The following is a 288358-nucleotide window of genomic DNA, read 5'->3' as shown; positions in this document are numbered from 1 at the left end:
TACAGTGCATAAGTAAGTCACCCCCGTCCCCTACCGTCTCTCCCGTTCGCCTGTCAAGAGTCCGTTCGCCCGTCTCAGTCCCCCCCCCCCCCCCCGGCCCGTCGGAGCCGCTCCGCAGCAGTGCCGTCGAGCTGCCGCGCCCGTCGGCGGCGCCCGGAGGTCGGGGCGAGCTGCGACAGCCGTCAGTTTCCAGCTGACCGATCGATGAGCGAGAGAGCTGCCCCCTCGCCCCCCGAGATCAGCTACTGTAGGACACGGGAGGTCGGCGGCCACCCGTCGCCGCTGGCCGTGTACCGAACTGGGACCAAATTAGACCAGTTGTCGCAACTACATAGCCGCCCCGGGAGCGATGACGGTGTGCCCCAGGACTTCTCCGTGCCGAGCCGCATGTGGTAAGCGTACTCGGATATGAGGAAAGTTTGGAGTGCTTTCATGGTACGAGTATAATGCTGGCGGAGAAGCGAATGTAATTTGCAAATAATGCTGCGAAGTGATTAAGTTTTATCCCACACGATTTAAGCTAACTGAAGTCATCTACAATACTATATTTCCCGCGAATATTGTTGGGAATTACCACCACGACGAAACGGTTACATCATGCGACTACAATCAGTTCCATCTTTCCCCGAACAACCAATCGTAGGATTTGTTCCACAAACTGCGGCTTCCATCCCTTATATTGAGGTCTGGCAATCGATCCAGCATTAGCCGGCGTTTCTTCATTTCTTCTATTGGAGGTCAGATCAGTTTCATAGATCATTCACGTCAAAACCGTTCGGTTTGGTCTAATTCAGGCGACGAAGATGCCAATCAGATGCCATGCATGCTTCATCAAGGAATGGTTATTGGACTTGCGAAGCTGAAGCTGAATTCAAACCCGACTCCCGAGTAACTTTATATCTCCTGCATGGAGGCTGGAATTGCAGCCTCCCTTGGACTGCAGCCTTGTGCTGTTGGCAGTGGCATAGACTATTACACCTGTCACCCATTGTGGTTGATATAACCAGTAAAACGCCTTTTGGGCGAAGAACGAGCGAGCGAGATAGTAAGCCCTGCACGTGCGGAAGGGCGAGAAGGTGCTTTCAACGGGCTTGCGCAAAGCACCCTTCTAACCGGTCGCTAGCGGTGTGCCAAATTTGAACACAATCGGCCCAGCCGTTCCTGAGATCTGGAAGCGGCATTTTGCACGTGCGCACGTGCAAACGGGGTCCAAACTGACTTTTGCACGGCACCCTACTAACTGGTCCCCAACCGTGTACCAAATTTGAGCGCAATCGGCCCAGCCGTTCTCGAGATCTGGAAACGCCCCCTGCACGTGCGCACGTGCAGTAGCACCCTAACCGCAACACATGGGAATGCATTGCCTGGTGGGTGCCTACCTGTATGCCAAGTTTCAGCGAAATCGCCCCAGTAATTACCGAGTTACTGAAATGGGAACAAATTTGGCACCTCTTATTGTTGTATTTTGCACGTGCAGTGGGGGTCACTCACATAGATGAAGAGTATCCGACCTTTGGTAGAAGGGATGCAGCTACCCTATAAAAATGACTGCAAGACAATCGCTCAAGCCGCTGCTGAGATATGGGCCTCTCAAAATCATTACTTTTGCAAAACTGCTTGAACACCCTTGACTTTTCACGTGGCACGTGCCACGGCGGTCACTGAGATGTATCAAAAGTAGTCAATTACGGGGTAAAAGGGATGGGGCTACCCAGCAAAAAAGACCGCAGGCCATTCGGTCCAGCGGTTGCTGAGATATAAGCCTCTCAAAAGCGTTACAGGCCGGGCCGGGCCGGGCCGGGCCGGGCCGGGCCGCTCATACTGAGATTTTTCCGTTATATTGAAAAGACTCGCTTCGCTCGCTGCGCTCGCTCGCTCGTAATTATTTTTACCTGGGAAGGTGGAGACATGGCGTGGCATGTTGGACTGATTCCGCACGGCACGAAGGGAAATTCGCAACCAGCAATATTTCGTGACTGGTGGTATCAACCTAACACAGCTCTGACTAAATATATTCGCGCTACTCATCCTAAAACGTCATGTATGCGGTAACAATTGTGTAACAATATCAAAGAAGACAGAAGTCGCCGTTGCACTGGTGGGAATGTGACACATTTGTTGGTATACCAATTCAATACGACCAGTCAGGATGACTGGATGACAGGAGGAGCCAAAAACGTCAACTGGATGAAGTTCTCTCATTTATTACAATTTATTTATCTTGTAAACAGTTGAATATATGTGTAGAAGGGATGCAGCCATGATATATTGTTTTCGCTGCAGGTGCTATTTTGTGAATGAATATAATATGAAAAAAGCGGAGATTGCATCAACAGCTTTTTACTTCCCCATAAACACAGACAAAAGAAGCCCGATAAGCACATCAAGCTATTGCCTATTTACCCACCTCTATTTCAAAATAAAAGCACTGGAGTCCAGAAACGGATGTAAGGTTAATCTCTCTAAGGAGCTATTCTTTTAGAACTCAGTTCTCCTCATACGGACAGCTTTGTGTGGAGTGAGACGGCGTCCGTCTACCGGGAACTGCCACCGACACTGTCTTCAGGAATGCAGTGGCTAGATCCGAGTTTATTTTTGCGGGACCTGAGGGAGCAGAACTTCGTCCGTGACGTTCCCCGGCTCCAACTTAAGAGGGAAGTAGTTGGCCAAGTTCTGGACATTTAGAACTGAAGAGCAGTTGGGCGATATTCAGTCCATAATGCTGTCAAATTTGATCAGGAAGACGATCATTCATGAGTGTTTGCTCATCCCATGGATTGGTGTGCAGATAGTGGTGATGAGATTGAGAAGCATTTCCTTTAATAATTATTAGAAAAAAGATTAGTTGATCTAAATTGCTAGCTAAATTCTATTCGGTAAAGCTGACGTTTTATAAGAACAGTTACAAAACATTGACAAGATGATTGCAGCTAGGATTATGACAAGGCAATTCCGATTGTGGAACGACGGGGAGGAATTATGTCGTATATGGTGCTGCGCAGGGCTGCGGAGTCGACGGATACTCCGACGATGGTGACTCCGACTCCGACTCCGACTCCGGCCTCAAAAATCGACTCCGACTCCGACTCCAACTCCGACTCCAACTCCGAACGGTTCTATTAAAATCCACATCATGATATTTGAAGTTCATAATGGAGATGTTTTTATCTTGCCTGAAACGATCCCATGTGCATTCCAAGGCTTTGCGGTGCAAATATGCATTAAAAATGACATGCAGAATTAAAAAGCAGGTTGCGGGGCATTCTCCGTCTTCTGCTTCTTTCGCTGAAAACGCTCGTCCAAAACAGCAAAATGTTGTTTTTTCGACAAAATCTAATTTCGAGCGCAGTATTCGGCAATCAAACAGGTGCAGTGCATGACATTGAGCCATGCAGCGTTAACTCCGACTCCGGAGTCGGAGTCGGTAAGATTTTGGCGACTCCGACTCCGACTCCGACTCCGGGCAGAACTGTCGACTCCGACAGACTCCAATTCCGACTCCGACTCCGACTCCGCAGCCCTGGTGCTGCGCAGTACGCACATATGAATATAGGCAAGCAAGTGCTCCTTTGTCGTTCTTTACCACGGCGAAAATGCTAAGACCTTAGCTAAACGTTCATAAATGCGCTGCCACTGTTCCATTGTGTACACATGAGCAGCTGGGTAAACAATACATCTTCAGCAGGCGTCTGGGTCGGATTCAGCCCCATCAATGAGACTGAGCTCTGAGCTCTGAGCCAACTCATCTGACACGTGGCGGTTTTTTATTTTATGTGATGCAGTCTTTGGTGTGGATTACATTATTGGCACGAATTTGCATTTTTCCAACAAAGTTTAATACGCAGTGAATTTTAATGTGCAGGGCCTCGGTTACATCTGTCGGATATCCTGTACTTCTTAAGTTTTCACGAGCACGCAAAAATGATTTTTTTCATTTTTGTGTGCTCGTGAAAACTAAATTGTGCTAATGGCATTAGCATGACACGCTGATACTTATCCCCTCGGTTGCCACCTCATCCCACCCCATCCGACTGACCTTTGGCGCCCTTGGTCGCTGTCTGGCCGTGACCTGAGTCGCCATGTTTGGCCGGCCGTGTCACGACCTCGGGTCGCCGCGGGGCGTGGTACTCGGGGTCGCTCGGGTAGTAGGCGAACCGCCGCGGCGGGTGGGCGGTGGACGGCTCCTGCGCCTTGCTCGGGTGTCGGACTGATGAGGGCCGCGGAGCTGGTGGTGGTGGCTGCTTCTGCTGAGCTCGCTGTGGACGGGATAAATAAAATAGTCAGCTAGTAGATCGCAGTCACTTTCTCTCACACAACGGGCCCAAAGCTCTCCCAGCGGGCACTGGATACAGAGGACCGCTCTATTGAGCTGTCGATATGATTATCTCCTCTGTCGTGTATGTCGTGTCCAGTTGGCTGGGTCAGCTATGTATATCGCTGAATGGAGCCGACGCCTGCCTCAGATCCACCCCATCGAGCCTGTCTATAGTCCCAGACTATCGCAGGTGGTCTCCCGGGGGTGACAGACTGGCAGTGACAGTCCGACAGGATGACAGTCCCCCAGAGCGACAGGCTGTCGGTGACGGTCTATAGGAGCTGACATACTGTCGACGACAGTCCTTCAGGGCGACAGGCTGTCAATGACAGTCCGACAGCCACTCCAGACAGCCTGTCGGGCGGATCGTCACTGTCAGACGCTATCGAGTCTCGATGGCGCCATCAGACCTCTCCGCCGGTCACTGATCGGACATTGAGCCGCGTATGGCGCAGCGCGACGCCCTGGAACCTAGCCGCTCTGCAGAGACCCTCCAGGGACCTCTCAGTATCTGAACAGAGCGTCTTCAGTGAACATTACGGAGCATTGGACCGAATGGATAGACACTTGATATGACGAGCCGCCGGGGACCTTTCGAGACAAATGATGAGACGTTGGAGCGAGGAATATGGTTGCAGGGATGATGACAAACTTGGGGAAATGATGGCACTTCGATGGCGGAATGCGAGGGATATTACACTACAATGATAGGACGGTTGGGATATGGTATTGCGACAGCACACTGAGAGACATGGAAATTACGCTGTCACACTGTGGGACATGGGAGTTCTGATGGCGCAATGCGGTTTTCTTGGTCACTGGTTTTCTTGACTTCGATCAGCCTTGAAGGAAGGCTTGCAAAGGCATAAATCCAGAATATTTGCTTTCACGATTTGTATGCCTCCGCTTATGCCTCACACAGATTTAGAGATTGAATTGGAACTGCACTGCTAGCCACTGCATTGCCTGGTCAGCGGTCATCCAATCACATCACATGCATACGTCGCTTAGCAGCATACATACGTGATTCGTCATTGCATCGTTACTTCGGCGCATGGTATCAACATTCGGCCTAATCTACTTGTTATTCAACGTTGTTATTCAATAGGGCCATGAAGGTTAGACTGAAATTCAAAAGAAAGAGAACTATATTTTTGCATATGAATACCCCATCAAAGCCTAGTGTTGCGTAGCAAGCCGCCCACTCACCATTTACTGACTTGCAATTTCGCTTAAAACGTAAAAGCTGCGCGTTTATGCGCCATTATTACTGCGCCTGGGGATGATTGAGCGGTCACTTAGTCAATCTGTTCTCCGATAAGTTACAGTTCAAGCTGAGTATTATGCAATTAAGACAAAGTATGTTGTTGCTTCTAACATATAATCCACGCATATCCTTCCTCTAGCTAGTATGAGAGGAAAGGAAAAATAGAGAAACACTAAAAGCTGGTTTGGTAAACTCACACCGAATCGAAGGTTGGTTTGCAGCTCTCCATATAGACTACATACAAAGTTGTACCCACGGCTGTCCAAAACATAGTGTATACGCTCACGATTGATTCGAAAAGTTCAATAACCGCTATGAACTTTGCGAGGTGTCAGTTGATATCTAAGAAATTGTTGGAGAATTCATTCACATTTATTAAATCAATATTCAATCACAGTGGCAACATCTTTTTTTAATTTAACGACAAGTTTTCATATTTGACTCTTAGCTCTCAGCACGAGTACCTCATCGAAGTAGCACCAATGCTTCCTTATCCCGCGACCTGGTGGGGGGCTATTTTTTGCCCCCCTCCAGACTTTTCGATATATCTCCAGAACCGCTGCGCCGATCGTCACCAAACTTTCAGTACTGGACATCAATTTTACACATTGTGACCAAAATTTTTTCCAAAGGCTATGATAGGTTGGCCGGAAATGACGTCAGAGTGACGTCATGTTCTGCCGTTTTCGACCCAAAAAAGGGTTTTGCGGGAAGAGCTGTCAGGCCTATAGCTTTGCAAATACAGAAAAATGATGAGACATAAAAGCTGTAGATTGGACAGGGCTACAAAACTACTATCTCGGATTTTTGAAATTTTTGGATTTTGACCACCAAAAAACAAAAAATAGATTTTTTAGATATAATAATCGAAAAATCCAAAAAGTTTTTTGAATTTCGCAAAACCCGGAATATATGTGATAGTCCTTACCACCTTCCATCCACATACCAAATTTGAGATTGATACCTCTTTTTTTGGCGAAGTTATAGCGAAAAAAAAACTGTTCAAAATTGATAACGTCAAATTTTCAAACTCAATTTATAGCAATGCTAGACCCCGTAGCGCAAAACAAAGACCACCATTAGACTCCCCGTGACAAGCTGCATCGAATCAATACCCATTTTATGCAAAACTATCAACTTTTAAATTTGACTTTTTTTGGCCTGACCTTGACCTGACCTTGACCTGAACTTCACCAGAAAGTGACCTAAGCCGTACCTGATAGTCTTATAACCAACACCATTGAGTTGGAAATGAAAAATCGGCCATAAAACATGTATCACACAACCTTAGTAAAGTTGGGCTCATGTGACCTGACCTGTGACCCTTGGTGACCTGACCTATGACCTGACCTGGTATTGCCAGTGACCTCTAATAGCAACATATCTACTAGGCAACTGACGCCCTACCGCTGATTCTCGACAAAATGCGTTTTCCTCGGTGTTATAGCGCATTCCCTAGAAGACCCGTGAACGGTGAAACATTTTATCTTTGACCTGACCTGTGACGTCATCGGTGACCCCGAGGTCAATGAAATTTGGTTTCCTTCGACAAATTTGACAGGCCTTTCGAAAGCCGTTTGAATTTTGCGGATCCGTCCAGTAGTTTCGGAGATACGAGGGGGGGGGGCAAAAAATAGCCCCCCCCCCCCACCAGGTCGCGTTATAAACAGACCCCACCAGGGCGCGGGTTATCAAAACGTCAAATCCAGGGGTATTCCTTTATATATTTTCTTATATCAATGTCAACATGTGGCTGAGCTGTGGGGACTCGGTAACGGTCTCTATTCCAGGAGCGCCGACCTTTCAGCGGCTGTCTGGCAGGCTTCTTAGGCCGACTCTACAGAAGTTCTCGTCCTTAGTATGCGCGGCATGAGAGGCCGGCGGCCGGCGGCGGTGGCTGTGACCACTGCGCTCACTGCCCACGGCTCCGAGTGCCCGCAGGCGATCTCCCCCCCCCCCCTCCACGCTCCTGCAGGCGGGGGGGGGGGGGCTCGTGCCGGGGGGGGAGCGACGCTCTTCAGCCTGCCGGATGTTACCATCGACCGCCCGTCGCTGCCGACTCGACGTGTCCGCTCAGACACAAAGAAATTCCCGCTCTGTCTATCGGAGATGCGCTTGTTGCCACATAACAGCGAAACTTACTGACCTGTCTTTTCAGAATTGATTATCTTTTGCACGTGAAAAGAGCCTCCAAGATATCGAAGTTACCTCATCAGCCAGGTGAAGGCATGCTCAACTGTGTAATGATTTTGTTTTATGATAGCAATAACCTCTTGCCAGTATATTTAGCGTCATTTCGCAGACTCAATTCTCGTCCCAGGCCACTTCCCTATTTTCTTTTACCAGGTCCCTTCTCTTTTTCAACTAACCACTATCCAGCCCAACCAAATTCCTAACCACTTCTTCTAGATAAGCCGTGTTCCTTTCAGCCCTCCATCTCGACACTTATCTTTTCCATTCTTTCTCATAATTAATTTCCTTAGACGTTCTGTTCTCCACTACTATCGCCGCACCAGCCCTATTCACTGCCATTCTACCCGGTTCTTGAGATCTCAGAAGCTCTGTTCTCTCCGCCACTCTGTCTTTGAGCTCCGGGGAGAGTGGCAGCCGTCGGTCAGTGCACCCTCCAGGCGGCTGGCTGCTCAGCGCTCGGCTCATTGTTCTCGGCTCAGTGCAGGGAAATGTAGTGCAGCCCACTCAGCTACCCGGTCCCTGCAGTCTATTACTTCAGCTATACCAGGCTAGCAGGCAGGCGGATCAGACCAGCGTCTGATGTGGTCCAGAATAGCTCCAGTCGAGGGCTTGCTTGGGCTGGTTGTAGTCGGTGCTTGTAGATAATGATGTTTATGGGAATATTGCCGTCATGCAAATGCCACCCGGCGTTGCTGTAAAGTGAACCGACACGCGCTCGGCGAAGTTGATGAGGGATATTGGCTGGGGTCCCAGGCGGAGACCTACGGTCCACGATGGCTCACCCGCACGCTCAACGAGGCTCAATTTGTCACCGTAGTTGGGGTCGACCCGCTGAATAAACACATTGCGAGCCAGAGGCCAAATGACACTCGCTCCGCGTTTTCAGGTTTGAATTATATTTTGACTTTGACGCCTATGTTGGATCAATGTTTACTCATTGAGCACAGAATTGGCACTTGACATTAGGTATCTTGAACTAATTTTACCATAAAATAGACGAAAAACAAACCGAACGCTATCGATCAGGACCAAATAATTCAACTGTAGCAACTCCCTAACAAAGTAAACAAGGACGATTATTGATTTCCAGAGGTCGATTGAAACGAGCATCATTGACCCACTGCTGACGGTCCAGATACAATCAAGCATCTAGAACACAAGATAGTTGAAGTGGAGTTCTCAACTTACCTTTTGTTCCTGGAGCTGTTCTATCCTGTATATCAAGTCGTCGATGTTTCCCTCTTCCGTTTGTAGTGATTTCAGAGGAGATGCATCTGAAAGAAACAAAGTAAGCGTCAGTGAGGTTGTCAGAGTGTTTAGTTCAAGTGTCATATAACCGATGATGCTTATACCTATCATCAGCATAACTATAGCATTGGGGGTCTCCTGTATTTCTTACAACGCTATGCAGTATGCTTGCAAACTGGCCTAACGAGTTGTTAGACGTTATTCAACAGCGTCGCCATAAAATAACGTATGACTTACGAATAACTAGAATGAGTAGATACTGGAGAGTGGAGATGTCAAGGTGCAGGATGGTCAAGAGGACCAGCATCCCTCATACGCAGGGTCAAGCGAGTATACCTAGATTATGCGGTGATGTCAGTTTACCAAAGTCAGATAAACTTACTTCTTAAATTAACCCTCGCCCTGGCAGGGCATTTTTCATAACACGGCCTGGCAGGGGGGGGGGGTCGATGCGACCCCCCCCCTCGCGATTGGCTCCTATCGCACCTAGAAACACCAAATTTGGTAGGTAGGTGGGCCCCCTGGAGTTCTCGCCCCTGTGCAAATTTGGTTGCTCTAGGTCAATATTTAGGGGGGTTTTGGGGGGTATAAATATAAAAATTTCGCTAAAAACAGGTCAAAAGTTTTTCGCTTATAACTTTTGATCTAATTAAGATAGAGCCAAAAGAAAAGCACCAGTGAACTCAGCACGTCAAGGCGCATCGAATGATATACTTTTTAGCTTGCTTAAAAGTACTTAAAGTTTTTCTTAAATTTTAAGTAAACTTAAATTAATAAATTAAGTTAAAGTTGACCAAATTGCATCATATTGCATATCATTCGATTCGGCTGATCACCAGGAACACAATGATACCATTTTTGAAGCTCTAGCGTCATTATGTGCCAAGTTATTGGCAAAAACGTCATTTGACCTCAGTTGACCTCATTTGACCTGACCCATGGATAAGTACACCAAACAAAGAAGCACCAAGTGACCTGCTGTTAAGTACTGTGGTTTCAAAGCACAAAAGTGATAAAACGAAGCGGATATCTCCAGTATTTTCCGAATTTAATATTTTCCCATAGGCTTAACATTACGACGTAATGACCTCTAGCTGACCTCAGGTCAGTGACCTCAAAAAACCCGAACTATATGTTATACAACTCGATGAACTTAGCACATCCTGAAAGTTTGAAGGAAATCAGTGCAAAACTGTGAGTTGGACAGGAGCAAAAAGAAAATTGAAATTTGACCATGACCTTGTACCGGTTTTTCTGACCTGGTGACCTGACCCAAGGTCACCCGGACCTGAAATTTTCAGGTTATATGTAAAAAGGTTGCCCCATAGGCTGTGCCAAATTTGGCGGCGCTGCGCGCCGCCGTTTTTACGCTATCTTCGAAAAACCTTAGGGGGGGTCGCATCGACCCCCCCCCTGCCAGGGCGAGGGTTAAAAAATTTGTATTTGTATTTGTATTTGACAGTTAAAACACTCTCCACAGTAAAGTGGCTATTCCGAGTGTCGCGTCACGGTTAAAAGGAAAAACAAGTTAAGATACACTCATCAATCACATCAAACAGAACACAATTCAAATCACACATTCATCATTAAACACGCAGATACAACTCGGAAACAGAGCGTTTAAAAGCTCCCAGAGGGAGATGTCTAATGTCATGGGGCAGACGGTTGTACAACTGGGCTATGCTGTAGAGCAGGCGCCGCCTCCCTGCTTCGGTTCTCACGCGTGGGAGAGACAGATCAGTGTCCCGCCGGGTTGAGCGTGAGCGAAGGGAAGAGTTGGCCAGGATTTGGGAGAACATAGTATCCGGCTCTTCGGTGCAGCGTATTTTGTGGAGGAAGTTAAGAGAGTGGATTTCGTACAACTGACGGGCGGTAGGCCAGCCCAGTTCCTCTCGCACGTCCGATATGTGGTCAAATTTTCTTCGGCCGGACACAACGCGCAGCGCAAAATTGAGAACTTTTTGGAGGCGTTGTGTGTTTTTGTCCGACCCGTTTCCATAGACCGAGAGACAATATCGGACGTGCGAGAGGACCAAGGCGCTGACCACAGTAGGCAGAAGTTCACAAGGGATGTGGTGACGCACGTGGGACAGCCCAATGAGGATACCGTTGCATTTTTGGACGAGGGCCGATACGTGAGCGTCCCAGGTGAGGTGCTTGTCGAAAACCACGCCAAGGTTCCTCACCGTGGGGCCCTCACGGATCGTGTCCTCACGGAACCGAATTGAGATGGGATCCAGGCTGCGGCAATTTTGGCGCGAGCCAAAAACTATGAGCTCAGTTTTAGCTGTGTTAACTTTTAAGCCGTTGGTATGAAACCAGGCATCAAAAGAGTCCAAAATTTGTTCTAAAGTGGCGATGAGATGAGGGAGGGAATCTTTTTTGCCAGAAAGTAGAATTTGGGTATCATCAGCGTACTGCACCACGTGCGCCCCGGGAGCGAAAAGAGGGAGGTCATTGGCAAATATTTGGAACAGGAGCGGGCCCAGCGAGGATCCTTGGAACACGCCGATAGGATTGGGTAGAGGATCGGAGAGGACTCGGTTTCCTCGCCCGTCAGTTGTGCAAACTGATTGGGAATGGCCACGGAGGTAAGAGGAAAACCAGGTCGGATCGATAGAATAGGTTTGAAGTTTGGATAGTAGCTTTGAGTGGTCGATGACGTCAAAGCATTTGGAGAGATCGAGGAGACATAGGAGAGTGAGTTCCTGACGGTCGGTGGCAGAGAGGATGTGATCGGATACGGTGGCGAGCGCGGTTTCTGTGGAGAGACAAGAGCGGAAACCGTGCTGGGATGAGGAAAATAGATGGTTGCCAGACATGTAGGTGTACAGCTGCTGCTGAGCAACTTTTTCTACAAGTTTGGCAAAGGCAGGAACAATTGAGATAGGTCGATAGTTGGATGGATCAGTAGGATTGCCCGCTTTGTGGATGGGGTGGACGATAGAGTGCTTCCAGGACGCGGGAAATTCACAGGTTGTGAGACAGGTGTTGACAAAGTAGAGAAAGACGTGACCGATGGAGTCGAAACAGAGGCGTAGGATCCGGATGCTGACACCGTCGGAGCCGGAAGAAGAGGAATTTTTCATGGAAAAAAGGACACATCGGAGAGAGTGAAGGGAAATAGGTTGTAAGGTGAGTGCACAGGCGCCTACTCTAGGTAGTCTGCAAGGAAGAGGAAGGGGCTCCCCCCTGTCTCGGACCTCAGCCGCGACCCGAGGGCCGACCCCCACAAAGTAATCGTTCAGCTCGTTGGGGGTGGCCTCAGGCACGACTCGCTGAGTGGACCTCTTGCCCTCGATCACCTGCCGAAGGTTGCGGAAGGTGGAGGCCGGACCCTGCCTCCTCACCCGGCTAGCAATGTCGTTTTTAACGTCACGACGTATAGCAGATTTTACTTGTTTGTCCAGGGTGAGGAAGGCAGGAGTCCGGCCCTCTCGGGCAAGAAGTCCACGGCGCCGTGCCATGAGTCGCAGGGTGGTGTCCGAGGCAGGGGGTAAAATGATATAGCACCGGGCAAACCATTCTCAGAGACTGCTGAAGAAGATGGCAGCGTTTCTCAAAAGTTGTATAACCGCAACTTTCATTTCCAGGGCCATCTTATCTCTCGAATTGAGTGTTTGCCAAGACCACCCCGTGCCTGATCTCCAATCCCATTCCATTTAGCACTGATCCGACTTTGGAAAGAGCTTTGAAGTGATCAGGGTGGGTTCGAGCTTATTGGAGCAAACACAGCCTGAACCCTTGGCCTGAACGGTTCCAGTCTGGCTATCCGTTCTTCAAGGCGCCGCGGTTGCGGTTGGTTTGGCGCATGCTGCACCGCATGACAGAGGTGTACTGCGGAACAGCATACCTTCCCGTCAGCGCTCGAGGTTCCAGGATGAGAAGGGACCGACCGCGCATGGAGGAAGCTGTTTTAATTAGTTTTTTTTTTGTTGCTGCATTGCTGCAGTATTTAGTATAAACATTTGAAAAAATGACTCGTATTGTAGGGTGGTGGAACTCATTTTTTTTCTGGATTTTACTGAATTATGAAATGTAGTTATAGAAGCGAAGCGCCACCAGGAAAACTTACCAACGCTCTTTTATGTAAAATGGGTCTCTGGTCAGTTCACTGGGTCACCATTTTAGGTAAAAAGTAAAGTCAGCACGGCTCCTCATCCTGCAAGAGACTTTCATGTTCCACCTCCAAAGCGAAAAAAAAAACAAACAAGTTATCGGGCTGCATTTTCGTAGTAAAACTTATTACTTCGTATCCCTCCTGGGCCAATATGCCCAAACTCAGCATCGAGGCAAACAAACTTCTGAACGGATGCAACAAGAAAGACCGCCGTCGCGGTCCCCCAGGACACACCATTCAGTCTAAGCCCTATTGACCTCCGTCTCCGGGGCAGTTTATTGTCGTTCAACGCACCGCTGCGGGGCACATGTCGACCTCTGATCTTCCGGTCGGTGCGCACTGCGCATCCCCCCGGCCGTCTCAGGTGACCCCACACTAATGATAATGAGCATCCCGAGACAGCCGGACGGACAGGCAGCGAAGCCGCCGGCTTAGGATGTCAGCTTCCGGCACCGCCTCGTCAGGTTTTTTGCCGCAGTGTGGTGGATGTTCTTGTTTATTCAGCCACAGCCATGGATACGCCGCGATAACACGGATATGTAGTGTGTTGCTAACAATCTAGTGTACTGTCTAGTGATAGATCTCATGGAGATAAAATGTTGGCATATCTATGTGCAATGTATGTGCTAATAAGCAGCAGATTTTCGTTGCCGTGGTTCCCAGTTGGACGGCATGTGTGCATACTGCCTACTGTATTAGCTTCAGCGTCAGCAGAGGCGAGGCTTGCGCAAGACTAGATTGAAAACCAATGAAAGTAAATGATCAGAAAAGCCATCCAAAATGAGGTCTACCGCCTGGCAAATCAAATCACATTCGGACCAAGTGAAATGAACGTGACTTGGATGGCCACTGGCAGTTCTCCAAAGGCCAACCAGCGCGGCATGCCGACATGAATGCTAAAGGCTGAGCAGTGAAACCGGTTTGAAGCTGACTTGTCTGAAAGTCAGGAAATGATGTAGGTAGAGCTGTGTGCAAATGGCCTATCCTGAATACATCATCAATAACTTGAGCCAGGCGGGGATTTCATTTCTCCAATCATTGGTCAATAGGACAAATGATATGCTTTGCTGATCACAGATCTTGTATGTTGCAACCTAATGACCGGTATATGATCGGACTGTTTTAATGATTAGAAGGTATACCCCATCATCTCGCCCGCATGAAACGACAGCTGTATGTATGTTGAAAATGAAATGCACACTTATCTGACGCAAATGATATTGGAAGAAAAGGGAAGGTTGAGGGCATTTAAAATATGAGAAATATTGGAATGTTTTAAAGGACGGAAGTCGAATACAACTTTTGTGAATACGTGAGCATTGACAGTCAGTTAACCCTCGCCCGCACATGGGGGGGGGGTTGCCACCCCCCCCCCAGGTAGTCTTTCTGCTCTGCACTCAACATTTTTTATAGCTAGAAGGCTGATTTGTCGTATAGCTGCTCGTCTATCCTTTCTTGATGCCCACTGAAAATTTCAAGTTTCTGTGATTTTTGGTTTCGGAGATATGACCTTGTTTTTCAGGTCATGTCATGACCCAAATGGCCAATTCTCAACATCTTGCGTTTGCCATGGGCCTTGTGAGCTTTTGACACCCTGATTTCGGCCTTTTTTGCCAGTCTTACCTCCCACCTATCATGGAACATGTTGTTCGACGATGTACAGGGGTCAAGGTCAGGGTCAAGGTCAACCTAGGTCATCTAAGATAATTGCGTTTTAGGCAAGCTGAATTTACTTTTTGTGAAGTTTTTTGACTGCATTTTTGGTAAAAGCTTCTCAAATCATGATTTCATGTAATATGGACCCAAAAACAATCGGTGCACACATCAGTATACACACAGACACACACAGACATACAAACACATATAATTGACCTTGACCTAACTTGACCTGAAATGACCTCAGCAGCAAAATTATGGTCGGGTAGTGTGAAAAAGAGGTTCTAGCTGGCTTGGCACCAGAAAACAGCATCGTCATCGGTATTTGATAAGCAGCGCACGTGATATCCAACGGTGACCCAAAACAGCAACATTTTTTAGTTTGACCTGACCTGGAAGGTCAATGACTGACCTGAGAAGGTAAAACTGGGTATCATTGGATTCGTCTCTTCCCAAAGAATCTTTTTGGTCTTTACCGCTAAGCTCTATCTCCAACAGGAACGAAATGGCGCGGGGGGGTGGCAACCACCCCCCCCCCCATGTGCGTTCTAGGATGGGAAAATGGCATGTGCGGGCGAGGGTTAACCCTCGCATGTGTGCGGCGTTTGCCAGCTTCTAATGTGTAGGGGGGTCGGTTGGACCCCCCCCTTGCCGTTTGGCCCCTGATCGAGCTAGAGCTTCGCGGAAAAAAACGAGCGTGTTGCCCGTGACGAGAGGAAGCCGATGATACCCAATTTTAAGGTCCTAGGTCATTGGTTGACCTTCCAGGTCAGGTCAATGACCCAAAGTCGGGAAAATCGGTACCTGTTAGAAAGTCGTAAAGTGTGGCTGCTATGGGGTTTTTCGGGGTGCTGATCACGAATATCGTGTTAGTTTTGATCAGAGATGATGTCTTGAAGCATTTAGACCAGGTCGGGTCAGGTCAGGTCAGGTCAACCAGTAGGCGTCGTGACGGGTATTCGTAGTACGTGTCAACCGCCTCTGACAGCTTCGTAACATGTTACGAAGTCACCAAAACTACTTCGTAAATGTTCAAATGGTTGCTAAATTCGAATTCAGCTCCAAAAACTAGCCTAGCAACATGTAAAACTCGAAAAAGTGACCCGAGGTCACCCGAGGTCACCAAAGGTCAATGACCTGACCTGACCTTCAGGTGACCTTGACACACACGGGAGTAACATCAAATCACATGTTTGAACGTTTGAAACCACGAAAAGCTTGCAAACACGCGGCTAGTGCGAGCCGACATACGCGAAATCGCGATTCCGGCCAAACATGGTCTCGGAAAAGAGGTCACAGGTCAAAGGTCATTTGGGTCAGGGTCATGAAATTTTCAGGGTAGGTGTAAAATTAATCAATGCGAGGGTACTGAAAGTTTCGTCGCGATCGGCCGCTTTTTACGCGAGTTATTCGCGAAAACCCATGGGGGGGGTCCATCCGACCCCCCCCCCCCTACACATGCGAGGGTTAAAGGGCATCTTACAGGAAATGTTGAGCATCCAATGACAGGTTAGATGATAATGTAAGTTGTAACTATAGCTCTGTGGCTCAGTCCAGCAGTCTGATCTTGCCACCTCACTTATCAACCAATTACCACAGAGACATTCCAAATATATTCAAAAAGACATACAAATCTTTTGGTTCAAGGAGCCTTGTTTACTCAGTCAGATAATATAAGCAATCGCTGTTCCAATCTAAATATATTTTGAATTTATCAATCGCGTGTTTCCTACTGTTCAATTTTGCTACCAATTTTGCTAAAGACATACAAATCTCTTAGTTCAAGGAATCTTGCTAACTGAGTCAGATAATATAAGCATTCGCTGTACCAATCTAAATATTTTTTGAATTTATCAATCGCTCGTTTCCTTCTGATCCATTTTGCTACCGATCATGTTATGAATCCACTCCTACTTTTTTAATGCTTCATTTGTAATTACATGAGTGCTTCTAAGTTTCAGCAACTCAATGCCTTTTACTGCCGGTTTGTAACCATTGGAATGTAACCGTGAAATACTCGCATGCTCCCTGGCTTAAAAACCGTTTACAATAAAGGCTTAACCCTCGCCTGCACATGGGGGGGGGGGGGGTGGTGGTTGCCACCCCCCCCCCAGGTAGTCTTTCTGCTCTGCACTCAACATTTTTAGCGCTAGAAGGCTGATTTTTCGTATAGCTGCTCCTCTATCCTTTCTTGATGTCCACTGAAAATTTCAAGTTTCTCTGATTTTTGGTTTCGGAGATATGACCTTGTTTTTCAGGTCATGTCATGACCCAAATGGCCAATTCTCAACATCTTGCGATTGCCATGGGCCTTGCGAGCTTTTGACACCCTGATTTCGGCCTTTTTTGCCAGTCTTACCTCCCACCTATCATGGAACATGTTGTTCGGCGATGTGCAGGGGTCAAGGTCAGGGTCAAGGTCAACCTAGGTCATCTAAGATAATTGCGTTTTAGGCAAGCTGAATTTACTTTTTTTGATTTTTTTTGACTGCATTTTTGGTAAAAGCTTCTCAGAGCATGATTTCATGTAATATGGACCCAAAAACAATCGGTGCACACATCAGTATACACACAGACACACACAGACATACAAACACATATAATTGACCTTGACCTAACTTGACCTGAAATGACCTCAGCCGCAAAATTCTGGTCGGGTAGTGTGACAAAGAGGTTCTAGCTGGCCTGGCACCAGAAAACAGCATCGTCATCGGTATTTGATAAGCAGCGCACTTGATATCCAACGGTGACCCAAAACAGCAACATTTTTTAGTTTGACCTGACCTGGAAGGTCAATGACTGACCTGAGAAGGTAAAACTGGGTATCATTGGATTCGTCTCTTCCCAAAGAATCTTTTTGGTCTTTACCGCTAAGCTCTATCTCCAACAGGAACGAAATGGCGCGGGGGGGGGGTGGCAACCACACCCCCCATGTGCGTTCTAGGATGGGAAAATGGCATGTGCGGGCGAGGGTTAATATACAGAGAAAAAAAGGACTTCTTATACCTGTCCGTTATTTGTGAACAATTTTCACTTTGGAGAATCTCAATTCTCAATGCAAGAAAATCGCATATCTATGTAGAATCAGTCGAGATATCAGAACCTCACAATTCACTCAAATAAAAATCGATTTGGTTTAATTCTATCTTGTCCAGTTTTCAAATTTTGCAATAGAGTACCTAAACTTTCCGTATGTCGCAATGTCCAAGGTCAAGGCCAGGGTAAACACACGCAATATGCGGGGCGGCACCATGCCTTCCTGTCGAACAACAGCGTGCCTCACTGACACTACTGACCCGCATACCAATTGCTCTCAAATGACGGGACCTCACTCCACCGTGCGTAAACAAAGGCCCAGTTGACTTGGTCGGATCTACCGTCACGATCATGGCTCCACTGCTGAGCGGCGACCTGGGTCAGGTCACGGAGCGAGCAGATTAAACACATGTGGCACAGGTCAGAAGGACACTGCCTGGTGACCGTGAAACGCGGTGAGCTGTCAGCGGGCTGAGTGGGCGAGAGAGGAGGCCGGACGGTCCGCCGGGGCCGGTAGTGCCGTATGGAGTTCACCCAGCCGCAGTACGGTCACTGCAGTGTGTCAAAAGCAGTGCACATGTACTCTATACACACACACTAAAACACACACAACCCGGGCTCCATCGGCGATGACCCTGAGAACTGTGGGCTGAGGACAGCGCGTTCCCACTCGTCTCTCAGTCTAGCGATCCCTCTGATCAGTCTCAGTCTCTCACCTCTGGATCCTGTGCTGATGGTGACCAAGCAGAGCACACAGCCGGCGATGAGGACCGCGGTCCGGCCAGCCGGTGCCATGGCTGGCTCGGCGACTGGGTGCGGCGGAGCGGGCGGCAGCGCGCCTCTCACAGGTGTGCGCCGGCTGCGGCCATGTTGCCACTGATAGCCGGCCGATCGATAGCGCTACAGTGGCCGCCGCGCGCCGCGCGCCGCGCGCCGTGCGCCGCCGTAGTGACGTCACAGCGCCTCGGCGACCTCGACCCGGCCGCCGCCGCCGCGGGGAAAAACGCCGGTCAATACGGGGGTACCTGACACACGGCCGACGCCGCAGAGCAGTGCCCCGCGGCGCGACAGATTGGGCCGTCAGGAATGGAGGTGATCAGCGCGCAATGACCTGTAGTGTAGCGGGGTCAGCGGGGGAGCACAGACGGTTGTGCAGTGACGGCTGAGACGGGACAGGCTGACCCCGTGACCCACCTCCCCGTGAAAGAGCTATATGGGGCTATGACAGCATGTACGCAGCAGTGAATGCCGCTCAATCGGAGCAATTACCGGCTCGGCAGTTATTGGCTTCTTTGGCTATATATGTGTATGTACTTACGGGCGGGCGCTGGTGTTTTATAGTTCAAAAGAGACGTTTTAGCATTAAGTGATAATCTTTAGGAATGGCGTAAAACAGTAGCGGCGAAACACCTTCAATTAAAGGGGGGGAGCACTGCCGACTTTTGGTCCCATTCTTTCCATGTAACGCCCATAGGGCTAATGTTAAAATGGCAAAATCAACGGGGGCACGTTGCCCCGGTGCCCCCCCCCCCCGTTCCGCCGCCTATGTAAGCTATGGCGTAAAAACGAGGGAAGCATCAGGTAAAAATGGCATTCCTTTGGTCACACAGACTACTGAATAAAATATTCCTTAGTACTTCTAGTCATGGCATGATCAATGATCATCTCAATAAAAAGCGTAGGCACCGAGTACCCATTTTGTATGCAGTCACCTGTTGACCTCAAGGGTCAGATCAATGACCCTGAAATCAGGATTTGGCATTGCTTTGACCCTCCCCAGACCCCACCGAGAGGGGCTGGTGTCACCCCAGACGGTTTTCTCGTTATTTGTCGGATAAGTTAGGAAAAGGAGCTGAAATCCAGCATACATACTCGAACTTTGATGCAAGACAGATCTTTCGAAATTGTGAAACCAACTCAATTTTCAGGCCAGGTCAAGTCACTGACCTACGACGTCATAAGCAAACCTCTGCACGGTTAAAAACTGTCAATTATGTAATGCTTAGCATGTATAACGACGGGGGGCGAGATAGGGACCCCTCGTCATTTCGACCACGATTAAATTAGAGGTTCACAGCAAAAAGCGTGTGCACCGTTGCCATGATGAGATGCAGCGACTGATGTTTAATCTTGATGTCTCAGCCCCCCCCCCCCCACACACACACACCCCTTCTTCTCAGCAGGGACAGGGAAAGGTCAAACAATACCTATGTTCGATTTTACGAGAAAAAAAGCAATACATACTCGCAACATTATTTTGCTCTGGTTATTCAACACACGACTTTGATCGCTGGGCGCAAATGTCACCGGTAATTTGTCAAAGATCACAAGCAATTTGGCTGCATTCAGTGAACCTTATGACGGCCAGCAAATTTTGTTTTTGTTGAAAATCTTGCTGAACTTACAACGGAAAGCTTGATTCATGACTATCTTCTTACGTAGGTAGGTAGGTAGTAAGAGCTGCTGAGAGAGTAGCAATGATAAATAATCTGGTCATTAGATCCAGAATGACTCCGAACATTATATCAATAATCGAGCGCCGTTCCCCTTCAAATTCTGTAGACAGAAGTCCAAAATTCAGGCAAAATACAGAAATTCACATGGGCAGCGTATAGCATCGTCGTCCGGGCCTCCGGCCCTCACCAAGCTCCCCGTGTTTTCAGTAGAGGCCGCAGGCAGGCTGCGTACCAGGATTGTAGGTGGCGTTAGCATCGGCGCTATGTAAGACGGCTTTCCTAATTCCTACCCAGGCCGATGCCGGACTAACAGTCCGATTTCATCCTGTCGTCTCAGGCAAACACTGAACTGTAGGCATACCACATTGTCAGAACACCTAGGTGATGATTTAAAGGGCGTTTGCATACGGAGGCTTTGCCAGTCACCAACAGGTAGCATAATTTACATAGTTGTCTGATGCCGATAGCTCGCAGACACCTTTCTTCAGATATTTTATCATTATCCATCATCAACACTGTGGTAGGTACTTTAAGCCCACACCGGCCGAGGGGGTAACGCTCCCGGAAGGGTTTTTCGCGATCGCTCGGAACAGCTAGCGATGGAAAGTTGGAAGTTGGCACACCTGTCTTTTTATTCAAGTCGAATCTTTTGAGACACCAACCGCATTTTTAGGTCAGGTCGGGTCACTGGCCTGTGAGTAAACCTCTATAAGTAAACTTAAAGTTATCAGTAAACCTCTGCACGGCCCTAAAATGTCGCAAGTTTGTAACCCTCTCAGTGCCAGAGGAGCTTTTAAAGGAAAATGAAGCTTGGGGACTTAAGTAACCTCCCAAGGTCTCGCAACTTGTGTATCTCGGATTTCGCTTACTGGTCATCTGAGGTCAGGTCGTCCACGTGACTTCTGCATTGTACGTCAACGGGAAAATATGTGAGCTGCTATTTTGGTGCCGGAAATGATCTAAAACTATCACAAGTACAAACATGATATCATTATTTAATGCGCTTCTTGCGAAATTCAATGTTTTCATTTATCTTGCGTGACGTCATTTATGTTGATAGACGCTTTTATTTAATAATTACCTCTCAAACTCAGCTAGTGGGTCGCGAAAGCCACCAATGGGCCAATCAGGACGACCTGCCGAGTCGAACGGCATGCATTATGACCTTTTTCGACCAGCGTCATGTCATGACCTGTGTGGCTCTGACCTAACCTTGACCTGAGGTCGACGCCCTAAATGGACCTCACTAAAACAAAAAGAGTATGTCATTTGACGCGTCTGAGCATGACGAACGCGCCGTAAGATCGTGGATCCTCGACCATTGTTGGGCGTTAGCGAAGGTATTTATCAAAAACCGAATTCGTATCTTGGCGCACCTGAGGTGACCTCAGATGTCATCAGCTAACCTGAGGCTTTAAAATCAGGAACCAGTCGTTACGTCTCATAATGGCAAACACTCTTTGTTTTCCGCGAGACTCTAGCTTAATTAACGGCGAAACGTCGAGGGGTCATACCTGCCCCATTTCTTCGGCCCCCTCGTACCTGTAGGAAATGGATAGGCCCGGTTAGGGTAAAAAATAATACCAGCTTAATGAGGCACTTGATCATAGACCACTACATCAGAAAAGGGTCTGTTTTGCCTTTGACTTGCTTTATGATGTAGGGATGGCAAAAATGACAAACATTACTACTTATGTCTATATAGTAGCACTAGGTATATCCTCTTGAGTCCCGCCAATTCGCCCATGAATGGAGAGCAACGAAACTTTTTTGGCTGAGAGCTTTGGTGCCAATAATGACCAGATTGGTGACATTTCAGCCGTAAAGGTCATCGCGCATGCGCAGTGACATGTATACTGGGATATACAAAAATACTCAAAGCCTATAAAATCTGACTGAAATGCAACCCATGAAAACTTCCATACAAACATCAAAGTGTATTTTTTCGTTTGTTTAGGGCGTAAAATGGCTAATAGTATTGACACGTTTCATTATCAACACCACTCGCCCTTAACTTCAGCTTCTTCTGACCCTTGCCCACTGCTCTTAGGTCTTTAGTTGCCATTTCCTTTGAAGATATAGAACTTGTAGCACCTGTTGCGAATCGATAAACAGTAGAGGAAGACCTTGCAGCATTATCTGAAGCGACATCTCTAAAAAATCGCCGTATGGTGTGTTTTAGAGAGGTGCTTGCCTATGTCATTGTGCTTAGGGGTCGGATTCTAATTCATCGGGCGATTTATCAAACTTTGAGTGAGGATCTACGGTCATTGAGGTCGCCAACGATTCGAAGAATGTCAACGCTCAACCACAGAGCCATTTGAAGGCATAAGGTTGTTTGTGAGCCACAAAAAAATGGCTTTCACTAACCCAGCAACCATGTATACTACAGTATATATGACTAGTCCTAGGCACAGTCCGTTGTATACTGACGTTTACATTTCTCCGTCGTGCAGAATCCCGTTGGTCACTCGGGTGTACATTTATTTTTTTCAGAGGTCAATTCCTCCGAATAATTGTAGTGCTACTTCTTAAGCACGTCTCAAAATTTTTCGGGCCAAGGACATTTGTATACCTTAGTATACATGAACTTTAATTCTTTCTGGAAAAGTTCCAAACACACAAGTTTGTTTACAAAACCTGCAAGCAATGATCAACAACGAATGGTTATGTTAGCAAAACAACAGTTTTCGATGAGTCATACTCTTAAAAAGAAATAACAGGAGGATAATTAGGAGACGTACCTCTATGCTGCGACCGCCGAGATACCGGGAAGATTCAAGCGCTGAGGCGTCAAGAAATTCAACTTGAGGATATAAATTCAGCCACCAGGTGGCGGACCATGGCATGAAGAATGCAACGCATGGCCATGAAATAGCCTAGCCATTAGTGAATTCCGTAGAGATCGACTTAAGACGATGTATACCCCAGTATACAAAAAGAACCAAGAGGATATACCTACAACGACTAATTGCAATGCCCTCACTCTAAGTTTCGCATTGTTCATGTATTTGGCATTGACAATATTTGCATGCACCTCATTACTTATTTCATTGCATATATTGCCAGCACAACTGGAACATTTCTGGCAATAATACCGTATGTCAGTGACCTGGTGGCACAGGCTCTAAGCAAAATATGCTCACTTCATGCCATGCAGTAAATAAAAAAATAAATAAAAAACGCTAGTCCTTCCACTTCTTGATTTCAGCCGTGTTATAGATCAAGTACAGGCTGCTGACGCTTTGGACGACAAAAGATAGTCACACGTAGCCATCCTCCAGCGCCGACATTCAGGACCTGTTGCTATTGATGGGGCCAGCTCGCCCAGGCCGGAACCACGCTGATTGGAACGCCGTCTCCACCCTCCCTCCCACCCTGTCGCCCCCCCCCCCAGACAGGCCGAGGCGGCACGGCGCTGACGTCACAGCAATGTCCCGGAGCATGGCGTACTCTTCGGGAATGTTCCCGAAGGAGCCAGTGCAGCCCGTTCGCCACCGCAGAACGGCCGGCGAAACACTGAGAGACTGGGTAGCAATGGTAATTTTATGTGGGGACTCTGATTAGATGGGATTAGATGGTAAGATCCGGTGGAACGAAGCGAGTGGAACATGGCGGAAGAGGATTGCATATTTGCGACTCGACCAGCCGACCAGTTTCATGTTACCGGTAGGTCGACCACTGTGCAAGCTTTCAGCAAGATATCTAAAAATCCTCCAATGAAATATTTTACCCTGAAAATAAAATATCGTTTCAAGTTTTTCAGAAGCTTCATTGACAGTTCCGTTCCAGGCTCAGTTAAAACTAAGAATTCGGTAATCGATTTCGATTCCAGTATAATCTAGAACAAGCATGGACGTCATCCTCCTTCATCTCAACGCTGTCATCCCCAATTTGGACAACCCTTGGACATTAGGGTGTATCGTCGAATTTTGATTTTTTTTAATCGTCTTCACTACTAAATTTTATTGGTCCCTGGCATGTTTGAAGCCGTAGGATACCAATCAAAAAAATCTGGGACGAAAACCTAGCCTGCTGCGAGCGGTTGAACGGAGGCCTGTCGGGACGGCGCCAGGCGTTTAAGTCTCCCCGTTAGTTACGCGCACACTAGCACCACGCGGCGGCTGGCGCCGTGCCGCCGCGTTCCCGGTCAGCCGTGTTTTAGCGTTCACTGACGGGTCGAAGTGATTATTCTAAGCTTTCCTAAGAAGCTTTCTGCCCCGCAGCTCATTATTGAGCAAGAATATCGCACAAACTGCATAGAACATTGACATGCAGGTTGTCGGCACATATGGAGAAGGGGATGTTTTGGTTAATGCCTCCTTTAATAGGAAGAGATTGTGGAAGAACAACACATTTCTCTTGGAAATTACTCATCCTCCTTCTTCCTACGTGCCTGCTTTAGTAATCGAAGTACCCCTATTGACTCTACGTTCTTGATTCGGCTGTCGATTTTATGCATGGAATTCCGCTATATTATATTTTCTCGCTCAATGTCCCCTGAGCTATATTGAGGCGTCACGGGACAGCAATGCTCAGCACACAACCGCAGAGAAAAAGTCAATGTGGCCATGCGTTTTGTATGCCAAAATGTGTGAGCCTTGGTGTGTACCAGCAGCCGTTGTCACCATTGTAATTTTCACGACTTTATCTTTATAAGGATGCAATTGCCCACTTCCTAGTTCCCAGACTGGGTTTGGAGATATTATAGTTTTACAGAAACATTTGGGAATGTCTGTAATGTAAGTTTAAGCGAATACCGAAAGGAATCCACATATTTTCGATTTCCTGTTTGCTGTATTGCTTATTAAATGCCAGACGTCATGATGGCATGGCTGCGATTGATGGTATGCCGGATGGCCAGGGTACGAACTCACGGTAAGTCAGCTTGGCCGGCAGGCATCAACAGGCACAATAGTCTTACACTGATATCGTCACCCTCAGTTATTCGTCACCATTCAGCAACAAGCCCAGAGCTTCGGGCTTTGAACCGTAAGGTACAGGTGTAGGAGCAAGACATTGCGCCGATTCGAAGGGCTGGAAGGGCAGCATCGCGGGGGCTGGAATGCGCCTGAGCGGCTGAGACCATCCCATTGGGACGGGGGTGTTCTGGGTGCACTCAGCCGCTCATGCTGGGAAATGCATCCAATGGAGCTCTCCATTCGAATGATTAGGGTGACCTTTAGTCTAGAACAAGGAAGGATGACTGTTGGCTGGTCCCGAGGATAGATACAAAGGGCAGGTAATGACATCATATAATGAATCGAAGACGGCCCCGGTCCGATCATCTGATAGAGGTTCATCAACACGTATCTCGTTGTGGACCATTTCGTTTTCCTCCACCGTAGTTTTTGCACCGACCTGAACCGGTTGAAAGGTAACGATGTTCAGAAACCATTAAGATCGTAATTGTATATTCGTTGTATATTCGTTCACTGAGCAGGTAGGACAGGTTCAACACAGTGAAAACCTCATCCTATCATCCAATAATTATAAAGTAGTCTTCATGGAATGGAAAGGCTAACCTAACTCAACGAATATACAATTACGACCTTAATGGTTTCTGAACATCGTAATCTTCCAACCCGTTGAGGTCGGTGCAAAAACCACGGTGGAGGAAAACGAAATGGTCCACAACGAGATACGTGTTGATGAGCCTCTATCAGAGGATCGGGCCGGGGCCGTCTTCGATTCATTATATGATGTCATTACCTGTCCTTTCTATCCTCGGGACCAGCCAACCATCATCCTTCTTTGTTCTAGACTAAAGGTCAGCCTAATCATTCGAAACGGGTGGGGATGGGGTAGAGCTCCATTGGATGCATTTCCCAGCATGAGCGGCTGAGTGCACCCAGAACACCCCCGTCCCAATGGGATGGTCTCAGCCGCTCAGGCGCATTCCAGCCCCCGCGATGCTGCCCTTCCAGCCCTTCGAATCGGCGCAATGTCTTGCTGCTACACCTGTGCCTTACGGTTCAAAGCCCGAAGCTCTGGGCTTGTTGCTGAATGGTGACGAATAACTGAGGGTGACGATATCAGTGTAAGACTATTGTGCCTGTTGATGCCTGCCGGCTAAGCTGACTTACCGTGAGTTCGTACCCTGGCCATCCGGCATACCATCAATCGCAACCATGCCATCATGACGTCTGGCATTTACTAAGCAATACAGCAAACAGGAAATTCGAAAATATGTGGATTCCTTTCGGTATTAGCTTTTAACTTACATTACAGACATTCCTAAATGTTTCTGTAAAACTATATCTCCAAACCCAGTCTGGGAACTGGGAAGTGGGCAATTGCATCCTTATAAAGATAAAGTCGTGAAAATTACAATGGTGACAACGGCTGCTGGTACACGCCAAGGCTCACACATTTTGGCATACAAAACGCATGACCACATTGACTTTTTCTCTGCAGTTGTGTGCTGAGCATTGCTGTCCCGTGACGCCTCAATATAGCTCAGGGGACATTGAGCGAGAAAATATAATATAGCGGAATTCCATGCATAAAATCGACAGCCGAATCAAGAACGTAGAGTCAATAGGGGTACTTCGATTACTAAAGCAGGCACGTAGGAAGAAGGAGGATGAGTAATTTCCAAGAGAAATGTGTTGTTCTTCCACAATCTCTTCCTATTAGAGGAGGCATTAACCAAAACATCCCCTTCTCCATATGTGCCGGCAACCTGCATGTCAATGTTCTATGCAGTTTGTGCGATATTCTTGCTCAATAATGAGCTGCGGGGCAGAAAGCTTCTTAGGAAAGCTTAGAATAATCACCTCGACCCGTCAGTGAACGCTAAAACACGGCTGACCGGGAACGCGGCGGCACGGCGCCAGCCGCCGCGTGGTGCTAGTGTGCGCGTAACTAACGGGGAGACTTCAACGCCTGGCGCCGTCCCGACAGGCCTCCGTTCAACCGCTCGCAGCAGGCTAGGTTTTCGTCCCAGATTTTTTTGATTGGTATCCTACGGCTTCAAACATGCCAGGGACCAATAAAATTTAGTAGTGAAGACGATTAAAAAAAATCAAAATTCGACGATACACCCTATTGGACATGTTCCCGCCCCCCTGTCATCACCTTCACGGTCCTGCCACTCTGACTCACGTGGGACAGACCCCTCCCTCCACCTCCCCCACCACCTCCCCCCTCCCGCTGAGAACCTACGACCCGTCGCGTCACCGCTGGACGGCCGCCAACCGATTCGACAGGCCCGCAATATGGGCATCTGTTGCGCGGCGGTCGGCGGCGCGGTGGGCCATGCCGAGCGGAAGGAACATTCGGCGGAGCGTGCGACTGACGCATGGCGATAGGCCGTCGTGGGCGAGGGACTTCGGTCACTGCTCCCGGCCCTGTGCGAACGGCTGGTGCCTGGTGACCCGCGTCTGGTGATGCAGTGGTGCCGTTACTGGTGCTGGCACAGGATGATTTACTGCCGAAGGTGGGGGAATGGTGTTCGCTAGGCGGGCCACTCTATTTTGGGCCGATCGCGGTCCGGACTGCAGGCTAGATCAAAGCCGAACACCCATGGGTGTCGATTTGTATACCTTTGGGGGTGCTGCAGCACCCCCAATGCTCAAATGAGCACCCCCAATGGTTTTCCGGGCACCCCCAAATGTTCCAGTTTAGCATCCCCAATGATTTGGTCCCTCAAAAACTCCCACTAACTCTGCTTGAGGAAAATAATTGGTTCCGCAGTCTTTCACTACTAAAAATAAAACAATTACGCAATTTACTAGGGTTGACTATTAAGTAATGGAAGTGCCTTTAGCAATTAAAAGTTTTTGCACGTGCACATATTATTTTGGTGCCATCACGTGCGCCGATGTTTTTTCTATCCAATGGTGAAGACCAGGTGTCTTTAGCTACATTTTGCTCTGAGCTATCGACGTTTTCCCAAGAGACCACCCAAACCTGCGGCGCACGACAAAAAAGGAGCCTGGCAATGGCCAAAATCGCGCGCCAGCGCGATGTCATTAAATCTCAGTTTGTGGTAGGGAAAATGCCTGCTGAGATCAGGAAATTTCTTTTAAAAGTGTATGGAGCGACGGCATCAGGTGCGCCGGGCAACAGGTGCGACGGGCGGTGTGCCGCGTGCATGCGCAGATCAGCGAAGATGGCCTCCTGGCGGAGTTCCAGGACTGGGTCAAGAGGCTGGACCGGTGTGTGATGCTAGGAGGCGATTATGTGGAGTAGTGGTGCTGTTATTTATTGTGTTATATGTATTGTTTTTATGAAAATATAGCAACTTACATTATTTTATTCGTGTAGCCATAACACTTGGCCACTGAGCCCTGGTGATCTCGCCCTGGCGCACGATTTTGGCCATTGCCAGGTTCCTTTTTTGTCGTGCGCCGCAGGTTTGGGTGGTCTCTTGGAAAAACGTCGATAGTTCAGAGTAAAATGTAGCTAAAGACATCTGGTCTTCACTATTGGATAGAAAAAAGATTGGCGCACGTGATGACACCAAAAAAATGTGTGCACGTGCAAAAGCTTTTAATTGCTAGAGGCACTTCCATTACTTAATAGTCAACCCTAGTACAATGCATGAAGTAAAGATGTAAAGAAAGTAAAAGTTAGTCTGGTGTGGGTCCGTCGTAGACGGGTCTCGGACCCTTAGAGCTGATGGCGTGTACCCTTTACAAGCCGGCAGGGGGCTCCAGAGACCGGCGACGGGCCCTCAGAGGCCGGCAAAGTGCCATCAGAGGCCGGTGGTACCTTCAGAAACCCTGTGGGGTCGTCTCTAGAGACCGGCACGGGCTCAGATGCCGATGGGGCCCTCAGAGTCGCCGGTGTGGGGCCTTCAAATGTCACCGGTGGGTGGCCATCACATGTGCACTTGTGGGGCCTTCAGAAGCGACGATGTTGGGCCCTCAAAGCCGCCGATATAGGGCCTTAAGAGGCACTAGTGTGGGGCCCTCAGATATGGCAATGTATGGCCCTCACAGGCGCCGTTGTGGGGGCTCTCAGAGACACTGGTTTAGGGCCATCACAGGCGCGCGTGTGGCCCTCAGAACTGCTGTTACGGAACGGACCCTTCATAGGCCGACAAGAAGATATGAAGAGGTCACCGGTGCCATCAGGAGCCTTGTGAGGTTCTCAGAGACCGGCATGGCGCTCTCAGACGCCGCTGGGACCCTCCGAGTCACCTGTGTGGGACCGTCAGGGTCGCTGATAACTGACAAGGGCCCTCAGAACCGCCCATGTGGGTTTTTTCCCACAGTTTTATTTACATAATTCGCATAAAAACACCGGCATGAAACATTGTTGTGGTCACCATCGGCGACCCGCCTGGCCAGGCCGGGACGGTGCCGTCCACGGCCCTGGGGAGAGCTGGGGGATGCTTCCCCAGCCGGGGAGATCTGATGGCTACCTCCCCGGCGCTCCAGGCGGGCCGCCAGCCCCCGCCCGCACCGCCCGGCAAGCAGCCCCGGGCGGTGCCCCCTAACCACCGACCGGGCGAGCGAAACGTCGACCCGTCTAGGTCGGCGCTCTGCACGCCCGGCCGGCCGACCGGCCCCTCACAGTAGGGGCCAGTCCCATGTGGGTTTTTTAAACCAATGCATTTAAAAAACCCATGTGGGGTTTTTAAATGCATTGGTGTGGGGCCTCAGAGTTAGGGGTGTGGGGCCCTCAGAGACGCCGGTGTGGCGCTCAGAGGCGCCGCACACTGGTCGGAAACGCCCTCACGAGAGGCCACGGGCGATTCCGGAGTTTCGGATTATTTTTTATATAGATCGATTTGAAATTGATCAAATTATTATACTCAGGCCAAAAAAACTAATCCGGGTGACCAAAAATAGCTGCAATCAGCCCCCGAAGATGGAGTATCCCAGAACTCGAAAACTGACGCGGTGCAAGAGGTTTCTTGAGCCGGATATTCAGAGTCTTATTGCTGATAGACACCAAATTGAAATCCCACATATTATGCATCAAAATGTTCGTTATGAAGTTGCCGACTGGTCAGTGCAAAATTTTGGGCATACTTTTTCCCTAACTAAGATGTACTATAGCTTTTTTATGAAGGCTCTCCTACAGTGATTCTGGAATATAACTGCAAAGTTTAGGTAAGGAAACAACAGGTAGTCCCATCTAGTTCCACTCTGATTTTTTGTGAGATGAAGTAGGATTTAAATTTACACCAGGGCAACATAAAAGCTAATTGCGCATATTTGCGCAAAATTTGCAGGAGCCGCTCTTCCTACCCAGCTACCGCCCGCCCTGCCCCAGTTTCGGCTCGGCCGCCGCGCCCGGCTTACGCTGACCTGTGTGGCCTGCACGCATCCATGAGTAGTTGACTGGTCATTAAAAACAGATGCGCTTGAGTTTATGAATTTTGTGAAAAGCGCGTTTTATGTATGCATTTATGTATGTATTGACATCAAAAGCCTTCCACATATTGCGTGGCGATTACGGCTTGCATTTAGAGAGCCTTGCTATTGACAACCATCACTCGGCTGAAGAAAGTGGAAATTGAAACCTTCGTGAATATAAGACGCTGCAAATATAGGACACCTGTCACTGACGTCGGGTTACCTTGGGCCGTCTTTTTACATTAGATCACTATTCCGGTATTTAACCCTGGCCGGACCGATTGGTTTTCTACATTGACCGGGAAGGGTTGGTACAACTCCCTCGCCGTTTCGCCTCTAATTGAGCTAGAGCCTCGCGGAAAAAAAACAAGCTTGTGTGCCGTTATAAGACGCAAAAATTAGGTACTACCCGATTTTAAGGTCTTAGGTCAGCCAGTGACCTCTTAGGTCAGGTAAGTGCCACAAGGCACGGGCTCGGTTTTAGGTTAATTACTTTGCCAAAAATGGTCGCACTGCCGCGATTTTGGCATAATCGTGTTTGTCTGGCTCAGGCGCGTTGAATGCTATACTTGGTGTTCGGGTGAAGTCAACTTAACCCTCGCCGGCACAGGCCATTTTGCGTCCTTCGACGGCACAAGAGGGGGGGGGGAGTTGGTACGACCCCCCTCGCGTTTGGCCCCTGATCGAGCTAGAGCCTCGCGGAAAAACGAGCGTGTTGCCCGTCACGAGAGAAAGCCGATGATACCCAATTTTAAGGTCCTAGGTCATCGGGTGACCTTCCAGGTCAGGACAATGACCCGAAAACCGGGAAAATCGGGACCTGTTAGAAAGTCGTAAATTGTGGCTGCTATGTGGTTTTCCGGGGTGCTGATCACGAATATCGTATTAGTTTTGATCAGAGATGATGTCTTTAAGCATTTAAGCCAGGTCAGGTCAGGTCAGGTCAGGTCAACCGGTAGGGGTTGTGACGGGTATTCGTAATACGTGTCAACCACCTCTGACAGCTTCGTAACATGTTACGAAGGCGCCAAAACTACTTCGTAAATGTTCAAATGGTTGCTAAATTAGAATTCAGCTCCAAAAACTAGCCTAGAAACATGTAACACTCGAAAAAGTGAACCGAGGTCACCCGAGGTCATCAAATATTAATGACCTGACCTGACCTTCAGGTGACCTTGACACCCATCCTAATGTATGGGAGCAACATCAAATCACATGTTTGAACGTTTGAAACCACGAAAAGCTTGCAAACGCGCGGCTAATGCGAGCCGACATACACCGAATCGCGATTTCGGCCAAACATGGTCACGGAAAAGAGGTCACAGGTCAAAGGTCATTGGGGTCAGGGTCATGAAATTTTCAGGGTAGGTGTAAAGTTGAGCAAAGCGAGGGTACTGAAAGTTTCGTCGCGATCGGCCGCTTTTTACGCGAGTTATTCGTGAAAAACCTTAGGGGGGGTTGCATCAACCCCCCCTGTGCCGGCGAGGGTTAAGGTGTTAACCTCGGGTCAAGGTCAGGTCGGAGCTTCTCAGGTCACTAAAATGGTTGAAGGAGATCATATCGCATATCATTCGATTCGGCAGGTCTTCCTGAGTCCAATGGTGGCTTTCCCGACTCTCTAGCGCCATCTGATCAGGAGTTATTGACGAAAAACTTACATTGCATTAGTGACGTCATAAATGACGTCACGCAAAGTCAACAATGCTAAAGTCAAGCACTGGACCTTGCAAGGAGTGCATGAAACCATTCCCGGTGCCCGAATAGCAGCTCCCAATTTCCCTTGTTGACTTAAAGTGGTGCTAGATCCTGTATTATACTCAATTATGACGTCATAACTTAACAGATTCACGTCATATATTTAGTGCTTGACATCCAAATGATAGCTTACATATGACAGAGAAGGTATGCAAAGTTTTATGAAGTTTGCTTCACTAGTTGTGGAATAACAAGCAAAAAACTTTTGCGGAAAGGCCGCTGGCCTCTCGCTGGAGCGTTTCCGACCAGTGTGCGCCGGTGAGGGCCCTCACAGTCGCCTTTGTAGGGGCCCTCAGAGAAATAGGTGTGGGGCTATTACAGGCGGGTGTGGAGCTCCCAGAGAGCTCCCAGAGCCCCCTAACCCAGCCAGCAATTTGGTTCGGCGCAGGTCCGTTTTGCCCCGGCAACTCCGACATGCCAGACTCGGGCCGGTATAAAAGGAACGCCGTCAGAGCCGGGGTTTGGGTCGATACGGCTCTATTCCGGTTAGCCAGTCTTGGCCGTAGCGCTCCCGGGTTGGTATGGTTCCGGACCGCCAAGTCTGGCTCAAGTCCGGCTCCCTGCCACGGCTCAAGTCCGGCTCCCTTACGACCAGTCCGGCTGCCTCATAGCTGCTCTGGCTTACTGTGGCTGAAGTACGGTGGAGGTACGGCACGGCTGATGCGGCATAAGTCCGGCTGTGGTGCGGGCGAGCTCCGGGATCGTGTCAGCTCCAGTAGAGCCCCAGACCTTGCCCGCACTTTAGCCGGAGCAAATGCCTGAGCTATCCAGAGTAAAACCAGCTACGGCCAAGGCCAAATTTGCTGGCTGGGAATAGGCCGGTTAGGACCCCCAGAGTCCGGCAAGTGGCCCTCCGAGGCCGGTAAGGGGCCCTCAGAGGCTGTCTTGGGCCCTTATGGAGATCTTATTGTTGATACTTGTGGGCCCATGAGGTGTTTTTAACGAGCCCTGTGGGGCCCTTCTGAGTCCAAATATGGTCAACATGGACCCTTATCGGCCAATTGGCGCCGCAGGGCCCCTCAGGCCCGAATAACCCGAGGGGACCCTGAACCTGATGGGGGGGGGGGGCACGTGCCTCACGGGCCCACCTGGCTACGCCACTGAGGAAAATCGTAAACCTGTAAACATCCAAATGCGATCACCTTTCATTTTTTCAGCGATTATTGTGATCGTCTTATTACTGCCAGAGCATCGTAGCTACCGTTGTCTCCGCGCAATGTCCGCCCCTGCGGACCGCAGCGACTGCTGCACCGGTGCTAATCGCCGTCATCGGTTTCTGTCACCTTTTAACAGAGGTGCCGGGGCTGCTGCCATACTGCCGGCAAATATACGACTTATTTCGGAAAGATGTTTATGTAATAAGGTAGCCAAGTACTAGGGCGAGCGGAAAGATTTTCAAGAAGAACGTTCTGCCCTTGGGAAATATTAGTGGAAATCTCGGCATTATCAGTATTCAGTACCTTATGGGGATAACCAACCCTATACGGTTGTGCCCCATGGCAAAGCTGCAATCTTTCACCCGGTGCAGGGGTTGAGCACCCCCAACCATTTTGAAAAATCGACACCCCTGCGAACACCCTTACCAAAGTGGTTCAACGACAGAGTGACTGCGGTGAAGTTTGTAGACGTATTACAGACATGAAACGAAAATTGAGACTATATAATGCGTGTGCACCGCTGCTTGCACAAGGAAAAGGTCAAGGAGGCTGAAGAGAGAAGAAGTGTGCTTCACAAAATATTGTTGTTACTACCTTGAACTGAGAACGGGATTTGTAACTATTATGCAAAATGAATAAAATTAAGAATTGCATGTGGGAGGCATCTAACTATGCCATATTGTGGAGCAGGCCCATAAAAAATTTCCATCGGTCTTTCCAACTCTTTCTGTCTCTCTGTCCCCCCCTCTCTCTCTCTCTCTCTCTCTCTCTCTCTCTCTCTCTCTCTCTCTCTCTCTCTCTCTCTCTCTCTCTCTCTCTCTCTCTCTCTCTCACCCTAATTTGCTCTCACCACGGGCAACGGTGAGGGACCAATTCATTCCACCAGCCGCTCTAGTGGGAGCTGGCTGTCAACAGTGGTGGGGGAGGCGGGTTATTGCAGCCGTCCTAAATCACCAGCACGTGCAGGGCCGTAATATCCACCGGTAGCCGCCTCGGACACACGCTCCCACCCTCTTCCTCACTCCCATACTCTTTCCTGATTCTGTCGCCTGTCTTCTCTTCCCATAGCTGGCAGACTTCTATTATATTTATTCCTCGTTTCCGCCTATTTGTCGGTCATTTCACTTAGGTGTGCCTTGACTATGCATTGTTTCGCTGCATTGAAAGCATTCGTTTCCAATTTTCAGCTATTTTCTGATGTTTTTTTTCATAAAGTTTAACTGGGTGTGAATTAGTTAAAGTCGTCCATCCATCCATTTAGAGCGACTTGAGATATTGATTTTCTGTCCAGGCTGGCGCAAGCAGCTTACAATTCCGCAGAATATCGCGAGAACACTTAAGCGCTAATAATTGAGTTGGCTGTTGTTGAAAGCCTAACGAACTTGAATGAAAAGTCTTTTAGCTCGCGTCTGACGAAAACAACTTAAATGATTTTGATTGTGTTGCCCTTTATTCGAGGACTAAGTGAACGCAATAACATAAACAACCCTGCGCGCACCTGGCTTTGAGACGAAACAAAAACAAAACTTGAAAACACGCATCAATAAATTTGCGAGCCACTCACCACAACTATGACTAGTAATAATCAAAACTCTGCGCATCGGAACTCGGAGGTATTTCTATTTGCTTTTCAGTGTATATCGAAAGAAAACATGAGTAAATTTTATGAGTCACTCCCTATTGCTGACATTACACCGGAGTCCGCTGACTTCAGGAGACGCATTGTGGGCCAGGTGGCGTTTCGTCACCGCCCTCCTATGTCTCCATCCATCACGTGTCCTGTTCCCTCCTGTCCGGTGTCGACACTAACGTCTGTGTCTCTATCTGACACGATGTCCTGTCCGGTCCCCGACACACGCACACGCCTGTCCCCACGCCCCGCCGCCCCTCAGCTCGTCACCGGAGGCGCAGGCAGCATCGCCTCCAGGCTCGCGGCGGTACAGATTCCTCCCGGCGCCGCTCCCACACCTCTTCAGTCACGACCCGCCGCTCGCGTCGGGCCGTCGGCGGCGGTCGGTCGTCGTCGGTGCCGACGTTACGCAGTCGTGGTCGACGCGAGCCGGCGATCGAAGCACTCCGTCGGGGCGGCAGGTGCGGCAGGCCGGGAGAGGAGCCAGTGAGACGCGCACGCCGAGCGCCGTGCAGAGAGTGAACTGGGCGTGGCGTGGCTGAGAGTGGGAGCGCCGCACCGGCCGACCAGCTAGCCCAGGAGCCCGCCGCCGCCGTCAGGTGAGTTTGTCACTGCGATTGCCATCAGGTGGGTGTGCCAGCCGCGCCGGCGGGCCAGTTGGATCGAGATGGCACGGCGCCAGACCCAAAGGTAGGCCGCATGGCACCCCGACACCGCCTGCCGGCTCGAAACATCGCGACTGCCCCCGGGGCGGCGCGGCGGCGGTATGGCCAAGTCGTGTCGCCAGCCTGGAATGGCACCCATGACGCCCATTAGGTGTCGAGAGTTCCCGAGAATTGTGTGAGAGAGGAGGGAGTTTCATGGAATTCACAGACACAAAGACACAAAGAGACGGCGGAGAACCGAGACAAGGTGGTTTGCAATTATTGCAAGGTGGTACAAGGGCTGTGTGAGAGGTCGAGTCAACACCGCGTGTGCCTGTGGGAATTGCCTATAGGTAAGACTGAGAGTGAAAGAAAGAGAGAGAGAGAGAGAGAGAGAGAGAGAGAGAGAGAGAGAGAGAGAGAGAGAGAGAGAGAGAGAGAGAGAGAGAGAGAGAGAGAGAGAGAGAGAGAGAGAGAGAGAGAGAGAGAGAGATTCCAGACAGCACTTCCTCCTTTCTGGATAGGTCATCGCATGTCATCGTATGTGGCGCTCAGTGTTCGCGAGTGTTCAAACAATTAACATTTTTCTTGTTCTTTTCGTTAGGCTATGATTGCACTCGAGGATGACGTGTCATATAAATTATGAGCTCCTTGACAAAGGAAGTCTCCTTTGTCTCACTATCAGCGTCAGGGCTATCCTTTTCCGGCTGGTGTCTGGAGCTGGCTGTGGCCGCTTTGTTCTCAGCACTTAACGGCACTGGACGCTCAATAGGACGCCTGTTGAGCAGCGTCTTTTATTTTGGTTAACAAACAATAGTCAGCGAATATTCTACATTATACAACGGTTGAAGGCAGAAGCTGAGGGATATCTGAGTCTCCATACCTGTGTAGGCATTTATTATGTCTGCGTCATAAGCCTCAGTTTATATCATTCATAAAATATCCAATGAACGTACGTTTCATACAGTTACCGACAATTCAGTGGTTAGTAGCTTATATCATTTGATAGATGCTTGATGCCACCTATAGCTGCTGAAGAATAGTTTCAAACTGCTCTTATTATCGTACACATAAACATTCCCTCAATTTACATGTTCCGTTATCACAAAGAAGATATACAAATATGAAATAAACATATGAAAATATTCAAATGACCAACCTATTTTCACCTCTTCTCCCGTCTCCTACATAAGCTCCTAATTATCTTCCTCCATTATGAGCAGATTAACGCGCTTTCTGGGTAGTTTCTGTGAATAGTGTTCTATGAATGGGAAATGGATCCTATTTACCACGTTATCTCAGCCCCTAAGAAGGTAACCTGGGGTCAAGGGGTCAATAACTGCCTTCCTGATATACATACATACGGCATGCGGTGCTCTAAACTGTATTCATGAATCGTGCCAATGTTCACAGACACTCTAAAAGTTTTGTACAATTGAGTTACTTTAGTGACTTAACCCTCGCATGTGTGCGGCGTTTGCCAGCTTCTAATGTGTAGGGGGGGGGGTCGGTTGGACCCCCCCCCCCTTGCCGTTTGGCCCCTGATCGAGCTAGAGCTTCGCGGAAAAAACGAGCGTGTTGCCCGTGACGAGAGGAAGCCGATGATACCCAATTTTAAGGTCCTAGGTCATTGGTTGACCTTCCAGGTCAGGTCAATGACCCAAAGTCGGGAAAATCGGGACCTGTTAGAAAGTCGTAAAGCGTGGCTGCTAAGGGGTTTTTCGGGGTGCTGATCACGAATATCGTGTTAGTTTTGATCACAGATGATGTCTTGAAGCATTTAGACCAGGTCGGGTCAGGTCAGGTCAGGTCAACCAGTAGGCGTCGTGACGGGTATTCGTAGTACGTGTCAACCGCCTCTGACAGCTTCGTAACATGTTACGAAGTCACCAAAACTACTTCGTAAATGTTCAAATGGTTGCTAAATTCGAAATCAGCTCCAAAAACTAGCCTAGAAACATGTAAAACTCGAAAAAGTGACCCGAGGTCACCCGAGGTCACCAAAGGTCAATGACCTGACCTGACCTTCAGGTGACCTTGACACACACGGGAGTAACATCAAATCACATGTTTGAACGTTTGAAACCACGAAAAGCTTGCAAACACGCGGCTAGTGCGAGCCGACATACGCGAAATCGCGATTCCGGCCAAACATGGTCTCGGAAAAGAGGTCACAGGTCAAAGGTCATTGGGGTCAGGGTCATGAAATTTTCAGGGTAGGTGTAAAATTGATCAATGCGAGGGTACTGAAAGTTTCGTCGCGATCGGCCGCTTTTTACGCGAGTTATTCGCGAAAAACCATGGGGGGGGTCCATCCGACCCCCCCTACACATGCGAGGGTTAACCCTCGCCCCGTTGGGGGGCCATTTTGGCCCCTCTGTGTTTTTTCCTGAATAGCAAGAAAACGGCGGCGCGCAGCGCCGTCAAATTTTTAGTACCTTCCCGGGCATCAATTTGACACCTTCACACCAAATTTCAAGTCTTAGGTCACCTTAGCTCAGGAGTTATTGAGGTCAAACTGAGGTCATGTCCGAGCAAAAATGAGCAAAAAACATGCAATCTTGAAACGCTAGCCAAATCTACAGTTATCAAGCAATTTCAAAGTTCTTCATATGGTCTAGTAGACAAAAAGCGGCGCTACAAAACTGCTATCTCGGATTTTCAAAATTTTGGGTTTTTGACCCAAAAAAAATTCAAAAAATAGATGTTTTTAGAAAAACTTTGAAAAAAAAAATCCAAAAATTTTCCGAATTTCGAAAAAACGGAATATATGCGATAGTCCCTGCGCTCTTCTATTTACATACCAAATTTCAGATCGATATCTCGTTTTTTGGCCAAGTTATAGCGAAAAAAACTGTTCAAAAATGATGACGTCAAATTTTTGAACTCAATTTTTAGCGATTCTAGACCACGTACGGCAAAACAAAGACCACCATTGAACTCCCAGTGACGAGCTGCATCGATTCGATACCCATTTTATGCAAAAATATTAAGTTTGAAATTTGACCTAATTTGACCTGACCTTGACCTGACCTTGACCTGACCTTGACCAAAACGTGACCTAAGCTGGCCCCAAAGGCTGTTTGACCCACATAATCGCATTTGTCATGTAAAATGGACCATAAAACATGTATCACACGACACTTTCATATTGTGACCCCCCCGTGACCTGACCTCTGTGACCTGACCTAGTATCAGTGACCTTAAATAGCAAAATATGTGTTTGAAGAACATTTCCCCATCAATGATTTTCAATGAAATGCATTTTACTCGATTTTACAACGCATTTCTTGAAATGCCTGTAAACGGTGAAAATTGGACCTTTGACCTGACCTGTGACGTCATCGGTTTGACCTAGGTCAATAAAATTGGGTCGCAAGGTAGTTCCTTGATAGGGCTATCCAACATCGTTTGCCGCTTGTCGCTAGGTTGCGTGGCTCTCGAGATCTTAGGGGGGGGGGCAAAATGCCCCCCCCCCCCCAACCGGGCGCGTTGCTCAGCAGAGCCCAACGGGGCGCGGGTTAAGATCACTATAAATAGCATTTGGTTCACCGAGCGTCATGTGCATGGACTTACCGATCTGGCCATGAACGCATGGAGCATGCCAAGGAAAGCTCTTAGTTAAATGCTCGGATTGAGTATCGGTGGTACGGAAATGTCTCCAAGTAGATTGAGTCTGTCACTGTGGTGATGCAATCACTCAGAAGAGACAGTCGATTGGAGTGACATCTAAATTTGGCGTCTTTTCCCGGGACCTACATGAGTTGGCACTTAATTCTACATCCCAACATAGCATGTTGAACTCCGGATACACCAGCCGAAATGAAAATGGGATAGTTTTGTCGAACCTGCTAAAGCTATCCATGCTATTGCTTTCAACAGGTAATGTTTTCTTTGAAACTGGCAACCGTCCTTGTCTAGGTAACGCATGGTAATTGATATTGACCTTCCTTTGTGTGCGTTTTTTCTGTAGTACTTTTTTCTATTCTGAGACATATTTTTGCATATATTTTTGCAAAGCACTCCTTTTGTTTTCTGTTGCGGTATAAATAAAATATTGGAAACCATAACTATTTTTCCATGAGATGTGATGAGTATTATACGTCATGTAAGTACCGTCTCTCGGCGGCTCGTCTGCCACAGAGTGTATTGGGAGGTTGGCCCCGATTGACCCGATTGATACCATCAGGAGACGATTGCTACTGACCGTCTCATATCGCCGACCTCTGAGACTTTGAAGAACGTAGTCGGCTCAACATTGGTTAAAATGCGACTCCTCAGAACATCTCTATGTAGAGAGACGTTCAAGTATTCTACAGCAGTGATATTGACAGCATGGTTCTTTCAGATCGCACGAAGAAAGAAAGAAAGAAAAAGAGAGAGAGAGGAGAGAGAAAGAGAGAGACAGAGACAGAGACAGAGACATAGAGACAGAGAGAGATAGAGAGAGAAAGAAAGATAGGGAGAGGTAGAGAGATAGAGAGAGGGAGAGGGAGAGGGAGAGGGAGAGGGAGAGGGAGAGGGAGAGAGAGAAAAGAGAGAGAGAGAGAGAGAGAGAGAGAGAGAGAGAGAGAGAGAGAGGGAGAGAGCACAAAAAGTAACGATCATTGATCATAGTGTGATGAAAATCGATTGGGTCTAATGAAAAGTCAGCACTTCCTGGAAGTTTCCGGAAGATTAATAATCCCGGTACACATATCTCATCTCTGACTCTGCCCGACGACGTCTCCACGACCTAGGATCGACCAAACCTTTCCAGGCCCGGCCGGAGGGCTACACGTGCATACTCCTGAGGGATACACGCCTCCTGGGCAGTCTCACTGCACTTTGTTAATGCTACATAGAGGGAGTTTAACGGATGCGTCTCATTGCAGGCGAAGCACTTTTGGTGCTTGCTACTCAAGTACCACAGCACGCGTTTTATAGCACTATGGCTGTCCGTGAGAATCTTCTATAGCACGGACGTTTGCTGCCTGGAGGCCGCTCCGGGCGTGTCTAACTACCACTGGCCGTGTCGCACTGCCCGCTGGGGACCTTTCTTTCTCTCTCTGAGCAACTCGTCTGATGGTGACACGGACAGATGTATCGGCACGCCGCGGAACGGTCCGTGCTGCTGCGGGTGGCACGTGCGGTTGCCCACAGTGAGGCCGGGGGTCGGACGCGGTAATTGTATGTGCGCGGTATGCGACGGTCGGCGACGGTGCAGCGTCGGCGGCGACGCGTGATTGGACCATCGGCGGGCGACCGGCCGTCGATGAGCGCTATCGATCGACGTCCTATCGGCGCGCCTCATCTGGCGGCCGTTTACCGCCTGACGGCTCCCCAGGTCACCGAAGCCGCCTGAGGGCTCACTAGGTCACCAGAGCCCGCCGGAGGGATCCCCAGTTCACCGGAGCCGCCTTAGGGCTCACAAGGTCACTGGAGCCGCCTGACGGCTCCCCAGGTCACTGGGCGTCGAAGGGCTCCCAGGTCACTGGAGCCGCCTGAGGGCTCACCAGGTCACTGGAGCTGCTACCCAAGTGTTCCCCAGGTCGCCGTTTACCGCCTGACGGCTCCCCAGGTCACTGGGCGTCGAAGGGCTCCCAGGTCACTGGAGCCGCCTGAGGGCTCACCAGGTCACTAGATGCTACCCGAGGGCTCTTCAGGTCCCCGTTTACCACCTGAGGGCTCACCAGGTCACCGGAGCTGCCTGAAGCTCCCCAGATCATTGGGTGCCGAAGAAGGGCTTCTCAGGTCACTGGAAACTGCCTGACGGCTCCCCAGGTTACTAGAGCCGCCATATGACTCCCCAAGTCACTGGAGCTGCCTGAAGGCTCACCAGGTCACTGAAGACTGTCCGAGGGCTCCCAGATCACTGAAGTTCGAATAAGGGCTCCCAGGTCACTGTAGAGGCTTCCTAAGGGCCCCATAATGCAACAGAGGTTCCCTGGGGTGTCTGGGTCAACGGAAGTCTTCTGAAGGCTCCCGAGTCAGCAGAGGTTCCCCGACGGACCTCTGGGTCAATAGAAGTCAACTGAGCGGCGTCGGGTTACCTGAAGCTGCCTGAGGGATAACCAGGTCAACAGAGTCTGCATGAGGACTCTGAGACAAAGGGCATTCCGGTCATTGCAGTCCTCCTAAGGCCTACAGGTCACCAGAGACGTCCGAAGGCCATCAAATAATGAGAGCGGTGTTTCAGATCATCATGCCACTGTAAAACAATTGAATGAAGCCCACGCCTTTGATGCTCATTGAAGACGTTAGAAATTATAATTACTAAACGAATATCGGTTTCACTACTCTAATCGAAGTGATTTGATACTTGGAAGCACCCCTGGGTGTAATGGAAAAATCACGTTTAATCTTTCTATCAGGTTATAGCTGATGGCCCCATCGCTTTTGTCATTGACTTAGGTGATTAGCCTGGATTTCCCCTATTCACCTGATTGATGAGCCTGGATCTCTCCCTGAACTCAAAACCAAGAGAAGAAGGATGCTCGTTTGGATTTTGTTGCGTTCAGGACCTTCCTGACCTTCTCCATTCACCTGACCCCCCCCCCCCCCCCTCCTTTCATGGTCACTGTTTGAGTGTCTGTTTCAAGGCTATAGAACTCTGACCTCTTTCACGCACGGCAAAGGTCCTCAGTGCCGATCTCCCTCTACTCTCCACGTGGAGGATACTCCGGACCATTTGGGACCTGGGGACCACTCAAAAGAACTAACAAGACGGGTCAAATTCGCAAAGCCTTTTTATTGCCCGATCGTTACCTGGGCAATTCTACCAACCGCTGAGTGTTCGGGCCCGCCCTGTAAAAGACCTGCCCAGTATCAGATGGTAGGTATATTGGACTACTTCTTTGTTCGACGCTAGCCTGCCAAGCAGCAATGTTCGTACCACGAACAATGGAAAAAAAGCCGGCACGATCCAACATTATTCCGAGGGCGTCCGTGTGCCACAGCTCCCCAACGTTTGCTATTCCTCAGGGGAAGAGGAAGTCTTCCTTGTCTTTATCCTCCTTTCATAGAAGAGACCAGCAGACGAAACTAAAAATATTACTAGATCTGTAAAATATTTTAATTACGCATCATCGAAGGGGTACATTACCCCGAAAAGATTGAAGTACAATACAAATAACTCTTTTAAATATGTTTATCATTGCATGATAATGTTGTCTGCATGAATACTCGACTTTAATCATTGTTTCATTACCAAGGTATCCAATCCAACTACCTTTTGTGCTATTGGAACTGGAAGCAAATAAAACATATTTAAATATACCAGAAGATATAAGCCGTTTTCACGACGGCCATCTGGTACACATTTGGTGCACATCTGGCGCAGATTAGGTGCGGATTTGGTCCAATTAGGTTCAGGGTGTCTCTTAGTAGCTATCAGCTAGGGTTGCACTAATTGGTTATATGCCTGCTTTGTAGTATTATCAGAGAGCATCATTGATTAAAAGACTGTAATACTGTAATAAATTCATAAAATGAAGATATTTGCTGTAAAAGAGATTAGGTGCAGATTTAACCCTCGCCCGGCGAGGGGGGGTTGATGCAACCCCCTCCTAAGGGTTTTCGCAAATAACGTAAAAACGGCGGCGCGAAGTGCCGCCAAATTTGGCATACCCTCTTAGGCAACCTTTTGGCACCTTCCCTGAAAATTTCAGGTCTCTGCCGTTTCAGGTCATTCATTTTGAGTTATTATAGTTGCAGATTTGGTCAAATTAGGTGCATTCGCCGGATAGCCCGTCGTGAAAATGGCTATTATGTTGACGCATATATTCTGCAGGGACAGCTCACATGTGTCGAGAATCAAAATATAATCTGACAAGCTTGAAACATATACCAATACCAGTAAGCTCTCCTAATCATTCTCTCATTTTCGCCCGTTATTTCGATTGCATTACGTGACCCAAACTGTTAAAAAGCATTTTGATTTGCTGTCTCGCTCGCTTTCGGTAAAACATGCTGTAACTGAGACTGAGCGGTAACTGAGCTTGGAATTCTGCTCTCCGGTATGTAAACTGCCTGATGACGCTAAATCAAACAAACCCGATCGGTGCTGTCGACAGAATAGCTTTGTTCTTTTAGTGGATGCCATTTCATGCTGGCTGTGCAACATGGTGTTCAATTTCCAGCCTTTGTAAACAGCAGCAGAGAACGTTACTTCGATTCTAGCTTTACGTGTGACCAAAGATTCAACGACCCTGCTTAACCCTCGCCCGCACATGCCATTTTCCCATCCTAGAACGCACATGGGGGGGGGGGGGGGTTGCCACCCCCCGCGCCATTTCGTTCCTGTTGGAGATAGAGCTTAGCAGTAAAGACCAAAAAGATTCTTTGGGAAGAGACGAATCCAATGATACCCAGTTTTACCTTCTCAGGTCAGTCATTGACCTTCCAGGTCAGGTCAAACTAAAAAATGTTGCTGTTTTGGGTCACCGTTGGATATCAAGTGTGCTGCTTATCAAATACCGATGACGATGCTGTTTTCTGGTGCCAAGCCAGCTAGAACCTCTTTGTCACACTACCCGACCAGAATTTTGCTGCTGAGGTCATTTCAGGTCAAGTTAGGTCAAGGTCAATTATATGTGTTTGTATGTCTGTGTGTGTCTGTGTGTATACTGATGTGTGCACCGATTGTTTTTGGGTCCATATTACATGAAATCATGATCTGAGAAGCTTTTACCAAAAATGCAGTCAAAAAACTTCAAAAAAAGTAAACTCAGCTTGCCTAAAACGCAATTATCTTAGGTGACCTAGGTTGACCTTGACCCTGACCTTGACCCCTGTACATCGTCGAACAACATGTTCCATGATAGGTAGGAGGTAAGACTGGCAAAAAAGGCCGAAATCAGGGTGTCAAAAGCTCATAAGGCCCATGGCAAACGCAAGATGTTGAGAATTGGCCATTTGGGTCATGACATGACCTGAAAAACAAGGTCATATCTCCAAAACCAAAAATCACAGAAACTTGAAATTTTCAGTGGACATCAAGAAAGGATAGAGGAGCAGCTATACGAAAAATCAGCCTTCTAGCTCTAAAAATGTGGAGTGCAGAGCAGAAAGACTACCTGGGGGGGTGGCAACCACCCCCCCCCCCCATGTGCGGGCGAGGGTTAACAGCTGTCTGCTTCCCTGTCTGTTTTCTGTGAGTTTCTCGGTGTTTCCTCGACCTGTGTCGCGGCCGGAAGGATATTACGTCAGCGGATATTTATATCTGGCTGCTGCGCACTACCTCCTGCTTCGGACGGCATCGTTACGCCGTTCGAGGGTCTCACTAGAGCGTCAGCGGCGCCGCCGTCTGGCGCAGTCGCCTCCACCCCGGCTGCCGCGCCCGTGTAATCGATTTAGCCGCGCCGAAGCCGGAGTCGCCCCAGTCGATTTAGCTGGTGCCGCTGAAGCCGGAGCCGCTCGTTGCCTGACGACCTGTGGCTGTGGGCCTGTCCGGTGTTCCCGTTCCCCCGACTGGTCGAGCCTTGCAGCACGGTGACATATCGTCGTCCGGTAATAGAGGGCTTATCCTCGGCGGTGCAACGGCAGCCGTCAGACAAAGGCGACGAGAAAAATGGTGTATTCCAACACCACTGAAATGGGACAATATGCAACTCCTGAGAAAAATGACATAAGCTGAGAGTGCTGGGACCAAATGACGAACTCGACTGATCTTACTATCTAAAGGCCAACAATGGTTGGAAGTGCACGCAGGCCAGAAAAAAATAAAAACCGAAACTTCAATTCCATGTAGTTATGTAATTGTGCAATGTGCACTTACATAGTGAACTGTTTACCCGAATAACTTGCCCAGGCGTAGGGCATGCCAGGGTGGCATGCGGTATTCAAAACATGGGGAATGTTGATGGTATCTCGTAAATGTGATTGATTAGAGCTGTTTTGGTTTCATTAATTTACATATGTTGGTGAAATGCTATTTCGAACCGTAAACACTAGTTGCGCTAACCATTCTGGAATAATCAGCCTTATTTGCTACTAACTGCGGCGCTTAGCTGTAGGCGTAAGAGATTGACGTTAAACTTCGTCGGACTTAGAAACCCCATTACGAAACAGTCAACATTTTTCGCGGCACATAGCGCGCCGGGCAGCCACAATCGCTCAAGCTGGTCGTTTCCATAATCTCCGGGAGAAGAGTTCTGGGCGAACCTCTGGATTATTGACGGCGTAGTTCTACTCCGAACTGGGCTGAATATCAAATGGAGACCAAGTTCAAATAATGGCCACCTCTTTAGGATGCGTTTATGGTTTTCTGAAAAGTATTAATTAAATGAGAAGAGGATATAAACTGAAATTTCATAGCGTCATGTCGGTATGTTTTGCAAGTGTGCCTTCCACTTACTCCCTATCTTAGCTACAGCTTTGACACGCTTCCGCTGCCAGAAGCCAGACTGCAGTGCCGCTGTCGTTGTCTGTCACCGGTCAGCAACTGTTGCCAAACGCGCCGCGGTTAACTAATGGCTCGACAGCCGGATCACATCAGTTAATACTAACACGAGTTACAGAGTCGTGTGTCACCGTCGGTTGATGACAAAGACAATGTTGTCTGTTTATCAAACCATGGGCTGACATGGACTGAACACTTGCACTGACCGAAAGACCCTATACACAAACCACACAATACGGCAAGGAAACAACATAAGGCAATAATGACTGTGGTAGTAGGGACTACATCCCTGAAGGAATGTAGTCCCTAGGAATGTCTGGCCGAGACTATCGCTTCTCACATCAGGGCGGTGTCCAATATCTATTTTATTGAACATCGTCCAGTGGTCATCTGGACATGACTGGTATTCCTATTTGAAGCTTTCCGAAGAGGAAATGAAGTCCTCTCGCCTCCTATGCCGGCTATTACAGCCACTGGCGGTATCTATAATAGCACTATTAGTCCTGCTATGGCCATCTATAGGTATGTCCGATCGGAACCTTTTCAGGCGTGATGGCCTCCAAACGAATAGTTATACCATCTAATAACTAGTCTGTATGGAGTCATTTCACTTTGCTATAGTAATTGACATATTTCTAGGGGATGAAATTCAGCTCTGATGTAATGCTTTGTTTTATTCGAATGTTCGGACCTCACCAGTTTCTATACAATATTTGATCTGATTTCCTTTACTCTTTTCCTAAAACGAAGGAACCATTCCAAGTTGCGTTAACAATAAAAATTTTTAATCACTGCAGCGCTCACTTTTTCTATAGATGAATAGTAGGCGGGTTTTTGACCATGGAATTAAGAATCCTTGCTTGTAAATGTGGATTGTGAGCCGGGTTTCTCGCAAGATATCCATTAAATATCTTTAATAATGCACATGGCAGATACGTCAACAAAGACAGCTGTTCTACTACTTTTTAATTATTCGTGCCAACCCCAGAACAGCCTGAAAACGAGACCTAAAATCAGCCCCCTGTGGTACTGTGTGGGTTAAGTGCATTTATCATATGTAAATTGTTATATAGGACGCATCTACATATTAAGAGTATGATACGTGAATTGTTATTACTTTACAAGACATCTGCTGTCGGTGTGATGAAGTCCTATAACTAATAACTATACTAATGAACAGTGGCGGCGGAATAGGGGGTGCAGGGGGTGCAGCTGCACCCCCATCGACAAACATGGGGGTGCAAACATATCTTTTTGCACCCCCAAAATCCGTGCAAGGGGCCCGTCGCACCATCCAATACATTTTCTCCTGAAAACCAGTGATCGAGAAATGAACACTGATGTGGAATCATCCGGGATGTCCAATTATGGTTAGGAGCGCCCCATGCTAGTCTTTGGGGCCCCCACACCGACTAGAAGTGTTCCGAGCCGCGTTTGGTGCTCCATGCGCCATGCGGCATCTGAGGGCCCCCACGACGGCCTCAGAGGGCCCTTTTATGACGATCTCTGAGGGCTCCCACGACGACCTCTGTCCCCTGGGGCCCTACAACGGCCACTTAGGGCCCTCATGACGACCGCTGAGGGTCCCACAGAGACTCTAGGGCCCCAAGGAGACTCCAGAGGCCACGCTGGCCTCTGAGGGCCCTATGACGGCCTCTGAGGGCCCTATGACGGCACGGCCTCTGAGGGCCCTTACGATCTCTGAGGGCTCTCACGACGACCTCTGTCACCTGGGGCCCTATAACGACCACTAAGGGCCCTCATGACGACCGCTGAGGGTTCCACAGGACTCCAGGGGCCCCCACTGGCCTCTGAGGGCCCTCGTGACGGCCCTAGACCCAACTCAAGTCTGAGGGCCCATTTGGCTTCAGACGGACCAGCGACTGCCTCCGAGGGCCCCAACACAACCAGGCTGCAGGGGCTATGCTGGCATCTGAGGGCCCTGCAACGGTCTATTGAGGGCCCTAACGATGGCCTCTAGTGGTCTTACCAAGGCCTATGAGAGCCCTGCAAAGGTATCTGGGGGCCCATGAAGACCCTCACTATGGCCAAGGACCCTCATGACGACCTCTAATGATCCTCTCGAAGGCTTCTAAGGGCCCTCACAACAACTTCTGAGGACCCAAGGATGGTCCCTGAGGGGCTGAGGGCCCTGACGACGACCTCTCTGGGCACTCATAATGGTCTCTAAGACCCAACGCAAGCTCCAAAGGCCCACGCTGGCGTCTGAGGGTTCAACGACGGCCTTTGAGGGCCTCGACGCAGGCAGGCTCCAGGGGCCATGCTGACCTCTGAGGGCCCTCTTGACGGCTTCTAGGGGCTAACGAAGGCTTCAAGGGCCAACGCTGGCCTCTGAAGAACCTTACGACGGCCTCGGAGGGTGTCACCTCAACGCAGGCAGGTGCCAGGAGACATGCTGGCCTCTGAGGGCCCCGCAGAGTTCAGATTCAGAGGACCCAACGACCTTTGTGGACCTTACGAAATACGAAGGTCTCCGAGAGCTCACGCAGGCTCCTGGAATTCCACACTGATTCTCAGGCCCCATGCCGGCTTGTTGCGGCACTTTATCTGCTCTTGGTGCCCCGTCGCTGGCCTCTGAGAGTCTCAATGTCGGAACTTATGGGGCCATGGGCCCTACACCGGCTTTTATGGCCCCTACATCGACTCTTGGGACTCATGACCCATGAAATGTGGGACTAAGCGGCTTCTAAGTCCTAAGAATCCCCATGCTGGTTCTAGTAGCCGCCAGCCGAATATTTGGGCTCACACGCGAGCTCCTGGGACCCCGTGCATATCCCAGGGGTCTACCTGCCTCTAAGATCCCACACATACTTTTGGGGCTCAAACGCTTGCCCCTGAAGGCCCCACTGAGACCCCTTTCCTCTATTCAGTCCTCCATACCGGCTCTTTAGGCTAAACATCGGCTCCTGTGGCCTCCATCCCGGCTTTGGAGGGCCTCCATACAGGCTTTTTTGGGGTCCGATGCCGGATTCTGAGAGCCCTCAAAAGACTTTCGAACCTATACACCTACAGAACGAGGCAAGCCGATCTATTCAGCCACCCCAACATACGCACTGAATCCGGTAGGCGGAGAATGTGTTACCGTGCACTGAAAACAATTTAACCCAAGGCCCGCGAGTAAACCGGTGTTTTGCAGGTACCCCTATCCGCAACCATTTTTAACCACCCTCCCAGGAGTACACTAAGGTCCCATTGCAGTGTAGTCGTCCCTGCTCTCAGCGGACTTGTTCGCTGACAGCGGTTATATCCGCTCAGAGCAAGTACGACTACACCGCAATGGGACCTAGCACTACTCCTGGGAGGGTGGTTAAAAATGGTTGCGGATAGGGGTACCCGTAAAACACCGGTTTACTCGCCAGCCTTGGGTTAAATTGTTTTCAGTGTGGCGTGACACTGCTCAACGGTATAGGGGCAGATCCCTGTGAGCCCGGGTTTCGTAGAGCTGTCAGAGCGGTCGTCGGATCTGTCGATCCTCAGTGATGATCGGAGTGAGTTGATGTATGAGTGGTATGCGTGTGGAACGTGAATGTGGCCTAAATTCGTCCTTTTTGTACTTGTAACTGACGTGAAAGAGTGAAAAGCCATGGTGAGTGGACTTCTTTTGAATAAATCTGAATTCTGAATTTTGAATTCTGAAACCTTTCAGCAACTTTCAAGGGACCGACCCTGATCGGAGGGCTCATTCAGCCTGGGGAGTCATGTAGGCCTCTGGAGGAGTCTCTATGTGGTCGGTTTCCAAGGGGCTTCTAAGCACGGTCTTCTTGGAACGGTCTCGTAGGGCCCTCAATGGTCCACTGCGGATCCAGAAAAGTGGTTTGAGACGCTGCAGTGCGGGTGGTGGCTAGACTAAAAGATTAGCCGATAAAAAAATAGCTGCATTTGCTTCTTAATGCTTTCATTATTTGAGATAGGTATGTACACTGCAATTTTAAACCTTTTACAGAACTTGTGTGTATGGGGATAATTTTCCAAAATCTTCGTTTTCCATAAATCAATAATAATCACTCAAAGAAAAAAATGAAGGGGGGGCCAAAACTTCCAGAGGGGCCCCTTGAGAAAACTTTGCACCCCCATCCAAAATTACCTTCCGCCGCCACTGCTAATGAAGTGACAAGTAGCACTTTATTTAGGTCACGGTAGCTGAACTGCCAGAACGCATCATGAAATCCATCCAATCGTGCAAATGGGCCTGTCTGCCAGCTCAGTGCAGCGAGATGGTTACCACCGTATTTTAGTTATAGTTGGTGATAAGTAAAACCATCGTTGGGGGAGGACAGACATAAGAAATCCCAGTAAATCTATCACATACTTGTTCTTGAAAGGATATTCTGCTATCATTTTAAAAAACTTCCTTCAATAGCATGTTTTCAGCAGTCTGTGTATGTACAATGACCTGAGCCTAATTCCTCAGTTCCTTGACGGTTACCACCTCACACTGCAGTCGCCAACTCGTCACCCAAGTGGCGTGAGGGGCAGGAAAGTCCGTGTTTGAGTAACTGACCCTTCAACTGACCCGGTCATTTAGAAACTGAGCGCTGACACAGCTCTAGCCCATCAGTCGTGGACACTGACGCGGATCCTACGCAAACAGTTACTAAGCCGTGAACACTGGCGCAGATCCTATCCTATCCCTCAGTCATGGACACCATGATGTGCAGCTCCTAACTCCTCCCTCAGTAGCTAACACGTCAGCAGCACCCCATATCTGTGCAGGCAGCGCTCCATCTTCCTGGCGTGGTCTGTCGATCCCAGCACTCGCGGTGCCCTCGATTCTGCGTAATATGATACCCGGGCAGTGGGCACAGCGAGTCCCCAGTGTGAATGGAGACATCGGATCCGGGAGCATGGAGACGGAGGGAGCGGGGAGGAGGGAGGGAGAGAGAGAGTGTGTGAGAGAGAGAGAGAGAGAGAGAGAGAGAGAGAGAGAGAGAGAGAGAGAGAGAGAGAGAGAGAGAGACAGACAGACAGACAGACAGACAGACAGACAGACAGACAGACAGACAGACAGACAGACAGACAGACAGACAGACAGACAGACAGACAGACAGACAGATAGACGGACAGACAGACAGACAGACAGACAGACAGACAGACAGACAGACAGGCAGGCAGACAGACAGAGACAGAAAAAGAGAGAGGGAAAGAGAGAGAGAGAGAGAGAGAGAGGGAGGGATAGGAGGGAGACAGACAGGCAGACGACAGACAGACAGACAGACAGACAGACAGACAGACAGACAGACAGACAGACAGAAACATTCAGACTGAGAAGGAAGGAACCCACAAGGCGGAGGGCGAAGACAAACTTATGTAGGTAATACATACATAGTCAAACTCCTCATTTTGCTCCATAACTGAAAGCACCAGGACAGTCTGAAAATTATTGTCATCAGAATCAAATGAAACCTTCAAACTGAAAATGGTGCTCGTTGCCAAGCTATGACAGCTGTTATGTCAAGTGCAATAACAGTGACGGCCAAAGCTGAACTAGATAATCAGTGGTTTCAGCTAGAACACCAAAGTGCTGTCAAAGCCACCTCAAATCAAAGCAAATGGTTGACCGATGTCGCAGAAAAAGCAGACATGAATATGCTAGAAATGGCTGCCTACTATTTTCGGCAGTTTAACACATACCAATGATGCATGGGCATGCCTTTAAACATTAGCTGTTGCTGCTGTTATTATTGCACACGAGTATCACCATGCAATATTATTTTTTCATTCCTTTCCTGGTAAAGAAGAAGCTGTTAACGTTATTGCTGTCTGCCATTGAAAATGGCGAATACGGGGACGATGCCCGCAATTCATAGTAACAATTGAAACTTTGACACATCCACTTCATTCAGCGTGCTGAATAATTGCAACGACAAAGTGTTTCATTTGGCCGATGCAAGTTAAATTATGCATTCATTAGAGTGAACTGTGGGTAACCGGTGGGCATACGCTAGGCATATGCATGACGAGACCTCAAACGTTATTAACCCTCGCCGTTCGAGGGGGGGTGGGTGCCGCAACCCCCCCATAAGTTTTTTCGCGATAGCTCCTAAAACGCAGGCGATAGAGAGCTGCAACCTGGCATACCTGACCTTTGATTCAAGCCAGATCTTTTGACACCAACCGCATTTTCTGGTCAGGTCAGGTCACTGACCTATGGCGTCATAGGTGAACCTCTGCACGGTTTTCAGACGTCGCAACTTCGCAACGCCCTCACTGCCAGAGGAGCTTTCCTAGGGAAATGAAACTTGCAGGACCTTGTATCCATTAGAAGTCTCACAACTTTTATATCTTGGATTTTTCCTAAAGGTCATATGCGGTCAGGTCATTTTCGTGACCTCATCATCATAAGTAAATTGGGAAAAAATGAAAACTTCTATTCTGGCGCCGGGAACGATCTTCAATTATCTCAAGCACATAGATAGTTGAATAGTTGAATCAAATGACGTCATAATGACGTCATTTATGACGTCATTAGGGTCATATTGGTTTTTCGTCAATAACTCCCGATCAAATTGAGCTAGCGAGTGAGTAAGGCCACCAATGCACTCAGGAAGACCTGCCGAATCGAATGATATGCGACATGACCTTCTTCGACCAATTTCGTGACCTAGGGGCGTTGACATGGCCGTGACCCGAGGTCAACAGCCTAGGTTGACCTCACCCAAACAAAATGTATATGATTCGACCCGTCTGAGCGAGGCGAACACGATGCTGCCAAAATCGCGGCTCTGCGGTCGTTTTTTGCGAAGTTATTCACCAAAAAACGGAACCGTACCTTGGGGCATCTGACCTGACCTCAAAGCTCACCGGTTGACCTAGGACCTTAAAACCGGGCATCAATCTTTACGTCTCGTAACGGCGCACACGCTCGTTTTTCTGGGACGCCCTAGCTCCACCAGGGGCGAAATGGCGAGAGGGTTCGTAACCCCCCTCGGCCGGCGCGTATGTAGAAAACCAATAGGTGTGGCGAGGGTTAATGAATGCCAGGATCTGATAAGAGTAGAACTGGCATTTCAGACTATTGTCAGTCCAGACAGGGCATTGATATGGGATTATCAAAATTATTTTTTTCTTGCATATTCTTTTCGCCAGACTTATAAGAAAAAGGGAAGGTAAATAGTATCACGATGACTGTGCTCCGAAAAATATGCATTGTCCATCCAAGCATCTTCTAAAAAATGTCAAATGTGTCCATCTGTTTGCTAATATTCAAGGGTAGGTTGTCATTGCGGTATGGTTTAAAGTTGATTAAGTTAGTATCTATTGTCGCAATGGCCACCACCTGCAATTGCATGCCATTACACATTAGCAATCGATAGGCAAATACATCCACACAAATTGAATGCGTGAACGAATCCCGGCTTCCTGTAGTTGTGTGATACACCCCGACGACTAAAATCAAATACAATACAAATGAGAAAAGGCACATAACATATACCGACTACATTCTGACGCACCATGCTACGACTGTCAAAATATGCAAGTGTAGCCCTTGATACATTGTAGTCCGAAATCAACTTTCTCCATCCAATCCGTGTTTCCCAAACGAGTGGAGACCTCGCGTGCGTACTTGCACTCCTGTTCCTAGATGGCGCTAGTGTCTGGCGCCTGAAGTTATGCTGTACCGCAGCACTCCATATGTGCTTGCGCTCCTGTTCATAGATGGCGCTAGTGGCTGGCGCCTGAAGTGATGCTGCACCGCAGCACTCCATACAACAGGCTCTGCCAGTTCCGCGGTGTCTATTTGTTCTGTTTGACGCTTAAAATGTGCCTCTTTTAGTTACGACAGACTATCATACGCTTATTTGACGCCCCGATTTCCCCTTTTTCAGGCGGCTAGGGCTTCTGTTCGCCATGAAGATGTCCCAGATAACCCAGCTGAGCGCGACCATCTCGCCGCTGCTCTCCACAACGGCGGACCCGGAGCTGGACGAGCCCAAGTGCGTCACCTGGCCGGCCGTGCACCAGAACCTGTTCCAGGTGGCCAACCTGTTCTACCTGGCGGCGTTCGTGGTGCCGCACACGTTCCGCGGCAGCGCGGCGGCCATGCGCGCGCTGCTCTGTCTCAGTCAGGTTCTGCTGGCCTGCTGGGCGGGCGGATACATCTGTGCACCGGATGCGCTCGGCTGGAGTTTGGCTCTTCTAGCCGCGAATCTGGTACACATTGGCCACGCGGGGTGGCTGGAGCGGCCCTCACCGGTGCCCGCACACCTGAAGGAGCTGCACCGTAAGCTGTTCGTGCCGCTGCGCGTGGATAACCGCGAGTTTGGGCAGCTGACGCGCGGTGCTGAGCACCACTCGCTGCCGGCGGCCCAAGCCTACGCCGTGGAGGCTGTCACGGCCACCACTGACCGGCTCTCCGTCCTGCTCACCGGAAAGTAAGTACGGGCTCTCACCTCACCACTAGCTAGCTTTCCCATAGTGCTTTCTACGAGTTTTATGTTGTTGGATTTAGATTGCACATGCTTTCTTATGTAAAAAGAATGCTTACCGAAAAACCTGTGTTCGAAGCAGCCAGCGCTGCAGATTTAGCATTTTTGAGTGCTATTGGAGGACAGGATTGAAGCAAAGCATATGACATAGAAAAGTAATGCAATGGCGTATGGAGTTTGTCAGTTTTCTAAATTTGCGTACAACACACTAGGTTCATGTTGATTTATTCAGCCCGTTCTGATGACTTTGCATTTAATTTCCCGCCCGTGAATGTTTAACCATTAACCAATAGCACGCCTGCACAAACAGCAGGAAGTTTGCTGTGGCTTTCGGAAATGAGCTTGATGAATGGAGCTCAGAAGTAGCACATATTTACACTCTCCAGTAGTTGATACAGCTATGGATCCCGCGTCCAGCATTCAGCTTATTACGGCGTCCAATGATTTCCGTGCCCACACTAATAACGTTGCGTCAGGGCGGTGGGTGTGTAAAAAGAAAAACATCCCTGAATGCCGTCAGCGAAGTGTGCCGGGGCAAATTGAACCCCATTGATGGTTGGTGGGCTGTTTGGAAGAAAGCGATCAATGGAGACGCTCAAAGGTCAGTGAAAGGTTAGGGCCTACAAGCACGGACACCCAAACACGACCAGCACATCTTCACTATCGATTTCTGACCCGAGTTCTCGAACATTCACGTACATCCGGCGGTCGGTGCGGACATTATACCGGGTCTGGAGCACGCTCGATGGATCGACCACGCTGCGCTCATAACCCGGCGACAAATGCCGCCCTCCCGGTCAGCTGTTTATTGGAATCAGATAAGGAAACGGCGGCCGGGGGAGTGGACCCACCTGTCCCCCGGTGATGGAGCGCTAATGAAATATGGATGGTAGCGGGAGGGTATGGCAGACCTGTCTGAAGGGCGGTGGGCGCAGTGGGAAACAGGCGGTGAGCTTACTGCGCACTTCCGCAACGGTGATGTAATGAAAATGAATGGCTAGCACGCCTGTTGCCTGCTGAGCAAATGGATTATGGTCAGCAAGGTTAATGTAAATGCGTCTGCAAATGGGTTCATGGGCATTTTCGTGGTGATAAAGATGAAAAGGCGAAAAACGAGGAACAATAGCGACAGTAGTCTCACTTCCTCCATCCCTCTCTCTCTCTCTCTCTGTCTATTCCTCCCTTTCTTCCTTCTCTCTTTCTCTCTCTCTCCCTCTCTCTCTCTCTCTCTCTCTCTCTCTCTCTCTTTCTCTCTCCATCTCTCATGCGCCCCACGAGTGTATAGTATATGCGATACCTACCTATTTGTAGTGTGTAGGCGATGTCTATTCCCATGCTCTTTTTCAGGCTGGAGGTGCTCTGTGACGGCATTCACCTGCATTACGTCATTCCAAACCAGTTTATCGACTCTCCGGAGTGGGAGTCGGAGCGGGCGTTCCGGGACCGTCCGAACGAGTCGGGTCCGGGCCCAGGCGTGATCTCCAGCGTCAGTCCCCGGCTGGATCCGGACGACGTCTATCAGGTCAGTCAGTGTCCCTTGACGAGCGCGCAGCGTCAGATGGCTGGATGATCTCTAATTAAAAACATTTGTCGTGTTTAGCGTTGTTTTGTGCATTGTGTTATCTATTGAAACAATGGAAAATAACTAATGATACGACGGCTGTCGACTCCATCACTTGCCAGCATGCATTCCATGCACAGCATTCCATCACTTAAAATTCATTAGAGGAAGTGATGACTAGCAATTTGCCCTTTGCCTTGCGCGATGGCTGGAGGCAATCTTAGCCTCAGCCATGCGACAACCCTAGGATCATTTTTTACGTCATATACGGCTGCATCTGGGCCGTATATGCTGCTTTTTATTTGTCTCTGGCGCCACAATCTAAAAACACAACACTTTTCTTCTTATTGCTCGCATCAATTCGGGTGAATGATTGCAGATATTATCGTTTATTACAATGCAGAGGGCTTCCATTGTTGATATACGTATGAATTTACTTGGCAATTGCATCGTTGCAGGTGTCCATTGTTGCTGTGGAGGACTCCACATATCTGACGTGGAGTTCCAGTGTTCTCACGCCCATATTGCGAAACAGTAGTTTCCTCAATGCTGTGATACATAATCTTGTAGGTGAGTAAGCTTCTTGCTAACTTTCATCACATGTGTACGTAATTACATATGGAGTTATGCGTAATATGGCGTGCTGATGGGCTGTTATTCTGTCTATTGCGTCGTGCAAGTGTATGTGTGTGTCACTTCTATTTGTCATCGTATGCAAGTAGTTCTCATATCATCTTGCGCGTCGCGGTGTACCCCGCCCCTGTCGCCATCTGCCCTGTACTATACTCTCATGTCACTGCTTCTGGCCCCATGCCCAGCCGGATTTTTTTTTTATATCTGACTCGATGCCCTGACTGGCCAGGTAAGGACATCTCTCAGAAGTTGTACCGGGTGGCCGAGGGTCTGGGCGGCAGTCGCCATTGGGACAGTCTGAACGCTGGCCGGCGGTGCAGCGGGCCGTTCTCACCCATCCAGCTGCGTTCCAACAGTGTGGATAGGGTACACACGGGCACCAAGGGACTGATGAGGAGCCAGGTGTGGCTCGGCAACCACAGCCGTCGGGGGTCGCACGCAGCCGCCGACGCCGACGCGCTAGGTGAGAGACTTGTGGTCGTATCTGGCTGTGTGCCTTGTAGCCGGCCTGCCGGGCAGCTGGTCAGCTATGCATTGCATATGCCAGCTGACTGACAGCTATTTGATAGCCAGCTGACAGGCTGTTTACCGTAAAGCTGGCTGGTTGTCTGGCTACCTGGTCGGTCTGTTGGCTGGTTAGCTAGACCCTGGCTGGCTGGCTGGCTGGTTGCCTATAACTGGCTGGCTGGCAGGCTGGCTGGCTTTAGGGGTTAGTTCCCAGAGCATGAAGACATATGGAACCTCTGTGGTAGTAGCTCAGCATGTCATGGTCGTATATGTTCAGCCAACCTAAACATGTCCGTGAGGGCTTTGCAATGTGAGAGAAACTCCTGACCTTGACCTTTGTCAAAATCAGTATTTATGGCAGGGTGATGCTGCAATTTTCCGCTTCGCTATTCCCAAGTTGTTTGAATTTTTCACCTTGTCCTGCACTTTTCATGGTACCATGCACGTAGCTAGAGCGCCTTTCAGATTTCTAAGAAATGTTTCTTTTCTATTATACATCTGAGGCTAAACCTTTGTCAGCCGCTCAATATATCGCGAGCCGAGACAGCCAAGACATCCTATCAGGACTCACTGATCTAATCTACAGGGTGTTTCACTAAAAGTGTCAAAAAGTAAATGCCTATTAAAGTTATATAAAATATGCAAATCACGTGGTTGTGCACGTGGCTTGGTTGCAAATTTTTGGACATTTATGCTTTGTCCATTTAATATATATTTTACACCCATACGGAGCGAGGGCAGGAGGCCAAAGTTACTAGTCGTTTTTTTCCTTATGCAGAACAAGAACAGGTTATTTACACCTCAACAGGAGGGGTGAATTACACTTACCTTTGGTGCCATCAGAAACATTGAAACCGTATGCCGACTTTTCAGGAAACGTTTTATTCTCTCACCTCGCTACGTTCCAGATTATAAAAGGTTCAAAGGGCTTCTTGAGAGGTTTAAAAGGGTTCCTTCGATGCCGGTCGCAGTCCAAAAAAGACGGGGTCCCCCACCTCTCGGCGGAAACCGTTGAAAAGGTCAGGGTCTTTTTGAGGGTCTTTGAAGATAACAAGAAGCTAATTTCAACATCAGAAATAGCCAAGGCCTTACAAGTTATCAAAAACAGCCACTATAATGGCTGTAACCACCAGGAACTGGCTGGATTAGAAGTTCCTGCACCGAAAAATCAGCTGCCTCGCCGCCCGCCTCTGGCCAGCGCAAAGCCCCGATCTGTCACCGTTTTACTTCTGGTTTTGGTCAGTAGCTCTCGCAGAGCTGAGGAAGACTCAAGTCGCATCACTTCGGGAGCTGAAGAGCACCATTCAAGGCTTTGCCGACAGTCTGGACGCTGAAGATGAAAACGGGCTGTGAGGCACCTCCGGACACGTGCCGAAACGGTGCATCAAAAGAAGGGGCATATGTGGAATAGGTTTGAGTGACGGAGCTATCGTTTTTATATATTCAAATGTCCAACAATTGCGGATGAAATGGTATGCAAATTTCCGTAGAAAACATTGTTATTATGTGCATCATGACCTTTTACTTTTTGACACTTTTAGTGAAACACCCTGTATGTGTATGAACACGCCAGTCCGGACGGATATATGTGAATGGAATGGCCACAGCCGGCCGCCCCCATCCCCAGTCTATGGCGGTGTCGTAAACAAAGCCGGGCCCTGGTGACGTCACAAACAAATACTGGTGACGTCACAAACAGTGATCTGGCGACGTCATACCCAGAGACAGCTCCAACGACTCCAATCGCTCGTCTCTGTAAATATTTGCCCGCTGAATCTGCCGCGCCCCGCCCGCAGGCGTCCAATTGGACCTCCCAGCTCGGTATCAACGCTGAGCGACCCGGTTAGCGTCGGCTAGCTGACATTGCAGCGGACCAATTAAAGGCTTTGGGGACTATCGGTTGCCAACGGGATTTCACTGGGACGGGACAGCCCAGACCAGACCAAATTCAGAACATACCAAAGTTATGTAATGGCGCTCGAAGATCAGCCCTCCCTGTTTTGCAAAAAAAAAGAGATGAGTTGCATTGCTAGGATATTCATTTTCATTTTAATAATAAGCAAAGTTCCTGTCAGCGAACCACCTATTATTTTTTTTACGTAACTCATGTTAGTGCGGTACATAAATACCTTGCAAGTTGCATGAATAGGTATTAACCCGCGCGGGGCTGGGGTCTCCAGCCGAACGCGCGGGGCTGGGGGGGGTAAATTTTACCCCCCCCTGTTATCTCCCGAACCAACGGTCCGATTTTAAAAATTCAAACGCCAATCGAAAGCTCTCATCACGAACTACTAAAAACATGTACTTAATTTAAAGTTTGAGGTCAAGGTCAAGGTCAGGTCAAGGGTACAAATTGCAAGTTTCTACAGTATCGGCCTTGCACCGTAGTTGCCGAAGAATGGAGTCATGGACTGAGACTGATCGCCCAAAACGTGTTCTTAGGCTACCAAGACAATATTCGTTGCATACAATATCATTCAGAGGTCAAGGTCAAGGTCAGGTCAGGTCAGGTCAGGTCACCAAAAAACAAAATATAGAAAAGGGCATGTGCGACACATGTTTTATGGGTCATTTTACTCATAGAATTCAATAGGCACACTCAATAAGTGATATGGACCACCTCTGGATGAACTTCAGGTCGAGGTCAGGTCAAGGTCAGGTCAAGTGAGGTCAAATTTTGAAGTTGGTTGTTAAGGCCTAAAAAGGTGTCTATCTGATGCAGTTTTTCACGGCGAATCGAATGGTACTATTTTTGTTTCCGTACGAGGTCTAGAACTTCCAAAAAAGTCATTTTTCAAAAAATTTGTGTGTCGTGACGTCATAAAATTTTGAATAACTCCCACATTTTTGAACCGATTCTTCTAAAATTTGGTATGTAGGTGCACATAGACCACTTCTCTGACATATATTCCGGTTTTTTCGATAGACTCAAAATTTTGGATTTTATAATGATTTTCCCAAAAAAGTCAGTTTTTTGAAAAAAATTTAGGCCAAAATCCAAAATTTTCAAAAAACCGAGATAGCCATTTGATAGACAAAGTAAAATTACTTATAACCTTTTTTGTTACGTCTTGATTCCTTTAAAAATGAAGATGTTAGCGGCGTTTGAACTTTTGCCGTTTTTGAGGCGAAAATGACGAACATGACGTCACTAAAACGTCAATTTCTCAAAAATTTTCCGACGGATTTCGCTCAAATTTTCAGGGAACGTGTCAAATTGATGTAAGAAAAGGTACTGAAAGTTTGGCGGCGCTGCGCGCCGCCGTTTTTGAGATATCGCAAAAATTCGCGAGGGGGGGTAAAATTTACCCCCCCCCCAGCCCCGCGCGGGTTAAAGCTTCTTATCATGAGGCTTTGACTCAGGTCAGATTATTTTGATAGTTTATGAAATATTTGCACTTACCTAGATGCACACGACAGAGCCGTTGTTTCCTGTCCGTCTCCACCTCTACCCGTCTGCTGTTCCCGATTCGGTGTCTGACCGCTCGAGTCTCTGCTCTGTCTCCCTCTCCCTCTCACTCTCTCACTCTCTCCACTCTGTTTGCACACTTGCAGTGAACCCAGCACACCGTCGTCTCTACCATTTCCACTGAGCTCGGGACAGTCGACAGGACCTGACGCCAGGTAACCGCCGGTCCGGCCACCGCCTCTGACACGGCCCGTGCCGTCCCGTGTCGTTCCGTCCGTGCCGTGCCGTGTAGTTCTGTCCCGAGCCCCGATGTTCTTTGATGTCGCGTGGTGTGTCGCTCAAAATGTCGACGTTGTTCGTCGCTTTCCAGAAAGGTCGTTACGGCGTGTTGTCATTCGATGTTCTGCATGAGCCAAACTAACGTCAACATGGCTTCAAAGTGGGAACATGTTTGTGGATGGGCGATTACTATAGGTCCCGCGACCCACGCCTTGCATGTAGACTTCACTCACCAGCCTGTCCCCACCAACCCTCGACCTACTCTGAATCAGTGTGTGTCTTTTCTGTCCGCAATTTTTACCGTTTGGGCTCAGCTTTTTACGTTTGTACTCACAAATGTTTGCGGTGTTAAATGTCGCCGATCTATCACGCCAAGGAGAGCGTGTTTTGTGCCCAGCTGTTGTATTGATTCCTTTTTTCCCAGCACCCTGCGCTGAAGTAGACGGCACATTGAGTAGTGACCACATCCCGTTGTTATTTGTGACTGCACTGCCCGGATCGACGGTTCCTGGAAAGGGTCCTGGCGGCTCCTGAGACGCTTGTAACTAGCCAAGCTTAGCTAGATTACGTGGTTCAATAACACTTTCAATGCCTCGGGGACGTGGTTCCGTATCAACAACTATATAAAAGCGATATTGCAGCACCATGGTTTAATATATCCGTGGTCCTCTGGTTCCTAACTCCCCCTGGTTCCGTGGTTCCATGGTTGCCTGGTTTCGTGGTCCGCGGCTCTGCGCTGTGACAGCTGGTGTCAGCTCGGCGGCTTTAATATCCGGGAGAGTCGGGAGCGAGCCTTCAGCAGAGACAGCCGTCACCACCGGTCGCGGCATGAACTCGTTACGGAAGACGGATGGCCGACAAGTTTCACCCACTGCATGATTTTTGCAAAATTCCTGTACAGGAAGATGAATCACGTTTTCACCTCGAGATTTGCAATGATGCTAAGAGCACACGTCTTTTGAGCTGCAGCTCTGCTGCATGCTGCTTGTATATGCGCGGCGTTCAGTATTAGATGGAGATGGGACCCAATACAGAATGGCATTCTATTTTATCTATCTGCGCTGCGCTGAAATTCAATTTCACCATGGCTGAAACATAAAATGAAACAGAGTTATCAGCGCCGAAACTATTCCAACCGCATTCAGAAACCGCTGATTCTATTCCTTTACCGCTGACTAAATTTCAGACGACTGTCAACACTTTTATATCATTTTATGACAATCAGCTATTTGAACAGTGAATAGCTCAATTTATCGTTGATGGTGGCAATCGGCCTTCAACGCTGCCGAATAGTCGGCACAACTGGCTGCCGCATTGAAGTTTCCCAATTGATGAGGAGCGCCATTTTGCATGTAACGCGGCAGGCGATCGACAGGGCCAGGGTCGGCTCAATGCCCACTCAGGCCGGCGCGCTGTGCCGCAGCCGCTCAATATTGACGCGGAGGGAGGCGGAGAGCGTTAGTGCCGTCCCTGGCCGCCCGTTCGTTAGCTGCACTGGCAGACATACGGGGTCTGCCGCCGGTGCCAACTGCCTCGGTGCCATTAAGATGCCGGCGCTCCACGCAGCGATGCCACCAACGCCAGTCGGACCGGCCGGCCGTGCTCCTACACAGGATTCCATGCATACGCCGCGGCAGTGCGTGACGGTTGTATTTATGGGACAGGGTACACGAACGACAGGGACACGGCAACAGTCTACAGGTGACGAGGTGCATTACTCGGGCACATAATGGGTGTATTGCACGACAGGGGCTATGATAAATAATGATCGGTGGTGTTGTTCGTGACGCCGAGTAATTATCACTTGTTGTAATAGGTGAGCAATGAGTTTCTACATGAAGGCTGCTATTTTGCTACATTTAAATGACATTTCAGGCAAAAGGTAAGGTGTAAAAATCGTAAGGTGTTTGATCCACAAAATACAATAGTATTGCCCTTCATTCCGATGTCCCTGCGCCTAATGAGCAGCTTGCCCTCTCAAAAAATAATTCTATTTTTAATCTGGCCTCAAGTTTTGGTTGTTCAGGACTTTTCATTTTCGTCCTCCACCTGAAAATGATTTTTCACCAATGATCTTGTGGTGTCGACCACTTATCAGACCAGTGTCACCGGCCCGTGGGGCGACTCCCGGTCCTCCTGTGGACCGTTGTTCTCAGTTCCTATAGCTGACTCTTAATTCCAGGTCGTTGGCTCCATGGCACGGCCCGGCGCGGCGTGCAATGTCTAGCAGTGGGCCCATCGCGTGCTCCTGAGGTCCTCGTTGGCTGGGGGCCGGTGCCATCAGGCGCCATTAAGTATTCAACTGGGCGTGTTGCGGCCACTGCTTCGTGCCTATCCCCTTACAGGAGCCAGGCACGGCCGATGTGGGACACTGTAAGTCACCAATCCGCCCCTATCCTCCCAATATATAGAGCCAGGCACGACCCATATAAAGACAATTTTAGCCACCACTTCGTACCAACTACCCATCCCTCACAGGAGCCAGGCACGATCCGTGTATGACCAAATGTCATTTTTCATACGAATTACCCATCCCTCATCTTTTCAGTGGAGCCAGACACGACCTATGTTGAGCCAGCGTCATCCACCGCACCCCAGGCGCCGTGCCCTACATTACCATCCATGCCACGCTCGGACCAAGTATGACTGACTGGCTAGAATCAGCCATCATCCGAGGAGTCCATCATTGTCCATGTATCTTGGGAAAATATTAGCCATCGCTTCGTCCCCAACCCCTCAGGAGAGCCAGAGATGATCCGTATAAGGTTAATGCTAGCCACCGCTCCGTCACTATCCCCGAAGTAGAGTTAGGCACAGCCCATGTAAGACCAATGTCAGCTGCGAGCGCCGCCCAAAGAGCCATGCCTATTACCCAATCATCAGCCACGCATCAGGAGTGTAGGACTGACTGACTAGAATCAGCCGTCATCCGAGTAGCCGCCCACTGACAAAAGCTCCAGACAAGGTGACACTGACTCGGCACGCTGCAACGGATTCATGGAATGTTCTGGCGTATGTTTAGCTGATTGATCTGAGATGAACAATTTAATCTACTCTTTATTGTTTGAGGCTGTGTAACATTGGAATTACCAGGAGGAAATTAGTGAAATTTAATATTTGGTTCATGCTGCATTGTAAAAACAACCTGAACAAAAATAGCATGAGCTCTAAACTGACAGCAATATCACTCAGCATTCAGCACATCAGTGCCTAAAAGGTAAAAAAAAAGCGTTTGGCATTCTGAAGAAACTTTTTAAGCGACTCCAAATGTAGCGGAAGGTGAAGTTATTGAAGACTCATGCTCATTTTGTCACCAAAGTGCGCGTATAGCTCCTACCTATCAACGACATCCTTCGATTGTGCAACGTCAGGCGATCACCCATGAATTGCATGGTCAGTGAAATGAGAGTAGACCGTTTTGGCATAAAATACCTACCGATTATCTAATTGCAGGCACTGTGCACATGCATATTGCAGGCCTATAGTTGTGTTACTTCATTCGGGAGGGGTATGGGACATGGAGGAGGACAACTAATAAGAGTCTATTTGTAACTGGGCACAGGCGGAGGGGAGACTGAACAAAACATTGCAGTCGTTAGGCGCGGCCGAACAATGGGTACAGGGTACACTATTGTCGGTGACGGGTGCATTTTGTGAATAGGGACTGAGTGTCCTTTAACTACGATAGCATGGTGCATTGGGTAGACTAGTAACTACATAGCTGTCCTATGTGCTACTATAGTAGTCAGATGCGGGATGCCGGCGGAAATAAACGCTTGATGTGATACTGCGCCGCAAGGCACAGTCAGACTGACAGTATTGTCAATAGATGTCGCTAGTGGTATACGCCTGTAGCTATGCTGTACCGCATGACAAGGAACAGTTTTTGACGACATGTAGGACGCGCTAGAAGGCAGAAGGATCTGAAACGAATTAAGAAACATCAACCTGACATGCAATGCATGTCAACAATATTGAGTCATGAACTATGAAAATTAGTAGGCATGCTTTTCATCGAAGTGGAGCGCTGATAGAAAAGTGTGATGAAAGTGTTTCTAAGCCAGTGATGAACTGCTCAGGTGGCCAAGGGCAGTCGTCATTAACCCGTGAGCTCTCAAAGACTAGCGCTGTGGTGTATTGAAAAACTTATAATATGCACGTCTTGCACAAAATGCATGAGATGATGAGAGGAATAAAATTGTTACCTTGCAATGTGACATATCGACACCTTCTTTTTAAACCCCACATTTGTTCTCCCGTGAAGTTCAGACAAGTTGTTTAGAAACCTTCAAAAAAGGTACAGTCACTTGATTTTTCTCAAGTTTGTCTGTCTTGGCAGATCAAGCAATGCCAGAGCAAGCTTACGAACACACAAATTTGATCAGGATCGGACGATTGGACACTTCTATAAAGAGATCTTTCGTGCTTCCCGGAAATTCACCGGAGAACAGATGTGGGGTTTAAAAAAGGTGTCGATATAGCGATTGCTTTCAAAGGAGATGAATTGTTCAACAATAATTCCGCTTACGGGTCTTGATATTTCTTAGTTTCAAATCTCTTAACGCAATCTCTGAAACCATTCTCTTCTGACGTCACCCTCTGTGTCGTTGCAGCCGGGTCTCTAAGCCACATGAGAGAGCACCGCACAACTCATGGACGCCCGGAGCTGGGCACGGGCGATCGCAGCCACCCGGCGGCCACTGCCGGATTCAGAAGTATCTCTCTCACTCCCGAGATGGCAGCACGAACACACCGACTGGTCCGCCCGGCCGACCGCATCGGCAGCTCGCCGCTCGCCGAGAGAAACCGGGATCTGAACGACATACAGCTCACTGTCAAGTGAAATGCTTCTCACGCTCGACTGAACACTTTCCATGGGATGGCTTGGAGCGCGCTCGGTCGTATCGTCATCACTCAGCCACCTGCCGCCGAGTTGAGCGCCCACGAGTGACGGTGACACCGCCGCCGGCGACCCAAGACGGCCGACAGGGCAACTTCCCACCACTTCCTGACTAATAGCAGCAGGCGTGTCAAACTGCGTCATGCTGCTGCTGATGCACAGGAGCTGGACACGCAATCGCACCCATCGCCAGCGCATAACACCGACTTTACGACACCATAAGAGTCGCATCTTACCGTACCAGAGAAAAAGAATCCTTAGCAGTTATCAAGAGGTCATGCAGCTGCACTGCAAAGAGGATCAGGCGCCAAAGGCAATGGGTGACGCCGATTGCGTTGATTTCTTAACTTTTGTATGCTACTCGGTCATCGGTTATTTGTAAGATTTATCGGCGAACTTGTATTATTCAACATGGCTTACCTACCACATGAATTATGTTTGGAAATCATCTATCAGTCTGCTATTGGTATTGCTTGATACACACGAGCATACCCTACCAATACATTTTACACCTTGTTGGTATAAAATGGTTTTCAGTTTAGTCAGTAACTCGTTCCTGAATGCTGAACTACATGAAGCATTACACATGCATTGTATCGCGTTGAAGTGGTGCAACCGTAAAATAATGCATCGCACGGACTGGCAATACGTCGAAAGCTTGCATTTGACAAGGATCGGTGATGTTTTGTACCATAAAGAAGTGTAACTGAACTTTATAGGATCGTTGTTTCGATCATTTTCTTTCCACTGATGTATTAAGTGACGCTTTTGTGTTTTGTTCATCCATATTTATTTATTGTTTGATGGATATGTTTGCAGTTTGACCATAGTAGAAAGTAATGCTTGGAAATGGACAGATGCAGTATCTCAAGATTTGCTTACAATTGGAGAAAATGGACAGCTATTTTGCATCACTTTTTATTCTTCGACAGCACGAAATATTAAGCTAAACGTGTTTCAAATGTACACACATTGTAAATAGCGCAATTAAAATGAATGCTGATGCTCCGAGACACCTGTCATAGACGTCATTAAGATGCGACTGAATTGATCGAAGTGTCTGCGAGACTGGAAACAAACACACATAGCGCAACCCCATATGTAATTGTACTTAAATGGACGAGTGTTCATATGTGAACTGGTGTGCGTTGTATCTTTTTATTGGAATGGGGCCAATTGTGTGTTTTATTTGGGTATTTTTTAGTCAGCAAACGATGTTCAGCATAAAATCCTAAATTTACGTCTAAAAGGAAATTCCTGCATTCAAAAATAGATACATTGTCTTATATTGTAATAATTGCATAAAAATAACAATTATCAGGGAAGCAAAGGCAATTCGTTTTTTTAATAGGAATAGTTAACTGCCTTGAGATAAACGAGTCTGACTCATAAATAGTCAATCCGTGCCCTGATGGAAGAGGGGGGGGGGGGGCCATTTTGGCCATCCTGTGGTTTTCGTAAATAGCGAGAAAACGGCGGCGCGCAGCGCCACCAAATTTTCAGTACCTTTCCGGGCATCAATTTGACACCTTCACACAAAATTTCAAGTCACAGGTCACCTTTTGGGTCAGGAGTTATTGAGGTCAAACTGAGGTCATGTTCAAGTAAAAATGAGCAAAAAACATGACATCTTGAAACGCTCACCAAATCTACAGTTAACAAGCAATTTTAAAGTTACTATTAAGGTGCTTATTATTGCAATTAATGGCACTGGGCGTTTCCAGATTCAAGATTGTCCAATGAAAAAGCCAGAAAAAATGCTTAGTGATAAAAGCTGGAGCATATGTATAAATTCTTTACTTCGTTTTTAGTTTACACTACGTCAAAATACTTGTGATATTTGCCATTTGCGCATACATATCAAAATATTGCTACACTTGTTGCGTTGATGATGGCATTAGATATGCAGGCTGCGATCTTTGTTTGGTTGCCAGCACGCACATCATATATAGCTGTTTGAAAACTAAAAGAAATATTGCGTGTTCTCTTGATACGGGATTGCTTTGCAGCAAGTGACTGAATTACAACGTGTAGGAACTTTAAGCCTTTACACGGCTATGAACGACGACTCAACAGTTTGTAACAAGTACCCCTGAATACACAATCGGTATCAATTGTATATTTACAAATTTGAGTGTGCTACTGTGTTAGCCACTGGCTTGCCGGCATTATGATAAAAGATTCGCAGTTGTGAGCTAATGGCGTCTGAAGTACGTGTCTACATAAAAAGACTGTGTAAGCTTGTTTTGTCATTATGTTGACCAAACACTTTGGGAATCACTTTTGTTCACACTACGTAAATACGTCATGTTATGTCACGTAACGTCACTAACTTCACACGGAGTTGCCGGATAATGAGCGGCCTCCATAAAAAGGTGTTGCAAAATTGTGATAAAAGAATTTCAAAAGCGTATATTTGTACTTGCATATCCAGAGACGCACTGTTTTATATGTTGTAATATATGTTTGCATGTTTGAAGTTTTTTTTTGGAACCATGATCTGAAGCGAATGTAGCTGTCTGTTTTCTTGGGCGACACTATTGATGCTTAGCGAATCGAGTAATTTACGAATGAAGTTTGTACAACGAATAATAGTGTTTCGCTAATTAGTAAATCAAAATTATTCACAGAGCAGTTCGTTGTGTGATTTTAGGAAAATATAATATCACGATATCATGGTAAAATCGAATCAGATTGAGAGTAGGTAAAAGGTAAATACGTCAGTGTTTTTATCAAATGGATTTGGTGGGATAGCAAAAAATTGTCAGCACGCACAATTTTCTTTTGTTTAGATGCCATTAGTGAACACAAATAGTTCGAATTTTTGTTTTTGTTTTATCTTAATCAGAATGTTTAGCTGTCAAACTCATTTTGACAAGGGTTACAAACATTTTACGCCCCACCCCACCTTTAAATCTATGAGCTTAAAGTCGATTTGTAAAAAGTCAAAATTCGTATTTTGATAACTTCTGGTGACTTGACCTTTGGTTTGACCAAAGCCTAATCAAAATACCTACTGCTTATAATTCCTGCCGACCTTGCAAAATTTGTCTTTCCTTTCTCGTTTCGTGGCCCCGGGGGCCAAGCTGCGGGGTGAATACACTATTTCCCGACTCGAAATACTGCATTTACGAGTCGGGGCACGACCACAACGTGTGAAAAGGCAACGCCTTTCGATAAAACTCAGGGTTGAGTGGATGTTGTTGGGTGTTAGTACGTCTATCGTTCATCCGATTAAAATATTCTAGCATTGGTCCAACACGTGACGTCATATGTATTCAACAACATGCGGGTACATGATCAACAATAGCGCGGCGCTGGGTGGTGCGGCCGGCACTGCAGTGGGGCGGTGGGATAACGGTCCCCTGCGCGCCCCGGTCAGCCGGCGCCCCCTCGGCAGAGGGGACAGAGCGGGGTCAGCCAGGGAGGGGCAGAGCGGATCAGCCACCGGAGCTCCGACCCCGCCACGGCCGGCTGATGAAAAGACTAGTGGGCTTGGTTCTGCAACAAAATGAATGCACTGCACGTCAACATTTTATAATCAAGCTTCATAAAAATGGAAAAATCGTAAACGTTTAGGCGTGAGATAAGAACAGCGGAACTACACCCAACTATTCACACAAATTCAAGTGATTTCCATTCGTCGAATGATTCTTACCCGCTAAATACTTTTCGTACCAACCCTTTTGACCGTCAGCTGTTATTAGCGTTCCTCCTGTTCCTGAGTATCCCGCTCGATCATTGACGCTACACTGACCTCTGCGGTAGTGAGCGGGCTCCGTCGCTGCTGCAGGGTCGCTCCGAGCAGCTCAGTGGTACTTGGGCTTGTCGTCCTCCGGCTGCTGGACGTAGTAGCCGAACGGGGCAAAGTATTCCTCATGGTAGCCATCGCCGACCTTGTGCTGGTTCGGGCCGCGGTACGCCTGAGGGCAAGCGGGGTTAGAGGTACCAGTCACAGAGGCAGGTCACCGAAATGGAACAGGGATTGGATAACTGGCTACATACAATAGCAGTGAATGGAAACGTTGACATTTTATCGTAATTGCCAGTAGGCTAAAAGGTTATGACTCGTATTTCTCAATTATTTCTCAACAAAATTGAAAATATGCATATTACATAGCTAGGTGATAGTAAAGCGATTGGTCTTTTTAGTTCAGCTCCTTTAGCTTCGGTTCATCACAGGCAAAATAATTTATCTCAGCCCTTTCATTATGCTCCACACCAAAAAAGGAGGTATGCTCACCTGGATCTTGACCCTGCCCTCCTTGGGCTTTCCGTATCCCTGGGGCACGGCAGCGGCCATGGCCAGCAGACAGGCCACGGCCACAGCCAGCAGGGTCAGCTGTCGGACAGAGGTCAGGTCTCCGAGGTCACGGTCAGGACGAGACGGGTCATCTTGTAGGGACGAAATGTCAGCTTTTGTCATGCGATACCACAAGTCATGCCAGCAAGGATGGAAGATTATATTAAAATCAGTGCAATTTTGAATTAGACGCTCACAATTACACCACATTTAGTGTCTAAGCGACTGAAGTGAAACAATATAGCAATAGCCCATTGGCAAAAAGTCATTAAAATGTCTGAGGGCTATGCGCGTCATCCATTGCCCTGTTATGAACATGAATGTTTTTCATGATCGGAACAATCACCAAGAAATCATGTCCGGAAACACATTCTTCACTAAGTCACTCTCAGCGTGTGTTGAGAAAAAGTATGCACAACTATCACTGCTTGGAGCATTGGTTACTGGGAAAAGTCACCCAGCACTCCCCAGCAGCATCTGAGCAATCGACACTCTCCCGACACATTCAACTCTCGTCCAACAGCACTCTGCCACTCTCGAGAAGTAGCGCTCAACTCACAGCTCCGGAGAAACGCATGGTGACAGGATGGCCTATGAGGCAGACACTGCGGCTTGCCTCGCCCCGAACTGCTTTTATACCGGGCCCCAGTCGAGATCGAGAGTAACCGAGCCATGACCGGGCAGCGAGGAGCCGACGACGAGCCGAGCCGCTTTCTTCTCAGCTCTGCTCAGAGAGTGGATAGCTAATCAACTGATAAACAAAGTTGGGGTGAAGGAAACTGACTTGGTGGCCTATAAATACAGTCCAATCATCGTGAAAGTTATGAAGTAAATACCAGCAGCGCACTGCAATATCCAGCGAAACCCGCAGAATGTATAGTGCCCGCAGTGACCTTAGAGTATACTTACTTGCATAAACATTAGACAATGCATACACCCAAACTTACATAACTACATACATATGTAGTTAGCTAGGGTAGAAATTAACAACACGATACTAACCGTCTTCACGACGGCTATCTGGTACACATTTGGTACACATTAGGTCAAATTTGATGCAGAATTGGTCAAATTAGGTTAAGTGCGTTTCTTCGTAGCTATTAGCTAGGGTTCCGCTAATTGTTCAATGTTCATATGCCTTCTTTGGTATACTATCAGAAATTATTATCGACTAAAACACTGAAATGAATTCATAATTTAGCCCACGCCGAGCTGGGGGGCGTTTTACGCCCCCTTCAGGTTTTTTGCGAATATCTCAAAAACGGCGGCGCGCATCGCCGCCATTTTTGGAACATTTGTTTAGACATCAGTTCCGTACATGTGAAAATTTCAGACCTAGGTCGTTGAAGGTCAGGCCACCAGGGCCTCATTTCATAAAGCGAGTCCGTAACTCATGCCGGTTTTTGGTCCTGTATTGCAAGTGCATGTGAAGCGATTAAGTTATTTCCCTCTCTCCCTTCTGTTCTTGCTTACAAGATAAATAAATTCAACGATTCAAACTATCGTCATCGCTTCATGGCACTTGCAATTCTAGACCAAAAACCGACGTAAGTTACGGACTTGCTTTATGAAACGAGGCCCAGGTCACGTTAAGTGACCTTACCTCAGAAAAAGTTCAAAGGCTCGCTATAGCTACACCAACTGAACGATCACTTTGAAACTTTCAGTGATTGGTACGAGTAACAATATGCATAAAATGTTCATCTTGGATTTTTTTTATATCTGTGACCTTAGGTCAGGTTAGTTTTGCGATATCTCCATTATAAATCAGTGGGAGAAAATTGAAATGCGCCTCTTTTGGACGAATGTCGTTCAAGACCCTCTCAAACATCGGTTCAAAGGTAGACGTGACACACTGAATCAGAAAAATGTACCTGTGACCCTTTTGTGTGCCCTGAGGTCATCTCAGGTCATGAACGGTCACCAGCAGTTTTTTATATAACTTTTGATAGAGGCGTGCTAGAGCGGTGAAAACACGTCAGATGTGTTCAGCTCGACTATACGGATCGACTGATATGCAACATGACCCTTTCCGGTCATATCATGATCTTGACCTGAGGTCAGATTTTCCAAATGACCTTTTAAGGTCAACAAATAATTCATTCGACGCGTCTCGACGAGAGGAACACGATGCTGCCAAAAGTAAGTCGTGGCTCTTTTGAGTCAAAAGTTATTACCGAAAGGCAGTTTTCGTGAAAACGTTTTTTTATACAGTTTTTGCCCTTTGGAGGCTAAACCGTTGACCTGCGGTCAAATCTGAGAACAAAGTCCAGAAAGGTCTGTAAAAGGCTATCAAATGCGCTTTTCCTCGGCGCTGTAGCTCTATTGGTTCCCGAGTTAGCCGTTGGCAATTTCCAAAATTATTGAAATAGACTAAGTTTGACCTTTGATGACCTCTGGTGACCTGACCTTTGACCTGACCTAGAAAATGACCGAAGTGTTTCCGTCATTATTGTTGACGCTCTTCCAATTTTCGCTTACCGTGTGTCGCTACGTGACCCAGGAGCCTATTTAGAGGGGCCGTGAAAACGCCCCCCCCCCCCCCCCCACCAGCACGACACGGAAAACACAGGCCACCAGCACGGCGCGGGATAAAGATATTTGCTGCAATAGAGATTTAGTACAGATTTGGTCAAATGAGGTGCATTCGCCAGATAGCCCGTCGTGAAAACCGCTACCTACTTGACCAATTATTAACATTAAATAATAACCAATTATCATTTAATGTCGGCCAGACACCAATGCGGAAGCGGAAACGACAAAATGAGTATTATTGGTATTTATCATCGCCCGATGCAAATTGTTTTCGTCTCCGTTCCAATCTTCATCTCCGTCTAGAGCTGATCACCACCCTCCGTCTCCGTCTAGCGTCGTTCGCTAGCCTTCGTCTCCGTCTCCGTTTCCGTCTCCGTCTAGTGTCGCTCACTACCCTGACCCTCCGTCTCCTTCTAGTGTCGCTCACTACCCTGAACCTCCGTCTCCGTCTAGTGTCTTTCGCTATCCTGACTCTCCGTCTTTGTCTCCGTCTCCGTCTCCGTATCCGTCTCCGTCTTTGTCTCCGTCTTCGTCTCCGTCTCCGTCTCCGTCTCCGTCTCCGTCTCCGTCTCTGTCCCACCCTCTGTGGCCGGCGGGCGCTTTCTCGCCGTATCTCAGCGTCACCACCGGCGCCATACATCGTTACAGATCGCGACGCGTGCCCGCCGCAGGGGTGACCCGCAGTTTTTGTGTGCGCCCAAGCAGCGGGCCGGGTCATCGGTGGGCGGCGACCCGCCGGGTGCGCCTCGTATGTACTTACCACGGGGCACTTTCTCGGCTGGCGCCCAGACGCTGTGGGCCTGATATGACCCGGCAGTTACTGTGGGAGAGTAGTGTTATGATCGTCGCTAACTGTGGGACCATGCAGGCGTTATGTTCGCCGGCTGTGAGACAACGGTGTCATGACCGCCGCTGGCTTAGACCATGCTATCATAACCGTTGGATGGGGCAGGGCGGTGTCGGCTGTAAGATACGGTGTCATGACCGCCACACTGCACCACGAGCCCACGGTGTTATGACTACTGCTGACTGTGGCACGACGGTGTCATGATTGACCGCCACACTGTGAGTCCACGGTGTCATGACCGCCACACTGGGAGTCCACGGTGCCATGACTGTACTGCTGACTGTGGCACGACGGTGTCATGATTGACCGCCACACTGTGAGTCCACGGTGTCATGACCTCCACACTGCGAGTCCACGTGGCAGGACGGTGTCATGACATCATGAGCATGACCACTGGCTGTGGCAGAATGGCGCAATGACCGCCGGTTGGCAGGTGGTGCGGCGGTATCCCATCCGCACAAACGAATGTGAGAATTTGGAGTCATTATGGTGCTCATAACCAGAAAACAAACATTTTTTAACTGAAAGTCATTCTGTTTCATTTCGGCAACTGCTTAATTATTGTTTATGCACTTCCTGTGCATTTATGTACGGTACATAAATTTGCGGATAATTTTTTATATTTAGCCTGTTATGTGTTTCGGTATTATGCATATGGAAAGCAAGCGTAACACTAACAACACTTACTCTACCGCAAGAAATAAGAATTGTAAGTACAGTAGTCAAGTTGGTTTGAACGGATTTTGTTGGAACTCGGCGCTGCAGATCATGGAATGACAGTACAGGGTGTCTCAAAAAAGTGTCACGGTTTTGAACATCTCCCATTTCCTAACTACATGACCTACATCGTTCAAATTTTCCAGATTTAGTGGCAATATTATGACGTTTTGTGTGGCAGAATTTCAAGTTCCTAAGCAAAATGGTTTTTGCACCGGAACAAGAAATAAAAAAAAATCTCAATTTTGGGCGCTAAGGAGATGGTATACGTCACAGTCTGCCGACGATTTCGGTAAGACTCCGGCTTTCGCTTGTTGCACCCAGCAACATGCTCGTCAGTAATTAGGTACAACTATTAGGGACCAAAAACGTCACGCAAAACAGACAATGGCATTGCAAACACCCATTAGTCTCAGAACAGCGCCGTTGCCATGCCTGACTCTTACGTCAAAAGCTTCAGTCGCTGACACCGTGCAAAGGTCTTGTGACACACTGCCACATTGCGCACACCCAGAAGCTGTGCACGTTTGAGTAGGAACTTTAAAACTGTCCAGCTATCCTTCCTTCTCTTTATGTGTTTCGGAACAAAACCGAGTGGAGGATTTTGCCATCAGAGATGAAGCCGTCGACTGTCGAGGCATGGAAACTCGCGTCGTCTGAAAATCAGTGTTGATCGTTGCCCATGTTTGTGGCTGTGCTTCAGCTTGCTGCTGTGCTCCATACGGCAGTTGTACACGGTGTTCTTACTTATAAAGGTTTCAAAAATGCATTGCTGAGCTTGTTTCTGGATTCATGATCAGGCGAAAGAGGCCCAGATTTTTCAGGATCGACGGCAGGCTGTGACGTACCATCTCCTACAGCACGAAAGTTGAGCTTTTTTATTTTTTTGTTCTTGTGTAAAAACCATTCTGCCTAGGAACTTGTAATTTTACTACATATAATGTCAAAACGTTGCCACTAAATCTAGAAAATTTGAATGATGTAGGACTTATGGTTACGAAACGGGAGATGTTCAAAACTGTGACACTTTTTTGAGACACCCTGATCATAACAGCATTGGTTTTGGAATGTTTCGTTTATTCGCTGATGATGACCTTCCAAAGAAAAGAAAATTAATCAATAAGTTACAAATTACGTCAAAATGAAGATATGTCTCATCTTATGTTGACAGGCCCGAGCACAACACTGAATATTAACCCGCGCCCGGCTGGGGGTCCTGGATTTCCACGCCCTGCTGGGGGGGGTGTTTGAACACCCCCCCCCCCTTCTAACTCGGCTCCTGGGCCACGTAGCGATACGCGGAAGGCGGCGTTCGAAAGAGCGTCAAAAATAATGAGGAAATCACTTAGGTCAATTTTTTGGTCAGGTCAAAGGTCAGGTCACCAGAGGTCATTGAAGGCAAAATTTCGCCGATTTCCAGGTCGAATGTCGACAATTTCCAAGAAGCCAACGCATAACTCGGGAACCAATAGAGCTACGGCGCCGCGGAAAAGCGCATTCGATAGCCCTATTAACGCCCTTTCTGAGCAATTTTCTCAGATTTGACCTAACGTCAACGGTTTTGCCTGCAGGGGGCAAAAACTGCAAAAATAGCCGATTTTTTTCGGAAACAGTTTTTCTGCAATAACTTTTGACCCAAGCCTTGTACGAGCTTACTTTTACCGGTATCGTGTTCCTCTCGTCAAGACGCATCGAATGAACTATAACTTGACCTTGAAAGGTCAACTTGAAAATTTGACCTCAGGTCAAGGTCATGACCTGACCGGAAAGGGTCATGTTGCATATCAGTCGATCCGTATCGTCGAGCTGAACACATCTAAGGCGTTTTCATCGCTCTAGCATGCCTTTATCAAAAGTTATTTGCGAAAAACTGTTAGATACCATTCGTGACCTAAGATGACCTCAGGGCATAAACAGGGGTCACAGACACCATTTTCATGTTCAGTGTGTCTAAACCACTTGTAATTCAGTGTTTGGGAGTTTTTATAATGTCTTTCGTCCAAAAGAGGCGCATTTCAATTTTCTCCCATTGACATAAATGGGGAGGTCGCAAAATTGACCTGACCTTAGGTCATCGATATCAAAATTCTGAGATATACATTTTGTACATGCTATTGCTCTTAGCAATCGCTGAAAGTTTCAAAGCGATCGGTCACTCGGTGTAGCTATGACAGACATTGAGACTTTTTATGAGGTGAGGTCACTTCAAGTGACCTGGTGACCTGACCTTGAATGACCTTGGTCTGAAATTTTCACAACATGTGTGGAATTGATGTATGATAAGGTGTACCAAAAACGGCGGCGCTCCGCGCCGCCGTTTTTGAGATATTCGCGAAAAACCACAAGGTGGTGTTCAAACACCCCCCCAGCAGGGCGCGGGTTAAATGGCATGCTTTGGTAACCGATTTAAATTCGCATTGACATCGCTTAGTTATATTTAAGCGATGAGATTCCTTCACAGCGTCAGAACAAGATCGACTGTTTGCTACACCAGCCAGCTCTGTTGGTACTCGGGTGCTGGGCGCGGCTCTGCCTTGGTATTCGGGTGCTGGGACGGTTCCGCTGGTCCTCGGGTGCTGGGTGCGGCACCCGCCACCTCCGCTGGAGCTCCGAGTGCTGGTGCGGCGTCAGATACTGGGCGCGGCGGTCGGCACCTCCTGTGATACAGCGCTGGTGTCAGCTGCGCTGCCCTGGAAAGTGAGAGGTGCCAGGCGGCTGACACGGTTTTCACGGCTGGGCCGCGACGACCGAGACCGGCAGACGGGGAGGGAGAAAGGGAGGGAGGTTTCTCTCAGGCCCTCCATACTCCGTGGGACGCCTGGTCAGGGCACCGGGACTTCTCGTCAAACACTGGGTGTCATGGGGAAATAATGGGACCGGAACATGAGCTGCGATGAAAGCAAACACTCCAAAGTCACACACGCTCACATGCATGTAGCCGGTAGCGGTTCAAATGCCAACCTTGCCACAGAACAGAGCGAGCGTGAAACTGTAGGTGATATCGCACGCATTATCCGCCACCAAACGACTAACAAATAAGCACATCGTTTGAGTGTTTGTCGAATGCTTCCACTATCCGTTGTCGATCGGCGTCAATGGTGGATGAGGCGGATGCCCACAAGGCTGCTACAGTACCTATCTACGTTTATCGCTGGCACGAATTGCATATTGCAGGAGGCAAGGCCGTGGCTGGCTGTTCATCATATAAACACGTGTCGACGATGGCATACCGTCTATTATGACACAGCTCTGCCGGTAGCCACCCAAAAGTGCTCATCGCTTTGATTATGTGGAAAAGTTGTTTTTGGGTGAAATTTTCACTCGTGTTTTTGATCATTTTTGCCCAGGTAAGCTTCATTTTTTTCAATTTGCTTTATAATGAAAATCGTTTTTTGGATAAAGCAACATTATGTTATGTTTCTACAAGTAGGTACTTAGAGGTAACTATGCTAAATCCAGCGAAAATTCGGAAACTTTGTTAATTGAATAGCGCACAAAGGTCAACGAAACGGATGTGTAAACTGAACCTGTTTCCGGCGTGGATTGCCTTATTTGTCTGCCTGCACTTACTTCGGTCAACTTGATTTCCTGACTCCGTTAAATGAAACTAATCTCATAGAAAGTATTAACCCTCGCCGGACCTATTGGTTTTCTACATACGCGCCGGCCGAGGGGGGGGGGCGGGTACGACCCCCCCCCCCTCGCCGTTTCGCCCCTGGTGGAGCTAGCGCGTCGTGGGAAAAAACGAGCGTGTGCGCCGTTACGAGACGCAGAGATTAGTACCCGATTTTAAGGTCCTAGGTCAACCGGTGACCTCTGAGGTCAGGTCAAGTGCCCCAAGGTACGGTTCAGTTTTTGATGAATAACTTCGCAAAAAACGGGCGCAGAGCCGCGATTTTGGCAGCATCGTGTTCGCCTCGCTCAGGCGCGTCGAATGATATACTTTTTGTCCGGGTCAGGTCAACTTGGGGTGTTGACCTCAGGTCAAGGTCAGGTCAGCAGCCCCAGGTCACGAAGTTAGTCAAAAGAGGTCATGTCGCCTATCATTCGATTCGGCCGGTCTTCCTGAGTCCATTGGTGGCTTTCCCGACTCGCTAGCTCAATTTTATCAAGAGTTATTGACGAAAAACTAATATGACCTTGATGACGTCATAAATGACGTCACGCAATGTCAACATTGCAAAAGTGACGCATCTTATCTTGCAAGGAGTGCATCAAATCACGATTCTGTGTGCTTGAGATAGTTGGAGATCGTTCCCGGCTCCAGAATAGCAGTTTTCATTTTTCCCCATTGACTTATAATTGTGAGGTCACGAAAATGACCTGGCCTCATATAACTTTTAGGAAAAATCCGAGATATACAAGTTGTGAGACTCATAATGGATACTAGATCCTGCAAGTTTCATTTCCCTGTGACATCTCCTCTGGCAGTGAGGGCGTTGCGAAGTTGCGACATCTGAAGACCGTGCAGAGGTTCACTTATGACGTCATAGGTCAGTGACCTGACCTGATTCAAAAATGCGGGTAGTGTTAAAAGATCCGGCTTGAATCAAAGGTCAGGTCTGCTAAGTTTCAGCTCTCTATCGCCAGCGTGTTCGGAGCTATCGCGAAAAAAACCTATGGGGGGGGGCGGCACCCGCCCCCCCCCCCTCGGCCGGCGAGGGTTAACCAAAAAAGTAAAATAATGCGATTTCCTCAGCTCAAAGCAACACAAACAAGGCGAAATTGCTGAGATGTCGAGATCTTGATATTTTTTTCTCGTTTGGTTGCAGTCTTCTCTTTTGTAGGAATAAGGATGCTATAAAAAGAAGTGCTTGAACCCAATAACAAAAGGCTTGCCAATCAGTTTTCTTTGCCTTAAACCGGACATTACAGAGAAGAGCGACAATAGGTTGAGATACCCATACAAACTTGCGAAAACAAACCATTCCTCCAGCCAGCAGCTATTCATCGTGAGTCCAATATTGGAACAGGCTCCAGCGCCTTGATTGAGTGAATGCTCTCCTCTGCTGAGACGTGTTCCGAATAATGCCACCGTTCTCTTTGAACGCTTGATTTTCCTCGAAGGGACTACTAAGAGACGGCACAATAGTCTGTACACGGTCGGTCTATTGACAGACCCCTGTCCTTTGGGAATTCAGACATGCTAAGATGTCACAGCACATCCTGCGTAAGGCGATAAATAAGGACACTTGAAGAACAGACAAATAAGACAGAGTCTCGGTAGCCGAATGAGCCGTGAACTGTGAACATCTAAACAGTGTGTTGTGAGATCATTGTGCACCTCGAACTGAATGTTCGTAATTGTCCCATGCCTCTACATAGACATAACGCAATTAAGTAATAAGTATGTAGATTCCATTTTTCATACATGTTCGGAAACAAACTACATCTTATGAAGACCTCAGAAATAACGAATAAAGATATGCATTTCCTAGTTTATTCGAATCGTTCCCATGAATGAGGCTGAATGTCGACTAATATATATTTTCTGTTTAGACCGCTTCCAGTAAACACCATCACCATGGCGGCAAGAACAGCAAGCACCATGGAAGTAAACTTCAAAAAGCAATACTCAACACGGTAAGGAAGTGTGCGATTTTGCATTCACGTAAAATGCGTCATATCTGAAGGCACCAATTTATAGAATATGTTTATATTTGAATACGATGATTTTGATACCAAGCGCTCTGCAGAGTAAATTACTCCCTGTATGCGCGAGAACGTTAACCCTATTAGTGGCAGGCTCCTGGCTATCTTAACGCAACTTTTGCCGATCGATAGAGAATGAACCAGGAATTCACATGGATCCTAAAAATATGCATTTTCAAAAATCATAGGCGGATACAGATCATTGATATTGGGGGTACACAAAAAGTATAGTAATTAGTAAATAAGGTTTTTGTTGGTACTGTTTCTAAAAAGGGTGGCAATGGTCTTGTTATCCCGCGAGTTGCTGGGGGGGGGGGGGGGCGTTAAACGCCCCCACTTTTTTCGCCGGGCCATAGCATAAAAACGGCGCGCCGCAGGCGCGCCAAATTTTTGGTGCCTGTAGGGAATTGATTGACGTTTATTGTGACAAGGTTTCAAAAAAATCGGTCGGAAAATTTTTTGAGATATCGAGGTTTTAGTTACGTCATGATTTCTGAGTTTTCGACCAAAAACGGCATATGTTCAAAAAATCATATAAAATCACAGAATAGACATACAGACATGACGTAAACGCCATTAGACTGCCAATACCATGGTCAATCAAATGGCTATCTTCGAGTATTGATTATCGCTCCGCATTTTTCATAATCTTGAACTGAATCTTGGCAATTTTTCGTGACTACTTCACGACCATGATACATGAATTTCTTAAATTGAACTTTTTGAGCCAAACACGTACACATATGATAAAATGAATGTCACCATCGTGTTCTACGCCCCAAATTACCAATAAAACATGTGCCACAGGCTGCGAATATCAGTTTTGATTTTCGGGGATATGTGCCTACCCGGTTGACCTGAGCTTGACCCTGACCTATGCTTGACTGACCCTTACATGGAGCTGACACTCTTGTAGGCCTTATAAGATGGATTGTGCACCGTTTTGACAGAGTTTATGGCGAGAGGCGCCCATTGCGAAGTCCTGAAGTCCATGCTACTGAAAGCCCGATTTCAGGTGTTTGACCTGACCTTGACCCGACCTGTGACCTCAAAATTCAACTTTAAAGTACTCATCTGAAGCGTCTCGTCGCGCTCTTTCGTTTGCCGCCTCGTGCGTTTCGCTGCGCCTATTGGTTCTCGAGTTATCGGCTGGGGGCGTTTAACGCCCCCCCCCCCCCAGCAAACGGTGGGTGGCGAAATACCCCAGCGGCCAGCAACTGCCGGGTTATGTTACAATTTTCTTATGAGAGAACGACTACAATTGTATCGGTCATGCATAGGCGGTGTCAGGGCACCTATGTTGGGAGGTAAACCATAACCCCCCCTTTTTGGACGCCTGGATCCGCCTATTATAGCAAAAACGTGTCAAAAGAGGATGCACAATAACTTTGTATATGTTATCACATTCACTGTTCACCTTTCATTCATTCACCTTTCATTCACTGTTCGTAAAACTGGTGCATACAGTTATAATACATCAGCATCGTGATCTTCGCCCAAATGACTCGCTTCACGAATAGGACCCCCCAATTCCCAGTGCTCTGGAGCCGCCCCTGGTAAAGTTATGAACTTGAAATTTTCAGGGAATGTGCCCAATTTAGTTTCAGGAAAAGTCAGAAAATTTCAGCATCGTAGCTTCAGCGGTTTCGGAGATATTCCCGAAAAACCTGAGGGGTGGATGAAAACAACCCCCCTGCCACTAATAGGGTTAAGTTATTTATCAAACGTTCCAATAAAATGTTTCCAAATTAAGTTCTATATTGATATTGTATTTAACCCGCGCCCCAGTGGCGGTCTCCGCCAACTTCGCCCTAGTGAGGGGGGGCATATGTTACCACCCACCTCTAACTCAAAAACTAAGAGGGCTAGAAAGACGCGGTAAAAAGCAGTCGATAGCTCTCAATGCGTAGGTTTGAAAGTATTTCAGTCATTTTTCATCTTAGAGCAATATTGGGGTCACCAGAGGTCATCAAAGGTCAAAATTTGCCAATGGTCATTATGTTTTTCAGAAAACATGCCGTTATCTCAGGAACTATGGTAGCTAGAAAAACGCATGGAAAAGCAATCGATAGCTCTTGAACTCTTCTTTTGAAAAGGTCATTATCAAAATTGACCTCAGGTCACGGGTTTAGCCTCCAGAGGGCAAAAACTCCAAAAATAGCTGTTTTTACGAAAAGTGTTTTTTGACAATAACTTTCGACAACAAAAAGCCACGACATTTCTATTGCCAGAATCGTGCTCCTCTCGCCGAGACGCGTCGAATGAACTATAATTTGACCTTGAAAGGTCAACTTGAAAATTTGACCTCAGGTCAAGGTCATGACCTGACCGGAAAAGTCATGTTGCATATCAGTCGATGCGTCTCGGCAAGACAAACACAATGAGACCATCCCCAGCGTGCTATCTCTTTCCAATCGCGTGTTATTGGCAAAAATCTGTTTGTAGCCTCAAATGACCTCGGATGACCTTTCTAGAGGCTATCAGCAAAAATAACACCCTGGTCATCACGGGTGGTCCAAATCATTGTGATTCTGAAATATTTGGACTGTTCCTATGCGTACACACGGATCTAGAGGCATTTTCATTTTTCTCCATTGACTTGTAATGGAAAGGTCACGCCACTGACCTGACCTTAGGTCACGGATATACAAAATCCGAGATATACAAATTGTCATCATGCATCATGCAATCCACCAAGTTTAAAATCTTTCTGACAAACACTGCAGGCTGGGCATGATTGCAAACTTTTTTATGCTTGGTCAGTTAACTTGACCTGGTGACCTGACCTGACATGACCTGGGGTCAAAAATTTCACACATTGTCCAAAATTGATGTACCAAAAGCTACCCCAAGCGGCGCAGCGCTACGCGGCGCGGTTTTTTATTCATACGCAAAAAACGCGAAAGGGTGGTAACATATGCCCCCCCCCCACTGGGGCGAAGGTTAAATTCATCTTTCGTAACGGCACCGTTTGTTGTATTGACTACAAAAAAATCCACAGAAATGCTAGCGATTGCAATAAGACTGGTCGTATTTTGAGCTTCATTGTATCAGTTAAGTATTTATAAAATCACAAAACTGTCACAGTGTTTTCAGGCTATATTTGACCCCCATTTTCTATAACTAAAATCAGCAAAAAAAATCTACCAGCTGGTAATTGAAGACCCTGCATTTTGTCCCACAGGTGATGACGATCCTAGAGAACTATCTGGAGCACGTCTGGGACGAGGCAAAAGATGGCATCTACCACGTCGTTGATGCCCCTCTGGATAACCTCGGCGACGTGAAAGATCTGTTTGAAGCAATAAAGAACGTAAGTAACAAAGCATCACCTCCATACCATATTTACCGAATTATGAATCAAACGCTGTATCACATATAAAACTTTGAGCAGTAAAATACGAGCTGGAAAATTTTCAGTTTGGTGGTAATGAGATAATGCTCAGAAACTCACTTGCATATATGAACGTCGGGTAATGATGATTACAGAGGAAAAACAAGAAAAAGTCAGGGAAGAAGCAGAAGCCTCTGTCCAAGTACGGTGCCGGTATCAAGGACGAAATCAAGTTCGGCCTTCACGAGATCATCGCCTCTCCGATGGACAACCTGCCGGCCCTCATTTACAACGACCGCGTCGATCCGACCGCTCACCCGGTACGTAACACCACTCACTCGGTACGTAACAGTACTCATTCAGTACGCAACGCCACTCATTCGGTACGTAACAGCGCCCATTCGGTACGGACAACCTGCCCTCCCTCATATACATACACCGTCCGTGTGGATCTGACTTTACACCCGGTAACTTACACTGTTATATGTATAGTCGGTCAAATATGTATCTTTCCCGGCCGGCCCTCCCCAAGCTGGGCAGGTCGGTAACTTGGCTGAATCCGCCGGCCGCTGCGAGTACTACGGAGGGGAGGGGACAGGTTGTGCGGTTGCCGCGTCGGCCAATGAGCGCGGACCTGGCGAGCGGGCTGGGGCCACGGCGCGTTGACCTAATATGGTCAAAGGTTCATGCCCTGCGGGTATGGTCTGCGGCCAGCTGGCCCACTGATTGAGCCACAGCACCGGGTCGCGGAAAGGTTTCGATAGGTATATGAATTGGAGAGTGGAGACCGTTAGCTTGAACTTGAGTGTAGTCGCTCTAGGTTTGAGATGCCGTATCACTGCACCGTTTTTGAAAAGGGGAGAATTATTCAGTTGAGTGATGAGGGTAGAACGGTTGCAGAAATCTTTAGGAGGGTTGGTTTAGGAGGTTGTTTTAGGAGGGGGCGGTTTTACGCCCCCCCCCCCCCCGTCTAACTCGACTCCTGAGCGTCGTAGAGACAAGCGGTAGGCGGCGTTCGAAAGAGCGATAAAAAACGTTTTTACTTCTGATACTTTTTCTTAAATAGCTTTTGATCCAGACAAGATAAAGGATCGATTCGAACGTCATCGTTCTTAGCTTGTCAAAGCGCATCGAAAGCTATATCATGTGACCTCGAAAGGTCAAGTTGAAAATTTGACCTAAGGTCAAGGTCATGACCTGACTGAAATAGGTCATGTTGCATATCATTCGATCCGCATTGATCAGACAAACATGATAAACGTCGAACAGAGTCTCTATTTCTATTCACTCAAAAGTTATTGCAGAAAACCCCCGCTGGTGACCTCAGGTGACCTCGGATGACCTAGCGACACCTTCCAAAGGTCACCGGTGACATCTTTCGGTAGAATGACCACCAGGGACCTGCAACACCATGATCCTGAATATATTGTGTGGATCGGGTGGCATTCAGATGAAGTTGAAATTTATCCCATTGACTTATAATGGGGAGGTTGTGAGATTGACCTGACCTCAGGTCATAGATAAAAAAATCCGAGACATACATTTTGTGGATATTGTCACCCTTACTAACTCCTGAAAGTTTCATATCGATCGGTCAACAGTTGTAGCTTTGGTGCAAGTTCAAACTTTTTGTGACGTTAGGTCACTCAAACCGACCTGTTGACCTGACCTTAAGTCATATAAGGTCAAAATTCGCACACAGTATGCGCAATAGATGGAAAAACAGGTATGCAAAATTTGGTGGCGCTGCACGCCGCCGTTTTTCGGCTATCTGCGAAAAACCTGGGGGGGGGCGCAAATCGCCCCCCCCCCCCGGCCCGGCGCAGGTTAAGATTTTCAGTAGATATGGCTTAACGCTTTCCCGTTAATGCCAAAAAAAAAAAAGTTTTTGCTTTATCAAAAAATAACCGGTCATAATTCGATTAAATATTTCTCTTGCGCTAATCATCATATCACCAAGCATTCAATCGTATCAAGAGCAACCATCTTAATTTTTAGGTCAGCGACCCCTGTTGAAACACCAGATAATCCTTTGATAGCTCATAGCACTCAGTCTACAATTTACACGGCGCATGAAAGCACAGCCATCATTAGACCATCGCGCTGCCCTCACATTCGTTAGATTCCTAACGCATCCGCTTGCTCGCCTCTCCCGGCCAGACCCGCCGGAGCACCCGGCGGCGAGGCCGTCCAGTGCTGGTCTGCGGTCACTCTCCAGCCGGCCGCTGTGTAGCTCCGCCCCCCGCGCGTGACGTCACAGGGCCGCCGAGCCGCCAGGGCAGCTGGGGTGTGGGCTCAGCCAACTATCGAATCCAGACCGTAGCGCCACTTGGCGGCCGGGAAAGATACATATTTGACCGACTATACGTGGTATGCGATTGCCTTACCTTCTGTCATTAATGCCGCGACAAAACTGTCCCTTTCTCCGTTTGTATTGCAGGGTACCTACCTATTGTTCATTTCGTAGTATGACAATTCAAGCTTGCCCTGAACATTAAAGTCACCTTCAAAAATATTCGAAACTTAGCTAAAAAAAATGAAGGTTCACAATTGCTTAACGTTTTCAGATATTATAGGGACTAGGGAGTAGGGAGGACAGCAGGTCCGTGATTAGTCCTTCAGCCTTCACGCTAGCGTATATTCAGTCGTGTAGAGCTGTTGTACTGCTACCACCAGCCGGCTGCAGGGCCTGTTGTTGCCCGCTATCCCCTCACGCTCGATCAGCCTTTCTTCACTGGTGTCCGAAGCCAGCGCCCTCTGCAGACGGTGCCGAGGAACTGTTAGTTCGCTGGATGACGCTGGTTACGTGAGGCTCTGAGCCCTCTGACTGGGTGTTGGGAGTCCGACGAAGGTTCGTCTCTATCGTCAGGACAGGCTGAGGCAAACCTCGCCGAAGGCACTCCTTGGTAGCATGATCCAGCTAGACAGACTGATGAGTAATTATCACTGATGGGAGTCATGATGGACCCCCTCGAGTCGTGATGTCGGATAGCTGTAGGCAGCTTTTTTCTCCACCCTATGCAATTTCACATTCATTAGGACTACCCAATGTCATGACTGGAATTGTAAACGATGCCAAGAATGCAACGAGCAGTTACTGCTGCTATCCGACGGACCATTATCAATGACCATGATCCGATCAAGATATGCCATAAAGTCGAAGATAGTCAAGCATAGGTTTCTCCAATTCTCATAACCTGAAGAACTAGAGAATGGATACGAGTAGATGACAGGATGCTGCACAGCGCACTGAATTCGATGCATGATGAGCTTATCCTGTCGACCCTTTAGCTCTACAGCCAGTGACTGTGGACACTGTGGTTGTTTGCATCATTGATCCATGAAGAAAAAAGCTATTGGCGAGAATCAATATAGATAGTGTTTAAATCGTTTAAACTAAGTTCGTTGATCAATTAAAAACGGAGTGGGCCCAAAGCCTGATATCAGAGAGAATATGATAACATGATAAGTAACAGCATATCCAATATCCACTCCCATTTCCCTATTTTTTCAGAAGAGTCGCTAAGCTAACGATCCCGCCCGTTTTCTCCCGTTGTTCGGCACTTTACGATGTTGAACGGTCGATGTGGGAACCCGGCCTATGTAAATACAGAAATAGTGCAGTACAAGCGCAGGTGCAGAACTATAGGCATTGTTCGCGAGAATCGTTCAGTTCACCCGTTCGAGTACTCGTTCTCTGTCATTACCCGGAGGACCATAAAGTTATTGTTCATATATGAAAAAGTCTATTCTTGATTGAAACGGAAACGGTTAAAATGCACAAATACGGCGGTCACAAATGCGGTTCACTGAATCGTTCTCGTAGGGCCACGTCGGCCGCGTCGTACGTAAGGCCACGTCGGCCACGTCGTGCACCGGGCCGTCGCGCACCGGTGGAGTCCCGTCGAAGACTCTCAGGCCCCCGACCCGTCTCAGCCCTCGTGGTACGCACAACACGTGGGCATGAGAACCAGGGCAGGGGCCAGATGACACATATGTGAGCGGCGTGGCGCGGCGGACCGACCGCTGCGCTCCGAGCGCCGGCCGTCTTTGCGAAGATATCAAAAATGCCTATTTGCTCGCTAACATAGCCGGCCCGGTTTTTCGCGATCATCCGCGGAAAATCCAACAACTAGCGAGCAATCGTTCAAGCGTCCCGTACGCACGCACACACTCGTAACGATCCGTTCAACATGCGCGATATACATACACTCACATACAATACGCATTACGCACTACAGAGTCTGGCCGGGGCGGAGGTCATTCCTGACAACAATCACGCGCCCAGTCGTAAAACTATACGACGGCGCGGTCCCGGCCGCCGGTCACTGTCACCGTTGTCACGCACTGACGCAGGTCGTTAACTACGAACACTCGCTCGAGAGGCACTGGCGGCAGTGACAGTGCCGTCACATTGCCGACACACAAACACCCAGCACCCAGCGTACAACACATAACACACATTGCATTACCGAACGGAGCGGACGCGAACAGAAACTAGCGCTAACATGGGCGTGGTACCATAGACTAATCTAACACTGCGCACTCTAAGGTCGTAAACTAGCTCATTCGTAGACCGACCGGCCAAGTGGGCCGGGAGGGACACTGTCACAGTGAACGCGTAGCATCGTCACACGGCTCACAGTTGATAGCTAATGGCTGAACACTAAACACAAATGACCATTGACCGCGGACAGAGTGAGCGGCTCACTCTCACACGCACACACACACAGACACGCTTACACCGCGAATGACGAGGGCAGGAAACACTAATAGATGTCCAGATCTCGACACTGCTCGCCGGCGGCACGGCAGGGTCGTAAACGACTCACTTCAGTCGTCCCACGCGCGCGCATATTATCCCATCAATACTGTCCGTCACCGTCGCACTCGAGGCGGCAAAGGCGGTTGACAGGCCGCCTGTATTGGCCGGTGGCAGTCGTCGCATCCACGGCGCGGATACGACCGCCTACACCGGGGTCATACACTCCGCTCGTCCCATCGGCCGATGTCCACGCGGTACGTCTCCGTCGGTCAGCCGCACTGGTTCGTCGACCCTGACCTCGGTCGTGTCCATGATCGACATGCAGTGTGCGGTCGGCGTGCGCGGGGAGACACTCTCGCCGCCGGCGTCGCCAGGAGCGATCCTGCGGCTGCGTGTTCTTCCGCTTCCAGCGACGGCCACCGACTCTGAGCAGGCCGCCGGAGTCCATGAGGCAGGACGAAAAGTCACTGCCGTTTACGACCGGCTCCGCTCGCTCGGTGACGCACGCCGTCACCCTCGTCTCGTCGCCGGAGGGGGCGGCCGGGCCGGACCGCGCAGCTGGACCTCGTATCCACGGTCCGCCGGGGGCGAGGTCCGTCCCCGGGTCGCCTCTGCTGAAGATGTCGGCCGGGCCCGGCGGCTCGGCTGCGTGACACCACTGGGTCGTCTCTGATGATTCCTGGGTGTGAAGGTCAGCGACTGCACTCGTTTTATCGCTGACACGAACGTGATTGACAACGTGTTCACCATCGAGCACCGAGCGTTCCGACGCCCGCCCGGTCACCGTCCATCCCAACAGCGTCCTTACGGCGCACAGCGTTCCCGTCGGTCCCTCGATCACTTCCCGCGGCACAATAAGTTCGATGACGTCGGTTCCCAGGAGCACCTCCACTGGGCCGTGGGTGGCGCTGGGGAGATCCAGGTCGTCCAGGTGCGGCCATTTCTCCTTTGCCACTGTGCAGTCCATGGCCTTGGCTGACACGTTTAACGTCGGCGTCGTTTGGGCGTTTCGTATACGGTGTGCCCTGCCGTCGCCGCCCACAGCCTCGACGGCGAAGGATACGCGTCGTGACGTCGTCGTTTGGGTCCCACTCAGCGTACTCAGCACCAATTTGTCGGTGGGCCCCGAGATGCCGAGCCGGTCACACAGGTCGTCGGTGATCAGTGTGACCTGACTGCCCAGGTCGAAGAGTGCGTTCGTGGTGCGGCTACCTGCCGGACCATTAACGGTGATCGGCACCACCTGCAGGAGAACATCACTGCGAGGCTCGGCCGATGCAGTGCCGACATGTTTGGCAGATGACGGCGTACTATCATCGGAATCACGCCGCGGAAACACTCGTCCTCCATTGTGTAACAGCGCGTGATGACGCCTGCCGCAGTGCTCCGCGTCACATCGTGCATCACTGGGACACGTAGCGCTGATGTGACCACGACCTAGGCAGTTAAAGCACAGTCCGTTTCTGCCGACGAACTCTGCCTTCTCACTTACAGTCAGCGCGAGAAATTCGTCACAGTGCTGGAGCTCGTGTGTTTGCTGACACATGGTACACCAGTCACTGTGTCCGTCCGCTGATGACTTTATGGCAGCTGTCCTCTCCCGCTTTACAGCCGCCGGCGTGGGCCGCGCCGACGTGGTGGTAAACACGCGTCTCGGGCGGCACTCAGCGTCATTAGCCTCGACCTTCGGCAGCTGCTTGGTGGTCACGTTCAAGGCCAACCGACCAGCTGACACATGACGGCGAAGCCATTCGTCGAGATCGACGAGCGTCGGACGAGTGATGCCGTTTTCCACCATGTGCTCGCCCCACCTCCAGGCGAGGGAGGCTGGTAGCTTCCCAGTCACAGTGGTGACGTTCGTGGCGGCGGCAAGGTCGTGATCGTAGTGTAAACACTGTAAGACGCTCACCGCGGTGTGGAGCTCACGGGACAGCTCTGTGAGCGCTGACAGGTCACCGTCTTTAACTGGCCGCGCTGTGAGCAGTCTTTTCATCGTGGCGTGTATCACACGGGACGGGTCACCAAACTCTCGTTCCAGCTCACCCAGGGCAGTGCTATATAGACTGGCGTCGCAGAGCATGCCCCGCACAGACTCTCTCGCCGGCCCCGTCAGGTGAGTCTGCAGATAGGTCAGCCGTTCTACGTCGGTGAGGTCGGCGCGGTCGTGTACCAGCGCTTTGAAGAGGGCTATCCACCGCGGCCACTCGATGGCAGAGCCTCCGAACTTCTCCAGTGTGATGCGCGGCAGATGCGGGACCGCTCGTGTGTCGTCACTGGACGGGCGCTGCAGACGCATTGCAGGTGGAGGCACAGCGCTGACGGGAGCCGTATCCACTGGTGGCACGTGTAGCTGAGACTGAGTCAGCCACTGTCGGGTGCGCGTGACCGACTCGTCCGTCTGTCGAGACACGCATACCTGCGCCGGTGGCTCTGTTGCAACCACCGGGAGACCGGCGACGGATGGTGCAGCATAAGAACGAGCGAGCTGCGAACCTAGCTCCTCCTGCTCCAGCAGCTCCAACTCCAGCTGGCGGCATTCTGCTTCATCCTTCGCCGCCTGGGCTTCTAGTGCTGCCTGCGCCTCCGCCTGCTCCGCCTGCTGCCGGGACTGCTCTGCCTGCGCCTCCGCCTGACGCCGGGCCAGCTCAGCCTTGGCGGCGGCGGCGCGCTGGACCTGTTCCGCCTGGAGCTTGCTTAGCGCAGCTCGGCGGCGGGCTTCACTGAGGCCGGAGGACGCCGTACTGAAGCTCGCCTCACTCCTCGTGTGATATGAGCTCCGGCGACCTTGATGCGATTTTGCATCACTGTCGTGTCGTGACCGTTTGTCAGACATTGCACTCACAATTCACACTACCGCGTCGTCACTGTAAATCCATTCGCACACTAGTTCACTGAGATCCGGCCCGGAGGACCAGAATGTTCGCGAGAATCGTTCAGTTCACCCGTTCGAGTACTCGTTCTCTGTCATTACCCGGAGGACCATAAAGTTATTGTTCATATATGAAAAAGTCTATTCTTGATTGAAACGGAAACGGTTAAAATGCACAAATACGGCGGTCACAAATGCGGTTCACTGAATCGTTCTCGTAGGGCTACGTCGGCCGCGTCGTACGTAAGGCCACGTCGGCCACGTCGTGCACCGGGCCGTCGCGCACCGGTGGAGTCCCGTCGAAGACTCTCAGGCCCCCGACCCGTCTCAGCCCTCGTGGTACGCACAACACGTGGGCATGAGAACCAGGGCAGGGGCCAGATGACACATATGTGAGCGGCGTGGCGCGGCGGACCGACCGCTGCGCTCCGAGCGCCGGCCGTCTTTGCGAAGATATCAAAAATGCCTATTTGCTCGCTAACAGGCATATTCGTGGATTGTCCCTGTACGTCCCCCCTTATCTCTCAAACGCGCAGATGAAAGCCAATGAATTTCAATGAATTTCCGGTACACGGATATAATATGTAGACCTAACTAGACGGCGTTAGTTTGGACTTCGGAGACCGCACACGTGCACACGTGCACATTTAGCTTGGAGACCGCAATCAAAGGCGCCATCGTCCTCGGCTTCTCATGTGACCCGCTTCCCTGACGAAATATGTGCCACTGCCCTATCCAACCGTCATCGTCCCGCCGTCAGTGTTCACTCTGAGAACTGGGACGGACCCGTGCGCTGACGGATGTTTTTCTTTCGACAGCATTGGAAGATGCGCTCGGAAACTGGAGGGGCAGAGCCCTAGGCTGGAGCTGCATATCGCCTGCCTACCCCGAACGTAACCTCAGCTGCTCGTGACATGGGCGGACGATGCCGCGGTGTGCTGACCCCGCTCCCTAACTGCCTATCAGCCTACGTGCCTACTGCCTAAGTGCTTATCAGCCTGTCGATGAAAATGCACTCACGGGTCTTCAATATTGATATGCAGCAGGCTCTGCCTTATCGACTGTCCAGCGGCATTGCCAACCAGATTTATTGCTGTCGGTACTTGCATGAAACATTTACATTTGAGTAGTCAACATTGTACTTCTGTCTTTGCAGACTGACTTAGAAGATGGCATTGAATACTCTTGCTGATGCACACATACTCGCATCAGACTGAAAAATCGTTAAATGATACCTAATCGTAGTTGAGGGAAATGTGCATCAATTATCATATGTTATTGTGTACCTTATTGTTATTGAGTGTTCTTATATTGTTGGTAATCTAATTTCATGTCATGTCATTGCAAATGTTATTCATTGGTATGAATAAAACAAACATCGGGTTGAAACGAATTCCTTAGACACCTAGTGATGAAAGAAGGATCAGACTAACGTTCTGTGCTGCACAAACTCATGACACATAGGTGCACTGTCAGGACTCCAAATGGAATGGCTCGTCTCAACCTTAATCGAGCGGACAAGTTTCCTATAGTCATGACACGCAAAAATGCCGTAGAACGAAATCGTGGGATGGGTCACGAGAAATAAGACGGTCGTCACCTGGTAGCTGTGACGGCCAGCCCCCCCCACCCCCCCCCCCCCAAAAAAATATTATCCGATAGACAGAAGCCTTCAGACATACAACAAGGTCTACGAGCTTGGGTCTGTTAGCAGATAGAATAACCAAACAATCAGCAGCCCAAATGGTAAAAACAATGTCCGCACATCTGCGAGTAACCAAAAACTGCCTCCTAAACTTTCCCAGTTTCAGCTTTTTAGCTTTTCAAATAAACGTATGATATGATGGTGATACCGTAAAACAAAAATAATATCGGCGCTCGTCCATTTTATCTCAGCCGTACGATTATACCTAACTTGAGAATTCATACCTCAGTGAGGGATTCCATTGTCCTTCCCCGTGGCAGCTAACGCAATCGGCAAACTCAGCTGGTAAACAATATTGCATCGCAGCGTTGGTTGATCTATTCATGACCCTCGCGCACACTGCCGACGCTGCTGGTCGGTTGACGAGCATTCAGCAATCAGGCCTCAAGACATCGATAGCTACATATGTGGAAACAGCAGTGGTCGTATACGGTGGACGTATCAACGGATATAGCTATATATACCTAATTGAAGCTACGGCTTTTATTTTATCTTATCTATCTTTTTTTTTGTCTGTCCGGTTTCCACTGGCGATTTATAATGAGCCTCAGCAACGCTTGCAAATATTAATATGCTCATCAAGAGCCTCCCTCACACGTGTCCTAACACGTGCTGTTCCGCTGACAAATTCGTATTATTTTTCAGTGAGCCATTTATGGATGGGCATTGTCTTAAATTCTTTTGGCGAGTAGGTATTGCTTACAGTTTGTGTGGGTAGTGTTTAATTCAGTCGCGGAGAGCTTGCCGCTCCAATTTGTTCTGGCAGGCGAAGAGACAGGTCAAGTTGCTGGGTAGTTCCCTATGTGTCAGCTGATAAAGTGCGACTTTACCGGTGGCAATATTAGCACCAGTTCGCGGCACAGCACCTGACCGAGCTACCAGTGTACGAAGTTGTTGCCAGCGTGTTAGTGATTACCTGCTGATGACGTAATACACGGCAGCTGAGGTATATTCTTACCTGCGTAATCTGAAACTGATTATAACTAGCACAGTTCCTGGCTTTTGCAGGGACTGTAATGAAGCGTAAAATTGCAATGCAACGTTAGTAGTGTGTTGGTCACTTGATTAACCCAATATAAGCACAGACTTCACAAAATGAGACCGCCTGATCCATAACTTGGTGGGATGCGGTATGCCGATCAGAGTCGCCAGGCTTGGCATCGCATTATCTTATGTAACACACAGATAAAGATAGACAGAGAGGAGAGCGAGAAAGAGAGAGAGAGAGAGAGAGAGAGAGATAGAGAGAGAGAGAGAGAGAGAGAGAGAGAGAGAGAGAGAGAGAGAGAGAGAGAGAGAGAGAGAGAGAGAGAGAGAGAGAGAGAGAGAGAGAGAGAGAGAGAGAGAGAGAGAGAGAGAGAGAGAGAGAGTGTTAAGTTTGTATTCAAGTATGCATTTATGTTATCGTCCCAAGTTATATTTGTTTGCGTCGCGTCGTGTTATGTTACCGCGCTGTGTTATTGAGCGGCGACGCTGCCCCGCCCGGCCGCTCGCCGCGGCCCAGCCGGCCGGCGTGACACGGGGGGCGCGTGCGCGCTGACCTGGCGCCGGTCACGTGATCGGTGGCGACCTCGGCCCGGCGGCGCCTGGACGGGGGCAGTAGGCGATCGGGAGGCGGGGCGGACGGTGGTCGGTATTCTGGATCGGTCACTTGTCCGCCTCTGTCTCTCGGTCCCTGCTCCCCCAGTCCTCCCGCCAGTCTGGAGTGGAGTGGCATATTGAGCCGCTTCCACCTTCCGCCGGAGTTAGGGCCGTCAACGGGCCGTCAATTTCCGGCCATTACCTACCCACTGACTATTACCTACCTGTGTGATTGTGCCACCTTTGCCAAATACAGCCACTGAACCGTATTTTATCTCTTTGGTCCTTAATTCATTTTTTTTATGCGCCTGATTCTCAACTCTTAAACATCAATTTTAACATAGTCCTCCCCGGGCCAGATGCGCCTTTTTGGCTGAAATTTTCACTTACCCAGAGGCACCTTAATTTTGAATAATGGAGGACCAGGTGAAATTAAGGACCAAACTGAGGACCAAAGCCACCAAACTAGTCAATGACACAAAGGCATACCGAGCCAAGGACCACAAAGACATCGACATTGACTACCTTGCCTACAAAGTCCATCAACTAAATGCATTGCGAGACGACCTTAAAGCAGTCCAGACCCTTCTCGACAAAGACGGCAACCCAGACGAGACTCAACATACCGACATGATAGAGGAGGAGGTCTTCATGGCGTCTCGACTCCTGGCTCGACTCGAAGGAGGAGCGGCTGGAGCCATTCGAGACAGCACACGTGAAGTCGACCCGACCTCAAATACTGACCTTCGATCCTCGCTCGTCGTGAAGATACCCACATTCAGCGGAGACCTTATGAAGTGGCGCTCATTCTGGGAGCTGTTCGGCGTATCCATCCACAGCAACAGCCGGTACAGCAACATCGAGAAGTTTGTGGTCCTGAAGTCGCACCTCAGTGGCTCAGCCCAGAAGGCCATCGACGGGATCCCTGTGTCTGGAGACGGATATCTCGCCGCCATCGACATCCTGAAGAGGAGATTCCAGAGAGACGACATCGAGAGGGAGACTCTGATGAAACGTCTCCTGGATGCACCCGCCGTCCACAACGGAAACGACCTGAGCGCCATGCGGAACCTCGTAGACCACCTGTCTGCCCACACGCGTGCTCTGGCCACCCTCGGAGTGAACCCCGACAGCTGTTCCATTCTGCTTCTTCCAGTCATGAAGGAGAAGCTTCCTCAGGACTGGCGACTGGAGTGGGTTCGACAGGAGCAGCCCAGCTACGAGCACCTGCTGCTGTTTCTGGAAAGGGAGCTGGCACTCCGAGAAACCATCCGAGCCACCAGCCCACCCCCAAGTCCAGCGACACCATCCTCATCTCCTTCCACAGCTTCTGCCCTGTCCATCCAGCGGCAGACACCGGCGAAACAGGCCAAATCATGGACCTGTGGAGCGTGTGGCCGAGGACAGCATGGACTGAACCAATGCCTGGCATACAGAGCCATGACAGTCGACGACCGATGGAGGACAGTGGGCAAAACTGGTGTTTGCTACCAGTGCCTGGGCCCTCACAGGGTTCGGTCCTGTATGAGCCATCCATGTTCGTCCTGTGGGGAGCCTCACCACACATCGCTTCACCATCCGACCCAGCACCAACCGACAAGGCCTGCACCTGAGGCACCGAATCTGCCACCACCATTTACCGCGTCGTCAGGATACCGACCTGACTACGTGGAGAGTGCCACCACGCAACGACCATCACTTACCACCACATCAGGATACCGACCTGATGATGTGCCGACCCACCACACATTCCACAGTCGCAGAAGTGATGACATGTGTAGCCTCAACCTGATGGAGGTCTCAGACCAAGAAGCTGTGAACCGAGACGGCCTCCCAGTGACCGAACCCTCCTGTAACGACACCGCACAGCGGTGCAAGACGAATCTTGTGCAGGAGTTGTACTGCCAATCAGTAGCCAGCTCTGCCAACCGGTCCACTCACCAGATGATGATGCTGAAACGGAAGCTTGAAACCAGCCAGCCACCCAAATCCGAGACGCGGAGCGATGCTGTCATCGAAGAAACAGCAACCAAACCACCGAAACCGACATCGAATGTGGAGGATACCGCCCTCCAACCCACCTCTGAACATGGTGGAGGAGACCGCTCCATTGGCACACCGGCCATTGGATACTCCACCAACCTGAATGATGATGCCGCCCTCTTCCCTCCTCACCATGAAAGTAGGAAAAGGAGGAAGCTACGTGACGTACTTGAAGGATCTGTGGAAGACATCACCGGACAGAGTCTTGCACAACACCTACCTGCAACCGGACAAAAACCGGCCGTGACAACTGGTGGCTGTGACACTCAGTTCCCAAGCAGGGAAACGGCATACCAGACTGACACCTGGAAGAGCTGCCGTCAGATGATGGAAACGGGACCACAACGATCCGTCAGCAGACTGCACCGCCACAACATTGAGCCTGACTAATCTGACGTCTCATCAAACTAGTCATACAGAGACTAGTAGCACGATTCATCTTTACCGACATTTTTTCACAGCACTCGCCATTCACCACGGCATCACCACCAGCATATGCATCATGAGCACAAACTTCTTCTTGGCCTTATCTGCCTTTGTTATAGCCCCACGCTTACTACTGTGTGATCTGTGTGTTTGGTTGTGTGCGTGTGTGGATGTGTTTGTGCTCTGCCCGTACATCATACTCACGATAAATTTAACTCTGCCATCAGAACGTTGACCTCTTCAACATTTTCAACCAAGAGATGGAGGAAACCCAGTCCTGGTTCCGCCGGATGGCGGTGAGGCGTCGGTGAGGACCCGCAGTACCGGCTCGCCAGACGCCGCCCGGTGTTCAGCGCCGACAGCCTGCGGTTCATCTCCGACTGGGCGACTCAGTGGCTTGAGACTCCCACATGAGCTTCCTCGCCAGTCGGGAGTAGGGTCGGCATTTTGAGCCGCCCTCGCCTTCCACTGGGGCTTCAGACTGCGAGCGCGCCGGTCATCTTCCAGTCGACGGTTTACCACGTCCCGACAATATGGGCGGCAACGAAACTTTGCGGTGCCGGCACATCAGATCAGACGCAACCGGCGCTCATTGTACCGACGACCTGCGGCGCGCCTCCTACCTAGCGACGCAGTGACCTAGTGGGGTTAAGACTGACAGTGATTTGTGTGATTGTGGACATCGGCGTTTCGAAAACAAATGCGATTTGTTTCCGAGTGGGGAGTATGTTAAGTTTGTATTCAAGTATGCATTTATGTTATCGTCCCAAGTTATATTTGTTTGCGTCGCGTCGTGTTATGTTACCGCGCTGTGTTATTGAGCGGCGACGCTGCCCCGCCCGGCCGCTCGCCGCGGCCCAGCCGGCCGGCGTGACACGGGGGGCGCGTGCGCGCTGACCTGGCGCCGGTCACGTGATCGGTGGCGACCTCGGCCCGGCGGCGCCTGGACGGGGGCAGTAGGCGATCGGGAGGCGGGGCGGACGGTGGTCGGTATTCTGGATCGGTCACTTGTCCGCCTCTGTCTCTCGGTCCCTGCTCCCCCAGTCCTCCCGCCAGTCTGGAGTGGAGTGGCATATTGAGCCGCTTCCACCTTCCGCCGGAGTTAGGGCCGTCAACGGGCCGTCAATTTCCGGCCATTACCTACCCACTGACTATTACCTACCTGTGTGATTGTGCCACCTTTGCCAAATACAGCCACTGAACCGTATTTTATCTCTTTGGTCCTTAATTCATTTTTTTTATGCGCCTGATTCTCAACTCTTAAACATCAATTTTAACAGAGAGAGAGAAGGAGAGAGAGAGAGAGAGAAAGAGAGAGAGAGAGAGAGAGAGAGAGAGAGAGAGAGAGAGAGAGAGAGAGAGAGAGAGAGAGAGAGAGAGAGAGTCCAATGTAGCGTTTCATGCACGTTGATGATGGCTTCTGCTGACATCTCAAGCAGTGAAGAAACGGGATCTGGCAGCATCATCAAAACTTCACGACTGCAGCAATTACCTAGTGAGTCAGTGACTGACCAGTCAGATTCCCATTATTTGATGCATATAGGAGCAGCCAGACAGCTAGTTCACGATTTAACTGGATTGATCTATACGTGATGCAGAAGATCACTTGTCTATCAGCTGAGCGGTTGTCAAATCATAAACCTCTCAAAGGCGTCATGGGGCCGCGCCGGAACGGGTCGTTCATAACGATTTTTTCTCGTGTAACCACAGGCAAATTCGTTCTCGCTTGCTGGCGCTCGTCCGACATGTCGGACGAATCGGCATGTCGAGCCGACGTAAAGGCTCGACATACCGATTGCCGAAAAGAAAGGTCACAGGCCTGAGCCACTTGTTAGTGGCACTCTATTGAACATGGTCTTTTGATGCTCATCTGAATTATAGTTTCTAATAACATGCTACACCATATGTTTGTATTTTCAAAAATACATTCCAGTCACTATGCGTATATGACGCACAGCGCATGCTCTCACATCTACTCAGGCCCATCTACACCGTTAGATACAAATTGTGCTCATTTCATTTTATCTACATACGTGCTCATGTGCGCAGCTCTGCTGAATGCACGGACAGAGAGCGATAATAGACCACGTCGGGCGATCTTCCATGGAGCCCTGGCGCTATAAGGACATTTACTCACAGATTTACGAGCATACGGTGGTGCGCTCGCAGTCCGACCTCGCTGGCTCTCGTAGTTAGTGGCGAAAAAGGTGGTGATTTTAGATGTTAACGGTATACTCGAGCATCAACGCCGATCAAAGTAAACACTGAATGTAGTTCAGCTCGCGCATAAGCAGATTTCCGCAACTTAGATGGTTTGTTTAAACATTTCATAATATTAAAAGCCACAAAATTTTGTCGGACCAATGCAATCTACAGATTACAACTTTGCATCAAAGCTGACCTTCAGTTCACCCAACAACACTTCTGAGTTCTGACTAAAGGTCAGATAAGGTGCAACATGAACGAATAAGTTCAAAGACTGAAAATACATGCGCAATGTGCGTACATTATGACAAAGACTATCTGCACATTCAGCAACGGTATTTAGGTATATATAATTGTTAAATTTGCCTTTCTGGATGTTTGTATGCTGATCGACATTCATAATCTACAAGATTTGGTGTCCGCGTGTTATAGGTATACTGTCACTTGTCAGACTGGGTTAAAGTCCATGTAAGTACCTAAACTGGCTATACATATAATAAAAAATTAAACTAAACGGACAGCCCCGGTCAGCGGCTATTGGGAAGGCCTAAAAATCCATTTCAAACATCTCCCGAACAGTCTGAATCTCCGTGAATGTATTATATCGGTAACTGGCATTATCCGCGAAGAGTGCCTTCAAACGACCCTCCCAGCACCAATCCGTTTCCGGATGCCATCCGGTGCCCTGGTGCAAGACTGGCACAAAGTTGCGTCACTGCTTGGCTAATTCGCAAAATTGTGAGTAGCGCCATGGATGTCTGGTAAGAGATTTCCAGGTCTTGTGTTATCGTTGATGATCACATGTTCAAATTTCTGCCAAATTTATCTCGGAAGTCGATTCGAAAGTATTTCAGAAAGATTTTTCATAGAAGTGTTAGATGAGTTCATTGAAGCAGGCAAACCAAATTGTGACGAGTGAATACAAAAAAATTGCACCGATCAGACAAAATGGATTTAGGAGTTCCTGCACGCGGAGCTTGGTCTCGAATCCGATGGGATTTACATATCCAGCACTCTCATTGGTAGAGGTATTCATTGGTATCCCCAGAGAGTAAAGAATTCCTACCAGAGTTTCAGTGAGACCATGCTTCCTTAATTTGTGTAGATGCACAGAAACCCTAAATAAAAAATTCATGAAATTCACACCAGCTCTGTTTTAGGAATTATATGAGATCACACATCCCAGTTCATAGTTTAGGACCATGTGGAAACATGGGCTGCGTTCGGTGGATCCGCTCGAATCATGGATTCCTTTTCTTGGTTGGTTGTCAGATCCATATGAGGTCATGAATTTTGGATACATTTTCAACATAGGATCCAATGAAATCATGGAGGCACTTTCTTATCGTTCGCTTCGAAATTCACTGAGAACATACATAAATCCATCACTCAGATCCATGGAGAATGAACATGTCTTGTGGACACATTTAGGTATGTTTATAACACGCACGCTATCGGACGAGCCAAAATGTATGCTCCAAGCACCTAGTATATAGACAACACATGCAGACGGTTTGAAAAAATGCATTCATGCATACGCAGTTTTAGTTCTATTCTATGCATTGTTTATTACAATGCATATAATGTGTACAGCTTGCTCGAAGGCTGAACTGCTGCCTGGACCGCGAAAAAGGTTAGGTTGGGTCGCTGGGAGACACAAGAACAGAACCCCTCAACCACATCGTAACGCGTCTAACAGTAGGGCCACCGCATGAGCGTCCCATCTCCGTCTCATCTAAACTCATCTCATATAATTAACACACTCATTACAATCAGTACAATGTGTGATGCCTCCGTCTCTGTCTGTGTGTATCTGTCTGTATCTCTTCCAGATGCTGGCTACCCTGTGACCTTTGATACCGTTCATTCCCTCAGTCTTGCGTGACAGCTTTCTATTTTTGTCGCAGGACGAAGAGAGTTGCATGAAGAGAATGCAGAAATGGTACGGCAGCCTTATTAAAAGAAATGCCATCAGTTTCACAGTATGCAGTTGTCCTACTTTTAAATCACTCAAAATACAACGGAGAGTCTTCAGTTCATTACATAACGTGTCGCCGGAATAAACAGCTACAGATACTCAATACCAAAGGTCTGGATCTCGTACGCCCACAGGTCGTTGAGATGACGACCGACTAGTATTACAGCTGGCAGCTGCACAGCTGGCGGTGTCAGAGTTGGTCCAGCCAGTGTTACTGTGTTACTGTGTTCCCTCTGCCACTGCGGCCAGCCCTGTGTGCACGGCAGTGTTCCGTGTACAAATCGGAAGTGGAAAAATGCTGGTGCAAGAGTGGATTCCTGCCGTGGCTGTGTGCCTCAGCGATATCGGAGGTTACATCAGGCGGAGGGCGGTCGTGAGCCGGGTTCGCTGGACCGCTGCCCATTCAGTGATCACTGAACGACTGCCACGCACACGACCTGTCCGCGCAGCCACAGGAGGAGAGCTGACTCAAGGCCTCGGACACCGATCAACACGGTAAGTCACATTCAATGAGGTAGCTGGAGCAGGTGCGACACAATGGTCTGTTCCTATGACTGATAAAGGTCTCTGTGACCGTTAAAACGGTGCTGCTGCCGACTGGTGACGTTCTCCTGCTACGGCTAACTATAACCCAATTAACTATTACTGCCTAACTAAACGTAACACTGCATAGCTATGTGTTTCTGTAAGTTGCTTATCTATCTTACTGCTAAAACTGCTCTGCTGACTACCATTCTTCAGCACGCCCCACGCATTCGCTGTCCACCTCCGATGACCGATCAGGTCCAGAGGTGGTCCTATTAAAGTCACGTCGCATGCTCTTTGCCAGCACGTTGTGCCGATTTCAACGCACGCGCATTTTGCGATGATATGACTTGTAGCCCGCGCTACGTGACACCATGCCGGGACACCTTTTCTACAGAGTACATACTTATTGTCGGACAGGGGCACTTGATTTGCTTACACGATGTGACATATAAAGCTGTACATGCTAGCACAGGTCACTGAGCCGGGTCCTCCACAGCAGTCTACATTAACTTTCCAGGCGGTGGGGGGGGGGGGGCATTTTTTGCCCCCCTCTTTAGTTTTTTCGATATATTTCAAGAACCGCTGCGCCGATCGTCACCAAACTTTCAGTACCCTCCCGGGAGTAGCTAGCGCACATGGTGACCAAATTTTTTTTTTCCAAAGGCTATGATAGGTTGGCCGCTAATGACGCCAGAGTGACGTCATTTCTGCCATTTTCGACCCAAAAAAAGGTTTCGCGGGAAGAGCTGTCAGGCCTACAACTTTAGAGATACATAAAAATGTTTCAGACATAAAAGGTGTGGAATCAAGAGGGCTGCAAAACTGCTATTTCAATGTTTCGAATTTTTTGGATTTTGACCCCCAAAAATAAAAAATAGAATTTTTGAATATAATAGCCGAAAAATCCAAAAAGTTTTTTGAATTTCGAAAAAAACGGAAGATATGTGATAGTCCCTACCGCCTTCTATCTACATACCAAATTTGAGATCAATACCTTTTTTTGGCCAAGTTATAGCGAAAAACTGTTCAAAATTGATGACGTCAAATTTTCCAACTCAATTTTTAGCAATTCTGGACCTCGTAGCGCAAAACAAAGACCACCATTAGACTCCCCGTGACGAGCTGCATCGAATCAATACCCATTTTATGCAAAAATATCAACTTTGAAATTTGACCTTTTTTGACCTGACCTTGACCTGACCTCCACCAGAAAGTGACCTAAACCGTTACCTGACGGTCTTATAACCAACACCATTGAGTTGGAAATGAAAAACTGGCCATAAAACATGCATCACACAACCTTAGTAAAGTTGGGTTCATGTGGTGACCCTTGGTGACCTTTGGTGACCTGACCTGGTATGACCAGTGAGCTCTAATAGCAACATATGTACTAGACAACTGACGTCTTATCGTTGATTTTCGACAAAATGCGTTTTACTCGGTGTTATAGCGCTTTCCCTAGAAGCCCCGTGAACGGTGAAACATTTTATATTTGACCTGACCTGTGACGTCATCGGTGACCCCGAGGTCAATGAAATTTGATTTCCTTCGACAAATTTGACAGGGCTATCAAACGCCGTTTGAATTTTCTGGATCCGTCCAGTAGCTTCGGAGATACGGGGGGGGGGCAAAAAATGCCCCCCCCCCCCACCGCGCGGAAGGTGGCCGGGAGGCCCACCGCCTGCCGGGTTAACATGGTGTTCCTGTCATGGAATGCCCACGCAGTCATGAATAAGCGTAGCATTTTGTGCTCGAGATTAATTACTCAGCTGGGAATGAAGTGAGGTAACAGGTTCATGAAGGGCAATTCAAAGTGGCAGCAGGCCAGAAGAGCATGTCCTATGCTCGTCTACGGCTGGTGGGTCTGCTGTACATACATACATATTTGTGGGGGTGGGCTTTAATAATTCAGTTTCCGAATTTTCGTAACTGTGTCCGATCCAAAGTCCGAAATATTCTGGAAAAAAGTTACCGAAAAACATGAAGCATCCGAGTCTCATAACATGTTCGAATTTTTCGAGTTATAGTGCGTGCCGACATGTAGGCTTCATATTTTCATTTTTACAATACAATCGTGATAGGCCTGTCAGACGAAACCAGCCAATTGATTGAAGAGCCCTCAGACCTAGACTAGAAATATAGTGTTTGTGGGTGGCGGGGTTTACCGTATAGGAGACTGTGGCCTGTGGGTGTGAGCAGTGTTGTGGGTGTCGGGGTACAGCGGGGGTGGGTGTGAGCAGTGTCTGCTGTGGGTGTGAGCACTGCTGTGGGTGTCGGGGTGCAGCGGGGGTGGGTGTGAGCAGTGCTGTGAGTGTCGAGGTCAGTGGGGGTGGGTGTGAGCAGTGTGTCTGCTGTAGGTGTGAGCAGTGCTGTGGGTGTCGAGGTCCAGCGGCGGTGGGTGTGCGCAGTGCTGTGGGTGTCGGGGTTTAGCGAGGGTGGGAGTGAGCAGTGCTGTGGGTGTCGGGGTCCAGCGGGGGTGGGTGTGAGCAGTGCTGTGGGTGTGAGCAGTGCTGTGGGTGTCGGGCTCCAGCGGGGATGGGTGTGAGCAGTGTGTCTGCTGTGGATGTGAGCTGTGGGTGGGTGTGAGGCGTCTGCTGTGGGTGTGAGCAGTGCTGTGGGTGTTGGGCTCCAGCGGGGGTGGGTGTAGGCGTCGCGCGGCGGTCGGCGGTCGGCGCTCGGTCGGCGCCGCCGCGGGTACACAGCCGACCCGCCGCAGTCGGGGTCCGCACTCCGGCCCAACAGTGTCGCGACTCGGAACGACGCTCACACAACGACACGGAGGGACAGCTCGCCGAACCAGGTCGGTGCAGATTGTGTGGCTGGTGGTCCCATGAGCAGCGAGCGTGGGCCGTGCAGGTCTTTTTGACCCGACCCGTCAGGGAATATTATTATCGTGACCCAGCAGGGCAGACGACCGTAAGAAGAGTTTGGTATAATCGTTTATCAGAGAGCGTGTGTTGTTATAGGCCCTTGTCCCTCATAAGGGCAGATGACAATACCTATAGTCTCTGGGTACAGTAGGGGAGATGGTTCTTACTGAAGAACTCAGCAAGGGAAGAGATTTTCATAATTTAGCAGGGCAGATGCATTACACAGGGACAGTTGTTAAGCACATTTATTTTCTCATATAAATACATATCATCTACATGGTAACACTGGTGGATCCAGGGTGCTTTTCGGAACTTCTATCCTCAGGGTCCTAAACTATCGACCTTATGGCGGTTTCTTCGCAGAAGAGTACAATTAACAGATCGCGTTAGAAAAGTTAATTTAATCTGCACAACAGCGCACAAAGAAGCAGAATGTAAAGACGCTTTGGAAATTTGAGATTTTTTCGGAAAGTAGGCCCCGAAGAGTCCAAAGCCATCACTCTGGATAAGAAAGTTTAATTAAAGTAGATAATCTATTTGCATGCTTCAATCTTCATGCATCAGTATCATCAGATAATTCCAGTGTAAAGCAAACGTTTGACCCCATCTCAGCTGCTCAAAAGCAGAGCTGCCGCCTACTGATTAGACTAGAGGTACCGGAGCCCGGGTCGAGCCGCTTCGGTGATCGCTGTTTGCTTCTTTCAGAGACGATATAAAGCCAAAGCGGTCGCATTATGTGGCATTCCTCTAGCAGCCCAAGCCCAGATTTAATCGGTGAGCGGACGGAGCCGTGTCCGGTTACGTAGACACTAGACAGTGCACGTCAAACGTTCGTCTCTAAATTCTGCCCTTTGAGCCTTCATCTGACGATTGGATGGTAAAGGTCAGAACCTTGCACACGCAGTAAACTATTCCTATGCGTGGTCGGTGGTTCTTCACCTATAGGAAATTCTTCAATGCAATTCACTGGGACTAAATCGCAGATTGAGTATAGATACTTGCGTGAGACCATGAGTGCATATAACTTTACCGTTGGCTAAAGACTTTCCGTGGAAATAGTCAGCTGTGTAGGTACTATTCTTAGGTGTTGATTTTTATCCGTATGTATGTTATACTAGTATGTGCCGTTCATCCGGTCAGCGTTGCCCGTGTTATATTGAAGAAGTAAAAATGCTGACTCATTGAGTAAATCCTTTTTAGATGTCTGACGTTTCCATGGCCCACCCAGGAAACTGGCCTCGGTTTCAGTGTAATGGCTCATGGGACCTCGGTAAAACTACACTTGGACATGAATATTTATGGTGTGCCCCAATTGCCGGCAGTAAATGTGTACATAACAGTCAACACCGCGTCCGCATGACCTTGGGGATGAGTTAACCCTATTAGTGGCAGGCTCCTGGCTACCCCCTATTAGTGGCGGGGGGGGGGGCTGTTTACGACCCCCCCTTGATATCTCGAGATCTAACCGGCCGATTTTCAAAATTCAAACGGCATTCGATTTTGCTCAACGTGATCTACATTTCTAAAAAATAAAAAATAAAAAATGTCAATAGGGGGGGGGGGTAGAGGGGGGTAAAAACGGGCAAATTGCAGATACATTTTAGACTGTTTATCACGGCCAGGTTTCTGAACCGATCTTAACGCAACTTTTGCCGATCGATAGAGAATGAACCAGGAATTCACATGGATCCTAGAAATATGCATTTTCAAAAATCATAGGCGGATACAGATCATTGAGATTGGGGGTACACAAAAAATATAGTAAATAAGGTTTTTGTTGGTACTGTTTCTAAAAAGGGTGGTAATGGTCTTGTTATGTTACAATTTTCTTATGAGAGAACGACTACAATTGTATTGGTCATGCATAGGCGGTGTCAGGGCACCTATGTTGGGAGGTAAAACATAACCCCCCTTTTTGGACGCCTGGATCCGCCTATTATAGCAAAAACGTGTCAAGAGGATGCACAATAACTGTATATGTTATCACATGATACCTTTCATTCACTGTTCGTAAAACTGGTGCAGCATCGTGATCTTCGCCCAAATGACTCGCTTCACGAATAGGACCCCCCAATTCCCAGTGCTCTGGAGCCGCCCCTGGTAAAGTTATGAACTTGAAATTTTCAGGGAATGTGCCCAATTTCGTTTTAGGAAAAGTCAGAAAATTTCAGCATCGTAGCTTCAGCGGTTTCGGAGATATTCCCGAAAAACCTGAGGGGTGGATAAAAACAACCCCCCCTGCCACTAATAGGGTTAATGGCAGTGACCGACATAGCCTAATTTTCCACATTTGGGTAATCGGGTAGGAATCCTGAGATACCTCGACATTACAATTTACAAATAATTCCTGCTTCGCCGTTGAGGAATCGGCATAATATAATTGCGGTAGGTTATATTAAGCGGTTATGGGAAGATTACAGCCATAAACAATAACATGTGTCACGCGACCCCTGAATAGTTTTGTAACAATTGATAGCAATGTGGTCATTAAAAGTAGAAAGCACATGGAAAATATCTGACATCGAAAATCGGCAATAGAAAATAACGATTGCCGAGTGAATTTGCACTATCAGCCCAGCATTTTCAGAGATGAGGGGACGTTTCGCCTCCTCCCCTACGTAGGGCTGGGTGCGAGAAAATCCGTTTGTGGATTTGGATGAGGATGTGTTGTGTATAACCGTTCGTGGCAAACCAAACCAAACACGTTTTGTCCCAAATAAAAAACAATAGACATGCACGCGCAGGTCAAAAACAGCAATAAAGCATTAGGTATGACTGGTGTAACAAGACATAATGTAAAGGAACCGATGCGAATAGTTCAATCTCTGTTTCACTGATATCTACGTTCGTCGTTCACTGAGGTTTTCGGTCTGTAGACGGAAGCGGAATAGCGGGTCCACAGTCCAGGGCCACACGGAAATCGACAGCACCATCAGCAGCGTGGAAAATCTGCCAAAATAATATAAAGTGTACAGCTTTAGGGTCAAACTTAGCAAATAACACCAATCATAATGCCATTGCGCTGTAATCCTTTGAAAAGCGAAACGAGTATCGCACAGTGATATCCGCCGTGGGTCATAAAACGTCTACCTGACCAGTTTTATGAGCATCAATTCCCCGATATTTTTAACTTCATCAATTGCCGCAAAATCGTTTAAGTTACTTCGTGTTTTCCTCATCCAGCTGCTGAAAAACATCATTTTGCAACAAAAATTACTGGATGGTGCATTTAACTCAGCAAAGCGAAGTGGCTCTCTTCGGCAATGTGAGGCTTAGGACATCCCTGGCTAGAAATGTCAACTGACGACTTGTAGAAGCGTTGGAGCACATCTGTCTGACTGTTGCTGCACCTTGCCGTTGCAGTTACGTATCACCACCATGCTGAAGGCGTGGTTTCTGATGGCCGCTGCCGCCGCCCTGCGTCAAATCTCTGCGGCACCGGCGGGACTCACCGAGCAGACGTTCGACAACTCCAGGCGACCGCTGTACCTGCGCCTGCCGCCGTTCTACATCTGCCTGACGCCGCAGTCCGGGCCGCTGTCCGGGCCGCTGCCCGACCGCCTACCGCCGCTGTCCGGCGCCGTACCGGACCGGCTGACCTGGCCGTGGCTTGGTGGTGCCCGGGAGCCAGTTGGAGGTGGGGAGCATCAGCAGCAGCAGCAGCAGCAGCAGCAGCAGCAGCAGCTGCAGCAGCTGCATCAGCAGCAGCAGCAGCAGCTGCAGCAGCAGTCGTACAGCTCCAGCCCGGAGCAGCCCAATAGTGCGGTGCAGGTCCCGCACAGAGGAAAGAGAGAGGTAGGTACTTACAGATAATTGAATTGACATGTGTTTTTAGACTAAAACGGGCACAAATTATAGGTGTGCAGATGGTAACCATTTAATGCGTACCAAATAAGGATGAAATATCGGCCACCCGATCAATCGTTTTTCAGCAATGGTTTGCGGGCTTAGCGACTATGCGTAGGTGCCTAAATTGGCAGCGGTTTTCCAATTAGAACGCTTCAAGTCGTTCAACCATGTGTCATCGATAAATTAATTATTATTATTATTATTATTATTAAGAGCATAAATTAGGCATTCTTTGAGCTTTAGTAGGCATAGCCTGGAACTTTGGTAACTTTGAATAGAAAGATACTAAACGAGATACGTAATATGCATAGACGTGTGTAGAAATGACAACTTTGAACGAGAGATTCAACATGTGATTTCCTCAATGACCCCGCTGACCTCTTGTAACATTTTCTCGTCTCCAGCCGGGCAGCTCGAATCTCTCCATCAACAACCCTCTACAGGTGCTTCGGCGTCGGGTCATGCTGGAGCTCGTCCGGCGTCACATGCAGCAACAGCAGACTAGGGTGAGGGACGGATGAGCATTCACACAGCCGATAGACGTACTCGTAGGCTTGTGCTAGGTGGTTATATTGAACTATCTCCAGACCTAGACTTTATATCTGTAGGCTGAGGATGTTGCCGCCTCGTGTTAACCCGCGCGGGGCTGGGGTCTCCAGCCGACCGCGCGGGGCTGGGGGGGGGGGGTAAATTTTACCCCCCCTGTTATCTCCCGAACTAATGGTCCGATTTGGAAAATTTAAACGCCAATCGAAAGCTCTCATCACGAACTACTAAGAACATGTACTTAATTTAAAGTTTGAGGTCAAGGTCAAGGTCAGGTCAAGGGTACAAATTGCAAGTTTCTACAGTATCGGCCTTGCACCGTAGTTGCCGAAGAATGAAGTCATGGACTGAGACTGATCGCCCAAAACGTGTTCTTAGGCTACCAAGACAATATTCGTTGCAAGGTCAAGGTCAAGGTCAGGTCAGGTCAGGTCAGGTCACCAAAAAACAAAATATAGAAAAGGGCATGTGCGACACATGTTTTATGGGTCATTTTACTCATAGAATTCAATAGGCACACTCAATAAGTGATATGGACCACCTCTGGATGAATTTCAGGTCGAGGTCAGGTCAAGGTCAGGTGAAGTGAGGTCAAATTTTGAAGTTGGTTGTTAAGGCCTAAAAAGGTGTCTATCTGATGCAGTTTTTCACGGCGAATCGAATGGTGCTATTTTTGTTTCCGTACGAGGTCTAGAACTTCCAAAAAAGTCATTTTTCAAAAATTTTGTGTGTCGTGACGTCATAAAATTTTTAATAACTCCCACATTTTTGAACCGATTCTTCTAAAATTGGGTATGTAGGTGCACATAGACCACTTCTCTGACATATATTCCGGTTTTTTCGATAGACTCAAAATTTTGGATTTTATAATGATTTTCCCAAAAAAGTCAGTTTTTTGAAAAAAATTTAGGCCCAAATCCAAAATTTTCAAAAAACCGAGATAGCCATTTGATAGACAAAGTAAAATTACGTATAACCTTTTTTGTTACGTCTTGATTCCTTTAAAAATGAAGATGTTAGCGGTGTTTGAACTTTTGCCGTTTTTGAGGCGAAAATGGCGAACATGACGTCACTAAAACGTCAATTTCTCAAAAATTTTCCGACGGATTTCGCTCAAATTTTCAGGGAACGTGTCAAATTGATGTAAGAAAAGGTACTGAAAGTTTGGCGGCGCTGCGCGCCGCCGTTTTTGAGATATCGCAAAAATTCGCGAGGGGGGGTAAAATTTACACCCCCCCCCCCCAGCCCCGCGCGGGTTGACAGTCACGTAACGCAGCGAACGATGTGCGCAAAATGCAGTCCAATATCACCATGTCTCTTTAAATAGGCGAGCTTGAATTCTAACCTGCGAACAACATTCTAGCTCATTATCATGTAGATCGACTTGAATATCCCAGAGTGCACCATCAGTAGTACCTAAAGCAAATATGCTCTTGACAGATTAACGCCAACTCGGAGATTCTGCACAAGCTTGGTAAGAGGACGGCCGACCGGTACGTGGCCGACGAGCGCCAGTCTTCTGCAGACTTCATCCAAGTCAGGTGAGCGGATTTTGCTCAGTTCTTTATTCTCATTAAAAGTTCGTATGTAGTTCCAGATAAACGACGATGTTCATGATAATCCACTACACATTTTTCCGTTTTCATGTTTGTGACGATTGTGTGTTCCTTCCTCAGTGATGCGCTGCTCGACCGATGAAACGACAAAACGTTCGAGAGAAGTCGAAATCAGCCAACTGCAAAACTAGGTACGAATTCCAAAGGGCTTTGGTGCTGTAACTATCCACAAATACTATAAAGTCATCGAAAAACCTACAATATAACACCAATGCGATAAGCATAACACCAAGTAACGACCAGATAAGGTCGATAACATAAAGCCGCTTGATCAGCTTCCAATAACGAGTTCAAAAGAAAATCAGGCCCCATTCATGTATTTGACAAAATGCTTCCAGCTTGCCTGACCTGTCTTTCTCTTTCAGGTACATAAGATGATCTCAAACTACGCTTCAACACGAAGTAGCGTCGTCCGTAACATCGGCCAGCATCTTTCCGCCTCATGTCCTGGGATTGGAGAAGACGTCTATTTTTATCATATTGACGGCGTGCACAGTCTTCGGAGCGTGGCGGCCGGTTCGTCTGAGACCATCATTACAGCTGGACTGAGGGTCTTCCTGTCTGACAGTCGACAGCAGGGACAGCGGGCCGTCCGACAGTCGACAGAAGAGAAAACAGCCGTCTCACAGCCTGTCAGAGAAGCAGCAGTCCACCAGGAGCGACAGTCATGACAATCACTTCAGAACAGAACCGCATGTGTTGAATGGATTAAACATATTCGCGGCAGCGGCTGCTTGAACATTTTCATGTTGTTCTGCCTCTGTCATAAAAAATTGCGTGGTATTTATGTTAGCTTGATAAGCAGTGTAACAAAAATGGCAATAACTATATACGACGTTCATATGAAATATCTGTACGTCTCAGTGAATGTTAACACAAATGGCTTTTTGATTCGATGACACTAGAAAACAGGCTTGCATCCTTTCTAGGATATACAGTATACACTTGATAGAAACTCCTTCTAAAAGTATCACACGAGTTGACTCCAGCTCGATTCCGCGTGTTTGGTCTCCCCGCAACCATCTGCTGTTAGCCTGAGACCACTTGGTGTTCTCCGAAGAAGGTATCGAGTTCACAGTGTATCTGTTCCATCCTCGACTGTGTGCGATGTACTTGCGTACCTACTACCTATTTATTGAGCGGCAGAGCGGACGTTACTGGCCTACGTTTTCTTCCGAGAACGTAGCGTTTAGAATAAACACTTATAAGTCAACTATGGGTGTTTATGTTTATGTTGGTGATATGCGTAACATGAATGGATGAGCATCATAGCTGACTTCGCATGTTGTGTCTTCACATTCAGGGTTTGATATTGTTGGCCATTTTAAGCGGAAAGGTAATTATGGAAAAAAACGCCTCAATTATCCAGACCAGATGCTCCATTTCCATTTCCATTACGTTCCATTATCCAGACCGAACCAGATTAAGTGCCAGATGCACAAATTCAGGGTTCGCCTATCGAGAGAAAGCGGAAAAATAGGAAGCCTGAGGGAATGAAATAAACGTGCAAAACAAACCACGAAGCTTCAGCTCAAGTTCAGTCGATACTGCAGAGTGCAGACCACAAATCAAATCAATTTAACAAGTAGCTCAATAATCTGTTTCTACGTATCACTACAGCAAAATGACATTAATGGTCGCTCAATGTATTGCAAAAAGAGCTGCGCGTATTTCGCCCAGCTTCAAACAAAGAATCACACAAATGTCATCGCACTTGCACACGCTGCCAGCAATGCGTCATTCAGTCTTAACACAAAGCCCATTATTTCTACTAAAATATTCACCAAGGTTTCCTGAATGTCTACGCAACCAACATACCTACAGCGAAACACATTCATTTTGTGGATATAACTGTCAAATAATATTTTCAATAAACCCGGTACAATATTAATGCATCGGTATAAAAACGAAACATCACCATGTTTTTGAAACCATTGAATTAAAACGATACAAGACAATGCAAATGTGACATACGCAGGATATCCAGTAAGAAAGATAAACCCAGCACATATTTCTTATGTCAATAACAGATCTGCAAGTGTCAATGATTGTCAATCCTTCGCTCAGGAACCCGGCGAACAGCTCTGAAGCTGTGACCCGTGTCTTGTAGGCATCGCATTATGCACACTACGCATGATAAATTTCGAAAACCAGCTACATCCATTCACACCCTCTCAAAAAATCGAGCTAAGGGTCACTGTGACCTAGGTTATGTGGAGAAATAAGCCAGCGGACGCTATGGTCTTACTAATAACCTACACTTTGAAGTATCAGCTTCGTTACATTTCATCATAGATAACAGTAGAACTGGATTTGACACGAAAACTGCCTATCTGCAGTAGGGGACCCAAAAATGTCAATGATATCGATCAGCCTCGGAACGCAACCGCATGTCTCAGAGGCATGCGGTTTTCTGCTATGAGTAGCCCCATTGGCCCCGCTTCATTCACTACTATTGGCTATTCATGTGTGAGGTGCCCAGGCCACAAGTCGGAATCACGTGCCTCGTGAGTGGTGTCCACAGGGGCCTTTTCGCCTCTCCTCTGAAATGAACGGTCCAGTCCCAAGTAAAATATACGTGTATATATCGCAGTTTTCATTAATATATATTTGCGAAATTTATTTCCTGAATATATAGCACTAATTGCGCCACTTCATGCAATCAGGCCTGTGTATTGGAAGTTATATTTTTCCGACATATATTAAATAACCAGCATGTTTAGATAAACAACCAAAAATAATTATACAGCCACCATGTCCAGTATGCTCAGCTCATCTCTGTTTGGGCCTTACCAGCCTGCATGCGGCTCTTAGAATCACGTCGTAGGGCACCTGTGATCCGTGTGCCTTGGTGACACAGGGAGGCCAACCTTACGGGGCTAACAGTGTATCAATTGTTCAGTTGACTTGCCTTTTTCAGCCAGTCTGCCCTTTTCCATACTTCAAAGCGTGCTGACGGTCGCTCATGGGCTCATGGCCTCCTGCTTGAGGCAGCCAGCTGAATAGTCTTAGAGGCGCGTGGGGGCATCTGACGGCCCTCGCCACCGTCACTAAACCGTGCTGCCTCACGTCACTGATTGGAGGGAAGATGAGACCAAAGATGCGGCGCCGCACCATCACCAGCGTCGGGGATCGCATCAAAACGTGATTCAGACAACCGGTCTCTTGCAGGCACTTCAATGCGCCATTGCAGTTCATGTTGTATTCGTAGTCGTAACATTCGATGAATTCCGGTGACGGATGAACAGATACTGTGCAAAGCCAGGTCAGTGTCCTCGGTCACTCTTGGCTGGTTCCCACTGCGTCCGCCCTTTTCTAGCAGCGCGCGAGGCGGTGGAAGACACTCCTCCATCATTGTGAGGTATCAGCCAGCTAACGGACAGGGCAATGGCGCAGGCACGTGGGTCTCCTATCGCTGTTCAGCATATATTATGACAATGTGGTCAGATACATCCTCTTGGATGAGAGCTGCTTTGAAGCTGCAGAAACGTCTGTGGAAAGCTGCTCCAGGCGCTCATTCCCCGGTAACCGCTTTGGGGTGGTATCCACAGTGCAGAATCGGCGTGCAATCACTCGCTTCAACTCCAACAGACAAGTTGAAATCAAGATTACATGATGCGTTCTCTGTGCCGTGAGCCCCCCATCTGCAGCTTTCAGATGACCAACTGCACGTCGGTGCAGTGCTGACCAGCACGAGGAACGATCAGCCCCGTTCCGTACCCTGAGCAGAGAGAGCCAGCGTCGCCTCACAGCTCGCGTGATTTGTCTCCCAGCAGCACCAGTAAGGCTTCCGTACCTTCGTTGGTGATTTTCTGTTCTGAGTCCACTGTAAGTACCAAGTCCACTGTAAGTCCACTGGATAAGTCCAGATCGTACATACATCCCGCCACAGCCTATCTGCTGGTGAGGGATGAGCTTTTGAACCACGGTCAGTGGTCACGTAGGTCAGGCTAGTGAAGACGACGCGCTCCACTAACTCAGATTATAGGAGTTGGTAGGCGCGGTCGATCAGTATGAGTAAGAAAGACTTTACTTGTCTTACTTCGGAAAGCTTTTTGGTCACAATTCACAGTAGCAAGTAGCGTCTGCTCAGTCACAAGGTGACCCACAAAGGGGATAGGTTGACTCAATGCACTGATACTCGGCTCTTCGCAACTTCTTCCAGACGTTTGCTGAGCTCGCCTGCAGCTAGGTTCATGGCACCCTGAGAACTTCACTCTCAAGCCATTGCTGTGCTAAACAAAGGCAAAACTTGGTAAAATTATGAAATAAATGTAAAACTGAAGCTATCAACAAAATCATAGCAAAACGTTTAAAACCGAAATGTCGCAATTTTTTGTGAATTTTGTGGCCGTTTCCAATGAGATTCACTCATTGACCTATAATAAGTACTTATTATAGGTCAATGGATTCACTGGTAAATAGGCATAATGCACGTGCTTTTTCAGTTTTTCAACTGCTGCCAAAAGATACATCATATTTTGGGGTCCCCTATTGCAGTTCATCGAACTTCGTGTCAAATCCAGTTCTACTGTTATCTATGATTTCATACTCTCAGGTTCGGATCGTAGGAGTGATACGAAAAATCCTGGCAATCATTTTTGAGCCCATCCATGAAGCCATGCTTAGCAATATCAGGCAACACCCTTATCAATGTGAATTTAAAGCATTTGCAATGCTTCTCAACGTACGATTTTGAAGAGGATCTGTCTGCTCAATGTGAATGTGCCGAGCACTGATCAACAGTTACCATCGTTGTATTAAATCAATAACTTTAAATATTGACTCAGCAGCTTACGCACCAGTATGATCCCAAATTCAACGACAGTGCACAATTTCACCCTCATAGGAACGAGCAGTCACATCTATATTATGTGACAGCGCGCTGTAACCCTTGCATTGATTCTGTGCACCGGCCATAGACCGTCAGCACTGAGCTCGTAACTGTCGGGCAGCCCCTGAACGTCACAATAACGCTGCACGGGGTACCACATCACCCGGCCGCCCCAGTCATCTCCACAGCGCGGGTGTTATGTCTGTGTGCGCCCCGCATCAGTACCCACCCACTCACCCGGCCCACGCCAGCTCGTTCATCCCCCAAGCGTCCCTCGGCGCGTCTTTCTAACCATCTGAGCAGCGTACGCGCCGACGTCCCAGGATAATCTCCCTCTGCATCAGGCACGACATGCGGGCGCCGGGCGTAGGGAGTCACCCCGACACGGCCGCTGGTAATGACAGTTCATGTGCCGCAGTTACCTAACCGGCCTGGTCCGCTGCCAATGACAGTTCAACTGTCATATAATGACAGTCACCTACCAGGCCCGAACCGCCGACGATGACAACTGTCACCCAGACAGTCACCTACCCACCCAACCCGGTCCGCCGACGATGACAGTTCAACTGTCATCCACAGACACTAGACAGTCTACCACCCACCCTTCCCGGCCCGCTGCCACTACTAACCCCGACAGGCCACTGTCAGGGCGCCGCCTCTTTCTCCTCACTGATTGTGCTACTGTTGGCCTTCCAGGCCAGGTAGGTGTTCCAGAAGATGGCTATCGTCTGGACGAAGAGCACCTGATGGTGCAGCGGGATGAAGTAGAAGTTGACGAGCTGCGCCGCTGGCCATAGCTAGAACAGAGGGCGGAGGTGTCAAAACGCAGACCGTACCAGCAGGATTTGTGAGAGGGTCTCCTGCCAGCACACAACACTGCATGGGGAAGGGAGGGCAATTTGCTGTCAGTACACAGTACAGCACAAATAACTTTAACATGAGGTTGCTCTGCCTTCAGCACGCAACACGGCACAACAGAAACTGAGGGCCTTCTGCCGTGAGTGCACAACACATGAAAATGATAGGGGAGATGATATGGCACCAGATCGCGGCACAGTAGAGTAGAACAAAATTGACTACTCAACAAAACAGTGTTCCGCCGTCAGCGCACAACAAACCTCAGAAAACGGGACGCTGCTCTGCTGTCGACACGTTTCAGTACGACGGATAGAGAGCTATATCGTCCGCACCGGGGCGGGCGCGGTTACGAAAGGGAAAAGGGCTGCACATGGGAAAGCATCTTATGATGCCGCCATCGACGACGGCATGTGCGCATTCAAAATGAAATAATTGATGTGCACATGAATGAATTAAAAATTTTAACTGACTCCCTATTAATACAACAACGCGATGTAACTAGAACTCATACGTTTCCGAATTTCCCACGAAGCAATTTAAACTTAAGGCAGAGTTTCCGAGGTGCGTTCTACTTCTTCATTGATTTATTACCTCTGTTGCTAGGAACCGGCCTGGATAATCGAATTTGGTCTACCCAATTCCGAAGTGGAATAAGCGCTTAAAATATAATAATGCCAGCAGAAGGGATGAGTTACGACACTCACATGTGGTACACCTAAGATGACTTATCCAATATCCAGGACCCGTTGAGACCAGTTAGCACGTCTCGGATAGCGTTGATGTTTGACCGAGTTTATATTTGGGCTCAAAGAAGCTGCATTTGAGAAAGTAAAATTCATATGGACTGATGTAACCGGAACTGCGCTGGATATTTTAAATATCAAAAGGAATTATGACATTCAATTCACGTATGCAAGCCTTTATTGCTTGGTGATTCGAGAAGAAAACACGCATTCCACTTCATGTTCAAAGCCACAAAAAATGTAAGCGAAACGAAAACATTAAACGACTATACACCAGCCGAGAGAAAATGTCTATAAAATGTATATGCTTTGAACAATGAACATACATTACGGAATTAAACTGTTTGATTTAATTTAATGCAAGCGACAGTAACATAGCAATGGCTGTATATGACAAATTTACGTCCACCGTGACCGAGGTGACAGAAATTAAACACACGAAAAGCTTAACCAACAAATGACTGGCCTGGAACTGACTTGTTACGAAGTTCACAGTTACAGTGCCTCTAGTCATTCCGAGAACGTAAAACGGAACAACGTCAGTTAACGATTGCCACATATTCTGTGGAAACAATCATTTGAATCGTCACGTCGGAAAACCACTTCCAGATAAGAAAACCAACTCATAATGCAATATAACTAAATCCGTTTAATTACACTTTAGTCTTAATTCGCCTGATCAAAGCTCCGTTCACCGTTTCTCCGAACAAGAGTGCAAGTACCACGGTTCAAATCTGCATTGTGCATTGTGCATGTTCCGAGTCATTCCTTTAGCAGCTTTGGCTAGGTGACCTATTCGACACGGTTCAAGTGGCAACTGATAGGACACTTTGTACCAAAGTTCGCCATCAACAGCCCTCGACAGTAACCCACCAGTCGGCTTGATCCTCGAGAAGCATCTCCGCCAAAGACGGCCGTCTATTCAGAGAGTAATCACGGCGGCACTAACTGGTGAGGACACCCCAGGGGGTGTTCAACCGGACGACCGGACCGAGTGCACCTCAACCTCAGCTCTGGCGGTGAGCAAGTTGAGCTGAGTGGGACGGACTCGACTTCGAGCGACGTCCTGCCCACAGATTGCAAGGATACAGCTAAAAAATATGCTTTATGTCAAGTACACGTGTATTTATAGACAAAGCTAAATAACATTAATATTTTTTTTTTCAAACACCGCCAAATATGAGAGTTATCACTGATCAACCGCTGTGCGAGACCTAGCATACACTCTATCCGCACAATGAGCAGTTATAATAGATACCGTCACGCATTTAAGGATTAAAAAACAACGACGAGGTGTTCCGTGCTACGAATGGACGCAGCTTTCACGCGTACGAAAATGCACGTAAATGGACCAGAACGCGTGACACGGCGAACGAGAAGGTCGACGTCCCGTTGGTATTGTCTTTGGAAGACTTACGACACCAGTCACGCAGGTCAGGTTTATGCACCTTAGTTTGTTTCTTTGGTTTGAGAAAGCATTCCTTTTACGGCCGAAGTGGGCGGAATGCTAAAATCCGGTGGAGTATAGGACGCACACGCAGAGGAAGCCAGTTCAACGGTCCGTGCGCAACGGTGCATCAGTCGCTAGGCCAGTCCCTCTGGTAAGGAAGACCCGCATCGAGCACCAACACAGCCACCCGTGGCCGTCTCTCAGTCACATCACGGAACCACTGACATTTCCGTAATCCGAGAACGGCCAGCGGGAAGCCGCAAACAATCGACATTTTATTTGGTTAGTGACCCAATCTATTCCCTTACGGCATGCCTCTTCTTGGATCTAGTCTATCAATGTCAATTGTATATCAATACTCTGCGTTTGTTACCCACGTTCGCGACCGTAATAAGAAGCGTGGCAGTGAAAGGAAAATCACGCAGGCATTTGTTTGCGTAGCATGTGACGGTCGACGTAATAAAGTCGACACAAAAGTCATCGGAGAAGGGAACTCCCGCCACTCCGTAAATTACGAAGGTACTTTTTGGGATCGCCTACAAAAATTATATAAGACCAGCGCCAAAAAAAAAAAAAAAACTCGTAGTGCACTTCAAGCTAGCCGGAAACCATCTCATGATCATCACTAAACAATTCTTTCATAGGTATTCATTCTAACGAAAAGTATGACCACAGTGTTGCATCCCTAAACGCCTACAGAGGGCCAATGAAGACTGGTGGGCCACCTCACCTTCCAGTTGTTGAACAGGATGTCGCTGTACTCCTCCTTCATCTTGAGCTTGATCTGCGACCAGTTTCGGCCCTGCATTGCGCCCAGCACCACCAGGAAGTTACCGAGGAAGATGGGAGCGAACACGCCCTGGTCGAGCGCCACCTTCCTGATGACTATACGCGCCCCGCGACTGCCCACGTAGCGGTCGAGGGCGCCGTACCACAGCCGCAGGCCGGGACCCTGCGGAGAGGGGGAAGGGAAAGTCACACACGGCACAGTCGGGACCCTGCCGAGGGAGGGACGGAAATGGTCACACACGGCACAGTCGGGACACTGCGGAGGGAGGGACGGAAAGGGTCACAGACGGCATTGCAGAGGGAGAGGCACGGGGAGGGCAAAAAACACACAACAGCGCGGCCGCTGTTGGGATTCTGAAAAGTAAGAGTGGGCTCGGGACATGATAGGACAAAACCCAGCCGGCAGCCCCGCGAGAAAGACTGAGATGAGACGGGTATTGAATAAATAAATACAAAGCACAGATAAGAGCAGAATTACAACTTACAAGTTGAACACCTCTTAGCTTACTAACTAGAACAGCGTGTCCAAAGCGATAAAGTTGCAAGTAGTAAAAAGTGTTTCGTTAAGATCACCTACAAATTAAAATATAAAACTGTAATCGCCTCACAATAACGACAAGTGTGGCGGCAACGCAAGCGTAACGGTGTAACGACAAATGTACCGGAGTAGACGGGTTCGAACCTACAACCACCACCGCCTTTCCCAGCGACCACTTTCAGCCGAGCCGGCACCCGGACGGAGCGGAGCGGTATTCCGACCCCGGCGGCAGTAACCATACCCGTCGTATGTTCCAGCACCGCCCACCCAGCGACTCTCAGAGGACCTGCCACTCAAGTTTACGCTCGCCGGCAAGCAGTGAAAGCACAAGGTGCTCTCGGATCGGGCTAAAGTGCTCTCTGGTTAGGTGACATAAACCCACAACATGCTTCGCATGCTTTCGACACAAGATATCAACACAATCCTTGATAAAAACAGCGGAAAAACTGCCACAATTTACATGCGTTAGATGTATCAAAATAGCATTACATTCTTATTCTTTTCTGGAAAAAATCGTTACATTCGTTTCAGAGTATTCAAACCGAACCTATCGACAGACTTCTCAGAGAATAAAATAAGTTAGCATAATACGGTGTTATCAGTTCACGTCATATGGATGCATAAGCTAATACCAAAATGAAGGAATTGAGCCATATAATTTTACAGATTCTTCAGGCACTAGCAATATTTTTTTTCGGAATGACGAGAGCAGTCGAATCAAGGCCAAGTAACCAGACCGAGAATCCAGGGCAGGCCGTGCAGCTGGGTGGCCGCCGCGCAGATAGGGCCGGCCATCGTTTTCTGATGTGGGCCGGAGCGGTGGCACGTGTGTAATTGGCCTGAGGGCGGCCCGGTGTTTTAGTGAGTGCCATTGCTCACGGACTCTGGCGCAGACCGCCGCCAGTGGCGAACTCGGCGCAGTGACAAACGGTGGCGCATTACGGCCGCCGCCGCACCGAGCGGTCCAGCGCTCAAAATACGGCCACTGTAGTGCCCGCCGGGCTGCCTCTAAACCTCAGAATAAAACACGGCACACTACCTACGCCTCAGCGATATAAAGCAACGCAGCCTCAATGAGAAATTCTGGTTCAATTTAGCTAAAAGCAGAGGAACCATCTTAGAAGAGCACTAACAAAGCAAAATTTTACAACAGGCAGCAATGCATCACACACGACGTAGCTTCGTCGCCAAACAGCATCAAGGAGAGAATGAGCGCCATCTACGGCACCTGGCTTCCGGAGTCTAGCCATAGCTCACCGAACGTGAATATGAACGCAAGTGGCATTATGCGACGCATGCGCCATAACATATCACATCATATTCCGAGTTTATCACAACTGAAGCCATTTCATGCGGTCGTAGGTATTTTGACCGGATGCGATGTAACCGGGTAATTCTTTGCTTTAAAAATATTTACTTGGCCCAAAGTTAGACCGCACCTCACTGTGTATTTTCTCAACACAGCTTACAGCAGTGTAAAATTTTTACTTCACCGTTACCTGTGCAGATGAAAAAAGTTTTGTTTTTTACCAGTCAGTGATGAAAAAAATTGACCGATCTTAACATGCAATGATGATTTTTACACTAACGGGTGCTATGATGAAAAGAATAACAACGTGAATTACGTCACGGTGTAAATGGTGTGAACCATTATCCAGCTCACAATGATGGATGGCATAGAAACATCGTTATAAAAACGTACATGGCGGCAACCATTTTCTGAGGGTGGAGGGCTGGAGGCGCAGGGGCTAAAATTTCATCGTATCAGTATGGACCCATGGTCATTATTCACAAGTTATGGGCAACAGTCAGCACCATCTTCTCTGATCAGAGAGGATAGTGCTCGAGTTGAAGGTGAAAAACTTCTTCACAATGTAAAATTAAAATAATTCTGAAAATAAAAATACCTACCAGGTTTCAGAGAGCTACCCAGCGACGCATTATCATTACGTTGCTTATATATATCCTGATGATTGACATTACCCTCTCTGAAAACGGAAGGCACGCGACGCGTTGTTTGCGCCGTAGTTTGTCACGCTGGCGCCAGCAAATGCGGCTACTAAATAATTGCGTTGCATTAAACCGAACCCGGCCCCCGACACCGTAAGAGGTGCAATTTCCCTCGAGACATTACCCAGCCTGCATGGCATCAAATCGGAAGAAACTTGCACCACACAGTTCAAAAATGATCGAGGCTGTCACATATGTATAGTATTTGCCATATCTTTCATCAAATCATGAGATGGATTGCGTCCATGTTGCAGCCTGGACACCAGTCCGAGGATGAAATTTTTGTTCATTTTCGAAAGGCAATATTTTTATATCAACAGCAATCTAAGAGTTTGTATGTATCTTATAACGAAGTCCAGTGTCTTATCTTCTAAAAAATGCACTACAGTCATAAAAATATTGACTAGACTCCCTACAAGCATTCTCGACTGGTGACAAAAAATCGAAGAATTTTTCATCCTCGGACACTCTGTAAGAAAACAGCTATAATTTCCCTAATATTCAATATTTTTCGATTATATCTTCAGCAAACATGGAGAACGATCCATTTAACATGCTAATCCAAACAGCAGATGATTTGGAAACTTCATGAGGGCGTGAGAGATCCCCGCGGTTACCTGGAAAATTTCATCCTCAGCCTGGCCTTTTTAATGCTTTTTCATCCTAATTTCATCATTCAGTTGTAGAACTAGTTTAATGCAATTCTTCAGAGAATGTTTATACAAAAGCAATAAATTAATTTAATTTTAATTTTTAGACATTATTTGATTGATAATATTGTATTATCGAGTGTATTTATCTGCACTTACCTACACCTTTTTATTGTTCTGTTTCTTTTTTTAATCGAGGCAATCACGAAGCGCATGATACATACACTGTGCTGAGATATTTCCATGTGTCATTACTATCATTGCTGATTGGAAAGGAAGGTGCGTATAATTTATCATGTATATTTTTTTGTGGTTTTCATGATAGGTGCAGTTTTTAACCTTCTAACATTATTTTGGGACATTTTAACCGATTTGAATAAGGATTTGGTGCATTTGTGTTGAAAGATGAAAATTATGAGCCAGGATGAAAAATTAGCAGATTTCATTAACTGTGATTTTCCAGGCTAATACCGGAAAAATTCTACACTGGCTTACAGGGGAAGGGGAATATTTTGCGATCCGACCCTGACATCTACTTTTCGAATGGTTTCAAATTTAAGTGACGTCTGTCAGCCAAGGCAAATTATTTAACAGAAAATAACCATCTTAGTTAATCAAGGTGTTCGCAAGCTATGACCTTATACATACCGTCAAATTAAAATGACTGATGCTTATGAACCGCAGTGTATCAATTGTCGCAGAATGCCGATTCTAGATGGCTCATATTGATTTACAGCACATATCTTTGCATTGTTCACAAGCGCAAGTTGAATTAACTCACACCTTGAATAACTGAGTCACCTTCAAATTCATAACTTCTAGGTAAGCTCCGAAATGTCCTAAAGTTCTGAAGTTTGACGTCAACTTTTACCCGTTTTTGCGTCATTCGATGCGGTCGTTTTAAAGCCTCGCGTTTGCACTACTCAATCAGCAACAAGTAAGGCTCACTCGGCGCGAGACTTTACAAGGCAGAGAACACACCAGCTTCTGAAAACCATTTGACAAAAACGTGGGACAGCCCAGCCGGCTATTTTCCACCTGGGAAACAGCAGCACTCTGCCTATGGCGTGACCCCATCTCGCCGCCGCCGGCCGGCGGACTCGTCCCTGAGGTCCGGTCACATTACACTGACGGTGATTGCCCATGGTGGTGATTATACACAGCAGCCGCACCTCATATCGTGCGCGGGCTCCAATTATAGCGCGGTAGAAGCTGGCTGACGCATGCTCACCCACTGCCGGTCATAACGGTCTAAGCCATATACCACATTCCTTGTGGAAGCTGACCACAAATAGAGCATACGTCACTTCCCGAGTCGCCATTAACAACAAAGGATGGCGAGAGAAGCGGGCTCCGGGCTGGTAATAGATGGATAGCTTAGGACTCTGCAGAATTATTGTAAAGGATATCAATTAAAAAAATTAAAATAACGAAACCGTATTTCAGACTCGCACAACAGGATCCCTCGCTAAATGCTAAAAGATAACACGTATAGGATTAGCTAGAAAGCACATGGCATAAATTATGAAACCTTATATTTAATGGGACAGCAGTTAAAACAAATTAAAGGCGCGAGGCAGTGAGTTTCTATGTAGTCTATCACCAACAAGCTTCAAAGGTAGCTTCAGGTCACCGGATACCCGGAGCAAAACAGAGCATGCTGTTGTAGGTATGGCGTTGTGAAAGAATTGTGAAAAGATGTGAAACATGGGGAACTTGAGAAAAAAGTCGCCGATTACGTCATGCTGCTGGTTGATAATATACCAAGAGTCCCTGGTATCTTGGGAAGTAATAATGATCCAGTATCAGAGTTGATGGTCCGGTTTAAGAAAATATTGGCTACGCAACAAAGCCTTCTCGGTAGCACCCCAATCTTCCATCGTTTTGAGAGACACCATTAACATGTTTTGTATCAAAACTGCGACGACAGGTAGGTAAATAAGCCTGCTCCGCAAGATGACCGCATGCGACCTACGGAATAAGAATCACGAGAACACCGCGCTACCTTGGCAACTGCCACGACACACACCGTATCCGGGAAGGCTAAGGACGCTGGGCGCTAGAATTACAATTGCAAGGACTCTACCTCTTGCATACTGTGCGTTAACTCTAGAACAGTAAGACAAAAAGTCGCATAATACTCAATGCAGACAGAATGCGTCGACGAAAATTGTCATTGATATCTGACATTAATTGACAGCCATCAATGCACACCTGACATTCACACGGTGAAAATTGCACATAGAAGCACGGCCAGTTCGGTAATTCGGCTGATTCATATAATGGGGGGAAGGGGGAGCAGTGAGGTAGCTACATGCAAGGCAGCTAGCCTGGTAGCGACTGCTTTTGGGGCGCGTGCACTGTGCATCCAATTCGATAACAAGTTCTATCAGGTTATGGACCGATGGATCGTCGTAGCGCTGATGTAATTATGTGTGTCGCACTGGGCCAGGTCACGGCGCCGGCGTCGGCAAAACGACCCAAGAAATTGTGACCGATGCGACGATGATGTTTGGGCCTCAAGAGCGGCCGGACTTTTACGGACTAGTGTGTGGTGTGTTGTGTGATCTAGTCCGGCAACGTGCGTTGTAATCTGAATGGTGAGGCCACCTGTGTGGCGCTGGCCTCTAACCCGGGTCTCTTATGCCGTATCTCTTTCCACAAAGTAACAACCGACAACTGAGTTTCCGGGGGAACAGGCGGCCAACAAGAGGTATGTCACTAATGCCCACAACGACTGTATTAGCGGTGCCCCATAAACACCGCACTAATGGTAACTGCTGTCGTAAAACCAGTGCAAGTATTCGGTTATTGTTGTCGCAGCCACGCAGAACACAGCAATAGACGCTAAATTAGCATGGCCTGACCTGTATGCACAAGGCCCGAATAAATAAGACAACGTGCAGCATCCCATGCAAACAGGCAGTGATTGACTCTAGCTTAGTGACGGACCAGAAATTATTTGATTTGTGGAGATCGGACACCGTCCCTTAGGTGATACTGGGAAAATCCCCGCTTCGGGCCGGGCGCGTCGCTGCGTGGGCGCCCGCCGTTCAAGCCATGTGACCGCTGGCGACCGCATCCCTCTGGGGAACTCAGAGTGCCGACCGCGCCTCTCTGGGGACACTCAGAGTGCCGACCGCGCTCCCCCTGGGGACACTCAGAGTGCCGACCGCGCCTCCCCCAGTGGAAACTCGCGGTGTGACGCGTCTGGTCAGTGACCGACACGCATGACACCCTAACACCCTAATTGGCCGGGACGGAGGCAGATTACGTCAACCGGCGCGAGTTCCGGCACCGTCGGACCCGGGGGACGGCGCACACGATGGCTACAGGAGCGGGTCGCCGTGGTGGGTACCGCGGCAGCTAGTGGCAGATGGGGACCCATCAGCACACAGACAGCGGGCCAGACGCCGGGACACAGCTGCGAACCAGTCGCGGCCCGTCCTACAGCGGCGCACTCGCATTGCATAAAGGTCAGGGTATTACCGGCTCATGGAGACATATGGAGACAGATGGCTTACATAAATACCTAATGGACAGTGTAAGGGACTCGGTCGCCGTTCACCATCTCTTTCATCCACTGCCTTTTGCCGTCGGTCCGTCTGTCTGTCACCGAAACCCTCTTTGACCTCTCGCCATGACTCAGTCTGCCCAATGACAGGTCCCCGTTCAGGGGTACTCAAGTCAGCGCATATCCCCATGGAGACCCGTAAGAAACACGTTCCCAGGCAAGCCAGATGTAGCGTATGCCATTAGTGACAGGTAAGCCCACCATTCAGCGGTGCTCAGCGATGGGCCTGAGCCATCTACGACCCTGTCCTACCGTACTAACGTCAGAGAGTCATGTCCTGGAAAATACTGCACAATGTCGGCATTAACCCGCGCCCTGGTGGGGTCTGTTTATAACGCGACCTGGTGGGGGGGGGGGCTATTTTTTGCCCCCCCCCCCTCGTATCTCCGAAACTACTGGACGGATCCGCAAAATTCAAACGGCGTTCGATAGGCCTGTCAAATTTGTCGAAGGAAACCAAATTTTATTGACCTCGGGGTCACCGATGACGTCACAGGTCAGGTCAAAGATGAAATGTTTCACCGTTCACGGGTCTTCTAGGGAATGCGCTATAACACCGAGGAAAACGCATTTTGTCGAGAATCAGCGATAGGGCGTCAGTTGCCTTGTAGATATGTTGCTGTTAGAGGTCACTGGTCATACCAGGTCAGGTCACAGGTCAGGTCACCAAAGGTCACCAAGGGTCACCAGATGAACCCAACTTTACTAAGGTTGTGCGATGCATGTTTTATGGCCAGTTTTTCATTTCCAACTCAATGGTGTTGGTTATGAGACTATCAGGTACGGTTTAGGTCACTTTCTGGTGGAGTTCAGGTCATAAGGTCAGGTCAAAAAAGGTCAAATTTCAAAGTTGATATTTTTGCATAAAATGGGTATTGATTCGATGCAGCTCGTCACGGGGAGTCTAATGTTGGTCTTTGTTTTGCGCTACGAGGTCTAGAATTGCTGAAAATTGAGTTTGAAAATTTGACGTCATCAATTTTGAACAGTTTTTTCGCTATAACTTGACCAAAAAAGAGGTATCACTCTCAAATTTGGTATGTAGATAGAAGGCGGTAGGGACTATCACATATATGCCGGTTTTTTCGAAATTCAAAAAACTTTTTTGATTTTTCGGCTATTATATTCAAAAAATCTATTTTTTGATTTTTGGGGGTCAAAATCCAAAAATGTAAAAAATCCGAGATAGCAGTTTTGTAGCCCTGTCTATTCTACAGCTTTTATGTCGTATCATTTTTCTGTATTTGCAAAGCTATAGGCCTGACAGCTCTTCCCGCGAAACCCTTTTTTGGGTCGAAAACGGCAGAACATGACGTCACTCTGACGTCATTTCCGGCCAACCTATCGTAGCCTTTGGAAAAAAATTTTGGTCACAATGTGTAAAATTGATGTCCGGAAGGGTACTGAAAGTTTGGTGACGATCGGCGCAGTGGTTCTGGAGATATATCGAAAAGTCTGGAGGGGGGGGGGGCAAAAAATAGCCCCCCCCCACCAGGTCGCGGGTTAAAAGTCACATGCTGCAAGGCAATCAGCGTGACATGATGCAAGGCAGCATACTAACAAAATCACATCATCGTCATTGAAAATCCTACGATTGAGAGTGACGTGCTGGCCTCAAATGTCATAAAAAGAACCGTTGTTGTAAGGCCATGCATTGGCGTCAAGCATAAACATTTGTATAGGAACAGACTGATTATGACAAGGTTAGTTTATTTTCAAAATTGCACCGCTTGGGGCTTGAGCAGCCCTTTAAGTGGCTCCTTCATATGCGCATATACGAAGCTGCATACTGGACTGCATACGTAAGTGCATGTGGTCTTATTATATCAATTTAACTTTTGCATAACAGTAGATATATCAAAGCTGAACCAAACCTCCCATAAATATACCAAACACCACACATTTCTGCAAAGTGCTGGATGCATTCACAGTTCACACTCATCACAGCCATGCCACACAATAAGTTTTTTACTTTCACTCCCTTTTGCAGCTTACAGAAGGCCTAAATGGTAACTGAACAGGTCCTTGGGCGCCACCAATCCGTGGAATGCCAGGGGAATGCGATCCTGTTTATAACGGAACCGTCCCAGCCTGCGGAGATCTCTGCCGACCTAGCCGAGCTGGCGTCACGAGCACAGCGGTCCCGGGGGTAGCCACTAGCGCCGCGCCTCTCCCCATCGGCAGAGCCCAGCAGACACACGGTGGCAGATATAACGGCAGTCTGCCTCTCAGATGGAGAGGTAGAATGTCAAATCGGGACGACCAAGTCAAGCAAATCGAGTTAGGCCTGTGTGGCGTCCCTTGTAGGCTGTATTGTGTAGTTTGTTTTACGAGCAAACATTTTGAACTCTTATGTGGAATGAAGCCAGAAATTGAGCCCACTGACCGAGAACGGTCCCTAAAGACATCGGACCCCAGACGCAGGATGGACCAGAATCAGGTGACCGCTCCCTACCTCTTTCTTTTTTTATCTTCTGCTTCTCTCTCCTTCTCTATCTCCCTCCCTCTTTCTCCTCTCTCTCTCTCTCTCTCTCTCTCTCTCTCTCTCTCTCTCTCTCTCTCTCTCTCTCTCTCTCTCTCTCTCTCTCTCTCTCTCTCTCTCTCTCTCTCTCTCTCTCTCTCTTTCAGACGGTACCAGCAGCTCTCCTGACGCATCAAAGTACTCGTACTTCAAACTCAAACGACATACAAACCTTACTTGAGAACCTCATCAAGCGAAAAGCATCCGCCTGTCTTCATAGGTTGACAGGCCTCTGTTGTTTTAGTGTTCACCCGTAGCTTATTTCAGGATTGCACTTATGAGCTGCTGGCGCTACATAGATCAACCAAAAGACAAATGTTATCGTACACCGCACAGGATTGGCGTCATCTCACCAGCCTGACACAGGCAGAGGACCCACGAATGCTAATAAAGTGGATCCACAATTCACATCTGAGAATAACATAAATAGTGTCCGCGGTGTTCGCAGACATGCGCTGTGCAAGAGTTGTGGAATGGATTCGTGTTTTAGTATCAGGGAATTACCGAAAGGCTCTAACTGGCCTCTTCTGGTAACCGAACCCTAAGTCGCATCTCTGTGCAATACGCACCGAAAAGCCACACACCCGAGTAGTTAGTCAAAGGAAACAAACGCCTCTCTAGGAACATCGCACTGCACTTTGAGCCGATATCAGGAATCAGCGCGGCGGGTCGGCTCTGAAGCCGAGAAGACCGCATTGCGTCCTATCAGACACGGGTATGGTGTCCTGGAACAGCCGAGTTCCAGCGGTCGCGTACCGTTACACGGAGCGCGCGGAGAGGTATGGACGGACTACGGACCAGAGTGATGGGGCGGAGGGGTACGGATGGGTACGGACAAGAGTGATCAGAGGGGGTACGAACTAGCAAAGTCAGCGAACGGGCCGTGCTGATCACATACACCGCGGCCCTGACCGCGAATGGCGGCGCAGCGGGACTGGTGTCGCAGTTTGGGCCCCTGATGGTAGTGACAACGGTGTGGATACACCACTCAGTAGGTGTCCCCAATGGGCGGAAAAGAATGCCCGGAGTCTGGACTACGCCAGCCACGAGATTGAACCAGTTCGCTAGAAGTTATGCTGGTCTATGCAACGGTGATGATCGATCACTTCCCTGGCCCTTTCCGGTGATCGGTACTGATAATTCGAATAAATCGATCACTCGATGGTACGGTCATTAACGGAAACAAGGTGGGATAGACGACATCTGAGAATTCACAATGCACCCAATCGGATGTCATCAACAGAGCACTCGTTTAACTGTCAAAACTGCATTGAAGTTCATAACTAGCTTCTATTATGAAGAGTCGAGATATGCAAATACTTTTAGGGCATGGCTGATGGGCAGGGTGTCTCACAGAACGGTTATCCACTTCATCAACATTCTTATGCTCGCAGGAAGTTCCGAATCAATTCCGTATTTAGTAGTTCGCAAATACTAATTAGTCTTTACAAAATTTCAGATTCTACTAATGTACAGCACACACGGACGTTTGACGGTATACAAAAACTACGCGCATGGGTCTATCTAGTAACATGCGACATGCGCAGCGTGTGTGCGCGGATATACGAGTATGCATCAGCAATGGCGCACCGACACATGCGCAGCAGGTGTGCGCGGCTGTAAGGAACTCCTACAGGCCCACGACCATCCTGACGTCCCGCCCGCGGCTGGTATCAGTAACTAACATTGCGCTCTGGCCCCCGGTTCCTTCAGAAAACGACATCTTCGACACAAAAGCGGCTAAAGTACGCGTTGCAACAATAGCTGTTCAATCTTCCTACACACATTTCACCTGCCTCGAGACGAGTGATATCAGAGTCCAGAGGCAAGCTGGTATCTGATCAGATAATAAAATGGACACTAACATTCCTTCTATTTTCAAACTACCTTTTCCTCTGCCGGAGTCAGTCTTAAAAAGGTACGTTTCATCATATGACACAGGGCAAAGCATGTGAGCTGTCGCCTGTCCCAACTAAAACTCCATTGATGGCGCTATCATATTTCCCAAATATTGCACGAAATTGCAGCAAATTGTAAACATAGCATTTTCCGGCCCGCCGGCTGCTTCCAAATCTCATATCCGGCCCGCACCAAAAAAGGTTGGCGACCCTGCGCTAAAGGAGCTGCTCCAGGCTCCGGCAGAATGAGCTGTTACACCCAAAAGTACTCATGAGTCAAATGTGTCCCACACTGAGTTTTTCACGCCATGTTCCTTCTCCGGCCCGATATGTCGGTGCATGTTCAGACTGTTCACCGGACACTATTATAGAGCGTCTGAGTAGGTGAGTTCAGCCAGCCCACACACCTCTGGCAGCGCAGCTCAAAGCACAACGCTAATCACGAGTGGGCACTGGGCAACAAGTCTCCGCGGAAAGTTTGGCACGGTCGACACGCTCTGGTTAGAGTACGTGGGTTACCAAGTGTTATAGAGCGCCTGACTGGCAGAGTTAGACAGGGCCCACGCAACAGGAGTGGGCAGGTGGTAACAAATGAGGGTGAGGAAAACGGTGAGTAGTTCCATACTTATTTGCATACACTGCTTCATTTGAGATTTCACACCGTGCACAACAAAACGTTTTAACATTGTTAGCAACTTCCCCAGCTCCCCTATTCAAATGCTATAACAGCTGCGGCCTGCCTGCCACAGGAGCTGGACCGGCCTGCGCTGACAATGTGCAAATACAGCAGCATTGATTGCATTTCGCTAGCTGCCGCGTGTAGCTGTCAGACGTTGCTGAGCGACTATTCGTCTCGCTGTCACGAGAAGAAAGACAGCACCGCAGTCCTGGCTCCTCAGCACACGGCACTGACTGCTAGTGGTTTGGAAAATGTCAGACAACCATGCCATCGTGGTATGGCTGCTTGCCAAAAAACGTTTCATTATTTGGCACCATGCTAACATGAAATTTGTATTTTATCATCATCAGCATACCGAGCAATGAAAAGTTCGGATGGCATTGCGTATCCTGTACCCGTGGATCCACCGGGCTGAGAGATAACGCCACGGTCCCGCCCCTAGTTATGCTTATGCTACACCCTTACCCCTGTGACGTCACCTCTCAACCCCCGTGACGTCATCAGGCACTCACCACTAGGCAGAGTCCGATGCCGAAGAATCGTCCCACCCGCGGTAGGTCGATCTCTGACGGTCGTTTCCGCTCGACAGCCGTCTGAGCCAACAGGTCTCCGACACCCATCAGGGCCCCTGTGGGAACAGAAGGACGGCACCTGAGGTCACATTGGAACGGCCATGGTCACCATCAGGGCTACTGGGGAAACAGAGGGATAGTCAGAGTCAGGGTCCCTGCCGAAATAGGGGGATGGTCGGTCATCATCAGGGACACACAGGGACACAAGGGCGGTTATTGGGGGATAAGTGGCGGTTCCAGATGGAAGTGGGGGGATAACCCAGGACAGGACTGAATTGAGCACATCTTTCGACATCGTTGCTAGGCATTATCACAAAGGGAACAAAAGACCGATCAGCTATGAAGAATACAACGCTTGTTTATATGGTGCGAATTACAAATGCACAGCACAAAATTTACGTTTTTTAGCCTAAAAGGAGGAGAGTCATTTGGTATCATGATACACACGTCGGACTATCCCCGGGCACATCATCTGGGGAGCGCACGCGACATGACCCAGTAGCCAGCGGGAGCCATAAAGACTAGTAGCTTGGACTGGCGTTTCGTGCAGAATGCCACCAACTAAAACGATTCAGTGACTGATGAGAGCTGATCCTCTGCCACGTCTGAGATGTGTAGTTCGACGACAATTAGCCCCCCGCTGTATCTCAGAGCTCGTCCTGATCTGTTTGTGTCGGGCCTGCTCCATTGTTCGAGTTTGTCTCAGACAAAAATGGTCGGAAGGACAATGCGTGCTTTCAGTTCGCCAGCGTCACTAAAAGGGAAGTTAGTTAATTATCCGCTAAGTGATTTGCAATGGAGGAGAGGATTGACAGACGTCCGAGAAACAGCTTCATTATTTGAAGAAATTCATAATCTTAAGTTCTCAAATAAGTACAGGGTATTTAAAAGTAAAAATTCAAAAAAAAAACAATTTCCGTGTTCCACACATAACATCTCAACATCTACAAATGTAGTAAATGTTCCACGCCATCAAAGCATCAATAGATTAGCACTCTGAATATCGGGAACTAGCCGATAAACAATAGATAATGCTTATGGTAAACCTTTTTCACTATTTAAGCTAAACGAGCTGAACATTTTTGAAACCCTGCAGAGTGCAGAGTGCAGTCCGAATAGTGCGTGAATAGGCCGTGAATACAAGTGTTTTGACTGTGGGCTCTAATTTGTGGAAAATATTTTAGACTCAGGACTACCTAAATGGAACTAAATGAGCTTCACGGAAAATATGGGACACAAAGGCGCAGCACCCGAAGCCCAGCGCATTTCATACCTACCATCTGGCGATATAAAGGCTAACTTAGAAGCTGCACTGCAGCCCGTGCAGATAGCAGCCGATACAGACGCTTATCGATGCTGAATGGCGTGAGTGTGACGCGCTCATCCTACGTCGAAATGCCTCCTTCATGTAGGTCAAAAATAGTGCAATTGTGAGCTAGAACGAAGTAATTTCTTTGTGAATATAGCTAGAGAGTGACTGAATTGCGACCGTTTCCGCTACGCGAAAGAATGAAGCAAGAAAAGAACTGGCCTTAACCCTCGCCCGCACATGGTGGGGGGGGGTTGCCACCCCCCAGGTAGTCTTTCTGCTCTGCACTCAACATTTTTATAGCTAGAAGGCTGATTTTTCGTATAGCTGCTCCTCTATCCTTTCTTGATGTCCACTGAAAATTTCAAATTTCTGTGGTTTTTGATTTCGGAGATATGACCTTGTTTTTCAGGTCATGTCATGACCAAATGGCCAATTCTCAACATCTTGCGTTGGCTATGGGCCTTGTGAGCTTTTGATACATTGATTTCGGCCTTTTTTTGCCAGTCTTACCTTCCACCTATCATGGAACATGTTTTTCGACGATGTACAGATGTCAAGGTCAGGGTCAAGGTCAACCTAGGTCATCTAAGGTAATTGCGTTTTAGGCAAGCGAAATTTACTTTTGTGAAGTTTTTTGACTGCATTTTTGGTAAAAGCTTCACAGATCATGATTTCATGTAATATGGACACATAAACAATCGGTGCACACATCAGTATATACACAGACACACAAATACATATAATTGACCTTGACCTAACTTGACCTGAAATGACCTCAGCAGCAAAAACCTGGTCGGGTAGTGTGACAAAGAGGTTCTAGCTGGCTTGGCACCAGAAAACGGCATCGTCATCGGTATATGATAAGCAGCGCACTTGATATCCAACGGTGACCCAAAACAGCAACATTTTTTAGTTTGACCTGACCTGGAAGGTCAATGACTGACCTGAGAAGGTAAAACTGGGTATCATTGGATTCGTCTCTTCCCAAAGAATCTTTTTGGTCTTTACCGATAAGCTCTATCTCCAACAGGAGCGAAATGGCGCGGGGGGGGGGGGTGGCAACCCCCCCCCCCATGTGCGTTCTAGGATGGAAAGTGGCATGTGCGCCGTGCGGGCGAGGGTTAATCCGCACGTGCCTATGGTATACGGCATACGGCCTTTCTTTTACTCGAACGTGCCGAACACGCGATCCCTGAGATGAACAGGTTTCTTACACAACATACATGCATAGAAATTACACATGCACAAATGGAGACATCTGACGAGTCAGGCCGAATGGTGATCTTACATGCCTGGACAGTCTGCATACTGGAGTGTGATCTCCTTGGTCTAGACATTAGACAGTGATCTCCCTGGACTGGACGGTGACCTCCCCAGACTTGATGGTGACCTCACCTACCAGGAAGGACTGGACTGAGAACCAGGCACGTATCCAGGATTTCGCTCAGGGGGGGGGGGGGGCGACAGCCGAGAAGGGCCCGGAGGTCAGCCAAAAGGGGCCCCACAGCGACTGCCTATCCTGGCGTGTAAAAATTCGAGAATGTCGAAAAAACAGCAAATTTACGATAGAATTTGGCATTGTAAATGAAAATGCATTGTCTTGCGTTTCTCGACCTTGATAACATGTTTGCAGTTAGCTTCCGTTGAAGTTCGTTTTTGCAGTTCACTTCCGTTGAAGTTCGTTAACCCGCGCCCGGCCGGGGGGGGGGGGGCTGTTTGAACACCTCCTCCTTGCGGTTTTGCGTGGATATAAAAAAGAGGGATGAATCTTATCTACAGATATGAAAATTTTACACCCAGGTCGCTCAAGGTCAGGTCACCAGACCACGTCAAGTGACCTCACCTCAGAAAAGGTTAGAATGCTCTCCATAGCAACACCGACTGAACGATCGGCTTGAAACTTTTAGCGATTGATAAGAGTAACAGTATGTATAAAATGATTATCTCGAAATTTGCATACCGGTGGTGACATAAGGTCAAGTCAATTTTTGCGCCCTCTCCATTAGGTTTTATAAATGGGAGAAAATCGAAAGGTGCCTCTTTTAGGCAAACGTCATCCTAGGCACCCTCAATCACCTGGTTACATAAAAAATGACAACCTAAATCGGAAATTTGTACCCGTGACCCCTCCTTATGTCTATGGGGTCATCTCAGGTCACGAAACGTCTCCACAGCTTTTGACAATAGCATTTGTTAGAGACACGCTAGAGCGTTGAAAACACCTTAGATGTGTTCAGGCCTTATCGACGATACGGTTTGACGGATGTGCAACATGACCTTTCAGGTCAGGTCACCTTGAATTTAGTTCAAATTTTCTAAATGACCTGATAAGGTCAAATTATATGTAGTTCATTCGACGCGTCTCGACGAGAGTAACACGATGCTGACAAAAGAAATGTCGTGCCTTTTCCTGAATCGAAAATTGTTAAAGAAAAAAAGTGTTTCATAAAAACGACTATTTTAAAAGTTTTTAAAATAGGGGGGGGCTGTTATCCGCCCCCCCCCTTGAGGTTATGCGGGAAAACCGCGGCGCGTAGCGCCGCGAAATTTGGCATGACTATTTTCTCATTAATTTTACACATGGTGTGCAAGTTTGAACCTCCTAACTTTTAAGGTCAGATCACCAGGTTACTTCGAATGACCCAACCTCAAATCACTTTTTTGCAACTTTGTCACGTCGTGTCAGAGCTACAGTAGATAACGGAGTATGATTCGATGCGGATTGACGAGAGGATCACGATGGTGCCCTTAGTTTGTTCCTAGCTTGGCTAATTCGAAAGTTATTCGAGAAAAACTCTTCATATCTAGCGCCGCCATTTTGACTTTTTTTACCCCTGTGACGTCATCTTTGACCTGATCTGGAAATGACCTAATTAAAAATTGTAGACCTTGTCCGTGCGTACCCCATGCCGTTTACCGCTTGTCGCTATCTTGCTTCGTTCTTGAGATCTCAGGGGGCGGGCGGTCATCCGCCCCCCCCCCCCCCCGTCGGTTCTAAGTTGGCGCGGACCCCCGTCGGTGCGCGGGTTAATCGCAGGTCAATTCTGAGAACAGTTTACGGAAAGAACGTTAAAAGAACTATTGAATGCGTTTTTTTTGTGGCGCTGCAGCTCTGTTTGTACCCGGGTTATGCGCCGGAGTTGTCAAACAATGTTGAAATAGGCAAAATGTGACCTTTGCTGACTTATGGTGACCTGACCTTTGACCTGACCTAGAAAATGACCGAGTTACTTTCGGCATGATTTTTTACGCTCTTCCGAATGCCACGTACGCTTACGTGTCGCTACGTGGCCCAGGAGCCGAGTTAGAGAGAGAGGGTGTTCAAGCGCCTCCCCCACCGCCTGTCCCAAACGCCATCCGTGGCGCAACTATGGAGCTCATTTTGTTCGGAGAACTGTAAACAGGAGCAGCCCCATGAGGTCAGTCGAAAGGGTCCCATCATCGGCTGTTGCCTGTTCCTCGGGCCCCATGGTCTGGGCAGGGCCTTCTCAGCGGGCCCTTCCGTTTCTGGGGACCGGCCAGGACAAGCTGTTTCTGAGACTGGGCACGGAAGTGTATATCTGGGCTCGCTTTCTTGATACGTTGTCGAGGCCGAGGGACCAATACTTAAGCTCAAAAGCCTGCTTCAAGGCTTTCTGAGCGGGCCCTTCCGCTTTTGTAGACCTCCCGGGCCCCCGGTTGTCATTGGCTTGGCCCGGTCCGCTTGTGGGGCCCGGCTAGGGACCCATATGAGCACCGGCAAGACCCTATGGGCCCTTTTTGGACCCGAAAGCCTGGGCAAGATCTTCTCAGCGGGCCCTTCCACATCTAGGGCACAGACAGGCCCTGTGACTGGGCACGGAAGAGGATTTTTCGGATCCGCTAACCATAACTTCTCCGGGGCCAATTAGCTCAAAAGCGATACCTTTGGGCCCGATAAGGGACCCGTTTGGAGTCCGGCAGGGCCATAGGGGCCCTTCCTCAAGCTCGAAGGCTCGAGCATATCCTTCTGAACGGGTCTTTCCGCTTTTGGGGCCCTGCCGGGCTCCAAATTGCCCTCGCTCTGCCCAAAAGTGGGCCGAAGGGCCCAGTTACGGACCTGTTTGTGGCCCGGCAGGGCCCCAGGGGCCCATCCGCGAACCAAAAAATTCGAACAAATCCTTCTGAACATGCCCTTCCGCTTTTTGGCCCAGCCGACCCCAAATTGTTCCTGACTAGGCCCCAAAGCGGGCCCTTCAGGCCCGCTTTCTTGCTGCCTAGCGGGCCCTGCCGGGCCCGCTTTTGGGGCCCGGCAGGGCCCAGGGGGGGGGGGCGACCGCCCCCGTCGCCCCCCCCCCCCCTTGGATACGTCCCTGCTGAGAACTCACCTGCCTGGACGGACTGGGCTTTGGCCTCACCTAACTGGACGGACTGGACCAGTGGACAGTAATCTCCCGGACTGGGCGGACAGCATGGAGATCTCCCGGACTGGACGGGCTGGACTGAAACCTCACCTGCCTAGGCGGACTGGACTGGACTGAAACCTCACCTGCCTGGACTGGACTGAAACCTCATCTACCTGGGCAGTCTGGACTGGACTGAGACCTCACCTGCCTGGACGGACTGGACGATGACCGGGTGCCGCTGCAGCAGCCGACCGTACAGGTCCCGCAGGCGCGCGGCCATGGCGGTGTGTAGACCGCCCCACGCCGCACCGAACAAACAGCAGGCGATGGTGTACCGGGTCCTGTCGGCAAAACACGCATCAGCTCCGGACCGCGCTCCTATCGCCGGCCTCTGCTGCGGTCTGCTCGCCACCCAACGCAGCTAACTCGTCAAAGGTAAGTTTGGGTTTAATAGAGTTTTGGATGTGCAGATGTGCACTGACTACAAATCGTCACGTCCATCAATATGGACGAAGAAAATCCGAAGGATAGGTCAGCTATACTCGTATTCACTCGCTCAAGAAGATTGAAGCAAGCATGAAAGGAGCTGGGAGAACATCTAGGTAATGCGACTAAAAATAAAACTGTGGTCACATTAATGAGTCGCCAATGAAATGGCAAGCAGCAGTGGTTTTAATAATGGCAATGGCAAGCAGTGAAATGGCGTCCTAGCGATGCCAACAATGGCCTTTCACGAATTCCTCGCCATCTATTCACATGCGTTCCACCATTGACTGTTGCCGAACCCGTTGACTGTGCCGGCAAATGTATGAAATCATTCAAAAGGCCTGGCCGCGGCACTGTCTTCCTTCAGAGTTGCTGAAAGCCCAGCGCCTATCACGGGTTCGTTATCGACTGGGGAGGTGCGCAGCTGTTCAGTCACAGGGAAGCGAGCACCCAGTGAGCTCTACAAATGACCCGCCGTCCCACGGTTCCGGCACCAGCGAGCAGGAAGCCGCCCCGGGCTCCGCAGAGCCGGCATCCGGAGAAAAGGCAGGCTCACCGGTCGGATACCGGCGCCCCGTATTTCAAGGCGGCAGGCACGTCATTTCACTAATCCTGCGCCGAGGAAAGAATGGGCTACTGGGTTTGCAAGTAAGCTGTTTGTCGGATCGTGTGAGCAAACACACGCTGTGCCCCGACCACACCTGGCTCTTAAAAAGAGGGGTTATTGCTCGCAACGGTGAATCGACATACGGCAGCACTTCAAGGAGACATGGCTGGTTGGGCCACGGAGAAAATAAGTCGCTTTTCGGGGGTGTTTTGACTTAACAAGCTGGTCAACCTCAATCGACAGCTGTTGGGAACGCTTCGCAGACTTTAGTTGAACGTGATTTCCTATCCTAACTCAGAAGTTAGCGATACCAACTTCTAACGAGGGTCATACAATGTTCATGCCGTCATACCTTATTTAAACGTCTGACCAAAGACCAATCATCATCGACTAGGACTTGCCATCGACCCTCAGGAGAACATGACCGATGGGGACCCCAGTAGATAATGACACCACAACATTTGTCATTCATCTCGATATGAGTGAGGATCAGAGGCAAAGGGAAACACGGGATATGCCTGGAGTGCCCATTGCTATATTCGACACCTGATCAGGTTCTCTAAAGCCCAACATATAATTATGTACTACGCAGAAGGCATATTACACGTCTATTGAGCGTAAGCATTAGTGAATCAGCTCCTTGATAAGCAATACGCATTACATAAGCGTATACGAAGAACCAGACAGCTTTGCTTTTTTACATGTTCACGCAGAAGCCATCAAATATGTTCCATGCCTCCATGCATTCCTCTATGATTCCTCAAACCAAACGGCTAAGGAAAGGCGGGGTACACGAGCGATATGAGAATTGAGACTGCATGGGCGAGTTTAATTAACGCCCAAAAAACAAGTTTAACGGCCTTTCACTACATCACAATAACTTAAGAGTCACAATGATCTATCACAAATTTCTGAAAACCACTGCATAATAGTGGGGGTTGTGGTAGGTCTCTCTTAAAAGTATCGCCTCTCGAAAGTATCGCTATCGCTCCCTGGTTTGAAGAGTGAACCCGTTAAACCGTAAAACCGGTACTGCAGGCCAGGCGGCCAACCCTCCAAAAGCCAGAAACTCTCAAAGCAGGGAGCGATAGCGATACTTTCGAGACGCGATACTTTCAAGAGAGAGACTATACAGCTCTTTGCTATCTCATTCTGCAATCAACTAATGAAAAATATTCAGCTCAAACACGCGACGGAAAGACATTTGATAAGATCTGTCGGGCTGCTGCTCAAGTTATTATAAATGAATGTGAAAGCACTGCTTATAAAGGTGAGTGAGGCCAAATGCAGTCGCATAAATAATGCACAGGAGCTCTCAATGTGAATCAGACGGATATTTGCTTAGTGCGTCGCCCCTCAGGGGTTTCTCGAGGAACTGTTGGCGTAGCAGGCTGGTTAGAAAACGACTTATTAAAATCCTGGCAGCTTTTTTGCATTGGCGACTATGTGGTTGATAAGAATGTGGAGGCTGGATTACCTGAATTAATGACAAAAAAAAAACACTCAAGCGTTTCAAGCAAAACGCCGACGCAGTTTGGCTTTTATTTCGCCACAGTGGCTGCCGTCTCGACATTAGTCGCGCAGAAAAAAAGAAACTGAGCTCATTTTGCAGACATTCAATGTCAACACTAGCTCAAATAGCGGGAAAAATGGGGGATAAAAAATGTTTTAATTTCACTAGGTTAAACATCTGTCAATTTTGACTTCTTCGTCATTTTTATATGACAGTGTCAGTAGGAATCTCATTGCACCTACCGAAATAGCATCACTTAAGGTTCATGTGATGTCCATCTGGGCCGCCGGTCACCCATCTGTTCAGTTCAGTGGGCACCGAGCGGCTAATGGGCCCGTCAGAACGAGTGGCAGACATCCTGACAGAGTCGCCACGGTCGTTCCCCGGGGGTGGATGGGGCACCAGATGGGCGGCATGGTGCATTAAACCCGCCCACGCGCTCAGAAAAAAAAAACTAGCAGCGGAGACACCCGCTCTGACTGCTGCAGAAGAGGTTTAAAAAATATGCATGGTTCGGAGCTGGGACAGAATGGAATATCCCCACTTGGAAATGATGGAATAATGAAAACAGGTGGGGTGGGGGGGGGGGGGGGTCACGGGACACGGGTCAACGGTGTACGGCAGCTAGTTTCAGGCCCTTATTTTGGTTTCTCTTTCAATGCCGCAATATCGTTAAGAAAAATGACCAACGATTGATAATGAGCGCTGATACGCATGATTCACCAAAAAGCAGTCGATCACTACGGGGAACTGCGTAGTGCGTATTCTCTTTGCTCAGCAACGCGCAAAAGTTGATTGCGAGATATACTCAGAGCCCCGAATGTAGCGGATATTTGCTTTGACAGAGGACAGGCACTAAGCACCATCTTTTGCTCTGAACATCATTTTAATCATGGCATGCAGATAATATGGTTGCTAAGGTGAGTCGTGTAGCTGACAAATCGCTCGCCACGACCACGAAGCACATTGTCAGCCCGCCCAACTAGCTATCCCACCGGGGCCAACCGTAGCCCACAAGCTTGATCAATATCCCTTTGGTTATGTGTTTTACGCTCCATATGTCATACTTACCCAGCTCTATGCTACATGTATGACGCGATTTACGACTGCTGGGTTGTTTATAGCGTGGCTGTCATGAACTGCTTGGTTGTCGCACACTGCGCTTTAGGCAGTCAGGGAAATATTCGCCACTCCATTCGACCTTGCAATAAAAGTCATTTTGCTGGCCACAAACAGTTCAAAGCCATCCAGCAGGTGATTAGTGTTCTGGACACCAGACTTCTCACGCCAGAGCTCGGTTTGTTCAGGGTTGGTGTCGGACACAGTCCACAGACCTGTTAAATGGTCGCAGCGGAGCCAAACCCGTTCAATGTTCGAAAAGGAAACACGACAGCCAATACACATAGGTGGCTTTGAGCGCTCAAGACTCGAGCTGGGTAAACTTCCAAAGGGTCTGACTAATGACTATGCCACCCATCGGGCGGGACACCGCTGGTCATTTCAAGCCCAAATGGGTTCCCCGGGAAACGTTGGCGTTGATCACGCCGAGTACCCTCCCCGACCAGGCTGCGCCACTGGACCAGGTCTATGCAGCGCAGCTGTGGAGCCCTCTCGCGTACCACGGCCGATAGCCGCGCCACCTGGTGAGGACCAGGCCCGACAATGGTAGATGGCACTGCCATCGGTCCGGTGCCTGCTTTGTCCTGCGGTCAACGGTTTAGCCTACATAGAATACACATTCAAAATTTGACGTTCTTGCGGAAAATTCTCTGCAGTAGCTCTTGAGTTTCGACATCACGATTGTACACCCTTCATTTTGCCGGCATAGCATTTCTCTCATTCAGCCATGTTGAGTAAACTATAACTTGACCTAAAAAGGTCAAATTTTGACTTCAAAATCTGACCTCGGGTCAAGGTCACGGAAAAGGTCATGTTGCATGAGTCCATTCGTATCGTTGAGCTGAACGCACCTGAAATGTTTTTATCGTTCTAGCATGTCATCCTTTATTATTATTGTAAAAAAAAAAACTGTTGGAAACCTGTCAAGACAGAGATGACCTCAAGGGCTTAATAAAGGGGCCACAATTTTTTCGATTCAGTGTGTCATGTTTACCGATACTCTACTTTTGAGAGTGCGACTTACGACTTTCGTCCAAAAAGAGGCCTCATAATTGACCAGACCTAGGGATACCGAATACCTGTATCAAAATTCCGAGATATTACAAACTGTTAGTGCTTATTCCCTCATTCAATAACCCGAGTATCAAACTTCTAGCAGATAAACAGCAGAAACAACAGCACAAAGTTTTTTTTTAGAGGCATGGCAATTAGCCAACACCTCGCTGGGGCTCCTGGACTTCCATGCCCTGCTGGTTGGGCCGTGGGGGTGTCTGAAATCGTGTCTTACGAGCTCGCTAACTTCGCTCCCCATTACCGCGTTTTCAGCACGCAAGCCGGTGCGGCGGCCGCCGGCGCACTCGCCGCCGAAGTTTTGGCGCTCCGCCACCAGGGCGGCCGCTTGGTTGCTGGCGCTAGTGTTGGGGAATAGAGAGTGTCCTATCCAGACTTCATCCATGGTCCCACTATGTCCCGTAGTTTTCTGCTGAGTCCCACTTTGTCCCGCTGGGATCGGCCGAATCCCATTGTGCCCCGCTGTAGTCGGCTGAGTCCCACTTTGTCCCGCTGGGACCGGGTGAGCCCCATTGTGTCCTGTCATTCGGTGACTCATCGGAGACCACCGAATGAGTCCCACATGCCCTGTGGTAGTCGACTGAGTCCTACTATGTCCCGCTGTAGTCGGCTGAGTCCCAATTTTTCCCGCTGGAACCAACCGGCCGAGTCCCACCCTGTCCCACTTGACACGTTTTAACCTTTTTTTTATAATCCAATGATGTCATATAATTCAATAGTGCTACCACATATATGTCAATATACTCACAATACACCTACCTTGACTATTTCAGTCGGTGACACACCAGGGCCCAATCTTATAAACGCCGTGAAATGGATATGGCAGCACTCTAAGGCTGGATATATAGTACGCAATCTTATAAAGCTCTGTGAAATCGAAAACACGGCACGCTCTTTACGGTTTTGGTAACCGCCAGTTTTGGATGTGCCGTAGAATGATTTCAGCCGTGAGCAGCTGTGCACATCTCAAAACACAAACAATAATCAGCTGATTGCGGCATCGTCGGCACCTATTTCACGCCAGAATTTGTGGCGTACTTTGACGAGCTTCTCAGACAGTTTAATTCATTTAAGATAAATTCAATGTTTTTATGATAAAAGTATGCAATATTTTACGTTATGATATTTTTAAGATTAAAACATCCTCCACATATTGACTCAGGTTCATTATAATGATGCTTATTATACAGACAACGATCAATTTCAAAATACGTATTTTCAGGAACTAAATGCACACTAAAACACATAAAAACGAGTGTTCATCGTTATATGGATTTATTTTTCAAATTAAAAGGGGATTTTTAAGAGGATTTTAGCACCAGTAACCATCATAGATTTTCGGCAGCCACTGCATTATAGAATCGGTATGGGTCTTTAGCCTATTCTCACGTCTCACGTATGACACAAATAACGGGCACTTCATGGCTTCTGATTAGATATTTAAATTAATGATGATATACCTTAGTTTGTCAAAAAATTGTTAATTCCTACTCACTATTCGTATCTCCTCACTTTCTGTCTGGCACAGTTACGGATCAATGTGTTGTTTCTTCTCTTCCTGCATCTCGATCTGACTTCTGAGCCGAGTATTTTTCTTGATATGCTTTGATATGTAGACTGGGTTCTTCAATCTTTTGAGGAATTGCTTTTTAGCTTTAGGTTAGGTAACAGGTACCTATGCTTGAATAAGAAGGAAAATAAGCTGTAACTTGACCTAATTCAGTTCATGTACGTAGTCTTCGAATTTTAGTAGTTTATCTTCAAGAAGGAAAATGTCAAGAGCTTATGACAAGAAGGAAAATAAGCTATATCTTGAATTGATCCAGTTAATGTACGTATCCTTATGCTCAAATTGTAGGAGCTTCATTGTCAACGGCATTACTTAAATTACTGAAACAGTAGCCGAGCTATAATTAAATGACTATTTAAATAATTCTTTAACAAATTTACTGCAATGCCTTAACAGCAAATAAATGCAAATGATAAGTAGAAGAAACACTTTATTCACTCGAATTTCTGAGCGCGAGAATGCCCTCGCTGAAATTTATTTGGTCGGCAATCCACTTTTCAGGAGAATTCTTCAAGCATGTTTGTGTTTTCCATAGTTTGCTATCACGTTTTCCATAAATAACTTATTCATTACACATATGTGTGTCTCTAAAAGAAATAAATGCCCCATAAAAATTAAAACACATAACTTTTGCTGTTCGCAAACAGTACGCATAATTTCCAATAGCGACGGCGACAAGGCATTGACCAATCACGTTGCGTGTTTCCTGCTGGCGTTGATTTGTACTGTGGGCAAAATGGCGTGAATAGAATTACCATACTATTCTCTTTATAAGATTGCGTGAATAGGGTGCCGTAAATAGAGTGGGGTGGAATGATAGTACGCCATTTGGTAGCACAACCTTTATAAGATTGGGCCCAGGGCCCAATCTTATAAACGCCGTGAAATGGATATGGCAGCACTCTAAGGCTGGATATATAGTACGCAATCTTATAAAACTCTGTGAAATCGAAAACACGGCACGCTCTTTACGGTATTGGTAGCCGCCGGTTTTGAGGATGCTGTAGAATGATTTGAACCGTGAGCAGCGTGCACATCTCAAAACACCGACAATCATCAGCTGTTTGCGGTTTCAGCGGCGTCCATTTCACGCCAGAATTTGTGGCGTACTTTGACGAGCTTCTCAGACATTTCAATTGATTTAAGATAAATTCCATGTTTTTATGATATAAGTATGCAATATTTTACATTATGATAATTTTAAGATTAAAACATCCTCCACATATTAACTCATGATTTATTATAATGATGCTTATTATACAGACAACGATCAATTTCAAAATATGTATTTCCAGGAACTAAATGCACACTAAAACACATAAAAACGATTGTTCATCGTTATATGGCTTTATTTTTCAAATTCAAAGGGGATTTTTAAGAGGATTTTAGCACCAGTAACCGTCTTAGATTTTCGGCAGCCACTGTATTATAGAATCGGTACGGGTCTTTAGCCTATTCTCACGTCTCACGTATGACACAAATAACGGGCACTTCATGGCTTCTGATTAGATATTTAAATTAATGATATACCTAAGTTTGTCAAAAAATTGTAAATTCCCACTCACTATTCGTACATATCTCCTCACTTTCTGTCTGGCACAGTTACGGATCAATCTGTTGTTTCTCTTCCTGCATCTCGAGCTGACTTCTGAGCCGAGTATTTTTCTTGATATAGCTTTGATATGTAGACTGGGTTCTTCAATCTTTTGAGTAATTGCTTTTTAGCTTAGGTTAGGTAATAGGTACCTATGCTTGGTTCTTGAATAAGAAGGAAAATAAGATGTAACTTGACCTAATTCAGTTCATGTACGTAATCTTCGAATTTTAGTAGTTTATCTTCAAGAAGGAAAATGTCGAGAGCTTATGACAAGAAGGAAAATAAGCTATATCTTGAATTGTTAATGAATTAATATGCGTTAATGTACGCATATCCTAATGCTCAAATTGTAGGAGCTTCATTGTCAACGGCATTACTTAAATTACTGAAACAGTAGCCGAGCTATAATTAAATGACTATTTAAATAATTCTTTGACAAATTTATTGCAATGCCCTAACAGCAAATAAATGCAAATGATAAGTAGAAGGAACGGAAGGAACACTTTATTCACTCGAATTTCTGAGCGCGAGAATGCCCTCGCTGAAATTTATTTGGTCGGCAATCCACTTTTCAGGAGAATTCTTCAAGCATGTTTGTGTTTTCCATAGTTTGCTATCACGTTTTCCATAAATAACTTATTCATTACACATATGTGTGTCTCTAAAAGAAATAAATGCCCCATAAAAATTAAAACACATAACTTTTGCTGTTCGCAAACAGTACGCATAATTTCCAATAGCGACGGCGACAAGACATTGACCAATCACGTTGCGTGTTTCCTGCTGGCGTTGATTTGTACCGTGGGCAAAATGGCGTGAATAGAATTACCATACTATTCTCTTTATAAGATTGCGTGAATAGGGTGCCGTAAATAGAGTGGGGTGGAATGATAGTACGCCATTTGGTAGCACAACCTTTATAAGATTGGGCCCAGGGAAATAAGCTAAAATTAGAGCGCTCTATTTATTGCTTCCGCTACTTCACCATCTCCCATAGGGTCCTGTGTTGAGCTGGTGTCGAGGCTCTAAAAATGACGCCGATTTTTGCACCCATCTCACGAAAACCGCTCGGACCGCCTGGAAACTAATTGTTCCGCTCTAAAAATTTCATGATCGACGGGAAAATGAACGAGGAAAAGATTGGTCCTGAAATAATTCTGAACTCCCTGTAGAACATATCGAAATATGGCTGCAAACTAGGAGCATGTCAAAATCGACAAAACAATACAAATAAACTTACCGGGATTTTTTTATTTTCCATGCATCTGTGTATAAAATCAGTCGTTTTTTCGGAAAGAGCATCTTCTGTTTGATAAATAATTCCACAATTGCAATCGAGAAAAAAATATTTCTGCTGTGACAGCAGTTTTGGCATTGTGCCAGTAGTGTGGCGTGCGCGGTGCTGCGTGGTCGTCGGGACGGAGTTGTGAGTATTTTTGGTGTTTTAAATGGTTGATGGCCATTTGAACCAGCTTTATATTATTTCCTACCAATTTTTTAATCAAATTATTGCTTTGAAAGACCATTAAAACCCCTTATCTCTTCATGAAACACGATCATATTCATCGTCGACGAAAATGGCGCGGGACTCAATGTGCGTTTCGATCAAAATAAATCGTAAATTAAATAATATTCGATGATAAGTATCATATTCTAGTGACACATTTTCATAAAATAAGGCATAAACTTTGCAAGGAAGTCAACATTGGATAATTGGATTCTTATTTTGCTCACATATCCTTGTAGTAGTCAAATGGCTGAATTGTTAGATAAATATAACTATATGTTTTGGCTTGATGTTTGCTGTGAAACCACCGTGCCACTTGCTGGTTGAGTGGTTTTCTGATACGTACCTGATAATCATTTCTCCTTTTCCTTAAAAGAAACTAAAATTCTTTTCAAAGTAACCCATTTTTAGGAAAAGCGGCTTGCTCATTGACAGTTCATGTTCTTGTTTTGTTATTGCTGGCAGTATTTTGAATTGCTACAATAATGCAATATGAATTTTTTTGCAATAATAAAACCTAAGACAAACTTAGTTAATGCGTCAATCAAACACCCAACAGAAAGATTGTGAGTCCTTGTGACGTGAAGTAGAATATTCTGTGAATGTGTTTTTTAGAATATGCCAAATTTTAAATTAATTTATTATTTGATACTGATAGCTGAGCATGTGAATTATGCCACAAAATAATTTCATTTTCTGGTTTTGAAATAGCCGGCAGTATTTTACTTCAACAAATGTAATATACATGGAATGCATATTGCATGGTTATGTTAAAAGTTTAATAACAGCCAAAAGAAGGGGCTGTTTCAGCAGATAATGTTTGTACCTTATGCATTACCTTTCCTTTCTGCAGGACCATGCTTCCGCTTGGTGGTCGACATTTGCCTCCTGAAGAAGTTGAGCAACATGAAGACCACCAGATGAGGTGTCTGCAGTTCATGTGGAACTCTGCAGACTACAAGTGTTATGCCAACCACAACCAAAGTGCTGTGATCATGGAGGCATGAACCTCATGACAACACTTCAGATTTGCAGTTGTACCAAAGTGTGATTCAAACCACCTGTGGCATCTCACTCAATGAGTGAACAGTGTGATCATTGTGCAGCATGTTCAGCTGCAACTAAGACATTTATTAGTGACTTGTTTTGCAATTAGCCACCAAAAGCATTTTTTGGGCTGGCTGCTGTAATTGTTGTGCACTGCGCAATAGTGGTAGTGCATTTTGTCACTTGTCAAGTTGTCAGTTGTGCATGTTGCATGTTTCTCTCCCCTCGGCCCTCATTATCAGTTAAGTGGTGAATTGGCATCACTCAGTTTCCCCAGATCTCCATTGACTGTCTATCAACCACCTAACTTGAGATGGTATTTGCTAAAAGTGCATCAGAAAAGAAGTGAGTGTAGACATTTTTAGGAATATGAGCTCCGTTTCATGCGTGTTCCAGTGGTCATTTTGTCACATGTCCCATAGTGTAATAAATGGAAACTGTTGTTCCCTTTTGAAGGTACTCGCGGATGCAGAAAGCGTTGGGCCTACCTAATTATTAAACGCACCCTCCTATCAGCGACGCACGAAATCGACAAATATCATCCTTTTTAGAACAGGAGGAAACGAAAACTTGTGAACATAGCTGAACCTACAACAGTGCATAAGGAATTGAAATTCTGGGAGTTTTTGAAATTCGGAGAAACTCAAGTTGTCGACAGGTATGCCCCCTTTTACGTCAAAGACCGCCTAAAAAACAAACGTCTACAAATGAAGGCAGTATTCGTATGTTCGTTGTAATTGCAGCAGCCTAGCAACATGCATTGCGGTCCGATGGCGAATTACACTCATGCTCAAAAACTATGCCGGCAACTGCCAATGCACTTAGGTCATGGGTGAGGAGAGGAAGGGTTATGTCAAATGTCAACATCATAGAAATGGCTTTATCTATTGAGCTGTGCCTATTATATATAATTAAACCAATCTATGCATTTCGTTTCTTGCAATCTGCTCATGCTTTCACTCCAGCTTCAGAGTAATCATCCCATATTGTAGGTACGTCTTAAGATATTGATTTCTATGGCGGTTTGCAATTGCTAGCCACGTCTTATCTCAGTTTGGTGGCCCCGCATCGGCCCACTCGGCCGCTCTAAAATTGACTTACGGAGGAGGATGGTGGCTTTTATTTTAGCTTCTCCGCTGACTGCGGGGAGCGCCGTCGCCGAGGTAGGAGCAATAATTAGCTTATGTTTGGGACTCATTTCCACGCTTAATTAACATTTTAATGTTATTTAAATTAATTCATGTTAATCTTTGACGCATTCTCTTTCTATTGATGCCACCCACCGGTCTGAGAAGTACTGCCTTGCTGCGTAAGGGCCGATAAAAGATCACGCTTATAGGGGTATCTCTTCAACATGGAGCAGGAGCAATAAATAGAGCGCTCTAATTTTAGCTTATTTCCCTGGTATGTCACCAACTGATTTACACCGCCGAAGCTATCGGTAACGCCTGCGCTACCGTTACATCAAAATTGAGATACATTTCACAAGAAATGTTGCCCTTATCAAATGCTAAAAGTTTCAAAGCGAGCAGTCCATCGGTGTAGCTATGGCAAGCATTGGAACTTTTTCTGAGGTGAGGTCACTTCACCTCAGGAAACCGGGAGAAACATGTGAACTGACTTTGAGTGACCTTAGGTCTGAATGAAATTTTCACACGTGCAGAAAAGATTCATGGTAAGGTGTGCTAAAAGCAGCACCGTTTTTTAGATATTCACGAAAACCTTATCATCACTCATCATCATCATTTATTTCGTATGACCTCCGCATGTCCACGGCTTTTCGGGTCAAGTGTCAGGTTTACAGTAAGAACATAAAACACACAGCAGTTAGGAACATTAAAAATGTAAAGAAATGCTAAATGACACAGAGATAAAAACAGTAGCAATCCCCCTCCCCCACCCGGTGAGTTAAGTTGAAGTTGCACATCATTGCGCTGACGTGAATCGCCTTTAGTGCCCGACAAAATTATGTCCTGGCCTCCTTGTCCACAGCATGCACCTTGTTCCATGTTGAGACAGTTCTATATGAGAAAGACCGCCTACCAAGCTCCGTACGAACACGAGGCAACTGAAGAGCGCCAGCCAGCGACGCACGAGTTTCTCTTTCGGAGACCTCTGCTCTGTATGCGATCTGATCGCGGAGGGAGTCTGGTGGGTAGGAGCTGGACAGAGTACTGACAGAGACGTCTCTCTCCGTGATGAGCTGCTCTACTGCGGGCCAGTTCATGTCGGTCAGATGAGGTGTTATATGATGGAAGCGGCGCAAATTTTTCACTTTTTCACGATCCTGACACCATGGTTAATTACTTTTTGAAGTCGCGTTAAATTACATCCGGCCCAAACAGTGGCTCAGTACTACATATGTGGGAAAACCAGACTTTGGACGAGGAGTTTTTTTCACTTCTTCTGGAAGGGACGCAACATTTTAGACAGACCGCCCAGGGTTGCATAGCAGCGACGAATGACTACAAATATGTGATCCTCGAACGTAAGATTTTAGTCCAACACAACACCAAGTCCTTTAATTTTCTGTGCCTGGTGAAGTGTGGCACAATCAAATTTTATCTGAAAGTCAGACTCAGTACTGAGCCTTCTGCGAGATGAACTAACCAAAATGATATCACTTTTCCGGAGATTTAACTTCAAACTGTTTTGAACAAACCAGTTGTTAGCACGGCTGACAGTGGTTTGGGCACTGTTTTGGAGGATAGCCATGTCCTTTGGTGCACTTCGGTGAATGAACTGTGCGTCGTCCACATATCACACCACCTTATTGTGGGCAGGTATGAGGTAAGATCATTTGTAAATATCAAAAATAAAATTGGCCCTAAAATTGAGCCCTGTATCACGCCATAGTCCACAGGAATCGCGGCACCAGATCCCTCGGACCCTCTGACACCGACCGCTGAGCCAGCTCTCAAACCAATTAGTCAAAGCCGTACCACCCTAGCTTGCAAGGGTGTGTTCTATTATATAGCCCTCCCCTTTTTGGTGCTTCCACCACAACCTTCCCTCAACCAACTTACCTCAACCTGAAGTGGTTGAAATTTTCTGTTTCAGGATGTTAAAATCCTCTGACAAACAGTCGAAGTTGTGAGCTACTTTGGTAAATTGACAGGCACAGACCAACTGACTGAAGGAGCCCTGACATTCAGACTTGCCACAATAATCGCTCTCAGCCACAAGTATCACAATTTGAATAATATTTAAGACCCTTTGTGCCCCAGCCCCTGAATAAAATATTTCAATAATTATTACTACCAAGGCCATCTATACGCAACCGAAGTGTGACGTCATGACTAGTGGCTGGGGCATAATCAGAGGGCTGTTCTGCTGCGCAGCAAAAATGAAATATGCTGCAGCACGCATGCGCAGTGAGGACTTCGTCGCCCGTTAGTCCCGCCCACACCACTGCGTCACCGCCTGTGTGACGTCACCTACTGAAGCATGCTTCGTTTTCCTGAGTGCTGTTCACGGGCACCTGCGGTAGCTGCGGTAGCTGCGGCTCGGCCAGGGGGGTACGCTCCGATGTAACGGAAGTTAGCCCACATTCAGCCCACATTCGGCCCAGCCCAGATTGGGGCTACCAAATCTAGGGAAAAATCTAGAAATCTAGGGAAAAATCTAAAAACCGTTTTACGCCTAAACGGCTGGACCAAACTGAAAAATAAGACCACCATTTGAAAGATCTCTTCACCCCAGACCTAATGATATGGTTAAATACCGGATCAATTTAACCAAAAGCATGATTTAACCAGGATGAAAATTTTCGGTCAATGGGGCGGCCCCTACGATTTTCTTGAAAATCGGCATGGTGATACTACAGGCCCAGGTGACCAATCTGGCTGAAGAAACCCCTATGGGCATTGAAATCTATGGGGTAAAAACGCCCTTGGAAAGTTTTACCCACGCATTTCTGGCAAGACTATCGCACGCATCCCCCCAATATGGGTATCATATGAAAGCCCATAAAAACCCAAACAAAATGGTGGGGTAAAATATACCCATTACCCCATCCAGGGTAAAGTTTACCCAAGATGAAAATTTTCGGTCAATGGGGCGGCCCCTACGATTTTCTTCAAAATCGGCATAGTGATACTAAAGGCCCAGATGACCAATCTGGCTGAAGAAACCCCTATGGGCATTGAAATCTATGGGGTAAAAACGCCCTTGGAAAGTTTTACCCACGCATTTCTGGAAAGACTATCGCACGCATCCCCCCAATATGGGTATCATATGAAAGCCCATGAAAACCCAAACCAAATGGTGGGGTAAAATTTACCCATTACCCCATCCAGGGTAAAGTTTCCCCAAGATGAAAATTTTCGGTCAATGGGGCGGCCCCTACGATTTTCTTCAAAATCGGCATAGTGATACTACAGGCCCAGGTGACCAATCTGGCTGAAGAAACCCCTATGGGCATTGAAATCTATGGGGTAAAAACGCCCTTGGAAAGTTTTACCCACGCATTTCTGGCAAGACTATCGCACGCATCTCCCCAATATGGGTATCATATGAAAGCCCATGAAAACCCAAACAAAATGGCGGGGTAAAATTTACCCATTACCCCATCCAGGGTAAAGTTTACCCAAGATGAAAATTTTCGGTCAATGGGGCGGCCCCTACGATTTTCTTCAAAATCGGCATGGTGATACTACAGGCACAGATGACTAATCTGGCTGAAGAAAACCCTATGGGCATTGAAATCTATGGGGTAAAAACGCCCTTGGAAAGTTTTACCCACGCATTTCTGGCAAGACTATCGCACGCATCCCCCCAATATGGGTATCATATGAAAGCCAATGAAAACCCAAACAAAATGGTGGGGTAAAATTTACCCATTACCCCATCCAGGGTAAAGTTTACCCAAGATGAAAATTTTCGGTCAATGGGGCGGCCCCTACGATTTTCTTCAAAATCGGCATGGTGATACTACAGGCCCAGATGACTAATCTGGCTGAAGAAACCCCTATGGGCATTGAAATCTATGGGGTAAAAACGCCCTTGGAAAGTTTTACCCACGCATTTCTGGCAAGACTATCGCACGCATCCCCCCAATATGGGAATCATATGAAAGCCCATGAAAACCCAAACAAAATGGTGGGGTAAAATTTACCCATTACCCCATCCAGGGTAAAGTTTACCCAGGATGAAATTTTTCGGTCAATGGGGCGGCCCCTACGATTTTCTTCAAAATCGGCATGGTGATACTACAGGCCCAGAGGACCAATCTGGCTGAAGAAACCCCTATGGGCATTGAAATCTATGGGGTAAAAACGCCCTTGGAAAGTTTTACCCGCGCATTTCTGGCAAGTGTATGGCACGCATCCCCCCAATATGGGTATCATATGAAAGCCCATGAAAACCCAAACAAAATCGTGGGGTAAAATTTACCCATTACCCGATCTAGGGTAAAGTTTACCCAAGATGAAAATTTTCGGTCAATGGGGCGGCCCCTACGATTTTCTTCAAAATCGGCATGGTGATACTACAGGCCCAGATGACCAATCTGGCTGAAGAAACCCCTATGGGCATTGAAATCTATGGGGTAAAAACGCCCTTGGAAAGTTTTACCCACGCATTTCTGGAAAGACTATCGCATGCATCCCCCCAATATGGGTATCATATGAAAGCCCATGAAAACCCAAACCAAATGGTGGGGTAAAATTTACCCATTAACCCATCCAGGGTAAAGTTTACCCAAGATGAAAATTTTCGGTCAATGGGGCGGCCCCTACGATTTTCTTCAAAATCGGCATAGTGATACTACAGGCCCAGATGACCAATCTGGCTGAAGAAACCCCAATGGGCATTGAAATCTATGGGGTAAAAACGCCCTTGGAAAGTTTTACCCACGCATTTCTGGCAAGACAATCGCACGCATCCCCCCAATATGGGTATCATATGAAAGCCCATGAAAACGCAAACAAAATGGCGGGGTAAAATTTACCCATTACCCCATCCAGGGTAAAGTTTACCCAAGATGAAAATTTTCGGTCAATGGAGCGGCCCCTACGATTTTCTTCAAAATCGGCATGGTGATACTACAGGCCCAGATGACTAATCTGGCTGAAGAAACCCCTATGGGCATTGAAATCTATGGGGTAAAAACTCCCTTGGAAAGTTTTACCCACGCATTTCTGGCAAGACTATCGCACGCATCCCCCCAATATGGGTATCATATGAAAGCCAATGAAAACCCAAACAAAATGGTGGGGTAAAATTTACCCATTACCCCATCCAGGGTAAAGTTTACCCAAGATGAAAATTTTCGGTCAATGGGGCGGCCCCTACGATTTTCTTCAAAATCGGCATGGTGATACTACAGGCCCAGGTGACCAATCTGGCTGAAGAAACCCCTATGGGCATTGAAATCTATGGGGTAAAAACGCCCTTGGAAAGTTTTACCCACGCATTTCTGGCAAGACTATCGCACGCATCCCCCCAATATGGGTATCATATGAAAGCCCATGAAAACCCAAGTACCATGAAAACCTTGAGTACCACCATGCCGATTTTGAAGAAAATCGTAGGGGCCGCCCCATTGACCGAACATTTTCATCTTGGGTAAACTTTACCGTGGATGGGGTAATGGGTAAATTTTACCCCACCATTTTGTTTGGGTTTTCATGGGCTTTCATATGATACCCATATTGGGGGGATGCGTGCTATAGTCTTGCCAGAAATGCGTGGGTAAAACTTTCCAAGGGCGTTTTTACCCCATAGATTTCAATGCCCATAGGGGTTTCTTCAGCCAGATTGGTCATCTGGGCCTGTAGTATCACCATGCCAATTTTGAAGAAAATCGTACGGGCCGCCCCATTGACCGAAAATTTTCATCTTGGGTAAACTTTACCCTGGATGGGGTAATGGCTAAATTTTACCCCACCATTTTGTTTGGGTTTTCATGGGCTTTCATATGATACCCATATTGGGGGGATGCGTGCGATAGTCTTGCCAGAAATGCGTGGGTAAAACTTTCCAAGGGCGTTTTTACCCCATAGATTTCAATGCCCATAGCGTTTTTTCAGCCAGATTGATCATCTGGGCCTGTAGTATCACCATGCCGATTTTGAGGAAAATCGTAGGGGCCGCACCATTGACCGAAAATTTTCATCTCGGGTAAACTTTACCCTGGATGGGGTAATGGGTAAATTTTACCCCACTATTTTGTTTGGGTTTTCATGGGCTTTCATATGATACCCATATTGGGGGGATGCGTGCGATAGTCTTTCCAGAAATGCGTGGGTAAAACTTTCCAAGGGCGTTTTTACCCCATAGATTTCAATGCCCATAGGGTTTCTTCAGCCAGATTGGTCATCTGGGCCTGTAGTATCACCATGCCAATTTTGAAGAAAATCGTACGGGCCGCCCCATTGGCCAAAAATTTTCATCTTGGGTAAACTTTACCCTGGATTGGGTAATGGGTAAATTTTACCCCACCATTTTGTTTGGGTTTTCATGGGCTTTCATATGATACCCATATTGGGGGGATGCGTGCGATAGTCTTGCCAGAAATGCGTGGGTAAAACTTTCCAAGGGCGTTTTTACCCCATAGATTTCAATGCCCATAGGGGTTTCTTCAGCCAGATTGATCATCTGGGCCTGTAGTATCACCATGCCGATTTTGAAGAAAATCGTAGGGGCCGCCCCATTGACCGAAAATTTTCATCTTGGGTAAACTTTACCCTGGATGGGGTAATGGGTAAATTTTACCCCACCATTTTGTTTGGGTTTTCATGGGCTTTCATATGATACCCATATTGGGGGGATGCGTGCGATAGTCTTGCCAGAAATGCGTGGGTAAAACTTTCCAAGGGCGTTTTTACCCCATAGATTTCAATGGCCATAGGGGTTTCTTCAGCCAGATTGGTCATCTGGGCCTGTAGTATCACCATGCCGATTTTGAAGAAAATCGTAGGGGCCGCCCCATTGACCGAAAATTTTCATCTTGGGTAAACTTTACCCTGGATGGGGTAATGGGTAAATTTTACCCCACCATTTTGTTTGGGTTTTCATGGGCTTTCATATGATACCCATATTGGGGGGATGCGTGCGATAGTCTTGCCAGAAATGCGTGGGTAAAACTTTCCAAGGGCGTTTTTACCCCATAGATTTCAATGCCCATAGGGGTTTTTTCAGCCAGATTGATCATCTGGGCCTGTAGTATCACCATGCCGATTTTGAAGAAAATCGTAGGGGCCGCACCATTGACCGAAAATTTTCATCTTGGGTAAACTTTACCCTGGATGGGGTAATGGGTAAATTTCACCCCACCATTTTGTTTGGGTTTTCATGGGCTTTCATATGATACCCATATTGGGGGGATGCGTGCGATAGTCTTTCCAGAAATGCGTGGGTAAAACTTTCCAAGGGCGTTTTTACCCCATAGATTTCAATGCCCATAGGGGTTTCTTCAGCCAGATTGGTCATCTGGGCCTGTAGTATCACCATGCCAATTTTGAAGAAAATCGTACGGGCCGCCCCATTGGCCAAAAATTTTCATCTTGGGTAAACTTTACCCTGGATTGGGTAATGGGTAAATTTTACCCCACCATTTTGTTTGGGTTTTCATGGGCTTTCATATGATACCCATATTGGGGGGATGCGTGCGATAGTCTTGCCAGAAATGCGTGGGTAAAACTTTCCAAGGGCGTTTTTACCCCATAAATTTCAATGCCCATTGGGGTTTCTTCAGCCAGATTGGTCATCTGGGCCTGTAGTATCACTATGCCGATTTTGAAGAAAATCGTAGGGGCCGCCCCATTGACCGAAAATTTTCATCTTGGGTAAACTTTACCCTGGATGGGTTAATGGGTAAATTTTACCCCACCATTTGGTTTGGGTTTTCATGGGCTTTCATATGATACCCATATTGGGGGGATGCATGCGATAGTCTTTCCAGAAATGCGTGGGTAAAACTTTCCAAGGGCGTTTTTACCCCATAGATTTCAATGCCCATAGGGGTTTCTTCAGCCAGATTGGTCATCTGGGCCTGTAGTATCACCATGCCGATTTTGAAGAAAATCGTAGGGGCCGCCCCATTGACCGAAAATTTTCATCTTGGGTAAACTTTACCCTAGATCGGGTAATGGGTAAATTTTACCCCACGATTTTGTTTGGGTTTTCATGGGCTTTCATATGATACCCATATTGGGGGGATGCGTGCCATACACTTGCCAGAAATGCGCGGGTAAAACTTTCCAAGGGCGTTTTTACCCCATAGATTTCAATGCCCATAGGGGTTTCTTCAGCCAGATTGGTCACCTGGGCCTGTAGTATCACTATGCCGATTTTGAAGAAAATCGTAGGGGCCGCCCCATTGACCGAAAATTTTCATCTTGGGGAAACTTTACCCTGGATGGGGTAATGGGTAAATTTTACCCCACTATTTTGTTTGGGTTTTCATGGGCTTTCATATGATACCCATATTGGGGGGATGCGTGCGATAGTCTTTCCAGAAATGCGTGGGTAAAACTTTCCAAGGGCGTTTTTACCCCATAGATTTCAATGCCCATAGGGTTTCTTCAGCCAGATTGGTCATCTGGGCCTGTAGTATCACCATGCCAATTTTGAAGAAAATCGTACGGGCCGCCCCATTGGCCAAAAATTTTCATCTTGGGTAAACTTAACCCTGGATTGGGTAATGGGTAAATTTTACCCCACCATTTTGTTTGGGTTTTCATGGGCTTTCATATGATACCCATATTGGGGGGATGCGTGCGATAGTCTTGCCAGAAATGCGTGGGTAAAACTTTCCAAGGGCGTTTTTACCCCATAGATTTCAATGCCCATAGGGGTTTCTTCAGCCAGATTGATCATCTGGGCCTGTAGTATCACCATGCCGATTTTGAAGAAAATCGTAGGGGCCGCCCCATTGACCGAAAATTTTCATCTTGGGTAAACTTTACCCTGGATGGGGTAATGGGTAAATTTTACCCCACCATTTTGTTTGGGTTTTCATGGGCTTTCATATGATACCCATATTGGGGGGATGCGTGCGATAGTCTTGCCAGAAATGCGTGGGTAAAACTTTCCAAGGGCGTTTTTACCCCATAGATTTCAATGCCCATAGGGGTTTCTTCAGCCAGATTGGTCATCTGGGCCTGTAGTATCACCATGCCGATTTTGAAGAAAATCGTAGGGGCCGCCCCATTGACCGAAAATTTTCATCTTGGGTAAACTTTACCCTGGATGGGGTAATGGGTAAATTTTACCCCACCATTTTGTTTGGGTTTTCATGGGCTTTCATATGATACCCATATTGGGGGGATGCGTGCGATAGTCTTGCCAGAAATGCGTGGGTAAAACTTTCCAAGGGCGTTTTTACCCCATAGATTTCAATGCCCATAGGGGTTTCTTCAGCCAGATTGGTCATCTGGGCCTGTAGTATCACCATGCCGATTTTGAAGAAAATCGTAGGGGCCGCCCCATTGACCGAAAATTTTCATCTTGGGTAAACTTTACCCTGGATGGGGTAATGGGTAAATTTTACCCCACCATTTTGTTTGGGTTTTCATGGGCTTTCATATGATACCCATATTGGGGGGATGCGTGCGATAGTCTTGCCAGAAATGCGTGGGTAAAACTTTCCAAGGGCGTTTTTACCCCATAGATTTCAATGCCCATAGGGGTTTTTTCAGCCAGATTGATCATCTGGGCCTGTAGTATCACCATGCCGATTTTGAAGAAAATCGTAGGGGCCGCCCCATTGACCGAAAATTTTCATCTTGGGTAAACTTTACCCTGGATGGGGTAATGGGTAAATTTCACCCCACCATTTTGTTTGGGTTTTCATGGGCTTTCATATGATACCCATATTGGGGGGATGCGTGCGATAGTCTTGCCAGAAATGCGTGGGTAAAACTTTCCAAGGGCGTTTTTACCCCATAGATTTCAATGCCCATAGGGGTTTCTTCAGCCAGATTGGTCATCTGGGCCTGTAGTATCACCATGCCGATTTTGAAGAAAATCGTAGGGGCCGCCCCATTGACCGAAAATTTTCATCTTGGGTAAACTTTACCCTGGATGGGGTAATGGGTAAATTTTACCCCACCATTTTGTTTGGGTTTTCATGGGCTTTCATATGATACCCATATTGGGGGGATGCGTGCGATAGTCTTGCCAGAAATGCGTGGGTAAAACTTTCCAAGGGCGTTTTTACCCCATAGATTTCAATGCCCATAGGGGTTTCTTCAGCCAGATTGGTCATCTGGGCCTGTAGTATCACCATGCCGATTTTGAAGAAAATCGTAGGGGCCGCCCCATTGACCGAAAATTTTCATCTTGGGTAAACTTTACCCTGGATGGGGTAATGGGTAAATTTTACCCCACCATTTTGTTTGGGTTTTCATGGGCTTTCATATGATACCCATATTGGGGGGATGCGTGCGATAGTCTTGCCAGAAATGCGTGGGTAAATCTTTCCAAGGGCGTTTTTACCCCATAGATTTCAATGCCCATAGGGGTTTCTTCAGCCAGATTGATCATCTCGGCCTGTAGTATCACCATGCCGATTTTGAAGAAAATCGTAGGGGCCGCCCCATTGACCGAAAATTTTCATCCTGGTTAAATCATGCTTTTGGTTAAATTGATCCGGTATTTAACCATATCATTGGGTCCGGGGTGAAGAGATCTTTCAAATGGTGGTCTTATTTTTCAGTTTTGTCCAGCCGTTTAGGCGTAAAACGGCTTTTAGATTTTTCCCTAGATTTCTAGATTTTTCCCTAGATTTGGCAGCCCCAATCTGGGCTGGGCCGAATGTGGGCTGAATGTGGGCTAACTTCCGTTACATTACGCTCCGGCTGTTAAGCATTATGAAAAATGGTGACAGACGTTTGTGGAGGATTGTCGACGAGCTCTTGTTCCGTGAGCAGTACTTACACGCTAGCGGAAAATTCACCAATCAGCGCTCGGCGGTACTCGACGCTGATTGGTCCGACGCTCGTGACGAAATTGCGGGGGACCGCAGTTATTCTCTATGGACCCGAATAGGCTTTTGGATTTCGGAGGGGTTTCTTTAAAATTATATGCTGTTTCGAGCTGTTTTCGAGTTGAAATATATTTCTTATGACTGTTACCTATATAATGGCACCATAAAATCATGATTTTGATAAATATTACCGATGAAATATCGGCCGAAAAGACATGCTGTCATGGTACGGACTGCCCTGCGGCTGATGTGGGGTCCCTAATGCCAGCGTATGGTAATAATGGGGTGACGAAGGGTTATTGGAGACTCTTAGAGCCCCATCAGCATTCAGCATAGGGTCATCAGAGGCCGGGAACGTCCATCAGGGGTCTGAGTAGGCCTGTCATAGGGGCATACATGACACATCATGGCCCATGGGTCAATGTAGATCCATGGGGCCGTTGAAGGGCCAGCATTGTTCAGCGTGGGCTCGCAATTACCTCTGATGGGCATATGCCGTGCCCCGATGGACTAACGCTGGCCCCTGATGAACCATCACCAGCCCCTGATAGGTCTACAAAGCCCACTGCTGGGTCTAAATTGGTCACTGATATGCCCAAATGGGCCACTGAGAAACCCGTACAACATCCCCTGACTGCACCTGCTGGACCGGTGCCGTCCTCTCATGGGCCCACCACAGCTCTTGAATGACCTTTTCAAGTCCCTTGAAGTGCCTTTATTGGCCTAAATGGCCCCTGATTGGCTTATGTGGTCCTATTGGTCCTATATGGCCCCCATGAGCCCTCAACGTCCCTAGACGGCCTTACATTATATGTCACTGGGCCCTGTTGGGTCAGCACCGGCCCCTGATAGGCTTGCACTGGACCCACCGGGCCTATACCGACCCATGAAGGGCCTATGTCGAGCCCTCATGGGCCTCCGATGACCACACGCCGGCATGTGTGGCCCCATCAGCAGTGGTCCGTCTATCCCATGTACTTACGGTCTTTTTGGTCGATGTGACACCGGTAGTATATAGAAATGTTATGATTAAATGTCGTTATTACACAGTCAAAAGTCACAGAAAGAATATCCAAGCTCAAAAATGGCCTCAAACCCAACAAAAACTGGTACAAATCCCCTTCAAAAGCCGTAAGTCTATTAAACGCCATAGGGGAATAGCTGCAGTCCCCCGCAATTTCGTCACGAGCATCGGGCCAATCAGCGTTGAGTATTGCCGAACACCGATTGGTCGATTTCCGCTAGCCTGTAAATGCTGCTTGCGGATATAGTTTTGAACAAAAGAGGGTCGCGGCTACTAATTATCGCTTGTCACCACTTTTTCGTCGGGAGCGTTCTACCTGGTTTATATAGCCTTGGGCTCGGCGGTCAGCCGGGTAATGACGTCACAGAAAGTGGGGATGGGGCGGGTGGTGTGACGTCATACGGCTGCGGCCGGCTGCGGTCGCCTGCGTCTCCTGCGGTCGAAACGATCCGACCGCAGCGGCCGCAGGAACCATTTGTCATGCAAAGTGGCGCGGCAGTTGCGCATTCGTGTAACTTGGGCGGAAAATTGACACGGCCGCCTCAGACGAACGCGTGATGACGTGCGCACAAGTGGGCGGGACTTACAGCCTGCGATCTACCGCAGCTACCGCAGTTACCGCAGGTGTCCGTGAACAGCACTCTGCAGCACGAAATTCGGTGCTGCAGGAGGCGAAAGTGGCGCGGATTAAAGTTTACCGTCCAATATTTCTTATTGTAAGCGGTTTGTATGCTGTTTTTGGGGTATCATTATCACTCTTTTCGGTGGCACATTGCTAATAACCATATTTGAACGCAATTTAACCGTCCTATTTGAGCGACAATCACCAGTCCACCCGCGCAACGGTTCGCCGCGTTTGAAATAGGCTGCAGCGACGCTCGGCCGCGGCGTGCCGGCGGAGAGTGGGCGGAGCCAGGCGGTTGACGGCACCCAAGTATGACGCACGCAGCACAGATCTATGCTGCAGGGACCCGAACAGCCCTCAGCTGACGGCCCTGTGTTAAAGCAATGGGACGAAATTTAATCAGCATTTTAAGAACAAACTGGACCTAGTTAGATAGTTTGGGGGCCAGTTTCTAGGTAAACTGAGTATATTCTATTTTTCTATGCCCAAAAAATGCTATGTTTCAAAGTGGAAAGGACCGAATTTCGCGAAATTGTTACGGGCGGCGAACTTGACGCACCAAATACATGACCTTGAGATGCTAACTGTGATCGCGTCGGGAGGATTTTGATGCGTAAGGTTTGACATATTTGAGTTTGAGCTAGATAAATATTTTTTATTTGTAAAAAACAAAGGAGAAAATTCACCATATAAGTTATTTTGACAATTTTTTCTATTTTAAATCCATTATTTTAAACCTCTTGATAAAAAATGTTTTGTATTTCTGCGTCAACTTCGCCGCCAATTAGGTTTTCACGAAAATTTGTGCTTTGCGTTGTTAGAGTTTGCAATATTTTTTCATAGAAAAATAGATCATACATCGTTGTCCTAAATTCAGCTACTAAAACTATCTAACTAGGTCCAGTTTTCTTGGGAAAGATCGGCAAAATATTGCCCCATTGCTTTAGCACGGGGCCGTCAGCTGATTATGCCCCAGCCACTTATCGTGACATCACGACTTCGGTTGCGTATAGAAGGTACAGTCACTCCCCCGCCGACCAATCAGAGACAGATCCTGAGTGACGTCACCCCTGATGCTCGCAAGGGGTACTCCATTCCTTTCAACGTAAAAATGACTAATTTCATTTGAAGATTATTGATGGCGCTCTACACCTACCGCTCAGCCATTGATGTCAATGGAAAGCCCAACTAATTTTCCAGCGACAAAAAAGAGCAGCAATATGCTAAGAAATGGCCGGTTTTGAAGATATAAACGATTTAAAAACCCTCTGCAGCAGCAGGAAGGCAACGTAAAAACGCATCGAGCTTATATTTTTACTATGGATAATTCATTTTTCAGTAAGTTTTTAGATATGGTATAGATTTGAGTTACAACTTTATTACAATATTTTCATTACTTGAAACTTTATTTCAAAATAATATTTTCAAAAATGGCAGCTGTTGGCCAGTAGCTTGGGAGCGATTGTGGCGCACCGCGTCATTAATTGTCCTGAGGCCCCCTTATGATGTCATCAAAAGTGGAGTGACATGGGCCTGGTATTACTACGTTCAAAATCTACATGAACACGTAGGTGAACGGTAAATGAGCAGAACCAGCAAAATGCATGACTTCACAACTTCAAAAGAACTATGCAGTTTTGTCAATCATGACATCATTTTGACGTCATAAGTTTTCTTTGCATGCTTACTATTGCTAGTAGCTTGATATAGAACAATTGCTTAGAATCTCCCCTTTTGTCGTAGTCGCGCAGTTTATGTCTAGTTTTCGAGCCTTTATATTCATTTTTTGTTTGGTCCTTTATCTATTAATTGATTTATAATTTCCGATGTTTAACCATTGCTAGAAATTTAAACCTGTCATGAACCTACAATAAATGTAAGACGTATATTAAAAGCACCAAAAATGTAGACCACAAAAAGCCCATACTGCATAAGTTAGGGTTTTATAAACGGCCAAGAGATGGCGCGGCATGCCCCTCGGACCTCCTCGCTGGGTCGCGGCTCCGCGTCGGGTGCCGGGCGAGTCGCAGGGGCCGCCGCCGGGTGGTGAGTGTCGGAGTGGTACGCTGTGTGCCGGCTTTGTTTTGAACCAGTCGCGAAGATGGCGGGCTTGCGTGGTGTGTGCATGCTGTTGGAGAAGCACCGTGACGTGATATGTGAGGACCTCAATGTGGACGAGGTGGTACCTGAGCTTGTGAATAAGGGCATTCTTGGTGTGGAGGAGGAAAAGGCTCTTGTAAACGAGGATTTGGGGAGGGCTAAGGCGGAGCTACTAGTGAGCCAGCTTAGCAAGAAAGGCTTTGCGGCGTTTCAGGAGTTCTGCCACGTGCTGGAGAAGAGCCACCCTCACCTTCTGACGTGCTTTCTCATGGATGTAGCTGGTGAGTGCCCTCATGGGACGAGAATCGCTAGTTCACCGCTTGGTTCACCGGGGTTCAATGGTGTTTAATGGCTAGGGACATTTTCGAATAACCTGTTCGTTGAAATATGCGTTTTAGTATGCTCTGCGGTAGAACTATGTGTTTCTTCGTCGTTTTGCCCATCAGAGATCAGATGAGATGTAGAAATTTATCGTTGCAGTTTTTCAGTACACTAGTTAACAGCTATCGAGCTGTACATACAGGCCCGACTGGATCAGATGCCCCCTCCCCTCGATTACCGGTGGGGTGGACCGGTTCAGCCCCCCCCCCCCCCCAGCAGACTGGCTAACGGAGACGGCACCCGCCGGCCGGTCGGACGGGGCCAGGCCACTGCGCTGCTAGCATCTCATCCACCCGCTAAGCCCCCCCCCCCCCCCTCTTTCCCCGGTCCGCAGTCGCATCTGCCCCGACCGGCGGCCACCCACTCAGATGAAAGTGAAAGTGTTTGTTGAAAGCGGGTGGCCGCTACTTGGCTGCCCGTCCCCTTGTATGGATTTCCACATGTTCGTGGATTTTACGCTGTTTTTGGCCACTCCGCTGTTAATTCAGGGGATGCCATTATGATGTTTGACCGGCGTATGGCGCCTCGGACGGGTAGCCCGCACCCTCGGGTCTCCGGGTCCCTGGTCTCCCCTAGATCAGACACCGGACACCCCCGGTCGCCGACCGGTCCTCCCTGGCTGACCGACCTTCCCATATACCTACTCCCTGTTTGACCTCAGCTGACCCGGGCTGACACTAGCTACCTCGCCTCCGACTTGCGATACGGCTTCTGGCTGGTGTGCTCTGTCGACTGTCTTATCAAATTCAAATCATCATTATCTTCATTTGGCCCATGGATATTATAACTGTGTATGAATATTCCAAAACTGTCGTCATTGGCGAAATGACTTACCAAGCTCATCACACGTCCTAACGAGCTTGAATTCTCATCTCTGCCCGTTACTCCGTGTACCTAACGACTCTGCCAGTCGCGCCCCGCGCCTGATTTCTCAACACCCGTCCACGGGGGCCGGTTACTACCCCTTCCCTTCCCTCCCGTCCCTCACTCCTCGGCACCGGGTTACGGCCGGGCCGGGCCCGTCAGCCGAGGTGCTGATCTGACGAGGTGACGGGTTTGATGACGGCTGACCGGCGCCCGTCATCGGCCGTCATCGGCCGTCATTGGCTGCAGACCCCCGGTCGGCGGGGGTGATGGACCGGACCGGCCGCCGACCGACCGGCCAGCGCTGTATCGCAAACAAACAGGCCGCATTGCGTCACCGCGAGAAGGGTTGGCACGGGCCACGGGGCCGCGGATCGGTCGAGGCGCCGCCTGCTACAGTCATCTGCCCACAGCCAACCTGCTCTGCAACCCACAGTCAACCCTACCGAAATCAACCGTCCGTAGTCAACCACTCACATCTATCCACCCACCCAGTCAACCTTCCACAGAGTTCTGAATCCAGTCAGCCCGGTACACTCACTTATGAGAGCCTGTGAGAGTCAATTGTATATTTGCCCCCCCCCCCCCCCCCGAAGCTTCGACCCTATACACAACGAATGGTCCGTAATCGAACGTCCCTAGTCGTCGTTGAAGTCCACTGCTCACATCAAGCTTTTCGTGTTTCTTTTCTATCAATTGTGTTGGCCGTAAGATTGCTGCGCTTCCTCGCTGACTGCTGAGTGTCTACGAAAATCCAGGTCAGATTTGTCCGTCTTCTGCCCTGCCCTTCTCACAAGTGAATGTTCCGAGTACTTTCCGAGCGCAGGCCGCAGTGTCCCCGGCGGCGGAGTCCGATCCATAGTTCAAGCGGGGAGAGGAAGTTCATGTAGCTGACATTGGGCACAAAGTACAGGCGTGTGTACGTAATTACGCAATTACGAAAGTGCGTTACACTTACGCACTCCACCGTTGGCCGTAGTGGAGAAAAAAGATAGGCAGGAGGGCAGACTGTGGAAATATTGGGACCCTCAGCTACACAGAATACGTTTTACGGAGTTCTGGGGACGCAGTCCGAGGGTGCCTTCGGACCTTACATGATTAACACATGCGTTTCACAGACAAAAGATCGCATAGCACCTCTCTCCCCCGTTTAGTTTCTCTCCCCTCGCTTAGTTTGGGATAAACTAAAACATAAACGCTCATAAGGCGCACATATATCCTTGGGCCTACTGATCTCAGGCAGCTTTTGCCAAATTTTCAGGGAACTCAGATTTGTTTTTTAATAGAAAAACACAATTTTAACGAATCGTGTTTTAACTATTGACAACAAACCTTGGTTACTCTTAAAAACTAAACTCTACGTTATATCTAAACCGTACCTATGAATGAATGTTATTGCGGCTTAGATATACCGCAAATCAGGCCACATTGCCTGTTATGAGGACTGACCAGATGTCTGTGTGCCATAGCATATTCATAATTGCTAATATATTGAAATATATAAGTCATGATTGTCACGATACCTGGGGACAGTAGACATACATGGTAGCTGGGTATACCCGGGCATTTTCAATCCTCACTTTCCCTCCAGCCATTTGATGGTAATTGGTAGGCCTTCATTTGTCTGAATTGCACCATACATTAGCAAAGATGTCAAAAGTTCTCACTGCCGTTATTATTTATGGTTGACCGTTATTATGCCATTACTATCATTATGCACTTTTGTCATTTGTGTAAGTTTACATATTTAATATGTATAGCTCCAAGGTTCCTCTTTGTTGTTCACACCTGTGAACCAAGACAATTAGGTAAATAGTCTTACCTACATTTTATTACGGTTGTTATTGTTTATTTATTGCAAACCCTTTGTGTCTGTTACTGCGCGCCGCGGAAAGTGGGCTGATTGTATGAAGCATTGAGTTTCTCGACGAGGATAGCCCCAAAGCAGTGCTGTTGGCCGACCTGGTGACAGTGACATGAACTTCGCAGCGCTGGTACGGTCACTGTCGGCCGCTGTCCGCCTGTGTGGTGTCAGGTGCAGGTGGCTGCTCCCTGTAACGCCTCTCCCTACCAGCCAGGTGGTAGTGAATGCACCCAGTGGTCAGGCACTGGTCAGTGACGCTGTATCTTTCCGGTGACAGTGACTCGTCAGTGACATTTATACGTGACTTGTCAGTGACATTCATAGTGACTCGTAAACGTTGCTCTTAATGACTAAATCAGTGACCCGCCAGTGCCTCCCATCCAATGACCTGTCAGTCAGTGACAGTGACTTATCAGTGACCCTTTCCTGTGAACCCGTCTTCACTGACCTCGCCCCTCCGTCCGACAGCGATGAGTTCCAACACCCCGGCCACCGTCTCGTCTGGTGGCGATTCGGAGAGCCTCAAGTCGCTGGACGTGGCTCTCCGTGAGCGGGACCGGATGGTGCAGGAGAGGAACGAGCTGCGCGGCACGCTCACCAAGCGGAAAGTCAACAAAAGGTCAGTCAGAGTCCCATCCCATGGCCGAGCCGTCTCGGTAACTCCTTAGACAGGGAGGAAAAGAACTCCTTGGTCAGATCAGCCTACTTAGGATCTGACAGGACTCCCCTCCGTATTTTCTCACGGTACGCGGGTCTACAGTGGACCGCCCGCCAACAGCCGCTGGGCGAATCCCCGCTGTAAGCTCACTTTATTGTACTCTTTGTACTGCCCACAGGCTTATGGGGCGAATCCCCGCTGTAAGGTCACGTTACTGTACCTATTGTACCTCCTGTGGTCAGCCGTGGGAACGTCGCCAGTTCAGACGGTGTCATCGATTGGGGACCATTGTGACCCGTGCTTTAGCCCGTACTCAGCGACCGGTAACCTTGCCGTACATAACTCACCTCGAGAATTTACACCGGGCCGAATCGCATCAGGCTATGCTCATTTTACGTGAGTTACCGCCTGCCAACTGCCATGGAGGTGTCGATTTACATAGCTATTTTACGGCACATTTAGCCGGTGCTGCCATTAGCGGGACTGCGCCGACCGGCGCGGTGCGGAGCGGCGGTGAGTTGAAAAAGGTGGCGGAGGGCGGGTCACATGGGGTGCTGCCGTATGCCCCAGGTGGCTATCTCGGCAGGGAGAGATGGTGGGATATGATCCGCTGGGTTCGGTGTAGCTTGGCGAGTTGATGAGGCGCCGGGTGAGTCTGTTTCTCACCCTCCTCATTACCACTCAACTGGCGGCGGTCGCAGCTGTCGATTCCATCCTCCACTCAACTACCTACTTAGACAGAACCCCGAGCGATCTCGATCGGGGCCGGCGCCGGGCGTTATCAGAGCCCATTTCTCGGCGCTAATATCGCCGAGAGGTCTGAGGATCCCCCGAGAGCCACTCGGCCGAATGGGACTTTGATAAACGTCTCCGGAGCCGGCGGCTGGCACTGGCTCGTCGACGACGGACGGTACAGCACTTAGCACGGCGGCGCCATCTTGGCCCCGGGCGGTGACGACTGCCCAGGGACGTGGCCGGATCTTCAACGAGGGACGATCTGTCAGTGCAGATGTCACGTTAGCTGCGACTGTGTGCCCTGGTGTCTGGCTGACAGGGAATCTAGCGGTCCGATTGGTACGACTTTTGCTCTGTACTGTTGTGTCAAAAGTACCTGCCATTGCCGCTGGTGTTTTATTGATAGGTATTGGCCGTAATTCTGCAATAGTGTACTTTGTGACGTAATCGTCCGGCTGATTCTTCATACGACCGATACCGTCACATATATGTGACGGTCACTTGCACGTCAGAACCATCGCCAATACGGGAAGTTCCTTAGTCATTGGAATGTCCCCGCCTGTACTTACCGCCACTTGAAACAATTGGTGTGCTTAGCATGTTTTCATCGCACGTTCACGCTCTAAGCGCCTGGGTGAGACTCGCCCACACCTTTCGGTGGACCACCCAGATGGACGTCCACCCCTCTTTGGCGCTTTGCCACCCCGGTCCACGTGGGACCCACCTGCGTCTCTGCGTGCGATGAGAGAAGAACGCCACAGTCGCCCGTATAACCACGCATAATCCCGACCCCTCTCCAATATGCCTGTGAGAACGCATAGGTCATGATGTACTCCTAACGTCATCCTCGAGCTGTCTGCTGCGCACTGTGCGCAGATACTCAGCTCACATCTCACCCGCTCTGCGTTCCCGCTGCGCCCTAATGTGTGCGCTCGCGAGGGGCTGATCAACGTGGCACGCCTGAATCAACTGGATGACTGGCCACGTTTGCTCGCAGTTCGCACCCCTCCGGCGTCTGATGGAGGCCCCGGCCGAACCCCAACCCCTCGCGCGTTGGCGGTGTTGTTATTGGTGTGAGGTCGTGTGCTGAGGCTTTCCTCCTTGAGTCCACCGGATGAGTCAGCAAGCTGGACAGCTTCATAAGGTGTGCGCAGATGACGACACGGTGCCGTTTCCTTTTAACCCGGCAGTTGCTGGGGTATTTCGCCACCCACCGTTTGCTGGGGGGGGGGGGGCGTTAAACGCCCCCAGCCGATAACTCGAGAACCAATAGGCGCAGCGAAACGCACGAGGCGGCAAATGAAAGAGCGCGACGAGACGCTTCAGATTAGTACTTAAAAGTTGAATTTTGAGGTCACAGGTCGGGTCAAGGTCAGGTCAAACACCTGAAATCGGGCTTTCAGTAGCATGGACTTCAGGACTTCCCAATGGGCACCTCTCGTCATAAACTCTGTCAAAACGGTGCACAATCCATCATATAAGGCCTACAAGAGTGTCAGCTCCATGTAGGGGTCAGTCAAGCATAGGTCAGGGTCAAGGTCAGGTCAACCGGGTAGGCACTAGAGATGCCCTTTTTGAACCCGCAAACCCGCTTTCTGCGGGTTTTCAAAACCCGCAGGGTTTTTGGCGGGTTCGAGAAGCAAAACTTGTCGTGTGGCGGGTATTTGGCGGTCAGACTTTAGAACCTATAAATTTATTTTTTATTTTTTTAGATGCAAAACACAATGCCAAGTGCATTTGCTCAGGTTAACAATACAATATTCATCAAAACAACTTTTAAAACAGAACCAAATATAAAAATATATCAAGGAAGCACATTTCAAATGCAAAACTGAAAACAACCAGCAATAGCATCCACAGTGCTAGCAATGACCAAACCAGGGTACAAACGACAAACTACAAAGCATAAATAAATGCTGATGAAAGCATTCCATAAAACATAAAAGAACCTGAAAGCAAACTTATAGGAAGCTGAACTGAAGTCTATGTGCAGTGTGCACTAGATATACATTATGGAAGAACCCAGACTAAAATGAGATGTTGATGTTGAAAATCAGAGCAAATGCCACATGTTACTTTATTTGCGTCTGGTCGGCATAAAAAAGAGCTAAACAAAATTTGATGCAAATTCATTGATTACCTATCCTACTCTATGTTCTGTCCCACCCTATATTACGAAAATAACACACCAATTAGGTACCTGCAATTACTCTTACAAAAAATCAAAATATTGACTGGCATGCGGCCCAAACATAACGCAATACAATACTGGCGCACTTTCGACATTCTGACAAGGATTGGCATTTGACTGCGTCAATTTTGGTCTCTGAGGCGAAGGAAAGCTGTCATTGATGACGCAATAATTATTTTACAATCAATTTTTCTGTCTTGGTTTTTGAATACCTCAAAATAGCAGTTATACATGTTACAAAACCACGTAGCTGGTCGCATTTATTTCTTTTGTCTTTTTACGTCCTTATCATTTGTATGCCGATTGCCGAGAGAAGACCAGCCGGAGAGCATTACCAAGACCAACTATAAAATTATTACATTTTATTTAGTATTTACTGTCTCTTTATTTCCTAACCGGTGATTAACCTCTGAATTGTAAAACTTTAGCTGTTGTGTAAAATAATATTATCAGAATGGCACATTAATATGCATTATACAACGGTGTTTTCGCAACAAGTTCGCACTAACTACGGCTGCAATAATTTAGTCGCTGTAACATTCCTTGCAATCAGCTGTTGGTGACGCTTCTGACGCATGTTTCCAAAAATGCGTGGTTCATTGGTTAGTTGGTTTTTGATGGGCTTTTGCATGATTTGTTTTATGTGTAGATCGACTGGATACGCATTATTCACCGTGACACTATTTATTTTTAACTGGAAATCGCATATCTTTTTATATCAACATTCATTTTGATAACAGTATCATTTCAGAAGCCTAACATTGAGAGGAACCAGAGTGAAATTTTGATCCTCAGCCAATGCTGAAGGGTAAGGTGAGAGAAAGATTTTACGGAACTCTTTTCAGAAAGGAATTTCAAATGTATTGATGCATTATTCGTTTTCCATTATCCAGTGTGCACTTCCTGAGGACTTAGCATAGCAATTTCAAGTCCTTACTATTTGTTTGGCTGTATTTTTCTGCACAACAATGAAGCAAGTAAGGTTTATATAGCTCTAGCATTGACCCAGCTGTATTTTTTCCTTGCAAAGGCAGGTTTTTTTTAAAATTGCGGGTTTTTAGCGGGTTCGGCTCAGCCAAAATCAGCTTGCGGGTAGTTGTGGTTGGGCAAGGGGTAGCTGCGGGGCGGGGCGGGTAATGAAATTGCAAATTTGGTGCATCTCTAGTAGGCACATATCCCCGAAAATCAAAACTGATATTCGCAGCCTGTGACACATGTTTTTTAGGTAATTTGAGGCGTAGAACACGATGGTGACATTCATTTTATCATATGTGTACGTGTTTGGCTCAAAAAGTTCAATTTAAGAAATGCATGTATCATGGTCGTGAAGAAGTCACGAAAAATTGCCAAGGTTCAGTTCAAGATTATGGAAAATGCGGAACGATAATCAATAATCGAAGATAGCCATTTCACTGATCATGGTATTGGAAGTCTAATGGCGTTTACGGCATGTCTGTATGTCTATTCTGTGATTATATATGATTTTTTGAACATATGCCGTTTTTGGTCGAAAACTCAGAAATTATGACGTCACTAAAACCTCGATATCTCAAAAATTTTCCGACCGATTTTTTTGAAACTTTGTCACAATAAACTTCAATCAATTCCCTACAGGTACCCAAAGTTTGGCGCGCCTGCGGCGCGCCGTTTTTATGCTATGGCCCGGCGAAAAAAGTGGGGGCGTTTAACGCCCCCCCCCCCCCCAGCAACTCGCGGGTTAAAACGGAAGGAAGGGATACGATCTGAAAAGCTTGTTGCAATATACGATGACTGACATCTTTGATTATATTCAATTTATGAGTAATTGTGGGCGATTGACGTCTCGTTTTGAACGGAAGGCAGGATGTAGTCTCGGTGCAGTGGGTGCTGCTTTCAGTCGGCCTGCCTGTCAGGATGACAGCGACTTGGTATCGCACTTTTCGCGCAGTGCTTTACCATGCATCGCAACAGTCAGCGAATCGCTCATTGCAGGCGTGCTCTGTGGTCTAGTAGCGCGTGACGGTCGCCGTGCCCTTGCTGGACGGTGGGACCACGGAGGTGGTTACTGGCCGGCCGCTGGTGATCGTGCGTAGCGCGGCCCCTCTGGAGTCACGACCCGACTGCATGCACCGCACAGAAACTGCATGGATATCGCACGGATAGTGGACACTGCACGGACATTGCACGGACATTGCACGGACAATGCACAGACGTTAGACAATGCATAACAAGCCAGACGGATCCCCGAAATCGGGGTGAGGAATGGGACACAGCTAGTGGTAACCTACTGGGAGCTATCGGCATCGGGTCGCTGGAGTCAATAATCACTTTTTCTATCGATGGATCATGTATATTTAATTTGCTAACTCCATGTAGACTTGATAGTTGTTGGATCTGAAATCGTTAAAAGTAACTGTGCAATGCCGCTAGACTTGATGCTTAAAAAGCAATGACAAACTACTAAAACCCCATTCCAACAATTCATTCTCTTTTGGCGAAGCCACCGCAATGGCTCCACTTTACCTCATCAACCCCAGGAATGTACCCAGGAATGTACTCAGCTTAGTGGTCACTGGACAGTTTTCACATTTCACTGTAACTCGCGTTCAGATGGTGCCCATGTCGCTGCTCATACTTTTGACCACGTCTTCCGTGCTCATAACCGTTATTTTCCTCTAGTTTAGTATCATTCCCGTGGTCATTTCATATCTAAATAGCGTCTCTAGTGTAATGTTATATATTCCAGCTCGTGTGTCCAGATGGAATTGGCGATTCCGAAATGCTGCTGGGTAAAATCTCGTCCCCAGACACCGTGTAATGTATGCATGGTGTTTGGACGACCAGTGGGCGGCTGCGGGGCCTGGTGAACGCAGGAGATTGGATGCGTCTCGACCGCCGTGTTTTCGGGGTCGCCCTGGCATGCTGATCAGACTAGCAGAAACCTAGGGGGACTCGCCGACCCCAGGCTCGTGTAGGGTTGGGGACGTTGCGCGACATCCTCCCCCGGGCGACATCTCATCCCCGACTGCCTCCGCACCGGCGCACTGTTTATAGCTGCACCGTCTCCGGGTTTGTCGTCAGCCTAATGGATTAGACCCGAGCTACCAACGGGTGCCACTGCACTTCCAGCTGCAGAAAAGCGGTCCGCGATGTTTCCTTTGAAACGCTCTGCCGGCTAGCTGACTTGTCCTGATTGCTTGCTTGTTTGCGCTGAGCGGCTTCAAAGGTTCACAGTTGAGTCGGTTCCGTGTATCAGAATTGCCGCCGCCAGCGACGTGGGCTTTAGTCAATTACCTACATTTGATGTTCCATTGATATCCGGCTGGCGGCCGTCGCATTGCGCTTCTCTTTTAGGTCAACTGAAGGTCAATCATGTATCTGGTTTTCCCCAAGAGGATACATCAAATAACCTTTGACGGACATTGCACTGTTGGGTGAATCCAAAGGTCCAGTGCGGTGTGAAATGTGATTTGAAGTCACGACCGAGGCATATGATCTCGTCTTTTGATCTGCAGGTGCCAGATGAAAATTGGGGAAACCCTTGAATCCTCTCAGCATGCCTACGATTCCAGCCGGCCTGAGCAGAAAACGCAAATACTGTTTGATGTCTGTATCTCAAATGCTGTCTGACTAGATCTGGTGGGGCAGAATAAAAAAAATGAACAGTCCCAGAATAAATAGCGATGCCGTGACGTCCCTGCTATTCCCTTGATTACATTGGTTGCGAGCCATTGGGGTCGGGATTGGTCAGTGTTGGTAGAGGTGGTGACTGGCTTCCCACAGTTCTTCGACGGACGGTGGTTGGGTGGTGGCCGTCCATCAGGTCCCGCTGTCTCCGGCTCGGTCCCACCTGGTGTGGTCAGGGTGGGCGCCATTCATCGGATCTTACCTGAACGGACTGACACGGGTCGCCTTCTTGGGTAAGGTATGGGTAGGCAGACAACTGAACCAGTGACAACTGAACCAGGGACAACTGAACCAGTAAAACTAAACCAGGGACAACTGAACCAGTGACAACTGAGCCAGTGACAACTGAACCAGCGACAACTGAACCAGTGACAACTGAACCAGCGACAACTGAACCAGTGACAACTGAACCAGTGACAACTGAACCAGGGACAACTGAACCAGTGACAGCTGAACCAGTGGACAACTGAACCAGTGGACAACTGAACCAGTGGGCAACTGAACCAGTAGACAACTGAACCAGTGACAACTGAACCAGTGACAACTGAACCAGTGACAACTGAGTCAGTGACAACTGAACCAGTGACAACTGAACCAGTGACAACTGAACCAGTATGACAACTGAACCAGTGACAACTGAACCAGTGACAACTGAACCAGTGACAACTGAACCAGTGTCCAGTGGACAACTGAACCAGTGACAACTGAACCAGTATGGCAACTGAACCAGTGGACGACCAAACCAGTGGACAACTGAACCAGCGGACAACTGAACCAGTAGACAACTGAGCCAGCGGACAACTGAACCAGTGGGCAACTAATGTCGTACTGCGCTGTATAGGTATAGGTATAAGGTAGCGGGTGGCTGGACGGACGGTCTGTGCCAATCTGCCGGTCTGCCAATTGATCTGTGTCCGATCTATTAGAGTGTCCGTCCGAGAGCCGTACGGCGGCTGACAGGGCTGACAGCTAGCCTGGTGGTCGCGAACTGGTGTGGCAACCGTTACGCCCACCTGGGACGCCCGAATAGTTAGCAACGTATAAATGATATTCACTTTGATGGCCTAACTCTGGACAGACAGGGCACGCAACGTGGGCTTGGCAGAGTTCAGCCCGCCTGGGCCCAGAGGAATCTTCGGTATATAAACGGATTCACTGCTCGGGCTTACATCGGGCTTACGCCAATTACGTCGCACAACTAGGGCTAAACAACGGCTGTCCTGAGCTCGCCGAGAGGTCCAGAGGGCATACCTCCGGCAGAGCATGGGCTTTAGTCGGCGTTTTTGTGTCATACGCCGACTTTAGTCTTTAGCCCAAGCGCTAGCCGACTTTAGTCCAAGCGCTAGCCGACTTTAGCCCGACTAAAAATCTCGGGCAAGCCGCACTTCAGCTTGCTTGGGCCCGGAGTAAAATTGCTTGCTGGGCTACTGGTTAGTGGTTAAGTTGTCACTGGTTCAGTTGTCACTGGTTCAGTTGTCCACTGGTTCAGTTGTCCACTGGTTCAGTTGTCCACTGGTTCAGTTGTCACTGGTTCAGTTGTCACTGGTTCAGTTGTCACTGGTTCAGTTGTCATACTGGTTCAGCTGTCATACTGGTTCAGTTGTCACTGGTTCAGCTGTCACTGGTTCAGCTGTCACTGGTTCAGTTGTCACTGGTTCAGTTGTCACTGGTTCAGTTGTCTACTGGTTCAGTTGTCCGCTGGTTCAGTTGTCCACTGGTTCAGTTGTCTACTGGTTCAGTTGTCACTGGTTCAGTTGCCCCTGGTTCAGTTGCCCCTGGTTCAGTTGTCACTGGTTCAGTTGTCACTGGTTCAGTTGTCCCTGGTTCAGTTGTCCCTGGTTCAGTTGTCACTGGTTCAGTTGTCCCTGGTTCAGCTGTCACTGGTTCAGTTGTCCACTGGTTCAGTTGTCACTGGTTCAGTTGTCCTGGTTCAGTTGTCACTGGTTCAGTTGTCATGGAACCAAGGTATGGCACCGGCGTTGACCCCCGCACAGCTATCCTTACCGCAAGCCAAGAACGCATAGCCGGTTTGTTATTTGCGGTCAAGGGCCACGTCAACTGCGAAGTCATTGTCATCCCAGACTCATTAAGCAGCAGATGTGTGAATGGTGTTCTGGTAAATGACTCGAGACCCGTCCTCACCGCATCCGTCAACGCCGTTCCTGCCTGTGTGCGTCCCTTCCGGGCCCCTAAATGTGACGCCAGAACCGCCCTCGGTGCCCCCGAGCGGAGGACAGTGACGGCCCGAGGACCAGGGTCGGTTTGGGGCAGGAATGACGCGACATCGCCTGACATTCGGCGCAGCGCGGGGCTTAGTCTAATTTGGGGCCCGTTCACTCAGCCATGGCGGACGTTGCACGTCTAGTTGTGGCGCAGCCGTCTACTCAAAACGGATAGTGTGGGCCATTTGAAGGTTTCATGAGGTGCAACTGTGACATCATGGGCCCTTAGTTTTTATCGCTTGTACGACACACATTGCCTTCGTCCCTATATCCTTAGCCTTAGCCAGCCTTTCGCGAACGCCGCGATTCATTTCCCGGCAGCGTGACTTAAGGTTTGCAATGTGGGCTGTCCTGTGCTGTACCGTGCATTGCATTTGTGCATTGTTGACTGGCGGCCGTTGTCCTGCAGCTGTTTAACCAACAGAGTGAGGCAGCGCGAGCGGCGCGCTGTCTGGCCGCCGGCCGGCGCGGCCCAAACCGGTTGTTGAATCGATGAAAGTTGTCCGGTGATGGGCGATTTCACCGTGGCCCGGTCGGCCGGGATTCGCGGGCCCTTTCCGCCGGCCGTCCGGACCGCTCGGCTTATCACGGATGAGCACCGGCTCAGTGAGTTATCGGCCATTGGAAGTTGGCCGGATGGCCCGTTCGTTGTCCGCGTTGTATGAACGAGAGCCGCTCTCGTCTGTGGAGGTTGGCAGAGTGGACTCGCCCGCGACCTCCGAGCGCCGCGCCGGCGGGGCTGGACAGGACGGTCGCTGCTCGGACAGCTCTGTCCGGGCGAGCGCCCCGGACCGACCACTGACTAATGATCTGTCCGGTCTGTGGTGGGCGTGGCGCGGCGGGCCGAACGTCAGTGGTCGCTCTCAGCTGTCTAGGCGGCCGTGAGCTGACAACGTAAGCTGGTCCGTCCCGGGGGAACTGCGCAGCGGCAACTGCTCTCTCCTCTCCAAGTGGACAACCCGTACCTCCCGACCCGCCTCTGCCGCTGGGTCGCCGGCCGTCCGGCGCCCGACGGATGGCCCCCTGGAGAGAGGTTCGTGTCGTCTTCGGAACGGTCCTCGGACTGACCCGGCGACCACCGCGATGCGTTGTGCCATAGGTCCGGAGCCCATCGTCCCTCGGTCCCCTGTCAGATAATGGACAGTCGGTCCTGACCAGCCGCCGCGGTCGGCAGGGGTTCATTTGACGTCACCGGTAGCACAGATCCGCCGATCAGCTGACGGTAGCCGGTCGTTCGCCGTCTGACCAAGATGTATATCCATTTCCTCCGCTTCACGGTCTGAGAGCTTACAGTGGCGCAACGTGGGAGTATCGGGGATAGAATTATAAAGTACGGAAAGTGACAAACTAATGACGTTTACCGCGGCTTTGTGATTAATACAACTGTCGTCGTAAGCCAGCGTCGCCTGATATTCGTCGCCTCTTGGCGTACAAAAACCCGTGTGTCGTATCCGCCCGTTATCTCCGTCTCCTTCTTTGTCTCAGTCTCAGGCTCCATCTTCGCCATCTTCTCCTTCCGTTTTCTTGGCCAGCGCGGTCGTTGCCGTTGCCGTTATCGTCTCAGCCCCATTCCCCCTCTGAACGATGGTGTAATCAGCGACGGCAGTTTGCGGCGCCGACGGTCGGCCCGTTGACTTTCCGTCGATTCAAAGCGGCCACATGGCTGCCATTCAGCGACTTCTCCGACGGGCAGAGCTCAGAGCTAACGACCGGTTGGCCCGTGCGTAAGGCAGAGGGCGTGCAGCCTATGCCGGCCATGGAGCCTCTCTCGACAGTTGTGACGCCACCGGCTCCCTGCGCGCTCGGCTGCGTCGCAGTCCAAAGTCGCTGCTCTCAGCTAACAGCTTTGGGTCGGTGACATGTGTGATCCGCGGCCACCTGACTTTTCTCTTCACCAGCGCCTCTTGAGGCCGATGTTGCAGTAAGTGTGAAGAAAACCTATAAGACGAATCCCCTACAAATTATATTCATTCCCAATTCAAAGTTTGTGATCAGCCTTAGAACTTCGTATAATCCAGTAGTCGCGCGAGTCACCTCGTTGGTCATGGCTCATTATGTGCCTGCAGCGCGGCATTTGGCCGGTTATTGGGCGATGAGCGCCAGTCGCTCCATCAACTGGATGGGCTATGATGAGTTAATCTGCAGCGGCGGCCACTCGCCGGAACAGCCGTGTTTGAACCGTTTGGCTGGACAGTAATCGCCGACCGCGCTTGGCCGTGTTGATACGGCAGGGAAGGGTCGTAATTAGGCGCGGGAACGCTGCCAGTGGTGCGGAGAGCTGCCGCAGCTGCGCGGAGCGGACGCGGTCACAGAGAGCTATGACTGCTGCCAGAGCTGCGACAGCCGCCGGCACAGCTGCGCACGGCTGCTGAAGTCACACAGAACTGTCACAGAGAGCTGGAGAGAGCAGTCGCAGAGCTGTGGCAGGCACAGCCACCGCCTCTCACAGATGCACAAAGCTCAGCCGCGAGAACGGTCAGAACTGTGCGATTTTGGCAGGAGAGTCCTGCGCAGCTGACAACCCATTGCAGCTGTGTGGCTGTGGCACTGAGGTAGCTCGTCCTGACGACAGCCGACAGCACTCTCAGAGCCGCCCAGATCTGCCAATGCTAGGCTGCACGGGGACGTCCCCGGCGGCCCCCGCACCGTCGGAGAGCCGCCGACCGACACGGAGAGCCGAGAGAATGTCGGGATCGATGGCCACCGCGCCAGGGCCGCAGGCGCCACGCGCCGCCGGCGTTAACACCGAGCCGACCCGGTCCGCGGGCGCCCATATCGACACCGACACTGACACCGACTCGGCCCACCCAGGCGCTCATACTGACACTGACACGACACCGACATTGCCGCGCACCACCTGTTCCTGGACGCCTATACCGTCATCGGCACTGACACTTGCACTGACAATGATATTGACATGTTGCCGACACTGACACCGACACCGACTCGGTGCGAGCTCCAGGGCATTGACACCGACACTGGCCTCGCCGAAATCCCCAGGCGCCCATACCGACGTGAGGCCATGTCATGTCAGCAGAACATTGACACAGACGCCGAGGCGCCGACACGGTCGCCGACGGGTCGGCGTTCAGTCCGCCCGCGCCGTCCCGCTCCGGTGTCGCCGACTCCGGGACATGCCACGCGGTCATCGATCGCGACGATCTCACAGACGGCCGACGTGACGGTGCCGACGGCGAGTCGGTGACGACGGTGACTGCCAAACGACGGGTGGTAGGATCATATAACCAACAATGTGGATCGTTCAGGATCATATAACCAACAATGTCGATCAGCCAGGATCAATAACCAACAACGTATATTAGTCAGGATCATATAACCATGACAATGGATCGTTCAGGATCATACACCAAACCAACAATTGATTAGAACGACCAGCAGTTGATAAAAAGAAAAATAGAAGACTGGTGACTGAACCGGCTGATCTAACATGGTCCTGATTGACCTGGTGGGGCCACAAATTCCATCCACCCCTCTAGCAACGGTATTAGATCACACATGCCCTCCCCCCCCCCCGGCGCTTGTTTCGGGGCACACCACAGCTGTCGCTCGGCGCGCCGGGTCCATTTTTGGTGTCCGTATTTCCGCGGCGGTGGTATATACCGTCGGCACTGAGCTCTGTAACGGCCCCCGGTCCCGTTAGTGGTGCATTACGTCCCCGGCTGGCGACAGTCTGCGACGGGGCCGGCCGCACACGTGCACCCGACGAGGGGCCATTATGAGCCGTAACCGTGCTGCCGTGGACGCCATCAACATGCCAGTTGGGGTATTACATGGCCCTTTATTGTCATCAATATTGGAACAATGTCGGACATTCGGCAAGTCATCGCTCAGTGCTCCTGTTATCCTGATTGGTATATGAGCGTCCTGTGGTGCTGTGAACCGTTTAGTGGGGTTCGATGGCAGTTTGCATTCAGTTTATTGACGAGTTAGCCGTGGCGTTGATGCTAAAAATGGTGGCTTTATGTGTTAGCGCAATAGGTGAACACATACGCTGAATATTGATTGTACGCAGGCGCTCACGGCACTTCCTAACCTCTTGTGCGGTCTTGAGCCGGCCGGGGTGATTCGCGTGCCGTTCTCGTCGACTAGTGTTTTATCGGTCTCGGTGGACGCTGTGACCTCCATTGTGTCCGTACCGTGGTTCGTTTTTACCCTGTGCGGGGGACCACCCAGGAGTTGGTCCGCCAGCGGACGAAGGGGGACCGCCTGGTGCGTGACTCCCTGTCCGTCGGCCCCCGGGTGAAGCCCCGCGAGACAGACTGGGGGGGGGGGGGGGGCGTGGTGGCTGGTGGTCCCCGACGGAGTGGTCTGTTCACACCTCGGTTTGTCTAGACATCGCGGGATGGTCAGGCAGGCTAGGTCACCCCATCGGCTCCAGTTTACTAACCCAGAAGGGGAGCGCTCGTCGCGGCACTCGCGTGCACTGAGACAGCCAGGAGAGGCTGCTCCCCCCCCCCCCCACTCGCCTCCCTCGATGAAGACCGTCCGTCCGGGCCCCCGCAGCTGCCGGTTCTCACAGGTCCTTGCGCTCGGCCGGCAATCACCGAGCCCGCGCGCGGCACGCAGTATTGACGCATGGCTCTCCTGAGCGTGCATTGCATAAGAGCCGGACGCACAGGGCTAAATGTAAACGGACATGCCGTGCTTGGGCTGGCGCATCGTGCTCGATAGCCTGACGCATGACGCACTGACCTTGTGACCTTGTGACCTTGTGACCACTGAATTCAAGACCTTGTGACGCCTTGTGAATGACAGCTGACGGATCATCGGTGACGGATCCGGCTGGCGCATTCCAGAAGGGCGGGAGTGAAGGTGACACCCGCACCTGTGCGGTCGGCTGCGAGGCAGCAGATGGCAGTAATCAGACTACTGTCTCTGGTCGGTCTTCCCCACTTCGGTCAGGAAACCCACCGGGATGTGATTGTAGAGATCTAGGAAAAAGGAGAGTGAGCCTCTCGCTTGAACAATCATCTCATCGACCTCTGTACAGGGCTGTCCGAAAATTTACACACTGAAGGACCCGTTTCGCCCGTCAGTATTGCATATGCAATAGGCCCGCGTCGCTTTATCGTACTCTCAGGGGGATTCGTAACGCCTGCCCATACATTGACACAGGACCCGTGTCCTCTGTTCATTCACCAACACTGGTGAGATCTTTTTAAGAATCGTGTCGTCCATCGAGCACAGAGGGACCGTGCGCGGCGCCGCTGGTTGCGGTCAGCCGGTATATTTGTTTTAGACCCAGCGCTGCGTCTCTCTGTGTTACTGTGTGTACTGTGTGTCTCTGTGTTCGCTGTTCGTCGACCAGTGTCCAGTGAGTGGCGGGCCGGCCAACCGCAGGCACGGTGTATACGCTAGAGCGCTGGGTGAGGTGTGTGGTTCATACGAGTACGGCGCATTCACGTGAAGCCAGCCATGCGGACACCACACCACTCCAGATGGCCGCGATTGTGGCCGGATTTCGAGCTGGCCGGAGCCGAGCCCCTACTCCAAGTCAGGTGCACTCCGAGCCGCCGGGCGACCGGGCATCGTCGCGTGATTTCCATACCACATGAACACAGGTGACCATTGTCTGATGCATTCCCCGAACGTAAGAAAACTGGTTTTCTATTGTGGTCGTGCCTGCTCCTCTTTTGGCTCCCTCGGGGGCGCCACACGTGCACACCGGTCTGTGCCCCTTCTTGGTCCCCGGTGCGCGCCCTTCAGTCACCACTACGTGCCCCTCAGTCATCGGTCTGTCTCCCTCAGTCCCTAGTATGAGCCCCTCAGTCCTCAGTCCGTGCCCCTCAGTCAAAGGTATGTGCCTCTCAGTCACCACGTCTTAGTCACCTGTCCTCAGGTGTTCCCGTATGTGTGAAAGAGACATATGGCCGCGGAGTGACTCACCCAGCCGGCTACGTTCCGTGAATAGGGCGGTGACCACATTCTCGTCCCGCTGGCTTAGTGTGCGGGTGATGTCAGGGACACGGCGGATTATGCTAAAGGGAGACGATAGGGGCCGCAAGACATGAAAGTTTATGGCATGAAAGTTAACGCCGCCAAAACACAGATGCTGGTGTTGGGCACACCAGCAATGTTGCGTGGACTCCCGCCCGTCACTGTCAACTTTTGTGGTTCAACTGTAGTCGATGCAGGGACGGTGAAGAACCTCGGACTTTATCTCGACCGCCATCTGAACTATCAAGCTCACATCACCGCCATGGCATCAAAATGCACAGGAATTTTAATCGCTCTCAGTCATGCCCGCCACGTGATGCCAGCAAACACACGTAAGGTAGTTGTTCAAGCCCTAGTCATATCGATCGTGCGGTATTGTATAAGCGTGTATGGGTCGTGCGGTGTGACCCAGATGGCTCGTGTCCAGAAAATTCTCAAATTCTGTGCCAGAGTCGTCAGTGGCCGTAGACGCAGCGACCACATCTCTGACGTCATACAGCAGCTCGGCTGGCTGCGGGCAGACGAATTAGCCGAGTACCACACTATCTGCGCAGTCCACCGAGCCATCACATCGGGTACTCCTGAACATATCAGTGATACCATCGGTCCTGTAGCCCGCGACATACACGACCACAACACCCGAAACGCAGGGCTGATAACACAGCCACGGGCCCGAACAGAGACGGGGAGACGTCGACTATGTATTAGAGGAGTCGCGATGTTAAACGGTACCGAGTTGAGCCCGTATATACCAGCGTTTCGCGCCAATGTGAAGCGTGTGATCATGTCGAGACGCCGAGTAGCTGTCTGAACCTGTTCCAGTCGCACGCTTGTTTGTGTTTGCCAGTGATATCTATGCCTACTCGTACTGTCTATATGTTCCCCGTTTTATCTGGTTTTACGTGTCTGGTGAAAAGCCACTTTTATTGTGGATCCTAGATGAATACACATCTGTATCTGTATCTGTATCAGACGATAGGGGCCGGGAGACGATAGGGGCCGCAAGCGGGTGACTGTTAGGGGTGACGTATAGCAGGGACACAGAGGAGAACATGTTTTTAAACCGGTAACGGTCGGCCCCTTCAACAGGGAGACGACAGAATTTCGGATAAGTTGATGTGTTTGTGATTTTTACGGCCTCGATGCAACTCAGCTATTGGTAAAGCCCCTCCTCTGCATGCCTGCCAGGTGTCTTGGTACAGAAGCACAGTGCAGTGCTGTTATGTCTTTGTTATCCCTCCCCATTCCATGCCCCCTCAGAAGCCGTGATTGGCCCTGGCTCACCCGCCGCTCGCCTGCCCAACCCTCCCGGTCTGCAGGTGGTGGCCGGCCAGCTGCCACCGCCGCCTTGTTTTGGCTCGCAGCCGGCCCGCACGGTTAGCAGCCCTGAGCCGATTCGGGCCGGGTTTTTATCGCGCAATCGTGTCAATCCTGTTCCGTTCGGACCGTGGTAATCGGTGGAGCCGGCAGCGTGTATTGGCACACAGACAGATGGGCCCGGCGCGGAGGCGTGGCGCGCGCGTTACAAATGGTTCGGTCGGACGGGCGGAGCTGCTCGCCCGGCGTTGGTTCGCGCTGTGTAGGACGGAAGTGGTTGGTAGCGGTCTCAGGGAATTTGTCGACGGGTCACTGCGGTCAGCCGGTAGCGGTTCGTCGGTCGCCGCGCGGGTCACTGCAGTCGGCGGGTCGTTCCCAGCGCACCGGTGGGAACGGCAGCCAACCGCGCTGACCTTTGCCGAACCCGCTGGACAGCCAGTGGCCCAGCAGTGACCCGGCAGTGACCCAGCAGTGACCTGGCTGGACGTGGCAGTGCAGTCGGTCTGGTGATCTGGCCGACTCGTCACTCCCCGTCGGATCATACTTTTTCAGACAGATGATTAGACTATTCCGTGATCACTGCCGGCAGCCTGCCACCGTTACTGCAGGCCCAGACCCTGCCTATATCGCCCAGTCTGCCACTGCCGCTGCCGACACGTCCGCCGCTGTACCGGCGACATAAGGCGCGCTGCTGAGGCGGCAATATCGGGGCTGATGTAGCTCGCCGGTCGTAATAGGCACTCCATCTCCGCGGCCGAGCGGCGCCGAGCTACTGGGAAGGCGGCCCCGGGCTCGAGGAACAAGGCCACGCTGCTGTGTCTGACGGAACGAGTAATATGGTATACGGCACACAACTGGCTATGGTATACACTACAGTTGTACTCTTTTTGGTGTGTTGGGATGCTGAACACGGTATACAGTAGGCTACGACGTCGGCTGAGGTAGTCTGGAAATTCACTGGGCAGTAAGCAAAGTGAACGGCTTTGTCATGGTATAGTGAGACTCAGGCTCACAGCATTAGCTGATGTCCAGCTCTACTCAAGTCGTGCCACACACAGAATCGATGCCTTTGTAGTGACGCCTGCGATAGAATCTGGGTGGTACCCGCCGTATGCTGAACGGAACGTCAAGCACAGCTGGAAAGCTTGAGCTACACCTGTGTTGGTGCGCATTCCTCCTTGGTTCTGTGTACGAGTGATGGAATCAAGCTGATTATCTGCATCTGAACAGTGGCCTTTAAGTGCCTGCATTGTCCACTGATCTCCAATGGTAGACGGTCATCTGGAGCGTGCCACGTGACCTGATGCTCAGACGTATCCCATGAATGCGAGATGAGGATGCTCCCCATGGCCAGCGCTCTGCGTCCTGTCTGTATCGCAGGGCACCGGCCAGCTTGATTTCTGAGAGCTCGAAGCCCTTGACCCGCTGTTGCAATTTTTTAGGGATTCGTAGATTGAATCCTGAACTGAGGGCTATCGGAGTCGATGAACATTGATGAAGATCAGAATGAACGTTAATATCAAAAGCACTGGCAAGTGGCATCCCATGCCATCACTCATCATTAAACTTTTCGGACATAATTTAAATTGATATTGACGAGAATTTGCTGCATTGGCGTTTGGCGCTGGTTGACTAATTGGAAGGTTGGTGCCGGTAGGATGCCCTGCTCCTGTTTGATCCATCGCTCGAACATGGTAACAGACATATATCTGTTGTATCCATTCACTCGCCCACTCAGGAAACGGGCTGTTCCCCGGGGCTGCACTGCTTGGTCACCGTATTTGGTGTGTTGTGTCTTGTTTATCGTTAGGCGCTCTTATGTAAGGCACGGATGATTCTGCTTAATGCCGAATGCTGATAACATTTGGTATGCTTATAGGCTTCTGCCTTACTTTCCCCGAACACTCCCAATGCTCTTCTGACCAGCTACCCCGAACTGTCACCTTTATCTTGCAGTAAACTACATAGGACATTTGCCAGACAAGCATGGATGCTGGTTTGATTGATTTGCCGTCTCGTGGGCTACTGCTCTGGAAGTGTTTCATCACTGGTTCCGGGAACCCATTAGCGGCTCCCTCCGTCCGTGCCGGCCACCGTTACTGGCATCTCGTGCGGGCGGGGAGCGTCAGCTGCGACTCTCCCCCGCTGCTGCGGCTCGTAAAGGAGAGGCACACGCCCGGCTTTGGACAGACGCCGTCAGTTTGCGGTCGAGCAGTGATTCAGAGGGTCCGTGCGACTTAGGATTGTGCTGAAAACTTATGGTTGTTTGGCCATTACTCATAACTGGAGAGCTCATTAAAGAAGAGAGGAGGCAGGGATGACGCGATTGTCCCGTGTTGTTTACTGAGTCGTTTTTCGATTTTATTTTATCGATAAATCGGTTGCTTACTGATTGATGACTCTGCTGGCTGGGGTTACTTTTCTATTCCATTCTTATCGATGTATCGGCTCATTGATGACTCAGTTGGCAGGGCATTGTGGCAGTTAGTGGCTGTGGGACGCCTATGATGAATAGATCGCAGCCATGAACTGCCGACTCCGACTGCGGCTGTTCTGCTGTTGCTACCGGCCGTGGCCATCACTTAACGTTTTCCCATACCTTAATGAGCGGCTAATCCCTTGTTCAGACTCCATTTTCACCACTTTTATGGCTAAACGAGGCCGAGTATTTTATGCCCACGCTGAGCCATTGAAAATGCGTGTCCAGGCTGACCTAAAGCCGTTGGATTGGTGGTCGCCCGACCGGTTTTGTTGGGAGTGCGGTGCAGTGTGGCGCGCATGGGAGGCTCTGCCGCTCGGGAGCGAACGATCTGTATCCATGCTGCGTAACATGAACTGATTTACACGTAAATCAGACGTCACAGACCTTGCTAGGCCGGCCCAGAAAACTGCGCAGCATGGTACTGAGACCTTAGCCTGAATGTGGGGCCCTGAACCTTGTATGCCTTTTTTGGTGTTGGTATTTGACCCTGTGTGGTGTTCATTGCGCGGTTTGATACGAATAACTGAGATAGCATAAGCCCTGGGCACCTGGTGTAGAGAACTGAACCCTGAATATGAAGTTTGGTGTAAACTGAGCTATAGGGAGCTTGATATGGGGCTAGGGAACACAGCTCTGTTTCTGCGTTGAAGCTTTGTTGGGTCCCTGAGGATGTGTAGCTCATCAGCAATGGCGTCGGCTGGTATCACAGTCGGACTTCCGTGCTGCTCTCATGACAGGCAGGTGTCCAACTTCCCAAACAGTGAAGTTAGTGAGGTGAGCCCGGTGCACGAACGGTATGAAGTCTGCTTTTATATGCCTGAAGTCTGAACTGCGTCATTTCTCTGGCTCAAGTATAGCCATTTACTGAAGCTTATTTCGTGTGAGCGTGCTATAAAGTTACCGGACGACGCTCGTGCCGGCGTGGTCCAAGTGTGTTGCTGGTGTGTTGCTGTGTGCCCGCCCCTGTCCGCGGTCCAACGATCCTTTGGCCGGTCGGTCGGGGTGGGTCGGTCGGTCGATCACTGAGTGCCAGTGTCGCGGCACCGGGTGTCGGGAAAGAGAGAGAAAGAGAGAGAGAGAGAGAGAGAGAGAGAGAGAGAGAGAGAGAGAGAGAGAGAGAGAGAGAGAGAGAGAGAGAGAGAGAGAGAGAGAGAGAGAGAGACGTGTTTTCCTTGGACGGCAGCTGCAATCAGTCGCAGCTGTTGGTTTGTGTGTCTGTCTGCAGCGATCCATCACCAGTCGGCCTGTTCTCCGCCGAACATGACCGCTGGATGACCTTTGGATGACCTCTGGCTGGCCTAGCTCTCGCCGCTGTGACCGCTGCGGTTAGAACAGTCGCGGTCAGGTCAGGTCAGGTCACAATGTTACACTTTCCGTCCGGCCCCGACACCCTGTGGGCGGAAGAGCGGCATGCCAACGACCGTCGTCCGCTCCATCCGTCACGGCACCGCCCAAACCCTCCCGGTCGTCGCCGCACGCGCCCCACGTCTCCAAGGCCGACGGGCCAATTTGTCCAATTACTATAATCGGCGACGGTCGCCCGGCCCATCTGTTAGCATCGCGGCTTTAAATCAGAAACCATCGATTGCCTAGTAATGGCTGTTCGCGCCGACAGTGATAAATTCATACGCATACGTCGTCGATTTCTCAGGCGTGCCGATGTTTGACGTGGCGATTTATTCAGGCGGCGTGTGAATTGGATGTTTCGCACTTTGATTTCTTTTCGGGTAGGTGAAGCGGTCTTACCTCTGGTAGCAAGCCATCGAATGGCTCCAGCTTTCCAGCTTAGCTTAGCGCCCGGCATGGCTTAGCTTATACCTCTGTAGCTTGCTTAGAGACGAGCAGTAGCTCTTCAGATTGGCTTGGAGCTTAGCTTAGCTCTCAAGCATAGCTTAGTACCTTAGCTGTGAGCTGGTCGGACCTCGGTGTTATGCCATCTCATGCCGTCGCCACAGCCGCTGTTTCCCGGTGGTCCGCGTCTCTAGCTCCCGGTTGGATGATGGTGCCAGCCGTGGCGACCATCACTCACCTGCGCCGCGGCTCTGCCGGCGTCGGCCGCCCACGTCCCAGGGCGGCTCTGAGTGCGTCCGCAGCCGGCGGCGCTCCGCCGTCAGATCTCGCCGGACCTCTGCCGGCGGGCGGGTGCCGCCGCCGGTGACGGCCCCGTTTATTATTGGCCTGCTCTCGCCGTCGATCTCAGACCCTCTCACGCGATCTGTCTGGGCGGGGGCGGGGGCGGCTGGACTGACGCCGCCCGCAGCTTCACTGCACCTAGCACCACCTCTGACCTCTAACCGCGGCGGTCAGCCGAAGCCCGGGGGTGGTGTCAGCGGTCAGCAGGTACCCGAGCCAGCCCGGCGGCGGCTCGGGCTAGGATCGTCTCGGGTCAGCCGTTATCGATTGCCGGCCCGGCTGGCCGACGCTCTCTGCCGGCGCCGGCCGACGGGCGAGACAGACCGACGCCGGGCCGCCGAGCAGCGTCACGGCTGCGGAGACGGACGGGCCTCACATCTCGTCATGTCACGGGCCTCTCAGTGAACGGATGGCCGGCTGTGGGGCGAAGCGAACCTCGCAGTTTCATGGCTCGGTCGAGCTCGCGTGCGCTGCCGCTGCCGCTGGCGTAGCTGAGCCATTTGGCCGGTTAGCGTGTCTGGCAGTGCACGTGCCGGGAGGGCGCAGCACGGGGCTGTCCGACCGCCGTGCACCTGGATACTCAGGTCCGGCTACACGGGGGCTGGCGTGACCAACGGGCTAGTCGGCAGAGCGGCTGCTGAATGAAAGGGCTACGGACCACGGACGACCGAACACCAACCATCGTCCGCCGTTCACCGACCAGTGACCACCACTCACCTTCTATCGTCTGATGTCCACTGTCTACTGTCCACTGTCCAACCAACCACCATCCACCGTCCACTGTCCACCGTCCTCCGTACACTGTCTACCGTCCACTGTCCACCGTCCACTGTCCACTGTCAATCGACCACCGTCCATTGCCCACTGCCCACTGTCCACCGGCCACCGACTACACCTTTTTGCGTTGTTCGATGGCCAATCGTCATAACCATTTCGGCATCAGTTTGGACAAGCGTCATTCAGAATAACCCATCGGCGATGTGCATCACTGTTTGACGGTCGGCAAAACAGGCTGGACTCCATTTAACCATTCTGCATAACTCTTTGTCATTGAGCACAATGTTCGTCATAGGCAAAACACTTTGTCAGATTGTCATAATGCTTCGACATTTCACAAAATGGTTAGTCGATGTGCAAAATTCATCGGTACTGTGCGTAAACAATGACTGTTGATTTAAAACTTTCGTCAATGATCAAAATGTCAATGATGTAGTGCTTATCTAGCCATATTCAATGTTTAACGTTAATCACGCATTCAGGGATGAGGCTTATGACAGTTCCAGCGCAATTTGCAACCAATTAACCATTGGATTCCCGATTCCGAAAAAGGCAGTTATACGATAGCTACGAGGAGACTGCCGGCGCCATACCGAGTAGGCATGTAGATTCTTGAGCGTCGGACTCCAAGCGCTTCGATACAAACCACGAAGTCGGCCGTCATTATCGCGTCACTGCCCGTGCGATGTCATGGGACAACGCCTCGGGCGGCCGCGCCGGTCGGACTCGCGAGCATGGGTGGAGAATGTTTGAAAAAGTTACCCCGGCCGGCGACCGATAGTCGCGGGAAGACGATATACTCACGTTGTTCTCAACGGTCATCATCAAACCCCTATTCTGACGCATGGAATAGGATGCTGTGTTTGCTCAAGGATGAGCGTTGTATCCGACACCGTATTATTCAGAACATTTTTGGAATGATCGAAAAGGCAATTTCCTTTTAAATTATTATTTCTTTTTGCTTAAACTTGCAATTTCACACCGAACCCAAACCAAACCATATGCCATTTTGAGTACCTACCTAAATGTTGCGTTTTCAGCTTTTATTGTGTCTCAAAATAGCTACAAAAAGACAACTCACCATAGTAGAAGCTTTACAGAGAAATTGACAGATCGAACCAAGCAAAGCACTAAAATAGGTCACTGACATCCACGGGCGTAGCCTTTTTCAATGTTGGGCGGCTCTTATAATACAAACAGGGAGTCGATCCAGGAATATCGACCGGTCCCGGTCTCGTAGCTCAGTTGCTAGAGCGTTGGATTCCGCGTGGCGAGAGCACGCGGCCCGGTTACAACAGTCCGAGTTCGAAGCATGATGGCCGCTCGGTGTTTATGAGCACCCTGACGGGTACGCTCATAAACGGGTGTCGTTGCGGTTGGTGGCAGGTCAGTTGTTAAGGCAATGAGGTCAAGCAGTAGTTTTGAAAAAGTGCGCCGAAGGCGCGCCAAAATTTCGAAACTGAACAGGATTTGAGAGCAATCTTGGCATTGGCGACCACACGCGGGTCTTAGGGTTGGAGATTATGGCAAGTTAAGTAACTGGTAAATACCTACCTGATTTGCAATATTACGCCCATGGAAGTCAACATTCGAAGAGCGTGAGTTTTCTTTTCTCGTATGGAGACAGCTTTTAGGATTTACAAGAGTAGAAAAGTTACCCCGGCCGCGCCGGGGTAGGCTGAAAGTTACCCCGGCCACGGCCGGGGTGGCCGGGGCAGGTTCTCCACCCATGCTCGCGAGGGAATGGCTGACAGGTGGCGAGCCGGGCCCTGCCGGCCGGACACCTTGGTGTTTGGGGCGGGGCTGACAGTTATCCAGCCTGTTGCCTGTTTCTTGGTGTTTGAGGCGGGGTTAACTTATCCAGCCTGTTGCTCTGTTCCCTGTCCATTTTTCAATCAGCCGATAACATGTCAGCTATCGTCCATCTACATTGTACCTATGGCGCTCATGAACGCTACCGTTTTTTATGCGGATCAATGGTCTACGAGTTTCGCCACCTATGCCTCGCACTGCACTGTATAAACGTGGTCATATTTTTACTTCTCTGTAAAGGGGCGATCTGTTTTTAGTTTTGACGAAATGTTATGAGGAATGCCGAAATTAGCATGGGGATGTTTTGGTGAACGACGAAGGGATATTAACGACTGACGAAGCATTTATCCAAATCGTCAAAGGTTTTGCCGGAACTCAATCAGTTATGGCGAATAGCGAATGTTCTACCAACTGACGAACTGTGGAGTGGGATCAGCATTCCGTTTTGCCCATATGCTGAAGGTTTTGCCGGTATGCCTCTCACTGGCGCCACCTATGTGCTGATCGGACGAATGGGTTTTGCTGATTGGCCATCGAACAACGCAAAAAGGTGTACTGACCACTGTCCACTGTTCAGTGTCCACCGACTACCGACCACTGTCCACTATCCAGTGTCCACGGTTTCCACCGTCCACCGTCTGACTATCGACCGTCGTAATATATCGTCCGCCGCCAAGTGACCGCTTCCTTTGCTCTTGAGTGGTTTTCGGAGCTAAGCGGCATACTATCTCACGTTTCTGACCGGCCGGGGAAATTGCCTGTTGGGGCGGCCACTGAGAATGTGGAACGCTTAGTGAACCATCGTGCCCAGGCTGAATTCATCCGGTTATGGACCATGCTGTTCATTATGGTGCTCGGAAAAGAACGGCACTATAAAGCATTTGATAAATCGTTTTGTGCATTGTTGGCATGAGCAGTGAGCTCACTGTTATTAAACCTAATAAATTTCTGTGATTCTTCATGGCTGGGACTTGAGAGTGGTTCTTGCAGGCATACGAATGCCAGGCATACGAATGCTACTACTACGATTTCATGTTTGAATGCGACTGATCATCGCTGCAGCCTGACATTGCGAACTGCTGAGAAACTCAGTTGTAGCGAAGCCTGCCCACTGACAGCCCTCCCTTATCGTTCCCAGGGAGCTGAACATGAACGACAGCCCGCTGCCGCCGGAGCCACCGGACGGGGACGGTGGGGGCGGTCCGCCCAGCTACCTGGAGCTGCTCTCCAGCTCGCGCCAGTCGCCCCAGCAGCAGGGCGCCGCCGGTGGCAGCAGCACGGCTGGCAGCGGCGGCGGCAGCGAGATCTCTGAGGAGCGGCTCACCGAGGTGCTCGAGGAGCCCGTCACCGAGGAACTGGTGAGTACCTGTGGTTAGTCTTGACGACCGGTGAAGATCAGTGGTCAGCGCTGACTGGGACCAGTGCTGACTGCTGGCCTAGGATCGGTGGTCGGTGCTGGTCGGAAACTTGTGCTGGTCCAAGACCGGTGGACATTACCACTCGAAGGTGTCGGGTAGGCCAAATAGCTCCCGTTGGTGGGCTGCAGTCAGAAGCCGCGCTCCACGGCTGTCAGTCTTCGTTCAGTCTCTTTCAAACGAATTTTCCAGCGTTTGCCTCATCTGCACTCCAGCCCTGCCCACACATGCCACGGCATGGCACCCCAGCGTCTTCTAGCTTACCTTGCAGTTCTGTTCCAGCCCCTCATGCTATAGCCCCGCCCCAGCCCTGCCACTCTCCATCCCAGATCCCACCTGCCCGACTGTCGGCAGCGCTGCACCTCCTGCGCCGTGGGATCCGCCCGGGGCCAGCGCTTTTTCCGTGGCCGTCGGCTGGGCTGTGGCCGGATTACCGATTCAAATTGGTCCGATGGCGGCGGGCGCCGCGCGGAGTGATGGCTCTGGCCGGGGGCGGCGGGCGGCGCTAGCTGCCGTCTCCATCAGTGCCGCCCCCGCCCCCGCCCCCGCCGCGGCCGGTCTCACCTGTCCGGGGCCCTCGGAGACCTGGGAAAACCGCCCACGTGGCAGGGCTCCGACCGTCGACCGGCCTCCGCTGGGATGCCCCCGACGCAACGCAGCTACAGAGCAGAGGCAGCCGACAGGCGCGGCAAACAAGACTAGAGGCAGGCCGTGGAGCCCCTGCCGCTACTTACGGCAACTTTGTGTTGAAACAGTCACCGACCGGAGCTAGCTTAATTGAAGTGGTTCATTTACACTTGGAATTAACCTGTACTCAATCTCGTCAAGTGGCGTGACTAAGATTTGCCAGAATTGGCTGAAGTTTTGCTTCGGTAAACTGCCTTTGAATGCACAAGGTTTTGCTTGCATGAAGTCCATCGTTGATAGTATCCTCACGCTGCCAGGAATCGGTCCATTAATGCGAATGCATACTTGTGGTTGCCAACACCAGTACAATTATACATACAGTTGCATAATGACGTGCTTAACAAGTAGTGCTACTAACGAATGGGCCCAGGTGTTGGTTTTACGTTGAATTTAGTGCATGCGATTGCAATATGAAGATTTTTGCGGCTCTGCTAACCGATCTCATGAATTCTCGCTATTGACCGCACTGATGCTAACCTCAGAGCTGACCACCAAGTCCATGACAGCTTCATAAAATAAAAGCCGCTCTTTAGTCTTCAGTACCTATCTCCGAGACCTGTCAATTTATGGCGTGACTTGATGAAGACCTCGAGCGGCATGATTTCATACTGGCGACCACGATACCGACGTAAATGAGCTGTGCTTGTTTTTGTCGCGGTCCAAATGGCCCATTTCGGTGAATGCCTCGGTACGGTCCATCTGGGCTGAGGTTTTAAGCCGTCGGGCGGCGGTGACAGCTCTCCCGGGACGGTGACGGACGGCCCCACGGTTCGTGGTGGCATGTCGGGACCGCGGAGTGGGGACCGGTGTTTACTGAGGACGGACAGGACAAGACGGACAGGACAGGGGGCCCGGGACAGTGGGGATGGGATGGGGAGGGGACACTGAGTCCGCCGCGCCCGGGTCGGGACAGTCGAGACGGGGTTTGGGGAGGGTGCACAGGGTTCAGGGCACAGGGTCTAGCGCACACGGGTCGCTCGGGACAATCGAGACGGGATGGGGTAGGTGTAGTAGGGGGGGGGGGCAGAGGCAGGGACCAGGTACGGGTGGGGCGGGGTCGGGTGCAGTTAGCGGTACCTGATCCGGACGCCAACCCTTCCGTGTTTGTCCGTTCGACCACGGAGAATCTCAGTGATTGGATATGATGTGGCCGTGCCCGGGTCTGATTCACCGCCTCAGACGGCGCCGGACGAGCGGACGGGTTACGAGAACGGCACCTGACCGGTCCGGCCCACGCGGCCACAGTCTGCCGTCGGACAGGTCGACCGGCCGTCTCAGTTCCGCGTTCTGGGCGTATGCGGAATAGGGCGGCGCGGACTGGATTTGCACCGTCGAAAGGTCAGAGGAGAGGCTTTTCTCCTGGCAGTCGGCTGGGGATTCTACCGTCTGCCTACAGTCAGCACCTCTGATTCTACCGTCTACAGTCGCACCATGCTGACTGTAGCACCAAAACGCGACTTTCCGGGGTCGACAATGCGTTGCCATGCCTTCCGGCCAGCGACCCCGCCGACACCGCGCTCCCTTCTCAGGTAGAATTATCACCTGTCAGGCGTGGCAGACCGGGCTGGCGCCGGCTCCGGGCACTCCGGGCGGGGTCCGGGCGCTCCGGGCGCGCCGACCGGCGTGTCACGTCCGGGCGGTATCGGCTCCCTTCCCCTCCTTGTGCCGCGCCCGCCGAGCAGACAAAAACGCACCGCGCTACGCCAACACCGCGGGACACGCAGGGGAGGAGGGGAGGCGTGACGGCCCGGCGGGGAGGGAGGGAGGATTGGAGGGAGGATTGGCTGCGGCTCGCCACTCTGTCGGGGAGGAAGGAAGGCGCCCGCACGCCGCCGCGGCACGTCCCTGGGAGCGCGGCGCCGGCGCGCGGTGTTGGCCGGTCGGCCGTCTCTGGGGGCGTCTCTCCGGCGGCGGTAACCGGGTGTCGGCTGGCCGCGAATCGATACAGAGTCGACCGCCGCAGGCCGCTGCTACCGCGGCTGACACCATCGCTACCGCGCCGCTACCATCGCCGCTATACCAAAGCTGCCTTCATTGCCGCTTCCGTTGCTACCGATCGGACTGCAGAAAGTTCACCGTCTTGTAACCACCGCCAACCCCGACCTGCTCTGCTGTGATGCAAGCCCCTGCCGCCTTCTGCCCGCTTTGCCGCCACCAACCATTGACTATTAGGGCCTTTCTGTAAGTTGCGGCCGCCGCGCCGCCCAACTTCGCACCCCGTGGGCGGTCGATGATGGTTCACCCATCCTGAACATGCCAAAACTTTGGACGTAAATTGAAGCGGCCTTGAATTTGATCCCGGCGGCTGGCGACTTTATCGGCCCGTTAGTGCCGGTATCAATTGGCCGGAATGTTTTGCTGACGGCGGCGCGGCGCGGCGCGGACAGCTGGGGTACAGACGGGCTGAGGGTTGGAGCGCCGCCCGGCGCCCGCCCGGTGCGCCGGCAGAGGTGGCACCTCTGTTTACCAGCCGGATGATTTCCGCACGCCGCTGTTTGATGACATTCGAGCGGCACCGGTGTGTGGTAAACATGTCAGAGCGTCTCCCGGCGCGCCTCGCCCGGACGGCCGGATATTTGCTCTCGCCGACCACAAAGGCACGCGGCGGCCCTTGACGCCTCTCGTCACCGCCTCGTCTCGGAGCTCCAAAACACTCTGCGTCGCTGAGGGAGCGCCTTGTGAGCCGCCGTCGGGGACTGGCGGGCTGTGCTCGGCTGAGAAACAGTACACTGCACAGTGCGACAACTCACAACAGCGCGGCAGCGATCTCACGCCCTCCGTCTAACCGGCAGTCCAGGCCCCGGCGCCAGTCCCCGACGGTCATACCAGCGGTCAGCGGCGGTCATTACGCGAGGTCACGCGTCACGCGGCCGGCCGTGACGGTGGTCACGGCGCGCCGTCCGCACGGGTCACACTGCGGTCCAGGTAACGGGGACCGTGAGAGTCGCCGGTGGAAATCGCCGTCTGCGGCGCGGCGGCCGCCCGGCGCGGGTCCCATGGGGTCGCCAGCGGTCCCAGGCAGACACGGCACGAATTCTCAGTGGTCCCAGGCAGAACTCACGGGTAACTAAAGGTTTCATTTTAGGCTCACGAGTTGCCATTTGTTTGGCCTCGGACGGAACTCACGAGTTGCTAGTGGTCTCAGGTAGAACTCATGAGTCGCCAGTGCAGTGGTCCCAGTCGGAGCTCACGAGTCAGTGTCCTGCAGTCTGAGCTCACGATTCGAAATTGGTCCCAGTTTGAGGTCATGAGTCGCTATTGGTTTATGAAGGGTCCAGTGGGCTCACTAGTCTCCAGTTGGGCTCATTAGGAGCATCCATTTGTCGGTGCTTCAAGAGCGGTCAGGACAGCCCATGGGTCTGTGGTCGGTCGTCAGTGTTTATACTCCAGTGAGATGGATGAGTGACCGCTCGCCGGCGGACCGCTACCATAGCTCATTCCGCCGGGACGCTGTCACTCTGGTCAGTAACTGACGAACAAAGCCAGCCGGCGCCGGTAGTGGCCATGGGCCGTGGTTAGCGCAGTGGACACAGTCGACGGACCCCGACGGCGCCCCCTCCTCACCCGGCTGCACAACAGACGATCTCAATCAACTCCGCCGCTACAAAATGAACATTTTGCAGGCTGCATCCCAGGGCCAGGCACGACTGCGGTTGTCTGTTTGTCTGATACTATCTGCTGTCTCGATTGTTGTGTGTCGGTGACGGGCGATGCGGCTCAGGAGCGATGCTTATTGTCTACGGCGCGTGTCTTTACGGGCCCGATGACACATGGACCGGTGACTGGGTCTGGCGACCCCTGAGACCCCGCCCTGGTGACAGAGGGGGCTGCTGTAACTGCTGACAGGCTCTGTACTCACCGAAAGACGCCGCTCCCGGGCGGGGTACGGACGGTGTCAACAGCCCCCGTGCACGGCCTGCTGCCATCAGTCACCTCCTCAACTCTCTCCCCCTCCCCAACCCTCTCCCTCTCGCCGCCGCGCCTGCAGGGTGACGAAACCTGCAACACGACTTTCGGGGAGTTTATAAGCCGCGGCTCCAAACAAAATAATGAACGGAGTAAGGTAAATGTTTGGGTCATGACTTTGGCGGACCGCTGGCTAGAACTCGTAACATAAATATTTATATCGTGATGTATTTAACGGCGTCGGCTCTCAGTCTGAGAGTAGGCATGATGTCGGTGAAGGGCATCTCGTCTCCATCTCGCCTCCGTGAAGGTGTCATCAGATTTACTCTGCACCGAGAGCCCCAGCGGTCTATCTCTCGAGTCTATGCCTATTTGCCTACCCTCTCATCAACACTGCCAATCCCGTTCAGTGTCATGGATTCTAGCACGTTCCCTCTTCTGGGTCGTCACGCTGCTCCAGATGACGTCACACTGCTTCCAGTGACGTCACCGTTCCATCCGGCTAGTGTGGAGGTGTGGAGCGGGTGGGATCGGCTCCATATGATCGCCTGTCTGTCTGTTAGGTACCGGTATCGCCCGGGGGCACAGTCTGACCAAGCGCAATCCGCCCGCGGTACCGGTCCAACCACTCTCATTGAACGTTCTCAGTAACCTCTGCCTTTCTCCCCGACTGATCTTCCTGACTACTTTCTCTCCTCCCCTCGGTAATACATGACCATCGACCATTCTTTCAACGGTCGGCATCTGCACTTCTGCAACTGGCGAGTTTACTTTCAGTGTACTTCGTCGGGCCTTACTCCTAAGTCCTAACTGGTTTATTTTACAACACCCCCGTCTCACAGTGCCTATCACGATATTGTCATTTTCTCTCCTATCCTCTCATGGATCTTTTCTCGCCCTTGTTTTCGTGCTTTATCGTCATGTGCACTTGCTGGAAATTCTGTATTCGTGATGCGTTGTACTTTCATAGAGATTTGTCCCTCTATGTTATCATCACGAAAATAGGTCGTTGTGTAGACCTATTTTATATATACACTGTGGTGTAGACATCTACTTTGTGATACTTTGTGGGCCTGCAAGCCGCCTGCATATTGCATACAGCCACTGTTTGCTTTTGTCCGCTTTATTCCAGGGCAGCAACCAAGCACGATTATACCAAAACAAACCCGAGTCTGGACAAGCTGTTGTCCTCCCTGATCGTGCATGCCCCGCCCTTATAAGGTGCTGCGGCTTAAATAAAACATCAGCTCTGACCCGGTTCGAGGAACGTCGGCCATCCATTCATCAGTTGGCTTGGCTCTTGGCGGGCCGGACGATGGAGCAGAGACTATTGAGCTGGTTACGGCCGGGGCGTAGCGGGGTGTGTCTGGGGCCGTGTGACAGGTCTGGGGTGTGTCTGGGTCCATGTGACCGGTTGTGATTGGGGACGTGAGACCGGTCCCACCGGCTGGAGAAGAGGGATCTCGAACTCCACCGCCCTGCTGTGAAACTGTGATGGTAATGTCAGATGTCCCGCTGTCCAGTGTGGGCGCGCACTTGCATCGCTATGCACTTGCAACGCACTTGCACACCAACTCAATACGCAGAATCCAGGATCACCATGGGTTGAGATGAAACCTCCACCTTCCGACTGACAGCGGCGGACGACACGTTTCGAGCCGCCCGTCCCCTCCCCCTCAGTGGCCTGCAGTCTTGGCCGCGTGTCACCACCGCCGTGCCGCTCGGGCAGTATCTCCGCGTCGAGCCGATGGCGCTGGATCACAGCCAATCGGCAGATGGACCCAGCGGCGCCGACGGCGGTGGCGGCAGCGCTGACCTCAGTGGGGTGGGGGGGGGAGAGGTAGATCCACCCTCAGCTGTGACAGGGGGAGGGGTGTCTGATCCATCCTCCTAGCTGTGTCAGGGGAGGGATGTCAGGTCCATTCTCCTAGCTGTGTCAGGGCAGGGGATGTCAGATCCACCCTCAGCCGTGTCAGAGGAGGGGTGTCAGATCCATCCTCTCAGCCGTGTCAGGGGGAGGGGGTGTCAGATCCACCCGCAGAGCTTGTCAGATGTGTCAGTCAGGCGCACATCATCCGTCCGAGATGTGTCAGGTGCTGCCGACATGCTTCGGATGCAGACGGAACTCGGCTGTGGTTGGTTACCTAGCTCACGGCTTCCGTTCACGGAGCGGGGGCGTGACGTGACCCAGGCTATCATGGCTCAGCGGTCGACCCTCTCCCGCCGCCAGTGGCACTCTGACCATCTCTATCCGAGCTGAGACCGCGCTGGTCCATCTCTATCCAAGCTGAGACCGGCTGATCCAGACCGGCCGACCGCGGAGTAGCCGCCTTGTTCGTGCCGGTCTTAACTTTCTCCCCGCCTCCGGCCACACAAACTAGCCTTGAGAGACAGCGGCGGCGGCCATAAGTCGCTGTCGTTTGATGCTGCCGACCACCATTGTTCCCCGAGCTCTCATTGTCCGCTTCTTACCGCGTCCTCTTTATTTGACTGCCCGGTAACGTCTCTTTTATATCTCCTCGTCTTCCTGTGTTTAATTTTAACGTTTTGTGTGCTTCGAATTAGTCCAGTCCAGTGCCGCTGCCCGCTGCGTAGTGTTTGCACTAATACTATCCCTAGTACCCATTTGCTTCGAGACAACCTCATATTAGCCTCTGCAATACCTACTTCGTCACCATTTAGCACGCAATCGATGCCGACTGCCAATTATCCACTAATGAAGTCAGCAACGCCTCGCAGTTTGCGCAAGCATGTGCTCTGCCGATGAATGATACATGGGAGTCAGTCAGACGCCGGCGTCTGTTTATCTAATAATTATCGGCGCACGCTTATTCACACGCGCGTCTGCGCCGTGACGGCGCATCGACCTCGGGTCCTGCTCGGGTCTACGAGCCTGGGGCGACCAAGCTGCCACCTATCGTCTGCGGGGATAAGCTCTATTGTTTTAGCTGGCCGCTAGGTGCCTTGGAAGTCGCTCGTCCGGCTCTCGCTCATACATAGCTCGCGCGAGGAGCTGTGGTGAACTGACTGGTCGGGTTGAAACCCATTTGCTTCTTGTGTGGGCTAGTTTGATTAAATGGAGCTCTCTGCTCATGGGAGCTTGGAGAAAAAACGCGATGTGCAGCTTATGAGAAAATCCTTCAGTACAGACTACAGCGGGCTCAGCGCCGGAGAACAGGGGCGGATCCAGCCGATCCGTTTGGGGAGGGCAAAAGTTTACCCGACCATCGGCGACCCCGACCCACCACCGCGCCAGTGACCAAGTTACTTCAAAACGCCAGTTACACTATCTTACCGTAAGATGGTGTAAAATGTCTTATGTTAACCCGTGCCAGCCGCGCTGGGGCTCCTGGATTTTCACGCCCCTGGGGGATGTTTGAACACCCATATCCCTTCTAACTCGACTCCAGGGCCTCGTTTCATAAAACTCGGCCGTAACTTACACCTTTCCGTGATTCACACCCTTTCAAACTACGGAGCGCAAATGAAGCGGTTTCACAAAGCCACAACTGGAATTGTTTACACCTCCGTAACTAAGCACATTTGCGTAGTTACCGTAATTTATCAAGCGTCCTACAAATTACAATTTCATGTCAACACTTACTTTTTTACGAGAAATTATAAAACAATTATGTTTAATTTAAATCTTAAAAATTATTTATGAAAAAACAACATTGATATTTACGGAGCGAGCGAAGCGAGCGTAGTCTTTCCTTAGATTAACGGAAATTTCTGAGTATGAGCGGCCGGCCGGCCGGCCGGCCGGCCGTGCGGACGCTTTTGCGAGGCTTATATCTCAGCAACCACTTGACCGATTTACACGGGGTAATTTTTGTAGGGTAGCTTCATTCCTTCTACCAAGTATTGGACTATTCCCGATGCATGTGGGTGACCCCTTATGCACGTGCCACGCGCAAAACGAAGAGGTGTCAGTTTTGTATTTGTTGCAATATCTCGGTAACTACTTGGCCGATTGCGCTGAAAGTTGGCATGTAGGTAGGCACCCACTAGGCACTGCATATCCATGTGCCAGAGTTGGGGTGCTGCTGCACGTGCGCACGTGCAGGGGTCGTTTCCAGATCTCGAGAACGGCTGGACCGATGGCGCTCAAATTTGGTACACGGTTAGGGACCAGTTAGTAGGGTGCCGTGCACAAGTCAGTTGGGACCCATTCTGCACGTGCGCACGTGCAGGGTGCCGCTTCCAGATCTCGAGAACGGCTGGGCCGATTGAGCTCAAATTTAGCACATCGCTAGAGACCGGTTAGTAAGGTGCCGTGCACAAGTCAGTTGGAGGTACCCCCTCGAAATTTCGCACGTGCAAGGCTCACCCTCTCGCTCGCTCCGTTAGTCGCCCCAAAAGGCGCTATACTGGTGATAACCATCCTTTATTAAATCAATATATTGAAAACAGCAGAAAGCCAGCTAAGCAGAAGTGCCTAACTACGAAAGTGGCGCGGCGCGGCGAATAAACAAAATTCCGATAGTGGCCACAAAAAGCGACTGGTACAGAAGATTTGCAGATTCTTTTTCTCATTTTGGCTGTTCTTTCTTCCTCACTGGGCTCAATATTATAAAATATATTAAAAATTAGCTTCGAATCTTCACATTAATTCAAATTCACGCAACATTTTTGTGCGTAGTTTACTCCACTGATATCAAGAACTTGATAAAATATTTGGCGTTAATTACGTCGTTTTATGAAACCCAACTGGCATCAATTGGTCCGGAATCGAGCATTTGCCGTAAATGAAGCTCCGTAATTTCGATGGCGTGAATTACTCCGGTCTCCGGCTTTATGAAACCGAATTGGCATCAAATACGCCAAATCTGGCATAATTAACGCAACGCCGTAAGTAATTCCTTTTATGAAACGAGGCCCTGGACCACGTATACGTAGCAACACGCGGTAGGCGGCGTTTGAAAGAGTGTCAAACATAATGACCAAATTACCCCAGTCGCTTTTAAGGTCAGGTCAGATGTCAGATCACCAGAGCCCATCAAAGGCCAAATCCCGATAATATTTAGGTCCAGTTTCGACAATTTTTTTTAAAGAACTGGCACATAGCTCGGAAACGAATAGAGCTAGAGCGCCCCAGAAAAGCTAATTTGATAGCACTGTTACTGCTCTTTCTGGATAATTCGCTCAGATTGGACCTAAGATCAACGATTTAGCCTCCAGGGAAACTGCCATAATATATACTATTTTTACGGGAACGGATTTTCTGCGATAACTTTTGAATCAAACCTTGTGCGATCTTACTTTTACCGGCATCGTGTTCCTCTCGCGAAGACGCGTCGAATGAGTTATAATTTGATCTTAAAAAGTGAACTTACAACTTTGATATTTGGTCAAGTCATGACCATGGAAAAGGTCGTGTTGCATATCAGTCGATCCGTATCGTAAAGCTGAACACATCTAAGGTGTTTCTATTGCTCTAGAATGCCTCCAGCAGAAGTTATTAGCGAATTGCTGCAAACTATTGCATATCTTTCGTGACCTGAGATGATCTCAGGGACATAAGGAGGGGTCACGGGTGCTATTTTCCGGTTCACTGTGTGTTGTTTAGGTTGTAACTCGGTATTGTTAAGAGTGACGTTTCTTATAAATTTAGCATGAATGTTTGAAAGGGCGGATTGACGGGAGCCGGAGCCTACGCTAAGCAGAGCTTGTTGTGTAGAGCCCGACCCCTACCGTCCGATCGCGTAATTCCGGGTGACAGGAGAATTTAGTTGAACGTTAAACAATGCCAATGTTTAACGTGCCCTTCAAAGCCGGACACGGCCTGTCCCACTCCTGACTTTGACTGGCTGCGGCTGCTCCCACCAACCTCAGACCATCCCCGTCAGGAGTCTCAAATATCGAGCGCCGGAGCGACTCAAACCCGGGCTCTCACTACCGGGAGTCCACTGCTTTACCAACTGAGCTACCGGACAGGAGGTTTGCCCCAAAGGTGCCTTTCAATTTTCTCTTATTGACTTATAGTGGAGAGGTCGCAAAAATGACCTAGCCCTAGGTCATCGATATAAAAATCATGTGACTAACATTTTGTACATAGGTACTGTTACCCTTATTAACTGCTGAAAGTTTCAAAGCGATCCGTCACTCGGTTTAGCTATGGCAAGCATTGGAAATGTTTTTAGGTTATGACACTTGACGTGCAGCTATAGTGACTTCGTGACCTTGAGAGACCTTGATCTGACATTTTCAGAACATATGCAAAAAATAGGTATAAAATGGCGGCTAGGCACGTCGCCGTTTTTTTACGCGGAACGCTCCACAGCAATGAGGCTCCCAACAAATGATAAAACTGTGGATTGCTTAGGTAATTTCGAATATAGGGTGGTGGGCGTCTTACCCGACTGGGCATCTTGCCCCGTGTTACCCCACACCATGGCCATTGGCCACACTGCATATGCTTATGAATGCATTCAGTTCAGGGGGTTCAATCTAATATCAGCATATCGACCCAAAATATCAGCAGCAAGTGGTCAGTTCCTTCCTTCGGAATGGCCGTCACGGACAGAAGCCCTGCTTTTCGTCCATATAGGCATCGACGCCGTATTAGATTTGCTCATCGCTGCATGCTTTGGGAGGGGCAAAAAGATAGTCTTGCCCACACGATTTGGCTTTGGGGAGGGCAAATGCCCATTTTGCCCTCCCCTGGATCCGCCACTGCCGGAGAATCTGCGAGGACCGCAGAGGTCTGGAGTCTGGTCTATCTGGACAGCTCTCCTCTCAGGTTATGGTGGGCTCTCTGAGTCTGGTATAAGCCTCTGGTGTCTGGAATTTAATCTATATAGACATCCACCTTTTATTGATCACCAATGGCGTTTCACAAAATTGTAAAGCCAGGTGAAACAATAAACATATTACATTAGGTATTTTACGCGCAATGCGTCGAGCTAGCACTTCTATCAAGCTCCGCACTTACCAGCGCTTTTTTCAAAGTCTACGGCCCTTAGCCCCAGCTCCTCAGTCCCGATCCTCGTCCGTCACCCCGAGTCGGCCCCACCACTCCCTCGTCTGTGTCCGTTCCGGTGCCGAGGAGATCAGTCATCTCCTACCGGTCTGTGTTCGCCGACCATTGGATATGTATCGCCGCCTCATTATCGATAGGTCGCCGCTCATCGATAGGTCCGTGTCCGGTGTCGATAGGTCTGGTGTCGGGACGTCGATAGGTCGTCGGACCAATCCATCACCGCCTGGCCCGCGCTCTGTGTCCGCCCAATGGCCGAGCTGGCGGCCGACCGACCGCCACGGAGAGGCTGGCCTTATCTGTCGGCTCAGCAAGTCCCGTCCGCAGACCCCCGTTGCTCCGTCCTCTGCCCTCGTTCCGTCACCCGGCCCTTCTCTGTCCCCGTGCGTATCCCCGGTCCTCCTTCTTCCATCGCACTTCCTCTTACTATTACTCGCCCTTTCTGGCCTTATATCCATGGCTTTCTCTTCATCAATCGTCCCCGCCTTCCGTCTTCCGTCGGTCTCCGTCCCCTTTTCCGTGCTGTCCGCTATAACTACCCCTATCTCTTATCACCATTTTCCATCCCATCTTTTCGTCCCCTCGTATCCCGTCCCCATCTCCCATCCCCGTCTCCGTTCAAAGGATTGACAGAGCTGACCCACCGATGGTCGGCGGATCGATAGGTTGTCTCAAATCGGGGTCAGAACTTGGCCGGCCAGCAATATTATGGCTGCATGGTGTGAACTGTTAGCCATGTGACAGACGGAAGAGGTTTCCACGCTGTGAGGCTGCACGGTGAATGTTCACTCCTGGGTGTCATTGCTCTGTAGTCTGGGATGGACCCAGGTCCGGACTCCAATCACCAACACCGGACAACACCCGCAGCTCCGTGTACTGTATCTCCGCTCCTCTGTATAGCGCACCGAAGCACCGCCACCTGCCGCGGACCAGCAGACCATCTGGTCCCGTCTGGTCCGTTCCGCCGGAGTCGGACCGTCCAGTCTCCGCCGGTCTGCTCGGCCTGACGCGCGGAAGTCGTTCATTTCCAGACGCTCAGTCAACGAGCTTACCCAATCTGGACTCATTCAGCGATCGGACGCGGCCGGTCGACGGACGGGGCAGAGGAGGAGAGAAGGAGATAGAGGGAGGGAGGGAGTAGGGAGGCAAACGGTCGGTGAATGATCCACACTCAGTAAACAGGCGTACCGTTTGCCAGTATCGGGGAGTGATCGGAGAACTGATCCTTGGGCATCTGATGTGTGAGGATAATACACTGTAACTGCACTGTAAATACTGGTACTGACGAGTCGAACACAGATTAACATTTTCCCTTAATCAGGATTTTCTTCCAACAGACTTGGTAAAAGATTGTTCAAACACCAGCTTTAACCCTCGCCGGACCTATTGGTTTTCTACATACACGCCGGCCGAGGGGGGGGGGGCGGGTACGACCCCCCTCGCCGTTTCGCCCCTGGTGGAGCTAGCGCGTCGCGGAAAAACGAGCGTGTGCGCCGTTACGAGACGCAGAGATTGGTACCCGATTTTTAGGTCCTAGGTCAACCGGTGACCTCTGAGGTCAGGTCAAGTGCCCCAAGGTACGGTTCAGTTTTTGGTGAATAACTTCGCAAAAAAACGGCCGCAGAGCGCCGATTTTGGCAGCATCGTGTTCGTCTCGCTCAGGCGCGTCGAATGATATACTTTTTGTCCGGGTCAGGTCAACTTGGGGTGTTGACCTCAGGTCAAGGTCAGGTCAGCACCCCCAGGTCACGAAGTTGGTCGAAAGAGGTCATGTCGCATATCATTCGATTCGGCCGGTCTTCCTGAGTCCATTGGTGGCTTTCCCGACTCGCTAGCTCAATTTGATCAAGAGTTATTGACGAAAAACTAATATGACCTTGATGACGTCATAAATGACGTCACGCAAGGTCAACATTGCAAAAGTGACGCATCTTACCTTGCAAGGAGTGCATAAAATCACGATTCTGTGTGCTTGAGATAGTTAGAGATCGTTCCCGGCGCCAGAATAGCAGTTTTCATTTTTCCCCATTGACTTATAATGGTGAGGTCACGAAAATGACCTGACCTCATATGACCTATAGGAAAAATCCGAGATATACAAGTTGTGGGACTCATAATGGATACTAGATCCTGCAAGTTTCATTTCCCTGTGACATCTCCTCTGGCAGTGAGGGCGTTGCGAAGTTGCGACATCTGAAGACCGTGCAGAGGTTCACTTATGACGTCATAGGTCAGTGACCTGACCTGACCCAAAAATGCGGTTGATGTCAAAAGATGCGGCTTGGATCAAAGGTCAGGTATGCCAAGTTTCAGCTCTCTATCGCCAGCGTGTTCGGAGCTATCGCGAAAAAACCCTATGGGGGGGCGGCACCCGCCCCCCCCCCCCTCGGCCGGCGAGGGTTAAGTTTTTATTGGGAGCTTTCGGAAGCGTTACAGCTTCCTTCGTCAGCCTTGGATAGAATTCTTAAAAAGACAGATAAACACGTAAGTACAAAACAATTCAAAATTCAAAAAACGCCACTTAAACTTAAAGTGGCGCAGATATTCGAGAAAAGCTCGTTTCGTAAATCGTAGCGTTCCACTTCGTTGACGAATTCGCGTACATGAATAAGCGCAATAAAACAAAATACACCGCATGAACAATTGAACTATCATTTATAGTCGCCTAGCCGAGCACTCGATACACATCTGCCACCATGACACCAGGTTTCACATTCAGCACATTTTCTCTCGCCTTGTCGATAAAAATGCCCTCCTTGATTTTTCGTTTCCTCCAGTCAGACTCGTAAGCTAAGACTTTCACATCTCCCCAAGCGACACAGTGGCCCGTTTCTATAACATGTTTGGCTAGTCCTGAATGATTCTCGTCTAAGTTGCGTATTGCCCTCTTGTGCTCCGTTTCTCTCGCTCTAATACTACGACACGTTTCTCCTATGTAAATTTTTCCACAAGCACACTCATACTGGTAAACCAGGCCCGTCCTGTGACACATTTCCCGCTTGTCCTTGGGGTGTACCAAAAAGCTTTTCAAATTCCTCTCTGGCCTGGTAGCAACCCGGGCAAATGGTTTGACCGCGCGCGTAACTCTCTCTTTGACCCCCTTCACGTAAGGTAGAACAACTAAAGGCTTGTCCGTCTGCTCCTCTCTGACCCCAGTCCTCAGGAAACTAGCCAGACCAAAGAGGACTGGGGTCAGAGAGGAGCAGACGGACAAGCCTTTAGTTGTTCTACCTTACGTGAAGGAGGTCACAGAGAGAGTTACGCGCGCGGTCAAACCATTTGCCCGGGCTGCTACCAGGCCAGAGAGGAATTTGAAAAGCTTTTTGGTACACCCCAAGGACAAGCGGGAAATGTGTCACAGGACGGGCCTGGTTTACCAGTATGAGTGTGCTTGTGGAAAAGTTTACATAGGAGAAACGTGTCGTAGTATTAGAGCGAGAGAAACGGAGCACAAGAGGGCAATACGCAACTTAGACGAGAATCATTCAGGACTAGCCAAACATGTTATAGAAACGGGCCACTGTGTCGCTTGGGGAGATGTGAAAGTCTTAGCTTACGAGTCTGACTGGAGGAAACGAAAAATCAAGGAGGGCATTTTTATCGACAAGGCGAGAGGAAATGTGCTGAATGTGAAACCTGGTGTCATGGTGGCAGATGTGTATCGAGTGCTCGGCTAGGCGACTATAAATGATAGTTCAATTGTTCATGCGGTGTATTTTGTTTTATTGTGCTTATTCATGTACGCGAATTCGTCAACGAAGTGGAACGCTACGATTTACGAAACGAGCTTTTCTCGAATATCTGCGCCACTTTAAGTTTAAGTGGCGTTTTTTGAATTTTGAATTGTTTTGTACTTACGTGTTTATCTGTCTTTTTAAGAATTCTATCCAAGGCTGACGAAGGAAGCTGTAACGCTTCCGAAAGCTCCCAATAAAAACTTAAAGGTAGTGTGCCAGCTTTCTTGGACCGTATGGAGTTAATGGCCCAGATAAGGAGAACCGGATTTTTAGAACTTATCCATACCTTCAAAACTCATGGAAACGTCTTAAATTCTTCAAATTTTGAGTACCCCAGTGCGAAATTCGCCCCGACGGGTTGTCGGTCGTACCCCAACCACATTTCACACCACTATGAACAATAAATGCACACACTGAAATCGCTATTACCGATATGCTCATCCAATCAAGTTTCGATAAACCCGTTCATCATCAGCTCCTGCGGTTTCGAACACGCCTGTTAGTTGGCTTCTGATGCTCGTCGAGGTCGGAATTTCCAAATACGCGTGGTGCGTCGGGCCGCGCGCTCTGACTTCGGCCAAGAAAAATGCGTCAGCTGATCATTGTCATTTCTGCCACTTGCGTGTGGTGAAATGGGGTCATAACTTATAAGACGGCTTTTTCATATCAATTATTTTACATAAAATCATATTTCAAACCATAAATAATGTTCGACAGCCAAATAAAAGAAACAATACCAATACGGGCTTACAGTTTAAGGCTCGACATTGTGTTGTCTACGATTAGACAGCTGATAACTCATTCCCGTACGTCGTATGGTCGTAACACTATAATGACCTTTGCTTATTGTCACAAGTGCGCCGCATTCGCGATTGTTGCCCGACGCCTGTTTGCAGGTGAGCCCACTACAGTTGTTATACATATCTAAAAACCGATAAACTTTTAGGCGAAAAAGGCACTATTCCAGGCCCATTTTTGATTTTTTTTGCGATATTAGGTAAAAACAGAAGCTTCATATCCTAGGAAAAATAAAATGGGAAATCTTTCAAAGGTGGCACACTACCTTTAAAGCTGGTGTTTGAACAATCTTTAACCAAATGAATGAATCCGTCCCAGCTCAACAACAACATATATAATCATTCCAACAGACTCGTAGCCATATCGTGGTGGAATGTTCACCACCCCTCGCCGGAACTATCAGCAATCACTCAATGGAACCATCAGTAACCCCTTGGCGGAACCAACCATCTGGCATCCTTTCAGCGGAACCATCAGTCGTTTTCCCGGCGGAAGTGTCTTGTCCGTCCAGCTGCAGGAATCTTGCTGAGTCCGATGACCCCTCGTGGCTGGATGACGAGCTGGTGTGTAATGTGTATCACACCTATCCGGCGTCGTGCCGTGCTGTTACATTGAAATAGTGATCTGCAGTCCGCAGAGGTCACCTGCAAGGTACCGGGCTCTTAGCCTTACTAAGCCTGTCGTGCTCTAGCGCTTTCTGAGCCGCCGAGGGCTCAACGAGCGATATAGACGGTGCCAGCCTGCGTCTGAACGAGTCAACGGTCAATACTGAGCTCTGTTGCTGCGAGTGGCAACTTCTTCCCATTTAGGTTAGTTAGTGCAATGCGCCGTCAGCAGACGGTATAGGTCCGCTGACCCGGACGAAACTGACCTACATTGATTGGTATTTGGATATTTAATTTTACCCCGTGGTCTACTGTGTGTATCTGAGATAAACTATGCCAGTGCTACTGTATAGTTCCCGCCGGTCTCCCGCCGCTGTCCCGTCCCACGCTGTCCAGCAGTCAATCACAGACCATTCCACATCTGCTTTCTGACTGGTCGCAGTCTCAGCTGGACTCACCGCGGGAGTCCAACGCAGCCACCGGACCGCCTCCTATGGAAGCGAGGAGCCCGAGCGGAACGATTTACAGCCCCAGCCGCGACGTCGCGCACCGCTTCAAACAGCAGGTGTAAAACGATTTCCGGAAAGACGCAGAGCGGTGATAGATGTCAGCGCCGCTTCCGATTTATCCAGCATGAGACAAGCGACGACGCCAGGCCGTTCCATGAACGACGAGCGAGTCTGTTTGATTTAGCCGTCGGTGACATACCGTGACGGTATAACACACTGAGCCGCGGCGCCGGTCCCTTGCACAGCGATGTTTCGCTCCGAGGGCCGCTCTTTCGCTCGGATCCCCGCACGGCGGGCGGCTCTGCACTCTGTAGTCGCTCCCTCCGCTGCACGGGCTCTGTGTTTGTTATTGGGACGGCCGGCACCGTGCACGGCGGCATGTGTGCCGCACATGTGTGCTCCGTTCTGCGCGGTGAGCCTGGAACAGAGCGGAAGCGTCAGCTCCCCGCAATGCCTGGGCGGATTGTCGATCACTTTGGCTAATGTCGTCCTCGGGAAAGCTCAAAATTTGCTCAAAATGACCTGAGGGTTGCAGCTGCATGTCTTCAAGATATCTGTGTTATGCTCATGCCAGCACTGCCAGTAGTCTAACGCTTACGACGGGCGGCGGCGGCGGCAGCTGGTGGCGTGTTTTGACAGCCCCAGCCGGCTCGGGTGTCGGCCGTTCTGGGTCGTTCTCGGCGGGGGGCGGTGCAGCGCGGCTCCGATGTCCTCCGGCCCTACCAGGACACCAGTCGGTAGCGGGGACTCGGACTGACCTGTGCCGCTGTGTGCCGTGTCGCTAGCGCGAGTGAGGGGTGCATCTAGCCACTAGTGACGGCTGTCACGTTACACAAACCCGGAGAAGCGCAAGTGGTGGTTCCGACTGGTGAGCGTGCCTCGTCTGTCCGGCTTCGCCGCTCGGTGGGAGGTGTCAGTGTTGATCTCACCGTGACCCTACGTGTCGCCGCGCTGGCCCGGTGTCCGGCACGGGGTCGGCCGGCGCCCGGGGCCGTCCGGCCCGACCGGCCGTCCTCTCGGCGCAGAAGAGCAGGTCTGCTGTGTGGTGGAGCAGTCCGACTGCCAGCCGGATGGCTGCGCCGGCTGAGAGCTATAGTTCAGTGTTCAGGAGAGCGGACACCGGTCTTAGCAGACACCCCGAGGACCAAGGAGAGGCGGCGTCAGCGGCAGCGACCGACGCCAGCGCGACCCAGACGCAGCCGTCCGCAACGGCAGCCCACTGGGACGCCTGCCGAGCAGACTGCCGACAAGGACCGTCACCGTCGTGGAGCGCCATGTCTGCTGCCGGCAGAGGAGGGCGCTCGTCAGAGGAGTGGAGAACTGACTACAGCGCAGTCGAGACAAGACGATAAGCAGAAGCAGCGGCTGAGGTCACGTCAGGTCAGCCGCACGCGATCTGACCCCACGTCGGGCTACACCGATGGCCAGTCTGGCACTGGGCGGGCAACTGAGTTGGACAGCCAGAGGCGTGAGCCCGAGACAGGGGATAACCAAGGAGCGCAGCGGAAGTGTGACCAATACTCCCAGCATAGAGATGATGCTGAGCAGATGAATTTGGAACAGGGCTTCGGACAGGAGCCTGGGGACTGTTGTGGAAGCAACGATCAACGCAGGGAACTGCCAACACCAGCACTGACCGCGGGCTACGGACAGATAATATACAATGCAGCACACACCGCTCACAACCCGCACTGGAGTCAGCCAGGATCGAGGCGAGAAATTGACCTCGAAGATGGTTGTTATTTTCGTTTTACAGTGCAAAAACACGATTATGTCCAACGGGAGGATGATCATGGCCAGAATGGAGAGTCTGATACGGTTTATTGGAGCATCAGTCCTCACCCAAGCCAGACAGTGCTCACCCAGGTGTACGCTGATACCTTATCTGTGCCTCAGGAAGAAACTGGAGCCAGCGGCAGGAGGGATCCTATGTCGGCCAACATCGGTGCAGAGAACGGCGAGCTGGCGGGTGCTGCTGGCGACTGCCTAGAAACCGGCTCAATACCTCAGACCGAAATAAATGCAGATTTGAGGAGAGACGATCCAGTTGGCGAAGATCCTCTTGGTCCGGAGACAGTTCCTGTCATGACCACGGCTGGTCAGTGTGACATTGATCAGCACAATGATCAGGACAGAGCCTGTTGTGAAGCGGAGGGTGTGTGTGGACAGTGCGAAAGTTACGTGGACCACCAATCTATGGACAGAAACCACCCCACCGAACCTGCGTATCACAATGAAAACGCGTGCCTCACCGTCAGCGACCAGCCGTATGTCTATCATTTGTATGTTGGACGAACGGCAATCGGCTGGATTCACCAGGAGACTGCACGCGGTGCTCCCGAGCCGGGGCTCAGTCCAGACGATACAAACTATGAGCAACGCATTGCCGGGGCAGTTCAGAGTGGTCCGTGTTCGAGCCAGGTAGAGTTTGATCAAATTTATCCAGCAGCTCATGGATACGCCGTTCCATCAGTCAGCGATTGTAAGCATTGCGTACCGGCTGATGAAGGGCCTCCCAATGCTGGGCAACATAACCAACAATTTGCAAGTGTGTCACGAAATACCGCAGATTGTACGGGCACGAGAGAAGTCGAAAGCATCTATGATCCCCGCAACATTCAGTGTGTTGACATGCCTGACTATTCCGTGCCAGAAGCGTCCAGAAAGCAGGACCGTCCGATCGGGCACTCAGCTCCGACACAGCAAAAGGGTGCTGATCACATCGAGTTACCTCAAAAAAGTTACCGGAGCAGTGGAAAGGGCCGCAGTTCCATTCAACTCAGACCGAGGAAAGCTCGGAATGAGAGGCAAGGATACAGCCAGTCTGCTGCCACCGATGACCTGAGGTCAAGTCATGGCCTGCGTGGCAAAGACGATGACCCGAAGTCAGGTCATGGTCAGCGTGGCACCGATGGCGACCCGAAGTCAGGTCATTCTCAGTCTACCAAAGATGACCCGGTGCAAGGTCATGGTCATCCAAAGTCAAGTCGCTCTCATTCTGCCAAAGATGGCCCGAAGTCAAGTCGCTCGCAGCCTGCTACAGGTGACCCAAGGTCAGGTCACTCTGCCAATGCCGATCCCGAGCGTCGTCGTGATCCGACTAAACAGCGTAGACGCCGCCAGCGCCGCCGCCGGGTAAGTTCGTTGTGTCTCTGAGTTAAAGGGACTATCCCACCTTCTAAAATGTTGTTAAAACCAGTTAAATTGTGCCCGACTTTATAGATTGGATGACCAGGATCACGGTTCTGGCATTTATTTTTCATTAAACATCTTAGGCTTCCCGTATTCCAAACACAAACTTTCAAATATGTGACGTCACAGCCCAAAATTACCTCCTTCCCCAGGCCACATTACTGTCATAAAGCTGATTCTTTTTACTCTGTAGGCACCACAACAAAGTTCAGACCAAGTTTTAAGCGATTTTTCAACGAACAAACCCATTTAAATCAGAATGACTAAACAAGGTGACGTCACACTAACGGTCGTTCCATGTTGAAGATAGGGCCTTGTACAAGGCCCATTTTCAAATGAAGGGAACAAATTTCTTCAACACCAAGAGGCCGCGGGGGTTGCAACCTAGATAGATAGTGGTTTCTGAACCTTGCCGCAAACTTGGCTATCTCAACTCAAACCCCATGTTAAAGGTGGGATAGTCCCTTTAACGTGTCAGTGAGTCAGTCGGTGAATAAGGCTCCCATGCGGCGCCATATGTGGAGGCCCATTCTGGAGGAGAGAGAGAGGGGGGCGGCCTCCCGCTGTGCTTCCTGCAGCCCCTCCCGTACCCCGAGGCGTAGGTACTATTGCTGGGTTCCATGACGCTGCAGCGCTGTTTTATTTTAAGTGACTCGGTAATGTGCTGTTTAGTGTCATTTGCAAAAGGTTGTGTTACAGCTTTCATGTGTTTCCTAATTAGGGCCATTCATCGTTTACTTTTTTCGACTTTCAACAATCCATGGCGTTCGTAGCTTATGTATTCCTGCGAGCCTCAACCAGCATTGGTCCGCTTGATGCACCGCCTAGCGTAGTCGTCCGTACTCGCTGTCCGAACCGTGACCGGCGCTAAATCAGCTCCTCTCCGAACTCCGAGCCGACCAATAACTGGGCTCCGCCGTCCGTGTTCCTCAGACCAATAACCGGGCTCCGGCCGGCTGGAGCTGCTTTACGGCCGTGTTTACTCCAGCGGAGTGCGCTCAGCAAAGCCAGCCAATGTGTCAACACTCTCCGGCCTCACTGCACTCTGCAGATGGTGGGCTGAGGACACTAGAGAGCCGACCGAGCCTCTCACACTCTTCCCATCTGTGGGGACAGAGGTGGAGGTGTAGAAGTCTGAGATGACAGGGGTAGTAAAATGACGGTCCGGCTCCCATTGTTCTCTGCATCCGCTTGGCGCTGCTTTACTGTCCGAGCTTACGCCTAGCTCCACGCTTTGCCCTTGGTCTGCACGGCAGATCGCCAGTGAACACAACCGGTCGGCTCTCACGCACAGTCAGCCAGCTCGTGAGTCGCTCCGTGTGGTATTTCCGGCACCCCCGCGGCGAGGGAGGGGTAGCGCGCTCCGAGATACCGCGCTGCAACTATACCCTCGGGCCGAATTACCGAACTGCACGCTGAGCTCACCCCCTAATCTCCGCCCCGCGGGTCGGAGTCAAGGAATGGAATGCGCGACGCAGGCGCCGTGGTGAGATAGTCCTCTGTATTTACCGCCGGCCGTGGGTGCTCTCTCACCAAGGCCGGCGCCGCTCGACCGAGTCGCCCGGTCGTCATGCCCGCCCCCGGGCCAGAGAGCATACATTGTGGTATCTGCGCCACGGGAGGCCGGCGCGGCGCGGTGTTTGTGTCCGCGAGTGCGTGGGCTCAGTCAGATGTTTCTCGGTGACCCATTTCACCCGGCCTCTGAGCCCTCGGGCGGCCGGGCTGGCTCACGAAATCCACCACTCATTGGCTGGGTCGTCGGCCGGACCCCGTGGAGAGCTCTCGACGGCTGGACCGCCGCGCCCGTGTCTGTGTCACGACGCTCTGTGACATATGTATGTCACGACGCTGCGTTGACGCGGACACGACATCGCGGACAGAGTGACAGGCGGCGTGACGTCGGTGGGAGTCGGTCACGCCCTCCTCTGTCCTCACCCCAGGACGCAATCATATGCGGCTTAGTGGACATTATTTGAAGGATCGGCCGCGATTTCGCTGCGGTATAAACTGGAAGAAACAGAGAATGCCGAGCATTAACCCGCGCCCAGATGGGGTCTGCCGAGCAACGCGGTCTGATGGGGGGGGCCATTTTGGCCCCCCCCCTCAGATCTCGAGAACCACGCAACATAGCGACAAGCGGTAAACGGTGTTGGATAGCCCCAGCAGGGAACTACCTTGTGACCCAATTTCATTGACCTCGGTCAAACCGATGACGTCACAGGTCAGGTCAAAGGTCGAATTTTCACCGTTTACAGGCATTTCCAGAAATGCGTTGTAAAATCGTGTAAAATGCATTTCATTGAAAATCATCGATGGGGAAATGTTCTTCAAACACATATTTTGCTATTTGAGGTCACTGGGGGGTCACAATATGAAAGTGTCGTGTGATACATGTTTTATGGTCCATTTTACATGACAAATGCGATTATGTGGGTCAGACAGACTTTAGGGCCAGCTTAGGTCACGTTTTGGTCAAGTTCAGGTCAAGGTCAGGTCAAGGTCAGGTCAAATTAGGTCAAATTTCAAAGTTGATATTTTTGCATAAAATGGGTATCGATTCGATGCAGCTCGTCACGGGGAGTTCAATGGTGGTCTCCGTTTTGCGCTAAGAGGTCTAGAATTGCTAAAAATTGAGTTCAAAAATTTGACGTCATCAATTTTTAACAGTTTTTTCGCTATAACTTGGCCAAAAAAAGAGGTATCGATCTAAAATTTGGTATGTATATCGAAGAGCGCAGGGACTATCACATATATTCCGTTTTTTTCGAATTTCGAAAAAAAATTTGGAAATTTTTTGAGTTTTTCTAAAAAAAAACAATTTTTTTGATTTTTGGGGGTCAAAATCCAAAAATTTCAAAAATCCGAGATAGCAGTTTTGTAGCGCCGTCTTTTCCCTACACAACTACATAAAGAACTTTAAAATTGCTTGTGAACTGTAGAATTGGTGAGCGTTTCAAGATGTCATGTTTTTTGCTCATTTTTACTCGAACATGACCTCAGTTTGACCTCAATAACTCCTGACCTGAGGTGACCTGTGACTTGAAATTTTGTGTGAAGGTGTCAAATTGATGTCCGGTAAGGTACCCAAAATTTAGCGGCGCTGCGCGCCGCCGTTTTCTCGCTATTTAAGAAAAACCACAGGGGGGAGCCAAAATGGCCCCCCCCCATCAGGGCGCGGGTTAATCAAGATTGATTAATTACTGCTCGATGGGGAATTCAGGTGTAATTATCAGCGCATGCAGCGCATGCGGATATTCAAGCGCGAGCTATGTGCGGCGTGTGTTTGTGATTGGTGATATTCTGCTGGTCGTGCGATGCAGTCTCCCTATCGGACGTTGCAGTCTCCTTTGTTTGTTGTTAGGTTTCGCTCACTCGATGCAGTCTCCAGATATTTACGCCTTTGATCATACTTCTAAGATCAAATTGTGTGTACCGAGCGATATTTTGTGACTTCTTAAAACAATTCTTAATCATGTGTTGTAGCCTGATGAGTTGCAACTAATATCGTTCCACTCGGTCGCCATTTCCCACATTGCTGGACACTGGTGATGCGTTTCTGTCCGCGCGATGCAGTTACCTCTGTTCGGATGCCGATGTTACGTTCTTGTTCGGGCGCTGTAGTCTCCATTACCCCAGAGCGGCGCTGCCGGCCGGCCCGCCGGTGCTGTCGGGCCTGATTGACGGTCTCTCCCCACGGCGGCACCTACAAACAGAGGGCCAGGGGCACCGCCCGCCCGCACCGTAATCGGGCAAAAACGGAGCCCGCACGCCGATACGGCCTCTGGTGCGGCTCATCTCTGGGCTAACTGTGCTAGTCTGGGTATCCGTCGGGCTGTGATCGGCACGCAGAGGCTGTACCGGCGACTCATCAGCGCACCTGGGCCGGGAGTGGCCGTGCCCCGCCTCCGGAGCGGTAAATCTGCGTACCTGGGGATGGCTCCCTCTCCGCCCGGGATATGGACTATATCCTAGGCAGACTACTATCCCGCGGTGGTGTACCCGGCCCGCTCAGCGGTGCCCTACACTCCCAGCAGGAGCCGGCCACCCAGCCAGCCGCCGCGAATGACGGCACGCAGCCTCCACTCCCACCCTCCTGCCGGCCCCGGCCGCCAACATTAGAGCTCTCCAAGGTGCAGCTGCGGGCCGGAGAAATACCTGCGGCTGGGGGCGGCGCCGTCCGGCGAACTGGGCCCGGCGGCGGGCCAGTCTCGACGGCGCGCGACGGAGCTCCGCAGTGGTGTAGGTCAGAGAGCGCCGCCGATAGTGAGTCGTCGACGGCCCGCTGTGACGGAGGGAGTGGTGCGGCTCGTGCGGGAAGCTCGCAGTGTGAGCGGTGTCGGCTGGGAGAGTGGATCGGAGACCTGAACTGCAGCAGATCCCAGACTAACTCTCAGAGGTCGTTGCCCGCTGCCGTCGCTCTCCGTGTGTGTGCGCGGTGGGTCACTGCCCGCTGGCTGCTCCGTCTGCGTGTGTACTGTGTGGAGTGCGCTCAGCGCTAAGTGTGGGTGACAGAGTCGGCCGGCCGAGGATGCGATGCCGAGTGTGGCTGTTATGAGACGCAGCGCCGACCGGCCCCCAGTCCAGGCTCAGGTGAGGGATTTGAGGGCTCGTGTGGGGGAAAATAAGTTATCAGTCCTGCTGATCTCAGTAAGGTGAGGAATGTGATGTCTCTTTACGTTCCTGCTCTCTGAGGTGTGTTGTTCGGTCGGTCTTGTTCAGGCTCAGGTGAGAGTTAAGAGGGCTCGGTCAGTTCGAGTCAGATCGGCCCTTTGTTCAGCCGGTGAGAGGAGGAGAAGTGTTCCACTATGGTCCGGTTAGGACATGACTAGATGACCAGATTTATCACACCGTGAAGGTGTGGGATCCGGTCCAGTGTTAAAGTGAGATATGAGACTTGATCCAGTTTGATCCCTTGCGGTTCGGTCTTGGGTTGGTCGGTCCGTTTGTTGCGTTTATCTTTCGGGTGGTCATCTTTTGGGTTAGGAATAGCCCGAGCTTTATTTAAACCTTTGAATTAACTATCACAAATAGTTATGATCAACGCATTTTGATGGACTGTGACAGGTTTCGTCATCATCACTGTCGTTATCAACATCATCGTCGTCTCAACTTTCTATGCGCTCTTCAAGGAGGCTCAGTCTGCCTATGAATGGAGGGAATTTCTATTCGACTGCATCTATAGCTCGCGACAGCTGAGCCACCGTAAACGATTGGAGCTGAACCATAGCGTCTTATCTGAAGTCAAACGCCCGCGACTAACGAGCAATGCTGATGGCCCGCGATAACTATCGCTCCATGACTGGCTTTGTCCGTTTCCAGACAAATGTATTGTGTTCGGTTACTGTTGAATGCTACACTTTCCCAAGTTTCCCGTTGTTGATGTAGATCTGGTATCTCTACTCCCCTCCCTTCCCATTTGACCTGGAATAGTCTTACTCTTGCCAAAGATTCTATGGATCTACTCATACCAAAGCTATTTATATCTTGTCTCCCTTGCCTCACCGCTTATATCATCCATGGCGCACGCAGAGCCACTGATGAGCCAGCTCCGCCCCCGTCACGCGCTCTGACCCCCTGACGGCAGACCTTTGGCATTGCATTTGGCCTTTGCTCGGGTCAGATCGTGTCATCCTCTCCCGCCGCTGCGACCTGGAACAAAAGTCCCATGCTGCACGTGCCATCATGCCGAGAGTGAAAGTAGTGGTGCGTGCCTCAGGGTTAGGGACCATGACCGACAAAAACGAATAAAACGTGCAGCAATGCCAATAATTTCATGTCAGACTGCAAAAAAGAGGGTGCCGTGTAAGCAGTCAAGGTAAAGTTGGATATCACGAGCTGATATCAGGACAAGTCGGTACTACTGGGGCCTCTCCCCACCGCCGTTCTCTTAGTTTCTGAACAGCAAGCTGTAGTCTTCTGTAGTATGTAGTGGTCTGTTAGGTCACCTGCCGTTAATGATGCCCGCTGTACCCCGCCGTGGGCGGAAGGACAGGTTCATTAGGACGGCGGGCGCACCGGGACTTACACTGTGCCTCAGGCAGGCGCCGCCCCAGGCTGGCATCTGTAGGAGTTAGGTAAACATACCGTCAGAGACAGGTGGGCTACATAGGAAACAATAGGATAGTGTCACCTGCCTCCTTCGGCTGATTCCGCTTGGATGCTTATTCAGTCGGCCCTTCTCAAAGCTGTCCTTGCGGATCCACGCTCTGTTGAACACCGTTTTCCTGTCCCCAATCCCGCATCCATTCCAGTGTTGTAACGAGATCAAAATGCGTCCGTGTAGGACGGCACCGCCATCCGCCCCCGCTTCCGCCCGCGGCGGTCGATTGGCACGCGACTACGACCGTTCGCGGAGAAAGCTCGCCGGCGGACCGTCTATCCGTCGTCGGGACGGCGGGAGGTCGAATTAATAACGCGATCATTACGGCCAGTCGACGCCGCCGGCCGCCACGAATGGTAGAGCTATGGATGTAGGTGAGCCGGAGCCGCCGGTAGTGGCGAGAACGCGGTGTGTCGACGATGCGGATTTTCAACATCCCTCTGAGGGCTCTGGAGGCCCCGCACCGTTCACGATACCTTCTTGTGCCCGCCCCTGTTTCGTCGTACACCTTCGGTTTGGTGACGCTTGCGTAATGTCGACGTCGAACTGTTCGTTGTGTGTATACCTTTGTTCTTTTACCGTTAGGTGTACTTGCACATATTCAATGGCTTGTTTTTATCGGTGTTATTCGTTTTTTTTTTTTGCATTCCTTATCCATGTTTGCCCTGCGCTCTTTCTCTGCAGTGACCCTTTATCCTTTTTGGTCTTCCTTTGCCTTTGTTCCTTCGGGGACGTCTAAAGTTTGATGAGGCGGAACACTCGGTACTGTCTGCGTATTGTGCGTGACCATCGTCTTTTGCGCAGTCACGACGTTCGTAATCTTCTGTTGATGACCCTATTTATTCTCGTGTAGTACTTTCTCTCATTTGTCATCTGCGTGCGTTTGAGCTGCGGCGGCGTCGTGCGGGCCTGGGAGCCTGCGACTCGATCGGTCGACGCTGGGTCAGGAGGAGGGACTGGAGATGACGGAGTGAGGAGGGAGTCTGGTCGCTAGTCAGCATCGTCCATCATCGGTCTGGTGTGGCGCTGGTTTTGCTCCTTGCCTCTAGTTCGGCTTCAGCGTATGGCCTGTTGTTTCAAGTGATTAATTTGCAGTACAGTCTTTTTTTATAGTGTCTTGACTTCAAAATGATGTAGGTATCCTGGTATATGGCACATCGTGTTCGCATTGTCAATGCTATGTATCTGCCATGAGTCTGCCCGACTGGTAATCTGTGATTGTCTCATGTCTGTGCCCTGGCCAGTACCTATCTCGCCCGACGTCTGTACCTACCTCTGCTTCCTTCTGTGAAGACAGGCCGGTGAGAAGGCCGAGTCGTCTGAGAGTACCGCCGTGCCTCTGACTGACCGTCTCCTCGTCTCTCTGTGTGTTCTCAGGGCGGCGAGAGGGTCGTCTGGGAGTACCGCTGTGTCTCGCTGAACCGTCTCCTCGTCTCTCTGTGTGTTCTCAGGGCGGCGAGCGGGTCGTCTGGGAGTACCACCACGTCTCGCTGACCGTCCCCCTTCCCTCTGTTCTCAGGGCGGCGAGCGGGTCGTCTGAGAGTACCGCCACGTCTCGCTGACCGTCCCCCTTCCCTCTGTGTTCACAGGGCGGCGAGCGAGTCGTCTGGGAGTACCACCACGTCTCGCTGAACCGCGTGCCCGGCTATGGGTTCGGCATCGCCGTCAGCGGCGGACGCGACAACCCGCACTTCACCACCGGCGACCCCAGCATCGCCATCTCCGACGTGCTTAAAGGCGGACCGGCCGAGGGAAAACTGCAGTAAGTGGCTCAACCTACTCACGGCACCGGAGAGGCATTCCTTCACCCACCAGACACTGAAGTGTCGCCTAAGCTAGAATGTCACCTCTGCATGGGAGTAACAATATCATTCCTTTTCTACCCGCCGCCGCTGGGGATAACATCCCCTAGACGCCATTTCATAAGTGTACAGACTGGTGGATGATACCTTCCATCTGTAAAACTCTCAGTCATCACCTCTAATGTCGTTCTAGGATTACTTTCGAGACCCCACCTCGGCGACACTCCTGGATGTCTGGCCGGCCGTTGACCGAAACTCTCTCACGACCGGCATGGTATCTGAATTCCATCGCCCCACCTCCCACTGCGAATGTCGACTAACATTTCGGGCGTGCCAAAGCGATGGTTTTTTATCTTTGTCGCCGTATGGTGCTATCTCGTACACGGTTCGTTGTGAAGCGATATTACTGGTGGAACAGTTTTCGTGCCGACGTGTGTTAGGACGAAATCGCATTGTGTTGCGGGTGATAAAATGTCGATGTGGACATGAGACATAATTAGCTTTCAAAGACAAAGTGATCCACCTGTGGTGCGACGATAGATTCGATTTGGTCAGATATTGCTTCGGGTCACTTGGCTGTATTCATCTTGGCTTCGTACTTCAGCTAAGATGAACATGCCGAGCGGCGAGCGTACCACTTTGGCTCGAAGTGGAGTGCTGTTGGCCCCCTCCGCTCCCTAGTAAGGTGCTGGTGTGAATATTGGCCCACCCTAATCGGTTGCGTGTGGCGACTATTAGACTGAACTGAAAGTCGATCTCAGCTGCTGGGCCAGACATCAGTCATCCTTCGCTGCATTCAATGCGAATCATTTTGATTGATGGCATCGCAGATGCCTATCGAGATTAGTAACATCAATTCCAGCTGGAATGTGGGTGATTTGAACGATCATTAACCATCATGCAACTGAATCATACATAGTTGTCTCGTAGACTTGGCCACCTTTTCGATTCGATTCCCAATCGGCTAACCCGTTGTTTTGATATTTGACCTCAAATATGTCGTATGCGGTAAGGTATGTAGAGACAAAAATCAGATTTGTAGATTATAGGCTGGCTGCTAAGCTAAAAACACCCTCATTGTTTGATGACATGCTCAATACCTACCTATATATATATATATATATATATATATATATATATATATATATATATATATATATATATATATATATATATATATATATATATATATATATATATATATATATATATATATATATATATATATATATATATATATATATATATATATATATATGCGCCATTGTATGGATCACGCGTGTACCTATTGGCTAGAAATACCTATGCCGGCCACTCGAAGACTCATAGTTCGCTTCATTTCACAATCTCCTGACACCACCCAAGTAGTTTTCTTCAGCACCTGCTCTACCCCTCCGTCAGTCAATAACCTTTCTTCCTCGTCTTCCAAACTCTCTCCATTCACATTATATCGCTGTCATTGAACTGAGCCCATTCAGTCTGAGTCGTGAGCGGAACTACCTCAATAAAACCTGCACTCGCGTGCTGTAACGCTCATGCAGGCCGTCATTCGCTAATGAAACTGGCCGACTGCCGATCGGCCGGCCGGCCGGGCAGTGGGCTGATTGAATGAAGTGAATGGGCGCAGCACCGGCGGCCACGAGCCGTCAATTAATTAGACAGGTTCTGAGGTCATTAATACCGGCTGATATGTATGGTAATTTCGACTGACGACTGCCCCGCCCGCTGAAGGCTGCGCACAGACAGTGTGAGTGCACGTCTCGCGGTCTGGCGCACTCGTTCGCCGTTAATTGGTTTCGTTAATTGCTGCTACCATTGTCGATTGTCTCTATGAACTGTAACGCCGGTATCTGATGGTTCGACATAGCGGCCGCGCCCGGCGGTATGCGGCTGCTATTTGTGACTGTAATGAGACGCAGTGTGCGGCGGGGCGGTGGCACAGTCACCTGTCAGACAGTAGCAGGCCGCCCCGGCTGCTCCGATCCAACATCTCCGATCGCCCACCAACGACACATTTAGTCGAGGGTGGAACTATCGTGCTGTAATGATAGCATGACCGACCGCTGGGCGATTAATGTGAACCAGTATTGCAATGCAGCTCCGAGGCTGGTGCTTGTATTTTTTATGCTGATGTTTTTAGATCTTGCCAGTGCAAAAAAAACTCAATAAATCCATACTAACCTCCATTACCACCGGCCTGTTTTACCAACACAAAACTCGCCGGCTACGGTTATTTTTAGGCCTGAAATCGCCAACAAGTGATAACGAGAACGTCAAAACAGGACCGTTGATGTGAAAAATGTATCAGTTAGGCTGGCTGATATTTTTAGACGCCGGTGATTATTGTTCCGCTTCTTTGTTTTGGTGAAACTCGGGGGCGACTTTTAGGTCTAAAAATAACCGCAGCTGACGATATTGGCAAAACTGGCCTTGGGTATGTTTTTATCGAGAACATGCTCAATGCCGCATGATAATCACTGGCAGAGCGTTTCATATCGAATCAATTATTCAGCTGCCACTGAAGTAACATGATGTTCATACAGCCCAGCCCACTGTTCCCTTGTCGCCCTGGTATCTATGTATCATCAGTACCATGTTGAATTCCCTTCCCTCTAACCCCCTCTCTCCTTGCCCACAGCGTCAACGACCGCGTGCTGAGCGCCAACGGCGTCTCGCTGGAGCACGTCAACTACACCACAGCCGTGCAGGTGCTGAAGGACTCTGGCGCCGTGGTGCGACTCTACGTGAAGCGGCGTGTTGTGCTGCCCGCCCAGCCGGAGCCGCAGACGCTCAAAGTCAGCCTGGCCAAGGCCAAGAAAAAGGATGGTGAGTGGGGGGTGACCTTGACCTGCGGTGACCTGGGTGACCCGGTATGATAGACGGACGTGGGAGAGGGCGGTACGTGTTGAGTGTGCTGCTAAGGTGTTTGGGGCGTTGGTGTGTGAAAATGGAGTCGGAATTCTGAGGGCTGTGGGATTGTGGGTTACACTGGGGCGTGGTTTGCATTAAACTGCAAGTAATGGGAACAAGGGCATGTGAGCGGTATGGAGAGCATTACCCAAGGTATTCGCCACTGGTGTACTAAAGAGGTGCCGAGCGTGAATTTATGACCGTATCAAATGTGCTGACATTATGTTTTCGTGACTGGGGCGCTGCAAGTTATAACTATGAGAAAAGTTCGCAAGAAAGTCTCATGTTGTCGCGAGTATGTAGATAATGTTCTCACATTCTATTTTATCGGTCTCTTTTTCATCACTGTTCACAGCTGTCTTTTTTAGTGTTAATATTTTACATAATGAATGCCAACTTGCATATGATATGTAATTCCCTAGATATGTGTCCAAAAGTTCCAATCTCAATCATCTCATCCGTTTCAGATTTCGGTATCGTGCTCGGCTGCAAGATCTACGTGAAGGAGATCACCGGCCGCTCGGGGTCGGGGGCGGGGGCGGAGCTGCAGGAGGGGGACGTGATCCTGCGGATCAACCAGCAGACGGCCTCGGACGGGATGTCGCTGAAGGAGGCCAGGAAGCTACTGGAGGCCGCCAGGGACCGGGTGCAGCTGGTAGTACAGCGGGAGCCGGGCTCGCCGCCGCCGAGGCCCGACGGGTACGACGCCAAAGGTGAGACTCGCGACGCTCAGGACGCTGAAGGCTGATTTCGGTCACTGGTCATAGTTACTGGATCAGCGGCTGTGCTGGGAGTTATTTTGGGTTAGCTTTTTGTGCCGGATGATCGTTGTCTCCGATTGGCTCATTGTAGCTAGTTTCCAGTGAAATAGTGTCATTTGTAAGTAGTTGACCAAGCGGCAGTTGTCTGTGCCTTTTATTATTGGGGTGCCTCGGATCTTACAAACCATTGTGCACTAGAGGTAGGTTCATGATTCATTGTTCTTTTTTAGGTTCATGATAAACTATCGCGATAATGTTGCCGTTCAGTTCGCTTTCGTGTTCTCTCGATTTCGTGTAAATTGCCTGTTCCTGTATGTATGCTAGGTCTGACCACGTCTCCCTTCATTTTACCAACAGAGAGTCCCTCGCACCACTCGCGTGACTCGTCGGACGGTCGCACCTCGTACGTGGGCCACCAGAACCTGTACGTGCAGCCGCCGACGCGCGGTGCCGACCCGCGCTCTCAGTCCATGCCCCCGCCGCCCAGACTGCACCCCGACGATAAGAACAACCTAATCAGGTGGGCTGTCAGCGGCGGAGACGGGGTTATGACGGGTTACTGGGGACTAGCACTAGTCCCCAGCACTAGTCCCAGGAGGAGTTGGAGTTGCGGCTGTCGAGAGTGAGACGCGATGTACTAGTCGAATAGTCCAAAGTAACATGGTTGCCGATGACAGAATCAGTGCGGGCACCCTAAAACACGGATATATGTATTATCACCATATTTGTGCACTGCGACGCTCCTTGTAAGCCTGCCTCATGTCGCTTGACTTCATGGGTTCTCATGCCAGTTGACGGTATTTGTCATAGGTACCCGCCCCGGTAAGTGATGCATCCATCCACCAGCTAACCGCCGTCTTTCTCTCCTTCTCCAGACAGAACGGCCGGTCGCGCGGCCCGCTGATCGAGGCTTCAGCCGGCCAGCTGGAGCCCTCACTGATGGGGCTGGGAGACGAGCCGCCACCGCCGCGGCCACCGCTGCCTAGGGACACCGGTTAGTGGTTACCTCTCGCATCGCAGATGGTGCTTTCTGTAGTATGTTGTAGTAAGGAGGTGAATGCACATTTGTAGAGTCTGAATATAGGTTAAGCATGTTTCGGTTTTGCTAGGCTGCAATGATCCATCAGGCTTTTTGAAATCGTTCTTTTTGGTATTTTACGTGAATTGTAAGCAAATGTCCATCAGGAGACGTGTAAATTACTGCCGTAAAATCGAACAGACTTTCAGCGATTTATGTTGCTCTTTGGTTGCATGTTGTATTCGCTGTAGTGTTGTGTATGGATTTTTATTAAGACATTGTCTGACCGAGTTTGGTATCCTGAATTGCCCTCGATTTACTTTAGACTTATGGCATGCAGGCAGCTGTTGATCTCGTATATGTCATGCTGTTCAGTCCGCAGCTACCGTTTGCACTGTTTTGGCCCTGTATGTAATATATCGCTGTGAGGCTTGCCGGCTGTATAATAGCCACCTACGAATCGTTATCGTAATGCTTCCTTTTCCAGTGGACCGGCCTATGATGAACGGTTCCAATGGCATGCACTCGCAGGCCAGCTCAGGTACGACGCTCAGCGCTCGAGCTACTGCTAGTGCAGCATGGTGTGATAGCCTATATACTGATAACTGATATGAGTTTATCGCTCAATGTCTTGCTGTTCAGTCCAGCTCTTCGTTGCGTGTATGCTTCAAAATTCAGTTTTGTTTTGGCGTCGGCCTGGTGTAGAACAAGACGTTTAATTTACGCCAGTTGTCAGCCTGTGTGTTCACATAGAGAACTGACGGGTGCACGGTGCTGTGATGTTGACGGTTCATTCTCTGTGCCCGTAGATTACTATGAGACCCGTCGGCAGTCGGGCTACAATCAGCAATCACCAAAGTCGAAACCCGGCGTGTAAGTAACGATATTAACATAACAATAGCAATAGTTTTCATTAGAGTCGCGCGTACGTTCAATGGATATTGAAATGATGGAACGAATGCTGGATAATGGAATGGTCTGAAATGAACCCCATTTTTGACTCACATGCCCTTTCCTTTCAGGCCGGACCCGCGGTTCGTCAGTTTCCAGAAGGAGGGCTCGGTGGGAATCCGGCTGACGGGTGGTAACGAGACGGGTATTTTCGTGACGGCGGTACAGGCCGGCTCACCAGCGGCCATCCAGGGACTACAGCCCGGAGACAAGATCATCAAGGTACGGACGGGGGCGTTCGCGCGGGGACTGGGACGGAAAACGTTTTGAAGGTGTGCTTGTTGTGGCGGCTCTGTTCACTGAGGCTAGGTGAAATAACTTATGTTTATTTGAGTTGCCTTATTAGACTGACTGACTGGGTAGTGTGTAAGGGTGTGTAACAGGATTGTATACCGGCTTCATCGGGGGTATAAGTGCTGCCTCTGTGACCTCTAGAGTGGCTGGTAAATAATGGACACAATATGACACCGTGGGACATTTTGGTAACTTGTGCCATGTGACATTCTATCATTGGGGTAACAACGCCATATGACTGTCATGACTCATGTGACACTATATCGTGACGTGTCATGTCGTGTGACTGCGATGTGTCCCGCCGTGTGTGACGCCCTGTGACGTCCTGTTCCGTCCAGGTGAACGGTATGGAGATGAAGGGCGTCACCCGCGAGGAGGCCGTGCTGTTCCTGCTCAGTCTCCAGGACCAGATCGACCTGATCGTACAGTACCGCGCGGACGAGTACGATCACATCATGGCCACGCAGAGAGGAGACTCGTTCTACATTAGGTAAGAGAGTCGGTGCTCTTGCCGCCCGGGCTGAGAGGCGCCGCGTCGCGCGGTTCACCGTGATTTTGAGCGATGTTTGTGATAGTGCTTCTGGCAATGCTTGTGGGATCGTAAACAGTGTAACATTGTTATATATGCTTGTAAAGTTTGGGGGATGTTTTATGATTGAGATTTAGTTTGGCTTAGATTGGTTTAGACGGTATGAATCTAGTATCTATGTCCAGTCAGCCATTTGTGTTTTTGGAGTTCAATCCTTTCATCCCCATGTCTTTCACAGAACACATTTCAACTACGAGCAGAGCAGCAAGAACGAGCTGAGTTTCCGGAAGGGCGACATCTTCCACGTGGTGGACACGCTCAATCTGGGGGTGGTCGGCGCCTGGCAGGTGTTCCGAATCGGTGAGTCGTGACGTCTTTTATCTGCCGGGAGTTGGGAGGACTTTACTGTCTTGGTGATCGACTTAGTTCTAGGGAGCTCCTGTGAGCTATAAGTTATGATGTGGAATTTACGACCGGCTGGCCTTACGTGGCTCCCTTTTTTCACTTTCACCGCTTCCGCTGATATGGTATAGCTTTTTGTCGTTTGTCTGTCAAAGATGCTGTATGTTGTGCCCTTCTTTTTTCTTGCTTTATTTGCTTAGGGTTGTGTTTGAAGCAGCATTTTTCACCATCTCCGTTTTCCTCACACAGGCCGTAATAACGAGGAGACTCAGAAGGGCGTGATTCCGAACCGGGCGCGGGCTGAGGAGCTGGCCAGCGCTCAGCTGAGCGCCGCGCGCCGAGAGCAGGGAAGCGCCGACACCACCAGTCGCAGTCGGTTCTTCACGCGCCGGCGGCGCCAGCGGCGCTCCAAGTCGCTCGGAAAGGACCACTGGGAGGACGTGGCGTTCTCGGAGGCCGTCTCACAGTTCCCGGCGTATGAGAGGGTGGTTCTGCGCGGCTGTGGCTTCGTGCGGCCGGTGGTGCTGTTTGGTGCAGTGGCCGACATCGCGCGAGACCTTCTGCTTAGGGAGATGCCCGACAAGTTCGCTGCTCCACGTGAGTACGGAGAGGGAGGTAGTACAGTGACGGATAAGGGCACTAACGGCTGGTGATGGTGGTGAGAGGAGACATATTTATAGTTGAGCTTTGACGGCCAGGCTCTTCTCTCAACTCGCTATTGAACGAGCTGCTGTAAATGCTTTTGGTGACACTATATGCCAGGAACTTTTAGCGCAGCCGGGTAGCACAAGTAGGTCTCAAACCATAGATCGATTGTAAGTGACTGGTTCCGTGCGGCCCTGGACCGTACCACCCTCCCCGACTATCCATATCCTGTCCTAGGTTACCCAGTAACACCTGAGCTGTAACACCTGTAACACTACATTAACGAGAGGTGGCTGCTTGGAGAGCTGTTTTGTACTTGTAACGTCAAGTACCATATGTGGGGCGGCTGGTCTCAGCATGAACTCTGTCTCTTGTTCTACCCTATCGCGACTGGGCTTGTGCTGTCTTCTGTGGTCTAATGGCCCTCAGACCAGTCAAAACTACCCCTTGCCTCGGCTGACGGCACTGCCGACCTTCTTACAGAGCTCGGCGACCAGCCGGTGGTACAGTACCAGGATAACTACATCAGTGAGTGCTCCCGTGCCGTGGTCCTCCCCTCCACCACTGCAGACCAGTTGTCCGACTGCTGCCAATTGTTTGAATTTGACACTGCATGACCTTCCTCATCTGCCCGTCAATCTGCATGCTTAGCAATGTTTGTTTGTTTGTTTGTTTGACCTCCTCCGCTTGTCACCTCCCGATCACCTGCATGATATTTCAAGTAAACCCAACTTGCTGTCTTTCTACTTCTATCATAAGGGTCATACTGATTGAGCCCGTTCTTACGCCATACGAGCAGTGATTTACCACCATTTCCGTCTGCATTATGTTGAACATTCGCAAGACTTAACTCCAGCTTCTTCTGTTGTCTCTAAAATCGGCGTGACCTGTCGTTACTCTGCTTTTTCTTCTTGAAATAGAGACAGGCTGCCTTTTTTTCTTTGTAGTCTTGCATGTCGTATAAGTTATCTGCGTAGTCATGATCGATTAGCTATGAAGACTTGCTGTGTCTTTATCTGTTCAATCATCAAGCGTATTGTTCAACCAATGAAGACTTCATTTTTTTTTTTCGAAGCTTGATAATGTTTTAGATTTCATTGTCATGGATCTTAGCTGCATTATCTATGCATAAGTAATTGAGTTCTGACTTATGCTTTTTATGATTACTTATTGTCAAAAAAAAAAAATGGAGGAAAATAATCGTCCTCCCGTTTCACAGCTCGGATGTTGGCCATATATTTGTAAGTTACGTGTCTGTCGGCCTTGAGATCAAGTGATAAGTGCGTCACCATTCTGCTCGGTTATAAAATTCGCTTGGAGGAGTTCCTCAGTGATGAATATGTCTAGCGGCTTAGTCAGAACTATGGAAATATTCCACGACCCATGTTCGCTTTTCCGCTAGCTTGTGGGTTCGTTTCTTTTCCGCAAACTTAATCAGACTACAACTTAACCACCTGTCGTGCATTTACATGACTAACCCTCTTCGGTGCAGCTTTCGCCGATGATAACATTTCCTTCCGGCTTGTTGGAAACCGACACGTATTCATCGAAAACTTCCCCCTCGTCACCGTCCCTCCCAGATCCTACACCTACCTCATTTGGGAACTTTGGATTAATGCCGACCACTGGCCATTGACCACTGAACCCCGAACACAGACCCCTGAACAACAACTCGTGACCAGTGACCAGTGACCATTGACCCACGATCCTTGATCCTTATCCCTGACTACCAATACCTTACCTCGTCTAACCCCCATGCCTACCCCGCAGAGCTGGACATGGGCTGCGACTCCAAGTCGTCAAAGAGTTCCGGTATAATTCGTCTGAGCGCGATACGCGAGCTGGTGGAACGGGGTCGGCACGCACTACTGGACGTAACGCCCACGGCGGTGGACCGGCTGAACTTGGCGCAGCTCTACCCGGTGTGCATCTTCCTGAGGGCCGAGAGCAAACATATCATCAAGGAAGTGCGGGCAGCGCGACAATCGGACAGGTGAGAATGTGGAGGGAGGTAGTCGAACGGAAGGGCAGGAAAGAAAACGGATGGGACGGGTCAATTGGTGATAGGGCGAGGGTGCCAGGCCAAGCAATGAGTCATTGCTACGGAGACCTCCATGAGCAAGAGCAGGGCAGGGCTCGGGCTGCCAGGGAGGGAGGACGATGATATGTACACTAGCACGTGAAACGAGAAGGGTGGGTTGGGCTGTTTTGCAAATAGGGAATTACATGCGGCACTGCCGTTTCTGGCCTTTAAGCGACAAGACCGATGTGTGCTGTCGTCGCCGGCGCCGCGGCGGGGCGCGCTATAAATCGGGCGCTCCGTGGCGCCTTTTCCGCCGAGCCAGATGGATGGGGTCGTCGCCGCGGGTAGCCCAGCGCCCGCCGGTGGGTCGGCCCGGCGGGCTATTCCGGGAGCCGGGGGCACACGGTTGGTGACCGGCATACAAACAGGGTGGAAATGGCAGGGACCTGGTTGGAAATGTCCGGGAGAGTGAAAATTAAATGCCGTGCGACATTCTGGTAAATACCGGACTTTAAGGGAGCCTTTTATTGCGTTTTATTCATCATAATCCGTCATTCGTTCTGACTTAGCCCACCTCTGTTCACAGGTCACAGAGCAAGTCCAACAAGAAGCTGTACGAGCAGTGTGTGAAACTGGAGAAGCTCTGGCCGCACGTGTTCACCGCCACCATCACCTTGACTGACGCCGACGGGTGGTACCGCAAGGTCAAGGAGCTCATCGACAAGCAGCAGGCGGCTCCCGTCTGGATGGCGGAGGGCAAGGTCAGTGGAAGAGGGATCAGGGACAGGTCTGAGGGGGAGATGGCAGGGTCAGGTCATATGACGAAAAGTCAGTGATGAGTGAAATCAAAGTAAACCTACCTGACCCTTGTAGCTTATCGAATAGCAATGTACGTTGCATAGCTCACAGTTCACGGTTGGTTCACACTCAAGCAGCTTGTAGGTTTTGCAGATATAGCTATGTGCATCTCCAGGCTCTAAGCTTCGATGGGTAGTTGCAGTCCCAGTAGTTTATCTTCCGTGTTGCACACGCCGACTGTCACTTGTCGCAACGCCCACCTGTACCACTCCCCACCCCGCCTCCACCACAGGCCGGCGAGACGCTCTCGGACGACTTCCTGTTCCCGATGACGTCTCGTCTATCGTACGCCTCGTCTCCGGAGTCGGACGGCGAGGGCGGCGCCGAGACGTCGCCGGCCGTCTCCCCCAGTTCGGCCGACTCACGGCTGGCTCGCAGCTCCTCGGACCCAAGCCTGTCGGCGGAGGACGGGGCGGCGCCGCCGGCCGGGGCAGCAGCGCCGGCCGCCCAGCCGCCGCCGCCGCCCTACAGCCCCTACAAACAGGTGAGAGGGCGGGCAGTGCGGGAACGCGGACAGTGTGGTGTTGAGTGTTGACTAATATTTAGTATACCTTATATACTTCTGTTACTCCAATGCATTCGATTAATCGTATGTGAGTTACGTATGTTTCTTGTCTAAAAGAACCTATGAAGTTTATATATTTGTCGGGATATCAGTTGAGATTTAGTTAATACCTGGAACCCTCACACGATCTTCATCGTTCGGGAGGCGTTGTTGGATTTTATGAGGTGAGGGTGATTTTACGATTACGGGAGGGTGATTTTACGATGTAGTGCCTGGTGATGAAAGGTTTTTTGTAGTGTCATACAGGGTTGTGTTTATCCCCGTGTGTGTGCCCGCTGACACTGACTGACGCTCGTCTCGCCCAGGACGAGGGCGGCCGGACGGGCGGCGGGCGCGGCTCTCACGGTGCCGACTCGCGGTACGGGTTCTCCCGGTACGGGGCCGCAGAGGAGCAGCACCAGTCCCTGCCGCCCGTGTCTGTAGCGGACGCGCGCTCCCGACTGGCCACCAGCCCGCCCGGCTCGCCCGTCTCGCCCTACCAGACTCTACCGCACGACTTCAGAACGAACGGCGAGCGCGGCACGACCTCGCCGCCGCCGCCGACCGTGGAGCGTGTCGGAAAGCCTCTGTCTCCACCCGTGTCGGGAACGCGCAGCTACGGCCGGGCCGCCGGCGGTCACCTGCGCAGCTACCTGGAGAGGGGGGACGACAGCGGCCCGTACATGGGCGCCGGCAAAAACTTCACACTCGACAGGGCGCACCGCACGGTCAGTGGGTTTAGCGGGCGTTTTGATTAACTAGCTAGATTTGATCATTTTTTGTCAATAACAAACATGAAACAACGTATGTTCAAACATTGCATTGGTTTTACCTGGCAGTCAAAGCGACGGTCACCTTAGTGATCAACAAAAGTATCCATGGTAATTAATAGCACCAGTTTTTGATTGGTTCACATGCCAGGTGGCTTCACATCATCAATGCACAGTGCACACTGTCCTCAAAGTGTTCTTGCAGATAGAATTACAAATATCGTTGTCGTCCTGTTACCGCCTTCGCACCAGTCACAACGTTTCCCTCCATTTCAGAACACGTACGACAGCACGTCGTCCTACGACTCCTACAACCGGTTCAGTAACATGCACGACGACCTGAAGGCGCGCGCGATGCCGACCCGTGACATGTCTGAGCCGCCGCTGTCGCCCGGCGGCCCGTCGTCACGGAGTCACGACCCGTATCGGTACACTCGGAGCACGGCCCAGCCGCTGTCTCCTGCCGGCGACCGGGAGCCGCGCGGCCACAGGTGAGTTTGTCGCTGCTCTACTGCATGTGGGCACTGCTCCGCTCTGATACGGCTGTTGACACGCACTCTATTCAATATGCGCTGCTGTCCGTCTGAGCCCACCGACCCCGCTGCGTGTGTATGTCTGTCCGTCCGCCGGCCTGACAGCACTGTCCGTTTTATCAGCTCCTCCCCGGCGCCCGCGCTCGGCTCTGCGTCTGCACATTAGCCTGTGTATGTCCGTGTGTCTCTGCGTGCAGTGAGCGAGGACGTAGCAGGGCGGGGTCGCACGGCTGTGATAGATGTAGATTTATGTTCCACATTTACATATATTTTTATGCGCTGTTGTTAGCTAAAGCAAATATAAGTCGCCTCGATTTTCTTAATCATTGTTAGTTATCTGTTCCAACTGTGAGTGCGATTTTCTCGCAGCCGTGCGGCCCGCGCTGCGGCTGGCGTCGCCCAAGCCTCTGCTGTCCCAGCCGGCAGCCTGAGCGGACGGTAACCGCGTTGGGCCCCTCTCCCTCCCCCGCCCTCTGTCTGCAGCGTGCGACCCGAGTACCAGACTCTGCCCACCCCGGGCAAGGCGGCCTCGTCGGCCTACAAGCCGGTACCGCCGCCCAAACCGAAGCTGTACCGTCGCGGCGGCGGGCCGGGCGACTCTCCACTGCGGCAATCGGCTGACCCGCGCGGCTCCAGAGACGAGTTCGCCGCCTACGCCGCCAACGGCGGGGACGACAGTGCCGGCTTCGACTCGGGCCACGGGTCCAGTCTGGACAGGAACTGCGAGCCTGCCGGCGGAGGGCGCGGGTACATGTCCGGCGGACCGGGGTACTACCTGGGTACCTCTCCGGCCGCCGGCGTCCCCGACCCGGCCGGCCTCGACCTGGCTACGCGCGACCAGCGCGGCAGCGCGTTCGAACTGTACAAGAAGCCTCTGGAGGCGCGCTACAGTGCGCCGCTGACCGATCACGGCGCCAGGTAGTATCTACTGCGCATGCGCCGTGCCGTGCCGTGTCGGCGCCGCATGCCCGGCCGGTCGCCGCCGGTCGTCCTCAGGTTCCCGTCCGTCGCCCGCTGTTGTAGACTAGCTGCATGTGCACGGCAGCCTGAGCAGGGAGCGCCGCCCGCCCCGGCATCGTGCTGAACCCGCCCTCCACCGAGATGTGACCGTCACATTGTTTGTATGTGTGTCTGTTTGGGTGTGTGTGACCCGCCGAGCGGTGGCTCTGAGGCGCCGCGCGGATATCTCATACTGTGTAGGGTAGAGAGATTGTATTTAACCTGTTTCGCTCATATACACGAGAAAGACCTATCATGTGACAGAATGCTGAATAAATCGCTCTTGTAAGTGCCGGTTTGTTGTTTTGCGCTGGATGTACCCTCGCAGATTTGTTTCCGAGATTTGTGTGACCCGAAGTTGATGTATTAGCTAGCTAGGAGCCCTAGTTCAGACATCATTGACGTTTTGTAGCCCTTGGCCTACCTGCACTTGGATCTTTCGTGTATGAGCCAATGGTAATCACGTCCACAATAGACCCTGTCTATCGTTATAGTGCATATGTATGTCACCGACGTCACGTAATTGCATTGTGGGCTTTGCTTTTGGGGCGTAATGTTGAACATTGATCATCGCACTGCACCAGAACGGGGTACCTAACTCGACACCAAACCAAACACCAGCGGTAAGTGACGGGATAGATTTCTAGCGATTTCTTTTGGGTGGGGGATGCCGCACTAACATAGCTAATTACGCAAAAACGGGGATGTCAGTCTAACTCATGGGCTCTGACCTGATTGTATGAGACTAATTATCGATGAATGATAACGTAAACAGTCCTGCAAGCACCACGTTTCGTCTGGATGCCGCACGCGCTTGACTTCGTATCTTGTCATTGCTATGTGTGTATTGTGTAACCATGTTGTCGATTGACCATTTTGTTTTATTTTGGTAAATTACACACCTATATGGTAATGTCATTTGACATAAGTCGAAACCCGACCAGATCATGATTCTACCAAATCGTGGCTTATACAATGAGGCCCAGTTAGACCGCTGCAGGACGTTCAATGACCAGTGCCAGCCTGCACTGTCATACCTGTACCCCTTGACATTGCTGACCGCTTGTTTCGGGTCCCTCTCAACCTCTGACCCTGCCCGACCTCAGAATTTCTTGCTTACAACCTCACCCGACCTCCGATCCCGCGTGACCTCTAACCCCGCCTGACCTCTCATGACCTCTAACCCCTCCTGACCTCTGACCTGTGCTGTGCCCCCCGCCGCAGCCGGCGGGCCTCCTACAGCAGTGAGCCGGGCGGTCTGGCCGGGGGCCGGGCCCGCGCCTCCGCCCGGGGAGTGTTTGACCACACCGGAGGAGTGCTGGAGGACCTGGAGACTGGAGTGGCCGTGGTGGTACCGCCGGGGGCGATCCGGCGCGGACGGACTCAGGAGATCTACTTCAATGTCTGCAAGGACGACTCGCTGCTGCCGCCGCTCGACCCCAGAAAAGGTCAGACCTCGGAATGTCGAGGACGACTCAGCTGAAGTCTGGGGTCATGGTAGGGTCGACTCTGAGCTTCGGGCTTGTTTTGGGCTTTAGTGTCAAAACATGATAGTTCAGAATCGGCGAAGGAGTTTAGAATTGTCTTCCCTGTAGGCGAGACACTGCTCAATGACCTGATCGGTATCATAACCTGTGGCACCGCTTTCGGACGCATTCAATTCTCCACGATCTAACCTATAAGCTGATTTGTAACATGTCCTGTGGCCCTTAAATGAGCACCACCAAATGACTCGGTGATCTAACCGGTGACCTGTTCCCTGACCTCACTTATGACCTGACCTGTTCCCTGACCTATTCCCCGCAGGTGAGACGCTGCTCAGTCCTCTGGTGATGTGCGGCCCGCAAGGCCTCCAATTCGACGTACCCGTCGAGCTGCGTCTGCCGCACTGCACTGCCGTCGACCCACAGAGCTGGAGTTTCGCCCTGAAGTCACTGGAGAGCCCTCACCGGCGGCCCGACAGCTGGCAGAACGTGCGACTGACCGCCGATGGGCGCATCAGCCACGTGCGCGCTGATTGTGTCTCGGTGCTGGTCGACCACTTCTGAGGGGACGGTGATTTAGGGTCGGACGCTCATTGAGTGAGAGTGAACGCTTACGCTAGAAGCCGCTGGGTAAGGCTGGATCTGAAGTGAGAGGTGCGGCCGGGGCCGCCTACGTTGGCCAAAAGTGTGCTTGGTGGAGAGCCAGAGCGGCAACGATTGGTGAGCAGCTGTGATTTGTTGGGAGCCAGAGGAAGATATCAGACTATAAAGTAGTGATTCCGGACCACGAGCTTGGAACTGGCGAGCTAAGAAGTGAGAACTGTCTGGCCAGTACTGTCATATGGGCGGTAGCTGGACGGATAGAATGTCTGAGCTTCTGAGATTCGCTTGTTCGCCGTGCTACGGTGCTGTCCCTAACTATCTTCCTGTTCTATCAGCTCTCTGTGCTGTTTGTCAACTCCTGCTGTTTCCCTGTAACCCTTCTAGCGGTACAGTTCCTCTGTCTGTCTCAATGCTCTCCTATTAGATCAGCAATGGCGCGGGAATGCGGCTGGAAAGCTGGTACGCTCTAAGTGGCCAAATGTTGGGTGGAACCCGAGAGGTTTTCGGAATCGCCACGGAATTCGCTACTGCTAATGATAAACAGCATGCCTCGGATCACAAGGACTGGAATGAGAAGTAGTGCTTTCACGGCAGGACGGGACAGGCTAGGAAAGGCGCGGGTGACGTTTCGACAGGGTATGTTTGAGCCAGCGGAGTCACGCCTCCTACCGTGTTCCTCGGTGGCCGGAATGCTCAGATCGCTGTGTCAGGCCGCGGTTGGCTAAGCTACGGTCGGTAGGCCGCCGGGCACGGGTCACAGGTGCTGTGTGCGGGGTCCTGCTCCGCTGCCGGCGCTCGGTGCTTGCTCGGAGTTCGTGGCGTGGCTGGCGCTGGTATGATGTCAGGGTCGACGTAATATCGATATGATATCTGAGAAAGGTCGGTCGGTGCTCAGGACAACGACGTGTTGGCTGTTCGACCACCGGAATGAACCTTTCGAATGGGTATCCACTATCCAAGGACCCTTCAGCAGCGCAGTGGTGACATTTTCTCTCATGTGGTGTACTGTACTCGAGTCTTCGTTTGTAGCTCAGTGGGGTTTTCACGTCGAACCAGTTAGCACTGCTCTGTAATCACCACACTGCACCCTCCAAACACCGGGACATAGACGGCAAATGGATCTAGCACACCCTGACACCAAGGCACTGCACCTCGGCACCACACCGCGGCACGCACGGGCGTCGGGTGGCGTCCCGAGCAGCTCCCGTCGCCGAAAATCCCGCCTCTGTGGCGGGCCATAACGAGTCTTCCGTACTGTGTAACTCTGCAATATCTGGAGCATATCTGACGCCGGTCGGCTCACGCTGTTTTGCTCAGTGGCCGCTGCAGGCCGGTGGCGCTGCGGTCGCCGGCCAGTTGTTGGTAGTCTGTTGATCTGTTGATGTGGTGAGGTTTGTAACTGTACATAGACGCGTGGACGCACACGCGGAGGGCGAGCCGGTGAACTGGGTGAACCGGCGCCCCTCAGCAGCGGCATGTCAATGTGATAATCGTGCTGCCATGTGTTAATACTCGCGCCCGTGCAGGCCAATCTTGTTTCGTGATTATTCAGTATCGAATACATTATGTAGTAAGTCTACTGGTTTGGAATTGAATTCAGAAGTGGACCATTGGGCCTGACGAGGAGTTGAGCGTCGGCATAAGCTGCGTTGCTCAACTCGAGAGCATCGGCATATTTGTGGCGGTGTGTCCATTTCCAATGTCCACTGTCCAGCCCACAAATCCCTCAAACACCGATTGGCTCGCCATAGCCGGGCAAATATCCGCAGTCTTATTACACGGCACATCTCACTGCAGTCTCGCTGGCTGTTATACAAAAGTACACAAAAATAGCGGCACACCCACAGGTCGGCAGCACATCTTAGAAAACATCCGTAAAACACCAAAAGCGGCACAACAAGCAGTTATCTACAGGCCGACTCGTGTAAAAGGAGTCGGCTGCGGCGGGATCTCTCGGGGACAGAGGCCGGCGGACTGAGCGAACGGAGCCAGCGTTCAGCTGACTAGACAACAGGCTCGTGACAAAAGTCCAACAAGCGTGCCGCGTACCCTTTGGACTGAGACCTAAAGTGACAGTGCATCGATCACGAGAGCTATATGTCATTCAGTATAAGCTGTTTGGATAGTGATTATGTGTCGCCGTCCCTTTAAGCACATAGCGGGAGAAAAGCAGACAGACATAAATACAAACAGGTAAAGCTGCAGCCGCACCTAGCGGTCGGAAATTATGCACACAGGCGCGTAAATCACCCAAAGAAGCGTAGCGTCACTGCCTTGTAGTCTCCCTTCTCCAATCCTTCCCTCATTTCCACACACCATGTCGGCTGAAACCGGGCGCACACATGATGACATCGCAGAAAGGACGGTGACACTTGACACACCTGACACCACACCACGGCAGACAACACCGGACTGAAATCTGGTGACACCGGACAGTCACCTGACACGCCGTACGCGCTCGTTAGTGTCACACCGACACCTCTAGCCGCTGCAGACAGCCGCCGGTGACTCTAGGGCGGGCGAATACTCCCAAAGGAGTTACACTTGTCACGGCTGGTAGCCGAGTAGCAGCCACCAAACGCCCGTCGATGTCACCGCCAGGCCGTCCAGCTGGGGTCACTTGACTTAGGTCAAATCCTTCCAGCCCAGTTAGCTGTCAGGGTACCGTCGGCTCAGTGTCGGCCGTCAACGGTCGCCAGAGACCACCACGAGCCGTCACGAGCTGTCACAGGCCGTCACAAGCTGTCACAGGCCACCAACGGTCATCACAAGCCGTTACAAGCCGCGACCGGCAGCCCAAGCCTGTTACAGACTGTCAAAAGTCGTCACAAGCCGCCCGGGTGTTCAGACAGCACGCAGAGGTCTCTCGCGCCCACCGTCCGTCAGCCCTCCGGCCAGATCCGCAGTCCTCTTACGGAGCGAGCCGCCCACACATCCTGCCGGGGGCGCACCCAGGTCAGTCACATGACCACCGGCAGGGAGAGGGTCCATTGAGTAGGTATCGGAAGCACAGGCTGAGTGTGTGGTCACGTGTCCATTAGCGGCGGTGGGTGAAGAGGTCACGTGGGAGTTTTCCACCACCAATCCGGTGTCGTGGACGATTGGAGTGGTGAGTTTGGCCGTGGAGGAGACTGTTTTTGCAGGCGGCGGCAGCACGCGTGGTAGAAGGAAGATCATGGCAGCGCAGAGCAGGTGCACCGCAAAGTAGTGCTCGCTGAAACAGAAACGGAAGGGAAACACGTCAGCTCGAAGTCAAAAGTCATCAATGATAAGCTATTGCGCGCTACCAGACCACACGTGTGAAGTTTCAAGGCCGTAAAAGTAGCATCAAAAAATGTGTGAAGCTTCCAATGATATCAATGTATAACAATGATAAAAGACGGTAAGCATCAAGAATATATGAAGTAAAGTGCAAACCTGCAACGACGTGTGGGCCTCCCTGAAGAACCACTAAACGTTATTATATAAGCCCCCAACGACGCGTGTTCCCTTCACTTATAAACACGCAGTAACGCTAATTCCCCTCACCTGTAGACGCGCATTGAAGTGGAGATATCCAGCAGTACAAACGGCACCTGCAGGTAGGCGATACAGACGCGGGTGGCCGCCCAGCCGGCCAGGTCGTATAGCCGGCGGGTGAACGCAGAGAACTGCATGCGAGGCCGCAGACACCGACGACTCTGTTGGAGAGGGGCAGAGAGGGTGTCAGGGGTGCTGGCACGAGGATCGCTTATGAAGTCTAAGCTGTCAAACGTAGGTCACATCTTTAAATGGCTGAAGGCAACAAACGGCGTAGTGCAGCAAAGGCGGTTGATCAGATAAACACTGCTTTAATCAGATATGCTAGCACCAGCTGCACTTCTGGTAGCAAAAAAATGCAGATATGAGATATGACGGAAAACCAAAAATATTACGGTAGGCAACGGTAAAGCACACGCTTCGGCTTCCGAGTGAGCCGTTAGTTCCCCGTCTGACCACAAGAGTCGCCACGGTCGCTGTCCTTACCGCTCGGCTGGCCTCGGTGCAGAGCGCGCCCACGCCGAACGTCACAAAGTAGCAGGGGTCGAGTCCGTGCCAGAGGGCACTGAGCGCGTACACTGCCACCGTGCGGTGCCGGGCGGCCCGTTCATAGGCCACCAGTCGCAGCCACTGGCCGGTGCCCACGTTCCAGCCCTGGAGCACTTCGCGGAAACTGCCGCCCATCTGGGGAGAACGAGAGGGAGGGTTAGATGGGGCGATAGGGGAAAACAAAGCAGCCACAGGGCTACCACTGCTACCCATACGTAGGGAGGGAAAGGAAGCGAGTAGCTTAGGGTAACCGAGAGGGGCACCACAGAACAATTCCCACGCAACGGAAAAGGGAGGGGATGTCAAACCAATCATCGTTACCCGCCAGTAACGATACTAGCCGAATTAAGCCATAACGGGTAACATATATCGCAAATCTGTAGCTGACGGACAAGCAGAGATAAACTACAGGCAGAATTGTGAACACCACATATTTGTGTAGGGTTTAATAATAATAGTGCGATATGAATTACACAGCACACAGTAATCGTCGGTCGACAGCAGGTTAACGCTTCGGTGAGACGGGCATCACTTACCGAGCGTGAAGTGAGAGGAAAATATAGTATTAACTAATGCAAGCAACTTTCACTCAATGACGATCTTATCGAGCATCATAATAAGCGACCGGCCCACTGGGCACAACTTTCACAGGTGTCCACATGCGTAAAAGCTCGTGGTGACCCAAATCTAAAAACCGGCCCTCGGGTGTTCGGTGAGAAAAAGTCGATGTAGTGACAAAAAGCCGACAAACCGGAACCACCGGAAAAGCAGTATTACCACCACCGCGCCGGAGACCATACGTAACTCGCATAACGACGAGGAGCGTGTCCAAGGCGTTAGGCGCTTCTCTTAGCCGACTTCGAATTATGTCAGCATTGCAAATCTAGGAACGCTATGAGTGGAATCGTACTTTGGACTAGTCTGATCCACAGGACCGTTCAACATTTTCCAGTACAGGCTGACCTTCTCCGTCGAATCAAACCTCTCCAAAACAGATTTACCTTCCAGTACAGTCTGACTTTCCACTACAGTTAGACCTACAAGTATAGTCTGACCTTTATGGGACAGTCTGACCTTCGCACGACCCCTGACCCCTCTCCAGTCCCCAGCATAGCCCATCCATACTCCCCGGTCGGCCGGTCGGGCAGCTGACGCCGCTCGGCGCTGCTCTAACTCCTCAGATGTACGACCAACCATTGATCACGGTCGCCGTGCCGGTGAAGCGGGAAAATGAAGGAACGATCCGCCCCAGGGTGGAGAGGGGAATCACACCACCTGAGAGCGAGCTTACCACGTTAATGAGAGGCCACCATTGATCGTCGTCAAAGGTGACAAAAGGGTATTGGCCCAAAGATTTAGGATAGAGTGTACCAACTGCAGTCATAACCGGGTCCGTGTCGAATTCAAAATCATCAGCTGTGGACCCACTGGCCCGGCTAGGAATATAGAAATCTAGGCTAGGATCTAGGCACAATGTCTGGCATGAGCTCTAGTCTACAGACACAACTTTCCCCACCAGTCGAGAACAGCAGCTCAAGGGAACCGTGGCAGCACGAGCTCCTGGCCCTGAACGACAGGATGAAGCGACAGAATAAAACGGGTCCTCTCACACCATCCTCTCAGAGCGAGTCCTCACCTCGACCTGCCACAGATGAACGTTGGAGACGGCGTCCCAGCGCTGTCGGCCGTCCTCCCCCAGGCCGCTGTAGCCCAGTCCGGAGGCGTTACAGACCGCCCCGGCCAGACACCAGGCGGCGTAGTACTTCATGCGGCCCATCAGACCGGACAGGTACATGTAGCCCCACTGGCGCCACCACGACCAGCCGTAGTAGGCCTCCTCTGACGGACGGAGGGGGGGGGGGGTGTCAGCAGGGGATAGCTGGTTTAGCAGGTGCAGGCCGGACGACACTTATTGACCGATCATTAAGAAAAGCATATCTGCTCAGCTAACAGACTGATTATTTTTAAACAATAACTCACAAAAATAGGTCGGATGGGCGTTAAAAGTTGCACAATTGAATAAACATGTCAGCTAAACCAGATCGATTTCACTCGTCTACAGTAAAATTTCCATCATACCCATCACTTCTTAATCGGTTGCCCACCATATACCATCCACAGTCCACCCCCGTACGGCTATCGGCCGGCAGACCGACCGGTGCGGTATTTACCTCTGAAGAAGGCGTGCGGCACCTTGGGCACCAGGAACACCACGCACCAGGCGGTGATGGTGACGACTCCCAGCTGACGCAGCACGGCCCGCCACGGTGAGGGTCGCACCAGGTTGGCATTGCCGTCAGAGCCAGTCTGACAGCACAGGGAAGGTATAGGTCAGTGGTCGGGTCAACGGCAACGGGGGTTAAGGGTCAACGGGGTCAACGGTAGGTAAGCAGACGTCGGCGCGGCGCGCAGTTGCCTGCGCGCCGCGCCGACGTACGGCCGCGGCGCCGGTGCTCCCGTCCCACCTTGCCCCGTTGCCTTGAGTGGGTGAGTGTGAGCATGTGAGCGTGATTGACTGTGGAGTGCTTGGGTCCGGCTGTTTCCTGATTTTCGTCCACCGAGACCTCGAGTGTCTGCCGATCGACATCTTTGGCTGCACTCGACCGTCACCTGACGCTTCGGAGTGCCTGCCGGTCGTGCCGGTGGGGCGGGTGCGGCATCCGCGTGAGTTCTGTGAGTCCTCCGACTCTCACCTGCAATCATGCTGCCGCACCGTTTCGTCCATCGTGACCTGCTGAGGTGCGTCGTTCTGCTGGCTCTCGTCCGCGCTCTGGTTGTGGCTGCGTCTCCCTCGCCCCGTCCCCCAGCGGCTCGTTCGTGGCGGCCGGCCGGCGTTGGTCCCCGTGACCTTGAACTGGGCCGTGACCGGCACCCAGCTGACTGCGTGCTCGGAGCTGGGGCGGCTCAGCCGGCCGGCCAATCAGCTGACTCCGGCGGCCGCGTGCGCCGTGCGAGGCGCGGCAGGCGCGCGGCCGGGGCTCGCCGTCGGGGGAGCAGGGGCGGCCGCCGCCGCAATGGGACCCCCATGGGAGCCTGCGTCACAATTGGACTCATCAACATTCAGTCCCTGAAACCTAAGCTGCTTGAGCTCGCTGACCACCTGCACAGGGAGCGTTACGACCTGATGGGTCTTTGTGAGACCTGGCTCCGGCCCTCCACACCCAGCCGCCTGCTTATCCTGCCCGGCTACCGCCTCTGCCGCGCCGACCGGCCGGCCGTCGGGCGGGGAGCGGGGTACGGCGGGGTGGCCCTGGCCGTACGGGACGGACTCAGCGTGTCCCCGCTCAACATCAGCACGGAGCCGATCGACAACAGCCAGCTGGAGATGCTCTGGACTCTCGTCCGGCCCGACAGCAAGCGCCGATTTGTCATGGGCGTGGCCTATCGCCCCCCTCGACACCGAGTCGCTGACATAGAGGCCGACTTATCAGACCTCGAGTCCCAGTACCAGCGCGTGTTGATCCGTCACCCGTCAACCAAGATAATCATATGCGGTGACTTGAACTGCGACATGTTAAAGCCAGTTAGCGACCCGGCTCGGAGGCGCCTAAGTGAATTCCTTGCTGACTTCTCTCTGTCACAGCACGTACTGTCGCAGACTTATTCAACTGGATCACTGTTAGATGTATTCATCACTTCATGTAACCGTTTCGTGAACCGTTGTACCACCCGCTTTTGCGATTTTAGTCCTCACCGGTTTGTTCGGACTGTCATCGATGTGCCTCGTTACCGTCTCCCTGCACGTACGGTACGCACCCGATCATTCCGTAGGCTAAACGTCCCAGACTTTCACCTGGACCTGAACCGTGCGTGCTGGGACAGCGTGTACGCCGCCCCGACCGTGTCACTGAAATGGGATGCGTTTCTGTGTACCTTTCGGCCTATCATGGATGTCCATGCGCCGATGAGAACTGTCCGGATCAGGAACGCCAGTGCGCCAGTGGTGAGTGACGCAACTAAGGAGCTGATGGCTCGCCGCCGCCAGGCGCTGAGGACCCACGGGCACGGCTCGCCTGTTTATAAGGACCTGAACCGCGCGGTGCGCTCGGCTATCCGCTCTGACACCTGCTCGGAGGTGCGCCGGCGAATCAGTGAGGACGGCCGTTCCTCTATGTGGAAGGCTGTCCGCTCGGTAGTGGGCGGCAGTAAGGCGGACAGAGCGCTACCCGATGCTACCCCAGATCAATTGAACCAGTTTTTTGTCGGTGTTGGACCACGTGTAGCGAGAGAGGTGAGGGGATCAGGGGTATCCCCTGACCTCCCCTGTCGCTTGCCCCGTGTGGGTGCGTGTTCGTTTAGTTTGTCACCGCTGACCCTGACTGAACTGCGTAATATTGTGTTTGGCATGAACGGATCCTCCGCCTGCGGCGAGGACGGCATCACCATGCACATGATTCGCCTGTCTTTTGATGTCATCGGAGGTGTGTTCCTCCATTTGCTCAATTCCAGCATCTCCAACGCCGACGTTCCTGATCCCTGGAAACATTCCCTCGTCCATCCCATCCACAAGTCCGGCGACCCCTCCGATCCTTCCAACTTCCGACCCATTTCCATCGTTCCCGTCTTTGCCAAAATTGTAGAGCGTGCCGTCCACCAGCAGCTCTTCAATTACCTCTCACAAAACCATCTCCTATCCCCAACTCAGCACGGATTTCGTCATCGTCACTCGACTGAAACCGCGCTGATATCCATCACCGACCAAATCCTATCATCCAACGACCACGGCGACCTCTCCCTTCTCTGCCTGCTGGACTTGAGCAAATGCTTTGATGTGATAGACCATCAAAAACTTCTCACTAAACTACAACTTCACGGAGTAGAAACGACATGGTTTTCGGCCTACCTTCAAAATCATACCCAGAGCGTCTGCTTCACAGACAATCTGGGTAACATCAAAAAGTCATCTCCTCTTCCCAACAACATCGGCGTCTTCCAAGGTTCTGCTCTCGGCCCTCTGCTCTACTGCGTCTTCGCGAACGACTTATCCTTGTTCACCGGAGACGCAGTGGTAGCACAGTACGCCGATGACACACAAATTCTGGTCTCTGGCAAAAAATCTGACATGCAAAGCGTGGTCAGGAAGATGGAAGCAGTGCTGACTTCCATCGACCTTTGGTTCCAGGCCAACGGCCTCAAAGTTAACGCAGGAAAAACTCAGCTGATGTTGTTGGGAAGCTCTCAAAATCTGCGCAACGTTCCTGGCCTCTCTGTCAAATTCCGCGATCATGATTTACTCCCTGTCTCGGAAGTTAGAAATCTCGGTTTAACATTCGATAGCACGCTCAGCTGGACTAGTCACATTTCTTCTCTCACAAACCGCTGTTTCGGAACCCTTCATGGTCTATCACATCTAAGGAACCACCTCCCACCATCGGCTGTCACCGTCATCGTCCAAGCCCTCGTTCTCTCGCAGGTCCGATACTGCATCTCAGTATACGGCAACTGCACGCAGACAAACCTCTCTCGGCTCCAAAAAATAATTAACTATGCTGCAAAGGTGATTTTCGGCCGCAAAAAGTACGACCATGTATCGGACCTGCTGGATAACTTGGGCTGGCTCAGCGCTGAGCAGCTTGCTCAGTATCACTCTCTGTGCCTGCTGCACAAGGTGCGGCGATCAGGCGAGCCAGAAACCCTGGCTGCCCAGCTGGTGCAGGTATCGCAGACGCGGCAGCGATCCACCAGACAGGACCGCAATCTGTCAGTCCCACGATCGCGGTCAGCGATGGGGCAGCGCCGGTTCTGCTGCCGGGCGCCCCTCGCCTACAACCAGCTCCCGTCAGAACTGACGCGTCTACCGGCCCACCTATTTGGTCGGCACCTCCAATCCCACCTACGGGGAGGCGAGGTGACTTAGACAGCGGCCATGAGTCTGTATGAGTGCATGTGTATGTTTGTTTGTGTGTACGGGCTTTGAGCGTATTTATCACGTTATTTTATGTTATGTCTCCCATGCAGAGTTTTAGCCCTGTACGAGCGGCCGTAATAGCCACGAGTGTATCGTGGATGGCTTCAATACACGTCTATGTCTATGTCTATGTCTAAGCAGAGGTTAGCGGTGAGGACAGAGGTCAACAGTAGACGTAAAGGAGTCAGGAAAGGTCATAGACCTGTGTACACCGTATATCTCTGTATACCGTATGCAATTGCAGAGGTCTATGGAAAGGTCAATGTTCGGGTCAATTGCAATGCAGCAGATACCGGCACCGATCAGCGTGATCCAGCATTTAGTTACACACGAATCAAGAGTCAGTCTCGAAATGAAGTTAGCATCGGGAGTCGAGACAGCGGAGCTAAACAATAAATATCTGTAATATGCACATAGGGTTGAAATCAGGGCACGTGGATGGTTGGTTAAAACAGTCAAGAAAGTCGGCGGTAAGTGAACTGACATAACAAGCTCAACCCATTCTCCGCCTGGCCACCATCCAGTCCGACCAGCGTATCCCAACCAGCCCGACCAGCACACCAGCCACGTCACCAGTTCTCCAGCCGGTCCAACCAGCAGCGGGTCACCACGCGCCGGCAGTGACCGCGTCAGAGCTGACCGCCCAGTCCCACCCCCGGGCCCACCTACCGACGGAGATCGCCCCGACCGCTCCCGGGTAGGCACGGTAGGTATTTCATCAACTCCACATAGCGACCCACTGCGCCGCGGGTGCCTAGGCTCCTTCGATCAATACTGCTCAGTTTCCGGTAATTTGTTTTCCGGACTGGGTCCGACGGCAAACTCCCGCGGGATTGAGTGAGCTCGGTGAGGGAGTTTAATTCCTCTCTATGGGATAAAGGGAGTTTGCTGTAGAGCAGTCTCGCCAGATCTCTATCAGAGACAAAGAGGATCTCACCTTGTCAACAGGTGCCCCCGGCGGCGGCGGAGACACTCCCGTCTCGATGAAGTGTTTGTAGTGCCGGAAGTCGACCATCGGCCCCACCAGCACTGTCTGGAAGTTGAAGGCGTAGCCGGCAAACTCCAGCAGGCCTGGCACCCGACTGAAGAAGAGAAAAGGAGGGAAGATGATGGCTACAGAGTGGTTAAGTTTACAAGATACAGCGAGGGGAAGGAACGCAATAAATATAAAATTTAAGTACATTTAAGATTTACAGATTCACATGCTGGCAATATTCTGCGAAAATTCAATTTAGTTCCATGTTTACTTTACACGATTCTGAATTTCTGAGCGGCTTTCGGCAAATAGACACCAAACCGACCTAACTGCCAGTCGCCGGATATCGGGGTTGTTAGTCTGGAGGTCTCCAGTGTCCGAGGCGGCGCCGTCGTGGATGTTGAAGGCCAGGAGGGTCACCTTCATGGTCAGCACCATCACAGGTCCTGTCGAACGGAAGAAAATGATGTCAGCTCAATACCCCGTCGAGAAAAGGCGCAGTCGGCCGACATTTAGAGAGATCCTATGCTGGGTGACTATTGCACTACCGGGGAATGCGCCCTAGTACGGCAACAACAGCAACAACACTGCCCAGTAGAGATATGCCAAACTATATTATGTTATTTATTCAGACTATATTTAGCCGGATAACAAGACAGCACGAAAACAAAAACAAAATATATCCGGAAACCAGTACCGACCGATAACCGAACCGAACCGGGATTGAGAGCGGTATTACATCGCTAGCTAGGAGCTTAGCACAAGACGATAGGAGCTTAGCACAGGACGATAACAGACAGCCGGACTTGGAGTCCACGCCACACGACCTGTGTCGTGAGAACTGAGAGTCATGTGTCGTGTGGCGGGCCCTCAGGAAAGGTTGATGGACCCGCTACTGAGGGCCCACCACCCGTTAGCCGTCGAAAAAGAAGCCTATCACCCGGCCGTCACTCAGATCCCGCCCCCCAACGTTGTGTCGGCTTACCGGAGACGTCGATGTAGGGGTTTCGTCGACCGAGTCGCCCGTAGTGGATGATGGTCAGATAGATCATGGCGAACAGCAGACATAACCTGAAACACGGAGACGTTAAGTTCACGAGTGGGTCTAACAATGTTCAAGCCGATCAATTCAACCAATTTTGGCAGAGCTTTTAACTTCGCCAGAATGCGCTACATGTCAGCGTCAAGAAGGGCGATTTGCCGAAGCTTAGATCGGAATCAAAATATTAGTCGATCCAACAGCATTAGGAAGTGTACTTCTTGTTACACTTCGCCCATCATTTTATGACTGAAAATAAAACGGTTGGAGTGGACCTAAGCCACCCTTTTGTAATCAAGCCGAAAATAATCCCACCCTGTGTACCCTGTAGCTTACGGGGATCGAGCCCTTTAGCCAGTGCCTTCGACCGAGTGACGCGTTCATGGTAACAGCGCGCATACTGCAGATACGGGGCTCAATGGTGCATTAGCTGGGCACACACGCGTGGGCGCTTAGTTCCGGCCCAGTCGAGCGGCTCCGCTCGGCCTATCGCTGCCCCCTCCCTCTCCCTCCCCTTCCCCACCGCTAGATCGGCACTCGGCAAACGTTGGCACCGACGTCGGGTAAACTCTCCCCTCCCCTTCCCCCGACACAGGAACGTCGGCTGGTCTGGGTCTGGAGTAGGGAGGATCGGAAGAGTCGGTGGGGCGATCCGACGCAGGGCTGAGAAAGACGGTGAATTTCGGATGGCAGCAAGGCGAAGGGGTCAATTTTGGGCGTCACCTCAGACAGTGTAAGAGGTGCATTTCGTAGAAAATTAGATGTAGCTGCCGAGTGGAAGCACGATTGGGTACCGTGCTCACAGGAGAGCACTGTTTTCTAATATGCAGACCGGCGTTTCCGTTACGAAGCTCGATGCGTCACTGTTGCGACAGTCCTTTGCGCGTTAGGCACGAGTGCTTGAGACGATAGCAACCTTGGGAAATCGATAGATGACAGTTGATAGCAATGATAGCAAGCAGAGAATTCGCTACTGTTGCCGTATAAACAAGATTGAATATTTTCGATACGTATCAAGGAGCAGTTGTCGAACACTGATAGCTCACTTCCGAACTATAAAAACACTGGTGTATTCGGATCATGCGGTCCATTGCCGATGTAGCCAACTGCTCAGACGAGCCGACCAAACACTCCCGTCAGTTTCGGCCAGGATTCCGGCATCCTAAAGCCGCTGGGGTTACTGAGCCCTGAGGTTACTGAGCCCATAGGGTCACTGAGCCATGAGGTAAGCTGGCGGGCTGACTCTGGATTTCGAGGAAGGACCCGTTCGGATTTCTAAGTACCGTTGCATCCATCTCTACCAGAAGACGAGACCACTTGGATCGAGGTATAGCAAGTAACTGCGAAAGATACTGACACGAATGAAATAAGGACTTGGAAAACGATATGAGAGTGACCTACGGATACGAATTGGGAGTGGGAGTAGGACTGGGTGATGGACTGTCATGGTTTACATTACTGGACAACCTTGACCGTACTGCTGGCAGTGTTACTGAGCTAGCAGTGGTATACCCACCCAACTGGCCGCGGTAGCTACTCCCCGGCCCGTAGATGGTCCAGGCCGCCGTCCAACATTCCGCGTCCCAGTGCTCTGAGATGTCGGAACAGCTGGCCAGACCCCTTCCGGCCTTCAAAAGCCAAACAAACCCGGGACTTTCCTCATTCGCAGTAGCACGCTATACACATCGCACACACACGGTGCTTCGGACCGCGTGCATGTTAGCCCACACCAGGCCCGGGCATACCATACCACTGACAGTCACTATAAACCGAGCTCCTGAATCAGCGGCGCCATGGCCCGATTCATCGGAGGGCATTGGGCCGAGTCAGTCAACTCAATGACGACAGCTTTAGCCGAATTACTGCGCATCAGTGCCGGGTTTTGGTTAGGCACTCAAGGTGTACGCGCCTTGATAGGAAATAAAACTAGTGCAAAACCTCGATATTTCTTGAGATGTAGGCAATGGATGGTGATTTGTTACATCACGCCGCAGTGATGATTTAACATAGCAAACATCCCGAATCAGCGTTTGTTGTGAAATTTCGGCTATACTGCGCCTCAGTGTATCTTAGCGTGCCCCGGGAATAACTGCGCCTCACAATGTTTGTTATCATTCTCCCGTCATAACTGCGACTTTAGTTTACATCCGCTGCACTTCAATTTGATTTCATCAAGTACGGTAAAAATGGCGCCATTCAATCGTCAAATATCGCCCCGTGGATCAGTCAAGGCCAAAACAGGCGGGACTACGTCACTGCATTCCTGCCGGTCGGTTGTTTATATAACGCCCAGAGTGGGTGTGTACATTCTGTATAATGCATCCGCCTTAGAAGATCGATTGCACGGTTAGGTAATGTGTATAGCGGATAGCCGTCCTTGCGCCAGAAACCGTGCTTCAGGCTCCGAGAAACGACTGCCATAACGGAGGAACTCTGGGCTCCCGGCACTCGCTCAGGAAATATCAATTCCATTGGAGGAATGCCTGAATTTTCCTTAATTGGTACTGGTATGTTTCTCGGAGTCGCTATGAGGTAAGTACGTATAAATACTGGACAATTGAAAACATGGTGGTGCAGGGTCAGCTAAGACCAAGGTCGCACAGTCGCGTCGGCCAGCGGGCCATGAAGACGTGAATCTTACTGATGGAGCTGACATGAGGTCAGTCGCGATCAGCTGCCGAGATAGACGAGACGGCATCGTTCACAGTAGGTCCCATTCGAATCCTTCGAGATCCCCATTCCCCAAGAAGGGATATATTGAGCAGTAAGCACCTGCTGACGGCTGAGCTATGAGGGGTAATTAGACGAGCTCATACCATCCACAGTAAACGTCACCACTCATCAGCTGACGTCGCTACGACCCACAGTATCAGCTGATGTCCTACGTTCAACTCACACAGACTGACTTCGCCACTCACATCATATCCCACTTCATCAGCTGACGTCACACTCACACCATCAGCTATAGTTGATGGTTATAACGTCACCACTCACATCCCACACCATCAGCTGACGTCACATCACATTCACATCACATCAGCTGAAGTCAGTGTATCTCACCTGTGGACGTATTTGGCGGGCGCCAGTCGTATGACGCTGTACGTCACTACGGCCTGAGTGATGACGTGTACCGTGTCTCTGCAACAGAACACAGCACGGGCTCAGCAGCGGCCCAGGTATAGGCAGGACCTCAGCGCCGGCGCAGGTATAGGCGGGGAGGGGAGGGGGAGGGGGACCGGTCCGGCCGATAGAGGAGTGACCTCACCGGCGCGCCGCGCAGCGCCGGCTAGAGGACAGGTGGGTGCAACGAGTTTGGGTGAGGCAGGACTGACGTCATGAGATTGGTATTAAACGGCGTGACGTCACTTCGTTGTGAGGACCGCATCGTCAAGTGCGCAACGAAATAAATAAATATTTAATTTGTTTATTTAGGAAATACGGACCTAACCGTGCAGCAAAGCTTTGGCCGTCGTAAGAGCACCGTAAAAGCAACACTTTCTTATTAATGGCACAGCAATTGCATTGGGCAAATGAATTATTGTCTTGTACAGAATAGCGATTAACTAGGTGATCGAGCAATAAGGCTTCCACATAGTCGATTTCACAATATGGACCACAAGCGATTGTTGAATGCCTATTACGATCGTCGATCGGGACGGAACGAGGGAAAGGGAAGAGATCAAAGTTCAACACCGACGGGCGCGGGCGATGTCAACCGTGACAGTGAGAGCCCGTGATTCTCGTGACCAGCTCGTGTTATGGCGAGAACTCGTAATTCTCATGACCACCAGCCACGTGAGCCCGTCCACGAGGCGCCACACCGCCCACGCGAGGACCGGGAGATATAGTGCAGGCGGTCAGAATCGGAGCGGATGGTGATGTGACGCGAGGGCGTTGATGAGTAACGACTAACCAAAACGTCACGGGAAAGTGAGTAAGTTGTGACGGAAACGCCACGGGAGGGTGAGTAATTTGGACCCAGCCGTCATGGATCAGTAAATAACTCGTGATCGAACTGTAACAGGAGCGCTGATAGTTTGTGTTGGAAATGTCACATACATAATTAGAAAATGAGTCTGACAGCAGCCGCGGTCTACATAGTTTTCACCTAGCGAACGCGGCCGTGTTACGGACCGGGACTGAGGAAGACAGCGATTGAATGCATCTACAATACATTCGGCATGTGGAGTTGTACACGTACATATTTTCGCACATGTGTGCATCTGCTGACTATTGGTATACCTATCCATTTGAACATGTGTATATCGATTAATGCATGATTGTATCGTTTCAATCTGTATGTTCCTTTGTACAGCTGTCCCTACCTCGACCTGTGCCTGTTTGCACCCCCATGAGGACGATTTCCCTGTAATATGTCTGTGTCCTCACCTGCCATAGCAGAAGAGCAGGATCCCGAGGCCGGTGGCGGCGGCAGCCAGGTGCCGTGGTGCCGGCCCGACCCGACCCGGCCGTAGCTGAAGACGGAACAGGGTCGCCACAGCCAGGCCGGCCAGCTGACCAAGCAGAAAGTTCACCTGGGAGCGGACAGGTCACGGAAGGTCAGAACGCGGGGTCAAGAGGCATCAGGGCCGGGTCACGTCAGTCGTTGACAGCAAGCGTGAGGTAACCCCACCATCACCGTTAATTGTATTTTTCTCAGCAGCCCAGAAGATAACAAAAAGGCAACAAAATATCACATATATCGATCACGCACTGGTATGACCGCACATATGCGGCAGACTTAGCTACAAATGAATAAAGTCGTATTTACTATAATGCCGATGGATAAAGTCGTATTCATATAAGGCGCATCAAGCAATCAATCAATTAAACGAAACATCGATGCGATGGTAGAAACTAGGAAGGTCATATAACTTTGCCCTTTACTGATAGCCGAATGTTTCCTGTTCAAGACTCCGAGCCAGTGCCGGAACCAATATCGATCCCACGCCAAGATAAATTCACTGGACTTCGGTCCGTCTCATGGAATGTGAGGTCATATCAGATACCACGAAATCGAAATAAATCCGGTTGCCATAAGATAAGTAACCGAAGGTTTGTTGTTAATAGTTAAAACCAGGGGCGCGGGAACTACTTTCCGACTGGGGGGGCACACCATAATAGAGATCAACCTAGGGTACCCCCAAATCTAGTTTTCTCACCGGTTTTAGGCCACTTATTTTTCACCCCTCGGCTTTTTCAACAAAAAAAAGAAAACATTTGCAAAAAAAGTGTGGTATTCCGTCTCAAAGCTGTGGGGGCACCGCCCCCACGGCCCCAGAGTTGGGGGGGGGGCAAGCTGCCCCCACTGCCCCCCCGGCTCCCGCGCCTATGGTTAAAACACTATTCTTTAGAATTGTGTTTTTCTATTGAAAAACAAATCTGAGTTCCCTGACAATTTGGCAAAAGCTGCCTGAGATCAGTAACCAAAGCCCGATAGCAAACTTGAGAAAAAATAATTCAAAGGGTGGAACATTTTTCGTAACGTTAAAAACAGCTGAATACCTACTAGTGGTGTCAATTTCAGAAAACGTATGTCCAAAGTCCGTCCAATGTCCAATGCTTAAGTCGATTGTTCGTCCGAAAATGTCCAAGCCAGCCATTTGTCCAAAGATGTCCGACACCTACGCAATAGTTTACACTCAACACTGTTATTTAATTTGCTTTTCATGTACCGTTACAAGCTCAAAAGTGTTAATCATATCGAAAGCTGAGCTTTTTAATAGCCAGTCAATGTTAAACACGACTACTTTTTAAAAATGTTGAGGTGTAGCAAGCGATTGTCCAAAGTTGTCCAAAGCCTGCTGCCATTGTCCAACCGAATTCCGAATTGGACATTGGACAAAATCGGAATTCCGAAGATTTAAGTTCCGATTGACACCACTAATACCTACGCTTCCTGTTACACAACGCATAAATATTCTCACACACAAAGAAATGCGCACTCGCTTGAGGGGCTAACCTACATAACGACATGCCACTGGACACTGAGCCCGTCATTAAAAAATGAAGGCTCAATTTCAGGGAACTGAGGAACATCGGGGACGATGGCGCGCCACACGAGCACCTGTTACCGTGACCGCTTCACAAAGTGCATTTCGTTTAAATCGTGACAGCTGGCGTACGGTTATCATTAAAACGCATACACCAAACCATATGCACTGAAAGATGTGCCGCTTTTTCACGCAAATAGAAATCCATTCGCAAATCATTAACAGCAAATGGCTTACAGAATTAATACGACGAGCTATATGGCACATGGAAGTTGTTTCCTATCGATGCGATTACAAGCTCCAAGTAACTTTCTATTCGCGATATATCTATACATAAAACCATAAAAATACAAATATCTATACATCCTGGCTGCATAATTGGCAAAATACAATCATCTTGGTTCCTCTCGGAGCACCGATAAACGTTTATTTTGCGAGTCTCGAGTCAACTAGCCAGCAAGTTCATGGAATAATGAACATCTGCGGCCGGTGATGACTGCTCACTCAGCAAACCGAGATCCTATACTACCACGGAGGCGAATCAAACCGCACACCACGACCGCTGGCTCACAGACGACCTTTAGACTGAACGGCCTGAGTCGGCCGAGGGCCCGAGACCATCCCATCCCGATCAGGAACACGCTTAGTGCCAAAATATGTCCCTCGTCCACAGCCACGCATCACATGGGTATATCTGCACATCCAGCTTGCATCCAGCTTGCATAGTATAGGATCTAAGCATGCAGTGTGTAGTGTGCACTGTCAACTCGGTGCGGACTGCTGATATGCACCTATTGTCGAACTGACCTGGTCGACGGAGAGTCCGACGCGGGTGTCCAGTCCGCTGACGCACTGACTATATATACAGTCAATACTGGCTACATACTACATATCTGACTATGATACTGACCTGGTCGACGGAGAGTCCGACGCGGGTGGCCAGTCCGCTGAAGTACTGACAGCCGGGGTACGTCGGTTCCACCATGGTTATCATGGTGTCGGCCGCGGGCAAAGCTGCAACAAGCAATCGTCGTCAGACCACTGTGTAAGCACCAGGGACAAGGCGGAAATAAATGCGGCGTGACTAAATTCGTTCTCTTTTAGTAAAGCATGATTTGCACCTGCAAATGTTATGTAAGTGTTTAATTTCTCTGTCATTTGACATTTGTCCGACAAATTGCAGAGAGTCTTTACTTATTGAAAGACACAGCACGATTTGTCCACGGATATGTTCAAATATCGCATGCCAGATTATTATAAAAGTTCGAATGCAGTTCGCACAAGACGCTAGGCTGAAGCGCAACAAAGCAAGGGCAGGACACAAATGACTGACTCATTGAGCGCACCACTACGGCTGTACCTACACATATGAATTTTGTAAATAATTTATTTGCATTGGTATATGCAGACATAGCGAGACTTCGTCAATCAATATGATGCGCTGGCTGGTTACATGATAAGGTAAGGGCGGATAAGGTGATTAATTTCGGAGTCGCACCCTGAATTTAGACTTATTCAGCGTGCACCATCCCTCTTCAGTTGAGCCCTCCTTACCACGAAACGCACCTGAGCTATCACTTCCGTCGCATAGGCCGGCTATACGAGTGTTAGTGGTATGCTCAAGTGACCTGATAACGTGCACATCTGGACTGAAGACTCACCATCCGGTGAGCTTAAACCGTCAGGTGTTACAAAGATGGCGAAGATAGAATAGCGCATCATCACTCAATATAGTTATGAATCGGCTTATCCAGACTTTATATTTCTAAGGATACTTTATGGTGTGCTATAGTGCATGTATGCACCAGGGCTTTATTGGTCACTCGATGCCAACGATATTTCAGTCTTTTGTCAAGGCTTTTTCATGAAACCCCACAAATATTCAATGAGCCATAACGTAGCCAAGATAATCGGGATGGCTTCTTCACGATCTGAAACGTGTTTCGTAAATGTCTTACGTCCCGCCAAGCGCCTTGTGGCTGTGGTACGATCGAAACACATCGAGGTGAAAAACGAATTGTTACGGCGTGTTCTTGCGTTTTCCAATTCGGCATTTACAAGACACACACTTTAAGATGTTTGAGTGTAGGAATGACATTCATGCGAAAAAGAATCGCTTTCATATGCTTCCATTAGCTTTGATGCGGAGGTCGCAAGCTTGACCTGACTTTTGGTCACATCACAAATCTTAGATGCCTTTTTCCACACGTTCCTGATAATTCGCACCTCATTTCAAAGCAAGCCTTTAGTCGGTGTAGCTAAGGCGAGCATTACTTTTTCTTTAACAGACGCCATTGCACATGACCCGGTGACCACTGACCTGACCTTAAGTGACCTAGCAAGGCTGAAATGCTCACAGCATGTGTGGAAATAGGGCGCCAGTCGCATGCCTGCATGTGGGTAACCGTGCCAACTTCTTCGGAACCGCATACATTTGCATAGAATCACAGAGTGGCTACATAGCGTACTATGAATGCAGCCTATACAACATTAGTGAATGAACTGACCTTGCGCGTATCTAAGCCTCCCAATGGTGCTTCACCACGCGAAGCTGGTACTCGTACCCCGAGTTACGTGAAGCGCTCGGGTGATGATACTGCACCAGGAGGTCAGAGCGGGTGAGAGCGTGTTCACACCACCCGGTTTGCAGAACAGGCGACCCTCGGCTCCTGAGGTCACCAGCTGGGAACCGGGCCACCGCGCCGCCGCACGACCTGCAGCGCCGTGCAGCCTAACACCTATAGGGTCTAGGCGTTTGAATACAGCGGGGAGTCTGGCAAAGACCAGTGCAGTGGCGTAAATGGCTCGAGCCCATGCTGGTTATGGTAGCAAACTAATTACCTACCCTCCACAGTGGATCTACATAGATTAGCTGGAAAATAATTAGCTAAAAAATGTGCAGTGGTTTGTCTTAAATTCGGTGGGCGGCAATGCCATTTCCTGTCGAGTGTCGACTGCCCCGTCGCGGATGGTGCCTCCCGCACCTGTCCCGTTCGTCTTAAATACGGCCGTTGACGTGCTATGTCCGTCCGACCACGGCACGTGTCCTGTACCGTCTCCCGCCCTACCACGTCCGTACACCGTCCTATTGACGGCGAGCCGTACTCCGTCCTACGTAAATTATCAGACATCAGACCATTATCAGATCTTATATATTCGAGCAAATGATGACGACACAATCATAAAATAGCATGGTATTTTAGGATTCTGCGCTCGGTATCATTCGTTCGAATATATAACCTCCGTCCTATCCAAGCGAAGCGGCATCCCGTTCCGTCCACAGCGTCCTATACTGCATTCTGTCCTTTCCCGTCGACAGTCACTGTCATTCCGCGCGCTGTTCTGTTTACAGCCAACGGCGACAGGTGCCCGCACGGGGGAAGGGGGAGGGGAGGGGCACCTGTTGCATGCCGGGCCATTAAACATTGAGGGCCACCGAATCAGCGGCAGGGCACCTGTTGCAGGCCCAGCCGGTAGGGAAGGGGAGGGGCAGGAAATAGCAGTGGCCGGTGTGGGGAGGGGGGGGCGCAGGGCAGTAGGGGTCAGGGGGGCTAAAACGACTACAGAGCCAGAGACGAGGCCCACCTGACCCCGGGTTAGCGAGTCTTCAGCTACTCTGACTCATGAGTCGCGCCGCTGAGTCACCGACAATCCCAGCCAAAACGTAGTCAGTCAGCCAGCACTGCGCACATGCCCAAACCGAAGGAGCTTGGTGGATCGATGGGAGCGCGTATACCGGGTGGCCCAGAAAAAACGTTCCCAATTTTAAATCAATATTTCTCAGAAAGTGATAAAGATACAACATTGAAACTTCCAATAGTCAATGCGGCATATATTTTCAGCAAATGGTATGATTTTTATGCTATTCGGTCAATTACTTTTTAAACGGTTCGTGTTTCTAGCATGCCATGTAAAAATCATTTTTTTGCTCAGATGTTTACTAAAAATGTGAGTGAACGGGCCACTTCCATCTCGGCACCACGGCCTGCAGCCATGACTGCTACTGGCAACTAGCCTCATTGATGGTTCAGGCCTCAGGGTGACACATTCCCTCTAGCTTTTTTTCCTTATTCGGTCGATTTACTATTTGATCTTCTTGAAGGGAGGGCGATCAGCAGTAGCCCATGCACCGTGCCGCTCCTTCTCTTCGAACCAGGACTTGTGTTGAAACGAATGACATCCATTAACGCAATTTTGGCTTAGCATTTAAATATTTGGCACACAAGTGGGACAAAAATATTTAAAATAACAGCACACGTGCTGGTATCATTCACGTGTTGTATTTTTCTATTTCTTTTCTAGCATGGTACGTCTAAGCCAATCATTACTACCGTTCAACAACGGCAAAAAAAGCAAAAACGTCTTACTTAATTCAACATAAGATTGCTGGCTTGAAAATGATGGTACAGTGTTATAATTTGGCATACCAATGCGCAAAGAAGTGACGCAAACTTGATGAAAATTTTGGCTCGTTATTTGCACTCGAATTTGAGATATAGGCCTCCAAAGTTCGGAACGTTTTTTTTGGGCCACCCGGTATACAGCGCAGCTTGGCAGATCAAGGCGCGGAGAGTCGGTATCTCCGCTGTCTGAACAGCTGCTAGGGGAGGGGGCGGGGCGGGGAAACACGCAGGCGCGCCGCCCGCCTGCCGCCCGCCGCCGCGGCCAGCCTAGCCGTTCACAACACGGTGGCGCAAAGCACGCTCAATGCAGACCCTGTGAGGGCGGTGCCATTACTGCTACCAATAGCTGGCATCTCGCCGAAAGGTCGCCACGCCAAGGGACTGAAGACAGAATCCCACGCCCGCGCCAGGAGCGCGACTGTTGGTGTTTACGTCGCGTGTGCCGCGGCCTTCGCGAGGCAGCATGCTCAAGGTCAGGCGAGGCGGGGCGCCACGGGGAAGGCGTGAGCCTCCCTCGCAGTTGTTTAGGACAGTGCACAGCTTCCGTTTTTTAACCCCGAGCCCTGAGTCCTGACTAGAAAGTCAACCTCCCTTCTCTCATATGTCGACGTCCTGGACCAGATATACTCACCGTCGATGTTTCTGGAGCCGTCGCCGTCGGTCGAGAGGGGCCTCCGCGGTGGAGGGGAGGGGCGGGGGAGGTAAGACGTCAGCCGGCACCGCACCGCCGAGACCCGCACAGAGTGACCAAGAGAGTGACAACCGACCACCGACTGCAGTCACACCCTCCCACCTCGCGGGCCGCCGGTCGGGTCACCACTGCACCACTGCACGCTGCACCAGCGGGCAGCACCAGCCCAGCACCACCGCCCCACCCGGCCGCCGCGCCTCCTCAGAGCACGGCGTGCTCCGCGCCGCCGCCAGCCCCCGCGGAACTCGACTCACGTCACGTGATGCCGCAGCAGCCAATCAGCGGCCGGGAGACCGGTGACGACACCGTCAGCCGTCGGTGACGTCACCGGTCGAGGTGCGCCGGAAGGCGGTCGGGCGTGATTTCAGGTGGGCGGCCGGTGCAGGTATGTCGGTCAGCCGGTGTGCCTCACTGACGTGACCAGTGTCAGACCGCCCAAATATTCACAGCAGGTGTCTCGTTGGTTGGCCGGACGGCTGGTGTGACCACCGGGTGGTGTAAAGCTGTTCCATCCGTCCTTCTTCCTGCTGTCGGACATTGGTCATTGACCCACCTGCCCGCTGATACCCGGTTACCGTTTTGCCGCGTGTGTAGAGGCCTAAAGTATTGAACAGTGTCAGGCATTAGCCCGCGCCCTGCCCATGGTTCAGTCGTGAGACAGGAAGCGGAAGTAGGTGGGCCCGGGGCCGTGGGGCGCTTTTATGCCCCTCGGCCTCGGCTTATGAGCCACATAATATCCGTTCCGTCGTTTCCCTCCTCAAGAATCAAGCTAGTCAAATCCTTCTCCTCCACGCCTTAACCCCCTGTTCCGGGCTGGACGGGCAACTTTGTCTTTATCCTATGCGGGAAACTACCCCAGGAGCAGGCTCGTAGCCGCGGATGCGGTAGTGTCTGTGTTGACTCACATTCCAATTTTTACAAGAATAACTCTGGGGCCGTGGGGGCGCTGCCCCACAACTTTTCATAGGGCTAGGAACCGTCGGAGCAGCTTGCCCTCCCTGAATTAGCGGTTGTGGGTCACAAAAATCCCCCTCTTTACCTGGCTTGACAGCTCATGTGGAAGATTTAAGCTTTTATTCTACGTTACCAAAAAGGTAGTTCCTTGACTCAGCTGAGACAAAATATCTCACTTTTTGCAAATAATTTCGTTTCGTTTTTTTTTTTTTCGATGAAAAGGCGAAGGGTGAAAAATAAGTGGCCTAAAACCGGTGAGAAAACTAGATTTGGGGGTACCCTAGGTTTGGCTAGTCCCAACCGGTTGGCCCCCCCCCCCCCCCCCCCCAAGACGGCCGGCTGGATCCGCCCTTGGTCCATTTGACCTGAACTTGACTTTACCTTGACCTGGAATTCATCCAGATTTGTTCCATATCACAAACTGAGCATGCGAATTGATTTTTATGACTATGAGTAAAATGAATATGATCCATATAAAACATGTATCACACACATCCTGTTCAATATTTTGTCTGTGATGACCTGACCTGACCTTCACCTTGAGTCTTGACCTTTGCATGACATCGTATGCAACACATCTTGTACAATTGGTAGCCTAAGAACACGTTTCGGGTAATCAATCCCAGTCCGCTCTTCGCCAACCATGCGCTTCAAAGCCGAAAATATAGAAACTTGCATTTTGTACCATTGACCTGACCATGACCTGACCTCTGACCTACTTGGACAAAAAAGCTGTTCCATAGGTCTGCCTTGTTAATAGCGTTCGGTTGTCGTTTTCCCCGTATTTATGACCATCGGAAGTAAGACGGCGGTGGGGGAGGGGGGGGGGGGGGCAGAATCTGCTCCCCGGCCCTGAGAGCCCAGCGAGGCGCGGGTTATAAGTTAAAACCTGGAGCACCAAAGTATTTATCTTTCGTTTAACTATAGTTAAACGAAAGATAAATATATATACTTAACTATAACTATATATAGTTGTTAACTATATATAGTTATTGTTGTATCAATTTGTGAACCGGATAGTGCATAATCTAACCTTACCTTTACGATCAATTTGATAATTTGACCTTGAGGTCAAGATAATTGATCGGTCCGAAAAGCCATTGACACTAATAGTAAACCGACTTAAAAAAGAGCATTGGCACTACATGAATGATTTTAACTCGCGCACCGACGGGGGGGGGGGCGGATATCCGGCCCTCCCCTGAGGTTTTTCGCGAATCGCGAATAGCGGGAAAACCGCGGCGCGTAGCGCCGCGAAATTTGGTATGACTATTCTCTCATCAATTTTACACATGGTGTGCAAGTTTCAACCTCCTAGCTTTTGAGGTCAGGTCATCAGGTCACTTTGAATGACTCAACCTCAAGTCACTTTTTGCAACTTTGTCACCGTGTCAGAGCTACAGTAGATGACCGAGGCCTTTGAAAGTCGGAGGATGTTATTAGGGCATTTAGTAGCTACAATTTGTATTTCTCGGAATTTTGATATCGATGACCTAATGTCAGGTCAATTTCTCGACCTCGATGACCTCGAGGTCACGTGACCTGAGGTCAACCTTTGACCTTGACTTTTCGAGGTCAGCATGTATATGGTTCGATGCAGATTGACGAGAGGATCACGATGGTGCCCTTAGTTTGTTCCTAGCTTGACCAGTTCGAAAGTTATTCGAGAATAACTCTCTCCGTATCTAGCCCCGCCATTTTGACTTTTTTGACCCCTGTGACGTCATCTTTGACCTGAACTGAAAATGACCTTTTTAAAAATTGTAGACCTTGTCCGTGCGTACCCCATGCCGTCTACCACTTGTCGCTATCTTGCTTCGTTCTCGAGATCTCAGGGGGGGGCGGTCATCCCCCCCGTCGGTTCTAAGTTGGCACAGACCCCCGTCGGTGCGCGGGTTAACCCTCGCCCATGTAGGGGGGGGGTTGGTGCAACCCCCCCCCCCCCTGAGGTTTTTCTTAGCTACACGCCGAACCGTTTCAGATAGCCTGCTCAAATTTTCAGTACTCTATGGGGCATCCTTTGCGCAACTTTTGGTAATTTTTTTGTCAAGGTCATGTCAGGTCACGGAGTTATGACGTCATAAAGGGGACAACCTCCGGCCAGATTTACGCTAAATTGGAGATAGCTTCACATTGGTATAAATGCCGACTGACCTGACACACTGATGGATTGTTTTAGAATCATAACTGGCTGATTTGACATTGGCACAATGTCCGTTGACCTTTTCAAGGTTACTAAAGGTCACGGTCAAGTCAGTGACCTCGGTTGACCTGTAATGACTTCTTGCACTTGTATGCCTTTTCGGGGTATTTTGATGCCCTGAATTCGAATTTGCTATCCATTTCAGGCATCGTCGGTTGTTTCTTGTAGTTCATTTTGGGTCAGGGTCAGGTCAGTGACGTCACACGCCTGACGTGACCCAATGCACAAATGACCTTGCAGACTTCCGATGCTCCCAACGCATCATTTTTAGAGTTATGACATCGAAATACACACCAAACTATAGAGGATTGATCAAGGATCACGATAGTGAAGGTTTCAAGTCGATATCTCTTACCGTTTTGCCGCAATCGGCGCGGAAATCTGAAAAAGTTAGATTTTTCCGAAAATTTGACCTTTGACCGGTCATAAGTAGGTCAAATGCTGACCTAGGACCAAAAAATATACCATTAATCGCGAGATCTCGTTGAGAGTGTAGGGGTTTCTCGCATCGGAACCTGCAACCTTTTATTGGTTCCCCCCATCTACAGACATTACGTTAATCAAAGTTACTCTACAATGCCCGCCTGCCACCCGGGTGTATTAAACTAAGCGGCCCGTATGATTGTTCGTTCACGTTCACCGTGTATCAGCCCGGCATCTGCCATTCCCCCAATGAAATATTTTGCTCACATTCCATTACGCTGTATTTTCGTATCGTTAGACCAGGGGCATTTATGGTTCACACACTTACGCTCACGCACACTACCCATATCACACCTCCAAACGCACACTCATTCACGCTACGCGCCGCGCCGACGAATATAATTTAGGTGAGACTGTCCTGGATATAAACGGGAGTGCCCACCGCTATTTGCGGCGGGTCGGAAAGCCAAATGAAATCCAGGACATTTGTCGGGGACTTCCGCAGCGCCTGGGCGCTGCGGCATTAATTTAGGGGGGAGGGAAAAGTACGCTTACCGAAAGATGTTGCCCCGACGACACCGCACTGGCAAATGCCACGAGAGACGGGCCCGCGAGTCCCAGGTGCCGGCCAGCCGCTGCCTTTCACCCGGCGGGCACGCCTTTCCCGCCGGAGGCAAACATACGGCGGACTGGCCTAACGCGCACTCTGGTTCTCCGGCCCGCCGCTCCACACACTCTCTGACGCGCTCAATTTTGCCCTTACATAATAATGCTCCCTCCCACGGACGGTGAAAAAGGGTCCCCTTACTCCCCCGGGTGAGAACCTTTCCACTATCTCATTCGCGCTTGACAATCATTATACCTACACAACACATGCGACATACATCTACAGACATCCTACATACATTCTACAGACATCCCACATACATTCCACAGACACCCGCCCCACGCCTTACATGCACGGTCGCCCTGCCCACGCTCCCGCTCATCGCCCCATTGTTCATTCCGCCTGCCACCCTCCTGCCAAGCCCTTCTCCTGCTGCTCGCATTTTTCGCAGCGCCGATCCGTTGCCAGCTCTTCCTTCCCACGCTCGCTCGTATCGCCTCGCTCTTCTGGCCCTCGACCCCCGCCATGAACTGGTCCTTGGTTGGAGGTCGCCTGGACTGGTAGCACACGCGCGCGATGCTCAGCCGGTGGCGCACGCTACCGCCCATGGCCGGTGTTCGCGGACGGTGGACACCTTGGTGGGCGGCCGCCTCCCTGGGCGACCGCACTCTATCTCAGCGCCACCGCCGCAGTCCGGGGCTTCTCGGGCGGCAGTCGGTGCCCCCCACTGGTGGTATGGAGCGTGTTCGCATGCTGCCAGGTGTTAGTCGACCGTTTCCAGCTTTATGGCCAGCTGTCGAGGGTGTCTCCTCCGGCCCGACCCGCCTCAGAGTTGGACGGCTCCCGCTAGGCGTCCCGGGGTCGCGCCACCAGGTGGCGGTGGCGGCGGCGACGGCGGCGGTTCATGGGTGCGGGTGATGCGCCGTGCCCGCCGCCTGTCACGCTGCCGCCAGCTTGGTACGCCACCGGTATAGGGCGTCGACCAACGGGAGCTGTCATGTGGCGCCTCTGCACGGCCGGCACCTGAAGCTGCCGCCCGACCACATGCCGCCGCGGATACCCGGGCCGCTGATTCTGGATCGGGCGGCTGTCGACAGGTGGTTCGGCTGTATCCCAGCCTGTGCAGAGCCGGCGGGGCCGTCAGGTCGGCCGGCCCGGCCGCCGTTACACACTATACCGCCGCGGCCATTGGCACCGCGGTTTCCAGTGGGGCGGCCGCAGGCTGCTGACCGGCGCGTGGTGAGACGGGCCGAGCTCCACCGCCCGTCTTACTGCCGGGGGCTGGACGGGACGGCTGGCGGATAGCGCGGCCTGATGGCCGTATGAGCGCCGCCGCTCCCGTCCTGCCGCGGGCGTTATCGTCGCTGGAGGTGGGCGGGCGGAGGTCCGTGGGCGAGTGCCGCCGCCCCGAGCTGGCGCGGCAGTAGTAGCCGCGGGGATCGGCGGGGCAGCGGGCGTTTTGCGCAGCGAGATGGGCGGTAGAGCGTCGTCCCTCCCGCCGCGGCTCTTGAATGCCGCGGTGGACCGGGAGGCGAGGTAAACGGCCGGAACGGCGAGGTCGGCGGCCGCGCGCAGCCGCCCGTACCGCCGCGGCTCTTGTGCGCCGCGGCCTCCGGGCAGCCGCGCAGACGGCTGGAGTGGCGGGGTCGGCAGCCGAGCGCAGCCGCCCGTACCGCCGCGGCTCTTGTGCGCCGCGGCTTCCGGGCAGCCGCGCAGACGGCTGGAGCGGCGGGGTGGGCAGCCAAGCGCAGCCGCCCGTACCGCCGCGGCTCTTGTGCGCCGCGGCTTCCGGGCAGCCGGGCAGACGGCTGGAGTGGCGGGGTCGGCAGCCGAGCGCAGCCGCCCGTACCGCCGCGGCTCTTGTGCGCCGCGGCTTCCGGGCAGCCGGGCAGACGGCTGGAACGGCGAGGTTTGCGACAGAGCACCGCCGCCCCCGACTTGCCACGGCACTTGCCGTCGTGGGGAGCGGCGGAGTGGCTGATGGCCCGCGCGGCGAGCTGGACAGCGGAGCACCACCGCCCGGTCGTACCGCCGAGGTCAGCTGTTCGCCGGTGGCTCCAGGCTGGCGGCTGGGCGCTGGCGAATCGGGCGACGTGGCTGTGGGCGGGCACTGGGCAGGGTCCTCCCCACCCCTCATCATTCCGCCCTTACAATACACATACATACACATATACATCGCGGCATACACACACATACATCGCGGCACTCAGAAGCACATATGGTTACGACAATCGACAAATCACCCAGGTTCTCTTGAAACATGATTATCTAACCTTTTTATACTCGTAACATCACGATACTGTAGGAAACTTTCATAACTTAATCACCGTCCGATAAATTTTGAATGGAATGTGGGTTTTTTATTAGTGATAGCGAAACCTCGAACCAGTCCGCCACCTTGTAGGAACTGATCTACCCATAGTCGAAAGAACAGGCATAACCCAAATCGGGCCCAATGCCCGACTATCCACCACTTAGGTATGTTAATTAGTGGTCTCTCTCTCTCTCTCTCTCTCTCTCTCTCTCTCTCTCTCTCTCTCTCTCTCTCTCTCTCTCTCTCTCCATCTCACTCATTCACTCATTCTGCTCCTCCATTTCCCGGCTCCTCCACCTTGCCTCTCCACTCTCATGCATATGTCCGTCCATGCGTCAAAGACATTGACCGAGAATACCTGAGGGTACGGGGCAAATGCGTTAAATGTCTAGTTTGGGCGGTTGGAAAGTCCGCTCCTGACACGCCCTTGCTAGCTCAGGAATTTGAGGTCAATGTCTTCTTGTCCCTTCCCTTTTGTTGCATTTGTTTTCCCAACACATCTCTCTATTCTATTCCACTCAGGCAATCCGCTTCTGTCGTCCCCTCGGCCATGTCCCCCCATTCATTCACTCACTCACAATCCATTGCTCCTTCACCTCAATCATGTCTCCCCATCCCCATATTCACCCCAGTCATGGTCTCGTCAGTCCATTCGCTCCCCTCACGTCCTCCTTCCTACGCGTCCGCCGCTCGTCGGTTCTCCCTAGTCACTGAAGTGTCCTCCCCCAGTCATTACCCGGCCCCATGCCCGCACAAACACATTCCCTCCCCAGCCCGAGACCCATCCCTCCCCAGTGCCCGGACAAACACAATCAAACCCCTGCCTTGCCCTCCCCCAGCCCCGTCTCTCCCCACGACCCACGGCGCGGCGGCGGTCCACCCCTCGCGTGCCGATCGGCGCTCTCGGGCGCTTCATCGCACGACTCTCTCTCTCTCTCTCTTCCTCGCGCGACTCTGTCTCGCGCGACTCTCTGTCTCGCACGACTCTCTCGTGCGACTCTCTCTCTCGCTCTTTCTCGCGCGACTCTCTCGCACGACTCTCTCGTGCGACTCTCTCTCTCTCTCTCTCTCTTTCTCGCGCGACTTTGTCTCGCGCGACTCTCTGTCTCGCGCGACTCTCTCGCACGACTCTCTCGTGCAACTCTCTCTCTCTCTCTCTCGCGCGCGCGACTCTCTGTCTCGCGCGACTCTCTCGCACGACTCTCTCGTGCGACCCTCTCTTTCTCTTTCTCTTTCGCGGCGCGCGGCGCATACTAATAACTACATGTGCATATGAAGTTTGAACACATAACAAAAACACTACTTCAACACTCATTCATCCACACTCGGCTGATCAATCCAACATTCATTTCTCGGTGGTCAGGTACCATTGCGCCATCCTCCCCTCGGGGGAGGATAACCAAAGGCAGCACTCCCACGCTGCCTCAACGATCAGGGGCGAGGTGCCTCTCTCGCTCCCAGCGCCTCAGAGGCCGGCCCTCCGACGGGTGATTAGATCAGCCGACCGGCGGAGGGAAGGGCTGTTTGGCACTGGCAGGCTGAGTTAGGGACCTACCCGGATCCCAGACGGCCAGGCCGCGCGGAGGCTCCATTCACTCCCGTGTTCGTGCGCGAAAAGATCGGAATAATATAAATGAGCGGTTGAAATTCAAATGGGCGTCAAACTCCTCCGGCAAAAGTTATCAATCTGAACGAAAACTTCCCCTAATCGTTTTCCCCCCAACAGTTAAATTGCTTTAGTCATCTCCATCCAATGTGTACGGTTATATGATACATTTGCTCGCGTCGCAGAGCGCTCCTAAATAAACGTACGCAAATATAGGTCGAGCCGGCTGTGGCCCGTCCAGCCTTCAAATCTCCCCTCTACCGGCTGGCCAGCCGAACGGCGGAGGGTGGACTTGTTTTGATGGTGGTGGGCCAGGAGGGTCAGTAACCCGGCCGAACTCCCACAGGCCGGTGAAAGCACCCTTAGCCCCTCGCTCAGGTGCGCAGCCCAGTCGGCCAACTTGACGGTCCGACCGACCCAGGTATCCGGTCCAATCGGCCCAGGGGCCAGTCCAGTCGGATCAGGTACCGGTGGCGGTAGGGAGGGTCCGGCCGTGATTACGCACAGTGCGGCGCCGCGCGGCACGCACTTCACTCGGCTAGTCACCGAGTGATGGGGAACGGCGCAGCGACGCCGCCCGAGGCGCGGCACGCCGGCCCATCCTGCCGACCGACTGAGGACGGCGGCACCTGTGGTGTGGGTGCGGGGGCTGTTGAGCCTTTCCATGACGGAGACACCACACCGAGGTGACTGCGCTCGGGCCTGGAGTCATTCCCAAGGAACTAATGCTGGGTAAATGAGAACACTAATGACCGTTCTCCTGAAACATCACCAGAACTGCTGATGCTAAATTTTGATTGGCAGACGATACACTTATTGTACCGCACTGAGTTCTTTTGCCTCAGCTCTGATGCTGCCGTTAAAACAAATAAGTTCTCTGACAAAACCTGGAGCAAATTGTGCATTACGAATCGATGTTCAAAACTTATAGAACGCCACACGCAGTTCGAATGCGAATTTATAAGAATGACACCCGTTTTGGCGTATCGCTCACTTTGCTAAATATGGCCGGGACACTCATTGAGAATATGAAACCGAACATTTTGTATGAAGAATGTCCCTTTCTATACCTACGCTAATTGTTGCCGTAAGAGGCGCTTTTTGCTATCAACTTTCCAGGAGGATGATGGCGGCCATGGCGCCGTATATCGATTAATCAGAAGGTTTCGGTGACGCATTGACTGATTTTGGTTTCAATTATTTCGTTTTGGTCCGTTTCGGAACGATAAGTCTTATCTTCCAAAATTATGGATGTCATGGAGCATGGCCGCAAGATGATGTACTAGTCAATATCAAAGAGCGTTCAGACATCAAAATGACCGCATTGGTTTTGAATCAATCGGCAACACAAAGCCACCGTCGTCTGGGGTGTGCAGTGCTCGGCAGCAGGCGGCCAGCGACGGGCGAGTCCAATGACTCCGGTGTTGTTATTGCGGATCGGCCCGGTTCGCCGCTGCTCCTTGGCGGACCTTCGCTCTGCGGGGCGCGGGTTGTCCCGCCCCGAGGCGTTTGGGATCGGCCGTGCATGTGGCGGCTCTCGCCTTCGGTCGGGTGGGTGGCCTACCCGTGGCGACCGGCTCGATCCCATGGCCGGCGGCGCGATCCCATCACGATGGGAATGCGTCCCTTCTCTGGGACGGTCGGGGAGGGCCCCGCCGCGGACCTGCCACCCCCTTGCGCGGGCGGCGCGGCGGCTTGACCATAATTGCTCGGTCCGGCGCCGGCCCGGGCGCTGACAGGTGCGCGTGGTGTAGGAGCACGGGGGTCGGATCCAACCCGTCTGCTTGAGCAGGTGGATATCGGCAATCAGGCGAATCCGATCTGCCCTCGGGCCGATGATAGTGAAGCCTAAGCCGGGCACCCACACACCGCTCAGGAATATGATATGATATGAAATACAACACGTGCTTCATAGTGAATTAACCCGTGCTGTACAACAACAAGCATTGTACAACACGCGAGAACTGACAATGTGGCACATGCTATATTATACATCATATGAAATCACCCGTTACTGGTGTGGCAGCGCACGGCAGCGCCAAGACCATAACCGTCCAGGAAAGTCACTGGATGGGCCCGTGCTGCTGAATTTGCTGGAGCGCAGTCCCGAACGGAGTCGGCTCAACAACTAGGGCTTTGTGTCACCTCCCGCCGCGTCAGCTTCGGTGGGAGGCTCGAATATGACGTGTGCGGTCGCGACGGATAGAATCCGCGCCACGTGGATTCAAATGTATTTGCCTCGAGTGTGCATTTTAAAGTCCAATAAACACATGTTTTGCTCTTCTATACAGAACAAATTAAATTTCCTACTTTACGAAATGATTTAGGCTCCATTTGACGGCAAGGTGACGATTAGTGCCTGGCAACACTTTAGAGAGGATTGAAAATCCTACAAGATTAATTCCGGATTATCTGTCAATTCGAAGCCGAAAATGGTCCAAGAGATACCGTCCTACTGAGTTACCATGAAATGGTTGAGGGGCACTGGGTTCATCCGATATTACTCAATGCATTTAATCATAAACTGTAATTCTATATAACGAAGATACGAACTTATGCAGCATGGAACATTTGACTGAGCACTCAGCGCTCCACTTGAAGAATTTCTGGTTAATAAATGTTGCCATTAAACCTGGAATCAAAGCTGTTTAGAACTTGTTTCTGGTTCGTGACTGAACTTAGTTGAGTATCGCTACCACATTTTGAGCAAAATTACAACGCAAAAATGCATGGAATGAACGAACTAATGAACTACTTTGAACATAACATTGAAGATTTGACAAGACATTTTACGTTTGCATCAGAAGAAATTGCAATGAACCGTAAGCGTTAATCCATTCCCTGGATTAAAAAAAAAGAGGAGAATGTGCTCGGCGTGCACCGCCTTGCGCCAGACCTTGACATCGGGTTCCGGATATAAAAGGTGCAGCTGCCAGAATGTGCGGCTCATCTTGGTGTAACGTGGGGTAATAATTAATCAGGGCTTTGCTGCCGAGCTAAGCTTGCCCGCTTTAAGCACGCACAACCTCGATGCCGTCCTAATGGCAACTCGTCAGCGCCACAAGGTGCACTGAGTGCACGGCTTTACGGGAGGGATCGTCATCCCCGCTTAAAACTCCGCTTAAAAACACCCAACCATAATTTCCCCGATCCACTGCACCGATTATGCCTATATATATCCCGTAAAACCATGGACATTCCAGTTAATATCTTAAGATGCAATTAATATGCACAGCAAAGATGCACTGCACTTAAGACTATAGACATAATGCCCTGTGGTCTAAACGATTGTTCAAGCAATCGCAGGAAATGTCTAAAGCCTCTATGGTCTCATTATGAGGCGTGAATGACAGGCGACACATGAAGCAATTTGCTACATAGTTAAATCAGGTGTATGAATGAAAGCAAATTGATTACTAATCATGAAAGCAAATTGATTACTAATCATGAAAGCAAATTGATGACAAATAAGTAAAATTCAATTTTCCGCATCTTTTCGTGACCACACATGACCTTGTTCGCACTAACTCAATCACACCAACCGTAACATACCTGTACACCAAACGATCCAATCATACGCCCACACATGTAATACTGAAATACCGGGGTATTTCGCGGCCCTCGGTACTCACCGGTGACGACCTCCTCGTTGCCATCACACCAGCGGTGACGACTCGTCACCGGACTCTATGATTCCGCCGAACGGGCGAACCTGCACGCTCGCACGCGACCGACGACGACGCGAGCACTCCTCTCGCGTACAAGCGGATTCCATTCCGCCCGAGCGAACTCTTCCGCACCGCCGAACGCCGTCGATCTCATCCCCGATCTCCGACGGTCTCGCGCGAACCGACTGCCCTCATCTCTCATCTCATTATTGCGGTGGCAAATTGTCCCCCCATGCCCCCCTTTAATTGGACTGATTCACGCGTGTGAACGTGACGAAAAGTACGGAAGCAATAATTTACACAAGATATTGAAGCCAAAAGTAAGAACAGCACGACCGATAAAGCTTTCCAAGGGAGCGGAAATCACCGCCCACATCATGTCCTTTGGATCCGCCTCTGCACCACCCGGGCTCCGTCCGGACCTCCCACACGGCGTTACAGGGCCGATCGGCGTTTTATCCCGGGGAGCGCTGACCTTCCGTTGCGCATGACACGGGCCGGTGGACCGCGTGCCCGGAAGCGGCAAATACGCCCGGGTACCGATGTGCACTGACCCCGGGGAGCGGAATTCTACACTTGTCGCGTACCGCAGATTATGGCGGAAGGAACACTTCGGGCGTCCGGACCTCCGTTGGGAAAGATTTCCCGGTCGATGCACCATTTTATGTAGGGGTTTCTCGCATCGGAACCTGCAACCTTTTATTGGTTCCCCCCATCTACAGACATTACGTTAATCAAAGTTACTCTACAATGCCCGCCTGCCACCCGGGTGTATTAAACTAAGCGGCCCGTATGATTGTTCGTTCACGTTCACCGTGTATCAGCCCGGCATCTGCCATTCCCCCAATGAAATATTTTGCTCACATTCCATTACGCTGTATTTTCGTATCGTTAGACCAGGGGCATTTATGGTTCACACACTTACGCTCACGCACACTACCCATATCACACCTCCAAACGCACACTCATTCACGCTACGCGCCGCGCCGACGAATATAATTTAGGTGAGACTGTCCTGGATATAAACGGGAGTGCCCACCGCTATTTGCGGCGGGTCGGAAAGCCAAATGAAATCCAGGACATTTGTCGGGGACTTCCGCAGCGCCTGGGCGCTGCGGCATTAATTTAGGGGGGAGGGAAAAGTACGCTTACCGAAAGATGTTGCCCCGACGACACCGCACTGGCAAATGCCACGAGAGACGGGCCCGCGAGTCCCAGGTGCCGGCCAGCCGCTGCCTTTCACCCGGCGGGCACGCCTTTCCCGCCGGAGGCAAACATACGGCGGACTGGCCTAACGCGCACTCTGGTTCTCCGGCCCGCCGCTCCACACACTCTCTGACGCGCTCAATTTTGCCCTTACAAGAGCAATCTGTTGGTCTTTTCCGCTAAAACAAATAAACGGTGGCAAAACACCGTTTACGGGCGAGGGTTAAAATCCTTTGAAAACATTTGCTGTTTATCACTAAATGACCAAAAGGTTGGGACGTAGAAGACGTGGTATCACCCCCCATGCCTGGATAATACGGCTATGTTGCGATCAAAGTCGGACCACCGGGCACTGTCCCGGTGCGGGCTGAATAAAATTGTTCTATCATGTTACTCCACTGGCTTTTGGTGGGTCACTCCGTAAGAGTGCCGTAAGAGCCCCATTCTGTCTGAATGCATATGTACTATGTAGGTTCAGCATACCGCCTGCCGGCATAACTACCTGCTCCTTGCATCTTTCTTCTCTCAGTCCTCCATGCTGCAAGAAAGGTTCTAATTGTAGCTGGTGGCTCCCTCTCTTCACTAGCGCCCTCTGTATAGGCACGACACTTCGGCCAGCACCTTGTAGCGCTCTCTTCGCCCATGACGTTCTCTATAGCAGTGGTCCCTCGGCTGACCCAGCCATACCACAGTGGGATAGGGCTGGCTCATAGCGCCCTCTGTACCTGCGGCGCTCTCTGGCGGTCGCCCCTCCAGCTACCGACCCTAGTGGGTGCCTGGTGTCTCCCTCTGCGCCTCAGTGGCGCCCTCTACACCTCCTCTCCGATCGTCCCCGGGCGCTCGCCCGGCGCAGTGAGGTACAGGGTGCGGGCGGAGGGCGGTCAGTCTCGCAGCAGCCGCGGCGCTGGGCGGACGTGTCACACTGAGCGGAGAGGAGAGATGGGTGCGCTGTGTTTGCTGTTGGTGCTTCTGTCGGCCGCCGGCTGCTCGGCGCTCGAGGGGCCGCGCCGGCACAAGTGCGAGCCCATCACGGTGTCCCTGTGCCGGGACATGCCGTACAATGTGACCAGGATGCCCAACCTGCTGGAGCACGAGACGCAGGAGGAGGCGGCAGCCATGGTGAGTGAGAACGGCTTCAACGTGTGCATCCAGAGTCCTGAGTCCTGAGTCCTGAGTATGTTGATGTTGGACCCGAGACTAGTGTCATCTCAGGTCAATGACGTTCAATCGGCTATGTGTATACTTGCTCATCTGATGAACCTGCTTAGTGCTTAGCCCGTGAGTACCGTCTAACGCACTTATTGCGTGCGAAATCACTAAGATGCACACTTATCTAAAAGAAAGGTCGGCATAAAAATGTCTGACGTTCTCGCCACCGACTCGAGCTGCCGAAAGGAATCTCACAAGCTACACTCAAATCAGTCAAAAGTAATTAAACGCTGGGATCACCGCGAAAGGAGCTAAGGGATCAACGCTGGTGAATCGCATCACCACTAGAGATTCGACTGTCTCTGTGAATCACTTTTCGGCGATCATGTAAAGATGGCATCAATTGCCTATTGAGGATCACCTGGAGATGTAAAACTATCGTCACAAGGGGATGAGAGTGCAAAAGGCCGGATCACTTGTCTCTCGCGGAAACGGTCCTTTTGGGAGTTACTTGCCTTTCGGGAGACCACTTGCCTCTCGGGAACTACATGCTTCTCAATTTGTCTGGTCACGGAGATGGGTCGGCTGCACCGGACCTGCATATACGGCGAAGCACGTTCACAAGTGCAGACTTACAGCTCCAGGTCACGCTATTTCAACAAAACTGGCGCGGTCGAGCAGCGAATGGTAAATAGCGGCATGTTTGCTGGTAGGTATTCACCTCACTGCAGCTGTGGAATTTAATTATCCACGCACTTAAAGATATAAATTATAATGTAGTCTATGTTAGTCTATCTTATGAATTATAAGATGTCTGTGCGTGCGTAATCCGTCATGACTTATGTGTCTTATTGCGCCTGAAAGGCGCCGCGTATCGGCGTGAAATTTGGCATGCCAAATCTGTGGGCGTGGGCGGCCTTTGTATTAAAATTTGGGCGTGATCGGACCAGGGGTGCGCCGTCAGCACGCGCTCGCGTGCGCCATAGTTCATAGATGGATGTTATGTCGGCTGGCCATGACCACCTACAGTCTGATTGGCTATCGTTATGAGTGTCCCGTTCGTTTGTGCTTCTAAAAAACATAAGACGCTTTATCCCTCGCCGGCCGAGGGGGGGGGGGCGGGTGCCGCCCCCCCCCCATAGGGTTTTTTCGCGATAGCTCCGAACACGCTGGCGATAGAGAGCTGAAACTTGGCATAGGGGAGAGTGGGGTAATTTGGCCGCTTTTTTTAGAAAACGATATAACTTAAAATTGACGACACATTTCTGCATTTTCTCAACGCTGGCAGGTGTCGCATTCATTTTACTTTACTGGACAGTGAACTTGAAATGATAGAGTAATTACTTATATTGAAATTGTAACGTATTACAAAGGTCTGCAAGGCGGCCAAATTACCCCACTAGCAGGGTTATTTGGCCGGGGGTGTGGGGCAATTTGGCCGGTGTTAGGTTGCGGTCGGGATTTTCTGTTATATTGCGAGTCAGCTTCAGATTCAGCAATGACGTGTGTCCTATGACGCATTTGCCGCATTTTGGAGGTTGGCCCAGGGGTCACACGGGTCAAAATAGCCAAATTAGCGGCTCTAGATGCGATCACAGTTTTTTTACGAATAACTTTTGAAGTAATCAAGCTGGGCCAAAACTTCGAGTACCATCGTAATTCTCTCGTCAGTCCGCATCAAAAGATATATGTGTTGACCTTGAGAAGTCAAGGTCAAAGGTTGACCTCAGGTCACGTTGCATCAGGTCGCTTGACCTCAAGGTCACGTGATTTCAAGGTCATCATGCATATCATTCGATGCGCCTTGGCGAGCTGAACAGAATGAGACCATTTGTGCGGCTGTACCATTTTTATGTAAGGATTTATTAGCAAAAAACGTTTGGTTACCTTTGATGACGTCACATGCTCTTACAGTTGACCAATCGGAAGTAAGGCATCAAAGTAGTCAAAGTTGGTCAATGGTCATGAATCATGTCATTTATGGTACAATTGACCATGAAAACTCGGCCGTCCCAGCATAGTGACCATGAGCGCACCGGCCAAGTTGCCCCGCTAGTCCCGGCCAAATTACCCCATATTGCCATTCTGAAAATTTTTGTCTATAAAGTCATCACGGCTTTACGGAATTAGATAAAATTGTTCTTGGAACCGCTGAACACCCCCAAGAATGGCGCTATAATGTCTGAATTCGTTTTTAGTCCAAATACTACATGTTATACAACTTTGTAAACAGAAGTAAAAGTTACCATTTTCTAATGAAATTAACGTTTTATTAATTTTGAATAAAACTACGAGGGGCAAAGTTTTGACATTTGTCCTCCAGTTATTTCTACCCATGACAAATGAATAGAGACTAGAGTTATTTCACTTACTTTTATTAGACATCGTATAGGTGGGGGCGGCCAATTTACACCACCGGCCAAATTACCCCACTCTCCCCTACCTGATCTTTGATCCAAGCCGAATCTTTTGACACCAACCGCATTTTTGGGTCAGGTCAGGTCACTGACCTATGACGTCATAAGTGAACCTCTGCACGGTCTTCAGATGTCGCAACTTCGCAACGCCCTCACTGCCAGATGAGATGTCACAGGGAAATGAAACTTGCAGGATCTAGTATCCATTATGAGTCTCACAACTTGTATATCTCGGATTTTTCCTAAAGGTCATATGAGGTCAGGTCATTTTCGGGGCATTCCACGTCAAATCGAACAAAAATCGGCTGTTTTGCACCTTACCATCAGCGATTTCATTATAAATTTGTGAGCGAGTTCCTGTGTCGCCCCGAACATTACATTGATGTTTTTTGCACATTCTGACCACAGGTCTTCTAAATATAGGGCATCGAATTTTTACAAAATGTTGCATCTTTATATTTTTGAACGACCATAACTATGGTTGTACTTGTTTGATTTGAATGAAATAAACCTTACTGTTTAGGTAATTTCTTAAGCATTTGTTTAGAATTGCACCTACTTAAATATATGACCTTGAAATATGCTTAACTCTGTTCTTAAGCACAAAAATTGAAATAGCAAAAAACACGTCACCTTCGATTTGGCTAATTTTCATATATTTTATTGCCTACCATATTCTTAACAACCTGTGAAAAAATTAGAGTGGGCCATTCATAAGTTTTGAAGAAAATGGCACATATGCAAACGTATGTTAGCACGCGCAGTGGAGGGGCAAGAGTGAATTTCGCCCCACCCCTCCTGTTTTTCGCCAATATCTCATAGTATTAATGCGAAATTAATTAAAGCTACCTGCCCAAAATTGAATTGCACATCTCATCGTGCAAGCAAGAAGAAAATCGGTTCACAACTGGTCTAGTAATAGCGGTGTAAAGTGAACATCCTGTCGCCGCGGCGACTCGGCAGCCGGCGCCGACCGCTAGCCGCCGCCTGAATTGTAGACTGTGCCGGGACGGAACGGAACGGTTCCGTCTTTACATCGCGCTCCTTACCGCTGATTACGTTCGATTTGCGTCAAATTTTGTGAGAAGACTAAGAAATGTACAGGCAATCTTATGGTGTATGAATTTTGAAAATCGGTTGGTAAACAATTGAAATATGAACGTGTAAACACCAAATTGTGATTGCTGCGTTTCCCGCGTCGGCCGATCCCGCCTCAGCCGCCGACATGTTACTTTTAGCAGGTCTCTAACTGCCATATTTATTATTGGATTAACTAGAAATTCCCCATACATACTCAAAAATGTATATTCTTTCGTATAGTGAGGATAAAAAGGCGTGAAGATATCGTTGCGTGATAATGTTTTCGTTGAATTTTTGGCTTCATGATGCATTTCCACACGGCTCAAAATTCACCGCAAAATACCGTTTGCCTGAGACACTTTTACTATGGAACTTGAATGCTTGACTACGATGACTATGTTTTTCCATTCTCGCAGAGTTTGGGATATCACTAATCAGCAATCATTCATTTCAGAAAGTGTACACAAGCAAGCATGTCTTGACTCTGTCTTTCAAGGTCACGCGCGGTTGCGTGATGTTGATGCATGAAAACGGCGTTTGCCGCGAGAGTTATGAATGGCCCACTCCAATTTTTTCACAGATGGTTAGGAACATTGTGACGGACATAATATGTAAAAATTACCCAAATCGAAGGTGACGTGTTTTTTGCTATTTAAATTTTTATGTTTTAATTCAAGGTCAAATGCATTTCAAGGTCACTTCAATTTAATTTTATAATTAAAAATCAAAGCCTTATTAATTGCCTACAAGACCCTGTTAATATCATTTTGATACCAGAAAAGGAACCAGAGTTATAGACATTTAAAAAATTGATGTGTGGCATTTTTGGCTATATTCGATGACCTATATCTCAGCGATACTTTATCAAATTTCGAAAATATTATACGTAACTCAGTTTTGAGCCATGCCCAGTCTGTCTACAAATTTTCAGAAAAATCGAAGGGGATGACGGATTTCGGTGTTTGATTTGACGTGGAATGCCCCTTTCGTGACCTCACCATTATAAGTCAATGGGGAAAAATGAAAACTGCTATTCTGGCGCCGGTAACGATCTCCAACTATCTCAAGCACACAGAATCGTGATTTGATGCACTCCTTGCAAGGTTAGATGCGTCACTTTTGCAATGTTGACCTTGCGTGACGTCATTTATGACGTCATCAAGGTCATATTAGTTTTTCGTCAATAACTCTTGATCAAATTGAGCTAGCGAGTCGCGAAAGCCACCAATGGACTCAGGAAGGCCTGCCGAATCGAATGATATGCGACATGACCTCTTTTGACCAACTTCGTGACCTGGGGGTGCTGACCTGACCTTGACCTGAGGTCAACACCCCAAGTTGACCTGACCCGGACAAAAAGTATATCATTCGACGCGCCTGAGCGAGGCGAACACATTGCTGCCAAAATCGGCGCTCTGCGGCCGTTTTTTGCGAAGCTATTCACCAAAAACTGAACCGTACCTTGGGGCACTTGACCTGACCTCAGAGGTCACCGGTTGACCTAGGACCTTAAAATCGGGTACCAATCTCTGCGTCTCGTAACGGCGCACACGCTCGTTTTTTCCGCGACGCGCTAGCTCCACCAGGGGCTAAACGGCGAGGGGGGGGTCGTACCCGCCCCCCCCCCCCTCGGCCGGCGCGTATGTAGAAAACCAATAGGTCCGGCGAGGGTTATAGGGCAATAAACGGGCGAGCGCGAGAGTGAGCCCTGCGCGGCAGAACTGCGTGGGGGTACCTACTTCTGACTGACTTGTGCACGGCACCCTATGTTAATCGGCCTCTAGCGGTGTGCAAAATTGAGCGCAATCGGCCCAGACGTTCCGTTGATATAGCGAAGCGGCACTCTGTACCCTTTTCGCTGGTCTGTGTACTGCACAACGTGCCGTTGAACACAATCGGCCAGCTACAGGGTCCGGCAAAAGTTTTGTCCTCTACCCATGACAACACTTTCCGTTTGCTAATCGTTTCTACCCCTAAGGGATAGCGGCTGCCCCCTGCATTGCACGGTCCTTAACCGCGGGACATGAGGTCACGAACGGACCTCGGGTCACGGGTCACCGAGCTACATAGGCCAGTTTCACACAGACTGTCCATCCGAACGGCCGCATTGTCGCAAAATGAACTGGTCAGAAATGTCCAAAATCAGAAAATGAAGGTAAAAAAATGAAGCAGTCGGTATGCTCCAGGCCGAAATGACACAACGTGCCATTGCTGAGCAGTTGGGACATGTGCCTGCTTATGGTCCGACGCTGCACTGGTGGGATATGCATACTGCCGCTGGCAGCGTTGCTGATCGTCCCAGATCGGGTGTTCGCCCACCATTTCGATTTTCGACCGTGACAGAAATCGCATTGAAAAAGGATCAGCCTGGAAGAGGGTCCAGCTCGTGACAAAAGTTGCTAAGCAGCTTACGCACAAGGGCCATCCCATCTCCCGACAGGGCCGTGAATCGCTATTGGCAGAGACCTCTGAGGCTCATCACCACAAGACCCTACAACGACTCGGTTCTAAGTTGAAGCGCGTGGTCGATAACAGGTCGACATGCATTTTCATGCAGGACGGCGCGCCAGCTCATCGCTCTGTCAAGGCCTAGCGGTGGTGCGAATCGAACCTGCCGCGGGCTTTTGAAGGAAGGAGGTTTTAGCCGGCTACCGATTGGACCAAATACTGATCGAGGAACTTTGGGCTATCCTCCAGCAGGACCTGGACAAACAGAAGCCGGTGGCCTGCTTCGGCGCCCTGCCGTTACAGCTCAAACGGGCATGGTCGAAAATCAAGCCGTCGCCCGTCTGTGCTGCACAACCTGGTTGCCAGCATGCCAAATTGCGTTCATGCGCAAATCTCTTTTGATGGCAGGAATACATTGAACGCTAAAAGAATCGCTGCCTTTATAGCAACTTAGCACAATTTTTGGCAAAACTTATGCCGGACCCTGTAGAAAGTAGCACCCCAACCGTGGAGTAGCACCCCAACCGAGACACATGGGAATGATCGCCCAATGTGTGCCTCTATACATGCCAAGTTTTAGTGCGATCGGCCCAGGTATATATCGCCGAATCATTTACATCGTTGCAAATTTCACACACCTTCGTTTTGCACGTGGCGCGTGCAGTGGTCGTAAAACACATGGATCAAAAGTAGCTGAGTTCATGATTTAAGAGATGGAATATCTGATGCCGAAGACCCCTTGTCAAACGGTCGAGCGGTTGCCGAGATGTCAAGCCTCTTAAAAGCATGGTGAGGATGGGCCGGGTCATGCTGGGTTACTCATACCAAGATATTTTTCCGTCAAACCATAGATAGGGGAAGCGGGGGGAGCACCGCCACCTTAAGCATTTCTGGTCGCCGAGCTGATATGCGTAGTAAAAACGAAGCTCTTTTGCATTCATGTGAAAGTAGGAATGTTTTCCTACATGTTGGCATAGTTTCCAGCGCTCCATTATAAAATTTCGCTACTTTACAGACGTCGAAAACAAGTCCTGCATTTTTCGTCCTCCAAAAAATGTGCGGGTAGCACCGCCACTGATGGCGATGTTATCCACAGATCGGCCTTACGGTGACAGCCACCCTTGGAAGCGTTACTGCTGTCTGAAATAGTAACTCAAACTCATATAAGACACACAAGAATTGGTTGTTAGTTTGTCACAGATCAGACTGTTTGTTGCGGACAATATTACATACAAAGCATGACAAATTCACGTTTATTTCGAAACATCCAGTGAAGTCAAACGTGAGGTTAAAACACAGACGACGTTTGCGGCCTAACTAAAGCTCTTCTCCGAGCTGAGTGAACCATCATTGCGGCTTTATCCATTTTGCCACCCCTTGGGGTAGCACCGCCGAGCATGGCGGTGTTACCCCACTCACAGTCATGGACCGGCAACGCCCCGACAGCAAAACAAGCCGGGACGCGATTCTTCTGTAATTCCTTTCTCAACAAAGAGCACTTCATGCCCTCAAATTTAACGTAAAAATCAAGGCATTTTGACTTGAAATGACCACTTACTTGCTGCTCAAACATGCCAAATGATTACAACGATGGTTTGAAATTCACAAAATGGGCAATTGCGATCTCAAAATCAAATAAATCTTAGCGAAACCTACCTCACGCGGCGTCCCGTTTCCGTCCGGACACCGAAATGGCGGGTGTTTACATTTACAATTCAGAGTTTTGCCGATAGAGAGGATGGCGGTGTTTCCCACATGGCGGTGCTACCCCCGCTTCCCCTAAACTTCCTCGCTCACTGTTCTGGCTTGCTCGTCAATAATATTGCTTTGCCTTTTTTCAAATGACGCTCGTTTATTGAATTTTGACGACCTTCTTCTTTTTAGACCATGATATTTATTGCTTGCAAGTAACAATGTACAATATAAATGTTATTGTCATAGGCGGCGGAACGGGGAGGGCACCGGGGCACCGTGCCCCCCTTTGATTTTGACATTTTAACATTAGCCCTATGGGCGTTGCATGGAAAGAATGGGACCAAAAGTCGGCAGTGCCCCCCCCTTAATTGAAGGTATAACTATAGAAATAATAACTATGATTCCGCCGCTACTGGTTATTGTCAACAATATAAATGTTATTCCCGGCACGGGCCGACATTTCGTAAAACCATAGGTAGGTGCTGCAGTTATTGAAATCACTGCAGAAAGCCGACCTTTTCCATGTCAGTGCCTAATTCTTATTGATGATAAATCTCTTTTGGAGTGTTTGTCATTGCAAACTTCTTTTTGTTAACCAAGTTAACCAATGCAGCAAAATTATGTAATTCCCGAAAGCAAAATACTGCTTTTAGCCGGCTTTTAGCTGCGTATCACTGCGCCACCACACCTCCGCGTGAACTATCAAGCCGAAATGCAATTGATTCTCGAGAGTCATCTTTACCTACAGTCAATTTCGGACGATTTAAAATTCAATACGCTTTTTGAGGTGACGTTCATTATGATTATAAGCAATATATACGGGAGAAACGATATTTTTTCGTGATAGACAATTCTAGTCAGTTTGACTAAATACTGTTATGAACGGGCAGCTCGGGTGCTTATAAGCTACACCTTTTCACAATAATTAAAGGACACATTCATGGACTACTGCCAACTGATATGTTGACTGGCTTCCTAGGCCGAGGTGCAGCTTCGATTGCAGATCGGTAATGCTGACTCGCTATTCAGCTGCTTCTAACTGAAGTGTTGACTCATAACTGTTACGCTGTTACGGTGGCCGAGCTGAGCCGAGCTGCAGCCGAGCTAGTCACCAACAAACTAGCACCTCATCACGGGCGCATTATCGCTGAATCTCGGAATCAAAGCCATAAATTGCCGGTCGCCCGTTCATGCGGCGGCCGAGGGCGGCGCCCGAGGCTCGGCCGGTCTCTGTGCAGCTGCACTGTGCAGCTCAGCGGCTGGAGCATGGGCCAGCACGGCGCGATCCGGCCCCGCTCATGCATAACCAACGAGGCTCTCCATCATTGGCTCGTTTGTGAAGTTGTTGAGTGCGAGCGGGCGCGTTGACTGCCGCTATCTGTTCAGTGAAATTGCCCGCGGCGCTGGCTGTCCGTTTCGACAGTCATGGTAAATGGCGTGGTGCGGACGGAGCCAGGGAGAGCGCTGCAGCGCGCCGCGTGGGGGCTCCGGTCAGGTGTGAGCAGTCAGACGCCTGATGTTTACCTTTAGTGGCGTACTGGTGGCCGGTGCCACTTATTTATCCATCAGGAAGCCGTATACGAGGTGGTTTTGGTCATCAGTGGCGGGAAATGGTAGTTGAATAGTGTTTAGCGGTGAAGCGAGCATCCACAGCGGTTGCAATACGATGCAATGAGCACTTTTGTGCAAAACAGTGATGTGATTCGTAGACCAATATTACCAAATATATATGCTCTGTATTGTTAGCATCCTGTGTGCAATAACTGGCGCACCATTCCACGCTGCAACTGATTTCAGTAATTTTACGAGCAAGTGCATGCTAAATTATAGGCATCACGATTGTTTGCAGTTCACCCATCACATAGTAACGCTGCGCTATTTCTCACAAGGCAAACTATCTATTAGGTAGGTACATACACCAGTAGCGCCTCAAGGGCGCATTGTCCGAGCATTAGCACTCCATGCTTGTCTTCCTGCACACACTGAATGGCCTGCTTCCAAGAAGGGAATCATTTAATTTATATAGTTCAAACAATTGCTTCACATGAGCTACCTTGGTACTTACAAATGAATTTAGAAGAACATCGAGATTACTCGGTAGTCGGTGTGCAATGTGCATGTTGTTTATGCGTTCAAACATGATGCGAACGCAGAGCGATATTTTTCTCCAAACCAGCATTGATCTATTTTGAGCGTTTTATCACAAATAGGTAAACGTCTTACTCTACGCAAAATAGCTTCACTCAGATGAATTAATATCAATGAATTTGTATCACAGAGCCGAACGCTTTAACTACACCTTTTTCGATGCATTTTAAGACAAATGAAGTCCAATTTAAAACAGTTGATTTCTGAATTAAAACAATTGACAGGCGGGTTAAAACGCGTGACATTCAGCTTAAAACAACTGACATGCGATTTAAAACAAATGAAAAGCAAATTAATATAAATGACAGGCAATTTAATCATACAATCATAGTTACTTTAGGCTATGTTGAATAATTACGTTTTAGTGCAAATAATATAAACAATATGCTCGACTACATATTTGCAATTGTGACAGTTCGTAGAACTTTAACATAGCAATGCTTCATTGAATTAAAAATTCAAAATGACTGATTGGCGTTAGAGCTTCCATACGATGACATTGAATCCTACACTACACTGTCCTTCTCCGTCTTAACCCGCGTCCCGCTGGGGGTCCTGGATTTCCACGCCCCAAAGGGGAAGGGTGTTTGAACACCCTTCCCCTTTTAACTCGGCTCCTGGGCCACGTAGCGATACGCGGAAGGCAGTATGCGAAAGAGCGACAAACCTAATGACGGACCTAATGTACTTCAGTCACTTTACTTTTTTGCTCAGGTCAAAGGTCAGGTCACCAGAGGTCATTGAAGGCCAAATGTCGCAGATTTTCAGGTCAAATGTCAACAATTTTTAGAAGCCGACACATAACTCGGGAACCAAGAGAGTTACAACTTACAGCGCCGTAGAAAAGCACATTTGATAGCCCATTCACCGCTCTCGCTCTCTGAATATTTCTCCCATATTTGATCTAACGTCAACGTTCTAGCTTGCAGGTGGCAAAAACTGCCAAAATGGACGATTTTTGCGGACAGTTTTTTTGCACTGACTTTTGACTCAAGCTTTGCACGAGCTTAACTTTACCTGCATCGTGTTTCTCTCGTCAAGACGCATCGAATGAACTACACCATTTTCGATGCATTTTAAGACAAATGAAGTCCAATTTAAAACAGTTGATTTCTGAATTAAAACAATTGACAGGCGGGTTAAAACACGTGACATTCAGCTTAAAACAACTGACACGCGATTTAAAATAAATGAAAAGCAAATTAATATAAATGACATGCAATTCAATCATACAAATATAGGTACGTAAAGCTATGCTGAATAATTATGATTTACTGCAAATGAACAAAAATATTGTGTTCGTCTACATGATTATTTGTAGGGAGAAAATTGAAAGACGCCTCTTTTGGACGAAAGTCATTCTAAACACCTTCAAACACCGAATTACAATTTACAAGTAACGTTGACAGTTGACCCAATGAACATAAAAATACATAGCACCCGTGACCCCTATTTATGTCCATGAGGTCATGTCAGGTCACGAAGGGTATCTAGCAGGTTTTAGCAAATGGATAGAGGCATGTTAGAGTTATGAAAACGCCTTAGATTTGTAAGCTCCACCATACGAATCGGCTGATACGCAACATGACCCTTTCCGGTCAGGTCAAGACCTTGGCCTGAGGTCATTTTTTCAATTTGACCTTTCAAGGTCAACTTAAAGTTCATTCGATGCGTCTTGACGAGAGGAACGCGATGCAGGTAAAGTTTAGCTTGTGCAAAGCTTGAGTCATAAGTAAGTGCAAAAAAAATCCGCCAAAATCGTCCATGTTGGCAGTTTTTGCCACCTGCAGGCTAGAACGTTGACGTTAGATCAAATATGGGAAAAATATTCAGAGAGAGCGTTAAGTGGGCTATCAAATGCGCCTTTCCTCGGTGCTGTAGCTCTCTTGGTTCCCGAGTTATGTGTCGGCTTCTAAAAATTGTTGACATTTGACCTGAAAATCTGCAACATTTGGCCTTCAATGACCTCTGGTGACCTGACTGACCTTTGAGCAAAAAGTGACTGAAGTAGTTCCGTCATTTTGTTTTGTCGCTCTCTCGCACACTGCCTTCCGCGTATCGCTACGTGGCCCAGGAGCCGAGTTAGAAGGGGAAGGGTGTTCAAACACCCCCCCCCCAGCAGGGCGTGGAAATCCAGGCCCCCCAGCGGGATGCGGGTTAAGAAGGAGAAGGACAGTGTTGAGTGTATGTAGTGTAGGATTCAATGTCTTCGTATGGAAGCTCTAACGCCAGTCATTTTGAATTTTTAATCCAATGAAGCATTGCTATGTTAAAGTTCTACGAACTGTCACAATTGCAAATATGTAGTCGAACACATTGTTAATTTTATTTGCACTAAAACGTAATTATTCAGCATAGTTTGAAGTAACTATAATTTTATGATTAAATTGCATGTCATTTATATTAATTTGCTTGTCATTTATTTTAAATAGCATGTCAGTTGTTTTAAGCTGAATGTCACGTGTTTTAACCCGCCTGTCAATTGTTTTAATTCAGAAATCAACTGTTTTAAATTGGACTTCATTTGTCTTAAAATGCATCGAAAATGGTGTATAATTTGACCTTGAAAGGTCAAATTGAAACAATTGACCTCAGGCCAAGGTCTTGACCTGACCGGAAAGGGTCATGCTGCGTATCAGCCGATCAGTATCGTGGAGTTGAACAAATCTAAGGCGTTTTCATCGCTCTAACATGCCTGTATCCAAAGTTATTCGCTAAAACCTGCTAGATACCCTTCGTGACCTGACATGATCTCATGGGCATAAACAGGGGTCACGGGTGCTATGCATTTTTATGTTCATTGGGTCAACTGTCAACGTTACTTGTAATTCGGTGTTTGAAAGTGTTTAGAATGACTTTCGTCAAAAAAGAGGCGCCTTTCAATTTTCTCCCTACAAATAATCATGTAGTCGAACACAACATTTTTTTTTTATTTGCAGCAAAACATAATTATTCAACATAGCTTTACGTACCTATATTTGTATGATTAAATTGCATGTCATTTATATTAATTTGCATTTCGTTTATTTTAAATCGCATGTCAGTTGTTTTAAGCTGAATGTCACGTGTTTTAACTCGCCTGTCAATTGTTTTAATTCAGAAATCAGCTGTTTTAAATTGGACTTCATTCGTCTTAAGATGCATCGAAAATGGTGTATAGGGGAAAAATGAAAGAGCGGCAGTATCTGTTTCATTTTCAACGTTTTCCTTGCGGGCGTCGTATAAAAGGAATCGACTTCAAGCAGACTTCGGTCAAACGATAAATACCTGAGAAAAGCACAATGTTCTCTTGTGACTGTGCGTGTATACGAACTCTGTCCAACACCGTCTCCCCCACCCCGTGTGCCCGCAGCTGCAGCAGTTCGTGCCACTGGTGGACTCCCACTGCAGCAGTCGGCTCAAGTTCTTCCTGTGCTCGCTGTTCGCGCCCATGTGCTCGGAGATGGTCGACGCTCCCATACCCAGCTGCCAGTCCGTCTGTTTTGACGTGCGCTCGCGCTGCCTGCCGCTGCTGCGCTCCTTCGGTATCGGCTGGCCGGCCATGCTCAACTGTTCGCGCCTGCCGGCCGCCGGCCACGAGCGCAGGGATGGACTCTGTATGGCGTACCCGACTGGCGAGGGTGAGGGCACCTCGCCGCCCCCACCACCTCCCCCTCCAGTGGACAGGCGCCGGCTGATGGCCCGCTACCCTCACCTGGACTGGAGCAGTCTGCTGCAGCCGACAGAAGTCCCCGGTGCGCCGGCAGACACCTCCTGCCCGCCCGGCTACCTGCGAGTGGCCGGCGCGGCGGACGGCGGTGCGCGGGCCGCCTGCAGATCCGCCTGCGGCGCCAATCTGCTCTTCACAGGAGCCGACAAGCGTCTGGCCGAACTGTGGCTGGCCGCCTGGTCGGCACTGTGCCTGCTCGCCAGCCTGTTCACGGTACTGAGCGTGTGGCTGGGCGCCGCGCGGCTCGAGTACCCGGCCCGGCCGCTGGTGTTCCTCTGCGGGTGTCAGGCGCTGTGCGCTCTGGGAGTGCTCACTCGACTGCTGCTGGGAGCTGAGAAGGCCGCCTGTCACGCAGTGCCCGACGGCGGCTTCGTGCTGGCCGCCGGAGGTCTGGACAGCGCTGGGTGCATCGTCACCTTCCTGGTGCGGTACTACTTCGGTGTGGCAGCGGCGCTGTGGTGGGCCGCGCTGGCTGCCGTCTGGGCTCTCCGATTTGCCAGGGGTTGGAGCCGGCAGGCGCTGCGTCACCTGGCGCCCCGGCTGCACGCGCTCTGCTGGGGCGCGCCGGCTGTACTGGCGGCAGCCGCGCTCACCGCGCAGACCATCGGCGCCGACGAACTGACGGCGCTGTGTCAGGTGACGCGCCGGCCACTGCCGCTGCTTACGCTGCTGGCGCTGCCACTAGCGCTGGCCCTGCTGGCAGGCGCTGGCTGCCTGGTGCTGGGCGCCTCTGCGCTGGTCGCCAGCCGTCGGCAGCTGCAGAAGTCGGCCGGTTCGCCGGTGCCGGCCGGGACGGCGTCGAGCAGCGCGCGGCGACTCGGGGTGTTCCTGGCGGTGACGGCTGTCTCGGCGGCTCTGACGCTCACCTGTCTGGTGTACGAGGCCGTGCAGACGGAGCACTGGGAGGCGGCGGCACTGCGGCGCGCTGCCACCTGCCAGGAGCCGGCCGGCTGTCCCCCGGAGGTGTCTGTGGCGCCGGTGGCCGTACCGCTGCTGCGGCTGGCCGCTACTCTGGTGGCAGGAGTAGCCAGCGCTCCCTGGGTCTGGTCGGCAGAGACTGCCGCCGGCTGGGCGCGGCTCGGTCACCTGCTCTGCTGCCGCCGGCCGACCGCCGATAAGACGGCAGCCTACCTACCGGGACGGAGGGGACCGTCTGCCGCCGGGACCGGCCACCTGCAGGTGCTACCGGCTCCTGGGACAGGCCGTCGCGTGTCGCCCGTCTGAACCGACGGGTGTCACTTGACACGTGACACCCGACCCCAAGGTGTCACTTGCGTGGCTCGCATGGAGGAGGTTTGTAACAGCACGGAGTCTCTGGCGCTTTCTTTGGCTTCTCTCACTTTAAAAGATTCGTGATATGACGCACAGGCTCGATGTCCTAATTAGTGACAGCTCGACTCCCGTAGCGTGAGAAGTATGCACGTCGTCTTTCCCTGACTACAGCATGAATAGGTAGTGTGATTGCGATTAAAGGGACTATCCCACCTTTAACATGGGGTTTGAGTTGAGATAGCCAAGTTTGCGGCGAGGTTCAGAAACCACTATCTATCTAGGTTGCAACCCCCGCGGCCTCTTGGTGTTGAAGAAATTCGTTCCCTTCATTTGAAAATGGGCCTTGCGCAAGGCCCTATCAGTTCAACATGGAGCGACCGTTAGTGTGACGTCACCTCGTTTAGTCATTCTGATTTAAATGGGTTTGTTCGTTGAAAAATCGCTTAAAACTTGGTCTGAACTTTGTTGTGGTGCCTACAGAGTAAAAAGAATCAGCTTTATGACAGTAATGTGGCCTGGGGAAGGAGGTAATTTTGGGCTGTGACGTCACATATTTGAAAGTTTGTGTTTGGAATATGGGAAGCCTAAGATGTTTAATGAAAAATAAATGCCAGAACCGTGTTCCTGGTCATCCAATCTATAAAGTCGGGCACAATTTAACTGGTTTTAACAACATTTTAGAAGGTGGGATAGTTCCTTTAATCAAATTCGTATGCGTGTGTCGTTTCGTGTAAGCTTGTTTTTGTTGTTGTATGAGTAGGCATGTCTTTTCATGATATGTACAAATATTCACCAGTGCAGTATTTACTGAGAGAAGCTTCATTGGTGGCTTGTGATATAAGTAGTTGTGATGCGTTTAGTTTATCTTAGGCTGGTACTTCTGGTACTGAGCGGCGCGGGTGTCACTTTATAGCATGTGTTTTCACGTAAGCCATTTGGTAAACTGTTGCATGCAAGGGTTGTATAGGATGTAGATTGTGTTATTGTGTTTTTTGTATGAT

General features: G+C 50.0%; 8 protein-coding genes across 12 annotated transcripts in view; 5 read left to right on the top strand and 3 right to left on the bottom strand.

Moving 5' to 3' along the window:
- LOC122377620 (protein cab-1-like) overlaps positions 1-18904 on the bottom strand; it is a 30082-nt gene extending 11178 nt beyond the window's left edge. The window contains exons 1-3 of the mRNA XM_043357869.1: positions 18552-18904; positions 8964-9049; positions 4037-4256 (exon numbers count right to left, since the gene is read on the bottom strand). Of these exons, the coding sequence (XP_043213804.1) occupies positions 4037-4256; positions 8964-9049; positions 18552-18630 (385 nt within the window). The 5' untranslated portion in view covers positions 18631-18904. The remainder of the gene's footprint in view (positions 1-4036; positions 4257-8963; positions 9050-18551) is intronic.
- Positions 18905-35555: 16651 nt separating this feature from the next.
- LOC122377674 (blood vessel epicardial substance-like) lies at positions 35556-68386 on the top strand. The gene is made up of 7 exons (XM_043357986.1): positions 35556-35745; positions 54019-54564; positions 55966-56140; positions 56638-56749; positions 57042-57275; positions 60875-60943; positions 65621-68386. The coding sequence occupies exons 2-6, from the start codon at positions 54041-54043 to the stop codon at positions 60910-60912; spliced, it is 1083 nt and encodes a 360-aa protein (XP_043213921.1). The 5' UTR covers positions 35556-35745; positions 54019-54040; the 3' UTR covers positions 60913-60943; positions 65621-68386.
- A 9171-nt stretch (positions 68387-77557) lies between these two features.
- On the top strand, positions 77558-92313 carry LOC122377672. Its single transcript, XM_043357985.1, has 5 exons — positions 77558-77656; positions 79809-79892; positions 83146-83274; positions 83451-83615; positions 91748-92313. Exons 1-5 carry the CDS (start codon positions 77597-77599, stop codon positions 91787-91789), a joined length of 480 nt encoding a protein of 159 aa, XP_043213920.1. The 5' UTR covers positions 77558-77596; the 3' UTR covers positions 91790-92313.
- An 11800-nt stretch (positions 92314-104113) lies between these two features.
- LOC122377671 (probable serine/threonine-protein kinase tsuA) lies at positions 104114-111490 on the top strand. The gene is made up of 6 exons (XM_043357984.1): positions 104114-104195; positions 107629-108060; positions 108519-108620; positions 110101-110201; positions 110337-110407; positions 110642-111490. Exons 2-5 carry the CDS (start codon positions 107644-107646, stop codon positions 110356-110358), a joined length of 642 nt encoding a protein of 213 aa, XP_043213919.1. The 5' UTR covers positions 104114-104195; positions 107629-107643; the 3' UTR covers positions 110359-110407; positions 110642-111490.
- A 3335-nt stretch (positions 111491-114825) lies between these two features.
- Positions 114826-151065, bottom strand: LOC122377670 (protein Mpv17-like). The gene is made up of 5 exons (XM_043357983.1): positions 150612-151065; positions 137273-137409; positions 131333-131448; positions 118892-119113; positions 114826-115907 (listed from the first exon to the last, which is right to left on the bottom strand). Exons 2-5 carry the CDS (start codon positions 137346-137348, stop codon positions 115755-115757), a joined length of 567 nt encoding a protein of 188 aa, XP_043213918.1. The 5' UTR covers positions 137349-137409; positions 150612-151065; the 3' UTR covers positions 114826-115754.
- A 12118-nt stretch (positions 151066-163183) lies between these two features.
- Positions 163184-236954, top strand: LOC122377668 (tight junction protein ZO-1-like). Of its 4 annotated transcripts, XM_043357976.1 has the most exons (23): positions 163191-163547; positions 166844-166994; positions 191465-191684; positions 219844-220016; positions 222695-222882; positions 223434-223679; positions 224085-224247; positions 224603-224721; positions 225233-225286; positions 225555-225618; positions 225768-225918; positions 226329-226480; positions 226758-226879; positions 227171-227518; positions 228050-228094; positions 229337-229559; positions 230176-230350; positions 230680-230931; positions 231318-231719; positions 232038-232252; positions 232778-233212; positions 234518-234741; positions 235100-236954. In XM_043357976.1, the coding sequence occupies exons 1-23, from the start codon at positions 163268-163270 to the stop codon at positions 235339-235341; spliced, it is 4644 nt and encodes a 1547-aa protein (XP_043213911.1). In that variant the 5' UTR covers positions 163191-163267; the 3' UTR covers positions 235342-236954. The 4 variants fall into 4 exon arrangements, with proteins under 4 accessions (XP_043213913.1, XP_043213911.1, XP_043213914.1 ...); XM_043357978.1 differs by lacking the exon at positions 228050-228094 and having other exon boundaries at positions 163184-163547; XM_043357979.1 differs by lacking the exons at positions 163191-163547; positions 166844-166994; positions 191465-191684 and adding an exon at positions 216243-216744.
- A 163-nt stretch (positions 236955-237117) lies between these two features.
- LOC122377669 (lysophospholipid acyltransferase 1-like) lies at positions 237118-270833 on the bottom strand. Of its 2 annotated transcripts, none has more exons than XM_043357981.1 (12): positions 270198-270833; positions 254275-254378; positions 251761-251906; positions 250432-250509; positions 247318-247403; positions 246658-246778; positions 246294-246438; positions 241620-241755; positions 241085-241287; positions 239386-239583; positions 238909-239060; positions 237118-238594 (listed from the first exon to the last, which is right to left on the bottom strand). In XM_043357981.1, the coding sequence occupies exons 2-12, from the start codon at positions 254356-254358 to the stop codon at positions 238225-238227; spliced, it is 1719 nt and encodes a 572-aa protein (XP_043213916.1). In that variant the 5' UTR covers positions 254359-254378; positions 270198-270833; the 3' UTR covers positions 237118-238224. The 2 variants fall into 2 exon arrangements, with proteins under 2 accessions (XP_043213916.1, XP_043213917.1); XM_043357982.1 differs by lacking the exon at positions 270198-270833 and adding an exon at positions 258399-258686.
- A 1511-nt stretch (positions 270834-272344) lies between these two features.
- On the top strand, positions 272345-287309 carry LOC122377618 (frizzled-10-like). Its single transcript, XM_043357857.1, has 2 exons — positions 272345-272558; positions 285729-287309. Exons 1-2 carry the CDS (start codon positions 272379-272381, stop codon positions 287307-287309), a joined length of 1761 nt encoding a protein of 586 aa, XP_043213792.1. The 5' UTR covers positions 272345-272378.
- Positions 287310-288358: the final 1049 nt, after the last annotated feature.

Source organism: Amphibalanus amphitrite, unplaced genomic scaffold (genome assembly GCF_019059575.1).
Source record: "Amphibalanus amphitrite isolate SeventyFive unplaced genomic scaffold, NRLGWU_Aamphi_draft 000048F_arrow, whole genome shotgun sequence".
Classification (NCBI taxonomy): domain Eukaryota; kingdom Metazoa; phylum Arthropoda; class Thecostraca; order Balanomorpha; family Balanidae; genus Amphibalanus; species Amphibalanus amphitrite.
The sequence above is the reverse complement of the archived record's forward strand: the minus strand, read 5'-3'. Positions and strand labels throughout refer to the sequence as shown.

What these genes read in the sequence shown, in the direction of transcription:
- LOC122377669 (XM_043357981.1), bottom strand. Translation starts at nt 254,358, where the DNA reads ATGATAACCATGGTGGAACCGACGTACCCCGGCTGTCAGTACTTCAGC. An exon ending in TCGGACTCTCCGTCGACCAG is followed by an intron (nt 251,907 to 254,274) that starts GTCAGTATCATA and finishes GTCCGCTCCCAG; the next exon opens with GTGAACTTTCTGCTTGGTCA. An exon ending in CTGCTCTTCTGCTATGGCAG is followed by an intron (nt 250,510 to 251,760) that starts GTGAGGACACAG and finishes GTTCTGTTGCAG; the next exon opens with AGACACGGTACACGTCATCA.
- LOC122377618 (XM_043357857.1), top strand. Translation starts at nt 272,379, where the DNA reads ATGGGTGCGCTGTGTTTGCTGTTGGTGCTTCTGTCGGCCGCCGGCTGC. An exon ending in AGGAGGAGGCGGCAGCCATG is followed by an intron (nt 272,559 to 285,728) that starts GTGAGTGAGAAC and finishes GTGTGCCCGCAG; the next exon opens with CTGCAGCAGTTCGTGCCACT.
- LOC122377670 (XM_043357983.1), bottom strand. Translation starts at nt 137,348, where the DNA reads ATGGCCGCGCGCCTGCGGGACCTGTACGGTCGGCTGCTGCAGCGGCAC. An exon ending in GCATCGGACTCTGCCTAGTG is followed by an intron (nt 119,114 to 131,332) that starts GTGAGTGCCTGA and finishes CCCTCTCCGCAG; the next exon opens with GGTCCCGGCCTGCGGCTGTG. An exon ending in TCCTGTTCAACAACTGGAAG is followed by an intron (nt 115,908 to 118,891) that starts GTGAGGTGGCCC and finishes CCTCTGTTCTAG; the next exon opens with CTATGGCCAGCGGCGCAGCT.
- LOC122377674 (XM_043357986.1), top strand. Translation starts at nt 54,041, where the DNA reads ATGAAGATGTCCCAGATAACCCAGCTGAGCGCGACCATCTCGCCGCTG. An exon ending in ATCCGGACGACGTCTATCAG is followed by an intron (nt 56,141 to 56,637) that starts GTCAGTCAGTGT and finishes GCATCGTTGCAG; the next exon opens with GTGTCCATTGTTGCTGTGGA. An exon ending in TGTGATACATAATCTTGTAG is followed by an intron (nt 56,750 to 57,041) that starts GTGAGTAAGCTT and finishes CTGACTGGCCAG; the next exon opens with GTAAGGACATCTCTCAGAAG.
- LOC122377668 (XM_043357976.1), top strand. Translation starts at nt 163,268, where the DNA reads ATGGCGGGCTTGCGTGGTGTGTGCATGCTGTTGGAGAAGCACCGTGAC. An exon ending in GTACCAGGATAACTACATCA is followed by an intron (nt 228,095 to 229,336) that starts GTGAGTGCTCCC and finishes CCTACCCCGCAG; the next exon opens with AGCTGGACATGGGCTGCGAC. An exon ending in GCCGCTCGACCCCAGAAAAG is followed by an intron (nt 234,742 to 235,099) that starts GTCAGACCTCGG and finishes TATTCCCCGCAG; the next exon opens with GTGAGACGCTGCTCAGTCCT.
- LOC122377671 (XM_043357984.1), top strand. Translation starts at nt 107,644, where the DNA reads ATGCTGAAGGCGTGGTTTCTGATGGCCGCTGCCGCCGCCCTGCGTCAA. An exon ending in CGCACAGAGGAAAGAGAGAG is followed by an intron (nt 108,061 to 108,518) that starts GTAGGTACTTAC and finishes TCTCGTCTCCAG; the next exon opens with CCGGGCAGCTCGAATCTCTC. An exon ending in TGCAGCAACAGCAGACTAGG is followed by an intron (nt 108,621 to 110,100) that starts GTGAGGGACGGA and finishes TGCTCTTGACAG; the next exon opens with ATTAACGCCAACTCGGAGAT.
- LOC122377672 (XM_043357985.1), top strand. Translation starts at nt 77,597, where the DNA reads ATGTGGAAAAGTTGTTTTTGGGTGAAATTTTCACTCGTGTTTTTGATC. An exon ending in TTTTGATCATTTTTGCCCAG is followed by an intron (nt 77,657 to 79,808) that starts GTAAGCTTCATT and finishes TTTTCTGTTTAG; the next exon opens with ACCGCTTCCAGTAAACACCA. An exon ending in TCGATCCGACCGCTCACCCG is followed by an intron (nt 83,616 to 91,747) that starts GTACGTAACACC and finishes TTCTTTCGACAG; the next exon opens with CATTGGAAGATGCGCTCGGA.